Here is a 286,621-nt window from a genome sequence, read left to right on the forward strand (position 1 = left end):
AGAAAGATGGACCCGAGTAGGCTGCGACACTAGACTGGAATAGCTCGAAGATTTGCAAATAAGGTTAGAGATCACACTACCACAAATCATCACACATGGCACTGGGATGCGTTGATACTCCGAATGGTGCCACCGATGAGAAGCATTCGGATCACATACCATACGAAAACCACTACACTCAACACCAAGCTCAAACTATGAGAACAAAAGCCGATAATCTTAACCATGTCCAAAGCGTTGAACCCATTGACAATGGACCAACGAGCACGCATAAAAAACGAGCAACACCAAATAAAACATATCGACAATCTTCACCGATGTAGACCAGAACTAGCGCCAGGAAGAAGACACCAATTGAATCGGAGACTGAACGCATTCAGCACCGCAGCCATAGATGACACCGACGCAACACAACACCGCAAATCTCCACTCGCCGCCACTGCTGGGTCCAGCACACACTTGACCTATTGGCTAAAAACAAGCACTCGAGCTAAACGGAGCCTTCGAGTGATTCATGGAGCCGATAAAACTGGAAAGGCTCACCTCGACGTCTTGGCTGAACCGGAAGAACAGAAATCGACAACCACTCAGCAACACAAGAAGCAACAGATCAAGAGATATGCAACCCCTAAACACCCCGAGTTTGAATTTTGTCTCAGTAGCAGCCTTCTTGCCAAGAGAATAAAATAAAACCGTCCCCTTAAGACCCTACAAACCGACTTCACCGAGAGCAAACTAATCTTCCTATGCGCCTTGAATTCATCACCAGCAGAGTCCAGATCGATTCCAGCCAACTCTTGAGCGAAAACCTTAACCGGAAAACAATCCAACGACAGAGCCGCGCGCGAGCAAGACGATGGGGTGCAGAAGCACCTGAGAAGCAAACGAAACAAGAGAACGATGGGAGAGACGATGCTTTACGAGCTGGCACGTGCGCTCACACGACGGCCGGATACCGGAGCAACCACTTTACTCAATCGAACTTGAGAGAGTTGGGAGGAGAGAAACTCTATTTTTTCTTTGTGATTGATAATTTTGGTTACTCCATCACAACTTGGTTTTTACGGGGAAATTGGGTGAGATAACCAACAAACAAACTATATTTCACTATCTAACTAAAATCACATTCTTTCTCCTCTTTTCTCTTCGTATTTCTCTCTTCATTTCTCTCTACAAAACTAATTTCTCTTTTTTTTCACAAATAAACCCATATATATATATATTTAATTATTGGAATGTTTCACTTAACCTTTAACAAAATTTATGTTAAATTACGACAAGTGTTTTTGAGGACAATCACAATCACATTTTTAGATTTTTAGGTTTTGTTTATGTAATTCTCAGTGACATTTGTTTATATGCATTATGTAGTTAGTATCGGTTGTGAATTTTACCAATATGAAAATAAATTATCAGCATACAACATCATTAAAAACTTTATAAATAAATAATATTACAAATAAAATATTTATTCGTTTATAAAATTCTAATTTATGATTTTTTTAAATATAAAGTATTATAAAAAAAATTTAGAGTGCTGATCAACAGTGAGGTAAATATGACTAATTCAACAAACAATAAAATAAATTATAAACTAAAATATTTAATTAAAATTAGGAACATAATATAAATTTGAATTAAGTCATCACTTTAAATAAACGAATAGAATATATAAAATGATTTTGAATAAGACTCTACAAATAAGACTGGTAACTCAGCGTCCATGTGAACGACAAATGACAATTACTTCCTTGCATTTCGTGTGAGATTGTCCGCCTTGGTATTCTGCATCTTGGGTACATGGATGAGCTCTGAGTGGTTGAAACTGCTTTTGAGGATTTTGATATCTTCTAGATAGCTTGCAAATGCTGGCTTTTCACATGGTTCTAAAACCATCTTTACCAATTGAGAATAATACGTTGCAAAAGTTACATAAAACAGACAAAAATTCCTCATACATTACATTTCCCAAATGAGCGCCTCTAGTTCCAAGTGAAGCGGAGAAAAACTGGGCCTGGTGTTTCTTGCTCCCATCAGTCCATCAAATCCTTCAAGCGTACTATGCTAACCTTGTCTGAGTAAGTTTTCTTCTCTTTCCATGATCCATCCGTAAAACACCATCTTTTCGGAATAGTAGGTAATGTTGATATTAGTACCTACCTGGATTGAGTAATACTGTGAGTAAATGTTAATTGTGCCACGATCCACATCACGCATTCTGTCTTTGTCAATGTAAGACTATCTTTGGGGTCTATGTTCAAATTGCTGAAGACTTTGTTGTTTCGAGCTTTCCAAATATACCATAAAAGCCATATTAATTGATGATCTTCCAGATGCGGAATCACTCTCCAAAACAAAGTGACCCATATTTGCAAAAAGCGATTCAGTAGGGAAAAAAATATGTGTTCAATGGGATCTTAGAAAGTTCTCGAACTTGCATTGTCAGAGGATATTCAAAAACACATGGTTTATTGATTTCACAGTTATTCTACATCTTGTATACTGTATATCCCCTTGAATCTCTCTCGTTCAAAAATGCTTCTCAACCGCTATACATCCTGATTCTAATTCCTAAAGAAAATGTTTATCTTCGGTGAAATATATCAATGATTATTATTTGATACTAATATGTCTTGTATGAACTTGCAAATATATGGGTAATGCAAAAATGGTGAAGTTATATGTTTATAATCGACTTTAATCAGTAAAGGTTTAGTGAAGACAATTTCTTAACTATTTTAATTATCCAGATTTCTAATGACTACGTCTAGCCAATATATGATAATTTGGTAAAGAAAATCAGTTTTTGTCATTGTCTCATTTTTTAATCAGTATAAATTAGCAAGTTGGTTCTAGTATACGACATTCGTAATTACATCATCTCTAAAAACAAATAATTTCAGGAAGATTATTTGTTAAAAAAAAGGTAGCTATATATAATGATATAAAGATCAAAAGTTATTAACAAAAATAAAGATCAAAAGTATAATATAAATTGATGACACCAAATAAATATTATTAAACTTAATGTTGCATGATTATCCTAAAAAGGAACTCTAGATCTCGTATAAATTTAGCGTCAGTAACAGAAAATGAAATAGACATGATAAGAAGTAGGAGCTGGCGTTAAGGTATTCATTCGGATTAAATATGAGTCAATTTAGATTTCAGATTCTCGAATTAATAAATTTAAGTGTTATTCTGGTATATATAAATTTTTGTTTTTAATTATTTGCGGATTTGGTTTGGATTTAAATATACTATTTTTTTAAATAGAATGTTAACTTTAATTTAAAAATCGTCTTCATCAAGAGTAACCAACCAGAATAATAAAAAAATCTATTTTTTATATTTTTATTTCCTAAACTCCATCTTCTGGATAGCTCTATCGTGTGTCAAACTTAAAAAAAACATTTCTTCTTCGAAATCAGTTTTACCGTTCCTCCGTTCTTCTGAATGATAGTGAACATGTTTCTCATATTTTTATCTATCATCTTGAATTATTTACAATGTTTAAAAAACATGAAGAACTTCTGGATTATTATCTATAATTAAAAATATTATATATTTTCAATTTTTTTTTGAAGTTATCTATATGTTCTGTATTTATATAACCAAATAAATGTAGTACATCTTTGCATATATTTAAATCACTGAATATATCTATATATATTTACTATTTCATTTTAGTCATTGTTAAGTATTTGAAAGGTATTATATTGTGAATATTAGGTTAAATTATATCTTTGAATTTGGTAGTTGTTAATGCAATTTAGAGAATCCTTTTAGAATTGGGGTTTTATTGATTTGATAATCCCTTTAATTGTTAGTAGGTTCCATCTAATAAGATGTAATATCATGGAATTTACAATTAATTTAGACTATTGATTTGGTTTGGTTTATTATCATGGGATTTACAATTACTTTGTATCAGAGAAAAGCATAGTGTTATGCCTTAACTCTTTTAAATCAAGTTAGTATTGGTTACTTACATTAAGGTATTTTGGTTATAAAGATGTCAAAATTTAATTAGTGATATGTCTAGATTGAGCATGTCGTTGCAATATGTATGTTTTAGTATATATAGTTTCACGTTCATATGTGATAAAAGTTACTCATTTAATTTGTTTTTGGTTATTTTATTTAAAATATTTAAAGTTTACAACAATTACGTTTTATTTTAAATTTTACTTTTATGAAACTATTCTTGTTTTAAATTTATTGTTTACAAAATGATTATTTTAAATTTTTTAGTTTTTTTATATAAAATGACTATGTTGTATTTTTTAAAGTTATTGTCATTGTACATGTGGCATACTTGTCAGTAAAATTGTTTACATGTCGTGTATTTAAATATCAAATACCAGTAAAATTAAATGATGTGGCTGATGATGAGTTTTAAGTGTAATTTTGTCAAAAAATAAATAAAATGTATGCTATTAGAACTTTTTCAAAGTATAGGTATATCTTTACACGGTAGTATACTGTATGTATAAATTGAACATTTCATGTTCCTTACAATTGAGCATCGAACTTAGTTTTGTATGAAATAAAAGACACAATTAAAATTTATACGGTTTATTCAATAATCTCTCTGTTTTTTTACATGACATTTTAGAGATGCTTTTAATATAAAATTAATATTCTTATGTTAAATGACAATTTATATTCTGTAATTTATTTGATTATTGGTCAAAATGTGTTTAAGTGAATATATATAATATTCATTTTAAAATATATGAAAATTATGATTTTAGTCTATGTGCCAAATTTTAAAGCATCATCTTGTAAAAGAACAAAGAAGAATTTATTTTTGAGTACACTGAAGATTTATTCAAATGAATAATGAAACATTTTTGACTCATAAATGGAGAAGGCAAACAAAATTTTGAGCTACAAGAACAAGATGAATGATAGAAGACATCCAATTCTACTTAGAAACCTTACTCAAGTAAGTTAAAGAAAAAACACTTTACTCAAGTCGCCAGATTTTTATTTGTTCTTATATCCAAATTCTTGTAAAAGACTCAGATCAATACTAAATTTCTTTTTAAAAATATGTTTTCACTTTTTTGCCGGAACAAAATATTGTAAATAATTTTTTTCCGACGTGAATCAAACCTGGGCGACGTAGGTTACAGCTCAAACCTTTTTACCACCAGAGTAGATTCGTTCTAATTTAACAAAAAAGACTAAATTTCTAATGGCCATCAGACTTACTTTGCATCTCCAATTCTCCATACAATCTTAGCCCTACAACTATTTCTATTTACTGATTCGAAAGAATCTTTTTTGAAAAGGATACAGGTACATATACAACGAAGAATATTTGTCCAAACAACAAACATCATTTGATTATAGTGAACGCATTCGTCGTTCATTAATTTAGGAAAGAGAGGTGACAAACAGATTTTAGTGAAAATCAGTTGCATTAATAAATCTATAGAAATTCACTATAATAAATTTCTAATTTAGTGAAAATCAGTTGTATTCAGATATTCAAACTTCACTATAAAAAGTTCTAATTTAGTCTTGGGCAAAAAAATTCTATAGAGATGTGCACATCATAGACTTCAACACTATTTGGTTCAAAACGTTAAAACAAAACCCTATAGCAATGTAAGCCTTTTCTCAAAAAAAAAAAAAAACAATAGCAATGCTGCTTTTATATGTATAATGTAGATTGAACACTTCAAGAATGCATATTTATCACAAAACATACGAAAATAATATTTTTGTCTATTTTTCTTACTTGATGTTTTATGTTTGTGCACATAAATTAAAAATATTCAATTTAATACAGTTTATAAACAAAATATCATTAGTTATATATTTAACCACAATTCAACCAATAAAAAAAATCTATAGTATATATAAAGTTCATTTAATATAAGAAGTTAACAAATCTTACATTAAAACTGAAAACATCAGTTTAAACACAAAATTTTCTCTAAAACATATTCTACTAAAAACAGATAATTTTTATCATCTCTTGGTTTTTTAGCCGAATACTCGTTTTTCTTTTTCAATTATTGCCTCAAATAGTAATTAAAATAAAAATGAAACTTCATTTTTATCATTACTTTTGTTTTGTTTTGTTTTTTTTTTTTTTTTTTTTAGACCCGTATAGAATCTCGGCAAGCTAGACACTAGTCAGACGTTTCAAAAGAGCATACGTAGTAGCATTAGTGCTTTGTTACAGTCAATTTGTCTGAGTTTGCCATGTGAGTTTACGGATTCTCTGAACCCAGACATGAGATTCGAAAATGAAAGTTCTTAAACTGATTAGTTGAACTATGTGCGTTTGATTCTTCTCTGTATTTTAAATAAATAAATTTTCGAAATATTCTTTTTACCATTGGTTAAGGCGACTACATGACAAAACTAAAATGCTTTTTAGCTTCGGGGAATGGCAAACACGTCACATTACCTATTTTGGGAATCATTCATATTAGTTTGTTTTCGTACATAATAAAGTTAAGAAAATAATAGCCAAAGCCGTAACATGTGAGTAGAGGAGAAACAAGAAGCAATGTAATGTGGAATATCGCATCATGCAGTGCTGCACATGAAAGTTATCTAATTAACTTTTAATTACTTTTCTAATTTAATTGTAATAATTATATATAACCTGATAACCATATTTATAAAGTTACATGTATACCTGTTGTGTTCCACTCCTTGTCCAGATACAACTTATTCATCATTTAATATTCAGTAAAATATATTATTAAATAAAAAATTTCTTACAAGATACATATTGGAGGTTTCTTAAATTAAAATTTTCAAAGTGTAAACAAAAGTTATTTTCATCCAAAATAATATACTTTTATTTATTATCATCTATTTCAAGCAAAATCAGGATTATGGTGAACGAATATCTTAAGCTTTTTACATTCTGATTTTGTATTTTCTTGTAATTTTCAGTTTACACCTAAAATATGTATCATCATATATCTATATATATTATTTTTGTGTAAGAATTTCTAGTCCAATCTCTTCAGAAAAAAATAAACTTCTAATCCAAGCTGGCTAAATGGTTTAAATATCCAATACAATTTTTAAGTTGACAGCAAAAAGGTCCAAAAAAACAAAAGCGCAATTAACTATTTATAGAATAAAATTTATGATGCAGCAAATTTTTTTTGTGAACCTTAGATTGCGTTCTTCCTATTTAGGTAAATGTCTAGATTTGAGACAGCAATTCTATAAAAGCAATTAGCAGAAACAAGGCATAAACAAGAAAGAGAATAAAACTGAACCATGTGCGTGCCTAACAGACTTAACAAGTAACTACCATAAGTTTTTTTTTCAGAAAGAAAAACAGAATTTTCTATTATCAAGTTACTTCAATCCGGGCGGGGGGAAAGCTCTGATAACTAGATTCTTGAGTTTTTTTGGACTATCATAATCGTATTGTTATTACAAAAAATATAAATGATCAATTAATTCAGAAGATCCTAACGATTTAAGATGGAAAATTGGAGTGTATAACACACAAAACTTTAATAATTAGGGGTGGGGGAAAGCTCTGATAACTAGGTTCTCCTTTTTTACCAGTTCTTCGTACTTTCTTTTGTAATCAATTCTTCGTATTTTCTTTGTAATCAAACCTTTAATCTCTTAATAAACGTTTTTCAAATAATCCACTATCGAATTCGTGCTACTTCTAGTACACGCCGAATTCAAATTAAACAACTAGAGCCGTCGGTAAGAAATTAAAAAGCAACACCGAAAAGATCAAAGATGATTGGAGACGATAACACTCAAACTGGCACGGGTGCTACCCCGCCGGTCGCAGATCTCACCACCATGACGACCATGATGCAAACCTTGGAACATCTTAATCAACAAGATACATAAAATAAAGCAACCAACGAGTGCCTAGATGTCCTAGTCACTGCTTACGCACCACCTGCCGCTGATGATCAAAGAACCTGAAACTGCAAGGAGATGACTCTTCCAGATGAACATCAATCCAACGGGTCAAAGAGCAACAACGAGTCAAGCCAACCACACAACGACTCAACAAATCGATGTTCTCCAAAAACCGATGCTGGATATCTCTTAAAAAAATCCATCGACTGTTTGATCGGAAAACGGTGATAAAAGGATGTGGGTTTAACAAAGACGTTTTATTATGGTCGGAAGAGACGTTCAGTCGGTTACAAGAGAAGTAAAGAGAATGCGACAGAAGAGAAGCCGGCAACTCGATGAGCTACCGGAAAAGTACAAATAACGGCAAGATGAAGCAAAGGTGAAAACCCTAATCTAGCCGCCAGATGTTAGTCAGATGATTTCGGATCCTTTTCTCGTTCCTCTTCCTTCTCTTTATATAGTCCTCTTATGTGTCGTTCTTGACCTATTCTTATGTCGTCTTCGCGGGCTTTCCTTATTGGGCCGAAAGGCCCGTATTCGTTCGAGCGGTTGCCGAGCCGGATGCCTCTTAGTCGACAACGATCGACTCAAAGTACTTTAGAGACGAGCCGAGAGACTGACCTATTAAGCCGACTATCCGAGCCGTCGCTTCCCTTGGTCCGGGCCAGGCCTTCTATTCCTTGGGCCTTGTGGGATGGTTAGATCCATCTCCTACAGTAAGTCCCCCCGGTCCATCAGTGAGCGAGGAGTCGCCTAGCTCATGATGGATTCTGGAACTTGAAGGTTCAAAGGAATAGAAGTCCTGTCGGGAGGTTAAAGCGATGGGTCGCGGAAAAAGCTGTGATGACGCCTTCTCTCGGAACTGTTGAATCGCAGGCTCCCAGATTTTAGTCGGTGTGTCTTGATTAATTGCCGGTTTAACCAGTTTTAGGATAACCGTCGATTAATTAAGACGAGAAGCCGGGAAGTCGCGGGAACCGTCGGGATCTTAGGGAGAGTTTCGAGGCCCATTTAGGCCCGTTTAGACTTAATGATGACGCTTCGATTTTCCCCCATCTCTTCTTTTCACGACACGTCGAGAAGCGGAATCGTCGCGAGGGTCCGCTGGGTTTTTCGGGGGGATTTCGAGGCCCATTTAGGCCCGAATAGGCCTAATGATGACACCTCGAATTTCCCCCTTCTCTTTTCCTTATAAATACGCGGTCCTTCTCTCATTTGTTTAAGTTTTTCTCCGCGATCAAAGGTACTTTCTCTCTCTTTCCTTTATCTCTCTAAGTGTTGTAGCCTTCGTTCGACGCGATCTTCACTATGTCATCGGTTCCGAGATTACCGAGGCAACAGAAAGGAAAATCGGTTGCGGCGACGTCGACGCCGGCAAGGAATCCCGACGGAGGTCGTCTCGGGGATCTTGAATCTACCCACCATGCGGCGATGATGGATATCGCCAATTTGTCTCGTTCCCAAAGGCTCCTGGTCGCAGATGCTACGAGGCTTGCGAGGGAAGGGAATGAGAACGTCGCTATTAGAGACGCGACGGAGTGCGCGAGAGACGGGCAGAGCGGGGCGATGCCTGTCGACTCGGTTACTTTGAGGGCTCGCCCTATGGAGGGCGATCCTCCTGAGAATGATGATCCCGAAGCTGAGTTAGTCCCGATGACCTTCTATCCCGACGGGATTTTCGAGGAGCTTCCGAGGCTGCTACCCGACCTGCTTCGCCCTGCCTTCGTGGCTGGTCAAGATTGGGAGGGTGTAGAAGAGACTAAATCGACCCCGAGGAGTGTGAAGAAGGTTCTTCGATCCAAGGGCGCTACAGGCGTAACCTTCCTTATCCCTATGAAGGAGCAGAGACCTTGGTCTCCTCCGATCGGATATCAGACGGTATATGAGTCTTACTTCCAGGAGGACACTCGCTGTTGGTTCCCGATCCCGCGAGTAATCACTGCGTACGCTAGGCGGCGAGATATCGCGATCAGCCAACTATTGAACGGCTCGCTGCGACTGGCCGTCACCTTATCGGTTTTAGCGGAGCAGATCGATATGCCGATGAGCGTCAGATCTTTCGAGGAGATGACCTCGATAACCGACATGAAGGACGGGACCTACTCGGTGAAGATGCGACCAAACTGTAACGTATGCGCCGGCCATCCGAACAAGACGCAGAATTGGCAGCGCTCTTACTTCTTTCTTAAATCCGACGACTCGGCTTTCGAGGAGCCTCCTCAGGAGGACTATCGGGTTCTTTGGAACCGTTCCTGTGGTAGAGTATCTTGTCGCGAGCTACGTCTGACTTTGTTGTTCTTAATGAGACTCTCCTTTTCTTTTGTTTGCAGTTGGCCATCCTACGTCTTCTGTCTATCCCGAGGATTTCCTGAAGAGCGTTCGAGCCGTTGCTTTGCTTAGAATCTACCGTTGGTCCGAGATCACCGTCGAGAAGACCTACGAGTTTAAAGATCGAATTGCTCGAAGTGCGTTCTCTCGCCGTTTCTGGTATTCTTTTTGGCCGTATGGCTTACTTATCGCGTGCTGACATCTTTGCCTTGTGTTTTCAGGAGGGTAGAGATCAGATCTTCCGACAGCTCTTCCTATTCGCAAGAGGAGGCTAGAAATTTTCCCGAGAGATATCCAGAAGCAAGTCACCGAGGCAAAGAGAATGGGAACTCTTCCAGACTTAAGCGCGATGCTAGCTGCTCAACTGGGACTGGCTAGCGGGGGCGGGCCCTCGACGGCCGTCCCTCGTGCTGGCGAGATTCCTCCTTCCGATGCTGCGAATACTGGAGGAGGTAGGAAGAGGAAGAGGGGTAACTCGGGAGTCGAGGAGAGTGCTGGGGAGGCGAGTGGCGTCCCTCTTTCCGGTGATCCTCAGAAGAAGAAGAAGAGGAGGAAGAAGACCAAGAGGTCTGTTGAGGTTCAGTCGGAGGATCCCGAGGAGCCAACTGGAGCTGAGGAAGAAGAAGAAGAAACCCAACCTGAAGAGGAGGTTCCTGAGGCTGAAGTCTCGAGAGAGCGAGACGAGGCGGAGGAAGCAGATGGATCTGAGGCTTCCCTTAACGCCGCCGTTCTGGACGGTTCTGATGAAGATAGCGGAGATTCGCCGCTTTTAATGAGGAGGCACAACGACGAGATCGACGATGAAGTACGATCTCCTACTTTGGCGTCTCCTCGCGAGGGAATCCCGGCTATTACTGGGGCTGGGGCCGTTCAGATCGGCACATCTCCTCGCGGCTCTGCTGTTTTAAGGAGGGCTCCCGGGATTAACTTTCCGGACAAAGTTTCCTTCCACTACGAGGGGCCGGCCCCTCTGGCGTATGTTCCCGAGAAGTGCGGGGAGCTTCTTCGCCAACTCAGGGGGAGGGCGAAACCTCTACCTGCCGTGAAGGACCTCATCTTTGGGAGTGAATACGAGGAGGCTGCGAGGGCAAAGCTGCTGGTAAACGTTTCGATCTCTCCCCCTTTTTTGTGTTTCGTTACTTAATTCTTTCTTACGATTTTCATCTCCTCGTTCGTTTAGGGAGACGGCGTGATGAATGTCGTAATCGACAAATACGACACTGCCCTGAAAGGAGTCTCGACTGAACTTGAGCTGGCCAAGAAGGAGCACGCGGAGAAAGAGGAAGCTTCTGCTCGTCAGCTAAGTACATCAAAGGCTAACGTTGAGAGGCTCAATGGGATGGTCACTCGCGCGATAGCTCGTAGAGACGAACTTAAGGCCGATTTGGTGGCGTCTCGCGGGGTTATCCATGAGCTCGAGCAGAAGAATGCCGAGCTCGAGAGCGAGAAGGCTTCGCTCGCTGCATCTCATGAAAGAGAGATGAAGCGCCTTAGGGATTCCAGGATCTTGGAAGTGACGAAGGAAAGAGGAAGGGTTGAAGCTGAGATGTCTGCAAAGGCTAACCGTCGCTTCGCCAAGATTCGCTCCCGAGAGGAACGCCGAAGTCTTTACGACAAGGCTCGGTTGCTTCATAGCCAAGCTTTTGGGACCAGGAAATGCCTTGAAGCCTTGAAGAGGGCTGGGAGCGACATCTTGCAAGCCACGATCGATCTTTTCGCGGAGCAAGAGAAGAAGTACGAGCAGGAGGCCGAGGAGCTCAAGGTTGGCGAGATACCCGAGGGGGATCTCACGCTTTCTCCTCTTGTACTGGATTCCCAGTTTGTAGATGCTCGTATTTTGGCGAGTCTTGATCCTTACGGGTCCAACGCCAGTCTGATTGACCCAGAGACCGCAGCAAATCTTGTTACTCCGCCTTCTGATCCAATCGATGGACGTCGTGACGAGCCGACGCCTTTGGTAGAGGGTTCTTCGGCTGCGTTTGAGGGGGAGACGCCTAATCGGGGGACCAACGCTGCTGAAGACGGTGCTCCTGTCCTCGTGCTTTCGGATACTTCGGCTGAAGGATCTCGTCGAGGTAACGAGGAGGTTGTTCGCGAGTCGAGTGTTAGGGCTTCGGAGCTTTCTGCCCTCAACGATCGTGAGAGCGACCGAGAGGATTAGCGTCTCTTGTATGTTGTTTTCTTTCGAGTCTTATATGACTCATTGTTGTAGCTTTTCGAACCTTTGCCCTCGAGGCTTTTATTTTGTTGTTTTCTCGCCATCTTGAACTCTTTTGGTGATTTGAACTGATTTACTTAACTTAGATTTGTCTATCAAAATCGTGATTTCTCAAGATTTGAAGTGACTCTGTTTGTTCGGTGTAAATGCTGTTCGAGATGTCGAATCATTATAATTTTAAACTTGTTATGACTTTGTCTCGATCGACCTCTTTGAGTCGCGACCGTTTGCCACTTTAAGTTTAAGTTGTTAATTTAGAGTTTTCGACTTTGACGGTTCCGAGTCGATCCTAATGTAATTTTCAAGCGTTTGGTTGGCCAGACCTTACTTAGTTAATTATAGGATGAATTGGAGTCATTGTCTCGGCCATGTTGGTTTAGGTCGCAACGCGGTCGATTCCCGTGAATATGTGTCTGATCAGGACGTATTCAACGTGGGATGCGAGTGCCGATACGTTTGTTCGAGGAGCCGGGGCGTGCTCGTGTAGGCATCGCTTAAGTGATCGTCTGCTTCGGAGATCGATTCCTCGGGGAGGGTTTATATATATATATATATATTTTTTTTTTTTTTTTTTTTTTTTTTGCGAGTAAAAGTGGCCTTTGTGGCGCATTTACTCGATCAGTAGATTGCGAGTAAAAGTGGCCTTTGTGGCGCATTTACTCGGGTTGGTATTTTCCTTGACTAAGGATGGAAGAGGCGGAGATGTTTGGAGTTCCAGGCTCTCGGTACTGCTTCGCCTGTCGAAGTCTCGAGGCGGTATACTCCTGGCTTGATGACTTCGACTATCTTGTATGGTCCTTCCCAGTTGGCTCCGAGTTTGCCGGCTTTCCACTCCTTAGTGTTTTCGAAGACCTTTCTTAAGACAAGGTTGCCCATTTCGAGAGGACGCGACTTGACCTTTTTGTTGTAATAGCTCTCGATTTGATGCTGGTAATTCTGGATACGGAGTAACGCTTGGTCGCGCTTTTCCTCGATATCGTCGAGTGCGTCGAGGAGCATGTCGCGGTTGAGTTCAGTGTTCTGTGGCATTCGTGACCGGCGTAGGCTCGTCACGTTTACTTCTGCAGGAGCCATTGCCTCGATGCCGTAGGCCATTGAGAAGGGTGTAGTCTTCGTCGCTCCGCGAGGAGTGGTTCTATGAGACCACAGGACGCCATCTAGTTCGTCTGCCCAGCAACCTTTCTTTAAGTCGAGTCGTTTCTTTAGACCGTCTATGATGGTCTTGTTTGTCGATTCGGCTTGACCATTACTTTGCGGGTTTCTTTGCGGGTTTCTCGGTGTCGACATGTTGAGTCGAATGCGCCATCTGTCGCAGAAACCCTTGAAATGATGCGAGATGAATTGCGAACCGTTGTCCGTGATTATCTCGTATGGGAGCCCGTGTCGGCAGATTATGTTTTTCCAGACGAAGTTTTGTACCTCCTTGTCGGTTATGCTAGCGTAGGCTTCCGCTTCAACCCATTTGGTGAAGTAATCGGTAAGGACCAGGATGAACTTCTTTTGTCGGGATGCCGGCATCGGACCAATGATGTCCATTCCCCATCGCATAAATGGGTATGGAGCAGTCAAGGTGTGGAGAAACTCCGTTGGGCTGTGTATGGTTTTGGCGTGGCGCTGGCACTTATCGCATTTGCGCGCGTATGTCTCGCAGTCGGCGTTCATGGTTGGCCAGTAGAATCCGAGGTTTTTAACTTTTAGTGCGAGAGCTCGCCCGCCGAGTGGTTGCCTGCTGCTCCTTCGTGTGTTTCGGCCATGACGAGTCTCGTTTCTTCGCCGGCGATACACTTGAGTAGTACCTTTGTTGCAGTCCATCGGTGTAGTTCCCCGTCCATGACGACGTAGTGTGTGCTGCGTCGTTTCAGTCGCCGGGCGTCCCATTTTTCGACGGGCAGTAAACCTTCCGCGAGGTAATCGATGAGTTCCTTACGCCAATCTGTTGGGTGATCATCTTGCGAGGGGATTCCGCTTCGTCAATGTCCATCGCGTCGTTGATCGCTGCTATAATCGCGGCCTGTTCTGCCTTCGTGTCGATGCTTGGTTTCTCGATTTTGTGGATCGGGATTGTCCTTTTGACTTGGTCGTGTAGCTTGCTTCCCAGAGCGGCGAGGGCGTCGGCACAAACATTTTCTCCGCGAGGAACCTTCGTGAGTTCGAAGAACTCGAAGTCTCGCGTGAGGTCCTGGACGAGTTTGAGGTAGGCGTCCATCCTTTCGTTGCGGACGTCGTAATCACCGAGGTATTGGCTTACGACGAGTTGAGAGTCGCAGTAAGCGCTGATTCGTTTGGCTTTCACCGCCTTGGCGAGACGGAGCCCCGCGATGAGGGATTCGTACTCAGCTTCGTTGTTTGATGCCGCGAAACCGAAACTGAATGACTGCCGATGAGTTCTCCTGTTGGTGATTGCAATTGCACTCCTGCTCCTGATCCTTTACTCGTGGATGAACCGTCGACGTGGAGGATCCAGTTTACGCTTGGTAGGATGAGGTCTTGCTCCAGCTCTGGCGTCAACTCGATCAAGAAGTCGGCAAGGACTTGTGACTTTGCTGCTGTGCGATTCTTGTATACGATGTCATGTTCGCTCAGCTCCATCGCCCATTTGGTCAACCGCCCCGATTGGTTAGTATTTTGCATAACCGTTCTGAGTGGTTGGTTGGACAGTACTTCGATCGTGTGCGACTGGAAGTAGGGTCGCAGTTTTCTTGCCGAGGTGACGACAGCTAGGGCCATCTTTTCGAGTGTTGGATATCTCGTCTCAGGCTCCGTCATTCTTTTACTTGTGTAAAAGATTGGTTTCTGTTCTCCCCTATCTTCTCGAATCAATACGCTGCTGACGGCGGAGGATGTGACGGCGATGTAGAGAGACAGTGTGTCGCCGGCTTCTGGCTTCGATAGCACGGGTGGGGTCGTGAGATAATGCTTGAGTTGATTGAATGCCTCTTCGCATTTTTCATCCCAGACGAACCTCTTGTTTCCCCTTAGTAGCTCGTAGAAGGGAAGACACTTGTCGGTCGATCGCGAGATGAACCTGTTGAGAGCTGCTATGCGTCCCGTTAGTCGCTGCACTTCGCGGCTGTTTTTGGGGCTTGGAAGATCGAGAATCGCCGAGATCTGCTTGGGGTTAGCTTCGATTCCTCGCTGAGTGACGATGTAGCCGAGGAACTCCCCAGAGGTGACACCGAAGGTACATTTGGCCGGGTTAAGTTTCATCCCATAGTCGTTCAAGATCTTGAAGCAGTCGCGTAAGTTATTTAGGTGGTCGTCGGCCTTGAGCGATTTGACCAACATATCGTCGATGTACACTTCCATGGTGTTGCCAAGCTGATCAGCGAACATTCGGTTAACGAGTCGCTGATAAGTCGCACCAGCGTTTTTTAGCCCGAAGGGCATCACCTTGTAGCAATAAGTCCCTCTGTCGGTGATGAATGCTGTCTTCTCGCGATCATCGGGATGCATCAAGATCTGGTTGTAGCCCGAGAAAGCGTCCATGAAGGTTAGGAGTTCGTTACCAGCGGTTGATTCGACGAGACGATCGATGTGAGGGAGTGGGTAACTATCCTTTGGGCATGCCTTGTTGAGGTCCGTGAAATCGACGCATATGCGCCATTTGCCGTTCTTCTTCTTGACGACGACCGGGTTGGCTAACCATTCAGGGTATCGAACTTCGGTAATAAAACCCGCGTCGAGGAGCCTGTCGACTTCGTCGTTCACTGCTTTAGATCTTTCTGGACCGATTTTCCGTCGCTTCTGTCGGATGGGTTTGAACGTCGGGTCGACGTGCAGCTCATGGGAGATAACTGCAGGGTCGATCCCCTTCATGTCGGAGGTCTTCCAGGCGAACGTTGAAGCGTTGTCTTTGATGAAAGAGATGATCTTTGAACATATGTCGTCGGACAGGTAGACGCCAACTCGGATGATTTTCGTTGGGTCGGATTCATCGATTGCGACTTCGCGAACTTCCTCCTTCTGGGGGTATATCTTGCTGAGTGGTTTACTGACGGAGTTGACGAGGGAAGCCTGTTGCTGCATCTTTACGGTTGCAATCAGCAGTTCTCTCGCGGCTTGTTGATCTCCCCGAATCGTCTGTGTTTTTCCGTCTTTGCCGGGAAACTTGACGCATTGATGGTACGTCGAGGGAACGGCTTTCATGGAATGCAACCATGGTGTTCCGAGGATGGCATTGTATGGTGCTTTGGCTCGGACGACGGAGAACTTGACGGTACGGGTTATACCACCTGCGTATACTGGGAGACGAATTGTTCCGATCATTTGCTCTGAGGCTCCGTTGAAACCAGTGAGCGTGCGAGAGGATGGCTTCATATCTCGTAAATCGACTCCCATCTTGTCGAGTGTGTCGCGAAAGATGAGATCGACTGAACTGCCGGTATCGATAAGGACTTTCGCGACTAGGCATTCTCCGATGTCGAGGTCGACGAGGAGAGGATCGTTATGCGGCATGTGGACACCCTTGGTATCTAGTGCCGAAAAAGTGATCTGGTGATCATTTTCGACTGGGGGTGGCCACTTCTTGGAGGTGGTTGCTTGTCGTTTGTAGTCTTTGACAGCTCGAACTGAGTCGCCGCAAGGAGGTGATCCTCCCATTATGACGCTAATGTGCGGGGTGCGGGTAGCTCGCATTGATTCGAGCTGCTTCCTTAAATCGTCGGTTGTGTTCTCGAACTGAGGAGTGTCTGCGGGCTTTTTCTTCTTTGATTCGAGACGTCGTCGCAGATCGGACCCTTTTGAACGGTTGAGTTGGATTCGCAGGTCATCGGCCTTTGAATTGAGCCGGTCGCGAAGGTCGCCGTTTTGGCCTATTTTTCTGGCGCTGGACTTTGAGATGGTCGCGCGGAGGTCGGCGCTTCCTACGTGTTCGTTCGTAGCGCTCTTTCGCTTCAATAGGGTGCGCAGATCTTCGTCTGTTGTCGGGGAAGTGAGAGATTGCTCGACTTTGCTGTTCAGTTTGTCGCGTAAATCTGATTGCATTGTCGAGGAGTCGTCGTCAGAGGAGTCACAAGGGCGAGAGAGTATGACTTCCACTCGTCGCCGGCGACGCGGATGTTCGTCTTCTGATGAGTCGTTGGCGGGGCCGACGTTGTTGACAGGAGTGCGCTCAGGGCTCGCTCTTTCCTCGCTAGGGGCCGTGTTCTGCTGAGACTTCTGTGCCTTCTTCTCCTTGTTCTTACTCCAACTTTTGGTGTTTTTCGGTGTCGTTGGAGAGGTGGGCATTTGAATTGTCCCGTTAGTGATCCCGTCGAAAAATTGCCCGATGAGGACTTTGCACTCTTTCGTATCATGGGAATCCCTTTTGTGGTAGAGGCACCATTTCTTTGGCTCCTCGGAGTTTGAACTCGCTGGTTCGGACGATTTTGATTGCTTCGAGGCGGAGTCTCGATCCCAGTGGTTCCAGGCTTTCTCTCGCGTGACGGCTGCTGTCTTTGGCGATTCCTCGTCGTCGACTGAGCTAACGTAGCCTCGCTTCTGAGTGGTGTTCCCACCGGAGGAGTGCTGGCGGGGCTCAGGGCGGGTGTCGTTTGTTCGGGCGGGTCGCTGTTTCGCTGCTGCTTCTTTTGCAAACTTTGCTCTTGTGTCTTCTTCCATGCGGATGAAGTTGTTTGAGCGAGCGATGGCGTCAGACACAGATTTCGTCGGGTATCGGTAGAGATCCTGACGGAACGTGGAGTCAACGTGCAAAGTGTTCATCAGAGACTCGACAGCGATAGGATCAGGAATATCAACTTTCGAGACGATAGCCTTGAACTTCTCCATGAAGTCGCGGAGGCTTTGACCGCTGGTATGAGTGAGGTTCCACAGGTCGGACACGGTCGTTTCTTGGTTGGTGAACATGATATAATTCTTCAGGAAGGCCGTGGAGAGGTCGTGGAAACAATCGACGGAGTTTTCTCTGAGGCCTGTGAACCAAGTAAGGGCCGGTCCCTCTAGGGTTTCGACAAAGAGTTGGCAAAAGCCGGCGTCTTTGTCTTCGTCGGTCAGATTTGCGCGTCGCATCGCTATGTTGAAGGACGTGACATGAGTAGAAGGGTCGGAGAGACCCTTGAAGGTTGGAAGACGAAGTTTCTCCATCTTCTGGAGCCGTACGCCGGTGACCCTTTGCGTGAAGGGTGTGCGAAGAGATTCCGCGAGTACGTGCTCGATTTGGGGCGCCGATGTCGTCACCTGGTGGATCTTTGAGTTGATGTCGAGGACCGACTGTTTCAACGCGGCTAGCTCGCTTGCGGTGTCGGCGTTGATGTCGTTACCGGCGCTCTGGTTGCTGTTACCGGCGCTCTGGTAGTTGTTATCCCGCGCAGGTGCTACGTTGGTGGTTCGTTCAGTGGCGAACAGGTGTCGACGGTACTGCGCCGTTGAAGCTTCGGCGTTTGCAGCGATAGGGGCGAGTATTTTTGCTATCGCTGTGATTTGGTCGACCGCCGCCTTCTGCGCCGTTTCTTGCAGGGCGAGGCGTGCCAAGATGGTTTCCATGGACGCAGGAGGGGGTGGCGGAGTTACTGGTGTAGGCGTAGGTGTTACCTCGGGAGCCGGCATCACCTCGAGGGCTTCGCGCTCCTCGCCAGACGAAGAACTGTCGTTGCTGACAACCATAGTACTAACGTTACTTTGCTAAATGCCCCACGGTGGGCGCCAACTGTTTGATCGGAAAACGGTGATAAAAGGATGTGGGTTTAACAAAGACGTTTTATTATGGTCGGAAGAGACGTTCAGTCGGTTACAAGAGAAGTAAAGAGAATGCGACAGAAGAGAAGCCGGCAACTCGATGAGCTACCGGAAAAGTACAAATAACGGCAAGATAAAGCAAAGGTGAAAACCCTAATCTAGCCGCCAGATGTTAGTCAGATGATTTCGGATCCTTTTCTCGTTCCTCTTCCTTCTCTTTATATAGTCCTCTTATGTGTCGTTCTTGACCTAGCTTATGTCGTCTTCGCGGGCTTTCCTTATTGGGCCGAAAGGCCCGTATTCGTTCGAGCGGTCGCCGAGCCGGATGCCTCTTAGTCGACAACGATCGACTCAAAGTACTTTAGAGACGAGCCGAGAGACTGACCTATTAAGCCGACTATCCGAGCCGTCGCTACCCTTGGTCCGGGCCAGGCCTTCTATTCCTTGGGCCTTGTGGGATGGTTAGATCCATCTCCTACATCGACCAACAAGTTCGACTCCCGAAATAGAGCATGTTCTTGCTGCAACGCAAAATTCCCCCTTCACGAAAAAATCACCGGAATCCAAGTTAGACATTCAGATAAGCTAAAAGTCTTGTCTTTCCCAAGGGAATTTGATCCTAGAGATAATTAACATGACTGCGTTGAACATAGCTATGGGATAAGCACACTTTACTGCTGAAGAGAAAGATGCAGGAGACTATCAATTATTTGTTGAAAGTCTTAACAGAGCGGTTTCGACGTGGTTCTTAAGGCTCAAGGGGCTCCAAATGTTTTCACAAACTGTCTCCCGGTTCTTTAAACATTATCTATGTTTATCCAGTAGCCCAAACGACCAAGCATTGCGTTAGCCTCCCAAATTACCTCAGTCGTTGCTCCAGTCGGTATCATTGGTGAGCCAACTAGCATGGACATTGATAGTACTGATGTGGACACTGATCTCACATTGTCGATTAGAGGCTTCCCATCTTACAATATTTGGATGACGGTAAGCTACCTGATGACAAATGAGAAGCACATCAACTTAAAATATGAAGTGTCCATTACATCACAATAGATGGTAAACTTTACAAATGGATTGCCAATATAGTCATATTTTCATATATCCACGGGAAAGCAATTAGGCTGGTTATGGAAGAAACACACGAAGGAGCAAAATGAAATCATTCCGATGGACGAGCTTTCACCCTAATGTCAAATTGCCTCGACTGGTTTAGTCCCTCGCCGAGTTGAATGACACATCATAGTGTCACAGAAAACTTGTTCTTGTATAATCAGGCTGGAATATTTTGACGAGTAGAACAATACACGAAGTGTATCACAAAAAATGTTGTTGATATATAGATAGATTTTTGAGAAATTATAAACATACTCTAAGATGTGCAATCAAGTGAATGTCACAAACTTTATTAAACCAGCACAAACCATGAACCGTTACAAACGCTAAAATCGAAAACCATCCTTGCAAGTTGCATAATTACACAAACTCGAACCGCACAAGAAGCTTCACGGATCTACACTTGACCCCATCCTCGTTATGCAGAGGAACGGCACGTATTCCTTGCCTCAGTTCCGAAACTGGCAAGCAAGTTTGACCTCCAAAATCATCTTTCTCCGACATGTCATAGTCAAGTACTTCTATACGCAGAAGTGCAAGCTGTGGAACTGTTAACGGAAACTCAAAAACCTCCTCCCAAGATGGTATCCAATCATCTTCTAAGGTTTTCGTCTTCTTCATTACAGTATCCACGGGAACTCCAGCAATTCCGACCTGAGAAAATCAATCCGAAACATTGTATCAGTTTCAGCCTGGAAGCTAAAACTTATGTTGAGAGTTTCATACCCTGGCATAGAAATCAGGTGGGGAATAACTATCGAAGTGTGTGCGTGGAAAATCATCGTACCATCCTTCTCCCATGTATATAGTTACCTAAAAGATGTGTAAAGAAATTTAAAAAAACATTATAACTTCATGGGTTTTTTTTTTAACAAAACAGATGATATAGTCACTGACCCTTAGTGTTGTTTTTACAGGTAATGAAGCTTGAGGGTCAAATATAGCGTTGTTGTTAAGCAGAATATCGGGTTTCTTGACGTAGCCACATCCTCCGTTGGCTCTAAACATTCCTCGCATTATCCACAATGATTTTCCTTGTCCCTGTACAAGGAAAAGTCATATCAAGAACTCTAAATTTTCGTGCAATTATGATTTGATCTATTGTAAGAGAATGGGAAAATGAAGAGAATGTAACACAATGAAGAGGAAACCTGCATATTGAAAGCCACCATTTGAGCACCATGGCTCCAACCAACCAGAGGGTCGTAGTTTGATGACATAATTCTAGTTCCTTTTGGGTAAATCCGAAGCACATTCTGCTGAGTAAACCTACATTACTTCATAATTAGCTCAGTTTCTTAAAACATAGGGCAACTGAATATGTTGTTTATTATTATTATTATTATTAAAACCGTGACCGAAGGCAGCAGAATTAATATGTTCACATAGTAACCTTTTTTTTTTGAAGAAGAATTAATATTAGCTAGCAAGAATTCATGAGGATACCTCACAATCTGTGTGCCATATTTTTCTGATGCATCTTCAAGTTGTTCTTCACTCAAGCTAAGCCGTCGTACTTTATCAGGATCCACTTTCAAACATTCAGTCATTCCGCCTTTCGGTTTCCCAGCTTGGATTGCAATCAGATGCTTGTATTCCGGTGCTGCACTCTTCGTAACCTGGTCTACTTCATCATCCTCGTCCTCATCTTCATCCTCACCTCCTTCTGAAACATTCTGTAACGAGAAAGAACTATATATAAAAATAACTTGACGTATGAAAAACCCACAAAACTAAACGAACATGATGTGTTGCTTCACAAACCTTGTCACCACCATCTGAAGTGTTGTTACCTTTGTTCACAACATGCTCATGTTTTGATTCCTTATACTCTTTGGGAGGTTTGGTCGAAATGAGAATACGTTTTTTCAAAAACTCGGGCGATGGGAGTTCCTTTAAGCATTCTCCCGGAGGAGGAGCAAACAACATGTCTCCGAATGTTTCAGTAAGCATCTAAGGTTAACACAACAAAGATAAAAGAAAATAAGACCATCTACTGTTATCATCACAGAACCGCAAAACAAGCTCACACACACACCTCAGCAACTTTAGCCTGGAGTTGTGGAGTAAGATGGTCTTCTAGAGTTACAACAACGGGATAATCAGATACATCAAAGGCGTGCGCTTTAATAGCTCTAAGACATTTGATCAGCTCCACAGGTGACGTGAGAGTCCTACATGAGATAGGTACAATAGACTTTAATCAAAATACCAGAAGAGAATATCAAGCACTTAGTTCATTTAAATGACGACTATACCTTCCATGAACAACATCGATACCGTCTTCATCAGAGTTTGGCCAAAGATCCAATTCAATGACCTTGACACCTTTTTGCAATGCTTCTATTATTGGTACTTCACTGCAGTCACTACTCAGCTGATTACCCGTTAAATACGAATTATGCCCCGTGAATATAAAATAATGTGACAATGGATCATCCATGTCTTGATGCACCTGCAAAAACAAAAAAAAAAAAAAAATACATTTCAAGGATCATTAATCTCTGTAAGAAAAGTTAAGAGAGTATTATTACCTCATGAGAAGCGATAGGAGAGTTGTCAACACCGAAAAGATATTTAAAGAAATTATCAAGGTGGAGACAATTGCGATGAAGAAGAGAGGATGAGGCATTGACGATCGCTTGAGCTTCCTCTCTCGTCGCTTTATCTTGTTTCTGAACATCTGTTAGAAACCTAAGGAGATGATCGACAGACATGACCCCTTTCTCGGAGTAATTCTCGAAAAGGATCTTGACCTCAGGTGGTGCCACCGATGCTGCGTGATGATACTTCCGACGGAAGAAGCCGAATCTGTACGTCTGGTTCGACATTGTAATAACACACAAAGGATCCCTCACTGCAAGGATTTCAGAAGAAAAAGAAGCAGATGGAAGAAATGATCTCTCTCTTTCCTTCCTTTGTGTTTTTGTTGGATGATCTCTGCTTTATTTCTCGTTTATGGTTTCATCGTAAATTTGACTTTCCACAAAAAATGGTTGGAAAAATAATTCTCAAAAGTAATAATTGGAAGAGTTCTTTTCTTGCTGTAACCAGCGTGGAAGATGGAATCGTATTCGGAGCCCTATTATTTAAAGAGAAATACTTGGGTTCACCCCCTATGGTGAACCTCTAGGTTCACCAACCAATAGTGATTGAATATTTGAAATTTGATATCTTTTAAAAAAGGAAATAAAATTGAATATCCAAATTAGATTATATCTTTAAAATAAAATAATAAAAATACATAAAAATAGTTACAAAAAATAAATAAATAAATATTGTTAAATCTTCAGCAAAATATTAAACCCTATACCCTAAATCCTAAACCCTAAACATTAAACCATAAATTTTGGATAAACTCTAAACGTTGGAAAATCTTAAACCCTAAATCATACACTAAAAACTAAATTTTAATAACACTAAACCCTAAATCCTAATCACTAAACCCTAAACCCTTGGGTAAACTATGAACCCTTGGGTAAACTCTGAACCCTTTAATAAATCATAAACTCTAGGGTTTAATTTTAAATATTTTTGATTTAGAGTTTATGATTTATCCAAGGGTTCAGGCTTTATCCAAGGGTTTAGGGTTTAGTGATTAGGGTTTAGGGTTTAGTGTTATTAAAATTTAGTGTTGATGTATGATTTAGGGTTTAAAATTTTCCAATGGTTTACGGTTTATCCAAGATTTAAGGTTTATAATTTAAGGTTTGGAGTTTAGAATTTAGGGTATATGATTTAGTATTTTGCTAACATTTTAACAATATTTATTTATTTATTTTTTGTAACTATATTTATGTATTTTTATTATTTTATTTTAAAAATTTATATCATATTTGGAAATTCAATTTTATTTCTTTTTTTAAAAGATATCAAATATCAAATACTCAACCACTATTGGTTGGTGAACCTCTAGGTTCACCTAGGGGGTGAACCCAAGAATTTCTCTTATTTAAAAACTAAGAAATAATCTGCGCTTTGCGCAGAATGTGATTATTAATTTTGTTATTTTTTTAATAAGTATATCAGTTTGCTTTTAGTTTGTTTTGGTTTTAAACTCATAAAATATATCTATTATTTTAAATCAATATTCATGTGGTTTGTTCGGTTAAAATGTTTGATGTTTTTGGTTTTTTCTCTATGATAATCAAAAATAACTATTATTTGTTTGTTTTCATGTTATGAATCTTAGATAGTCGTGATGTTGAACCAATGGTTTCATATTATAATTTCTAAACATATAATAGTTAAAAAAAAAAGAAAATTATTAAGACAAATCATTTTACTATAATTTGGTCGATAGTGAAGAAGCATTAAGAAAAAGAATATTTTAACTTAAAATAAAATATATATTCAGTTGTGGTAAATACTTATTTATAAGGTGTTCACGTCAATGTGCACATGTATGTGTATGTAAGAGTATAGAAAGATGGTTGATAAATATATAAAGATACTGTTAATTAATAGTAAATGACATTTTTTCAAAATAATACAAGAAAATTAAAATTCTTAAAATTAAATTATTTTAAAACAAAAATATTGTAAAATTTATATAAACTATAACATATAACTTATATATAATTCTTTAAATATATGTGATAATCAAAAATTACTATTATTTATTTGTTTTCATGTTATGAATCTTAGATAGTCAAGATGTCGAACCAATGGTTTAATATTATAGTTTCTAAACAGATAATAGTTACAAAAAAAAAATTTATTAAGACAAATCATTTTACTACAATTTGGTCGATAGTGAAAAAAGCATTAAGAAAAAGAATATTTTATGTTTGCATTATTTAATTATATATGTAATAGTTACTGATTTTAATTATTTAATATATATTTATTATTTCATAATATATAAAAACATATAATTTATAAAATAATTAATATATATAACGTTTCAAGGCGTGGGTCTTAATCTAGTTACTATAGGTAAATTTCTACATTTTTCTATATATCTAGACTTACTTAGTATCTTGTAAATATCTATTAATATAAAAATCAATGTTGATCTTTAGTTTACATATCACAAACGACTAATTTATAAATGGGTTAAACATGTTAACAATACAATCATCAGTTCATCAATCTTTTATATGGTATCATAGCATTTCTGATTCAAAAACATATATCGTTTCTTTTTCTAGTTTTCAATTGAATCATCCTTTTCTTCATGTCTTTCTCGTCATCACCTCCATCTCTTATTCTCCTCAGTTTTCATCTGGTCAAAACTTCAATGACAACTGAAGCTTCTTCTACACATGCCGAGTCGGCTCCAATCTTCTATATCACAATCCAAAACATATGTTGATCTCCTTCAACATGTCAAATAAGATAAACCTTACTCCAACCAACTTCATCATATGGCGTTTACGATTCTCTGTCTTCTTGAAGCACATGAAATTCACTGTTTCATTGTTAGTGATGATCAAGCACCTCTGTCAACCAATATCATCTCACAATCAGAATTGGACTTCGTAAATGTCGTCCATCTTAAAAAGACATATTAGTTTCTAAAAAAAATATATATATATATATATATATATTGACGTCAAAATGGTATTTTATTACTCAAACAAGAGGTAATCTATGAAGTTAGACCGGAAGAAAACAATCATCGAAAACTAAATCACAATGAAACGATCTAGCAATTCTATACAATGAATCAGCAGCTGTGCTTTGATCCCGAGGAATGAAAAAGATCTTGAAGGATTGAAATCTTCTTCTGAGCAATGCAAACTTCTTCATTTATGCTTAGAAGCTTGGCCATGTGTGAGGTTCTTCCATCATCGTAGCACTTCCTTAGAGTCTGATCCAACATACTGGCAGGCTGTGTTGTAGCATACATTTCATCGCCCAATAAATGTTTTCAACTTTGAATGCAAAGATGACAATTGTCTCCTTTGTTTTTTTTTTGTATTCATTTGTATATATTTAGAGTTAGTTAGTATCTTGTGAAGATATAAATATATTATCATATAAAAATCTATGCTTATCTTATATAATCTCGAATGATTCATGTATACAAATGTTAGTCATGTTAATAATATAATCATCAGTTCATAAACCTTCTACATTCTGTCTATTCAAATGGTATCTAAATAGACATTTAGAAGTCCTGCTTTCAGGTAGCAATATCACCACCGGTTCTGGGAGAAAGTTTTTAAGTCTTGAAAAATTATAAACCGAAGGAATGCAGGATTTGAGATGTGGTTTTACATCGCTATAGGAGGTTCTTTGATGGGTTGGCCGTTTACTACATACCTAAGAAATAAGCTTTATATTCAAGTGTGAGTGTAGTTTCAGGCATAAGTCGATTTAGTTGGTTTTGGGTTTTGGATCCCTTGGTCATATGTTTATTTTCCTTCACACCTTTAAACAAGTTCTTAATATGAGCGTCAAGAACACTAAATGAGCTAACACTGTATTTTTTGCTTAAATCTCAGAAGTGATATCAAAACTGGGGCGACAAGGAATCAATGATTGCTCCCAGAGGAAGAGAGCTCAGGTTAAGTGATTGCAAAAAATCCTAAGAAACCATAAAAGAAATGATTCATAATGCACAACACATACTTAAGAGAATATATCTAGTGAAGATTCATCCAGCAAACACCAATGTTCCTTAGTCAGATAACACTTTCCGGTAAACATAAACAAGAGTTAATAGAAAATACTTCTGAGAGGAAGGGGAAAATTTAACAATAGTGTCGTCAAATTTGCAATTTTCAGCACAAGAGGCAGTTAAACGGGATTCAGACAACAAGACTAAAGGTCAACCGCTGAAGTCTTAACTAAATAAGCCGAATTCAAACATTCTGATAGAGTGAGTGAAACATAAAACTAAAGCTACAATGACCCCAAAGAGACGGTTTAATTGCAAAGTAAATACTTTTCAACAGATCAGAGAAAGACCAAATAAGATCTCACGACAAGCTATGAAACTCCAGTTTCAGTACAGTGACAGCACAATGCGATTCAGACACGAGATAAGCTCAGTTCTTAACTAGTTAAATTTGCACGAATATTCATAACAGATCATATAAAGACCAAAATAAGTTACCGCAAGCATCAGACATAAATTTTTCAACAGAGAAACAGCATAACGGGATTCAGACAAGAGTACAACTCAAGTCGAGGTTAACCCAATTTGAAACATTTTGCGAGATGTTTATAATAAAAAAAAAAAACAGTAAAAGTCTACATTATTGCGCCGCCCAAGAGACAGACCAAATGATTTCACTTCTTAGCAGTTCCTTTGCCTCCTGCTCCTCCACCAGAACCTGCAGCAGCTGCAGCTTGAGCAGCCTTCTTTGCTGCTTTCTCTTGCAATGCTTTTCCATCTCTGAAGTCATACACACAACAAACCAACCCAACAAATCTAATCATCAGCAATCAAGAATCCAAGATCAGTTCAAATCAAAACAAAATCTTTTAGTAGGATTCGTTTTCACCTTTCACGGCGTTGCTCCGGCGTCAATCCGTCGTCAGCATTCTTTCCTTTTCCTCCAGCACGAGCCGCGGCTCTTTCACGGTCACGCTCTCTCTGACTTCCACGTGCGGTTTCGCCATCAAATAATCAAAAATCTTGAATCAAAGAAAAGCAACAAGCTTTGTTTGTTGTAGCTATTTATTTTTATCAAATCAGAATCTCATTATATCTTCTAAGCAACAACCTTCGACAAGCAGTCTACTAGATCTAATCAATTGGATGGTTCCAGAGGCTAAATCAAAAACAATTACACCTCCTCCCAATAAAAAACCTAAAATTTTGCACATAGAAAAGAACCCTTTAAAGATCGAAACACAGAATCTAAAAACGAAAACTAGCGGAGATAACAAGCGATTTGAAGGAAGATAATCAAAGGATATGAGTCATGGTGAATTGAGGATGAATCCGCGTAAGAACGAAGCGATCTGGTCAATGCAGAAGAAACGCAGCGAAGGGATTTGGATTTTATGATGATGGGATTCTCTTTTAAGTCAAGTCGACTTCGTCGTGAGCCTCTCCTTTTTATATATTCCCTAATTCCACCTTTTCTCTCTTTTTTTTTTTTTTTTTTTTTTTTTTTTTTTGTTATTGAAGATTAGGTTGGAGAACATATTTGTTCAATTTCGGTTTGCATCCGGCGGTTCAGTTTTTTGGGTATTTTTTTGGTAGGATTTTGATTTATAAAATTAGTTTAAATACTTCTGATTTTTGGTTTATTCAAGTTTTTAACAAAAAAACCATAATTATATCAATTTTTAATAAAAAAGTGATGAATTTTATTTTATGTGGTTTAAATTAAAGTTATTAATACATAAATACAATTTTCTTGTTCTTATTTAAATATATTTTATTATTATTTGATAGGTATTAACAGCAAAATTAAAAATATATAAAATTTGTTTTGAAAATAAGAATAAACATTTTAACATTTTATTATTAAATAAACAAGATTAACTGAAATAAGTAAATTGTCAACACACAGAAAACCTAATAATTTATTTACAAAATTGATAAAATAAAATAATTCTAAGTTTAAATAAATAATACTCCTATTAGTAGATAAAAGTTATAAGCCAAGATAATATTAATAAATTAACTTAGATATAAATCCGATTTCTTATGTTATATAGTTTTTCAGATAGGTATACTACTATTTGCAGTTATATTGTAATAACAGTTTCAATCAGTTTAATCGGTTAATAACGTAATCATATCCATATATTCCGGTTTATAGATAATAAAATTCAAATGATTTATTTTATATTAACCATATTCAAACCATATACTTTATTTTGGTTCAGTTTTAGTTGGTTCAGTTTGCTTTTATCGAATTGAATCTACCTAAAATAGAAAAAATCTACAGTATCGAGATCCGACTTACATACTCGAGGGGATCCTAACTTCATATATTCAAAGAATCAATACAATGTATCTAGAATTTTAAAAATATAAAGATGTATAAAATATTAGTCATAATAATATTTATAAAATCTCAATATTAGATTAACATTATAAATCTAATATATTTATTTTAAATTTTTTGGATAAATTTGAATAATTTATGTATATACTTGAACCAAATTATATTTATTGAACCAAGTTTGAATAATTTATGTATATATTTATTGTTACTTTTGTTATATCGGATCTTAAATAACATAATCAACCTAACCCGAATGGAACCAAACCAATTCAACCCAAAAAATAAAAAATTCCTGAATGAATCATATATCAAACAAGTAATAAAAAGGGAATAAGGGCCCCAGATAGAATGTCCACGTCAGATGGAAAAATCACCCAATGAGAGGGTATGATATTGCCACATCACCATGACTGAAATAGAGTGCATTTTCGTATGGGTTCTTTGAAAATTATCAAATAGGCCCATCCAAGCCCATGTAGAGAAAGGTCAAAAAAGTCTATATTGTTTCACACCTCAGTTTCTCCCCCGACTCTTCCACTTCATATTCTTTGATGTCTGAATTTTTTTTGTGTAACTTTCTTAATGAATAATGATCTTAAAACCTTTCCTTTGAATGTTTTTTTCCACTTTCCATTGATCCGTCTCCTATATAAACATCTATGTCTAAACCATGAATGAGGGAGTAAGAGCTGACTGAACTACAATCGCATAGTTTGTTTGCCGAAACCAAAAAGGTAAATGGAACCTAGATTACTCATCTCATATTGGAATCTAATAATATGAAATTGTCTCTTTCATTTAGTTTTTCCCTTTTCAGTTTCATTGTGGAAAGAAGTAGAGATTGAAACAACATTTCAAGAGGTATGTCGTTCTCCTCGCATTTTTTATATGTTTTTGTTTACCTCAGTGTTTGGTAATTGAAGTGTTTGAAGTGTTTGAAGTGTGACTGCTTATTAAATTTTAGTCGTGTCCATGTTGGCGCCTTGGTCATACAGAAGAGCATATGTAATTGAGCTCCAGTGTCACAGTAGCAAAGTTTGTTTGTATTGTGTTTTGAGAACATGTGTTGATGTTGGAGCAATATTAGTGGAACCAGGTCAGAAACTGAAGATTCGTTCAGTAAGTTTTACCTCCATCTTTTTATTACAGATGTCTTGGTTATTTGATGTGTTTAAGAGTTTATCGGTGAGCTTTGGCTATAGCTTATAGATTCTGAATCTTCTTTTACATTCTGGCTGGATATGCGGTGCATGTTCCAGGAGAGTTTAGACTTCATGTGTGTTTTGAACTGGTGTTTAGACCTTATGCAAGCTGAGAATGTTGAAAAACATATTTCGGCCAAGTCTTCTTCTCCTGCAGATGCTGCTTTGGAAGGGATTCATGCATCCCTTTGCCCACCTTTTAAAGGATAACTTAAACTTACTCAAGATCCATCTGTATCAATAAATTCTTGCATGCCAGCCTGAGCCAGTGATGCCCACTTTGAAACTTCCTCAAGAAGAATCAGCCGAGAATTTTAACACTCTATGGCTACATAAAAGTTCAATTGGAAGGTATCCATGCTTTTTGAAGATTGTATCTACATTTTATTCTATTTTACAAAAAATAATTGTCAATCTTTTTCTTTTGTAAATATTCCGATATATGACATTCAGAACAGTCCTCCTTGATTATATTTTCTGATGTTATGTTCGAAAAGGCCACTGTCCAGGTATATTTTAAAAGGTGACTATACAAAACGATTACTTCTATGCTACCAGATTTCTTCTATGTCAATCTAGGAAGAACTTGAGAAAACTGACATGCACTGAAGAGAAGTAGCAGCAGATTCGCGTTGCAACACTGACTGGCATTAATATGTGGACACTGACTTATCGAAAGAGCCCGAATGGTAATCAATCCATCTGTAATCCCTTTTTAGTTTATGTGCACCTAAATGTTTTTAAAAAAAATCGCATAATGAGCTCCAAATAGGGGGTTATGGCTGACAATGATTCAAACCATTTAATTTCTACTTTATGTGTTTTTTATGACAAATAATTTTATTTTAATATAGATGAGTTAAATACATATTTACAACATATTTAATTGCCAGAAACAGTTTACATTATTCTTATTTAATTTAAATGAATCTTAGAGTTTTCCTGAAACCCTAAAAAAATAAAATAAAGAATATTTGAATTGTAAATAAGGCTCACTTATTATTTATTGTTTTCTCAATATAAAAAGTTAAATTTGATTAATGATTTATATTTTATAATCAGTCAAAACATATATAACATATATATTCAAATACCAAATTATAATGATTTAATCTAAATTATGACGTAAAGAAAAAAAACCCGAGCGTAGCCCGGGACAAGTCCTAGTATCTTTAATGTCAGAATATCTGAAACTTTAAAGGACTTGATCCGAGTTTATACAAATATCAAAGCTTATGCCTAATTGAAAATATTTGTAAAATAATATAAAAATATACGGGTAGATTTATTTAGGAGAAAATTTAAATTTTATAGTTTATGGGTACTATTTTCAGAATTATGGTTTGATACTTTTTAAAATGTACCAATTTACTAACAAAAAGACAAACAAAAAATAATTAAACACAATGGAAAATGGTTTAAAAATTATCTAAAGCAAGAAGCTTGATATGTACGAAACAAATTATCAATAATTTACTCAAAATATGAAGTTTTCTACATATTTTTTTTGCAAAAAAATTATAATAAATTATTTTTCAAAATATAATTTGTAATGGCAATAACCTTACTATACTTCATGAATTCCTAATCTCGAAATTTTCTCCTGTTCAAACTGTCGTCTTTCCTGTCATTTAGTTTAGGATTCTTCCAAACATTACTTCAAATTTGCAGTCAAAAATTAATTATTATTTTTTGAATTGTTGGTCTATTCACACTAAAGTTCAAGTTATTTACAAAAGTATCGTTATTTTTTCTTTTTTTTTGAAATAGAGTGTTTTTATTCAACCATCTCATCTTCATCATTTATTCACCAGATTGTCATTGCACAAATACACTAATCAAAACTAAAACCGTTACTCACCTACTATCAAGGCCCAAGTACGTAGAAGTATTGTTGCTCCACCTAACAAAACCTAAGCATGCAGAGAGTGCCATCCTGGTGCAAGAAGATAAAAGCAAGTTGTACCATGTGTATTACATCAACACAAAGACTTGATACAGTCATCCGGAAAAATTACCTTTGCATCGACAGTGGTCCACCTCCAGGGGACACTGCGTGATGTCATAAAAATAAATACAGCCTCCGGAACTGAGACCAAAACAAATACAACCTTCACATATACGACAAAAGCCTATACAACCTCTAAGTTTAATATATGCATCCATAATTCACCTCCGGGTCATAAAAAAAAAGAATTCTTAGAGCTTCTAGGTTCTTAAGGATAACATTTACAGATACTCTGGGATCAAAACACTAATTCTTTAGATATTATAGTCTCTGGATTCCCAACGATAAAATCTACACATCCTATGGGATAAAAGCAAAAATTCCTTAGAGCCTTCGGATTCACAAGGATAAAATCTACACATCCTCCGGAATCAAAGTAAAATTTCCTTAAAGCATCTTGGTTCTCAAGGAAAAAATCAACAGATCCTCATGGATCACAACACGAACCCTTCAAAACCTCTATGTTCGGAAGAGGAATCAATAGGAACTCTCAGTTCCTACGCGACATACTTTAATACCTTCGGGTAATATGACAAAGACACAGCCTTTGGGCTTCATCGAATGGATAATTAAGCTATACAGAAGATCATTCACCTGCCCGTACCCGGGATGCATAACACCCGACAAGGCTAAAATAGTCCTAAGGGAATTCGACGAAGGAAAACATGGAGCTTATTCCAGAAATCGAAGCCTAATGTTTAAGTATCTAAATTAGGATGAAGCACAGTCGATTACCAGGAACTTTGTAGACATGTTTACTCCTTCTGCGTAAACGAGAAGTACAACTTCTCCTAATGATTGCTTAACATTGCCACTGAACCCTATAAGTGGCATGACTTTCCAGGTCATGGCGTCCTTTTCCAGTCCTATGTCATTGTAGGCATCAAGAAACATGATATTATTGGAGGTTCTATTTTCCACTAGTATCCTCTTCACTAAATAATGTGGCCACTGTGAGAGATACGACCATGACATCATGGTGGGGAGCCATGATTTTCTCCGGCTCTTTTGTTGTGAAGCATATTGAGTTCCTAGGATCGTGTGTTTCACGTTCCTGGTTTCTTGGCCATTGTTGTCACTTATGATGCTTGTCTTGGTGGCTGCATGCGTAGTGCCGCTTAATTTAGAGCTGCCATAAAGTTCTGGCAGTTGGATTTTCTCCTAGGTTCTTGGCTTTATCGGAAAGGAATTCCAAGAGATATTCTTTCTTCAGAATCTCAATGACTTTCATCTTCAGTGAAATGCAATCTTCCATTTTGTGGTCATGGTCATTATGGAATTTGCACCACTATTTTTGTTTCGGAATACTTCTTGTGCTCATCTTCTAAGGCCACTTGACCTGTGGGTCCACATGCCTCTAAACATTGACCAATTTCTGGTTTTCTTTAGGTCGGTTATGGTATCTACCACGATTTATGCTACATGCCTCTTTTCCTGGTTTCTGAGAGGGTTTGTCATCTTTGCCACTCCTCTCATTCTCCTAGATTTCTTTCTTTAGCAATGCTTTGAACGATGTGCTGAATCTTCTTCCCATTTTACTTGTGCCCATGCCCAGGACAGTACGTCCTCCATGGTTATGCATTATTAATTTTTCAGCTCCTTGTATCATCCTCATCGGGCAGCACGCCTCTCTTGAAGATGGAGATGACTGTCGAGCATTACATCCGAGGATGGATACCTTTTCAGTGGTTCAGCTCGGTGTTGTAGGATCTTGTAAAGATCGCCGGCTGTCTATTCTATGCTCATGCTGCTCGCAAATTTTCTACGAACTGTTTGGTTAGGGCTGCAATGGAGCGTATCGATCTGTTAGGTAATTTGATGTACCATTGTGGAGTCTATTTTAGAGTCTTTACAGGCTTAAGTGTGTTTTGGAGCTTTGGGAGTTTATGGAGCTAAATGGAGCTTAAATGGAGATAAACCTGTAGTTGAGCAAATGAAGAGAAGATAGAGTTGATATCCAGAGGAAGTGTCGGTCGACACACATCCTTGGTGTTGATCGACACCCGATGCGAGAAAGCCTTGTGGACTAAGATCAAGAATTGAGCCCAAAACCCTCCACAAATTAGAAGATTGCCCCTGACGTGTTTTGACCTAAAATATTTATGTTATGCCATTGTTTAGGAAATAAGAAGAGACATATTAGGTTTTATTATTCTTAGAAGCTTTTGTAATGTTTGGAGAGAAGATCAAGAACTCTTTGAGAGTATTATTGTATTGGAACTCTTGTTTTTCTATCTCTAATCTAATTATGCAATTCATCTTGTTTATCTTTATGTTTTGCTTGATTATGTCTGAGTAGAATACTTGTTAGACTTTGGGTTTAACATGGTTATGATGAATTATTGATTATAGAACTGCCAAGGTGATTATCTAGAATCCTTCACAGAGTTAGAGCTTATTGCTTGCATTCTAGAGTAACTAAGTAGAATCATGATTTAGGAGTTTGACAACTGTGAGAGTAGGCTCATACCTGATAGTAAGTCTGTTAATCTAGGTTATTAGGCACAGTGACACACTTGTTTAATCAACTTAGTGAACTTATCGATCTGAACACTAACACCTGTTTGGAAGCGTATTGATCGACACCCTACATATCGATAATCGTTCCGTATCGCATATGAAAGTATTGTACATATTCAAACTTGTAGTCTCACAATGAGAGCTGGAGATCTTATAATTGCATTAGATTTCTAGGATTGATTATCACATGTTCTTAGCATCTATATCATAACTTGGATTACCTAAACCTGAAAGTTTAGTTTATGTCTTATCTATTTTCACAAACTACATATATCTTATTTATTTTTTATATATTTACTTCGTTAATATCTTCTTACCTAGTTTGATCTTACATTTAATCTAATCTATTGTGTGCCCCTGCTCCCTGTGGATTTGATCCATAAGTACTACATCCGATTTCTTATTTGAGAGATTTAGCTCTAGGATTAATTTGAGCTTGCATCAAGCTCATAATTTTATTTTGACTGAGGTGACCAAAGATTGTTCATGTTCACCTCCGGTCATCATCATCTAGTCCTTGTTATAGCCCTCTTTCTAATGGCAAGCTGTCATGGTAATTTAAGCATGGCTCTCCGTGATACTATGTAAACTAGAAGTAGCGACTGAACAAGGAACAATGATCAATGATCAAAATAGTGTTTTGTTGATTAACGGAGCAGGAAATACAACTTATAAGCCCGAAAACCCATGCTCTAGTTTTTGTTACTAAAATTGAAGTGTCGATCCAACTCTTCTAAAGTTTATGAGCCCCTTTTATATGTTCAAGTAGTTGGAAATTAGATTAGATTTTTACATATCCTAAAATATGGAAATATCTAAACTTAGTAAAAGTATTTCATTTTACCTAGAGGTAGAAAGAAAACTTAGTCCAAAGCCAGAAAGGAAATACCATTTACTTCTCTAGTTAGTTCTGAAAGTATTATCACTCATTTTTAAGAATACTAGGTGGTTGCCGCGATTTTGCGGGTATAAATATTTTATGAAAATTATATATCATATTTATAATTTTATAACTTTGAATAATAATCATAACTATTAAAAATAACCTTTATATTTTAAATAGTTTTAAAATAAAAAGTTTTGGTATTGTATAATCTTAGAAGATTATTGAGATATATTGTTAATTCTATAAATTTTATTATAAGTTTCCAAAAAGTCTTTCTATGACATATTTTTGATTAATAAAAAAACAGAGATTAATGACCAAAAATTTATTTTATAACACTTTCTATTATCGCATTATTTTGTCTACCACTTTATTTTTTAGAAGTAAAATAATCCCTTATATATTAAAGCACAATTCACTCAACCAATAATATTTTGCCACATAATTTAAGAAAAAAATATATTTAGCAAAATCAAATAAAATCAAAAAGGAAAAGACCAAACCTCATGCATTACGTTTGATTTTAAATATTTACCAAAAGTATATATTTTCTTAGTTCACCTCTCCATCGGTTATTTTTTCAACAACCCACAATCACCATTAAGAGCACTTTAAAAATAAATAACCTCTATTCAACTATTTATATTTGTCTGAGATAATTTTATGAACGTTTAATGCTATTTTCTTTATAAAAAAATACAGTCTCTCTTCCCTAATCCACAAACCTGATAAGAGCATGCAGTGCTTCTTTTCCGATATAATGGTTAACTATACTACGGCCAACCTGACTACGGCTATTATTTATCAAACCTCTTCAAGGCATCGACAGTCTAAAGGTTATAATGGATATATCTAAATTTTCATGTCTCTTAATATATTGTTCAAATATCTCTATTTATCTTTTTGTAGTCTTTGCATAATTGAAGAAATAGTATCCATGAGCTAAAAAAATAATGATTTGACTGATGCAATTCTTAAAAATGTGAAAAGAGCAACAAATCTCACACGCTGAAAAAGTATCGTCAAAAAGAGAAATTATATGTATAAGTATTCTATTTTACTTAACTTTTTTAGTGAAGTTTTAAGTACCGTATTTTTGTATGGTTTATTTCTAATTGATATTTATTTATTTATCGGCACTAATAAAATAAAAGTTATGAAGATACCACCTATATAATATCATTATTTTTTTGTGAATTCTGTTAAAAAGCTACTTGAATAACAAATGCATATTTCTTTGTTTATTTGCCAAATCAACATGTTCTTAAAGTATGTATAAATAGAGAACTAGAGTCAAATTCCTTTTTATAAATAGAAAATAAAATATCTTAACAAGCAATTCATAATTGATATTTTACACCAGTGTTCTATAATGAAATTGGAACATTTATCATTTTTTATCCGTACACAGTACGGGAAGTATACTAGTTACAAATAATTAATTAACAATTATAGTAATTCGTAAAACACATGTATTTCGGCAAACATATAAAAAATAATTACGTAAAAATATAAAACAACAAAGAATACAACCAAGAATATAACAAACAAGTTTTATTATTCTTCACTGATGTTTTATATATGTATCCTTTCTTTTTTCCTATTACAAAATAAGCATGTCAACTTTATTATAATCAAAACTATATCAATAGAGTCTTAACTGTAGTCATGTATTAATATATTGTTCTTGTTTTATTAATTAATATTATAGTAAAATTTTTCATTGATTAATATTATTTTAAAGTATTTACCATATAATTTTATTATAATCAAGTCTATAAGAATTATATCAATAGATTATATTAACTTTAGTGTCGTATTAGTATAATATTCCAATTTTTAATTTTATATTATAATAATAACTACTTTCATTTATTAATATTATTTTAAAAGACTTACTATACATTTTTCTGTTTTTAAATATACAAATACTTTAATCATTTCTGAAAGTGATAACTCAACTATACAATCTACATTTGTCACTGAAAAATGAATGGATATTTTTAAAATTGTTTGCATTCATTGGACACATTTTTGAAAGAAAAAAAATATAGTGAGTATAACAAAATATTATTAGATTTAGGTTAATTAGCTTTTTTTGTAATCTATAATTTATTGTATCCACTATTAATATAAATATGTTAAAATCATTTATATAATATTTTTATCATACCACATGTATTTATTTAAATTTCTATAATGTAACCTATGATATTTAATTGTTGGGAAAATTACATATTTACCACTTTTATGGTACCACTTTTCATTTTTACCACCACTAAGGAGACATTTTCAAAAATATCTTCTTCATTAAGTGGCAAAAGACTCTTATGCCCTTGTTATTTATATATATAATAAATTATTATTTAAATAAAAAATAAAAAAAATAAAAATAAAAAAATAAAAAAAATAAAAAATAAAAAATAAGAAAAATAAAAAAAAGTAAAATTTTTTTTATGTTTTCGAATTATACTTTTTCAAATTCGAACTTTTCTATAATTTAAAAAAAAATCAGAATTTTTTTTTATTTTTTTTTTCAAATTTCTTTTTGAAAAACAAAAATTATGTTTGAAACTATTTTTAAAATTTTTTTATATATTTTAAGTATTTATTTATATATTTATTAGAATCCTAATTTCACATTCCAAAAATCCTACTCCACCCTTCAACTCTAAACCCTACGTCTAGATTAGTTAACCCTAAGGATATAATTATCTTTTACCCGTCATTAAAAGTGAGGGTAAAAGTTGTTAGTGTAAACATAAAAAGTGGTACTATGAATGTGAGGGTAAAAGTTGTTAGTGTAAACATAAAAAGTGGTACTATGAATGTGCTATTTGTAGCAATTTCCCATAATTGTTTCTATAAAAAATTATGTTAATTCTTTTATCTTAAAATCTTTAATTTTTTGTATGGTAATGTAGATTAGATTAGATTAGATTAGATTAGGAAGTTCTAGGATTAGTTTCCTTTTTAAAATTTTAATTAAATAAATAAAAATTCAAATACCAACAACCAATCAAATTAAGATAATTAATTCTAAAGTTCATCTATGACTGACACATAAACACAAGTAACTTAAGCGACTTCTCAGTAAATATATAATATGAGCAGTATGATATAAAAATCGGTATTATAAATTTATAATATACTCATACCATTTGGGTGACCCACTTTCCTTTAACAAAATCCAACAAATCAACAAACAAAAGAAGTTTACACATGATGAGTATAGCATTTTCTTTATCTCGTATTATCTCAGACGATAGGAAGCAATCCATCTAGTTATGGAACTGAATTATCATCAAAGACAACAAAATGCAATAATCCATCTTCTTATAAATTTGCAGTTCCACTTTCTTGCACACTTTAATTTTAAGTTCTTATTGATTGGTTTCATAATTTCGGGTAGCAACTTGTCCATATATCTTTTATCTAAGCTTTATATAAATAAATAAAAACTCGGAAAGCTCAATTTCAACCTCAGGAAACAGAAACACAAAAAAGAATATAAAAGTAAAGAAATAACAAAGCAAAAGCAAAAGAGAGTGGTAAGGCTCCACACTCAAACTCTTCACTCTCACTCCTCTCTCTTACCGCTTGCATTGCAATGGCTCTCTATCTCCAATCTCTCTCCATCATCCTCTTTCTCCTCCTCCCCTCCTCCACCGCGATGTGGTGCGTTGCTCGGTTTGATGTTACGAGCCAGGCGCTTCAGGCGGCTCTAGACTACGCATGTGCCGCTGGAGCGGACTGTGCTCCAATCCAGCCCACTGGTCTATGTTTCCTCCCAAACACCATTCAGGCTCACGCATCTTACGCTTTCAACAGCTATTTTCAGCGTAGAGCCATGGCTCCTGGTTCTTGCAACTTTGCCGGCACCTCCACCATCGCCAAAACTGATCCAAGTATGTTCTCATGTACTTAATTCATCTCAGTTTGTTATTTTTGTTTCATAATTTGTATCACTTATGCTTTATACCTTTTTGGCTTGGTTTAGTTAGTTTGCAAATTATTGTTTTGGGTTTTAACTTGGTTTATTCTTGTGCAGGTTATGGATCATGCGTGTACCCAAATTCTTTGAGGTAATTTTATGCGATGTCTTCATTTTGCTGCATATTACATCTGTACCCCAGTTAAATTAAGGTTTATACGCATTTTTAAACCGATAAGTTTTGATGTCTCAATGTTTACAGTTTTCTGTTTGAAATATATGTGTTTAGACTGATTTGAATATAATTTCATTAAATATTCGCTGCTATGCGACCATGAGATTAACTAACATAAAATTCTTACCATCAGTATAAGCAAAAAAAAAACATTTTCTCGTCCCCTAGTTTTTAAAAAAAATACTCTACTGCACGATTTTTTCATTGATTTGACCGATAATATGTGAATCTATTTCATGTGTCGTACTTTTTTTTTTTTTGAACCAAATTCATGTGTCGTACTATTTGCATGTCTTTTAGCTGTATATATGTTCTGGACCGTTAAATGACCTTCGCTGCGAATTGGGAAAATCATTCAACGGTATAGATCCTTGTCAGTATAAGGGTCCCATTCATCTTTAGTGTCTGTATCTCTGTTAATATTCTGTTAGTTCTTCTTTCACTTTTTTCTGGTCAGAATAGTACACAAGTATGGAAATAAAACACCGAACAGTTAGAATTCTTGAAAAAGAAAAGAAAAAGCATAAGTCCTCTTAAAATAGACCTTTAGTTGCGCTTTAGAGGTTTCTTGAAGAACAAGTTTATTCGGTTTCTTTACATTTTCGATAGTTCTTAATTCATAACTTTAAATTTCTTATCTTTTTTTATTTTTTTAAAAAGATTTTGGTTTAGTTCTGGGGAAAAAGATATAAAATGTAGTATTCTTAAAATATATAAAATTACATTCGTTTCATAACTAAGCTATTCATTCAGCGAAATGATTTTCCTTAATTGCATTGCTATGACAGTAACGCTGGAGGGTCAGCTTCGACCACAACGGTAGGTGGAACGCCGACAGCAACCGCCGGAAATATTCCAGTGACGTCACTGAGGCCACCGTCTGGCACCACGGCATCGCCGTTTGGGATAGGTGGCAATGGTCTAATTCCGCCGGGAATCACAAACACTGATGAATCTGGAGCTTATATAATAAACACGAGTAGTGTCTCAATAGTACTATTGGTGGTCTCCGTTTTGTGGTTTATATAGGTTTCTGATTTCTGTATTCATTGTATGGGCTCAACATTTTTGTTAAATGGGTAATCAGACGGAAAGTGGTTTTAGTGTTCATCGGATGATCTATTTCTGTAATCTCTTTATCTATAAAAGAAATAGGAAAACTGTTTAGCCCAAAATGTTAAAAGTTATCATGTTTAAAATTAAAAACTACTTAGAAATGCCGGTTTAAAATTTTCAATCATAAGTTAAATATAGTTATTGCGAGGAAAAATGATGTGCATGTATACTAACAATAATATACCACAAGCTTTAGCTTATTAAACTTTAAACCCTGATCCATCTCCTTGTTTTCAAATCTGTGTCGCAGTCTCCATGGGGAGTTGCGAGCGGATCTCTCGCTGGACACAAATTAGTGGCAAACAACATAGCTTGCAATCACGGCGGCGTGTTCCTTGCCAACTATTTCTCTGAGACACTGGTATGAGAAAACGTTTATACAAGATCCAGTCACACAAACGTTTATACTATTTCTCTTAGTTTTTGCTGCAGCCACTTTCTTGGGAATGTTTTGAGTAAACCTGTGAGTTGTGACCCTATAGGAGAAGTAGCGGCTAAGCGACCAATGTTTGGTTGGGCACATCAGAGGCCTTACAGTATTCTTATGCTTAGTTCTTTCTCTGACCAAAGCATGTCTGCAATAAATACAGACCATCTGATTGTACTTTTGGTTTCTAGCTCCTATAAATAGTTCATATTAGGATGTATGCTGTATCAAATCATATAAAATTCAAGTCTTGTTTTGAGTTGTGTCCATCACAAGAAAACATTCTCATTTCGCAAATTGAATCACACATTTAATAAACATTCAGTTGCAAGTTTTGAACATAAGTTTCAGTATTTAAGATGGACAATGATCCTCAGCAGCATCTCTGCTCCATCAACAAAGTGTTGCCCCGAAGGAATCAAGGGCCTAACCTCTGCAAACCCGCAAGCGTTCTTAAACCTTCCGGTTCCTCCAGTCACAGACAGATGGGACATGGCGCTTCCGATCCTATAGATTCCATAGAAGTTGAGATTATCATTGTACTCTCCACCTTCAAGCATAGCAGTGAAAGCCATCATCTGTGTGCTTCCGTCTGCTGAGCTTGCAACATAAACCCCCTGAGCTTTACCAAGTGGCTGAGAACCCAAGTCAGGACCGGATGTGATTATGTCGTCAATCACAGTGATCGTTCCAAAGCCAAGACTCAGACCATCAGGTCCCAGTTGTGTCTGAATCCCATTTAGATTCTGACCTGAAAACGCTGTACCGGATAAACCGGTGCCTAGAGGAATTCCGTTGATACCATTAACCGTCGGCATTGCACCGTTTGCATTTGGTATAGCTACACCGTTTTCCGGTGGAACGAAACCGATCTGCTTAGCAAATGGAACTTGGCCGTTGTAAATGTTTCCAAGCAAACCAGTAATGGGTCTTGCCGTTGGACTGCTTCCACCAAGTATGTCATGCATGTACAATTCGAATATCGGGTCTTCAGGGGCAGGATCGAGTGCAATTGTTGCAGAAAAAAGAGCAACTATGAGAACGATTGATGTTAAAAGTGAGAATGGTGAACGTTTGGTCATTTTGGAGAATGCTTTTTTTTTTTGGATAACTCTTTTCTTTTGTTTTGCAGTACAGATTTGTGTTATTTGAGATTTGAATGCAGGTTTATAAATAAGGAGAAAAGAGATTGTGAAGTTGTTACATTTCGAGGCTTGTGAAGTAGTTGAAATGGAGAAGTTAATTTATAGCTAGAGACTCTCTTATGGTTTATTGTTTTAGTCCATCAAATGGTTATTTTATAATGAGTATTTTATAATTAATGTTAGACAAGTGAATCAGATTTGGGTGGTTTAGGTTTTAGATATATAATTGTTGATTAGCTTAATGGCATGAAAAGCAATGAGCCTATATGATCCAAAGGCAAACTACAGTTATTATTTATTTATTTTTGACAACAAGAGGAAACTATAATCTGGACTATAGTTCAGATAGGTATAAACCGGACTATAATCAATAACTCAAAAGGCATGAAATTCTCTGAAGACAACTTCACCAATCCGATTTTATATGAATTATTACAAGTTAACAACTAACTAATTTGGTGCTTTAATGACCTCCAATTAAGCAAGGAAGTCTCTCAAGGACACCAAAATGAAAAGAAAGAAACAAATCAAGAGCCAGTGAGAAACCATGGGAAGCGTTGGAGGGTCATCATTGCTGCAAGGTAGATTAGAGAAGGAAAAAACATAACACAACCTGGAAATTCCAGAGAAGCAAATTAACAAGGGAGAAATAAAGGGATAATGATAATAATGTACAATTCCCATATCTTAGGGATTTAGGCTAATCTATAGTTTCCTATTCCTAGCTAGATTATGCCATTCCTATTTGTATATATACCCATCGTGGTTGATCAATACAAGACACGCTTTACATTATATTTTATGGTATCAGAGCCAAAGATCTCTAAGACCTAATTTTTCTACTATCCTTCAACGTCAACCATCAAAACGATGGCTACGGATCATTCTACTTCTACTTCTACTAATATCCCTAACCCTACTCCTACTTCTACGCTCACGGACCTATCACCCTACTACCTTCATCCATCTGATACATTCCTATTTGTATATATACCCATCGTGGTTGATCAATACAAGACACGCTTTACATTATATTTTAAGAAACCATAGTGCATCCTTGGGATTGAAGTAGGAGAGGATGGGGAAGCGTGTGATTTCTTTGTTGTCAGATTGAAAACACAGATGTCCGGGCATGAAGGTTCCTGGACATAGTTACGGACACGGTCATGACGGGTGAAGTAGATGGAGTTTGGTTCGATCTGTCTCGTAGAAGTGGAACATCATCATTTCAGAGGTGGTTGCCTTAAAAACCATGCTCTTAACCAACAAAACATCTCCGGATCGTGTAACAGCAATGTTATAGCTAACCTTTAACCTACTTGCATATGTGATTTCCTCAGAACTCGGAGTAAAAGCTGGGTGAAATGGTAATATAAAGCTCCTCTTGGTCACTTGCATGAAACCTTCATGCCCAGACAAATCCAGAAGTCGAACGTATGGACGAGTGGTGTAGACGTAAAGAAAGTCACCCCGGAGTACCATATCAGATATGCCTTGAGAGGTAAAGTGAACACCAATCCGTGTTGGAATGGTACGGTAACAATCTTCCCCGTTCTTGCAAAATGCTATGTATTCAGCACCCTTGTCAAAAAATCAAGCAACAGTGTATTCTTCATTCCTTTCGTCCATCCACAAAAGCCCTCTCAGATCTTTCACCCTTTGGCTAAACCCTTTCTCTGGGAAACCACCAACTACTCTCTCGTTGAAGTCCTTCTCTCCTACTCGCTTAAGACTAAAAATGTCAGACTTAATTGACTCTAGAAGTGGAAGATTTATCCTCTTCTTCTCTTCGGTGAGTGTTGTTTGCTCGTCTTTGCTTCTTAGAAGATACAAGAAACCTTAATTGACTCTAGAGGTGGAAGATTGATCCTCTTCTTCTCTTCTACTCGCTTAAGACTAAAGAAATCTCAAGATATCCATAGGGAGCTCCTACCAGCTGCCATAAGAATTAGGAGTCTCCATGGAGAAATTGTACGACCCTACCCAATCTTTATCGGATCTAACCCGGAACTCTTATAATCTCTCTCTCAGATCAATCCCTTGGTTTAACTTTAACCTCCTTAAATAGCACATGTTAATAACATGCAAGCTATGTATGTATATGTTTTGTTTTGCTGTTTCTTGAATGTTTTTTCAGTGTGTTTGTTTCTTCTTTGCATACGAGATCATGAATAGAGAAATACTGAGAGAGCTCGTAGTCCTCCAGACTATGAAGAATACAGGATAACGGCAACATACTCATGGATGAAGTCTTTGAGAGACTCTTAATGGAGACACAGAGACGATGATATCACCTGGCTAAAGTTTTTTTTTAAGAGAATCAAAGGCCTGTAAAATCTGTTTAAGACAGACCTCGAGATCTTAATGTTGGCTTACGTGTACATAAGCAAGCAACAATCCAAAAAAAGAGTTCACAAGATCAACTAGCAAACCAGAAACTTAAGTAGGAAGACAACGGAAGTCCTAAATTACACAACAAAAGAGACATAGCAACCCTGCTCCGTTTCTGTTCTAACCGATAAACCATTATATACCTAATAGCTTCTTCTTCTTAAGATGCTTCAGCAATCACAGAGCCTATCTCACGCATAAAGTCAGTCTTGTGCAGCACCAGTTCCATTTCTTTGGCCTGCAACAACTTCCACTTCTTTTCCATCCTCTTCTTCGTCTCCACTGTCACCATGCTCCATTTCTGTTTCACAAACTGTTCACTCACACCTAAACCTGCAATAGATCCTACAAGAAACGAGTCCTCAAACCAGTCATCTGCTCTCACACCATGACACTTGGAAGCTCCTCCTCCATTAATCAACACTTCCTTATCCTTTTCACCACCAGCCAACACTCGCCTATCTTCTCCTCCATTGTCACCACTAACCAACACCTCCCTATCTTCTTCTACTTTGTCACCATTAGCAGATTCAGGAGCCACAACTTCTTCTTCTTCTTTACCAAGCTTCTTCGCACTAGAATTAGAATCGAGAGCCAATCCCCAAATACAGGTGGCCAATTTCAAACAGTCAATATCATGAGCTTTAGTCAAGGACTCAGCACCGTGCTTGGCTTTCCCCATATACTTCCTCTTCAAAGACCTAATCTTATCCACGAACTGGATCTTACTAGCCTCGAAGCTAATCGACTTGCTGGCGAGTTCGTAAAACCTATCCATGTCTTCGTACGGACTCTTCCCCGAATCAGCTTTGAAATCGATCATACCTTGAAGCAAAGAGACCTCATCTTCCTCGCTCCACAGCCTCTGAAACGACGACGGTTTCTTCGCCTCCTCTGCAGTTCTGGCCCGTTTCGCACTAACGGAGGTCGTTTCGATCGGCCGCTTCTTCACCGCCTTGGGTTCGGTGACGGCGATCGGCTTCTCAGATTTGGATCTCTTCGCGGACGGGATGGCGACTGGATTCGTGAGATCGTCAGGCGAAGAATCGTCGGAGATCTGTTCTTTTTCATCGTCTCCGGACAAGGCCTCGACTTGATCGTCGTCGGTTGAAGATGCCGTCGGTGGATCTTCCAAAGGGGTGAGCTTCTTCTTCGTCATTTGGAGATTCCGAGGAAAGCTTCAGGGTTTAGGAGAGAGAGAGAGTCCAGTGAAGAAATCTTTATATAATGGAAAAAAGGTTATTCGCCTCCTCTGCAATTTTGGCCCGTTTTAATAATAAAAATCGCATTTATTTCACATTTTTTTTTCTCTACTGGAACTTGGAAAAATTAGAATTGATTATACATTTCCTGAATTCAAACTGAAGCCATGTCAAATTTGTTGATTTTTATTTACTATTTTTTTAACTTATTTTATACATAGTTCAAATTTCTTTTGCTTTTTAATTCATAATCGCAGTTTTATTATATTTACAAGGGCAATTGTCAATAATAGCACATTTTGAAATTTATGTCTCAAAAATGGCACTAGAAGGAGAAAGTCACAAAAATGACATTCATTAAAGGGTAAAATATCCTTAATACTCTTGGTTTAAAATTAAATAAACAAACAAAAATAAATAAAAATAAATAAAATAAAAATGAAAAAAAGAAATTTTTTTATAGTTTCAGATTATATGTTTTCAGATTCGAAATTTTTATAATTTTTTTTGGAAATTTTTTTTTTGAAATTTTTTTTTATTTTTTTTTTCAAATTTTCTTTTTATAATTTAAAAATACTTTTTGAAACTGTTTTTAAAATTTTTATTTTTTATTTTAGTATTCATTTTTTTATAAAATTTTAAATCCTAATTCCAAAACTCTACCCTTTAACTCTAAACTCTAAGATTTGGATTAATTAAACCAAAAGGTATAAGTGTATATACCTCTTTAATGAAACCTATTTTTGTGACTTTGAGCCTTTAGTGCTACTTTGGGAACAAAAACTTGGTTTAGTGCTATCTTAGTCTTTTTCTCTATTTACAAAGTAATAATAAATTTTTTAATATTAGTGTCATGAATATTAGTAGAGAAAATGATTAGGATAGCACTAAAAAATTTTTTATCACAAATATAACCTCTACTAATATTAGTGTCATGAATATTAGTAGAGAAATGATCAAAATAGCACTTAATGTTTTATCAAAATTGATAAATATACACTCATACCCCAATGGTAAATTAATTTAGACATTAGAGTTTAGAGTTAAGGGGTGGGGTTTAGAATTTAGGGTTTAGGGTTTAGAGTTTAGGGTTTAGGGTTTAGAGTTTAGAGTTGGGAAGTGGGGTTTTGGGGATAAGATTTCAAATTTTGAAAAAAAAAAAAAAATTTCAAAAAGATAAAATGCTATTTCGGTCATTTTAGTTTTTGAGGACTATTTTTGTGACATAAACTTAGAAAAATGCTATTTTGGAGATTTACCCATATTAGTATTTTTTTTAAATGATAAAATAACAACAATATTCTAAACTCTAAACCTTCTTCAAACGCAACCCCCTAAATATAAAACCCTATTGGAAGAAAATGGTGTTTGAAGTTATTATAGGATTTTTTTTTGAAAAAGGGTTTATTTATTTTAGGATATTCGTTATTATTTATTACATATAACTAAAAATGTAAATGCCACATGTAAATAGTGAAATTATTTTTATATGTGTTATTTTACGCTTATTTATATAACCAATATCAAAATTCAATAACATAAATATATGTAATAATTAGTAAATAATGGTTCAAATCAGTAAATAAAATAATTGCATATAAGCTATATAATTATTATGTTCAAAATGTCACATTAAACAAATATTAATATTTTGTAAATGCTAAAAATATATAATAATAATCATATAAAACAAATTTGATCAATATAAAAGGTAAAACAAACATCCGCGCGAACAAACGGGACAACTCTAGTGACAATTAATTATGAACTAGATTATGATTTGTGATTTATTTATTTTTTTAATTTTTTTTTATTAAATCAAATTATAAGAAGATATAGAGACTTGTTAATTATAAAATTATAATTATAGAATTAATGCACTATACATATACCATAAATATTTTATTAGTAAAATTGTAATTGACATTGTTCTGCATAGTAGTTTTTTGTTCGTTGTTTTACCACTATTTGACAAAAAACAACACTTTTTCATCACACATACATTTACATATATATATATATATATATATATTAGCCATGTTCAGAATTGCGATAGGTGTAAACCGGACAGAAGAGATGTGTCTAGTGAGTTAACAAACAATCAAAGATTAATCAGGGGTTTATTTTTTAACATTTTATATACATTTTATATATTTTTTGTAAGTAAATGAAAAATTACTTCCAACAAAATCTTATGTACTATATATTATTCTAATATATTCTAACGACTATACAAATTCTTATATATTTTCTAGTATAATTCTTAAATAATCTAAAAACAGAGAATATACTTATGAGCTAAAGGTGAGTTTTATATTAGTAAGCTAACGATATTAGTTCAACCAAAATCTTAAAAAGGATAAGAATATATTAATAATATTTGTGCTTAAATTATACACTTTAAATAATTCTCAAGTAAAAGAATATTTACATGGGCAAAGCTCACCTTCTAAAGCTTTGATCGGTAAAGCTGATGATAAAACAATCGAAATATGTTATAAAAAGTGGTATGAAAAAAGTGTATGTTCTTATTTAAATATTTAATAAGGTTGTTGGTAGACTAATAAATTATTTATATATTAAATTATCATAAACAATAATATATAGTATACGATTTATTTTCCTAAATAATATAGATATACTTATATAATATATATATATATATATGTATATATATAATTATTATATATTTTTCTTCTTAAAATAATGAATCATATATAATCATATAAATTATATTATATTTTCAGTGTGAAATTTTATTACCTTTAAAAATATATATTTTCATTATAAATTTTATTTTTAAAAGTATAAAGTTAATTTTTGGATATAAACATAATTTTCATATTATTAAATAAATAAATTATAAATAATTATTTCTTTTAATTTATATATATATATATATATAGTATATGCAAATTAACATCTTGTAAATGTTTTTCTAAAAGTTTTTTAAAAAATGGTATTGGTTAATTAGAAGCATAATGCTTGCTAATTGTCTACCAATACAAATATATAATCAAACTTATGTTAAGACAGATCAGATTATGGTATGTGGTGTATTATTTCTGGTAACCAACACCTCTATTACAATGGGTTTTGTTTATGCAAGAAATTTGTTGACTGAGAGAAGGGAGTTGTGGGATCTCACATCTTCTTTATTTCAATCTTCCCCATGGATATTCTTAGGGGATTTTAATCAGATTTTATCTATGTCTGAAGCCTACTCCTTGTCTCCTTCTCCCATCTCGATTGAAGGCCTTTTGGATCTACAAGATTGCCTCGATACCTCCAGAATTTTTGATTTAGCAAGCAGAGGCTGTCAGTTTACTTGGACAAACAGGAGCCTTACATCTCCCAAAGCCCGAAAGCTTGGTATATAAATTCCTGATAAATTAATTATGTCTAAATAGATTACCAAAAAAAATGCATACTTCGATGCACCTGGAAGCTCTGATCACTATCCATGTCTAATCTCCTTGGCATCAGTTGTTCAAAGAAGGAAGTCTTGGTTATTTTATTAATCTTTCTTTGCCTTTCATCCGCAGTACATTGAGATGATGGCAGAGGCTTGGCTTCATGAAATTATCCCATCTGATCCCTTATTCTCATTATATCAAATTCTTCGAGCTGCAAAGGAATGATGGAAGGTGTTAAATAGAAATCATTTTAGTGACATTCAGAGGAGAACAAGGGAGCCTTTTTGCAAGCGGTACTAGTTAGGGTTATGTCTACTCCATCGCCTGAGCTATTTGAGGAGGAAATAAAAATAAAAGTATGCCGGCTCTTCCTCTCTTCAGCTGAGGAGTATTTTCTTCGCCAGAAATCACATATCAGATGGTTAAGTGAAGGAAACTCGAATACAATCTTCTTCTGTAGGTTCATCTTGGCAAATCTGTCAAGAAACATCATTTATTTCTTGCTGGACTCTCGGAATCAGCGAATAACAAATTCCTTTCTCATGAAGTAGATGGCACTAAACTATTATCAAAACCTACTGGGAACCGAAAGCTTGGTCCCCTCACCCCTCACGTTGGATCAAATCAAATAAATTCATTCATTCAAATGAGATCCCGCTCAGGTTTCATCTCTTTCTACTTTTCCTTCAGATGAAGAAATTAAGGCGGTTGTATTCTCTCTCCCTCACAACAAGGCACTGTGTCCAAATGGTTTTACCTCTGATTTTTTTGTCGACTCCGAATCTGGTGGGAAAAGATCTCATTGATGCAGTTCAGTACTTTTTCAACACTGGAATTCTTTCGCGTCAGGTCAATGCAACAGTCATATCTCTGATACCCAAGGTCCAAGGTGCTGTCTCACTGAATTTCGCCCAATATCCTTATGTAACATTGTCTACAAGGTTATTTCTAGACTGCTGGCGTCCGACTTAAAGATTTAGCTTCTCTCACAATCTAAGAGACTTGCCTCATAAGCTTCGACCTATTGACTATCAGCCTCTCCTTGATAAGGTTCGCGGGCGGATGCCAGGTTTAACTGTGTCACCTATCCTTTGCGGGAAGGCTACAGTTGTTAAACTCAGTTATCCATAGCATTATAAACTTACGGGCATCCGTTTTCCCTTTAACAAATGCTTGCATTAATGAGTTAGAACAAATTTGCAATGTCTTTCTCGGGAGAGGAGATTCGGGCTCAGCTAGAGGGGCCAAAGTGGCCTTGGATTCAGTTTGCACTTGTACTTCATCAGGTGGTCTAGGTATCCGAAGACTTAAAAAGATATCAAAATTGTGTCTGGGTTGAAATTAAAATTGAATGCTATTTGCACATGAGCGCTTTTTGTGGGTGGCCTGGATTAAGAAGAATATTATTGGAGAAAATGTTTATTTGGACATCAGATTTTACCTGCTCATGGAGTTAGATTTGGAAACAGTTGGTTAAGCTTCAAGACTTGGATTGTGACTGGATGTCACAGTTAGGGAGATAATATGAGTGAAAACAAATTTCTCTTGTTTCACCTTTTATTACGCCAGTCAGGTGAAAAAGTTTTTAACTTCTTTTACGCTCGTTACTATACAAATAGAGTAAAAAAACTCATTCTTTTCCCTTATGGTTTATGATGAAAGAAAAAATTGTGCTGGTTTTACTCTCGATTTGACATTTCTCTTACCTCCAATTTCACCTTTTTATTTTTTCCATTTTACTCCAATAAATACCAGTCACACCCTTGGCAAGAACACGAATTCAATGCCAAGTTGAATCAGGTAATCAAATCGTTTTATAGCATGATAATTGGATGGCTACATGCCCTCTTGTTCAGCTTACCGGACCAATTGGGCCGATGGTCACTAGTATCCCCATTTAGGCTACTGTCTCACAAAATACTTCAAATAAGCATTGGTCTCTTCCTCGTGGAAGATGCAAAATGAACCGTCTCCTAAGAGAAGCTCTGACCAACCTCCAACTTCAAATGAGGCCTCCAATGTATTCTTTTGGAAAAACGACATCAACGACGTCCCTTCAAATTTATCTTTTAAGAAGACGTGGAAGTCATTTAATCCTCCCCCGACTGTGTTTCCGTTGCATAGTTCAGTTTAGTTCAAGAAAATAGTGCCTAAACATGCTTTTATGACATGGATAATCATGAGGGACCAGTTACAACCCAAGATGGTCTCCGTTATTGGAGATAAATGCCCCTGATTGTCTCTTATGTGGTTCTTCATCTGAAAAAAATAAGCACTTTTTCTTTGAGTGTACCTACTCCAGGGATGTATGGTCCAGTTTCTTCACCCACATATCACTATCTCCGCCTACTCATCTCGCGGACAGTGAAATTTGGTTGCGACGTTTTTCAACAAACTCAAAATTCAAGATTATTTTGATAAGCTACTTATCAGGAAGAAGCAGACTCCTTCTTCAACATAGTTGACCGTAGAAAAAAGAAAAAAATAATAAAAAAGCTGAGCTGGTGGATTAAAGCTTTCTTATTGGTTTAAAGTGTTTGTTACAGACTTTAGTATTAAAGCAGATTGTTACTTCATTTTTAATCATCTTTTGGATTTAGCTTAGTCTTTAGACTTGAGGAGTGTATCGTCTGGATTAAATCTGATTGTTAAATCCAAGAATGTAATATGTACTTTATACTTCAGATTTGTGATATACAAGAGCTAGATTGAGTTTATCTGGTGTTTGCGAGAGCTAAACTCTATCTTATTTGTCTCATTATCTTTCAAGCGATAATCTACGTACTTTCTTTGAGGAGAGAAAAACACCATATTGCATTCAGGAATCTCTAAACCTATTCATGTCCTCATAAAAGGGATATCTAGCTTGGATCGAAACTCACTCCTCAGCAGGTGTCGTCTTCCTTCCCCAGCCACGAACACACCATCTTCCGTGGAAAGCTTCATCTACACTTGGTTTAAATTCATCCAACACTTCTTCCTATACATAAGTTATGCATTGTTTCATGATTCATGTAAATAATCTAATTTACTCAAGAATAACAACAAAATTTTACATCAAAATTTTCAAAATATCATTACATCATTAAATTTTAATTGAAAACAGAAATTATAAATAAAAATAATCCACGTAACTGCGCGGATCAGAACCCACTTTTAATTATTATTTCGAAATAAATCAATCGCTTATCTTAACTTAATATTTATTTAAAAGAAGTATTGTGAAGAATTGGTTATTTTGATTTGAACCGATATGTACTAGCAACTACAATTATTAACTTTTTTTTTGAAACTTTGATAACTACAATTATTAACTTGCAGTAAAAAAAATTCATAAAACTCTTCCAACTTCGGGAAAAAAAAAGAAGACTACTTTCTTTTAGTGTTCACCATCAACTTTTATGGTAAAACCGTAACCCGTTCATCCCAAAATAAATTTGTTTACTTTATAATGTCTTTTTAATTTTCCACGTTTATTCTCTATTTTGGGAAAACGGGAAATTCTGATTTTTCTTTTCATGTATGTGAAAAAAAGAAAGAAAGAGTCAAAAGATGTTACAAAACACATATGGCTACCCCCAAAGTTCTCTAAACTGACATCAATCAAGTTACAGAAAAATGTTTATCCACCACACATCCTTAATTTTCAAAAAAAAAAATCAAAATTAAAAAAATACTATAAATATAGTCCGTATCAACTCAATCTTTCAATCAAAACTGATAGAACTCACTCTCTAATATACTTCATATCCTTTTTTCTTCTTTGAATCACCAATCATGTCTCAACAATCATTCAATGCTGGACAAACCAGAGGCCATGCTCAAGTCCGTTTTATGATCTTAATCATTTTCATTAATTTCAAACCATATCGAATAATTATTTTGAGAAATTCTAAATATACTTGATGTACATAACATTTGTTGGATAATGCAGGAGAAGGCTGAGCAGTGGACTGAGTCTGCCAAGCAGACTGCACAGTCAGCATGTGACAAGACCGCAGATGTAGCGCTATCAGCACGTGACAAGACTGCCAATTTGACACAATCAACACAAAGCAAGTCTGCAGATGCATCTCATTCTACCCGAGAATCAGCTCAACATGGCCAGGAACAAACCGCTGGTTTTCTCGGTCAGGTATACTGCATAATTACATTACTATATGTATTTATATAATTATTGAAGCAAAAATATAACTTTACAACTAAAATGATATTTCAATTAATTGGAGAGCAGACCGGTGAATCTGTAAAGAACATGGCTCAGGGTGCTTTCGATGGTGTTAAGAATAGCCTTGGCATGAACGAGAAGAAATGAGGAAATGAGTATTCGTACTTCTCAAATAACTATTTATTTATTCATGGCTATTTCTGGTGTCTAGCAATTTTTTATTTCTCTAAATTATGTTTGTAATAAATATATTTTTGAAAGGTTTCGTGATCATAAGATATGAGATCTATATATATAATAATTTGGGGTGATATTACACCCCAATTTCTATTTGAAAGAAATGTGACAAACTAATGCACCAGTAGTTCATCATTATATAACAATCCCTAACAATGAATGGAGTTATCCATAGTTCGCTAAAAGAGTGGGACGTAGAAATACTGGAAAACTTGGTTGCTCAAGATAATTTATCCTTCATTCGGAGTTTGGCAGTAAGCCATTCCAATAGAGATGAGAAGTATAGTTAGAGCTATACAAAAAGTGGAATACATACGGTTAAATAAGGATATTGGGTTGCAAAGAATATTTTCAGTCGTGAACCTGAAGTAATGGTATCAAATCAAAGTATCACAAAGTTTCAAGCCTTTACTTGGAAAATTAATGCTCCACAAAAAAATGTGTCATGTGATATGGCAGATGGTATATGGATACTTAGATATAAACCCTTATCCATGGATTATATATTCTGGGTTTGAATCTCATTCCCACCGGCGCGGGAGTGGAGGAAGAACGAAATAGAAGACACATAATTAGACAAAAAGCTTTATCCATGGATAAATTGGTATCTCTGGAAAGTACGTAATGATAAATTGTTCAGAGGATGCACAAGCGATCTGTTGGAGCTAGTAATACATACTGAAAGTGAATGTCATGCATGGATTGATGCAAACTCACAGAACTCTGAAGATGCCCATCCACAAATCCAAACAAAGAACATGCATGGCCTTATGCTTGCAGCATATTTGTAGATGGATAGTAAACTTCAGACTCACATTACAGTGGATATGGTTGGGTATGGTAGATGTGTCTGAAGATGAACAACTCCTAGGTTTGAGAAACCAAGAGAGACAATTGTAACCTTTACATTCAGAATTGGATGCACTTATTTGGTTTATGGAGGATATGCTTGAACACTGACATGTCAGCACTCTGAAACGAACTGCAAAGATGTCATTTCAATGATATATCATACCTACAAGAAAGATTCCAAGATTTCAACATCACACACATACCAAGAGTGCATAACCAAATAACATACTTTTTAGCCAAGACTGCATGAGCTTTTTGTATTACTTTAGTTTTTGTCGGTTGTTCTTTTCTGGTCTGGATTTTCATACCACTTCTTGTTTGAGTAATAAATACCTTTCTGATGTCAAAAATGCATAAAACTAACAACAGGATTACCAAAGCAGTTGAAGTGTTAATTAGAGCTTATTACTTCCAAATTAACTAGCGGTAAGTGAATTAGCCCAAGTCATTTATACTACTCATGTCTCATTGAAACTATTAATGTGAGAGCTTATATTCTTACTCGCCCCCTCGAGATGATATTTCTTTGACCATTACTCTCAACAATATGCCAGAATATGATTCTGGTCAAACCGGCTAGACCAATATTCGGATCAGACTAGTTCAAGATCGACTAGGCATTTTCTGGGCCTCATCAAACAACCAAATTTTGATGGCTCGTGGCATGAAATAATAAGGAGTCGTTTTTATGACAAATTTATATGCCATATGTAAATATTTTGAGTTTGAATATTTATTAGCATATTTTCTAAGTAGAGGTAAGTGCTTTCTCAGTCCATGTTAGTTTAGATATGAAAAAAGGATCATATGCGGAGATACTCTTCCTCATAATTAAAAATGCTCAAATACTCCTCCTCTGAAATATATTTAATTTTGATTTATATTTAATGCAAAAGTGATGAAAACCTTGTTATCACTTAACTAATTAAATTATTTACAACCATTTCATTTTTTTCATTTCCTTCTTCTTTCATTTTTTCATCTGGGATTTTCCTCATTTTTCTTCTATTGTCTTACCTCATCTTCCTTTTTGTTGCGATTTTTTCTACTTATTCATCACTTTTCTTCTCTTGTTCTCTGATTTTACTTCGATTTTCCCTTTTGTTCCTTAGAATTCCAGATCAATCTTCTCTTACTCCTTCTAGCATTATTAAGGTTTTTCATCTTCTTCGATTTCTTCTTCTTTGATTTTTTTTTTCTTCGTCGATTTTCTCTTCTTCTAATTCTATTTCCTTCACATCTACAAATTATGAAGTTACAAGCACATATGAAAACCCCAAAAGTAAAAATATAAGAAAGAAAAAAAAACAGTTTTATCAAGTTATACTATCTTTCGAGGAAAACTGTATAACTTAGTATAATTAGGATTTACTTATACCAAGTTGTATCATTGTCTAGGTAACAACTTTGTAAAGCTAGAACCTAATTATACCAAGTTGTACCATTGTCAAGTTAGAATTTGGTATAACTAGGATTTAAGGTTTACCAAGTTGTACCTCGAGAATTAAAACTATTATCAAAATTTAAAATAAAAAATCAGTTATGAGATTCAAATTTTGAAATTTTGAAACTGGGGGAAAAGCATAACTGGAAAACTGTAATTATCTTAATTTATTATAGTGCAGAAAATATATGAAATTAAGTGAGAGTATGTGATAAAAAAATTAGTTATAAGAGTATTTGAGAATTTGACCCATGAATAAACTATTAATCTCAATTATAAATTCTTAGCTTTAGGTCATAAGTCTAAATTTAATTTTGGAAAATAATAAGGAACCTCAAAAATATAACAAAAATCTGAAATTATAATTGATATTAAAAAAAAACTGAAGAGACCCAAAATTTTAAAATATAATTAAAACCTAAAAATATATTCAAACCCAAGAAAAAACTAAAAATACTCTAAATACTAACAGTTTGGAGTAAATAACTAATATGATACATATAAAGTTTGAATTATTTGGGTATATATGATCAGTTCTTGGCTAGGAACCGAAACCAAACTGATAGTCTAGGAGTGCAATACCCAATAGGGTAAATAATCATAACCAAACCTAAAGTGAATCCATTTTATTGGGTCGTTTGAGTTTTTGGTATTACATTTTACTAAGATAAAAAAAACTCAAACCAGAATCTATCCGAAATACTATTGGTTCGGTTTTGGCTATCCCCTATATATTAATAGAAAAATATTACAACTTCTTTTGTATCCACGTGTCATCACTAGGATTATTCCTAGAATCTTTAGAAAATAGGTTGGTCCATCTAATTATATAATAAGTTTTTAATTAAAGTAACCATAAATTCATTATTAATGTTTTCTATTATTTCCTTAAATAAAAGTTACAGAATTTCCTAATATTACTAAAATATATATATGACAATTAATGATTTTGAATAACAAAGATTTGATAAAAATTAGTTTATCTTCTATCATATTTGTTTAATTTTAAACTATTAAAATAAATTAAACAACCATATTAACTATATGATAAAAATTTAGATTTTTTTTGTATATGTTATATATTGAATTTTTAAAAACGAATAGAAATTAAAAAAATTGTTAAAATCACGTTCAAATTTTGTGATCCTAGTTTAAAAATTTTGGTATGACAAGATACAAATGATTACAAAATCATATAAGTAAAAAGTATAATTTAATTAATTATTAAGATTAAAAGATATATATATATATATATATATATATAATTTTAAATTAAACTATATACCATATAAAATACATAAATATTTTAATTTTTAAATTTAAGTTGAACAAGTTTTTTTCGATAAATGCTTTGAACAAACATTAACAACTAAATTTTTAAAAAATATAAATGGTTATGACTATTAATCCCACAATAAATTTTTTGTTATCAGTAATTTATTTATTTTTGCTATAAAATATATAAATGATAAAGAAAAACATATGAGTAGAGAGCATCATTTCATAGACATAATATTAAAAATATACTATATACGTTAATATCATTTAAATTTAACTATATATCCTATCAAATAGAAAAAACAATTGTTTGGATTAATAAAATTTATATGTCTACACTAATTTAATTATATATGTAATAATTATTTAATTTTTAATTATTCAATATATATTTATTTGTCATAATATGTAAAAAACATATAATACCTAAAATAATGTATATATATAATGTTTTTCCCACGCAAGGCGCATGTCTTAACCTAGTTTTATCATATTTGATGATGCACTCCGAGACCCTTGAGTATCAGTTCTATTCTGGTTCCTATCTGAAGATGATATATTATCAGAATATCCCAATTTTTTTTACTTTAGAGACATTTTTCCACATTTAAATTACACTACAGGACATTTATCACTTGAGACACACTTTCTCGTGTCAAAAAGATTCTTATGACCCTAAACTGAAGAAAATCTCTCCTCTTCTTATTTCATTTTATTATTTTTCTTATTCTACTTTATGTTTTTTTTTTACTTTTATCTTAAGTTCTGAAATATATTAAACAAAAATAATTGTCATAATAAACTATATATAAAATTCTCTATCTTTTAAGATCCATATTCATATATATATATATATATATATATTAATGTGTAAACAAAACTAAATATGGACGTGTACACCAAAGCGTGAATAACAAAATTATAAATTAGTTGTAGATATGGACATCTTAACAGAATTATAAACTAGTTGTAGACATGGACAATATGCATTCGATTCTATTCATCATCTCGGGATCTAAATTCAACTCTAATAAAATTTACATCCATCCACATCATGAAAAAGTGCAAATTCCTTAGATCAGAAATCTCTGACATGCAAGATCTATTACTCTCCGACAGAAGGTAAACGCTTCTTTGATTTTTCTCTCTGCTCATACTCAGAATATCATCTCTTTCTCATCTTGATTGAAGTTAAATTGTAGATAATTTATCAATTGGGCTGAAGAAGCCAAGTGCTTGTGTTGGAGATAAGAGAACCCGTGTCCACGTTTTATGGTATAATTTTAGTACATGAGTCTATTATGTCCACGTATTATTGTATAGTTTTATGGAATCAAAACAGAGAGTTTGTCCATGTTATCTACTATAAACATATTAACATCACATGTCCACACATTACTCATCACTCATCCACATATCACCCGTCCACAAATCATCCAACCACGTATCACTCGTCCATAAATCACCCATCCACAATCGTGGTTTCCATTAAGGGCAAAATTGTTCACAATCTATCGCTGGCACACAATAAAGTGTGTCACATGCAAGAAGTGTTTAGGTGTAATAGAAAGTCAAAAAGTGTCCCTTAGTGTAATCAACTCAAATATTATAGCATTGTATTAGTTATTTTGAATTATTACGATGTATTTTTGATATACCATGGATTTTACCAGTTTTTAGTCATGTTATATAAGTGTTTGCAATCAATTTATTATGTTTAGGAATCTTTTTAGGGTCTGACTGGTGACCATTCGGGAAACAAGAGGAACGAATAAAAAAAGAATGTACGGGAATAAAATAACAGGAATGAAAAGAAATGGTTGCTCCTTATCAAATTTGACAAGGAATAATTTTGTTCTTTAATTCTCTACAAAAAAAGGAATGAAAGGAAATGAGAGGGAATTATTATGCCTTCTGAATGGTATTTTTTTAGGAACGTTAGGAAATGCATTATTCCTCGCCTTTCCCTGGTCACCATTCATACCCTTAGAGTATCTACAGGTTTAAGAGTGTTTTGGAGCAATGTGGTGATTATGGAGAAATTTGGAGATAAAGCTAGAAGAAACTCGTAGCTGTCCGTCGAACCAATCCAGAGTCGACAATCAGAGTCACACATCGATCGATAAACATCCCGTGTCGTCTATCGAAAGCAAAACGAGCAAGGCCCGACTTGGTTCTCAACCAACTTATATCCCAATTCCCACAACAATTACAGAAATACCTCTTACCGACTTTAACCTAATATTTATATGCTCTGCCATTGTCTTGGCAACATATACTTTTCAAACTTTCATATTCACAGCAAACATATTTAGGGTTTTTAATATCTTGGAGAGAAGATCCAAGAAATCTGCTTATCTTTGAATCATAGCAAACACATTTGGACTACAAGAAATCTGCTTATCTTTCAATCGCGCCCAGCCTCTGTGCAAGCCACTGCCAGAATAGCCCTATTTGGAGACAGAGTGGTTACAGGCGCAAGACCCCAACTTGAAATCGCCGAAGAATACCCAGATTGCAGGAAGACCCCCGTCTCCTTCTCTCGGTACAGTGACATGCAACACTGATGCAGCCTGGAAGAAGGAGACCCTAGATGCGGGTCTTGCTTGGATCTTCGACACTTCTTCTTCTCCTTCGGATGGATGCAAGTTCCAAACTCGGGTCTCGTCGGCTCTCATGGCGGAAGTGTTAGCATTTCGGAAAGCACTCTCCCACACACATCACATCGGCATCACCAATATCTGGCTTCACTCAGACTCTCTTTCGCTTGTCAAAACGATCAACTCGATTTCAAAGCCGATGAACCTCTACAGAGCTCTATCGGACATCGAAGTTCTATCATCATTTTTCTCCTTTTGATGTATTTCCTTTGTACCAAGAGAAAAAAATGGATCTTCTGATATGTTAGCTAAGGCTTGTCTCTTTCACTCTGTCACAACCTAGGCCTGAGGCCATTTGATCTTTATATTATTAAGTTGTTCAAAAAAAAAGAGAAGATCAAGACTCATTCAGAGCTCTGTATTGGAACTCCAGTTTTTCTACTCTATTCTATTTATTCATCTTATTCAAATTATTGCTATATTTCGCTTTGCTATGTCTGAGTGATTTACTTTTTAGATTTAGGGTTTAAATAAGGTTATGACGGATTAGCCCAAACTATATAACTGCTAAGGTGATAGACATCCTTCAAGGAATTTCTTGTAATTCTTATGTTTTGGAGTAGCTAACTAGAACCTTGATTTTAGGATTGTGGACAACTACGATGGTAGGTTCTGCACCATAACAGATTCCCTTGAGCTAGGATTGCTAGAAACAAGCGATAGATGATTTAGTTAAGAGTAGTGAACCTATCGATCGACTCGCTAAAGCTTGCCTGAGGAAACATCAATCGACGCTAATCTCATAGCAACGATCCACATTCGATCCGTATCAACAAGCGGAAGCTGAGGTATTGCACTTAGTCAATAGGAATTATTCACATGCGGAAGCGAGAATACTTTTTCATTAGAATTCGAGTTCTAGGATTGACAACCTAAGCATTATATATCACTATAATCTTGATTACCTGAAACCCTAGATCTAGCTGCTTTCTCATCATTGTTTACAAGCTCAATCAATCAATCAACTGAACAATTACCTTGTTCGCCTCTGCTGTTTATTGATTTACTCTGTTTGCCTAGCTTAATCATAAACTGATTTGGATCTATTGTGTGCCCTAGCTCCTTATGGATTCAATCCCGAAGTATTTTGACTGAAACTCTTATTTAAGAGAGTAAAAATCACTCCTTGGGGTAATTTAAGTGATATCAAATTTGGCTCCGTTGCCGGGGAGCTTTGATCGCCATTAGATCTTATTAGTTAAATTTAGTCTAGGTTTTCTTGTTGCTGATTTTTTTCATAAATTGTTTTCTTGATTTCTTTCAGGTGCATGCTCAGCAGTACCAGAAGCAACAAGGAATATTTGTTGCTATTCTCAGATCCCACACGCTTAGAACGCATAATACACAAGGAGAAATGCGCCGCATCGATCGACAACAAATCAGACCCGTCGACTGACACTCGTGAGCTACCGCCGATTGACACTTCTATCCGAACATTGATCGACATTCATCCGCGAGATATGGTTGCGACTCTTGTTCTGATGAGAGACGAGAATGGAGACCTACATGACCATGAGGGTTATCTGCGTAATGCAGAAGGTTATAGATTAGACGACCTGGGGGCTGTAATCCATGATCATGATGCTGAAACCACTGCAGCCAATGCTAAGTCTATAGGTGATGATAACATACATGCTGCTCGACCCAGAACGTTGGCTGACTACAACCGTCCAGATCAATATTACACCAACAGGTCTGCTATTCGTCCCCCAGCTATCCAGATGAACAATTAAAAGCTGAGGCCTTAGTACATTACACTTGTGGGACAAACATCTTATTGTGGTCTCCCACACGAGCATCCTATGGACCAATTGGAGCGGTTCAATGATTTGGTTTCTGCCATTAAAGCCAATGGAGTCCCTGAGGACTATTTGTTTTTCAAGCTCTTCAAGTACACACTCACTGGAGACGCTTCGCACTGGCTTAAGCAGTTACCACCAAGATCTCTTACATCCTGGACTAACATCAAGACCACATTTTTTGTTAAATTATTATATATTTCAATTACCTTTTATTAAAGTTTATGTATTGATATACTATGGATTTTACCACTTTCAGACAATGGTATATGACATATTTATAGTATATTATATGTATTTGGAGTATATTTTATAGTGTTTTTAGGTTCGTGTATATTTTGGAGAACTTTGATGATTTTAGAGCTTTTTGAGGTGCAGAACTGCACAAACGCTTCAGATGTCTAGCTATGGATGGAGACCTTCCCACAGTGCGAGTGAGCCCATATTTGACAAAGGATATAGCTTTTGGTTAGCTTCCCAATGCCACCGGTTTGAGGTCAGTCAGCATCCTATAGCAGAAGTTACGTCCAATTTACTGAAGAGTTGTACGTCTATCTCGCGAGAGGAAGTTGTCGAGGAGATGAGTGATTGTCGATCGACGACAGCCTTCGTGTCGATCGATGGTGATCCCAGAAGACGGGCTGAGCCTATTTCATGACCGACTTAAGCCCATACGTTACCACAAGTTATCATAATATCGCTGGATGATTCAGAACCCTACTGAATGTATTTTCTAAGCCATTGTTGACTACTTCGCTTTTATTAATTACTCCAGTTTCAGGGTTGGAGAGAAGATCAATTCTCCTTCATATATTGTTTGGAACTCCATTGGTTTTACCTTTAATTTATATTCTATTATTTATATAGACTATGCTTTTTGTTTCTTCTATCATGTATGTTAAATTTAGGGATTTTATGAGCTTAATATCATACTAATAATCTGTTACGATTGGTAGGGTTGTTTACTGATTTATACACTAGGGTAGCTTGTAATAATAGGATCTGGAATAGTTAGAATAGCACGGCAGTGTGACTGATTGTTTGAACCTAGAATCATAGGACAATTGAGAGGCACAAAAGTGCAATTGATTAACGGAACCCGAACCCTGAGTGAATTAGATACCTTAGGCGCATACGACAGTTGGTCTAGAGTTTAGTTGAACATAATCGATTAGATCGTTAATGCTTGTCTAAAGAAGCATTGATCGACACTCTGGCCATAACATCGATCGACGCTCGCTCCTTGTTCACACGCAACAGCTGAAACATATGATTTAGACATCTGATTAGTAATTGCATTCAGAAGCTGGATTACTTACTTATTTAAACAGAGATCTAGAATTGAACCTATAAACCCCTTTGTATCCTTGATTTTAGTATTGAATCTCTTGATTGATAGATCCCTAGATCTAGCGTTTCTTCGTTATTGTTTACAAACGTCAATCAATCAATCGAACAATTGCCTTATTCATCATGCTAACTGTTTTAATATTGATTGTCTAGCTTAACCTTAATTGCTAAAGTCTATTGTGTGTCCACGCTCCCTATGAATTTGTTTCTTAAATACTACAACTTAATCTCTTATTTGAGAGAGTAAAGTTGCTCAAAGTGTAATTTGAGTGATATCATGTACTTTTATAGTATCTTGTACTATATACGTGGTATTATTCAAAAACTAACATTATTGGTAATTTTTTATAATATAGTAATAACTCATACATTACATTTAATGTTGATATTTATTTTTGGTAAAATTTTTAGAATATGGTAACAATTCATACATCATCATTAAAATAAATATATTCAAATATAACATTAAAAATTTGAAAAATTATTTAATTTTATCTTTATAATTATACAACTTTTATTACTAAAGCTTTCAAAAAGAAATTACAGTTTTTCTAAAAATAAAATTTTATCGTAAAGTAATTAGTTTCTTATATATCTACAAATTTTATAAATATTGTTTAGTTTTGATTTGTGATAATTATACAATTTTATATCAATTTTTCATTAATTTTATACAAATTGATTTAAAATATATTTAACCAAAATATATAGATAGAAAAATCTATATAAGATTATAATTTTAAATATATACATATATATTCTTAAATATAATTTTAAATAAATAAATTATTTTTATCTTAAATTTATGTTTAATTAAATAAGATATATATTAAAATATTGGTAAAAATAATAAAATCGAAAAACATTAATAAAAAAATATTTTTAAATATGATTTAAATTTAAAAACCATTTACTACACATGGTGCATGAAAACACATAGTATCCTTGACTTCAATGTCCTATTTTATATATGTTCCAGTTGATTAGAGCATTACTGTATACTACAAAGGGCAAGCAATAAAGTAGATCATTTAATTTATGATAATATAGTATACCATATATGCTATTGCTAGGTTGTCCATACTATTTATGTTGCTACATTTTCAAGATATACATTTTTAGATATAATTGGACCTTGACCAGTGCTATCGGGCGAATATTTGTTTTCACATTTATATACATAGATAATTGTTTTAGGTCACTAGTGATATATATTTCTGGCATTAATCATTTATTTAAATATTTGTATGAATTTTTCAAACACAAATTTCAAACCATCACATGTATTTGTTGCTTTTTATTATATATTATTTTATCATATTTGTGTTTAACTATTAGATGAATTGATATATGTGTGAAATAACATATTTGAAGATTATATTGTTTTTATCCTATATATTATTTAAACTAAAGTATTACCGGCATATTTTATATTTCAACTTATAAGTAATAATATAAATAATTAATTATTTACTAATTTTATTTACATATATGATAATTTTAAAATATTTTTATTGTGATTTTCCTTAATAGGACCATTTTAGGTTTTCAAAAATGGTTTATTTACCAAATATTGAAATATTCTTAGTAGATATTTTCACTTTAGCATACATTAATAGTACATGATTTTAAAAAAATTTCGTAAACATAGTAAACTCATGATTTAATTAAGATATTAATAAGATATTATGTGATTATATTCATATTTCATTATAAAACATATTCATATATTGTTATATATACAAGAAGTATAACTATTTTAACAAAGTAAATGCTGAAAATGTATTTTAATATTTATATATATATTGGTAATTTGTTATCTGGATTAAATCAGGACAATTCTCTCAAATCGTCATTTTTATATTTTTGTCACCAAAATAGCCATAAAAAACCAAAATAGTCTGTTTTTATTTTTTATTATTAATATTTAATTATTTTTTAAAAAAATTGAAACTCCACTATCAATATCCCACCCATTATTTACCATTTAATAAAACTTATTTTGGTCAAATTTTTCTTTGAAGATTATTTTTGTGAAAATAAACTAGAAAAAACATCCTAAAAATTTTCTCTTAAAATTATAATTGATAAATGATTTTCAACAACTTATATAAACTGCTCATCGTATATTCAAATGGTAGGTCAATATTGCATCTATCTACATCTTTTGCATCTATAAACTGAAACTAAGTTAGAAATATGTGATCTTTATCTATAAAAGGTGGGGAATTGCCAAAAATAGCACTTTTGAGATACCACTTTTCATTTATACCTTAATCAATTTTACCATTAAAATTTTAATTGGCAAAGTACCTTTATACCCCTAACTAATTAAACCTAAGACTAACTCTTCTCTCCTACATCTCATGATAATTAAATCTCATCATCTCAGATTCAAATCGGCGACGGATTTCGGCGGTGACGAGCTCCGGCGAGATTGGACGACTCTGCAGAGTTGTCCGGCGAGATCCGACGAAGCTACGGCGAGATTCGATGAATCTACGAAGAGATCCGACGAAGCTACGGCGAGACGTACGAAGCTGCGGCGAGATCCGACGAAGCTACGGCGATCTCTCTCACGACGCTAAGAAACGCTAACAAAGGTCTAAGGATAATAGATGTTGATTTTCGTCTCTTTCTGTAATTGTAACTTTTGTTTCTCAAAATCGATATGTTTCTGTGAAGGAAGACGGAGTTTTTCTCGTGAAGTTTTCAAATTTCAAGTTTATAAAATCTTATAAATATTTATCAGCGAAGAAAGTAGTGCTTATGTATTATCGTTTTTGATATGTCTTTGTTGATCTTTCTTGTTTTGAGTTTTTTTTTGTGTTGAATGTTTTCTATTCCTTCCTTGATCCCTATATTTCTTATAATCAGGTTATGATGATTGAACCAACGACGCTCCAGTGACCATATCCAATTGATCCGACCAAATCTCGCTCTGGTGAACACCAACAAGCTCCGGTGAACACGATCGACAAACTTAAAGATAGTTTGTGTCAGTGGATTTGATTTCCGAGTTCAAGTGAGTAAATTAGTTCAATTGAATCTATGTAAAACTCCAAATCTAATTGACGTGTTTGAACTTTGAAGTGCACATTTCTGAGTTAAATTACAGAGAATCTTGTTTTTGGAAGTGAGTGCTTATGCGTAGGAATAATATGTGACTGGGTTGTGTCCAGATTTTGAAGATCGACGAGGTTGGTGAGCTGTTTGAAGAAGTAAGAGGGACTCAGAACAAGGACGTGGTTTGTGAGATCAAAGAATTGCAGATTTATAAAGCTTTATAAAAGTTGCAGAGTTGGCTTCTTAACACCATCTTCTCTCTCATCTTCTTCAGACATCTCTTATACTAAAACAATCGTATATCTCTCCTAAGACTTGCAAATTTGAAGAGGTTAGTTGGACGTCTAAGTGAGTTTGGCTGCAATCGTTTTTTTTTTTCAAAATAGAAGAGTGTGATGTAGAGAAACCTTGATGTTCTCAGATTATGTTTGAAATGACAACTTTTGGTTGAGAACAAGGAATTATCTCTAATGTTCAGATGAGAGCCTTATATAGTCCTTTCAGCTCATAGTCTTGCTCTTTCCATGAAATGGCCTGTTATTCTGTGGCTAAGTAATTGAGACTACTCATTTTTACTACATTTTGTTTCTTGTAATAGAAATCAAGCTTGGTTAGGTTGACGTTGAATGGTCTAGATTTTGTGCCAATATTTTATGTGACCAAATGGGTTACATGAAGGGAAACTTATACGGAAGAGAGAACAAGAAGAGAAATAACACATTGTACCAGAATTCAAGTAAAGAAACATGTCGTTCAGATGTTTTTAGTGTCTAAATTATGAAGGTAAGTAAGGATTCCATATCAAATGATTAAAATACAGACAAAAGATATACTTTATAAAGCCATGAACAAACAAATTGTTTATATACCCTCTATAAAAAGTTTATAGATTCTTTATAAATAATTTATATACCCTTATAAATGGTTTATAAAATTTATGTATTGTCTTTATAAACATTTATAAATGATTTATAAACAGTTATTAATTATTTACATATAAATCCTTATAAACTATTTTACATACTCTTATAAATTGTTTTATAAGCCTTTATAAATGGTTTATAGACTCTTACAAAAAATTTGTAAACCTTTTTAAAAGGTTTATAAAATTCAGAAATTGTTTTTAGTAAATTTTATAAATGATTTATAAACTCTTATTAATTATTTATATATCCTTATAAACCCTTATAAACAATTTTACAAACTCTTCTAATTGTTTTTATAAGTCCTTATAAATTACTGTAGACTCTTATAAATGATTTAAGAGACTTTCTAATTGGTTCCTAAACCTATAAACCTTATAAATTGAATCCATAAACTATATTAATTGCTTATAAACTTTCATAACGTTTTTATAAACAATTATAAATGGTTTATAGACTTTATTAATTGTTTTATAATCCTTTATAAATTGTTTTGAGACTCTTACAAATAATATATAAACCTTTATAAATAGCTTATAAACTTTACATACTGTTTTATATATTTTTATAAATTATTTATAAACTTTTATTTGCTCTTAAGCTTTCTTTTCTCTTCATTTTTATCTTCTTTCATGTGTTATTACCCTACATCATATGCTGCAAAAACTAAGCCACAAATCTTCGTTCCCATTAGCTTTTCTTCTTTTTATATCCTTGTTGACTAATTGCACAACAATGTAAAAATCCATGTCATCAAGATCAGGATGTGTTGGGGTCACCAAATATTTGTATTCCTCAGAGAATCCAAATAATATATTAACAACAAGATGTAACAAAGAATAAACAACATATTATAAGTCTCTCTAATTTATAAATTTATAAACACCTATAAAACTACATTTATAATCTTTTATAAAACACTTAACATTATTGACCAAGACACCGATTGGATAATCACTTTTGGATTGTCTAGTGGTTCTGTTCCAACTTCATAAATCCTTGGAGGCAATCATGAAGATGTGCAAGATTCATTGCTATCTAACTGCAAGACGAAATAAAAAGATGATGTTAACTTTTAATCGTGGTCTAAAGATACCTTATCCAAGCATAATGTTCATGTGTTTCGGTAACAGTCTTACAAATAACACAGCACAAGACTTCTCGAGTTCACACGTTTATATGTTGTTCTATAGACATATATGATGAATTCTTGTTTATGAACTTCTTTTATAAAACCTTGTAAATCGTTGAGCTGTATTATCAACAATATCCTAAAATACAGATTTATAAAGGGTTATAATTCCTTATTATGCAGTGTACTATCGGAAAATCTCTCTCTTAGCCGGAACTATTCAGATGACAAGTCCAAATCAACCGTATTCTATTTTTGGATAAACAGAAGGAAGAAAATCCTAAAATTACTTGAAACCCAGATTTATAAAGGATTTTAAGTTGTCAAAAAACTCAATGTTCACTATCTAAACTGTTTCTCTTAAATCGACATGTTCAAATAAGAAGTCTAAAGCAAAAATGATATGAACTTAATAAAAGGAAGATATGAACTTCTAATCATGGCTTAAAGATACCTTATCCAAGCATAGTGTTCATGTATTTCGACAACAGTCTTACAAATAATATAGGATAACACAACACAAGACTTCTTTAGTTCACACATTTATATGTTGTCCTATAGACATATGCGATGAACTCTTGTTAAAAACTTCTTTTATAAAATCTTGTAAATCGTTGAATTGTATTATCAACAATATCCTAAAACCCAAATTTATAAAGGGTTATAATTCCTTAATATACAGTGTTCACTATCGAAAAATCTCTCTCTTAGCAGGGACCATTCAAATGACAAGTCCAAATTAACCGTATTCTATTTTTGGATAACAGAAAGGAGAAACCCCTAAAATTACTTGAAACCCAGATTTATAAAGGGTTTTAAGTTGTCAAAACTCAATATTGTTCACTATGGAAATTGTTTCTCTTAGATCAACATGTTCAAATGAGAAGTCTAATGCAAACCTGTTTGATTTTTTGATAAGAGAAAGAACAAAATCAAATATTTACTCGAAACAAACAAAAGAATACAAGAATTAGAGACATACGAGTTGTGAATCTTGAACAGGAATCAACATTTGAAGGCTTTGAGTCGCGATTCTCTGTAATCCGCTTTCGTCGCCGGTTGCGTGAGAGAGAGAGATGTGGGATCTCGACGGAGACAGCGGATCTCGACGGAGACGGTGGATTTCGACGGAGACGGCGGATCTCGACGGTAAGTCCGAGAGAAGATGAATCTCGAAAAGAGAGAGGAAAAGTCGATGATTGAGGAGAAGATAAGGTAAGGGGTACTATTGTCTTTTGTTCATTAAAATGAAAATGTCCCTAAATTGGTGGTAAAGTGAATAGTGGTATCAAATAAAGTGTAAAAGTAAAATTTCCCCATAAAATGTCAGTGTTTTTTAAAAACCAAACATTAGTTTGTTATATTTCAAATAATTCAGTTGGTTACTGACTAACATATACTTAGAAAGGTAAAGGGTTCGAATTTCTTAACCATTTAACCCATTTTCTTTATTTTTGTAGTTTTTGGGTTTTCGGCCCAAAATATTTAAAAATTGGATCTGTATATTTGTATTTTATTTAATCAATACATGCTTACAGACTTAAACCAAAGAGACAAACTCAACAAATGAAGCAAATAAAAAATAGACATTTTCAGTAAACAAAACCGGATGGTCTCAAATGTCATGCTTGTTGTATTTTTAACTAATTCAGCGCGAAAAAAAAAATCAACAAACTAATCCTCTTTTAATTACCTTACTAGGTTAGGTTAAGACATGCGCCTTGCGCGGGATGAACATTATATATAAAAATTATTTTATGTATTAAATATTTTTACATATTATAAAATAATAAATATATATTGAATAATTAAAAGTCGGTAACTATTAGATATATAATTAAATTGGTGTGAACATATAAATCAATTTTATTAATCCAAAAAATATTTTTTTATATTTGATAAGATATGTAATTAAATTTAAATGATACTAACATGCATAGTATATTTTTAATATTAATGTCTATTAAAGGATGATTTCTACTCATATATTTTTTTGATCATTTGTATCTTTAAAAAAAATTAAATTACTGATAACAAAATTTTCATTGTGGGATTAATAGTTTTAGTAATTTATATTTTTAAAAAATATGTTGTCAATGTTCGTTCAAAAATTTTATCAAAAGTTCAAAGTAAATTTTGAAACTAAAATATTTATGTATTTATATGGTTTATATTTTAATTTTAAACGATATATATATTAAATTAATTAATTGAATTAGAATTTTTACTTATATAATTTTGTAATCATTTGTAATTTTTCATAAAAAATTTAAAACTATGGATCACAAAATTTGAATGTGAGGTTTTTAATAGTTTTATTAATTTATAGTCGTTTTTAAAAATTCAAAATATAACATATACATAAAATCTAAATTTTTATTATTTGATTATTGTGGTTGTTTAATTTATTTAATAGTTATAAATTAAACAAATATGATAGAAGATACACTAATTTTTTTATCAAATCTTTATTATTCAAAATCATTAATTGCCATATACTTCAGCCACCGTAAATTTTATTTAAGGAAATAATAAAATACATTAATAATGAATTTATTGTTAGTTTATTAAAAAAAGTATTATATAATTAAATAGACCAACATATTTCTCTAATGATTCTAAGAATCAATGTAGTGATGGGGATTATTATTTTTTTGCAAGCTTGTGTAAAATATATAATTTCACAGTCAAGAGAAAAGGAGTCCGTTATCACTTTAGACAAGAGGACACTGGGCTCCCACAGAAATCTCCAGAAGAAACAAGAATACATTTTCCTTTTTCTTCTTCTTCTCGCAAGTATGATCATATTGTGTTTAGGCAGTTGGTAGCAAAGACAATTGTCCAGCACAGATTTAAATATATATAAAATAATTAATATATTTATATATCATTATAACAATTATTAGTTATTTTAATTTATTTAGAAATTTTATCTTATGTGAAAACATATATATATATATATATATATATATATATATCATATGTAAATAGTGTTTAAATAATATATTTTATTTTAGTTATATATGTAATCTAGGTTAAATGTTATTAAAATTTCATTTTTTTATTTTATATTTGCAAATATATCTTTGTAATTTTTGTCATTTATTATGTATCCTTTTGATAAAATATTAAAAATAAATTAAAATTGTATTATTTTAGCATATACATTTTTTGAATCTATTGACAAACATAAATTATTAATTCTTATTAGTTATTTAGTTTAAAGTTAGTTGTAACATTAAGAAGATATTAAATGATCAATATATAAAGCAGATGGGTTGATGGTTGATTTATATTATTAAAAATATTTTGTTTCCACTTTTAATCTTTGATCTAAACATATATATAGAAAATATTTTTGGTTGTTTTATTTTATTATTTATTATATTATTTAAGGTAAAATATTTTAAAAATTATCTTCTTTAAAAAATATATTCATTATTAGTTATTAAATAAAATATCGAAATTATATATATATATATATATATATATATATATATATAATTTCCATATTTTAGTAGTTTAAGAAAACACTATGATAAAATAAAGGAAATTAAAAGCAAAAAATTATGAAACAAAAAGGAAAGTAAAATAAAAATTTATAATAATGGCATTATGCATAATATACTTAACAGCTTTCTCGCTCTCTCCCTTTCAGATCTTACTATCTTGTTGTATATACAGTAACACTAACACCTCTCTCGCTCTCTCTTTTTCAGATGAATCATAGGACAATGATGGAGATTGAGGAACTTGAGCTGACGCCACACAGCCTTCTCTGGAAATGAAGGAAAGTTGGGTTCTCAAACCAACTATGGCTTGGAGGAGTCTTGTCTGTGTCCTGCATCATAGCGATAACCCTGTCGAAGACTCTGCCTCACGACCACAACGTTCCACCATTAACGAAAGACAATAGCACCATTGCTATTCCAGTGGCATTGAAGTTTTTCAATGCCCAAATATGTAAGCTAATCAGTTTTGATCAATTTTAAATTCATTACTAGCTACTAAATGAATGTAAATGTTACTAAGCTTCTTCTCTTTAAATGTTTTGATGTTCCAGCCGGAAAACTCCCAGAGGGGAATAACGGGTCTTGGCGGGGAGATTCTTGCTTGAACGATGGCAAGTTTCCAGGGAGCTCTTACCCACATTTCGCAGGAGGGTACTATGATGCTGGAGGGTCGATCAAGTCCAACTTTCCCATGTCATTCTTGTTTGAACGGGAAACGGTACTCAAACGGTGAAACGTTTGATTTCAGATGTGGGTTAAGCAAAGACGTCTTATTGATGCCTCTCCTTCCCGCGACGAACTCCGAGGATCTACGCGCCTTGCTAAAGCGAAAGGCCGCAACAGTGTCAGCAAGCAAGACGGATCTCAGGACAACCATCAATAAGTCCAAAGCAAGAAAGGTTGGCCAGACCGTAGTTGCTCCGAGCCTCTGACCTCAAATATATATTTGATAACCATTTTTTTATCCTTTCTTTTTTGTTTAATTTTATATTATTAAAAAAATTACACAATCATATTAAACATTAATAAAAAATTAGATTTTTTCTTATATTTTATATTTTAAAATTTTTATAACGACTATAAATTACTAAAAATAGTAATTGTCTCACATCTAAAACTTTGTGATCAATGTCTTAAATTTTATTTGTTCAAGCAAGAAAAAAATGATCATAAATCATATTAATTATTTATATCTGTCCTATTTTATATCTGTTCAGGTTGACTAGAGCATTACTGAATAGTACATACAAAGGGCAAGCAATAAAGTAGATCATTTAATTTATGATAATATAGTATACCATATATGCTATTGCTAGGTTGTCCATACTATTTGTGTTGCTACATTTTCAAGATATACATTTTTAGATATAATTGGACCTTGACCAGTGCTATCGGGCCAATATTTGTTTTCACATTTATATACATAGATAATTGTTTTAGGTCACTAGTGATATATATTTCTGACATTAATCATTTATTTAAATATTTGTATGAATTTTTCAAACACAATAAATTTCAAACCATCACATGTATTTGTTGCTTTTTATTAAATATTATTTTATCATATTTGTGTTTAACTATTAAATGAATTGATATATGCGCGAAATAACATATTTGAAGATTATATTGTTTTTATCCTATATATTATTTAAACTTAAGTATGACCTGCATATTTTATATTTCAAATTATAAGTAAGAATATAAATAATTAATTTTTTACTAATTTTATTTACATATATGATAATTTTAAAATATTTTTATTGTGATTTTTCTTAATAGGACCATTTTAGGTTTTCAAAAATGGTTTATTTACCAAATATTGAAATATTCTTAGTAGATATTTTCAATTTAGCATACATTAATAGTACATGATTTTAAAAAATTTCGTAAACATAGTATACTCATGATTTGATCAAGATATTAATAAGATATTATGTGATTATATTCATATTTCATTATAAAACATATTCATATATTGTTATATATACAAGAAGTATAACTATTTTAACATAGTAAATGCTGAAAATGTATTTTAATATTTATATATATTGGTAATTTGTTATATGGATTAAATCAGGGCAATTCTCTCAAATCGCCATTTTTATGTTTTTGTCACCAAAATAGCCATAAAAAAACCAAAATAGTCTGTTTTTATTTTTTTATTTTTAATATTTAATTATTTTTTAAAAAAATTGAAACTCCACTATCAATATCCCACACATTATCCTTAGGGTATAAGTGTATGTTTACCATTTAATAAAACTTCTTTTGGTCAAATTCTTCTTTGAAGACTATTTTTGTGAAAATAAACTAGAAAAAACATTGCGTTACAAAAAAAAAAAACTAGAAAAAACATCCTAACAAGTTTCTCTTAAAATTATAATTGATAAATGATTTTCGACAACTTATATAAACTGCTCATCGTATATTCAAATGGTAGGTCAATATTGCATCTATCAACATCTTTTCCATCTACAAACTGAAACTAAGTTAGAAATATGTGATATTTATCTATAAAAGGTCAGTGTTTTTTTTAAACCAAACATTAGTTTTGTATATTTCAAATAATTCAGTTGGTTACTGACTAACATATACTTAGAAAGGTAAAGGGTTCGAATTTCTTAACCATTTAACCCATTTTTCTTAATTTTTGTAGTTTTTGGGTTTTCGGTCCAAAATATTTAAAAACTGAATTTGTATATTTGTATTTTATTTAATCAATACAAGCTTACAAACTTAAACCAAAGAGACAAACTCAACAAATGAAGCAAATAAAAAAAATAGACACTTTCAGACTTTCAGTAACCAAAACCGGATGGTCGCAAATGTCATGCTTGTTGTATTTTTAACTAATTCAGCGCGAAAAAAATCAACAAATTAAATCCTTTTTTAATTACCTTATTTTTTCTTTGCAAGAGTGTGTAAAATATATAATCTCTACATTCTGAACTGGAAGCGTTGTGATAGACAATAGAAATTATGATTCAGCACCCGACATGTTAGAGATTTGAGATGTATTGTAAGGACCTGATTGTAATAGTAGAAGACTCACAAGCTTGGCCAAGCTTGTCAATTGAGTTGGAGGTCATTCAAATTCTCAAGATGTTTTCCAGACTTCAAAATTATCTACTTCCTAAGGATGCAGAAAAAATAAAAAATAGAAACACCTTTCGGTAATCAAAACCGGATGGTCGTATATAATGGCAAAACTGACATGCTTGAAACGCAAATGTCATTCTTGTTGGGTTTTTAACAAAGAAACAATTACACTGTAAGACAGTTTTAAGTTTTTTATTACACAATGAGACAGTTTATACTACCAAGGTAGTTTCTTTTAACTTCTTTTCTTTTTCGTTACGCTTAATAGTTGAAACCAAAATAAACTATAACTAAGTAGGTCCCACTTCTTCTCTCTCTTAATCTTTTCCTATTTCAAATCTAATTTTCTTTTTATTACGGTTCTTCCTAGCAAACAAAAGAATTGGGTTCCATGTATCATCTTCTTTGTTTCCTCCTCTTGAGTTTCTTATTTCTTTTGTAAAATAAATGTTATTTTTTCTGAATCTTTTATAAAGAAAATATCTTTATAATCAGTGTCTTTGTTTTTCAATCTATCTTTTGAAATATATCAAGCTATATTTTTTATGGAACAAATCGTTCAACAAATCACAAACAAAAAAAAATCACTTTTGTTTGAACTTTCAAGATTAAAACCATGAATTAGGATTAAAAGATATCACATCTGGGTAAAAATACATGAAAAACAAGTTGAGAATGTAAAGAATCCTGGAAATTAGGTGAGATAGGCGAAAATTGGTCGACAATGGCTAAGGAAGAAGATAGGGTTATTTTCGTAATTTTGCAACATTAATCAAAAAAAATCGTGTGTACATTACATTCAAACTGTACATGTGTACACTAACTTATTTACCGTACACATGATCTGTCCATATGTTTTCATGCTAGCTTCATGATAAGTGTTAGCTTGATTAAATTCTGGTTGTTTTACTATGTACACTATCATATTTACCGTACACATGTACACATCCATATTTATTGTACACAAGTACGCTATTATACTTTATCATACACACGTACAGTAAAAATGAAGATGACAATGATAATGGTGATGATGTTGATGATGGTGCTGGTAAGTTGAGTAATCTGATATGATAGATATATTATCAAGGCTGTCAATCTCATATTTTTGTCGTGTGGATCTTCTGGACTCATATAATGCAAACTAAATTGAATTTTGTGTTTTGTTCATCAACTTGTTGTTTTTTATTTTGCTGACATATAATACTATATACTATCAAATTATCAATCATCATATGTGTATAATGTATTACACCGCGGAGCCCCATTTCCTTATATTTTGCCTAGTTTACTTTATAACATATCAGAATCAACTTCTATGCTTTTTGATTCTTTTTCAAATATATTAGTATTTTTGTTATAAGAAACAATTAATATTGGTTGGTGGAGACAGAGGATATTGGAAATAATAGTACATTAACTTCAAAGTGTACATGTGTACATTAACTTCAAACTGAACATGTGTCCATTTGCAAATGTTCTTTAAACTACATGTGTACAGTTACATATGTTCTTTAAACTCTTAAATTCAACCAAATTGCACCATGATTTCATACAAGAGTTCTTCATACAATATCATATTTAAAACTTCAAATATATTTGGTCATATTCTAACAACTTTTTGTGTACACTCTTACAATTTTTTTTTGTGTACAACTACCAAACAACATCAAAATCCGCTAGTGTTGTACACAAGTACAAGCTTTCTTTTTGTACGCTTTTTTTTTTCATTATTGATATCTCACTATTTTTATGAGTTTTAAAATATTTTCTAATTCATTTTAGTCATACAGTTTGTATATAGTTTAATATATATATGTCTATTTAAATTTGATTGAGTTTGGAGTGAATAATTGAAAGAGAGAGAAGAAAAATAAAATTAAAAACTGTGGGATCCATTTAGTTAGAAAAATAAATGTAGTTAGCTTATAGTTGTAAAAAACTGCTCTAGGAGCACTAACTGCCCTATACTGTAATAAGAAACTTAAAACTGCTCTGGGATGAAAATAACTCTTTAACAAATTCAGCGCGAAAATAAAAAAAAAATCAACAAATTAATCCTCTTTTAGTTACCTTATTATTAATATTTTGCAAGCGTGTGTAAAATATATAATTTCACAGTCAAGAGAAAAGGAGTCCGTTATCGCTTTAGACAAGAGGACACTGGGCTCCCACAGAAATCTCCAGAAGAAACAAGAATACATTTTTCTTCTTCTTCTTCTCTCGTTTTGATTGATCAGATCACCCATGAGTTCTCTGCAACTACACTGCTGCCTCCCTCCACAACACCGGCGTCTTCATCTCCGCTTCACTCCCCGCACGTGCCCCTTTCTCGGGAAAATCAGCTTCCGAGAAAGCTTCATAACCAAAGCCAACGCTAGTTCCTTCACTTGCTTCGCCCAATCCGAGACGACGAAGCAATCAAGTCTCGAAGAAACTTCTTTATCAGAGAACCACGAACCTGAACGGCCTCCGTTCGACATCAACCTCGCCGTCATCCTCGCCGGTTTCGCTTTCGAGTCCTACGCTACACCTCCGGTAACTTCATTATCACTCACTCTTCTTCTGGCTGGGAGAATCTTCCTGTTTTGATTGTTTGATTTTTTCTCAGGAAAACGTCGGGAAACGTGAGGTTAATGCAGCTGGCTGTAATACTCTCTACCTCTCAGAGTATGTCGTCACTCTTTTCATTTGTTGCCAACTAGATGATGAAAGAGCTTAGATTGTTATTATTATTATACTTTGGCTTTGCTTCAGGTCATTTGTAAGACAAGTATACGATGGGCAGTTATTTATTAAACTCAAAAGAGGATTTGATTTTCCTGCTTTGGATCCATGGGTTTGTGTTTTTTTCTTCAACACTTCATCTTCTTTTTAAAATTTTGGCTTAATTATTCTTCTTATTGGTTTCGGTTTCAGGGAACGAGTGATCCGTACGTGGTGATGGACTTGGATGGTCAGGTTGCTAAAAGCAAAACCAAATGGGGGCAAGTTTCTTGCAATTTTCATTTCTGCTTCTCGACTTGGATGGTTATGTTCTTTTTGTTTCTAGCTAGCTTTATCATAATACAAGTGTTCTGTTCAGTTTTGATTTTGGTTATGTTGCTTCTTAATCAAAATTTAGCTTTTGATGTTTGAGTTTCATATGTTTATTGCTTATTGGATGTTAAATAGGCAGACCTTAGTTACTTGTATACGTGTTGAACTTTATTGACAGGACAAAAGAGCCCAAATGGAACGAAGACTTTGTTTTAAATATCAAGCTGCCTCCTCCTGCAAAAAAGATACAGGTACAATATTTGTTTGTGTGGCCTGGCCCTGGTCAATTCTGAAAGTAGCTAGTCAAAGTATTATTGAAGTTTTGAGTTTTAAACATAGTCAACTATTATGTTATTCGATGAGCGTCAGATCGCTGCTTGGGATGCAAATCTTGTCACCCCACATAAACGGATGGGGAACTCCGAAGTCGACCTGGACTGCATTTGTGATGGTGAGTTGTGGTTCACACGTTTATTACATAATTTCTGAGTTACTTTTAAGCATTTAGGGGAGATAGGTCTGTTTTTGTTGGGTATACTTCTTTTTAATACGAATCCAAAGTTCTCCTCGAGAACACTATACACTAGCAAATTAGTAAGCTTACGAGACACTTGGCGAGGTTTTGGCGGTTATTAAGATTAGAGGAATCATCTGTGGATCAGTGATATATCTGATGAACGTTCTGCGCGTCTTACTTGCAACTTCAGTCTCAAAATTTATACTTGTTCTTTTCTCTTTTGCTAAGGAAACTTGCACGAGGTGCTTGTAGAATTAGACGGCATTGGAGGTGGTGGGAAAGTTCAACTGGAGGTTAGTTTCTTATGAATCTTACATTATTACTTTGTTGGCTGAAAGTATACAATGACTGAGGTTCCCTGAGACGAATGATTCACTTATGTAAATTGCACCTCTTTCTTATGTTCCGTAGATTCACATGTTTGTGTATGCTAAACCCAAAATGTTAGTATCTCTACTACTTTGGCATTTTTACTGACCGTATTTTAAAATAAATTCAGATTAGATACAAGGGATTTGAGGAGATTGAAGATGAAAAGAAGTGGTGGAAGTTACCGTTTATTTCAGAATTCCTTAAAAGAAACGAAATTGAGTCAGTTTTGAGCAATCTTGTTGACTCTGATGCCATTCCAGCGCGTCAATTTGTAGAGTACGCCTTTGGACAGTTAAAGTCAGTCAATGATACTCCTCTTAACAACACTGAACTTCGAAACAACAATACGGATGGTTCCGAAGATGACAAAAACTCTAGCTCAGAGGATTCATTGGATACAAAACGCAGTGGTGAAGATAAAGAAGGTGATGATGATGGGAGCAGCGATGAAAGTGGTAGCATTCGGTCAGAAAGTAATTTATGGGATAGCTTCCCTGACATAGTTAGTCAAAACATCGTGCAGAAACTTGGTCTTCGATCACCTAAGAAACTGAAGTTAGATGGGATGGAAATACTGGAAAAATTTGGTCTACAATCAAGAAAAACTGCAGAAGCTGGTTACATTGAATCAGGGCTTGCCACTGCTGATACTCGAGAAGTTGATGATGAGAAGGAAGGTGGTCAGCTTGCTACTAATGCACCCAAGTCTTCCATTGCAGACATGAAGAATGCAACACAAGAATTGCTTAAGCAGGCTGATAATGTCTTTGGTGCTTTGATGGTTTTAAAAGCGGTAGTGCCTCAATTAAGCAAGAACGGTCTTGGTACAGAGAAGGTCTCAGAAAAAAACGGTGGTTCCGGTGGAAGAGACAATTTCTCTAAGAATGAGAAACTCTCTGGTCTAGTGAATGTTGACGGAGAGGATGAAAAGAACGCCGAGGAAATGAAAACACTCTTTTCTAGCGCAGAAAGTGCGATGGAGGCATGGGCAATGCTTGCCACTGCCTTGGGGCATCCAAGCTTTATCAAATCTGAATTTGAAAAGCTATGTTTCCTAGACAACGACATCACTGACTCTCAAGTAAAAACTCTTCTTCTCGTTGACTAACTGATGATAAATCCTTTCCTGGAAAACAAGTTCATATTAGAAACTGATAGACTAATTCACAATCTGCAGGTGGCGATTTGGCGTGACGCAAGGAGGAAAAGAGTAGTTATAGCTTTCCGAGGAACTGAACAGGTATGTATTTATCTATATCTTCTCAGTATTAAGTGGTTTATTTTTCTTGTTGGAGTTATGCGCCTCAGTGTTTCATATTTTGTTAGACGAAGTGGAAAGATTTGCAGACTGACTTGATGCTAGTTCCTGTTGGGTTAGTGCCATCTTTTCTTCAGCTTCTATGCATATTTGAAGTTTCTACAAGCTATTATTCATCTCTCGCTCAACATTTTCAATTTATGTTGCAGTCTAAATCCTGAACGAATTGGTGGGGATTTCAAAGAAGAAGTACAGGTATGTTGTAAACTCTGGCGTTGTGCACCCTTTACTGAGCTATTCCTTAATGCTGCTATGGATTTGGCAGGTCCATAGTGGATTTCTGAGTGCATACGATTCAGTACGGATAAGGATAATATCGCTGCTCAAACTGGCAATTGGCTACATGTATGTGCTTGTTATTCACCTATTTGCTGAGGACGGTACAATATAGTGGTTGGTCATTACGTCTTTAGATTATATTTTCTGACGCATATGCTCTCTCTTCCCATTGGCAGAGATGATGTTGCTGAGCGTGAAGATAAATGGCATGTTTATGTGACTGGCCATAGCTTGGGTGGGGCATTAGCTACACTCTTGGCTATTGAACTTGCATCAAGCCAATTAGCTAAGTAAGTATGATGAGAACTCCCTTCCCCTACATCCCCTGACAACAAGCAGCTTGTTGGGAATTTTAGTAACATGATTTTTGTATGTTTGTTAGACGTGGAGCAATCACTGTAACTATGTACAATTTTGGATCTCCAAGAGTTGGCAACAAAAAATTCGCTGATGTTTACAACCAGGTCATGTCTCTTCTAACGTGACAAATTGTTATTGACAAGTGTGGAGTGAGATGGGCACATCGTCATAAAAATTCTCATTGGTTTATATGTTTTGCAATCTGTAATTTCTGCAGAAAGTAAAAGACAGCTGGAGAGTCGTAAACCACAGAGACATAATTCCCACAGTTCCTCGCTTAATGGGTTATTGTCATGTTGCTCATCCTGTTTATCTCGCCGCTGGAGAAGTGGTAAGCGAACCCTTTGATCATTATTTCTTAGTTTTTTTTTTTTCATTTGATTGTCTCTGTCTTGGGTAAGTATAGTGTGTAACCTGCGAAATATGCATAACGTTTCTTTGAATGTGACAAACCATTTATTCTTTATGAGCGGTTTAAGTTATATAATATGATTCTTCTCCACAGTATAATGTGATTAATAATCAAAAGTTTGCTGATGAGTAACATAATGTTGCAGCAGAACACGGATTTTCAGAAAGATGGTTATCATGGTGAGGTGATAGGGGAAGCGACACCTGATATTCTTGTTAGTAGATTTGTAAGTCCTCCAAACCCTATTTTTATTTTGGTTTACTCACTAATTTTAATTAGTTTTCATCGTTTTACGTTTTGTTTTTCCTGTTTCTATGTCTCATATATGCTGTCTGCATATGTTTGTTATTGGGGTTACTTGTTTTCCATAGCTAATAATTGAATACAAAGCAGGGATAAGAGTTCTTTAAACTGACTTTTACTTCCTAGGAGCTGCTCTTACTATCGTCCTATAATCCTATGTTTACGCTGCTAGCAGCTATTTTGTTGTGTTGGCTTCATATGCACGTGTGGCATACACGTTTATCCATATACGAAATCAAAACTTATTTACCTATTACTCTTTTGCGGTTTAGAAGTTTCTACATATGAGATACTTCGGAAGATGTGGAGAGGATTACTAGTAATCTTGGATTTAAAATTGGTGCATGCTATCTTTCAGATGAAAGGTGAGAAGGAACTCGTTGAGCAGATACTTCAAACTGAAATCAAACTATTCAACGCAATTCGTGATGGGAGTGCCCTTATGCAGCATATGGAAGATTTCTATTACGTCACTCTGTTAGAGGTATGTTATTGGTGCACTTTTACTTACGATAAGTATAGCTCCAAAGTTGTTAATGATTCAATCTCTCACAGGAAAGTAGCATTTAAACATTGCAAAGCCGATTTTAGGTGGATCATTTCGTAACTTATTGGAATAATTTTTTTTTTGTTGGCAATCTTTCTAGAGTGTGAAATTATATTACAAAAATGTTGAAGATCTGGAAGGAGTTGAAAAGACTAGTATATGATCAATGGGAGAGAGCTATGGCCAATATGAGAGCATCTAATTGCTCGCTCCAGCTTCATCGGATTCACACTGTATACCATTTTACAAGAGATGAGCATCCACTGGGTTGCATTGTTTTCTCATTTGATTACAAAGTAAATAATACTGTGTACCAAAATGTAATTATTTTGGAGCGACCCTCGGTTCAGTCTTGAAAAACATAAACATATACAAGATATCAAAAGGGAACAAGAATGGTTGGAAGTTATCAAAATATTTGAAGTGTATAGATGTCAATGCTCAGGGAAACCATGCAGGAACTTCGCGAGTTTTATGCAGTTCTTAGTTCCTCTTGCTCTAAGTCAGAAAAATACCCTAGTTTAGTCTAGAACTGAAACTGGAGTAAATCAATTCAAGGAAGTAATTGAACTAGTTTTGCATCCATAATGAGACGGCGAATCTTAGTATCTGATCATTAACGTGTTCTTTTTTTTTTTGATCATTAACCGTGGTTTTTACACGATATCAAAAGGGAACAAGAATGGTTTTCTCGATGCTTCATATATATTACTTGTGAAGTATATATAGAAATAAATGGCTTACAGTGTCTTGAACCTTACTGAGTCTACTACCTATTCAGCAATCCCTGTGGGGAAGTGATTTAATATATGACTAAAGTAAATGTTATTTACATGCGATGAATTTTGTTTTGAATGTCGGCAGATTTTTGGGAGCAGATGAAGGTGCCTTGTTCTTCCCGCTGCTACTGCCGAGGATTCGTAGACTCTGTCTCAGCAAATCGATCTCTCTTTCCTTCCCATGTCTTTGTTTCTCCATCAAAGCTATTCTTCCTTTGAGTGTCTCAATGGTTTCTTCTCTAACTTTAACTTCCTTCCTGAGTTCTTGCACTGTGTTCTTTGCTCCTCCTTCATGCGGTTTCTGTCGCAGTGTCTCTCCTACAACTATCAACTCATTACTTTTTTATTTCTCAAAGACCGAAACCAAAAGCTAAAATTTGAGACTAGTTTGCAAATTTTTACCATATGTTGTGTGGATCAGATCATCAAGCTCAGTCTTAATAGCGAAATAGAGTTGTTTCCACCTCTCCACAGCTTCTTCCCTCACAGCTCTCTCTAAGCACATCTGTTCCACGACCCATTCCCACTCGTTTTGTTTCGCCTTTGCTTCTTCTTTCTCTTGCATCTTTTGCCTCAGCTTCTTCACCTCTTCTCTCAGATTCTTCCTCTCTTTCCTCCACTCTGTCTCAGCCATCTTCAGAGCCGAAATGACTCTCTCTCTCATCCAGCTCTCTTCTTGTTGGTCTCCTCCTCTCTTCATTTGATCTCCCCTTGATGCTTCTCCTAGCAGTGTCTCTCTTTTGCTTGCTTGTGGAGCCACCCATGGATTAGATCTTCTTTTTCTCTTTTATCTCTCTGTTCTTCTAAATGTGTTGTGTTTTTATTTATTTGAAGAGAGGGTACATCTACATTCAGTGAAGAGAAATGATTATTTGTGAGTGAAGAAGTTCCACATTGCGGCTGCAGCGTGTATCTCACAGGTTATCATTATTTATATAATGAGGTCCCAAAAGCATCTTATATTATACTATCATTAAGCTACACTTATCCTGACACAGTACATTGATGTTATTGGAATGTCTAATAACAAAACTAATAAAAACACTTCATGGTAATGATTCTCACGTGGGCTGTAACTAGACCATTGTGGAAACAGAAATAAGAAAGACAGAAGTTATGGGCAAAATCCGGACAGAATACAGAATAGGAAACAAGAGAGAAAGAATTGAAGTTGAAAAAGCATAAAAATTTCTCTTCAACTTCTCATTAATGGCGTGGGCTTTGTTTGTTTGTCACATGCACAATAAACATGGACCCATCCCTCTTTACTCCTTTTTTTTTTAATTTCAGAATTTATCACTCCACATTTCGTTTTTGTATAGGTTTCTCTATATTTTTTGTTTAAATGGTCGTTATAGCCTATAGGTTTATTCTTACGGAAGACTAGACTTGCTTCATCATGAATTCGTTAAAACTCAACTGGTTTTGATCTTACTATGGACAATTTGTGATTAATATGATGAGTATAACTTGCATTTGTGGTAAGATAGTCGATAAATGAATAGAGGGAAAAGACAAAACAAATGAGACAAAAAGTCTAATTACATTCAATAGCGTAGAGTTTGAATAGATAGCTAGCTATAAAGTGAAATACTAGGCTCTAACATCAATCAGATCAATGTGTTCTTCTCTTCACGTGAACTTATCTTTTAATTTGCCGTTTAGTCTCAGTGCTTCTATTTTATAGGTTCCGAATAGGATAGCAGTAGAAATGCAGTTATTCTGCACATGAAGTTTTTCCGCATTAAAATTACCATTCATTATTTTTCTGTTTAAAATGCATTTAGCTAAAAATCTGCATGCAATTCATTTTTTTTTATTTTTTTTTAGAAAAAATGGAAAATCTGCAAGAAGATATCATACGCTAATATTTGGTGGTATTGATCTGTTCTTCTTACCAATAAATGATTTTGTTACAAATATTTAATATTAAAATATATTTATTTATTTTTATAAATGCAATATTTTCATTATATTTTACTTAAAACTTTAACAATATAAAACTATCATTGATTATATATTTATCTTTCTATTTTCGTCATATAACTTTATGTTTATTTAAATTATTAAATTTCTATAATGTGAATTTATTTATAATATGCATTATGCAAAATATAGTAATATAATTTAAATATATATATACTAGTGGAAGATATATATATATATATATATATATATATATATATTTCATTAAATTTTAATGTTTTCATATTTTTATTTCAAAATTGCAGTAACATGGTTTTAGTGCAAGTTTTATTGTTGTTTATGTATTATATTTCTATATTATGTGTTTTGATATATTTTATAGTAATTTTCATTTAAACATATAATTTATTTCATTTGAGTTGTTTTTATCATTCAAAACTGTAATAATTATTTGATCTACTTGATTTGTCTGTATTATCTGCTTGATTTGCAGCTCTCCTGCATGATCCGCTTGATATGCTTTTACCATTCAGAACCTTAATCTTACATTCTTGATACTTGACCAATAAATATATCATAGTATTTCTCAATAAATAAATAGAATTCAACTATTAACATATAAGGCTCGGTTTGCAGGTCAACCTGCTGCGCTTGACCCACCAACCTGCCGATTGGAATTTGTTTTTAAAATATTCGACCTGAAAATATTATATCAGCATTTGTCCCGTCAAAATTTGTCAGTAACCCATGGAACCCGCAGATGTTATTAAATATAATAAAATATATATTTTAATTATATATTAATTATTTTTAAAAATAATATAATTATATATTTATAATTAGAATAATAGAATATTTATAATTTTTTATAATTTTACAAAATTATATTATTTAAAAAAAAAGTTCTTTAAATAAAATTTGCGAGTTCGTTGTACCTGATAATCAATTTTGATCGATCCGCATCCGCCCCGCTTAAAATAAGTTGAACCTACACCCATAACTCAAATTTTCCAAATCGCTAGATCTGCTCCCGCCCCGCAGTGGGTCAAACCGGGTGGGACCCGCGGATTTTGAGTAAAATTACTAGCTCTATTGGCATATTGTCTTTGAACAATATTTGAATATGTCAATCTCTGAAAAAACATTTTCTCTCTCTAAAATAATTTTGGCAAGCCCATTGTGCTCGGGCGCCGGCATAGCCTCGCCGGTGTTGGAAGCACCTCAATTCCTTCTCCTTTGATCCTTTCTTCTTTCCACTCTCCTCTAGCCCATCGATATGCTTGTTTTTTTGGCCTTTTGTTTTCACCACCTTTCTGTTGCGCTGCTCGAGAGGTTGTAGCTTCGGTGTTGAGTGTTCTGGTGTGGAGTTCCGGCGAGATAACGGGGTGTGGTGGAGAGGAGTTGGCTTTTTGGAGTTTGGTAGCTCAGATATATTTTCGTTTTCAGATCTATTCCTCTTTTAGCAGCAAATGGTGGGTAGGGTATCTCTTTTTTGTTCTGCAGTGTTTGCGGGTTGATGTTGTCCTCGTCCTTTAGTTTGACAGGCTTGGAGATTTGGTCTCGTGTTCTGAGCAGAGTTTTGGAGGAGTTTTGTCGCGGTTTGTTCCTAGGGGTTTGGAGACAGCGGCCTTTCTTGCTCCAGTTAAGTGTGCACCGAAGGTCCCTTTACTTAGTGGTGTGTGCAGTTTTTAATCTTTGTTGTTTGGTGTTGATTGATTTCTGGGTCGTGTATGGCCATGGTGTCTTTGAAGTTCTTTGTCCTTCTTCTCTTCCACCCCTCTATACCAGAGGCTGCATTGGTTTTATGCCATTGTGGAAATGAGAATTTTGTATATGGTGTTTGGCTCCCGTTCTTCTTTGCTTGCTTCTTTTCCGTTGTCACTAGTGAATTGGTTTAAAGTCGTATTTTAAGATCTGTTCCTCGGTTCTCAAGAATAGCATTAAGCCTTGGCAATGGAGGTTCGGGGTTTGTCTCCGGCTCTGGGTGTTCATTGGTGACTCCTATTGTTTGGAAAGACTCATCCCAGCACCAAGATGGTTTGTTGATCTTATTAGTGGAGTTGCTTCCTATTTTTTTGTGCAAGTTGGAGTCTCAAGTCAACGTAGCAGCTTCTAGCTCAAATCCATATTTGGTAAGCTCGAGCTCAAGTGATGGTTTAGGATGTGATGACGAGGAGAAAGTGAAGACTTTATTCTCCCCTCCCAGTTAAACAAACCAGCCAGGGACACAGAAGTCGGGTCCGTGATTATGATAAGCGGCTTGGATGCTTGGATGTGTATCCTTCTTTGTGTTGGGTCCGGAGCTGTTAAGTAATGTATGTGTATGATATCTGGTTGCAGTGTAGTCGGGCAGTTAAGATTATACGGATTTTATTCAAATCCCGTTGTATTCCAAAAGTTTAAGCTCAGTTTGCGATGAATTTTTTTAAAAAAGTAAATATTAAAAAAATCTCTTTTTAAAATAAAACACTATTCCCTCCTTCTTTTTTACTCCTTCTTTTGGAGGAAAATAAAGGAGCAGCAATCATTGCTCAAAGTGATACCAAGGAAGGAAGAATGCAATCCTATGTGGCTACTGGACACCCCTCGTGGCTTTTTAAATTCTTTGTCAATGAAATCGTCTCCTCTAATGTGTCCTCTGTTCTGTGGTGTGAGCTGGTCTTTGTACTGTCTCTGTTTTAGGCAAGGGTTGTTTTTCAGAATTTTAGAGTGCCTTTGTGGTTTGGGCTCTATGAGTTCTCTGTTCCTCTTTTCGATTTCTAATGAATTCCAGAAGTTAAAAAAAAAAAAAAAAAACACTATTCCCTAACAAAAATTACTTGGACCAACCTATGAGCTCATCAATGTCGGACTCAAGGGTAGAATATAAATGATAACGTTTTTCAAAGCTGATCATTTAGAGCTGCGGGCTCTATTGAACCGTTTTGGTTAGTTCGGTTAGAGCATGAGCATTAGTGAACCCCCTTTTGGGGTTCACAAAGATTTTTTAATATTTTTTAATGGGTCCATGAATAGTTATGAACCTGTATTTGTTGTTTTCTGCATTGGTGAACCTCAAGAAGGAGTTCATAGGAATAAAATAATAATAAATAATTTATTTTTTAAAAATTTCTAAAAATTCAGAATACATGATTTAAATATTAAAAAATATTATAAATATTTTTAAATTTTATATTCAATACATAAAGAGTAGATTACATAAATCAAGAAATTCAATAACATACAAAGCTTATTCATTTTCATCACCGAACTTTTGCCATATATTTTCCATTAAATCAGCTTTCAAACGAGCATGCTTCTCTGGATCTCGAACTTCTCTGCGCATGCCTAACATATCACCGACATGAATACTTTCTCTCCTTGTCACTCTCGAAGTTCTGCTTGATTCTCCGGACTCGAACTCAGAAGTATCAATTTGAGCGTATCCGTGTCGTTCGTTCTCTACTATCATATTATGCAATATGACACAAGTTCTCATGATCTTTCCTATCTTCTCCTTGTCCCATTGTAGAGCTGGGTTTTTAACAATTGCAAACCTCGATTGCAATACTCCAAAAGCCCGTTCGACATCTTTTCTGGCGGATTCTTGCTTTTCTGCAAATTTCTCGGCTTTAGGACCTTGAGGAAGTGGGATGGATTGGATAAATGTTGACCAGTTTGGATAAATTCCGTCAGTAAGATAGTAGGCCATACGATAAGTGTGGTTGTTGACCTTGAACTTAACTTTTGGTGCTCGACCATGTAAGATGTCATCAAAAACAGGGGACCGATCAAGAACATTGATATCGTTGAGGGTACCTGGTAAGCCGAAAAATGCGTGCCATATCCAAAGATCTTGTGATGCCACGGCTTCTAAGACAATTGTCGGCTTTCCTGAACCACGTGTGAACTGACCTTTCCAAGCCGTTGGGCAGTTTTTCCACTCCCAATGCATGCAGTCGATGCTGCCTATCATCCCCGGAAACCCCCGTACCTCTCCAACATTGAGTAAGCGTTGAAGATCCTCGGCTGTAGGTTTTCGTAGATACTCATTTCCAAACAATTGTATTATTGCATCAGTGAAATTTGCCAAACACAAACGTGATGTACTGTCACCAAGTCGGAGATATTCGTCATATGTATCTCCCGATTGACCATATGCCAGCATACGTATAGCTGCCGTACACTTTTGAAGTGCAGAAAGCCCGTTCCTCCCGTGAGCATTTCGTCTTTGCTGAAAGTATGGAACTTCATTACTTATACGTTCGACAATGCGAAGGAACAATGGCTTGTTCATTCGAAAACGCCTCCTAAACATTTCCGGTGGGTATGTAGGATTTTCCTTGAAATAATCGTTCCATAGTTGATTGTGTCCTTGTTCCCGATCTCTGTCGATATAAGCACGTCTTTTCGGCTTGTTGCGTTGGACCTCAACTATTGAGTCGATGTAATTATCAACTACTTCGTCGACCATTTCTTCTATAGCTTCATCAACTTCATCACTTGATGAGGATGACATTGTTGATGTTTTCTTCCTAACATGACAAAAGGGGATTTGTAATTTAATATTTTATTTTAACTAAAATTCTTTCTAATTTTCATAAACCATATTATTTAAAGAATCCTATTTTTAACTTCTTTCATATTTTATTTTAACTAAAATTCTTTATAATTTTCATAAACCATATTTTTAAAAGAATCCTATTTTTTTACTTCATCCATATTTTATTTTAACTAAAATTCTTTCTAATTTTCTACAACCATATTTTCTTACCAATCTTGAAGGTAGTTGCTCTTGTTTGTTGTTGAAGGTAATTGCTCTTGTATGTGTGTTTGTTGGTCACGGACTTCACTCCTTGGTTAGCCATGCGAACTGGTGATTGCTTCCATTGCCACAAGCCAGGTCATTGGCCTTTACGTTGTAGTTTGTTGTATGTTTTTGTAGTTGAATTTAGTTGTTGTAGTTTGTTGTATGTTGTTGAATGTTCGTGAAGAGAAACAAAAGCAAGAGAAGAAATAGAAGATAACTTTGATTAAAAAGCAGAGAGTAGAGACATCATTTAAATAGAGAGACATAGAGTTACAACATAGTACATCCGTGAATCAAGTTCAGTACATCCGTGAATCAAGTTCAGAGTTACAACAATAGCAAAATACATAGACATAGTACATGATTGACCTGCAGTGTAGAAAGAAACATAACCCGTGACCTGCAACAACCTAAACTTCCAACCCGTGACCTGCAACACTGTCACCTCCAACCCGTGACCTGCAAAAGAAAAGATAACATAATCAGTAAAGCAAAGCAAGGAAATACACATCAACTACTCAAGCAAAGCAAGAAAATACACACAATAGACATCAAAGCATTTCAGAGATGAGTTTATTCTTGAGAGCCACTTCATTATCAGAAAGTGTGTCTATGTTTTTGGCTAGCAAACGATCAAGGATCTTTTGTCTGGAAATGGTATTTTTCTCAGCTAGGATGGTATGTATATGATCATAAGCTGCTTCATTTGGCTTCTTGCGTTTAGCAGCTTTGCGTTTAGCAGCTCTGCAACCCTAAACCCATCACTCCATTTAACCCATAAAACGAAACCCATCACTCAATTTATAAACCCATCACTCACCCATAAAACGAAACCCTAATTGGATTTCAAATCTCTGAAAAAAGAACCCTAAAACAAAAAACAATCACGATTTACAACCCTTGATCGAAACCCATATGTCGATTTAGATCCCTAACTCGAAACCCCAAAATTTTTTTCAAAATCGAATAATTGCTTCCCACCCCAAAATCGACCCAATAAAGCTATAAACCTACAAGGTACTCACCTACGCTGGTGGAGAGAAGAGGTCGTCGTCGATTACGTCGAGAAAAACGCCGGGAATCGTCGTCGCACGATAAGTCGCCTCTCACGGTGAAACCCTAGTTTTTTCAGAGAAAGGGGAAAATGAGAAGAAACAAGGAGTGGCCCGACTTTCCTCCTCGTCAACGCGGAACGCTTGACCAACCAGCGTACGCCGCGTGGCAACATCCGCCCCTTACGGGTTCATGCGCAAGGCCCGTTTCATCAAACTTATCGAATTTTTCTTTTTTTTTTAAACCAGCGGGCCTAAGATTTCGAGCCCACGAACCTCTTATAAACCGCTAATGCGGATGGTCTTAGTCCGTTTCTTTTTCAAATTTTTATAAGAAAATAATATTTTTATTAATTCCAAAATCTCATTCATATGACATATATACCAATTTATAACACGGGTTTGAAACATAATCAATGACCAACAACTTATTGACCTCGAATTTGCAAGGCAACATAGATAATCTATCTGAAACAGTTCCGGATCAGATATTTTCTTGGATTCCTTTTTGCGGTTAATATGGGTATGGAGCATGAAGCTGTAGAAGCCGAAAAACCGAATTAAAACAGGCGATTAAATAAAAAAGATAGTAAGGAAATAGACAAATGAAAGATGAAAAAAAAAATATTTTCATAAACGTGACCGTGGAGTCGAGATATGATATATCTTTCCTTAAATTTTTATATTCAATCCACAAGTGTAACGGATCATAGCGAATATGAATCTCATGATAAAACCATTGGTAGAATGTCATGCGGTACTTGTGAACCAGCCCCTCCTAACTAATAATACTACGAAACACACTCGCGACATACTCTGGAGATTTTTTTTCTTTTAAAACATAAGGAATGAGGAAGAAGACTACTTTGTTTATAAAGGCACACGAGAGAGCTCTTATCTCCACAGAGGAAGGCATGCGGCGTGAGACTCAGAAACGTTGCTCGACGTGGAGAGAAGGAGAGATCGTTGGCCGAGAGATCTGATAGTATTTTTTGTAGGATTTTTAGAATATTGGTTTTTCCAAATTTAATACGAAAAAAACAAAACACAAACCATAAGGTTTAAATCTCGGTTTGGCAGAAAAAATGTTAACCAAAACTTTGCCCAAATAGAATCTTATTGGACTTATGGTCTTTCAACAACACCCAGCTCCTCTTCAGACCGAGGCGCGTGCGCGTGGAGGATCCTGTATCCTCCCATGCATCCTTTGAACAACAACATGGTCTCATACATATATAAAGAACTCCATCTTGCTTATTTTCCCCGACTAAGGATTGTTAACACTCATTCATTAAAGCCAAAAGGCTTTCCCCTTTAGCACATATGCCCATTTCAATTCACGCACTCCCAATTAATTATAAAGCCCATTAAACTTGATTAACTGATCCAACAATCCTCCACAAAAATATAAATGAATCGAAGCATACGAAGACTCGGTTGACTCGATATACTCTATAGACTGTACTGACTAGACTTATTCTACTGACTAGATAGTTTTCGAGTGTATTTGCGAAACATTTACTGTGTTTGAGTTGGTGGTAGTTTTAAGCCTTGTACCACTCGTACTTAATATATGTCGGGTTTACTTTACGAGGAGGTGTACATGATGTCTTTAACCACTCGTTGTTTTATTTATGCCGAGACAACATGCGTAATGCAACTTTGTTTTCTCGTAAAACTTAGTTCTCTATTGTGTTCATTGTGGCCCTGAAATATTTTTTGTTTTCATGAGTGAACTTAGAGAATATAGCCTAACATTCATTTTTCTAGAAACAGACTCATTTCACTCTCATTAGGTGATTGACCTAAGCAAATCACTTCTCGAATAATGTTTAGGGGATTACATATGAAAGATGTATATTTGATTAATACGATTGGAATACAGCTATAAAATACATATGATATCTAAAAGGTACTCATACTATAAGTATGCTATCAAATAATCGGATCCCCTTCTTCTTCTTTGTTGTTCTCTTTTTATAGGTGTGCACCAAGTGGATCATAACTGCGACGTGATCCCCGGCGAGTGTATGGTGTTTTTATGATCGTCTTTAATTCCTTGACCTCCGTTATGATTTGGTTTGAATATGCTAGCTTGGCGTGGCCCGTCTCTCGAACTTGGGATGGGCCTCGAACCTTCGTGGGCCCATTAGCTTCTTCTGGGACTTAATGATACTGGAGCGGGTTCTCGGACCGGGTGTGGAGTAGGATGAAACATGCCTCCAACAGCGAGTGTCATCTTTACATTTGTTTGGGCAATGGAAATATGGTACTATATTCAATCTGGTCAGAATTTTGGACTAGACTGCAAGGATTTGATTTCGATGATTGAAGAATGCAAGACATGGTCAAGTTTCTCAACAGACTAGAGGAATTGGTAACTCTAAGAAAAAGATCCCAAGACTTTAAGATTTTATACATATCTAAAGAACAATGCGCAATTGTAGACTCATTAGTTGCTATAAGTTTCATGGAAATCTTTTATATGTTGGTTATTTTATTTCAATATAGATTTTCAGACTATTTATAATTTGAGTAATATATAGGTCTTTTAATCTAAAAATATTAGAGCTTGTTTGCTACCAAATCATTGATAATTCCAAGAATACATATTAAAAAAGTAATGATCTTTTTAAGTTTGAAGAGACTCATTTTTTGTTCTAACCTTGAGCTTTCACCAAATTGATCCGATCGTATAAGTGTCCACAATATCTGCATAACCAATATGTCCACCTCTTTTGTTTCTATGGAAAGTTACAAATACACATCAATTGGCCTCAAAAAGCTTCACAGTAAGAAATTACGAATCACCATAAACCAATATAGAAAATAGAATAAGCCAGTGTTTTTAAAACTGGACCGCAAACTGAACTGGAATTTTTTTTTGTCACAGTTCAATATGGTTTGACCGGGTCAAACCTGATTTAATATATTTTTAGTGTATAAATTTAAAAATAATGTTAGTAAATAGGATACATAATTAAAATATAAAAAAATTTAAAACATAAAACATTATAAATATAAACTAGTTTTATGTTTATATGAATGATTTAGAAATTTTTGATACCTTTAATAGTTTTTATCAGTTTAATACCTCTGAGAGCTAATATGGCTACGTAACCGGTTCATGGTCGAACCAATTATTAGACCTATTCCAATTATGTAACTGGTTCATGGTCGAACCCGGTTCGACTAGCAGGTTGGTCAGGTTTTAAGAACACTGGAATAAAACGGGGAAAAAATTGAAAATATTGCAGATCGTAATAGCATGCCCGCAATATTACGAATGTTTTTTTTTGAACATTGATATTACGAAGGTTCAATAATTCTTCAGGGAAAAATCGGAGCCTTTACTTGTTTAAGAGTGTTAGCTAATAATTGACTTGTATACATTACTATTGCATAAGCCCAAAAGGCACTTGTAGAGTTCCAAGTCTTCCAAAAAATACAAAGCAGCCAGTTTCATATTAATGTGCGTGGGCATTCAAGTGGATATTTCAAACTGATGATTAAATTGAGGAGAACCACAAAATACCGAAATGCAACACACATTATCTGAAAAATATATCAAAAGAGATTTGTGAATCAATCCCGTGTTTTTTCTTCGTATTTATCATATACTTCACTGCCACGTGTGTTTCTGCACAAACTTGTGACAAAACCACTGAAATTTTCAAACCCAATAGTCTTTATGACAAGAACCGACGTCTTATCCTCTCCGCTCTTCACCCAAAAGGCCAAGACTTGTAGTTGTAGAGTTCCAAGTCTTCCACAAAATACAAAGCAGTCATTTTCTTATTAATGTGCGTGGCCATTCAAGTAGATATTTCAAACTGGTGGTTAAATTTATAAGAACCACAAAATACCAAACCCAACAACACATTATCTGGAAAAAATGGCAAAAATTATTTGTGAATCAATCATGTGTATCTTCTTCGTGTTTATCATATACTTCAGTGCCATTTGTGTTTCAGCACAAACTTGTGACAACACTACTGGAATTTTCAAACCCGATAGTCTTTATGACAAGAACCGACGTCTCATCCTCTCCGGTCTCGCTTCTAACGTCACGGCTCACAACGGCTACTTCAACGGTTCGATTGGGCTTGATCCGGACCGAGTCTATGCCACCGGAATGTGCGCTCCAGGTGCTGAACCTGATGTTTGCTCTCGCTGTATCAAGACCACATCTGAGAGTTTATTACAGACCTGTCTGAACCAGACACGCGCTTTCTCCTGGTCAACAGAAGAAACTCTTTGCCTTGTTCGTTACTCTAGCCGTTCCCTCTCCGGTTTGCTCGTCATGGACCCACGTGGAGCCCTTTACAATACCCAAACTTTCACAATAAGGAATCAAACCGACTTTGATTACGTGTGTAAGAAATTAATGTTTGGTCTGATCGCTAGAACAACTTCTTCTTCTAGCGGTAACAATTCATCTAAATATTATGCACACAATGAATCCCTCGTGCCTTTTTATGGAAACATATCGTCTTGGATGCAATGTACACCGGATGTTTCTCCAAACGATTGTCGCACTTGCCTAGAGAGAAATGTTATTGACTATGAGAATTGTTGCCGTGAGCACCTAGGTGGCCTCATATCACGACCGAGCTGCTTTTTCCGATGGGAATTGTATCCTTCACCTCCCTCGGTATCCAATTTGACAACCATAAACAAGAAAGGCATGTCTATATTGTAAACATTTCCAGAGTAATTATTGTGAAAACTGAGAAGTTATTTTCTTTATGTTTTTGTTCGTTATTTCAGCAGATTCAAGAAACTCAGGAGGAATTATCGCGGCAATAGTTGTTGTTGTTACCATAATATTGATTGTTGTAGGCTTGGTTATTTTCAAGCGAAGAAATCAGAAGCAAGAAATTGAACTTCCAAGTGAGTTTTTTTTTGGTTCAACGTTTGATTTGTTTTCGTCTTCTGACCTTAATATTGGTTTTAAATGAAGCGGAATCTATTCAATTTGATTTGAAGACAATTGAAGCTGCGACCAGCAACTTTTCTGAACGTAATAAGCTTGGTCAAGGTGGATTTGGTGAGGTTTACAAGGTATATACGCTCATTGTCTATCACACTTGCTTCTTTTAAAATGATGATGTCTAATTTTGATTTCTTGTGAAGGGTATGCTCATGAATGGCACTGAAGTTGCGGTAAAGAGACTGTCGAAAAAATCAGAACAAGGTGACAAAGAGTTCAAGAACGAGGTTATTGTTGTTGCAAAACTTCAGCACAGAAATCTTGTTAGACTTCTTGGGTTCTCGCTACATGGAGAAGAGAAGTTACTAGTCTATGAGTTTGTTCCTAACAAAAGCCTCGATTATTTCCTTTTCGGTCTGTCCCTGCAACTCTGTTATACTCTTGTCTATTTTTCTTTTTCTTGTACATAATTCTGTTTATGTATGAATATGCAGACCCTAAGAAGAGAATTCAGTTGGACTGGGGAGTGCGACACAACATCATTCATGGGATTACACGAGGGATATTATATCTTCATCATGATTCACGTCTGAAAATCATACATCGTGACCTCAAAGCGAGTAACATTCTCTTAGATGCTGACATGAACCCAAAAATTGCTGATTTTGGAATGGCAAGGATATTTGGAATGGAACAAACTGTAGCCAATACAGCAAGAGTAGTTGGGACCTTGTAAGTATACTTAAATGGATCAATTAGTTAACCCTTCTGTTGAAAATTAAATATGCATTTTGCAGCGGTTACATGGCTCCTGAGTATGTGACACATGGTCAATTCTCGACGAAATCAGATGTCTACAGCTTTGGAGTATTGATGCTTGAGATCATTAGTGGCAAAAAGAATAGTAGCTTCTGCCAGATGGATGTTTTAGTTAACAATTTAGTCACATATGTGAGAAGTTATAAACTAATAAAATCCAAAACTTCGTTTGATGGTCTTTCGAACATTGGTGATAGTTCTGAATCCACAATTTCTGCAGGTCTGGAGACTATGGGAGCGCAAATCATTGCTTGAGGTCATAGATCCTTGTATTAGAGAAGATTGTAAAAGTGATGAAGTCACTAGATATATCCATATTGGGCTATTATGTGTTCAAGAAAATCCAGCAAAACGTCCAACGATGTCAACGATTCATCAAATGCTCACAACCAGCTCTATTGCATTACCTGCCCCTCTGCCACCTGGTTTTTTCTTCAGGAATGAACCAAGATCAAACCCGTCAGCCCAGGGATTAAAGCCTGATCAAGCGAGCAGCAAGTCTATTTCTTGTTCAGTAGATGAAGTAACAATCACTGATGTTAATCCTCGTTGAATACTCAACCTTTCCTGTTTGATTCCACAAATTGTTGTCTTTAGTTTTGTGTACATATATGAAAAAGGTATCAATAGTTATTTTCAGATCGAAGGAATAACTAGTATAGAAACCTCATGCACTCTGAAAAGACTTGCAGTTAATACATAAATTCGGTACAATCTTAGAGCGCAAAAGTAAGAGTAAGGGTCAACTGGTCTGCCACCCGCAAACGAGACATCTCCTCTATCAAATATCATAACCCAATTTTCGAAAGACCCGTTATTAAAAAGAAAGTAAATCGAATTATTTTTAATTGGAATAACAAGGAAATAGAGATGTTAATATGTTATAATGGGTTTGGTTCACGGGTTTTTAATGGGTTTTAAAAATAAAAAAATGGTCATTTAAACCCATTTAGTTAAATGGAAATGACAAACTATGGAAGCACCGTAGCATATTGAGTAAGGTTTAAAGGCTTTTACATCTAGGTCTGGGGTTCGTATCCTAGACTATGCAATTTCTTGCAGATTGCATATTATAGGAGGTCCATGTTTCAATTTCCGGAGAAAGCAATTTATTAAACAATATTATGTAAATCCGGTCAGGCATGGATATTCATAGGATGGCTCAAGTGATGTAGTTAGGCATAGATCCTCATAAGATAGGTAGTATTGTCGGTTGTCGAATCGTGTATATAATCTTCTCATAATTGTAATATCTTAATAAATCAGCGTTAAAAAAAAAGGAAAATTACATAAACCCCTTGAGAAGTTAGAAAAAATTACAACTTGTACATGATATAATCCACCTGCTCAAACCCGACCGGATATTTTTGCAAATCAATTAAACCGAAATCGTCTAATCACTTAAACCACTCCCTCCAAACCAAACTTGTCGGTTTTAGCAAACCCCTCAAACCCTAGATCCCAAAATCAAAAATCAAAACTCACTCCACCTCCTCTCATCTCATCGAATCATCGGAGAGATTTCTGAGTCGACGATACAAGCGCTCTGACGGTACTCACTGGAAAAATTGAGAAATAGGAATATCGACAGGATCAATAAGAGGAAGAGGAGAAGAAGGCAAGGTCTGTGAAGAAGGCGAAGTATGTGAGAGTGAAGTCTGTTGAAGCGACGGTTCTGGCGAAAAAAAATTACGGAGAAGACGAGCGATGTATGGAGCCGATAAATGTTCTTATGGATGCTGCGGTGGTGGTTGAAGCAACATACGACTCTGAACTGAGAAAATCTGATCTTCCTCAGGCTTTTCCGGCTCTTCCGGTGAGTAGGAGTGGAGAATCGCAGGACAATGAAGCAGAGGACGACGATGACGAGAAGTCGACAGCCTCTGATGAAGACAACAAAGGGGAGGATACAACCTCTGATTAAGACAATGTAGATGAACCGGCTGCCTCTAATGAAGACAATGTAAATGAGCCGGCTCCCTCTGATGAAGAGAATGAAGATGCTGAAGAAGAATAAGGAGAAGAAGAAGAATCAGAGGAAGAAGTAGGAGAGATGGAAGTAGCAAACAATGTAGAGGAATCCGCAGATGTTGATGGTGATGACTCTGGTGATGGGGATGGTGATGGTGATGTGGGAGAAAAGAGAGAAGAGATTGCGACGAAGAGGCCCATAATTCAGCTGAGTCAGAGCATGGAGAGGTAACAAATTAGCAAATATCATTTGGTGCATTGTTTTTATTGGGTAGAACTATGGTGACACAATAAGATTATACTGTAAAATTAGGAAAACACTAGCCAACTAGATAATACTGAAAAAACTTGGTAAATAACTACAGTAAAACCTCTATAAATTAATAATGTTGGGACTTTGAATTTTATTAATTTATAGAGATATTAATTTACAAAAGTTTCCTTATTTATTTATTTTTCTGTTTTGAATATTTTATTTATAAATAAGAAAATATTTGATTTTACCATATGTACGTTATTATGTGGTTTTCGATATAATTTAACTAAATATTATCAAAATATATTGAATTGTTAAAAAAATAAAAGTATTTTCATTGTGAATATAAAACCAACAATATAATATTTATTTTGTACTTATATAAAATTATATATAGATAGACTATTAATTGTTGGTTTTAATGGGACTACATATTTACATGGTATTTTAAAAAATATTATTATCTTATTATTTGATCGATTTAAGTCATATTTTATATTGGTCCAAGTTGGAACCGGTGAAATTTATTAATTTATAAAGATTATTAATTTATAGAGTTTTGATGTATTACATGTATAAGCTGGTTATAGCTGAATGTTACTTGCATGATTTTGAGGCAAATGAGGCAATCAAACCATCTAGAATGTTATTTTATACATCTGAGTACAAGAAAAAGTAAAGCTATGGACAAGGTGTTTGATAGAAGACGCAATTAAGACGCTAGACAAACTGAAACTGAAGCTTACTAACGTGGAGAGGAACTGGTTTGAGGAGCATCCTCAATTCATACACTTTTCCACATGAAAAGAGAGAAGAACCACAAGATTCAAGGAAGGTGGATGTTGTTGCTGCCGACTGCTGATAGCAGTAAGCGGAGAGAAGTGTGATTCATTGTCAATGGTGTTCACATCCATTATGGGATGAGGAAACACACATCGATATCAAGACTAAATTGTCGAAACTACCTCTCGACTACAAGGAGTGTGGTGGGACAAAGTTCGTGCGGCATTTCAAGGAAGGAGAATTTCTAAGGTTGGAGGATGTGAAAGCAAAGCTTGTTAACATGGGACCCCATAGAGACAGACTGAAGATGGCGGTTATATTTTTCTTAGGTAGTGTTGTTTGGGCGCAAACGAAGGTTGGAAAAGACGTAAATATATTGGATTTGGTCCAAGAGCCTTGGATGATCTTGACTTCTGCAGGACCTTTCCATGGGGGAGATACACCTATGATTACATGTTGAAGGAGATGTCTCACACCATTGATCATTTTGGAGGGTTGGTGAAAGAAAACATATTATGGCCTCTTCCAGGTTTTTGTGTTCCACTGGAGGTAAGTAAAAGAAGAAAATGACATTATCACTATCGTTGACCACTGATGGTATTACAAAAATGTTGTGTTTTGTAGATTCTTGTATTCGAGGCAATTCCTAAGCAGAGAAAGCGGTTTAGATCGAGAACCTGTTGAAGGAGCTGATGTCAATTGTCTGAGGATGTTCAAGCCCACATTCAAACCGAATGGAATGAGAGTGATGTCACTTATAGTCATAAATAAGGAACTGGGTAACGTAACTGTAAGTTTTCCTTTGCATTTGAGTTATTTGGTGTTAAGATATCTGTAACGTAGAACTAAGGTATAACAAAGGTAGTTATGTATTGTTTTGCTAAGTTTCAGCATTAATTCTGATTTTGACAGGATATTGACAACATCATCCTCACCAAATATCTACATAAAGAATCTATCTGTGATGAAATTATGGAAGACGAAGACGATGTTCATGAGCCTGATCTAGTTGTGGACAGTTGGGATAAGCGTCTCGATGAAGGATTCTCGGTCTTTCTAAAAGACATGTACAAAGAAAATGTTTCCGCGCGAGAAGAACATAGAGAATAGGCAGAACAGATACAAGATGCAGAACATGCCGAAGATGGAGAACATGTAGTGGAGCAGTCGATTCAACTGGGAGATGTTATGAAGATTCTGAAAAAATGGTGAAACTGCTAAAGAGAGTTGACAAGAAGGTTGAACAATTTTAAGGGAGATTGTCCCTGATAGAGGTGTTTGTCAAAGAAGTACATAAACGAAGAAAGAAGTGAAGAACTTGTTTCGTTTGTGCATCTACGTGTTGCTTTCTGTAGTAGTCAAATTCTCGACCTTTGGTGGCTTTTGTTGTTTTCTTTGTGGATTTAGAACTTGGTTATTACTAATATATAACCGAGATTGTGGACTAATAAATAAATAAATAAATATATATCTGGAAAACTAGGTAGAGATAGGTATAATTACTAAACAATAAGTACCACAATATCAGATTTGTCTTAACATAAACACAAGTCAAACAGAGAGACAACACAACATAAGGCTTGTCTTTTACCTATCATTTTAATTTGTTAAGGTAGTTCTTCTCAATTAACTGCATTAACATGTAAGCATACTTGTATAGTGCAATAATATGTTTGAAATCATGAATTCTTAGAATATTTCTTTATAAGTTGGTCTTACTAAGAGCGTGTTCTTAGAAAGACAATGAAATTGTATTGGAGAAAATGTGAAACAATCCTTTAAAACATGTTATTTTGACTACAAATTTTTTTAAAATATTTTATTTTCACTAATTTAATTTCACTAGTAGTATGTATTATATCCAAAGTTGAATACTAATATACTTTCAAAAACAGCTAAAAGTTGAACTAGTATGACATAATAATCCATAGTTTTACAGAAGACAAAACCCATACATAATTTTACAACACAAAGGATGGAACCAACATAAATAAAAACCAAACAAAGAATGTAGTTTCATTCATTGGGATAACTGTAACACCCCCAAAAATTTTGAGACGAAGTTACACAAAAAAATCATACGAAAATCCTTTAAGACTGAGGAACAATAGAACAAAGCGAAAAAACGTCGAAGTTTTTCAACTAGATAAATATGAGATATCCAAAATGATAAAAATAAGCTTTTAAAGTTTGTACTATGTTTTCTTTTCTTTCGTCCAATTATTTGTCATAAAACAGTCTGATCTTTATGTTCTATACAAGAATCAATGGCTTCCAAAATGTTATTAGAGCAAAATATAATACGGTATCAGGGCAACATAAACTCATGTGAAGCTCTCTACAGTTATGGATATCAACCGAATGGATTTTTCTGTCACGTTTGTATTCCATCTTTTGCTTTTACTTTTTTTTTTGGCTTGCATTAGAATGTACGGTGGTTCTTCCCATGAATTACAAGTTTTCACTGAAGTCCAATTTTGTTCGAACTTCAAAATGCCTTTTTTAGCTTTGATTGTCACAAGAACATTTTGTTTTGATATCCCAATCGAAATTGAATTTGGAGACAGCATCATGAGATTTTTTAGCAGAACAATCAATAAAGGAATTGAATTGATTGTGGAATTTGGATGTGTTATTGTGTTGGAATGTGACAAAGCCTAAAATTAACAAAAAGGTGATGTATTCCTCAAATATAGCAATAATAACCACCACAACCACAATTATGTTTCTCTCTCTGTATTTCTCTCCAACCTTTTTCTAAACATAGTTTCCCTAAGAAATAAACACAGAAAAAAATAGTTGTTTGTCTTTACATTCATAAATTTTTTCCAGAGATAACAGAAACCGTGACAACAAATCATGATTTGATGATACCCTAAATTTCACTGATCTAAAGAAAACAAAACATACATTTGAAGTAAGATTTAAAAAAAAACATGGTAATGACATCAAAAATGGTGATGCAATAGGCAGAGGCGGGGGGAAAAAGAAGGTAGAAGACACAAAGGGCATGGGAGACAGTCGTAGAGGACCATCCTCAACACCACAATCACGCAAGATCATGGTGATCGCTGACCCGACCCGTGAATCTGCAGCTGCTCTTCAATACGCTCTTTCACACGCCGTGCTCGAGCAAGACGAGCTAATCCTCGTCCATGTTGAAAACAATGGTGGCTCGTGGAAAAACGCATTTTCAAGTTTCTTGAGATTACCAAGCTCCTCCTCCTCTAGCACAAGCGGGTCATCACCGGGTGCTAATGTCAATGCTAATATTGCAAACACCGTTTCATCTTTGGCCTCTGAGATTGGTCAAGGGGAAGGGAATTTCCTTGAACAGATGAAACGGATATGTGAAATTGCTCAGCCGAAGGTGCGTGTGCAGACTGAATGTATAACCATGGACGGCATCAAAGCTGCAGCTATTCTTCTTCATGGAGACAAACTTGGGGTTGAAGTTATCATCATTGGCCAACGCAGGACGATCTCTTCTTCCCTTCTAGGGTACTCTCTCTCTCTCTCTCTCTCTCTCTCTCTCTCTCTCTCTCTCTCTCTCTCTCTCTCTCTCTCTCTCTTGATGATCAATTTAAGAAGAATCATGAATGTGACATATTTGAAAACCATAAAACAAGAGCCGGCCACAAGCTTGAGAAAAAAATGTGCAGCTGTACATATATATTTTGTTTAAAAAAACCGAGCACATTTTAAAGTTTAGAATTCAAGAATTCCTTGAACAAAGAATGACACCAAAAGATGATTTGCATTGACAGATCTATGCGGCCTGGAGGGTCTCTAATAGGATCAAAAGGAGTAGATACAGCAGAATATCTAATCGAGAACAGCAAATGCACCTGTGTTGGCGTACAGAAGAAAGGTCAAAATGGAGGCTATGTTCTAAACACCAAGACCCATAAGAACTTTTGGCTATTGGCATGATCATGAACATTTTTCCTAGACAGTTTTATTGCTTCCATATACCTAAAGTACAAAAAAGATAAGTTTACCAGCCATCTTCACTTGTTTATTCTTTATCTTTAAATTCTGGCAATGACGTTTTGTCCGATATTTCTAATCCACATATGTTTATGAAGGTTGATGTGGTAGTAGTTCTGTAAGTGTACCCACTAGTTGATCTTTTTTAGACACATGTGAAACTTTAAGTAAACTGTTCTGAATGTAATCACATGTGGAGTGGAGTGATCATCAGGTGCAATATGTTTTGTCCGTGAATGAAAAATAGGATTAGCACATTGATGTTACAGCAACACTGATAAAATAGACAACTGGTGCTTGAGGTATTAAAATTAAAAGTTCCGTTAACAAAGAAAGTATCCAGCTTGTATTTGCTACTAAGAGATATTTTGCTTCCACTGACGACATGTATTTCAATTTTCTTCTTTGAGGACCATGATATAGGTTAACTTCCTAGGTGATTGCTATAAACATTCACTGAAACATAATTATCAAAGTATGCTTTCCAAGTTACATCTAATTGATATTTTTGAATATGATTACGAGACAGGAAGATCGGAACATGTGTCACTGTTCCTGTTCCTGGAAGATATATGATTAATTGATTGTTTGCTTAAAAGTTAAAACTGATATGTTGTGGATCCATTCACGTACTTTGAAAGCTTATTTACTTCATACACAATATCTGGTCTTGAAAAGGACAAATATTGGAGACTTCCAACATGTATACTGTTTTTAAGAATCAAACAAGTCTTACCAGATGTGCGGTCAGCTTGGGAGACAAGGCATCAGTGTGTTTATTTGTTTGGCATTTATCTTACTAGGTGGCTTTCACCCCACGCAAGCGTGGGGTTAGTGGATTTTCTATGTCATTTAGTTATAAGTGCATGCTATATACAGTTTGCGTCTATGCGCCTTATATTGTTTTATAATTTGCTTGTACTTGCAAGGTCATATTATTTGCATGTGTTATATTTGTGTTTTGTACGTTTTCTGATATTTGTAATTCCTTTTCATATATTGATGGCACATATATGATTTATCTGTCAAGTTTTGTACAATATAACTTTGTGTTCTTCTAGTCTTTATCTTAATCTTTTTCTATGAATAAATTGGAGGTACCTGCGTACAGCTCTGAGCCGAAGGTCAAAAAGGTGTGAATGTTAATTAGAATATTCGAATCATGTAATGTCACATTAAAATAATTATGTCTCTTCCTATGTCTACATTTCCTTTGGCTACAATTCATCCTTCACGATACCACCTTTTAATTTTTAACTTTTCGTTGATGAATACATCTATGTCCTGGGAGCTCAATTTAATTAATAGTTTTAACTGCAAATCAGACTTGTTAAGATACACCAAAAAGTAGTGAAAGCGAAAAGGGCTTGAGCTAGTGAAACTCTAAAAAAAGGGTTATTCTGCTTCTCATTTCTCCAAATTTGTAGAGAAATATCGTCAGATAATCATTAACAAAGATCGGGTCATGATTTGGGAATCACCTATCTTAGTTTTAGGTAAGATTTAATTCACATGTAGTTTAGGCTGCTCATTTTCCGATGCATAAATTCTTAGAAATAAAATTCTCAAAGCCTTTGAAATGCTTAGCCAACTTCACGTCATGTGCTTCTTAGTGCCTCACAATTCAACACCATGGTTTATGTACCTGTTTTTAGTTTCCCCCACACAATCCATGAGTTTTTATCTCGGTTTCGATTAATAAAATCTTTGGTTTAGCAGAGTGGTCTTTTGGTTTTATTTACCTCAAGATGAACATTATCAGGACAGTTTGATACCAACTGATCAAAAGTCTTTCCTACCACAGTCACCACACTTTTTTCCTACAGATTTCGTCAGTTAGTTAATCTTAGTTAATATAGGGTACCAAATATAAACATAAGCTACACGTAAAAATATACACATGAAGACGAAATCAAAGAACTAAATCTTTCTGACAAGATTCAGCATTTACTAAATACCTTCGGTTTAAGTCTTCTTGCAAAATCTTCAAGAGGTTGAGCCTGATTCTGAAGGTCATCAGCCTTGGCAAAGATATTTACCTAACCAAGGAAAGAAAAACAAAAGTAGGATTCAATCATAATCGGGAAAACATATAATCAAAACTTCTAACCTATACAAACTTATATGACAAATATTCTAACCTGAAGTTAATATATAGGTCTGGAGTAAACTCAAAGAATATTGCTTTCGGTCAGTCTTGTGATCAACTAAAACTTGTTCTAACCTATATATTCCAATATGTTCTCCATCTGATATGATACATCAGCATAACCACGTAATACTTGAAATTATTATTCCAATAAAATATCACAGTATCTCATCGAGCTCATGGAAAAGAAGTTTCGCGACATCGCTGAGAAAATCAACATTAGGCATAACTGGGAAGTGAAAATAGTGAGTGAAAATAGCGTTATTTGCCACATATTTATAGTAGTGGGCCGATGGATACCTGAAACAGCAGAAGTGGGAAAAGTATGCTTAGTTCAACATAGTGAATACCTTTATTAGAAGTGATGATAGATGTGACGGAGGCTGGGTGAACTCTTCTTTTTTTTTGAGCAAAGGCTGGGTGAACTCCTGAAGCTCTAAATTAAGGTTCATACGGAACGTCGGCATGATTGACAGAGGGGCAAGAGTGATGACGACCCGTAATTTGCTAATTATCAATATTGGTGGGCTTGAATGATAACTTGGTCGATTGAGTGTTTTTACATAGGCCCATTAAAAAATAAAACATATGACCATCATAAATATATATTAGTTTTGGTCATCAATATACAAAATATCCTTTAGTTTAGTGGTATAAATGTTGTTGTTTATATCACAGTAACCCGGGTTTGAACCACATGTTTGACATTTTCACACTTTTTAATAGTGGGGCTCACTTACCTGCTGTCTTGTCGCATCATGAGTGATGCAACTGCCCTATTATAATGTAGATTTGAATAATTAAGTTCACAATGTATTTTCTCTGCATCAATTGAAGTCATTGTGATGTCATGGTCGCCATTACTCCTAGGAATCAATGGGAAAACAAGTTGCATAAAGTTCGACGGGTTCTGAAGCAGAGATGAGGTATTTGCACTTAATCAACATAGACACAAGCTAGAGTACATGTACCATGACAGAGAACAAAAAAATGAAGGTATTTGGAACAAACCCAATCTGCACAAGAATATAAGGCTTTGAATAGGCTGGGTGTTAGAGATAGATTACATCCCTCGATAATGTCCATCAGAAAAACCAAATTTGGTCCAATTAATGAGGGCGAGTCAAAGAAAGTCAAGTCCGTTAGAGAGAAAAGAAAAGAAGCCCTATTATAATGTAGATTTGAATAATTAAGTTCACAATGTATTTTCTCTGCATCAATTGAAGTCATTGTGATGTCATGGTCGCCATTACTCCTAGGAATTAATGGGAAAACAAGTTGCATAAAGTTCGACGGGTTCTGAAGCAGAGATGAGGTATTTGCACTTAATCAACATAGACACAAGCTAGAGTACATGTACCATGACAGAGAACAAAAAAATGAAGGTATTTGGAACAAACCCAATCTGCACAAGAATATAAGGCTTTGAATAGGCTGGGTGTTAGATAGATTACATCCCTCGATAATGTCCATCAGAAAAACCAAATTTGGTCCAATTAATGAGGGCGAGTCAAAGAAAATCAAGTCCGTTAGAGAGAAAAGAAAAGAAGCCCACTATAATAAAATAAAGAGAAAATTGGAAAAAATGGACACTTTGAACTTAGATTTGTCCCAATAAGATTTTTAGAAGATTATTTAGGGAAATAGGATTTAGATTAATGTTAATACCATTATACCCTTAAATTATTCAATTTATTTTAGATAAAAACCAATAAATAAAATATTTCGTAATTAATTTAATATTAAAATTTAAAAAAAAAACAGAAGGAAAAAAAATAAACCCACGAGAGAAAACAAAAGCACTTAAATGGTTTTACCCTATTTTTTCTTCGCTTTACTCCTTTCTCTAGCGTAACTTCAACCTGTATCAATGGCGATTAGGGTTATGGAGAATCCTTGTTCATCGGAAATCATCTATATCCCTCTAGCGCCTTCGAAAATCTTTGATTTGTTCAAATTTTTTTGAAAATCAGTGATTTCTTCTTCTGGGTTTGTATAGAAAATCATTCTAGGTTTGTTTCTTCTTTGATTCATCTGTTTTTGATCGATCTGTATGGGATTTAGGGTTTCTTCTTCTGTATTTATCGAATCTGTTTTACAATGATTTTTTGTCTTTTTGATATGTTTCATTGAAAAGAAAATTGTTTTCTTCTTAGATGATGAGTCTGTTGAGAAGAAAGAAGAGGAGAAAGAAGAAGAGGAGGATAAGGGAGAAGGGACTTTGACTTGAGGTATTATCTTTTAGTATCTAATGTTTTGTAAGTTTATGTTGATACTTGACTTGAGCCTTGAGGTATAACTCTGAGCACTGCTTACTTGCTTAGTGACTTAGTGTTGTCGAGAGAATGTTGTTATCATATCTCTGTTCTTGGATTGCATCCTTGCTGTCTTTGTAATTTTTGTATCACATCTCTATTCTTTGGTTCTAAATATGTCGCTGCTAAATACTTTGACTTTGGATCTTCCATGTTTCAATTTGAATTGTTATCTCAGAACATGACTGCTTTGGATCTTCCTTGTTTCTAAACACAAACGTATATTAGCAATGAATGCTTTGTATCTCACTTTGGTTTAATAGAATCATACGGATGTCTTGAGTCTGCGCACGTTGACTAGGTGGTCATTTACAAGGAGTCACAATGTGCTGAAGATGGGATGGACGTGAAGTATAGGCCCGAGCCAAGTTCAAATTGCAAAGCCTGCACATGTAGTTGCAGTTACACATTAGAGATGTCAGATGAGTAACACGATGTGTACTACTAGTATATGTATTTTTAGATTTTGTTATCATACTAGAATATGTTTTTTTGTATCAATTCGTCACTTTGAAAACACTCAACACTATTCCATTGATCGTCTAATATTAGGTTTGAGTGCTTGTATCTGAATATCAAATCCAAACCTGAAGTAAAGTAAAAACATAATAGAGAAGCAAAAATAAAGAAGGGCCAACCTGGTCTCGAACAGATTACTTATTGATCTTCAGTCATTTGCTCTCCATTGAGCTAAGGACCCTTGATGTTTAACCATATAAATCACATTAAATATCAGCTTCAAATATACAATCACATGATTAAGATGATGCATAAAAGAAAGAGATTGGAAGAGAAGTTATGGTGCAAGATTTCCACTCTTCACTGTAACTAGACATCCATTCACCAGATTTACCATAGATTAGAACCATGTTGTATTGATAGAGAGAAGAGATGATTATGTGGATGAAGAAGAGAAAAGCACAAAGAATGAAGAGGAAAAGATCGTGGGAGTGGGAGGAGGAGAAAATATTATTTGAGAGATTTATGGTAGATTTAGTTTAGATTTAGGAAACATCTTTAACCGAATATGGAAGTTTCCATATTTTACGGATGTGCCTAGAATATGTATACTACCTACGCAAAACACAGTAGAGTAGATGGGAAACATATTCTTCCTATAGGTGTCATATAACGTAAAAGGCAGAACATGTTATGTCACGTAATCTAGCCAAGGTATATCGTTGAGTTGTGGCTATATGTCGTTATCAAGCTGTAGGTGGACTGAAGACATCTTTCTTGATTATAACGTAACAAATTCTAAACTTGTTAGAATATACAAGAAAGATTAGTTTACATTATATATCCTTGATATATCTATGTATAAAACTTAGTATCCGATTTCTAGGCTAAGTAGATAACCAAAATGAGTATTCTAACTGTAGCTAGAATATTAAATTAATTATGATTCCACTTAAAAAAAAACTTTTCAACATATATATTGTCATACTTATGTTTCCAATAGTTTTCATATTTTTTAACATTTTTAAAATTCAGTTTACTATTTTTTCCATAAAAGAATGGTAAAGTACGTCCAAAATTGACCAAAGTATCAGAAGTACTATTGTGACAAATAAAAGTTCAAAGTGTCTCATTTTTCCGATTTTCCCTAAAATAAAGCTAACTCAAGGAGACATTCACATTCACTTAAAAGTCAGCACAAGAATTAGGCTTGTCATAGTTTAACTTGTTCTTGCCAAGTTCATATAGCTTTTAAGGATTTTATCATCTTTTTTTCTAAAAAAAAATTAATCTCTTAATAAATGTCTTTTAAATAAATTTGTAATTTCATCTTGAAAATGCCGAATTCATCTTAAACAGTTGGTAAGGTCTGTGGGGAAAGAGGAAGCAATACCAAGAAATATCAAAGATGACCGGCAAATATAGCACTCAAACCGGCGACACCATCATTTCACTAGATGCGGATCTCGCCACCATGATGGGTATGATGCAGAACCTTATGGAACGCTTTGAAAGACAAGACACATCAAACAAAGCAATTAATGAGCGAGTCGATGATCAAGCTGCTGCCTATACACAACCATGTGCCGATGAACAAGATCCTGACACTGCAAGGAGACAATTGTTCAAAACAAACGTCAATCCAACAGTTCATAGAGTCGAAACAAATCAAGTTGATCAAGCAACAACTCAAAAGATCAACGTTCTACTGAAATAGATACATGATATCAACGTTCTACGGAAAGATGTGGTTTACTGTCAGCTGTTCGGAGAGAGCCTTGGTTGACTAGTATATCAGGGTTTATAGGTTTTTGACCATGATATAAGTTTGGTTTTAGAGTCTTTTGGTTTTTAGAGTAATTTTGGTCTTTTTAGAGTCTTTACGAGCTATTGTAGGTTCATGTACGTTTTGAACAAGATTTGAGTTTTGGGATCATTATGGACTTTAAAGAGAATATGTGATGACGTTATTGCGTTGATCTTCAAGCTTTATGTGAGTATATCATCTAGAGACATAAACATGCCTCGAATTTGCCTTAAATAAGTCTTGAAATTCACATAAATATTTTAAAGCGAAATACCCTCTGACGTCCACTCGCAGCAAATGGAATGAAATTGCTTAATTTGTTGAATAATATGTTTACAGTCCACCATTTGGAAATGTAAGAATTTAGGAGTGGCAAAATGTTGACGCCTTATTACGTTTGCTTTGTGATTCTTCTCCAATGAGATCCACAAAACTTATGAAGATTTTCCCTAATATAATGCATCAAAATGGTCGATTAGTAGCCTAATATAACTCTTTTACAAATATAATCACCATGGATCCACACATATACTTGCTAAAATGAAGACATCAGTATTTCCAACATTTTTAACTGGTTTGTCCTAAACAAGGTACTTATCTATCTTCAAATGCGCTAAATATAGTTTCATCTCTCTAATTGCCAAATCCAAAAAAGTTTCCCGTCAAACTTCTCGAGAAGTATTGCGTTTGAAATATTACTCAGTTCATGGTCCCTTATCAATTGTTTGGCCTTCGAAGTTGTTAACATTCATTTGCATGAGGAATAAGAAAAATAACATGTCACATTTACAATGAAATCACATAGTACAATGAGAAGTATAGCATCTGAAATATTACTCAGTTCATGGTCCCTTATCAATTGTTTGACCTTCGAAGTTGTTAAAATTCATTTGCATGAGGAATAAGAAAAATAACATGTCACATTTACAATGAAATCACATATTTCTGACACCAATAAGGTTTTGTGTATCCAAACGATATATGTAACTTAAACATACCATATGATTTTGTGTATACAATAAAATTTACAATAATATTATTCAAAACATACCATATGATTTGACATAAGAGTTGAGAACCAAACCGATATTAGAGGATAACAGCCTAATGAGTTTTGATTACGATAACCATGGGATAAATTAACACAAACCGAGATTAAAAAAGCGGTAATTAATAATGGTTTACGGAAACTAATTTTGCAATTAGCCATGTTAGCATGTTTAGAGAGGCTAATCCTAGACAGCATTGAGTCACGTTAGAGTCATCAATACATGTCATCTTTTCGAGATCACATTTACTAGCCAATCAAATTATAACTTTTTCATTTAATTGTGTTCTCAATTTATTGTATGACTAGGTTAAGACATGAGTTTTGCATTGAATAAGCATTGTGTATACAAATTATTTTTATGTATTATTATTATTTTATATTTCTTACACTATATGAAATAATAAATAATAAATATATATTAGATAGTTAAAAATTCAGTAATTATGATGTATATAAATAATTTGGCATGAACATATAAATGAAAATAATCACTCTTGTTTATTTACAATCATTTTATGATAAATAAATATAGAAAACACTTTATCTATTTTATATGGTATATAATTAAATTTCAATAATATTAACATATATAGTATATTTTATATAGCTATCTATTAAATAATGTGTCATACTTACATAATTTTATGATTATAACATTGATAACAAAATTTTCAATGTGAGACTTTTAATATTTTTAGTAATCTATAACAATTTTCAAAAATTCTGTGCAAATTTTGAAATTAAAACATTAAGTTCTCAATACTTATTCAAAGAAAATTTCAAAATTAAAATATTATGTACTTTTTTCTATGAAAATAATACATAAGTTCTCAATACTTATTCAATGAAAAAATACGTAAATATTATGTATTATTTATTCAATGAAAATATTATGTATTATTTATTCAATGATTTTCATAGGTATATAGTTTAATTTAAACAATATTAAATTGAATATATTTTTAATCTAAAAATCAATTAAGTGAGACTTTCTACTCATATAGTTTTATGATCATTTGTATTTTATTATAACAAAAGATTTAAACCAATGATCACAAACTTTACAATGTGTGGCTTTTAATAGTTTTTATAATTTACAGTCGTTTAAAATATTTAAAATATAGTTTTTACCCATATAGATCAGACCCGACCAGACAAAGATGCTTTTCGAAAAATCTGTTCGTCTGACCACCATTTGATCTAGTTTAGCGGGGCAGCTGACAAAAAGAAAAATTAAAAATATAGCATATAATGAATAATGTAAATTTTATAATGTAATTAATGTGATTGTTTGATTTATTTAATAATATAAAATTAAACAAAAATTATAGAAAATACACAAATTATTATCAAATATTATTATTCAAAACACACTCTTATATTATATAGTTTAACAGAGCCTAATTAATTAATACTCTTTATTTTTTGATTAAAAAGAAATATTCACTAAAAAATATAAAACATTAGGTCCTACCTTTTTAATAACATTTTATTTATCTTCTTTTAGATTATTTTTTATTTAAAACCACTCACATAATTTATAAAAAATGAAAATAAATACAACTAGTTTTGCATGTTTAGATACTACAAAATATTAATAGATTATTTTGTTTGATTTTCATAAATAATCTTATTATTAATTTTTTTTTATTATTAAGAATATATAATTATACATGAGAGAATATGATTGGTTCAAGTTGACATCAAGTAGTTTTATACAAATAAAATGTTAGAATCAATAAATTAACATCAAATAAATTTTATAATATAAAAATATATCAAATAATTAAATATAAAAAATTTAATGAAAAAAATTATAGATATTTTATAAAAACTTCACAATGAAATGGTTGAAATAAGTAAAAACAAAATTAAGTAATATTTTAAATAATTTTCCTTATTAATATAAATACAAAATAATGTAATCATATAGTTTTCAAATACACTAAATTTCAAAATCTTAAAATATTACTTATAAAAAAATTGTGAAAATATATTCGTAAATTATAATCTAGTTGGATTTTAAAATAATATAAGCTAAAGTTAAAATATCCGTAATGTTAATTAACAGTCTTTCTATCACGTGATTAGAAAATCATAGGGTCACCAACCTACAGACTCTCGCGGTGTCCACTGTCCAGTCAGTCAACGGCTCAACGCAGTTTTTATATATAAACTTGTTGGGAGTGTTGTTAGGTTATATAAATTGAGAAAGAGCACATATTAGGGTTTTTAGAAGAAGAAGAAGAAACCATGGCTTCCTCTGTAATCTCTTCCTCTCCCTTCGTCTGCAAATCCCCCGCTAAGGTTAGTTAGTATCATCATCATCAGCTTCCATTTCTCGATTTCAAATCTTCAATTTTCTTACATGGTTGTTAATTAGGGGCAGAAGGATTTGGGGTTTTCGTCGTTCCGTAAACCATCGCAGATTTCGATTCATGGATGCCAGAGGAAATCGATTTCTCGGAAGATCGTCTCCGTCATGGCTCCGCAGCGCTCATCGTCCACCTCAGGATCGGTCTGAGCTTAACTTATCTCTCGTGATTTCTCCTCCTCCTACAGTTTTGTTACATTATTTTTTTTGTTTTTTTTATTTTTGAAGGTGAAAACTGGGATGACGATGACGGAGAAGATTCTGGCGAAGGCAGCAGAGAAGTCACAAGTGGTCCCTGGTGATAACATTTGGGTTAACGTTGATGTTCTTATGACTCATGATGTCTGTGGCCCTGGCGCTTTTGGTATCTTCAAAAGAGAGTTCGGTGATAACGCTAAGGTAGTTTTGAATCTTGCTATCAAGATATTATCTTTGCTTGCTTTTTCACTCATTGTGATTGTTACGTCCACGTTGAAGGTTTGGGACTCGGAGAAGATCGTTGTTATACCAGACCATTACATATTCACTACTGATAAGCGTGCTAACCGCAACGTCGACATTATGAGGGAGCATTGCAGGGAACAGAACATCAAGTATTTCTATGATATCACCGACCTCGGAGATTTTAGGGTATGCTTGTTTCGGAATTTCCATGGAGTGTAAACTGTGAATCTTGATCTTGCTTGCATGTCTCATCTGTAGGCTAATCCTGACTACAAAGGTGTTTGCCATGTTGCGCTTGCACAAGAAGGTCATTGCAGGCCAGGAGAGGTAACAATATCTCTCGCCGAATATGAGTTGTTTCTGTTATGATTAATATTTTTCCTTATGATAGGTTTTGTTAGGAACAGACTCACACACATGTACTGCTGGAGCATTTGGTCAGTTTGCTACAGGGATTGGAAACACTGATGCAGGCTTTGTGTTAGGCACTGGAAAAATCCTCCTTAAGGTTTGTTAGAATAGTTTCAGACCTGTCTTATAACCAACTGTTTCTTTAGCTCATATCCTGACTGTGCAGGTTCCACCAACTATGAGGTTTATCTTGGATGGTGAAATGCCCAGTTATTTGCAAGCAAAGGATCTGATTCTGCAGGTGAGTGTGATATGTCTTACTGATTTTTTTCCCTCACTAAAATCCTGTACAGAGCAATTATCACAGTAGTATGACTGTATGAGGGTAAATATGCAACTTTGATGTGTTCTAGTCATGTCTTCACTAAATTGCATATTATGTGAAGTCATCTAAGTTTTTTTTCTTTATGTTTCTCCTTAGTATTATATCTGGCAGTTTTCTTCTGTATCTTGAACTTGCTTCCATCTTTTTAGATCATTGGTGAAATATCTGTTGCTGGCGCAACTTACAAGACGATGGAGTTCAGTGGTACAACTATTGAAAGTCTGACTGTAAGAAATCATTGTATTTTTACATTCCTATAAGATGAATATAAAAAAAATTTGACTTCTCTGATTTATTAATTGTTGCTTCTATCTGTTTTGGCTGTTAGATGGAAGAACGAATGACATTGTGCAACATGGTGGTGGAAGCTGGGGGAAAGAATGGTGTCATCCCTCCTGATGCGACGACATTTAATTACGTTGAGGTATGTATGATGGCCTTGTTTTCGGTTTTTAACAAGGAACATTATGTTGAGCAATTTCTACTCTTTTTCTTGTCTCTTACAGAATAGGACATCTGTACCCTTTCAGCCTGTATATAGTGATGCAAATGCAAGGTATAATCACATGTTACCCTGAATTTATATAACAGTAGACATAGTAAATATGGATTTCTGATACCTCTATGTAAATTATTAGTGGATCTGGAAATACCTCACACAACATGTTTCAAAAATACTGTGCATGTGCGTAACGCAACTGAATAGAATATCGTCACTTAATTTGTGTGTGTTTTATTGGAAGTTGCCCTCTACTGTCATTCTCTGTAGTTTAACATTTCCTTTTGTGATCATATTCATATTCTTTTCGTTGTTTGTTCCACAGTTTTGTGGCAGATTATAGATTTGATGTGTCGAAGCTAGAGCCTGTAGTGGCTAAGGTTGGTTTATCATAGTTACCAGTTTAAACGTTGAGTTTTTTTACCACTTCATGTAACTATAACTGATTTGTTACTGTCAATGTTTCTTTCAGCCTCATTCTCCTGATAATCGTGCTCTAGCGAGAGAATGCAAAGATGTGAAAATTGACAGAGTATACATCGGTTCTTGTACTGGTGGGAAGACTGAGGATTTTATGGCTGCAGCTAAACTTTTCCATGCAGCAGTAAGTTCCACTTGTTATTCTGTATCTTAGTTGACATAACCCTTTTACTCGAGTTTCTGTTGCTACAGTCTTCAAACTTACAAAACAACTTGTTACATGTGTAGTTGATCTAAAGTAAAGACGTCATAAAGTTGTTATGTTTTAAACAGCCAGCAATAGTTCTCTTAGTTATATAGTTAAGAGTTGTTATTTGTCTCTGGATGAGATAAGTTTCGGTGTTGATTCTTTTGTCTTCTCGATAACCTCTTACTGGTTGCCGTTTAACCTCATGGAATTATCTGTTTGTGTAATTTGTAGGGAAAGCAAGTCAAAGTTCCAACTTTTCTTGTCCCGGCCACTCAGAAGGTTAGCAATACATTTCAACATTGTTACTATCTAAACTGTTTTTGCTTTGTGTCTATGACAGAAAATAAATATCAAATGCATTGTATCTATCTTCAGGTGTGGATGGACGTGTATGCACTCCCAGTACCTGGAGCAGGTGGAAAGACGTGTGCGCAGATATTCGAAGAAGCTGGATGTGACACACCAACCAGTCCTAGCTGTGGTGCCTGCCTTGGTGGCCCAGCAGACACCTACGCTCGTTTGAATGAACCTCAAGTACGCTTTTGTTTCTGAACCCACTTACCCAATTACTTTGTGCCTCACCTATTTTTGACGACGAGTCAGAACTTTTGAAATGCTATTTCTGCATTTCCAGGTGTGTGTCTCGACAACGAACAGGAACTTCCCCGGTCGGATGGGACACAAAGAAGGGCAGATATACTTGGCTTCTCCTTACACTGCTGCAGCCTCGGCTCTAACCGGCCATGTCACCGACCCAAGAGAGTTCTTGCAGTAGGTTAATGATAGCTGTACGGGGGAAAAAGTCTAATGCTGCTTCAAGAGAGAATCTTAATCGTCAAGTGATGTGCATTGTGAACTATTGTGTGTATTTTCCTTGCTTCGCTGTTGAACTTTGATAGGTTCAACAAGCAATATTTTATGTTTCGAGTTTGAAAGAACAAAGGATTAATCATATAAGTAAACGCTCATGGATTTGACGAAGGTTAAATATTAAAAGATAAAAATGCGATATTTCGAAAAGACAAAAATGTTGGGGGTCCAAATTGGTCTTATGGTTAATCTTTTGAGAATTATCACTTGTAAGAATAAATCGGAAATATCGTGACAACACATATTATGTGCACACTTGAATAAAAATACATATAACAAACTCCTTATGTTTCTTCTCGAAAAAAAAACAAATAAAAATTCTATCCAAACAAGAAATAACCGGAAAAACACTTCTCAAAAGGTTTTTTTATGGAAAAACATAGCTTACAAAAACAATATTCCAAAAACAAACTTCATAGAGTTTCTTGCGGAAAAACTTTCATGAAACAAATAATATAAGTTTTACGAAACAATTTTTCGTAAAAACTTATTTTCGTAAAAAATAACAAAAAACAAATTTTTAAAGCATATGAAATCATCAACGGAAAAATGAAGAAACGAGACAAAGCAGGAGAACGGCTTCATCGCTATCATCTTCCCTCTCTAGTCCTCATCGCCTCTGTCTCCTCCCATACTCCCTCACCGATTTTCTCTCCTCCTCCTTCACTCCTCATCGACCACATCATCTCTCTCCACTCCCTCATAGACCATGCCTCATCGCTACACTCTCTCTTTCCTATCGCCAGTTCAACATTGCCCCATCCCTTATCGCCCACTCCTCATTTCCGTGACCTCTCCCTTCCCTCATCGCCTACCCTCATCGCTGGGACCTCTTTCCCTTCCCTCAACGCCCACCCTCATCGCCGTTATGTGTCCACTCTTTCCATCGCCCTTACCTTATCGCCATGCTTCGTCGCAGTCAGAGTTGCCATTGAGATTTGAAAACAAGAAAAACTTTGTTTTCTCCTAAAGTATAGCCAAAACGTTGAGTCTAAAACAATTAATTTGAAAAACAGAATAGGTTTGACTAGAGGAAGCGATTTTTATCATTTTGTATATTAACTTCGAGCAAATTGACGATTTTTCCAAGAAAAAATTGTAAAAACCGCATAAGTCGTAAAACGATCCAAAAACAGCCTAAAACACAACCCACCCACTTATGACTTAGGACATGAAGAGGCTCAGTGTCAAGGCGGTTTATCTTGCTTGGAGAGGATAATGGAAGATTTTCTTAAAGGATAAACATGAATTGTAACGGTAAATTTAGACTCACAGTGAGAGCTGGTTGTTTTTGCATTAAATATCGAGTTCTAAAATTGTCATTTACACTAGCTGCTATAACACTATTACATGTCTTTTAACCAAAAGAGAATAATCCGGTTAGAGAATAATTGTAAGTTGGGTACGTTTGGTTAAAGAAGAATCTAACCAAATAAATGATTTGTAGTTATTTAATTAAGTTTGGGAAGTTTGAATAGAGAATAATCGAACATTTATTTTTGTGGTTAATTAATTAATAATTATTAATTCAGTAATGCAAAAGTTGTATTTATTAAGATGAAAAAATAGTTATTTATAAAAGGTACTTTAATTTTAATAGTATAAATAATATACTATACATGATATTATACACATCTACATATTTATTGTTAATAGAGAACAAAAAATAAAATATATGTCAAAATTATGTTTCGCTAATCTAGAGTTTGCTTAGAAAATATTTAAATCGATTAATTCATATCAAGAGCATACAACTGTTTATATTATTATGAAGTATGTTTTTTTTATTCTATTTAACATAACCTAGAAATATAGAATAGAACATAATACGTGTTACTGTTCATCTTCTCCAATTCAATCTTCTTTTTGTTTCTTTATCTTCAAAAAAATTAGTGTTCAAGTTCTTGTTTTATCAATGTTGGGTTTCTTATATTCTCACGTTGTATTATTCCGATTCTCTTTTTTTTTTTTTTTTTTTTTTTTTTTTTTTTTTTTTGCTAAGAATGTGAATATCATTAATGAAAATGAAAGTTTGATACAAGCTTAACTTGGATCCCATTCTGCTATTAAAGCTTGATGGTTCCTAAATGTTGCAAAAAAAGTAAAAAAACACTTAGAAACATATTTGGTCTAGCAAAGTTGCAAGAACCGAAGCTAGAACCAAGGAACAAGGTCACCATAAACAACTTGAATAGAGGCCGGTAGGTCAACATCGAAATGGACCAGCAGACAAGGAGAAGATCAAGGGTCGCTCAGAGCACAATAGGCGGAGGCGGTTGACAATTCCGGCCCCGGCCATTGGCATCGATGAACTAGCTCCAATCAAAAACCCAGTCCAGAGATTTAGGCACAGAAGGTCATTATCCAAACCCAAAAGACTACACCTGGCCAATGACGAGCACTTTCTGATGGAGTAGGCGGTAGGTTGACGGCTAAAACCGGCCACTCCACACAATAAATTACCCGGAGCAGAGGAGTAGGAGAGGCAGACACTAACAAAGCGAAAGTCTCCTTCCGGCGTTTGAAGCACAGGCAGACTCGTGAAAGTCCACAAAGCATGGAACAAAAGAGCAGATGAGAGCCTCTGAAACGGAGGCGGCAGAACGGGAAAGTCCCCAAACCCGAGCACACCCACAAATCGGAGTAGACAACTGCAGCTGGAAGCGCCATGGGAAGTTGAAGGTAAGCTTGACTGAGGAAGAGGCCCTCAACGGAGTGTCTCAGCTCCGCCGCGCTCTGAAGAAACCAGGTCTTCGAGGAGAGGCTCTACAGACTTGACTCGCTTCAATGGAGGAGGAGCACTGACACGGCAAGACGGAAAGAACAGAGAAGAGGCAGCGACGCTCAAGATCCGCTCTTCCACGGCAAGGGGTGACGGATCTGACCCAGATCTGTCGGTAGTGGCTCGAACCCAAAAAGCAAATACAAGCGGCCTGATTCGGATCTACTTTACAGCGCCTCGCCCTCGCTCCAGAGAATGCTAGAACACTTTAGCTTTCTGTTTAGGTCCGACGAATCAGAGATCCAGAGCAGAAGCAGCAAAGAGGCGATGATGGAAGCAGAGGAAGGCAGGGGAGAGACTGAAGCTGAACAGCAAACGAAAAAGACGGGTGGTCGACGGTTAGAAACCGACCGCCGACCACCGAAAACGAGAAAGAAGAACGGCCGAACCCTAACGCGATGGAGGAGGAAATAGAGATGAAAAGAGAGAAAAAATCTCTCTCCTCTCTCTAGATGTCCAAGATTTTTGGCTTTGTTTAAATTCTCCTCTTTTTTTTTTTTTTTTTTTTTATCTTATCAATTAATTATTCTTTTTTTTATCTTATCAATTAATTATTCTTTTTCATTTCAACATCTATTTCACTCCTCTTTTTTTTTTTTTTTTCCGTAAACTTACTTAGACTAGCAGCTTTGGAGATGTTAAATTATAAATTCAACAGTTGAAAGTTCACAGTGAGAATGTTGAACTTTTTGTGAATCAAACGTGCACTAAAACGAGTTGAAACCATTCAACAGGTTGAATGCACGAAAATGGGACCCGCGAAAACAGTTGTCAACACATGAGAGGAAGAGATAAGTGAGAGAGTGGAGTTACGACCAACATAATCTTTTTAAAATAATGATATCATTTTATTGGCTAATTTAAATCTTAGAGATTTTCTATCTCCTCAAATTATTAGAACTCAATTATTTTGTAAAAATAATTTTTAAAAAAAATAAAATTTATCTCAAAATTCATATTTTTTATGGTCTATAAAAAGAGACTAGTTTCACTTCATTTGGATACCAAAAATAATCCGTCAATTTCACATAAATTCCTATTAATCTCCAATCAAATTCTTTTTTTGTGTGTTTAAACTTCTTTTTTTGGTTAAATGGATCAAAATAATGATCCTTTTAACACTCAAAATTCGAGTAATTTTCCTTTTAAACTATCCAAATCTCAATAACTATCATTTTCAAAATTAATGTTCAAACACACCCCAAAATATGTCAAACTATGGTTTTGCACCAAATTTCTTTATGCCGTCATCTGTTCTAAGCTATCCTCCATATTATGGATCGATGATGCCATATTTATCTCAAATGCCTCCTATTTCTCCAACTTTAATGGGTCTACTGAACACGTCGGAAGGAAGCACGCAGATTTCAGATCAGCTAGGACGAGATCGAAATCTCCATCCACGGCTGCCAAATCTCCCTTGCAATCAGCTAACCGAGTCTCTTCGGCCTCTAAGGACGAAGGAGTCTCGCTCTGGAACGCCCGAACTACGGTCATCCCGCCCTCAATCGTCGCCAAGGCCAAATCCCTGCTCCGGATGCACTCGAGAGAGCCGAGAAAGGCAGAGATCTTCGCCAAACGAGCCTGGAACTCAGAGCGGAGAGCATTCGTGGCCTCTCGGATCCCGCGACTCGCCGATCCTGCGTCACCCTCGATCTGACGCTGAAGTCGACGCACCTCCGAAGATTTGGCCTTCCTGGCCTTCTTCTCCTTAAGCAAAGAGCCCGTCGTCTTCCCGAGGTTCCTCTCAAGCTCTCCTATCTCAACCTCGAGTTTTGACACTTTTGCGGAGTGAGAATCCTTGACAGCCGTCAGCATGACTTCAGTCTCAGACCATCTACCTTGCAGCTCCGACAAATCCCCGGCAAGACGACTGGCCTCAGAACCGCACTCGCTGATCATCCCATCGATCAACGACATGAACTGCGAAACGAGAAAACAGTTAGAGATATAAAAAAAAGAGTTGAACAGGCGACAAACCTTTCCGCGGAGCCCCGACGCTAGACTCGAGCCTCCTTGTTGCGAAGAATCCCCGTCGCTGCCCTTGGTAAACTTCCTCTTCCGGCCCTTAGGCTGAGCAACCGGAACAGCACTAGGAGCACGCAGCGCTAAAACGATCTCTTTTCTGACCGGAGGAGGAGGCATTGACTCAGCGGCCCTCTCCTTATCCTCGACGAGAATCGGAGTCGTGGACGATCCGGCGGGGAGAACCGAAGTATCCGGAACGCTCGAGCCAGCAAGAGTTCCTGCGTCTTGCAGAACCTTGACCTCGGTTCCATGATCCGGAGCAACGGCCAGGACAGAAGAGGATGGGAACTCGGTACCAGCTCGAACCGGCTCCTTCTCGGCTTTGCGACAAGCTAGTTTCTCTCGGAAGGAAAGATGGTCGGTCACGCAAGTCGGCGCTTCGACGGAAGAAGTCGGAATCGGAGCCGGGGAGGTGGCCTCGCCCATCTCAACGTCAGAACTTCTCTTGCCACCTTGGGAGGAAGACATGTTGAAAGCTAAAATTTAGGAGAGTAGCTAGAGAAGATTTGAAGAAGGGAAGGTATGAAGGAAATGAATGACAAGAGCTCACTACTTATAGAAGTATGGGCTTAGAATTTTTTTATTTTAAAACATATACTTTCTCGATGACTTTCCTCCGCGGAGTTTAGAGTATAAACTTTGTCCGATACGCCTATCTTTGCCTAAATTGCCAAACCGCACGCTAGAATCTCGTCTCTCGATCCACGATTCTAACGAGCTGGGGGGCTAATTGTTTGGGTCAAAAACGGTTGCGACGAAGTTAACACTCAAAACGTCCAAAGAAGAAAGTAAAAATTTTCTTACTCCAAATACTTTTTCGGAAAAGATTTGTTCTTACGAGGAGTTTTGCGGAAGAAACACAAGACATCAGAGAAAAGCCCGAATATGGTCGCACGGTCGCTACGTAGCGACCGAGCGTGCGTCCCGATACGCCTATCTTTGCCTAAATTGCCAAACCACACGCTAGAATCTCGTCTCTCGATCCACGATTCTAACGAGCTGGGGGGCTAATTGTTTGGGTCAAAAACGGTTGCGACGAAGTTAACACTCAAAACGTCCAAAGAAGAAAGTAAAAATTTTCTTACTCCAAATACTTTTTCGGAAAAGATTTGTTCTTACGAGGAGTTTTGCGGAAGAAACACAAGACATCAGAGAAAAGCCCGAATATGGTCGCACGGTCGCTACGTAGCGACCGAGCGTGCGTCCCGTAACGACCGAGCGCATCCCGCTCGGTCGCTACGTAGCGACCGAGCTCGAGCCAAGATCGATCGCTACATAGTGACCGAGCGTGCATCTCGCTCGGTCGCTACGTAACGACCGAGCATGCGTTTCGTTCGGTCGCTACGTAGTGACCGAGCTCTTCCGAAACGTCGATACGACACGAATCCATGCATTCTCGTCTACCCTTTGATGCTATCTCCCGAAGACCGTAGCGAACCCATTTCATGTTTTCCGACATTTGAAATATTCAACCGAACTTTACGATAAAAACCGCGGAAAACTTGTTTTTTATCGAAAGAAGCCATAATAAACGCTTCAAGTCAAAAGACGACCCAAAGGAACCTAAGACATGACTCGAAGCCAACTTTACGATCTTAACCAGCAGCCCGTAAACCGTAGGACGGTTTTTGCTTGGTTCGCAAGGAAAGATAAATGTCAAGTTTCCGCGGATAAATACGAAATTTTGAAGATAATTACGAAGATCGGGAAAAATAGAATATCTCCATTTTTTTTACTAGGATGGCTTAAGGGCAGAAGGGGAAAAGCGTAAACCGACCTAGGAGCGAGTATATAAGGAGTCCAAGGCGAGAGGCATGGGAGAGGACTTTTCACAGCAAACTTAGCACTTAGAGCAATTAGGAAACTTTCTGTTTTTGTTATTTCGAGCTGTGACTCAATTAGGTTTAGCCGTCTTAGGGTTGCTAGAACTAGGAATCTCGCCGACAGCTCTCGAGCCCAAGCTTATACCTTGTTGTAAAGTCATACGCAAATTCGGAATAAGACTTCTCTTTGCTCTCTTTTTACGATTTTTATACTTTGTCGTTGTTATCTCGTGTTCTGATTGCTTAGCGTGTGGTATTAGCAGATATTCGGGACCTCTGGGAAACTATGGTTCTCCTACTTTCCTTATTTAAACGGAATTCGACAGTGCGAATTTCGGTTCCCACAAGGAACTCAGTTGAGAAATGAGAACTTAAGGAGAACTTAGGAGGAACGAAATAAAGATAATTTTTGTGGATTATATGAGGAGTGTTATGTACACAAGGTTAGTTAGAAAAGACGTGGAAGAAGGAACTCAAGTTCTACCAGAAGATTAAACTAGATGAGTTGAAAGAGATGTTAAATGAACACCGAAGAAGATAGCTGAGTTAAGGAATATATATATGACTGTAAGGCATATGGAATGCTAAGGTTGTATCAATACATAAAGTATGAATTCGTCGTACAAGAGTATTCAGTTGGTGAATCAAGCTTGGTATAGACGAACTTGTTGAATCCTCTGTTGCTGGACAGAATAAAGAAATCAAAAATCAATAGAACCAGAATTGGTCATGGGAAACACCATAGAGATTAAGTTGTTCAGAAGATTATGAAGAGGATCTCAGATAGATCAGAAGTGTATAGAATACAGTAAGTAAAATCATTCTTGGAATGGGTGAGTGTGTGTATTTGAGAGTAGCACCCTTGGTCTGAATCATGTTGGTGTGATTGATCGTACCTGTTCTTGTATGATTGTTACACGGTTAATCAAGTTAACATTCACCAGACTCGAGATGTTACTTTCACGTATGGCACATCACCTAACGTTCCAAATTTCATATTGCTGTTATGGGAGAAACCATATAGAAAATGTTGAGATGTGATAGTCTACAGAGACAAGATTGTTAGAAAAAGTATACATACCACAGTTGACAAGAGTTGTGCAGAGTAAAGAATTTGGTTATCTTTAAAGTGGCTGCTTAGAAAAGAAAGGATCGGTTGGGGGAATCAAGGAATCGACCATGAGTTGTTTTGATATGGGCAAATTAAGATAAGTTCAGAGCTAATATCCAGAACTCCTTTCAGAGACAGTGTTCAGTAAAGTGTGTACAGCTATGTTTTCAGAATTCGGGGGACAAATTCTTTTAAGGGGGGAAGAATGTAATAACCCTCACGAGCAGATAGAATTTTTGTCGAGAAAAATTCTGCTCGACCAGTTTGAAGCTGGTTCGACCAGAATTAAAAATAAAAATCGACCCGGTGAATTAATATCTCGACGGGACTGTCTTGTGGTCAAAAGACCTTTCCTTGATAGTTTGGTCGAGTCTTATATATTATGGTCAAATTTTTATTAAGCTTAATTCTGAGAGCCGAAGGACAAGAAATAATTGGTCGAAATATTATGCAGATATATCGACCAGCCTCCTTAATAATCTTGACCCGTCCAATGCTATCATATCCTAAGCCAGCTTGCTTGTTCACATATTAAGTCACATGCCATGCACCTTCTTGCTTGGATGCTTATGTAGTAATTAGCACATGCAACTCACAAGCTGCTTTCTGTGCTTGCTCATTAATTCAGTCACATGATTGTCACCAGCTGCTTGCAGCTTTCTTCTTGGGAGGGAAAGGACATCAGCTTGTTGTTGGAAGTGCTGAAGCTGCTCTCCACATGTCCTTTCTCAGCCTTGCTTTGTGTTGAGTGAAACCCTCACCTGGAGCAACTTTTTATGTTATTGTGGGAACCGAAATTCGCACTGTCGATTTCCGTTTAAATAAGGAAACTAGGAAAACCCTAATTTCCCAGAGGTCCCGGATCTCTGCGGGAGCCAACGACAAGTGACCAAATATATGCGGAAATTATGAAAAGATAACAAACGAGTTTAGGGAAAACAGTTGATCTTATTTCGAGTCCGCGTAAGAGCGTTGCGATCATTACAAGAGATCATGAAAGCTTTGGCCGCAAAGGCTGTCAGCGAGTTACTTAGTTCTAGCGGCCTAATAGCTCAAACCTAGTTGAGTCGCAGCTCGATAACGAAAGACAAAATAGATAAAGAAAAGGTTTTTGATTGATTTCGGACTGAACCTTGTTAAAGGCTGCCTACGTACCCCTTTCGAGGATCAAGCCGAACGTAGTTCAATTGATAGAGCTGGACAAGAGATCGAACTGCCTCGGCGAGTTCGTCTAGTAATCGAGTGCCAGTCATAGAAACCGAACTTGTCGAGAATAAGCCTAAAGTTTCTAAGTGCAGAGAATTCCGAATCTAAAAGTTCTCTCCATGCTCCTCGCCTAGGACTCCTTATATACTAGCTCCAAGGTTGGTTTACGCTTTTACTCTTCTGCCCTTAAGCCGTCATAACGTAAAAATGGAGATATTCCATTTTTCCCGATATTCACAATTATCTTCAAAACTTCCGTATTTATCCGCGAAAACTTGACATTTATCCTTCCTTGTGGACCAAGCGTAAACCGGGCTGTGGTTTACGGGCTTTTGGTTAAGAAATCGCAGGATGGGCCTCGAGTCGTGTTTTAGGTCCCTTTGGGCCGTCTTCCGAATCGAAGAGTTTACTACGATTTCTTTCGACAAAGAAAGAACTTTCCGCGGTTTCTAATCCGTGAAGTTTGATCGATGATTTAGAATAGCAGAAAACATAGACTGAGCTCGCTACGGTCTTCGGGAGATAGCATTTGAAGGTTTGACGAGAATGCATGGACTGGTGTCATACTGATGTTCGGAAGAGCTCGGTCGCTACGCAGCGACCAAACTTTGGCTCGAGCCCGGTCGCTACGTAGCGACCGAGTGAGACGGACGCTCGAAGGACGCTCGGTCGCTACGTAGCGACCGAGCTTGGCTCGGGCTCGGTCGCTACATAGCGACCGAGCGAGACGGATGCTCTGTCGCTACGTAGCGACCGAGCTTGGCTCGGGCTCGGTCGCTACGTAGCGACCGAGCTTGGCTCGAGCACGGTCGCTATGTAGCGCCCGAGCTGTGTGCATGCTTGGTCGCCGCGTATCGATCGAGCTTGGCTTGTCCGCGGTCTGATTTCCATACTCGAGCTTTTCCGCGGCCGATTTGGATACATGTCCGTTGCCTTTGTACAATCGGTATTTTGTGGTTCGATTGAGATTTGGATGAGGTTTTTACTGCAAGGCTCTTCGTAAAGGTATCTTTACGAAGATTACTTTTCGTAAAAACGTTTATGCAGATTTTTACGGACTTTCAGACATTGATTCCGTCGTGACCGATTTTGACCCCAACAGTTATAAAACACCATCTTCTTTCTTCTGGTCGTCCATAACCACAAGAAAATCAGAGCGAAACTTTCAGAAAAATCAGAGAGAGAGAAGAGAGAAAATCTGACAGAAAACCATAAGAAAAATTCAGAGAAAATTCTCAAGAGAGATCTGAGAATTGACGCCTTCCTAACCCTCTTGTGCCTTGAATCAGTGACTGGGGTGTATGGAAAAATTAATAGATTGTCTAGAAGATTCATGAGATCACTTCACAGCTTAGTAATCAAGTATTAAACCGGTAAGATTTTAAGTCAGTTTGATCAGATCAGTTTTAAGGAAGCTTCATGTCTGATTAAAACCTAAGCCAAGTTCTGTTTCTTATCTTAAGCCTACCGTGGAACCTTTATGCTGCTCAGGTCAGCGTGAGTAGAGATTGAAGGAGAGGATCAGCTGTGTTCACCAATCAGTTTAGTATAGCTGGTAAGCCTTAGCTTCTTGCTCTTAGATAAGTTCTGAAAAGAGCCGGTTATTGGTTGATGAATAACCTATCTGGATCAGTTTGATTAAAGCCTATGTGGATTGATATTAGTCCAGTTCATGGTCAGCTAGCACCTAAATCATTTAGCTGAAGCGATTTGTCTCTGAATCAGACTTGACTGATAGATGGATCAGATTATTGTTCTGAAACTTCTTAGCTATTGTTATAGTATGAACCAAACTTAGTCTGAACTGAACCTGTTCTGAACTTCCCTTAGTAGCTGTCCTGAATCATGAACTGCATGGTTGAATCAGTTTTATACAACCGGTCAATTGGAGTGTTTTGTCTTGCTCGGATCAGATGTCATGGAGAGTGGTTGGATCAGCCAGACATGTCCTGTTGATCCTTACGAATCTGAAGTGTACCAGTAGTGGAATGTGATTAGCTTGAGCTCGTGTCTAGTCTACCTTAGCCAATCTCAATGACTAAAAGGTGAGTCTAGATAGATGGTTGATCAATACTGAATGTAGATGATTGACAGGCTTTGTCTCTTGATCAATATTAAATTGGCGAGGTGTTTACTTAGTGTAAACACTTAATAAATATTTATGAATAATCATAGAGGTTTATTCCAAACCTTAGTACTTGTTCTCAAGTACTAATACATATGTATAGTATTAGATAAATGAGTATAAATCATGTGAAGTCTTATTGTATACTCACTCTCCCGAAAGTTCCCGCATTACCGTGAATTGTTCCTGCGATACGGAACAAAGATACGAAGACACGATGATGGGGTCGCACCCTGGAGGCCGTGTAACTGCATGCAGCGTTAGATGTTCGATCTTGGAATATCTAATGGAGATGATGGTTATATTTATTTCCCCGCTAGGCTCGGTTAACCTTGGTGGTTTTCCGGGTTTAGTCTATATATATATATTATAAGTATGAGTGTATGGCGGGTGTCATGGAGATGATGTTTAAGATAAGATTCACATCGATGGAATGATAGGCCTTATATATGCATTCTTATTAATTATGGAATATATTTCCACTGCATACAAATGGAGTTGATTGCTCGAGATATTACTAATATACGTTGGGGTGCGGGACTAGGCTCACTGAGTAAACTAGTTACTCATGACTCATTTGTGATCCAGGTAACCAGTTGACGGGAAACCTTACTCTAGGACGGGAAGAAACAACATTAGCCAGCGGTAGTTTTATTATCCTTAAAAAAGTAATTTTGATATTTCTTAGGTATAAGATTTGTTGACCGAAAACCTCAAGGTTAAATTATAACAAATTTTGTAAGATGCTTTTAAATGATATATATAAAGATTGTTTTTAAAGTACGGGTTCCATATGATATTAGTCCTTGTCCGGACGAACTAACTATCCGATATTTCTTTTTCGGGTTGAAAAGCCTAGAGTGATATTCGATAGGAGCGTTGATGTTCTTTGGTTGTTGGTTTAAGGTGATCGGAGGTATTCTGAGAACTTCGGATCGACCATCGAGGAACATCGACCGTGTCATTTCCGGTCATCTACGATCGAGGGTGTCACACCATTGGTTGGAGTTTTCCAGACATGTCTTTCCAAACTCATTCACAACCCCTAAATTGCAATGTAAAAGTCAAAGAGCCATCCACCAAATATATGTTCTGTAAGCATCTGGCTTGTAAAGCAATAATATATGGTGGTTATATCGCTATAGATGATGCTGCAGAATAGGTAATCCATATTGGTGTAGACACGCGAGACAGGAAAAATATTCGGATTGGACAGTGTGGCCGTAAGGTCCATGCTTGCAAACTTGGTTTCCCACATCTAGGACAAAGATTGTCACATCGCATATGACAACGTATCAAATTTCTTGTTACAGCTACATGTCATGTTAACAGCCGCCATATAAGATGGTGGATATTCTGAGGAGAATTATTTTTCAAATTGAATGCTTGGAACCTAATGATTCTAGGCTCCGAATATACAATGCCATTTTCTTAATTTAGGATGTTTCTAGCAATCTAGTATCACGACTTAATAGTATACTGATAATTCTTCGTAAATGTATGGCAATAACTATCACAATAATTTTTTCCGCTTATGGTCAAGCTCATAATTAAAGATATGTCCTCTGGATCAACAAAATTTACAAGCATCTTCACATTCCTTTCCTTTGTTTCCTCTATGATGAAGTCACTAACTATTATTATGGGTTGTACAACTGGAACTTTGGGCATGTCGGGCCTCACATGTAGTCGGAATCCAAGGTTCCTCTCAAGCCTTAACATCATATCTAAAATGAATTTTCTGTCTAATTTTCAACGCCAGTAATGGCCTTGCAGCTGAAATACTTGTCCATACATATTTTTAGGGTAAAATAAAATAGAGCTCTTCGTGATACTACGGAAACATGAAGTTAAGCAGTTGAATAAGGAATAAGGAACAAGGATCAAATGTAGTGTTTTATTGATTAATAGAGCAGGACTTACAAGAGGTCCAGAAGTCCTAGTTATAGTTGCCTATCTATGTAGTCGAATTGTAGAATAGTCGATCCCCCTCTTCTAAGGTTTAGAAGTTCCTTTTATAAGTGTTTGTAGTATAAATCTAGGTTAGATCCTTCCATATCCTGAAATATGAAATGATCCCTCTTTAGAAGAAGTTTTCCATTTTACCCATAGAAACGAGGAAAACAATACCCTGAGGCCGGAAGTCATCTAGGCAGGAGAAGAAGGCCGGCACCCAGCTCTGGGCATGAGGAATGACTTCCTGGATTAATTATCACCAATAATTTTCCTCTTATTTTTTTTTATTTTATGGGTGAATTCGGGAGATAACCTGTGAACTATGGTCAAATGGAGTCCTACCTTCTCAGTAGGTTAATAGATAGTAAGAGCAAGAAATCGCTTCTTGGAGATTTTTCCCGGGTTATCCTGGCCTAGTCCATTTATAAGTCTGGTAGTAGGTGTCTTATCGCGACGGTTCAGGAGAGACTATCTTCTTTAAAGGCACTTTGGCATGGGCCATGCATGACAAGTTTATGTTGAAAGACTTAGAAATTCTACTAAAACTAACGGAGAAGACTTCGCAGCAAATTTCTCAAGAAGTCTTATATCATTAGATAGAAACATTAATGAACATGAATATTGCTAACCAAATAATTATAAGCAATTAACTTATGAATTTCATTTAGGAACTCTAATATTAACAAATACATATGAATTAACAAGAAATTTTAAAAAATCAATTTAAATTTGGAGAAATGACAAGCTTTACAAAAAGAGAAAAAGACTATGATAGCACCAAACCAAGTTTTTGTTCCCAAACTAGCACTCAAGGTTCAAAGTCACAAAAATATGTTTTATTAAAGAGATAAATATACACTTATATCCCTTGGGTTAATTAATCCAAACCTTAGGGTTTAGAGTTAAGGGGGTGGGGTTTTGAAATTAGAGTTTAAAATTTTATAAAATAAAAAATAAAAACTAAAAAATTAAAAATAATATTTAAAAAAACAGTTTCAAAAAGTATTTTTGAATTATAAAAAGAAAAGTTGAAAAAAAAATTCGAAAAAAAATTTATAAAAAAATTATAAAAAATTTCGAATCTGAAAACATATAATCTTAAACTATAAAAAAACATTTTTTTTTTATTTTTTTTCTTTTTATTTTATTTATTTTTATTTATTTTTGTTTGTTTATTTAATTTTAAACCAAGGGTATTAGGGATATTTTACCCTTTAATGAATGTCATTTTTGTGACTTTCTCCTTCTAGTGCTATTTTTGAAACAAAAACTCAAAAGGTGCTATTATTGACAACTGCCCTTACAAAAATTACAGAAGTCTTCCATTTATGTCATTTTGCAATTGCAAATTTACGAACAAAGACTTTTTAAGAAGTGTACTCTACTAGCAGACTTATGAGAAGTCTTCGTTTATAAATATTTCCTTACTTTTATATTTGAATTTTTTTCGATAATCCCAAAGGAGACTTTTAGAGAAGTTTTGGTGGAAGACTTAGAAGTCTGCTTTTATAACCAAAGGTTTGACCATAATCATTGAATAAGACTCAAGTAGACTTCTTGAGAATTTTTCCGCCATAACTTCTCAAGAAGTCTTCTTTTGTATTACCGAAAAAATTCAAATACAAAAGCAAACCTATATTTACAAAGGAATACTTTTCAGAAGTCTGCTAGTAGATCAGACTTTTTAAGAAGTCTTTTGGCGGAAAACTTTTCAAGAAGTCTTCTAATTACTATTGAATTTTTAATTCTTTATCGTCAATTGAAAAACTAACCTACTGAAACTTCTTGACAGATTTCGAAGACTTCATCTAAGTGTAAGACACTTGTCCAAAAGTATTTTGGTAGTAGACTTGTCTGGAAGTATTCTATGAAAAGTTAAATATATGCAAAACTTCGGTCAAGTGCAAAACTGACCTACTTATCAGAGAAATCGTTTTCTTTTTTTTCGTTACCAAGAAAAGTTAGAAGACTACTCTAGAAGTCTTATATAAGAAACACACAAAATAGTCAGTTAAAAAACTAACATATGCATTGACCAGAAGAGAGAAGTCTTCTTCGCGAAACAAATCTGAAAAAAATCAAATATCATTCTTAGATCCAGTACGATTCATGTTTAGCTTCTTCAAGCACACATAACTTCTTAATGAAAGTTATCCATTCGTTAGTGACGAAGAAATATGAACTTGAGTAACTCCAATAAGCTTATAAATTTTGAAATCAAAGATTTGAGATTTTGGAATGAAATGAGACAGAAAGTGAAAGAGAAATGGTTTGTTTCGGGACAGAGGCGACGAGGGTGAATGGGTGTATAAGAAATGAGGATATGAAGATGTAGATGTCAGTATTAGGTACGTTTAGAGCTTGAAATTGGTGGTTCATGGAGGTTGGTGTATTGATGATAATGATAATGTTATAAATAAAAGAAGAATATGAAGATGATGGAGTAAAATAACTATTTTCGAAAAATGGTATTTTCGTGAACAATTTGAACTTCTAGGGTGAATAGGACAAATAAAAATTCCAAAACAAATATGTTGCTTTCGGGGTTAACTTCAAGTTTTAGAATATATTTGCAAACCCCCAACATTTAATTAAAAACAACTTTAATAAATTAATACAAAATTTACAAATTTTCAATGGCATATTTTGTAGTATCCCACATAAAACTAAGGTTAATTTTAAAGTGTACATCTTTTTTTTTGTCGATTGTATTATTAAGCCTTTTAGGCAATGAGAACTACCAAAATAAATATAGGAAAGGGATACACTAGTAGGGCTCCAAAGTAAACTAACACAAATCTATCTTGCGTGTGGAGACCAAAGATTTTTCATATAAAAGCCCCATTTTTGCTTCCGGAATAGTTGAATCTCAAGGGAGATAATCTTCATATTAATCCTAAAACACCACGTTTCAAATTGAATTGGGAACGATTGCCACTTTCTTTTCAATACTCCACCATCCGCAGTAGATCTGTTAATTATTTTTTCTTAACGGTTCAATTGAACCGAAATTTTTGTCTTACAAAATCTATTGGAAGAAACATACAAAAAACAATAAAAACGGTTGCAAAAATTTAAAATAAATTGACAATCAAATAAATCAAGTGATAGAAAGACAAATCAAAGAAAAAGAAGCAAAGCGAATCAATCAAGCCGATGTCGGAGCTATAGAAACCTCCGGCCATCGGCTTGAAACATAAATTCAAAAATAATTGTCGTAGTTTTGTTTTTTTCCTCTTCTGTATCTGTGTTAGGTACTTAAAATACCAACATTATATTCGCACTTGAATATTCATAATTCATATAGATAAAAGGAGGAAGTTATAAAACAGAGAAAATTCAATTCATTACCAAAGAAGACAATACAATTAGATAGTCAAGTCACTGAATAAAAAAAAAAGAGATGGTTCTGCTTCCGAAGCCTCTCATTTTCCTACACGATTTATCTCTCGCCCTCTTCACGGTAATGGTTCACCAGCATCTCTCTATCTTTGTCTCTCTCGCTCTCTGTTTCCTTGTAACAAGCATATATCTCCCAATATATCTTTTTATTTTCTACGAATCAATTGTCTTTTTCATTTTCGTTTATATATATATTATGTAGCACGCTCCTGCCGGTTTGGTTTTTCAGCCATGGTGTTTAGTTTATAAATTGAAGTTCACATTAAGTAAATGTATTGTTCTTAAATCAAACTCAACACCTTAAACATCGTTTTTCTTTAAACTTAAACGTACAAGTCAAATGCGAAATGAACTAAAAAGTTCTCATTTGCATTTGACAATTATACTTTAAACAGATAATTTTAAAGCTTTTTCCCATATAAACGCAGTTTAAGAATATCTTTTAAAACAGTCAAAATTGATGATATATAATGTGAATCTCGTTATCATTGGAACATAGCAAAAAAAAATTCTCATAAATTTCATACAAATTTGACGCTCAGATTGTTCCTTTCTTGTTAATATTATTTGTCTATCTATAGTTCCACGAAGAAGGTCTTAAAGCATCCGTGGATGGTGTGGGGCTAAGCATGTACACTATGTGGAATTCTATGAGGAGTACACTCATAGTTCCAGTGTTCAGGTGTTTAGTGGCTTTGTGTTTGATCATCTCAGTCTTAGTTTCCATAGAAAGTGTTTACATGAATCTCGTAATCCTCTACGTCAAGTTGTTTGGCCGCAAACCAGAGAAAGTCTACAAATGGGAGGAAATGCAGAAAGATATGGAGCTAGGTCACCAAAACTACCCAGTGATTCTTATCCAAATCCCAATGTACAACGAACGAGAGGTTCGTAATTTACCAATACCCATCTATTACTTTATGACTGATATATATATATATAATAAACTACCCAGTGGCTCTTATCAAAATCCCAATGTACAACGAACGAGAGGTTCATAATTTACCAATACCCAACTATTACTTTATGATGATATATATTATATATATATGTTGAACCAATATATATATATATATATTATATATTATATATTATATAACATGCATTAACTTAGGAGTCCGGACCAGAGTTTCGGTAAAAAATAAGATTAAAAAGTAGCAATGGTGAAAACGTTGGCTCCACCATTTGAGTGGATCCAAACTGTCGGGTACTTTTTCCAAAGATTCTTGATGACAGCTAATATTTTTTATAAAAGTACTTTAAATTAATTTTGAATATACTAATTTCACACGGTTCAGTATTTTGTCGGTTAGATAAAATTTTCCATACATTCCAGTAATAAATTTCAGTTAGGTTATTGCACCATATTTTTAAATTCGTAAAAATGTTTTAGAGATTGTGTCTAAGTATATTATTTACAGATATTATTGTTTAGAAATGAATATATAGAAATGTTCTCTTTTTACTCTAAAGAGAAAAAAATTATTCTAAAATAGAATTAGAAAAATATAGAAGAGAAAATAGAATTTTATTAGAGATGATCTAAGTTACGGCCTAGACTCTATTAGTCCGTCGACCTTTATCAAATGCTTAGTTCATCTAGAAGTGGTTAAACATCGTTTGTTACGATTTAGATCCAGAATACACCTCATAAATAAATTTCACACGTGATCAGTCAGTATCATGTGTCCTTTTCTATAATCTTATTCTTTGTGCAAATCTCATTGAGTCCACTCGTTACTCTCTAGCTATGTCTTATCAACATATAGATCCAACACTAGATGTTCTCTCATGTCTTTTACAATATAAGTAATAAGTGGATCGTCGTTTTCAAATGTGACATATTAACTATGTTTTGTAACAAAAAAAATTTAATTATTTTGTTATGAAGAAACTTATTTTTGAATCTGCAGGTATTTGAATTATCTATAGGTGCTGCATGCAGACTAATGTGGCCATCGGATCGACTAATCGTTCAAGTTTTAGACGATTCCACTGATCCGGACATCATGGTTCGTTCTTAATCACCTTCCAACAAAAGTATATGATATATCTCATCTATTGGTTGCGAACCGGTGTACTTGATATAGGGTGCTTCGGGGGGTATAATTTGGCATGAGTCTTTCATATGATGTGTGATATACGCCTGTACCCAATAACCTTGTACACCTTGGAATTTGTCAGGTTTTAACTCGTCTTATCTGAGTTAAAAAAAAATGATTCTCAAAATTTGGGAAGAACTAACCTCATTTCCAATTTATTTTTCTTGTATTTTTAGCTAGGATATCAGGTTTATGGTTTTGTTATGAGGGTTTCTGGTTAGCTTTAGATTGCTTAAAATTAAATTCCTAAATTTGTCATAAAATAAAGGAAATGTCTGAAGAATCCCTTGTATAATGAGAAAAACACATTTCTTTGGATATATGATATTAACATAAAAATATAACCTACATTTTAATTATAGATCATGAATTATACCACAGTTAAATATTATTGAGTCAACTCTTTCCATTGTATATGTGGAAAAATATCAGGAACTGATAAGCACGGAGTGTGCAAAATGGGCAAAAGACATAAACATAAAATATGAAAGGCGAGACAACAGAAATGGCTATAAAGCTGGAGCTCTGAAACATGGCATGAGGCACAGTTACGTCAAGCAATGCAACTATGTAGTCATCTTTGATGCTGATTTCCAGCCGGAGACGGATTACCTTCAGCGCACTATCCCATTTCTTATCCACAACCCTGAGCTCGCTCTCGTCCAAGCCCGGTGGAAATTTGGTATGCACACATATAGACAATAGCAACTACAACAGACTTCTAGTATTATTAATTTGATAAGGAAAGAAAATTTATGGCGCATAACTGTTTATATCAATTACATCAATTACATGCACATGATCATAGTGGCCCAGTGGTTAAAAGATCATCCATAGATTCCAGGCATTGGTTATATTTATAAACAAACGGCTAGTTTTCTCTCTCCAAAGTGATGGATAAGGCGATTTCAGCAACAGTGCCGCTCCTCTCCGCTTCTCACCGGCGTCTTATCAGGCGCCGGCTTCTCAGTCAGTGCTCCGCTCCGTCGCCGGGCACGATGAAGAAGAAAAAGCCCAAGGTTACTCCCAAAAAATCTCCGGCGAAGTCTCCGTCGATTTCGCCCTCGAAGTCCCCACCGAAAGCAAATTTGTTTCCTTTCAAGAAGGATCCAGACCTAGAAGTCCCCTCAGATGTTTTAGATGCCCAAATCGGCGATTTCGCTGATACGGTTGCTCAACAGCTTAGGATTGATGCAGATCTGGCCTCCGATCGAAATGTGGAATCTTCAAGTAAGAAAGAGATCGACGCGTCGTCGTCCAATCCATCTTCCCCCAGTAAGACAGTGATCGACTCTCTAATGTCAGATCCATCTAATCTCAGCAAGACAGAGATCGACCCTCCAAAGTCAGATCCATCTTATCCTCCAACGGTTGCCCCGCTGGAGCCAAACTCTGCTGGTCATACTACTCTCAGGCCTGGATCAGTCAAGGATGGAGAAGCCAATACTTGCGTCGAGCTTGGAATTGAGGATTCTCTCCTTACAGCGAATGCTGAAGCCAAAGCTAACCCCTCCACCCCGCAACCTGATACGGAATCCTCTGTGCTTAGCGTAGATGGGTCGGATATCATGAATGGTTTAGACGCTAGTAATGTTCATTCTGACCAGAAGGAACAACTGTAGAAGAAGGAAGCAACTATTGAAATGACTCCAGCTCTTCCTAGGTCAGGGCCAGAGGAAAAAAATGTAGCAGCAAGCAAATTGAAGGACCCAACGGATGACTGGTGTGCTCGCGCAAAAGGTCTTGGCAAGTGATATATGGTGTTTTATACATCTTGTATATATGCTTTTAAATTGGTTTTCAAGTCTTTATCGAGTCTTCCTAGTCCTTTTGGAGTCATTACAGGTCTGGAGTTGCATTAGATGGGAGATGGACCAGCTGGAACAAAAGAGGCAGAAAATAATGCAATTTGGTGGTTTTCACGCAGAACAGTCTTGATGACTGTTCCGGATAGCGGAGCAACCCGAGTGACTGTTCCGAGTGAGTGTTCCAGCGGCAGAGATTTTTAAGGAAACTACAATCATTACGGGATTTGCCCTAATTATCCCTATTTTCTCTCCCAGCCGCCTGTGGCTTTGATATATCATATTTTCTGTTTCTTTTTATTATTCTACGCTATTCTAGACAGAAGAAAACAATACGAGCCAATCTAGAACTTGAACAACAAGAATAGATAAACCCACTGTCGTGGTGTCTACCAATTTATCAAGCAATCCTAATGCCTAAACTGTCGTTTGGATCTGAGAATGATGACAAGCATTAAGTTCAGATTCAATTGGTTCACGATTCGCCTTAACATCAGCTTTCGTTGGCTAAGGACAAATCGCATATCTATGCTATTTCCAGTAACCTAAAACACTTTTGATGAATAGATTAAACTTGTGATCAGATGCTAAATGGCCAGTTTAACATAAGCAATAAGCATAACAATAGACAGAGATATCAAAGAATAACAATCCTATTTGTGTCTAGCTCATTGATCCATGATCCTTAACACCCTAAACCTAACAAGCGACTACTCAGACATGGACAAAGAAATCACAGAGACAAAGACTGAATAAAACATCATGCAATTCAATAGAATAAGAATAGGGTTCAGGATAATCTTCTCTATGACGAGAGAGATGGAGCCTTCTCCCTTTACAATAAGCAAATCTTCAAATTCTAAAGTCTCCAATGGTTTTCTTCAGTCTAGAATAGCGTAGAATGATAAAAAGAAACAGAAAATATGATATATCAAAGCCACAGGCGGCTGGGAGAGAAAATAGGGATAATTAGGGCAAATCCCGTAATGATTGTAGTTTCTTTAAAAATCTCTGCCGCTGGAACACTCACTCGGAACAGTCACTCGGGTTGTTCCGCTATCCGGAACAGTCATCAAGACTGTTCTGCGTGAAAACCACCAAATTGCATTATTTTCTGCCTCTTTTGTTCCAGCTAGTCCATCTCCCATCCAATGCAACTCCAGACTTGTAATGACTCCAAAAGGACTAGGAAGACTCGATAAAGACTTGAAAACCAATTTAAAAGCATATATACAAGATGTATAAAACACCATATATCAATTCCCCCAGACTTAGATCCTTGTTTGTCCTCAAACAATGTCAAGTATCAAGAACAGGGAGAAAGGTTTGAAAGTGTGGGAACTCTCCTATTCTCAGCAACCATACTTTAACCACGAATCTCTGAACCATACAAGCAGTAAAACTAGGACAACACACCCTTACCGGAACCCCACTGACTGCTGTTCAAAAATTGGCTCCATACTCTTCATCTCAAACCTGAAAAAGCAACACTATCGAGACAGAACTCCCTACATTCATTTAAGAGTAGCGTGAGCTTCTCATCACAGGCATCATTCAGGGTAGACGGTCTAGGTGTGGAACAGGCTATTTAATGGTGGAGTTAAGAGTGTTTAGGAGCTACCATTTCATTGAAGAGGATGCAGGATATCACACAAAATGGCAAGAGAGGATAGATCCATTGATGTCCACAGCCTCTACTCGTTTTTGCTCTATTTGGTGCGACTGTTCTGATGACGGAACATGCAACTGATTGTTCTGCTTTCTACTTTCCTCTACACACTCTTCAATACTTGGTACCAACTTCTTGCTCGACCTTTCCAGTGGCTCCATGTTTCTTTTCTTTCTTCCCCTTCTCCATCACATTAATCTCGTTTTTTTTTTTTTTTTTTTTTGAAGAATGATATGGTGATGTGACGAAGAAGGAGGTAATACATGATCGTTCTGAGTGCCACTGGTGGTTCTGATTTTGCAACCATTCTGGTTCTCCACCCCTGCTCTTACGCAGTTCATTGGTTATGGAGCGGTTGCTCCCTTAATCTGCTTGTTCTCCTTTCTGACATAATTTCTGCAGCAGTAACGAGTAGGAGGCTGCATTGATCCTTTCCTCTCCGACCTTTTTGCACATATCTGCACATATGTTTTTCAGTGCTCATATGTGCAGATATGTGCAAAAAGGTCGGAGAGAAAAGGATCAACGCAGCCTCCTACTCGTTACTGCTGCAGAAATTATGTCAGAAAGGAGAACAAGCAGATTAAGGGAGCAACCGCTCCATAACCAATGAACTGCGTAAGAGCAGGGGTGGAGAACCAGAATGGTTGCAAAATCAGAACCACCAGTGGCACTCAGAACGATCATGTATTACCTCCTTCTTCGTCACATCACCATATCAGTCTTCAAAAAAAAAAAAAAAAACGAGATTAATGTGATGGAGAAGGGGAAGAAAGAAAAGAAACATGGAGCCACTGGAAAGGTCGAGCAAGAAGTTGGTACCAAGTATTGAAGAGTGTGTAGAGGAAAGTAGAAAGCATAACAATCAGTTGCCTGTTCCGTCATCAGAACAGTCGCACCAAATAGAGCAAAAACGAGTAGAGGCTGTGGACATCAATGGATCTATCCTCTCTTGCCATTTTGTGTGATATCCTGCATCCTCTTCAATGAAATGGTAGCTCCTAAACACTCTTAACTCCACCATTAAATAGCCTGTTCCACACCTAGACCGTCTACCCTGAATGATACATGTGATGAGAAGCTCACGCTACTCTTAAATGAATGTAGGGAGTTCTGTCTCGATAGTGTTGCTTTTTCAGGTTTGAGATGAAGAGTATGGAGCCGATTTTTGAACAGCAGTCAGTGGGGTTCCGGTAAGGGTGTGTTGTCCTAGTTTTACTGCTTGTATGGTTCAGAGATTCGTGGTTAAAGTATGGTTGCTGAGAATAGGAGAGTTCCCACACTTTCAAACCTTTCTCCCTGTTCTTGATACTTGACATTGTTTGAGGACAAACAAGGATCTAAGTCTGGGGGAATTGATATATGGTGTTTTATACATCTTGTATATATGCTTTTAAATTGGTTTTCAAGTCTTTATCGAGTCTTCCTAGTCCTTTTGGAGTCATTACAGGTCTGGAGTTGCATTGGATGGGAGATGGACCAGCTGGAACAAAAGAGGCAGAAAATAATGCAATTTGGTGGTTTTCACGCAGAACAGTCTTGATGACTGTTCCGGATAGCGGAGCAACCCGAGTGACTGTTCCGAGTGAGTGTTCCAGCGGCAGAGATTTTTAAGGAAACTACAATCATTACGGGATTTGCCCTAATTATCCTTATTTTCTCTCCCAGCCGCCTGTGGCTTTGATATATCATATTTTATGTTTCTTTTTATCATTCTACGCTATTCTAGACAGAAGAAAACCATTGGAGACTTTAGAATTTGAAGATTTGCTTATTGTAAAGGGAGAAGGCTCCATCTCTCTCGTCATAGAGAAGATTATCCTGAACCCTATTCTTATTCTATTGAATTGCATGATGTTTTATTCAGTCTTTGTCTCTGTGATTTCTTTGTCCATGTCTGAGTAGTCGCTTGTTAGGTTTAGGGTGTTAAGGATCATGGATCAATGAGCTAGACACAAATAGGATTGTTATTCTTTGATATCTCTGTCTATTGTTATGCTTATTGCTTATGTTAAACTGGCCATTTAGCATCTGATCACAAGTTTAATCTATTCATCAAAAGTGTTTTAGGTTACTGGAAATAGCATAGATAGGCGATTTGTCCTTAGCCAACGAAAGCTGATGTTAAGGCGAATCGTGAACCAATTGAATCTGAACTTAATGCTTGTCATCATTCTCTGATCCAAACGACAGTTTAGGCATTAGGATTGCTTGATAAATTGGTAGACACCACGACAGTGGGTTTATCTATTCTTGTTGTTCAAGTTCTAGATTGGCTCGTATTGTTTTCCTGAATAGTTGTGTAGCTCATGATCCTAAGTATCCCAATGAATCACCCTGAACCTAGCTCTTTTAATCATCTGAAAACCTTTTAACTAGTCTTTTATTTTCTGTTATAATACCTCAATCTTAAAACCCCCATATTGTTTTAGCTTAATATTGATCCTATAGAAATAAAGTGTAACAGTTGGTCTCTGTGGATTTGATCCTAAAGTGCTACATCGACATACCATTCGATTGTGGTAGTGTGCACATTAGGTTAATTGGTGTGCGTATGCACGTAATATCAGCAAGCGGTTGTCAAGGAAAGGAGAAGCTTTCACACTGCCCTCGGGAGAAGCTTGCATCAAGATTCCGAACTCTGTTCTAGAGAAGAACCGGAAATCTTGGGAACCTTTTGTCTTGGGTCAGTTCTATTCCGACCCCCCTCCCAAGGCACTTTGCATAACATTGTTAACGGTATTTGGAGCAAGCAATACCGTGACATTGCGGTGTCGAAGATGGAGGGTTTCTCCTTTCTCTTCAGGATCCCAAATGTCGCAACTCGGACCAGGGTAATCAACCAACGTCTGTGGCAGATCGAAGGTCAGACAATGTTTGTTGACAAATGGGAACCCGGAATCGAGCAGGCAAAACCAGAACTCACCTCAGCGCCTATCTGGTTAGAGCTACGGAAAGTGCCTTTCCAGTTCTTTAACGAAGATGGACTGGAGCGGATAGCTGGTCTAGTGGGGCACCCTAAGTATCTCCACCCAATGACAGCCAACAAAACAAACCTTGAGGTTGCTAAAGTGCTCACGATCATTGATCCCAGAAAGCCTCTCCCTGAAGCCGTGAATGTTCAATTTGACTCAGGTGTGATTAGTAGGGTCTTGGTTTCGAGCCCTTGGATGCCTCCGGTCTGCGAGCTATGTAAGGAGATTGGACATGCTTCAAGACGCTGCCCTTCCCTGTCAAAAACATGCTCTCATTGCAAATCCAAGAATCATGCTCTCGCTAACTGCCCCCAAAAGCAGCAGAAGGAGCCTGCAGGGAGGAAGACAAGGCGAGGTAGATCAAAGAACAAGCAGCAGTGGAAAGTAGTAGAGCCTAACACTGAAGTTAATAAAACCAATCCCGCTCAGCCCACTAAAGCTGTCAAGGCGCATAAAGAGGCTGTTCACACGGAGATTGTTCTTCACTCTAGTCTTGGGAATCAAAAGGATCAAGCAACTGGCGAAACCAGTAGTACTCCCTACTACCTTCGTTCAGTACGACACATAAGTCTTTCTGGTGCCTCCCGATCCACTAACTCTGAGGTTCAACCGGATTCTTCGGATGTGGAGTCGTCTGATTCAGAGCTTGAAGAAGGTGAATTTAGTAAGCATGAGGATGACTTCCAGGTTGTTCGGAACAAGAAAATTTTCTCGGGTTTGAAAGGTAGCAGGGGCAAGGGCCCCAAACACTAATTTTTAATGTCGACGGATGTTTTTTGTTGGAATGTACGCGGGCTCAATAAGTATAGTCACCGCAGCGGATTAAATAAATGGTGTAAGAAGAACTCTCCCCTTTTTGGTGGTATTTTGGAGACTCATGTCAAGCAACCAAAGATGAATAAATTTGTCTCCCAGCTCTTCCCGGGATGGTCTGCTGAAGACAACTATGGTTTTTCGGATCTCGGTAAAATATGGATGATCTGGCATCCCTCTCTTTTGGTCACTATTATCTCCAAATCTCTACAGATGATCACCGCGGAAGTCATCTGGCCTTCCGTCTCTCACCCCACGAGCTACATATCTATTGTATATGCTTCAAATGATCCTGAGGAGCGGTCTACTCTATGGTCTGAAATCACAGCCCTTGCTACGTCTAATGATATGGATAGTAAGCCATGGATGATCTTTGGTGACTTCAATCAAATAAGGGACCCTGTGGAGCACTCTTTACCTCCGACCCTCACTATGGACAAGAGGATTAGAGATTTTAATCAGTGTCTTTCAGATACTAATCTAGATGATCTCAACTTCAGGGGAACAACCTTCACATGGTGGAATAAAAGGAAGCTTACGCCGTTGGCAAAGAAGCTAGATAGATGTCTTGTTAATGATGAGTGGTACTCGGCTTTTCCTTCATCAGTGGCCTTCTTTGGCAGTCCAAGCTTTTCTGACCATGCAGTAATTTCTGTCTTGTTGGAGCCAGGCAGGACAAGATCTAAGAAACCGTTCAGATTTTACAACTACCTCCTGCAGAACCCTGACTTCCTGGTCATTATTTGTACTAGCTGGTTTGCTTTCAATGTTACAGGATCCGCAATGTACAGAGTGACTCAGAAGCTAAAGCTCTTAAAGAATGTAATCAGGAAGTTTAGCAAACAGAACTACTCTGGTATTGAGAAGAAAACAGCACTGGCTCATGAGAAATTGCTTCTGGCACAAGAGGTGATGCTGTCTAATCCGTCAACCTTAAATGCCTCCGCTGAGATCAGTGCATTACAGGACTGGGAAGAGCTATCAGCCGCTGAAACTGCCTTCTTCTTCCAGAGATCCCACATCAACTGGCTCTCTCTTGGAGATGGTAGCACCAGGTTATTCCATAGATACGCGGCCTCGAGACAAGCTATGAATCATATTCATTTCTTGTTCTCAGAGACAGGGGAACGAATAGATTCCCAGGCGGGAATACAGAACCTGTGTGTTGATTACTTCTCAGACCTCCTTGGTAGTCCGGTTCCGCAACCTATGTTCATCCATAGTGACTTAGATATGCTATTTGATTTTAAATGCTCAACGGATCAAGCTTCAGGATTTGAGAAGGACTTCACAGCGGAGGACATTAGGGAAGCCTTCTTCTCCTTACCCAAGAACAAATCAGGAGGACCGGATGGATACTCAGCGGAATTCTTTACATCTTCATGGTCTATCATCGGCCCTGAAGTAACTGAAGCCATCATGGAATTCTTTTGAACTGGTTGTCTGTTGAAGCAGTGGAACTGCGCAAACCTGGTCCTGATTCCCAAGAAGACTAACGCATCACTAACAACGGATTTCAGACCCATATCTTGCCTTAACACGGTTTATAAGGTCATATCAAAGCTTTTGGCTTCACAGTTGCAAGAGATTCTACCGCTCATGATCTCGAAAGCCCAATCTGCTTTCCTTCCGGGTCGTCTCTTAGCGGAGAATGTGCTCTTGGCTACTGATCTCGTTAATGGTTATAACTCGCAGAACATCTCTCCCCGGGGAATGCTGAAAGTGGACCTAAGGAGAGCATTTGACTGTGTGCGCTGGGACTTCATTCTGGCATCTCTCAGGGCGCTGGCCATACCGGAAAGATATATTCGATTGATTGAGGAATGTCTATCTACGGCTTCTTTCTCGGTTTCGGTCAATGGGGTCTCAGTTGGCTTCTTCAAAAGCACCAAAGGTATTCGCCAAGGAGATTCCTTATCGCCTTACCTATTCGTGCTGGCCATGGAATGTCTCTCTCGATTATTACTCTCACGCTATGACGCAGGCTACATAGGTTACCACCCTAGAACCGAAGAGCTTAAGATCTTGCACCTCATGTTCGCTGATGACGTTATGGTATTCTTCGATGGTACGGCCAACAGTCTCCATGGAATTTCAGAGTGTCTGGACGATTTTGCTTCTTGGTCAGGCCTACACATAAACACGACTAAAACAGAGTTATTCACAGTAGGATCTGACCAGAGTGAATCAGTTGCCATCACTAGATATGGGTTGACCCCAGGAAAGTTCCCTATCAGGTACCTCGGTCTTCCGCTTACCAGCCGCAAGCTGAAAATCTCTGAATACGCGCCATTGATGAGTAAGATCACCACCAGGCTGCAGTCCTTGTCTGCTAAACTCCTATCCTTCTCGGGAAGACTGCAGCTGCTGAAGACGGTTATCTTCGGGATAGTAACTTTCTGGATCTCAGCGTTCATTCTCCCAAAGGGATGTATCAAGAGTATCGAGTCTCTTTGTTCTCGGTTCTTATGGTCAGGCAATATTGAGAAGAGGAGCATAGCTAAGGTAGCATGGACAACAGTATGCCTTCCCAAAGATGAAGGAGGCCTTGGGCTTAGAAGCTTCACTGTATGGAATCAGGTCCTCTGCCTTAAGTTTATTTGGATACTGCTTTCAAATACTCCCTCGCTTTGGGCTGACTGGCACAGAAGCACGCACTTGAACGATAAATCTTGCTGGACCATATCGGCGTGTGCTACTGACTCGTGGGCCTGGAGGAAACTGCTAGACTTAAGACCCCTTGCTATCCGTTTCTGTAAGTCTCGGATAGGTAATGGTCTCAATAATAGTTTTTGGTTCGATGCTTGGACGCCTATGGGTCAGCTCATTACCCACATTGGACCAAGGGCTCTCAGAATCAGGAAGAACGCGGTTGTTGCAGACGCAATCAGAGATTCATCATGGACTCTTCCTCACCCAAGATCCCAGGAGGAAGTGCAATTACATGCTTATCTTACTACTCTTCCATTGCCTCTTATTGTCGATGCTCCTGATAAATATGAATGGGTTGTGGGTGATTATCCTTTTCGTGATTTCAGGTTTGCTGCTACGTGGGAAGCGCTACGACCGAGACAAGATAGCAAAGACTGGGTGGATATAGTCTGGTTCAAGGGATCAATACCGAAGCACAGCTTCAACATGTGGATTGCGAATTATGACAAGCTTCCAACGAGAGCAAGACTTGCGGAATGGGGCCTACCTGTCTCTCCCTTATGCGCATTCTGCTCCCGGGGGGATGAAACTAGAGACCACGTACTACTCTCTTACGAGTTTAGTCAAGACATTTGGAGGGAGGTCCTACTCAGATGCAGGACGTCACTTACAAGGTTCACCAACTGGTCGGAGCTCCTGTCGTGGATCAGAGCTTCAGCATCAAAGGAGCTATCTATTCTCAGGAAGATAGCAGTTCAGACTGTCGTTTATCACCTATGGAAACAGAGAAATAACCTCATCCATAACCAGACTTTACTCACGATTGCTGCGCTCTTCCATGGGATCGACAGGGAGATTCGCAACATCATCTCCGCAAGGAGAACCAGGAAGCACTTTGGATCCCTCATGGTTATGTGGCTGAGATAATTGGGTTCAGGGTTGGTTGTAGGCTGAGATATTGCCTTTCAGTTTGTAGTTTAATGATCCATCTTGTTTTTTATTTCTTTTTGCCAAGATGGTTCGGACATAAGATCTTCTTGTAAAATCTTCTATTCATTTATGATATTTACAGTTTAGCAAAAAATAGATTCCAGGCATTGGACTTGAGTCTTGACTTCCGTTTGAAATTTTCCGCTGATAAAGAAAATTTTACCCTTGAAATTTGAGATAAACCTTAACGTGAATGAAGATCGTGATACATGATTCGGTCATGCAGTGAACGCGAACACATGTTTGTTGACAAGGATGCAAGAGATGTCGCTCAACTACCATTTCATGGCAGAGCAGCAATCTGGATCCACGAGACATGCTTTCTTTGGCTTTAATGGTAAATAAAAATTGTACCCAAAAACAATTTTGCTTAAAATATATTATACAAGCGTATTTGTATATGCAGGAACGGCGGGAGTATGGAGAATCGCAGCGATGGAAGAAGCCGGAGGATGGAAAGACCGGACGACAGTAGAGGACATGGACTTGGCAGTTCGTGTTGGTCTTCTTGGCTGGAAGTTTGTTTTCATAAATGATGTCGAGGTACTTTATTTTTTCTCTTTTAATTTTTATTGCTGCAATATTTTTACTGGAATCTCTTTAAAAATAAATAAATATATTTTTACTTCAATGCATTTGTTTAAAACGCCAAAGTTTGGTGTTTGCAGTTTTGCGTTTACATGTCACAGATTTTATATAACATTTAACATTTAAAAAACAAAAGAATTTAAGTCTTGGTTAAAATATTCATTAAAACTATATGATAATACGTTTCAAAAAATATTAACCTAATAATTATTAGGAATAAGTAACCTACGTTAAAAATTCAAATGAACCTTAAGTAATATATAAAAAGTTAGAGTCAATTCACTTACTACCAATTATATTATCTATATAATATTCAATTTATCATTCTGTAGATACAAGTTAATTAATGCCAAAATCTTTTTTTTTGATTCTAGACCCCAAAAGTTATTTTTTTTATTTCTATTCTTCTACCCATAATTAGTATTGGGATTTATCCCGATTTTGTGATATCATTAGCAAGTGACAAGGTTGAATCCATTTTATCTAATTATTTTTATGGATAGTTTTTATGAAATGAAAAAAAAAACATGAAATTAAAAAGTCTTTGATTTTTGTATTGCGAGAACCTTTTGAATTATTGTAAATCAAACAAGATAAGATAATAGCTGAATAATAATCAGTTTAGGAAACATAACATATTCCAATAATAATAGCTGAATAATGAAACGGTAGAATCAACGAAACAAGGAAAACTCAGATGCTGAACAGATTTTTAAATTGATATTTGTTATAGAACGCCAATAAGTTACTCGTTAGTAGATAATTAAGTTTTGTTTATATTGTGTCCATTTGCATATCGCTATTAAATAAAATGCTTATAATCATTGTAAAACAAAAATAACTGCGGTCGGTTGTAGGTGAAAAGCGAGCTACCAAGCCAATTCAAGGCCTTTAGATTCCAGCAACACCGGTGGTCTTGTGGTCCAGCAAATCTCTTCCGGAAAATGACGATGGAAATTATTCACAACCAGGTATTTTTCTTTTTATCTGAAAAACTACGTCAAAAACCACAACCAGGTTTTTGCAACTTACTTTATTTTATCTTTGGGTGTACGTTTTGGCACAATTCCCAACTACCCTTTGTGTTTTTTTGCTGGCTTGCCACTAGAACAATTTTTTTTATTAATCTAGAAACATATCAAATTTAGGAAAAAGTCTAGACTGATCCCAAAATAGAGGTGAAATTTACGCATTGGCATTTTTTCGAATATATAAATGAGGTTTAAAATATAGATTTATATCGGCATGTTCATGTATGTTTAGTGAAAAAGTTTTAGAGAAATTCTCTAAGATAGTATTTAATGAAGAAAATGACCAAAATAAATTTTATTAAAACGTAAAAATATTTTTTTTTTAGGATTAACTAATATATATTTAGGGTTTAGAGTTAAGGGATATAGTTTTTGGGATAAAGTTTCAAATTTTGAAAAATAAAAAATAAATATTAAAAATTTCAAAATAAAAATAGACTATTTTGGTCTTTTTTTTAGATCTATTTTGTGACAAAAACCAAACAAAAAATACTATTGAGAAAATTACCCAAAAGTTTTTAGAAGGAACGGGTATGGTATTTCAGTTTTTATCCACGAAAATTAAATAAAGATAAAAGTTAAAAATGATTAGTCACATTAATGTCATTGGGGATACATAGGGTTCTCTGCGTCATTATATTTTATTTAGGATTATGAGATATAACCAAACCAATGACAAGGTTACGCTTATTCGGTTTTGTATGGTCTGGTTTTAAGAGCTATTAATAGTTGAATTAGTTTGATACCGTCTAATAGTGTTGAATCAATTGCTGATATACTCTTGATCCAAAAATTCTATTCTCATATACTCATCTCTTTTAATTCTTTTCTTTTTCATTTATTTTTAATTCAAAAAATAAGTAGAAATCCAATTGACCCCTTTGATGAATTCACTTATTTTTGGAACATACCATTTAATCTAATTCAACTTCGTTCTCCTAAATTATAAATCCACGTTTATTTTTCTCATTCTCTTTTATCGTCTTCAATTTTATTCTCTCTCTAGTGTTTTTCTTTTTCTTCTCATTTTTCTCTTCTTCTTCTTTCTCCTCCTTCTCTTTATTCTTCTCCCCCTCCGCCTATTTCTCTTCCTCTTTCTTCTCCTCTGTTTCTGCTTCTTTTTTGTGTTCCTCTTCTGTTTTCTCTTCATCTTCCTACTCTGCCACCTTTTCCTCCTCCTTCATCTCCGCTTGTTCCTCTACCTCATCTTTATTCGTCTCTGCATATTCCTCCATCTGTTCTTTCTGTCATCTTCGATCTACTTTTTTGTATTTTCGATTTTTAAAATCTAGAAAAACAGATATCAAAATAGAACACGAAAGTAAAACTACAAATCCAGAAAAAACAGTTTTACTAAGTTATACTAGCGTGTAACTTGGTAAAACTGTATAGCTAGGTTATAGTTTTACCAAGTTGTACCTTCACAAATGTATAACTTAGTAAAACTAGGACATAGTTATACTAAGTTTGTACTTCGGCAATGGTGTAACTTGATTAAACTTGGTTTTTAGTTTTACTGAAATTCAAAATTCAAATTTTGAATTTGATATCCAAAATTCAAAATTTAACTTTTCAATTGAGGAGGGAAAACGTAAGGGCAAAATGGGAAATCTCTTATTTCATTAAGAGTAGAGAGTATGTTAGAATTTGTAAGAGTATGCCAGAATAAATTTTGTCTCATTAAGAGTATTTGAGATTATGACTCAGTAGTGTTGGGTTCATGTGTAGCCTGTTCTGGGCATATGTATGACATATTTCTGCAAATGGTTTGGGACACAAAAAACGGATTTTATATTTTTGGACAACAATTTTAAAATATTAGTAGATTGTGATCTGTAGTTTCAAAGGGCATGATAATTTTTTGGTGAAAACTTAATATAATGTCATTTTCTCTTTATTTGAAGTGAGCATAGCATACAATTTTTAACCGAAATCCGAACCAAAATACCTATCAGTATCTGGTCCGAAATGTAAGAAATACTAGAATGGATCTTGTAGAGTTGTACAAAACATATTCGAACCCGAAGTATTATTAGCCGAATCTGAAAAGATAACCCAAAAAACCCTATAACTGATTTAAATCTCCCAATTAATCACAAATGTAAATATTTAAAACATAAATATTTATTTAAAATAATCAATTATATATTTATTTTGAAATGATAACTAAAATAAGCATTTAAATTTTAAATAAGTACCTTAAATACCCAATTCTATATAAATATGTATTTATTTCTTATGTTTTGCTTTTAAAATTTAGATTTAATTTTGGATATATCCAAATCAAACCAATATAACCCAACTCCCTACGGTGTATGGTTACTTTATGGTTTTTAGGATATGATACAAATTAGATCCAAAACCGATGTGTTATATCTGAACCCAATCCGTACTTACAAATTTACTTGAATGAACCCTAGGATGTGATATAAATTATAACCAAAATTCAAAATACCCAACCCGTATCCGAACGGTTACCTGAACGCCCAAGCCTAACTTAAAGTGTGTTTTATGTTTTGTTCAGATAGCTTTATATTTGATAAATATTTTACATGTTTGTTGTAATAACCCATAAACTATATTTATAAAAATATAAATCATAAAATGTTCCATCTTATCATTAAATATTAATAATAGCTAATTATTAATATTTATTTTATCAAATATATGTATATATAAATCTAATAACAAAACATAAAACATTATTTGTTAATATAAATTTAATAGATTATATAGATTAGTTATTTAGTGCTAATATAAATTTAATTCATTATTTTTAAAATAATGGATTAGTTATTTAGTTCCTTAATTTTAGTCTAGGGTATATATTTAATAATAATTAAATTAGTTATAAATATAAATAATAGGAAATGTAGTTAATTGTAATGGTCCAACCTAGAATATTTAGTAGATAAAAATTGCTTATATTTTAATAGTATTGATTTAGCTTTTATTAAGGACAAAATTCAAAATATTGACCACTTTAAGAAATAGTTCTTACTATTGTTGAGTCAATTATGAATTCATGGTTGTTATTTAAGATAAATTGAACTATTCATTGATTTTCTTATATATTTTTATAATATTATTTGAAAAGTTAGTTTTTTACGTGTTGGGTTCATATTTATTCTTACGATAATCAATGTATCTTTAATGAATTAAAAGTATTATGACTAATTTCCACTATTAATATTTCTATTTTATTGTTTAATTAGTAACATTCAATATCATTTTTCAATAAAAGTGTTTATTTAATATTAAGAGTAATTTATTATTAAGTAACAAAATTTAGAATATTGGATGTGATATTGACTGTATACATTTCCAAACTGATGTAACAAAATTATAAGTTATTAATTGCTATTACATTTTAAAATTCTAACTGACTGATGGATTTTCAATAGTCTACAAGTTAGATTCGTTTATGTAATGTGAACCAAATTTTAACCCCAAAACAACATATATTGAATTATATGTATTTTTTAAAAAAAATATTCAAAAATTTAGTTCAATTTTAACTCCAAAAAACATATATTAAATTATACGTATTTTTAAAAATAAAATATTTAAAAAAATCAGTTCAATTTTTTATCAAAAATGTATAAAAGTGAAACCCATAAACAACTGTAGTTCAATTTTTAAGACAATATTTGGAATTCAATATGCGTAAAATAAATATCCATAATGTGCATACATTTTCAGAATATTACTGGTTATGTATGCTAATGCAACTCTAAAGTCATTAACACTATACATTTTTTTCATAAATTAACATATATCTATTTGTACTAAATTTTCTAAAACATATTTGTAAATCTAAGTTGATGAACCAAAATTAAAAATAATCAGATATTATCTAATTATAACCAATAAATTATGGTTCATTTGTTACGAGTAGATGTAACTTAAAATATACCCAAAACTTTAACTGACCATATGGATCAGGGAAATCGGCTAATTCCTACATCAACAAGGATCAACGGTCCCGATCAGTACATAAACATGTTACCTGTGCGAAAACATACATCAACTAGTATAAAATTTAATTTTCATACATGAACTTTCAAAATTTGGTTTTATCATACATTGACCTAATTTCCGTTAGTCAAACGTTGAGTTGTCGTTAACCGGTAATAGAAAACCGGCTAATTCCTACAACAACAGGGACCAATGATACATATCAATACATAAACACTTTACTTGTGCAAAAACATACATCAACTAATACAAAATTCAAATTCAATACATGAACTTTTGAAATCTGGTTTTAACATAAGCTAAAGCTTGATATTTACCTAACTTCAACTAGTCAAATAATATCGAAGATAAATTGTCTGTCACGTATTGATTAAGTAAGGTTTTTAATGTATTATGTGGTAATTAAACTGTATTACGCGGTAATTGAATGAGAAAAATAAATCATGTATGTCAAACGATTTTTTTTGTGTGTAATTTATTAGTTAGTTTTTCTTTTTAATTTTTTCTTCAACTTTTACGACAACAGAAAACACTAACACCAAAAAAATGAAAGAAGACAAAATTGAACAAAGAGAAAAGAGAATTTCTTCGATAAGCTAAACATTTTCATTTCTCTCTGTCAATTACTACGTACTATGGTTTAATTATCACATAATACAATAAAAAACTTTACTTAATCAATACATGACATACCATTTATTTTCGGTATTATTTGACTAGTGGAAATTAGGTAAATCTATTTTATTAAATTTAATTACAAAATAAAACTAACATTATTTTCAACAGATTTATTACATCTTTTCTTTCCTTATTTTCACTCAACTTAACTACTTTATTAATTGCATTTTTTTCAAATAATTTGACAGCATGTCTTATAAAAATATAAAACAGAACTTACCTATTTTTAAGTGTTTTATTATATCTTTTACATTTTTTTATACTTCTTAAATACTTCATTAAGATATGGATATCAAGTATACGGTTGGGTATGGATTGGTTCTTTCGGATATCGAATTTTTTTTAGGTTTTGAAATTATGCTTTGTTCGGGTATTATAAAATTTTGGGTGAGATTCGAATAGGGTCTTTCAGATCCGGATGGCTTTGGTTTTTATGTATAGGAACATAATAATTAACAAAAATTTATATATTTAGGAATGTCACTAAACAATTTATAAAAAAAATAACAACAAATATTCGCACGGACGCGCATGTCAAGCTTTAGTGTATGTTAAAAACAGATTTCGAAAGTTCATGTATTGAATTTAAATTTTGTATTAGTTGATGTATGTTTTTGTACAGGTGAAGTGTTTATGTATTGATCTGGACCATTGATCACTGTTGATGTAGGAATTAGCCGATTTTCTGTTACTGGTTAACGACAGCTCAACGTTTGACAAACGGAAATTAAGTCAATGTATGATAAAACTAAATTTTGAAAGTTTGCGTATGAAAATTAAACTTTCTAGTAGTTGATGTATGTTTTCGCACAGGTAACATGTTTATGTACTGATCGGGACCGTTGGTCCTTGTTGATGTAGGAATTGGCCTAAAATCAAATATTCAATTAAGATAAAAATGATATTTAACCATTTTATTCATTTTTAATATATTAAGCACACACAAATCTTTGCAAAATATTAATCAGTTAATAAAATTTTATTATTTTGTAAATATTTAAATCCATGCATGAACATGGAAAAATATTAGTAATCAAGTAAGAAAAGTGTACGATTCATAAAAATAAACTTTTCAATTAACGCGTCTGGCCCTCTATGTAATTGGTCTCTCGTAAAATATGAAAAACAAATTGCTCAAAATAAATGAATACACTACAAGATTTTGATGCTCTTAATACTTTTTGACACTTAAAACTGATGTTATATCAGCTTTACCTTCGAGTGAGTCTTGCTAACTAACATTGATGATACACAGAGAGTAAAGATCTGGAAGAAGTTTTATGTGATCTACAGCTTTTTTTTCCTAAGGAAGATCATGATTCATTCCTTCACTTTCTTCTTCTACTGTGTCATTCTTCCTATAAGTGTATTTGTTCCCGAAGTCAAAATTCCAAATTGGGCAACTATATACGTTCCTTCTGTCATCACCCTTCTCAGTGCCATTGCCACCCCGAGGTTAGTACTATTTCTTACAAACACCACAATTTGTTTTTGTCAGCTCAACCACCCAATTTATTCACTCTATATATGACCTTAATTACCTTTTCTAAAATAAAGTATCGGTATATGCCCACAGATCATTCTACCTCTTGATTTTTTGGGTCTTATTCGAAAATGTAATGGCTATGCACCGGGCCAAGGGAACACTCATTGGCTTATTCGAAGGTGGGAGAGTTAATGAATGGGTTGTCACCGAGAAATTAGGAGATTCTGTTACCACTGAGCTACTCCCTCAGTCGCGAAAGCCTCGCTACGGATTTCTCGAAAGGTAATTCAATCGAAAGAAAAAAAAGATTCTATTAACGTACTTAAATTCTTACATAACCATTCTCCATGGTTTCCATCTTTTTATTTGTCGCAATGGATTAGCAACCTATTAAATTTATTCGGGCAGTGCCATCCACATACTTGCTGCCGGTAAACAAAATATATTGAACAATTAAGATAAAAAGGCCTAATTTAAAGTTAAAAATTTATCCCAATTGTGGGCTTTAGAGTTTTCTTTTGAGGTTAAGAATTTCCGATTTGGATTTTAGTGTTTAATGATTAAAGTTCGGTATTAGATTATTGTTTACATTTTTATTTTTAAGAATTGTATACATTTTTCTTAATAAATATGGTGTGTTTTGTGTTGTTGCAGAGTAAATTCAAAAGAGATGGTGATGGGTATATATATATTGTGTTGTGCATGCTACGACTTTTTCTTCGGAAACGCATTTTTATATTTATATCTCTTGATGCAAGCTGCAGCCTTTCTCATCTCCGGAGTTGGTTTTGTTGGATCTTAACGGTCTCATTTGAAAATAGTCTACTGCTAGACACTCATAGTAAAGAAAGAACGTGATAGTCATTCTCATGTACTGATATATGTGTAATAATTTGTCTAAAATGTGATAATGTATAATATTATTATTTGGTTTCCAACAACATTTTCAAGTTCCAACTGATGACTATCCACTACAAAAAAAGAAGTAGATTGTATCACTTAAATTGAATCACAAAAATAAGTGATTTTAATTTAAATTACTTATTTACAAATGATACAAAAATATACAACTTAAAATCAATTATTATAATTGATGTTATTATTAGCTAATTTAACATCATTTCATTAAAATGATATACTTTTTATTATTTTGTATCATTTTGACAGAAATGATATTATTATATACATTTATATCAATTATATAATTGATACAACTATATTTGTGGTTAACACCATTTATTAAATTGATACAAAACTTACATCAATAATAAACTGATACTAACAAAAAAATATGTAACTAAACTTTTTTTTGCATTAATTTTATAAAAGCGATATTATTTTATTTTAATTTGCTTCATTTAAACAGTTTTTTAATATCAAATTTATCTTAAAAATCACCCTATATTTACGAGATGTAGTTTCTATTTTTGTGGCTTTAACTTCTTCTTTTTGTGGTTTTAATTAAGTTTGCCCATGATCTTCTGTAACTGTTTCATATTAACATGTTAAGAGCATATTATTCTCTACCAAATTTTTCATTCTTCCGTCCATCTTCCTCTCATTTTTTTTTTGTATCTGATCTTCCTCTCAGTTTTTTCAAGTTTTTTATCAGTTTAAAATTTATAGTTCTAGGCTATTTGATTTATGAACAAAAAACAACAAGAATCAAGCTTTTTTTTTTATGAATGATGATTGTACTGTTTTTTCTTATGTAGGATTTGGAAGGAAAGTAGGGTATCCTAGTCAAACGAATCTGATAAAAACTTTTTCTAAAGGTAATATTTTTCTTTTGTTCTTCTTCTTCTTCTAATTGTCTTTTTGAAAATTGTAATTATTTTTTACTGTATAGTCCTCGTCTTCCTCGTCAGGCTGCTGAAAGAAGAATACGCATAACAGTTTTCTGAGTTTCTTATGGCGGAAGTTAGTGGAAAAACAGTGTACTGTTTGGTGTTTCAAGAGGATAACTGCTGCAAAATCTCTTGGAGAGGATATTTTCTGTTAGAATTCATACTACCAGAATCTCTTGCAAGTGTAGAAGAGTAGAAGTCTATGAGAAAAGCAGCATTCTTCGATGAATTTCATCAGTATTGAATTCATTCAACTGAAGATTGAATATAAAAGCAAAGGAACTTTTTTTATTTGTTTTTAATATTTTCTCTATGAATCCATCTTTCTTTTGTTTCCTGTTTTTTTTTTTGTTCTTCAGATTCTATCACCAGTGTAAAGAAAAAGAAAAAGAGTTAATGAAAAATGTTCTAATTAATTATGTACGTAAATTTAATCAAATATACAAATGAAAAAAAATTAAATAATTATTTTAAATTTTAAATTTCTTAAAATTAATTTATAAATTAATATTAATCTTACTTCAGTTATTGATAATGATATAAAATTTTGAAATCAATTATTTTAATTGATACTAAACTAACATCATTTACAAAACAGATGTGAATGTTAATATCATTTTCTTATAATTGATACATATTGACATCACTTATAGTAACTAATGTCAATATTTGATATATTTGTATCATTTAGTAATAAAATGATGTAAATTATTTGCATCACCACTTTCAGAGTCATTTACTTAAGTGATGCAAATTTATTTTACATCATTTATAATTAATGCAAATATTAAAAACAAATGATGCTAAACAGTGTTTTTTTTGTAGTGATCGAAATAAACAATAAATGAATAAAAATAAATGAAGTGAATTAAACAAAAGAATAAAGAAAATTGAGGAATAAATCTGAATTTTTGTGAATAGATATTCATAGTAACTTTTGAAGAGTTTATATGAACCTGTGACAAAAAAAAATATTCGTAGTGACTAATGATGATTGTAAGATGAATTAGTTTTAAGAATAACAATATTAAAAAAATGAAAAACAAATCTTTTCTAAAAGATATATAAATAATGACTGACTTTTTTTTATCTTTCTTCATTGTTTCTCTTCAAATTTGATAAGAAAAATGAAGTTATATATATATATATATATATATATATATATATATATATCCCTAGAGGATTAATTTGGGGGAACTAAGATGAATAATTATGTTTGAATTAGGCATTACGTTCGGGTGTCCTACCGGGTTCGAGTCAGGGTAAAATCGGATTTAGGTTTTTGGGTGTACAATTTTAAGCTTCATTAGGGTATTATAAAGTTCAGTTCGGTTTTTGTTTGCGTTTACTCGGGTTCAGTTTGGATTTATTATAGGGAAGTTTACTTGAATGACTCAAATATATTTGAGTATTACTAGAACGACTCATATTTTATAAAAAAATATTAGAATTTTTTTTTTGGCCTAGAATTCCCTTATGCATAGTTATATCAAAAAATGAATTATGAATATGCCATTTAAAGTTTGTTCAAAATCGTCCTTGGCATATTAATTTATCAAAAAAAAATCTGTCATATTTTAAGTTTGTTTTGGAAATCGGTTGCATAAACTAAAATCTGCTAAAAAACGAGGCGACATAATTTATGGTGAACGACATATCTTTTTGCTCTGGCAGAGTTTACAATCCGTTGTTATTAGAAAACATTTTTATAGTGTATATCTATCGATTGAGGTAGCAAATATATTAAAAGTTACAGATTTTTCTGACAGATTTAATTTTAAGGGAGATTTGTGTACCCGATTTAAATTTACGATATATTTTCCATTAATCTGACAGCAGACATTTAGCCGAAAATCTGGGTTTTGAAAACTGATCATAATTATTCCAATTAAATCCGGTTTAATCAATTTCGTGAACAAGTTTATTTCAAGTGGAATTAAGACCCAGATTAGGTTTTTAATAGTGTAACTGTCGTCATCCCCTTCGCCATCTTTCTTACAAATCATGTAGTCCACTTTCATGGTGGATTCATCCTTGTTCAAAGCCTTATTGATTTGAGAATAATGGAACAGATTATTGTCGTCTGTGGAAAGTGGAAACTTGACAAAAGGAAGTGGTTATTTGAAGTTGACAATGATCAAGGTAACAAATCAGTTGCAGCTTATGAGGAAAATAGATTTGAGGATTTTGTGAAAATCATATATGAGGATTATGGAATTGATTCGGATAGCATGATTTTAGAACTGAGATGCCTTTTACCGAAGCGGAGTCTTCGCAAACAAAACCTCAATACACCACCTGTGAAAGTAGGAAACGACAGGCAATATCACAGCCTCTTGTGTCTTTGCAAAGTCGAAAACGTTAAACTATGTGTGGAGGTCAAAGTGAAGGAAAATCATCGGGAGGGAGCAAGCGAAAATCCAAAAGAACCCGTACAAGTAGATGCTACAGACGACGATGATATCCAAGAAATATTATCAGTATATTAATTTGTAAATGTTTTCCTTTTAAATTATCATAAACTTTTAAATTTTAATTTAATTTTTACTTACATTTTTCTTGTTTTATTTTTCAGTTTTCGATAATATTGGTTGTTTCATATATGTTTGTTGTTTTAAGAGGTAAATGTGTTAAAAAGATCTAAAATTTAACTTTTTTATTTTACTTTATTTTATAAAATATTTGACATGTTGTTACATTTTCGTAGTTTTATAGCTTTAGTGTATATTTAAGAAGCTGAAAACGAGATGGAAAAAAAGAAGAAGAAAAATTGAAAAAAATGAAAAATGATTAAAAGTATTAAAATAAATTATTATACTGATGGTTTTTGAATTATAATAATATATTAGTAAGTACCAAAAAAGAAACAAATATGTCCAAATGCAAGGACCGAACACCTTACATATATATTATTTACTTTGTAAAATATATTAAAATTATTATAAATTTTATTTTCTTATTTATAAATATAAATATTTCAATGTATATATCTAATATTTATTTACACCTGATATACACCATCTTTTAAAAGTTGCGACCAGCCAAAATTTTGTAGAAGTAAAATCTAATAAAATAGTTTGCAGCTATAACTCTATAAACTATTTTTTTAGATTTCATTTCTATAAAATTTTGGCTGGTTTGCAGCTATAACTATTTACTGTAAAGTTTGCAGGTATAACTTTACAGTAAAACATTTATGGCTTCTGAGTGGCAAGAGTAACCACACACTCCTCTCTCTCTTTTCTCTTTTGTTTTCACTTTTTTGGCGTCGAGGAGAGGCTCACACACCACCGGCATCATTCCCCGCGCCAAGATCGAGCGCTCCTCTCGCTTTTAGCTTCCGGATATGTGCTTATCTGACGGAAGAGACAAGATCTGGTGGTCGCAGAGGCTCGTCTTCATCGGACATGTCCATGTGCAGTGGACCTCCTTGGCAGATCCGGGGTCCTGGTAGTTCGTTGGAGTCGACGGCTGGCTTCTCTGTTAGAGGGCGATGGAGGCGACGACGTTAAGAAGCCGCAATTTAATCATAGGGTGAAAGGATGAAAGGATAAGTTTCCCTGTAAATCTTCTGTAGACTTAAAGGAGAAAAAGAATCAAGGACTAAAAGGTGAGCTAAACTGAGAAATGTCATCTTCAAGTACGAGATCTGAGCAATATGGTAACAATGACGTAATGAGAGAGAAATGAGGAAGAAGATAGATAGTATTGATATGATTGCTTTCAAGCAAAATGCCAAAGTTGTACAAATAGGGAAAAGATGCTTAACAGTCAAACATGTGACCTGTAAATGGGATGCAATCTGTGACTCATTATTAACTTGCAGTAAAGTAGTAAAAGGTAAAGATAAGTGGTGAAGCAGGTAAATGATGTCACAGTACCCCCATGCTCAAGATCATTCTTGTCCTCAAGGATGAAAGTGGATATTTGGCAATGAAGTCCTTGTAGAACTCCCAAGTAGCTTCTTCTAGGCTTTCCCCTTTTCACTGAACCAAGACTTTAGTGACAGCCAAATTCCGACGCTCTGCCATCTTCGTCTCAAGGATCACTTCAGGTTCTTTAGAGGCTCCCAAATCAGACCAGAACTGAGATAAAGATGGAGCGCTAGTGGGTGGATTAGGACAGAGTTTGAGCTGGCTTACGTGGAATACATTGTGTATAGCTGCTTCAGGTGAAAGTTCCAGACGGTAGGCTGATGACCCAACAATATCGGTAACCTTGAATGGACGTGTGAGAAATCTTCATGTTCTTGAGTGTTTTCTGTCGGTATGGTTGGAGCTTGAGATAGACATAGTTTCCAATGAAAAATGCCCTCTGTAATCAGTGAAAATCAGCATCATGTTTGTTACTGTTCTGAGCTCGCAACAAATGGAACTTCAGCATAGATATGACCTATTCACGCTTGCGTAAGCTTCAATCTACTAGTGTAGAAGAACTTTCACCCGAAAGGTATGGTAGGTGTAGTGGAGGAGGTTGTCTATACATGATCTCAAAGGGTGTGTTCTTAATAGCTGACTAGTAAGTAGTGTTATACCACCATTCTGCAAGCGTGAGCCATTTCCTCCAGGTATGGGGAGCCTCAGCAGTCATACAACGAAGATATGTTTCGAGAGTCTTGTTAGTGACCTCAGGGTGTCCGTCGGTTTGAGGGTGATAGGAAGTAAAATAGCACAAGTCTACTCCATGTACTCGAAACAGCTCTTTCCACACTTCACTGAGAAAAGTAGGGTCTCTGTCGCTCACTATGTGTTTAGGGAGGCCATGTAGCTTGAAGATATTATCCAGATAGGCTTGTGCAACTTCAATAGCCGTATATGGATGAGATAGAGCAAGGAAGTGCACGTTCTTACTCAGTCTGTCAATGACAATCATTATGCAATGGTTTCCAGACGAAGGAAGGAGCCCCTCTATAAAATCCATGCTGACTGATTCCCAAACTCATTGTGGAACAGGTAAAGGATTAAGCAGACCCAATTTTGCCACGTTCTCATTTTTTTTCTGACAAACGCTGCAGTTTCTGACATAATTATGTACCTCCACGGACATCTTTGGCCAGAAAAATAAGGACTTGATCCTGTGAAGAGTTGCGTCTCGGCCAGAGTGACCACCCACTGCAGAATCGTGTAACCTGCAAAGTATGTGAGTCTTGACCTATGTGCTGTTTACAACAACCAGTTTGTCTTTCCTTCTGAAATCCTCATTAGTGTAGGTATACTAAGGGTGAGATGATTTGTTGATTTTCAGCTCAATAATCAACTTTGAAAGACTAGGGTCTGTCTACCAGAGGAGTTTCAAGGAGTCGAAGAAACCTTGGTGAGCTTGAGAGAGTGATATATGAAGCAGTTGAGAACCGGAGACGCATGATAAGGCATCCACAACAACGTTTTCTTTACCCAGCTCGTAGTGGATCTCAAAGTCATAGCCCATGAGTTTCGAGAGCCACATGTGTTGGAAATGAGTGATTTCTTTCTGCTCTACCATGTATTTAAGGCTCTTTTGATCGGTTTTGATGATGAAGGGACGATGGGCAAGGTAAGCATTCCAGACTTGGGCAATGTGGACAACAACCATAAGTTCCTTCTCATACACAGACAAATACTGTTGTCTAGGGCCTAATGCACAACTGATATAGCAGATAGGGTGTCCCTCTTGTATAAGTACAGCTCCTATGCATGTGTTGCAGGCATCCGTTTCAACGATGAAGGTTTTGTTGAAGTCCAGAAGTGAAAGAACAAGTGCAGAACATAGAGCTTCTTTCAGGTTATTGAATGCAACCTCAACTTCTAAACCATCTTTCTGTAGTAGAACAGTGAGAGGTCAAGAGGGTATGTTGTAGCCTTTCACAAACCGTCTGTAGTAATTCGTCAAACCGAGAAAGCTCCTCAACTGCTTGGTGGAGACTGGAATAGGCCACCGTTTGATTGCTTCTACTTTAGCAGGATCAGTGCTATGCCTTTGGCTTCAATGAAGTATCCCATGAATTCAATTTTCGTGGCACCAGAACACTTCGAGGCTTTATGGTATAGTTGTTGTTGGCGCAGAAAAGAGAACACTTCTTGAAGATGAATCAAGTGAGTGTCCCAGTTTTGACTGTAGACCAATATATCATCGGAAAAGAGAAGGAGAAACTTTCGTGCGATGTCTTGGACCACATGATTCATCAAGTATTGAAAGGTACAAGGAGCATTAGATAGTCCGAAGGGCATAACCAAATATTCGTAGTGGCCTGCATGGGACTTGAATGCTGTCTTGTACAGATCATTTGGAGACATTATGAGTTGATGGAGACTGGCCCGAAGATATAGCTTGGAGAAATAAACTGCTCCGCCAAGTTCATTAAGTAAGTCTTCCAAGAGAAGGATAGGGTATTTATCCTTTACAGTTTGGTTGTTAAGCCCTATGTAATCCACACAAAGGCGCCAACCACCATCCTTTTTCTTGACTAGAACAATGGGAGATGCATAGCGGCTTGAACTGGACTGAGTAATCCCTTGTTGCAACATGTCTTTCAGCATTTCGTCAATTGCATCCTTCTGTAATGAAGAGTACTGGTATGGTCGGAAGTTAACCGGGTTGACTCTCGCTTTCAGAGGAATGGTGTGCTCAAAACCTTCCCGGAATGGAGGTAGCTACTTGGGTTCTTCAAACAGGCCAGCATATGAAACCAGTAGTGACTTCAACATTTGTCATTGGATAGCATACTTTGAGGAGCAGAGATGTGGGAGAAAAGGGATTCTGGAGTGAGTTGAGAGGAGGTATCTGAAACTTCAATTTATATTATCTGAAACATCGCAATCAGTGGTTGTTTCAACATCAACTTATTAAGACTCGCTCATTTGATCAATTTGCAACCGGACTTAGTAACACCTCACATGACATGCTTCAAGTTGTTGAAGTTGAATTCCATTATAAATTCAAGAAATCCCATAAGATAGGTCCTAAACTGGACAACCATTGTACACCAAGCACTAACTCACAGCAATCAAGTGGATGAGTCATGATTTCCGACGTGAAAGAATAACCTTCAACTGTCCATGGAAAGTTGTTGCATTTGTATTTGGTGATCAAGTTATTTCCATTAACAGCTGCTACAGACATTGGGCTGAAAGCTTCGAGGCGATAACCCAGTTTATTAGCGACCTTGAGGTCTAAGAAGTTATGTGTGCTTCCCGGATCAATGAGGATGTAGAGCTTCCGTTTTCCATACTGACCAATGCCTCTCATGTAGTTGAATGTTGTGGACCCACTGTGAGCGTTAACTGAGATTGTGTGGGTTCAACTTGAGGTTTCTCACTGGTAACGTCAGCGACTTGACCATTCTCTTCGATGGATTCATCTTCAATTTTTTCTTTGTTGCATTCCATTACGAAAATCTGTGAACGTTTGTGTTTGAGTTGGTGTCCTAGAGAGAAAAATTCATCACAAAACATACACAGTCCCTTGGCTTGACGTTCGTGCATCTCCTGGTAAGAGAACTTCCTTGCATGTTTATCATTAACATTCCGAGGAATAGATGTGGGTTTAGCAGGCGAGGTTTTTGAACTGTCAGGAGATGGTAACATTGGTGGTGCATTGGGCTGTTTGTATGAAGATCCACTAAACTATTTATGTTGTTGGGAAGGATTGAAGGGAGTTCTGTGAGAGCGTTGTGCTGTTGCAGCCAAGGAAGACTCATGGAAAATGGCTATTCTCGCTGCAGGTGATAGGGTTGTCACACCAAACTGATGAACATAAAGTGAAAGATGTGGATTCATGTTTGTCAGGAAAATACTGAGAGCGTGAGCTTCGTGCAAGGAAAGTCGAGTTCTTGCGTTCTCAAACTTCTCAAAGAACTCTTCAATAGTGTCTGATCCGTGTTTTAATGAAACCAAATATGCAAGAGGGGCATCAAAGAGTCCATTGAATCTACCTGAAATGGCGATAATGTAATCAGTCCAAGATGGAAAGATCCCAAACTGCTCGGCCATGTAGTTGCGGTGCCACTTGAGAGCTTTGCCAAAGAGGTGCATCGCAGCGAGACGGACTTTCATCTCCGGTGATGTGTTGTCCATATCAAAGAACTGTTCACAACGACAGATCCAGTAGCGTATCTATGTTTCATCAAACGCCGGAAAACACGCTTTGGTTAGCCTTTCGAAGGGATAGGGGAAGGTTCTCTGTTCGTGTGATGTCGAAAACCTTGAAGATCCGGTGGATTTGGAGGTCTGTTTGACTCTGCTGAGGTCGGATCAATCATCTGAGAACCACCAGCGTCGTTGAACTGTTGTTCGCCTTGATTTTGTGTGTGAGAAAAGTTCTCAAAGACAAGTCTTTCATGTTTGTTGTAGCGTTTGTATAGAGAGTCGGCACGCTGACAAAACTCGGCGGGTTGGCGCTCTTGAACGGTACGGATCTCCTCAATCAGCTCAATCATCGTCTTCTCTTGGTATCGTGTTTCAACCATGGCGAAATCCCTAAGGTTCGAGATGGCTCTGATACGAAAATGAGACACTAAAAAGGATAAGTTCCCCTGTAAATTTTCCGTAGACTTAAAGGAGGAAAAGAATCAAGGACTAAAAGGTGAGCTAAGCTGAGAAATGTCACCTTCAAGTAATAGATCTGAGCAATGTGATAAAAATGGCGTAATGAGAGAGAAATGAAGAAGAAGATAGATAGTACTGATATGATTGCTTTCCAACAAAATGCCAAAGTTATACAAATAGGGAAAAAATGCTTAACGGTCAAACATGTAACCTGTAAACGGGATGCAACCCGTGACCATTATTAATTTGCAGTAAAGTAGTAAAAGGTAAAGATAGGTGGTGAAGTAGGTAATGATGTCACATCGAGAACTAGGGTTTCAATCTCCAACAGTTGTGAAGGAATCCGACGACTACGGGTTAACCTATGGGGATGGCGGTTCTCCTAGGCTCTCTGCTCTTAAAGCGGACACCTCTCTCGACCGGATCGACTATGGTGATGGGCACAACTTTTGGATTCTTGAGACTGCGAGGCTTCATGATAATGGCGGATGTATTGTTTTGGTTGACGACCCTTGCTAGAGTCTGGCGTTTAGTGGCCGTGGAACACATCCGAAGGTGGTCGGCTGGTTTTTTGTAAGCGGAACGGTGTGCTGGTCTCGGACACGCCACTCTCCGTGAAGTCCACTGAGTTCACTGTATGGCTGCCTATGTTTCCTCGGAGTAGGGAACTTCGTGCTCTCTCCATCTTCTCACCAATGCCGAATTCATTTTTCTCTTAGCTATTTTATTGTGTTACGTCTTTTGTTTGTTTCAGTGTTGTTAGAAGTCACTGTTTCTCCGGTAAACGGATCCACTATAACTGTTCCGGCTACCCAGTTTTGGGATTAGTTAATATATTAATTTAGTATATTAGTAAGTTTTTTATTTATATCTCCTTAGATGGTTTTTGAAAAGGAAGAACTTTAATTTTTTTGATTTGGAGATGAAACGTGACTGTCTCTGCCCATTGATAAAAGAGACTTTAAGCATTTTGTATTGTTTATGTGATTAAAGGAAACAATATTCAGAAAAAACAACTTTGTTTACGGAGGATTAAAGACACTAAAAGTTTAATAGTTAGGGGTGTAAAAACATAAATTTTTAGTTGAAGGTTTTTTACAAATAGTTGGAGGTTTAAATCACTAAAATATTAATTGATTATAAGTATCGTATGTCGTTTTTGTGATTATATGAAACACTGCGTTTCAATTTAACGGATCTCCGTTAAGAAAAGACGGTCTTGTTAACAGAGGATTAACGGTATTAACGGATTAATAGTTGATGGTTATAAAATATAAATTTTAGTTGGAAGTTTTCTATCCGATTTAAAAATAGTTTAAATCACTAAGAACCCTAATTATTATGAATTAAACGCTCAGGTGCTCCTGCCCGAAAAAAAATGATCTGAGATACTCCTGCCCGAAACTGACCGGATTTGGAATTTAATATATCTTTAATTAAATCAGAAAATTTATTAAAAGACCACAGAGCCAACAGAAACTTACATAATTACAACCCAACCAGGGCCATTTCGCGGACCATCCAGACCCGATCCATAAATTCAGATCTATTTCGCCTTAACTTCCGAAACCTTTATATGACTTAGTGTAATTGTAAACTTTGGTATAACTGTGTAGCGTAATAAAACCTGAACAAATAAATACTGTCCCAGTTACAAAGTTATGCTAAATTGAACTAAATCGCACATTGAGTACTCCACATTTAGATTGCAATTTATTATTACGTTATTGTTCGGCCACATGTGTTGTTATTGATATATTTAGTGAAGTTCAAATAAAAAGATTAGTTTATAGATATAACTAGAGTAATTACATAATGTTTATAGATAGAACTAGAGAAATAAAAGAGCATAACAGCTCATCAACTTAATAACTTAGTAAAACTAGATAAAACTTCTACTAATCTTCAATTGGCCATGTGCGAGCAGTCAAGTGTATTTGGTAGCAGAAGTCATACGCTGCACAATTCCAGAAACAATGAATCGCATTTCCACCGTGATCGTGATCCATCTAGGGAGACTTCAAACTCTGGAGGGTCTATGTGGGAACACCAGCAATCACGTGGCACATTAGGATCTATCCTTTCAGCCATAGATAGAAACATGCCAGGTTTATCGTAATCCCAATGGCCTGAGAGTTGCCAACTACAGATGATTTGAAACATCTTATCAACATATTGACGAGTAAAGGCAGGGTAGTTGTGAACAATTCCCCTCTGATCAACGCTAAAGGCTAAGTTCAGCATTCCATCAACATACTGGGCCAACTCGCATCCTCTCTCACTAGCAAGATGGATTTTTCCCATCCTTCATCAACTAAATGGAGGATGAAGAACTCATACATACCTCTCAAGTATATGGCCTCTGGATTACCCGAACGGTAGCATTTAAGCCTGAATGTTCGAACAGAACAGACCTCGTCTACCCAGTCATTCAGGTAAATGAGATTGGCCGATCTGTAGAAGTGATCTTCTCTTCCAACTTCGTTGAACCCGGGAAAAGCAATCCTTGCAGAACTAAAATCCCGGATATTCATCGTTGCTACCGTAGAGAGAATCTTATGAAGCATTGAAGGAGGGAGAGAATCCATGTCTAAATCTGATAAAAGAAAAAAATGTTATTGTGTGAGAGAGATGAGGGAAATTGTAGAGATTCGAAATTGTATGTAATTGTAGAGTGTAGTTGTAGAAGTGATAAACCATTTATAGGTGATTTGATGGACTCCTCGAGAAGACATGACTTCTGTGACACGCCTTTTGAATAACAGTCGCGTCTGTTGGAATTGAAACTTTGTAAAACTATAATTTATTAAGATATATCTAACTATATTTAATGAAGTTGAACAGTGGCGTGTCCATTTAAGGTTGATTTGATGAGTATTGTTACTTGATTGACTCAGGTTGATTTGATGAGTATTATTACTTGATTGACTCGAGACTCCCCCGAGATTAAACCATTTCTCTCCCCGAGAAAGCATAACTACTTCAACTTATCTAACACGCTTTCTGACTGCAACAGTGGCCTCTCCTGACTTTTAACATACATAAATATGTATAAGTAAGTGAAACTCGTGGAGATCACGTTATGAAACTAAGCAAAACGTAACAATTTAGATTGTATGAAAATTTGAAACTATACAAAACTTAACGAAATTTAGATATTATATCGTTTTATTTTTTAAAATATGTCAGTTTCAAGGTTGATTTGATGAGTATTATTACTTGATTGACTCGAGACTCCCCCGAGATTAAACCATTTCTCTCCTCGAGAAAGCATAACTACTTCAACTTATCTAACACGCTTTCTGACTGCAACAGTCGCCTCTCCTGAATTTTAACATACATAAATATGTATAAGTAAGTGAAACTCGTGGAGATCACGGGCTAAATTTATGAAACTAAGCAAAACGTAACAATTTAGATTGTATGAAAATTTGAAACTATACAAAACTTAACGAAATTTAGATATTATATCGTTTTATTTTTTAAAATATGGTCAGTTTCCAAAATGTATAATAGTTAGTGAATATATTTAGAGTTCATATATTTAATGATAGCAACTACTAGTGTAGGAGATAATCAATGAAAAGGATAATATTAATTTTGAGAAAAAACCTGTAATTTAATGAACTATTAGAATCTACTACTCATATTTTTGCCCGAGGTTGATAGACTCGTGGAACGAACACGACATTTGATAGACTCGTCGAAAGGAAAAGACGTCCCCACGACTTCTCTTGTGAAAAAAGTCTCTTTTAATAATCATTACACTTCCGAGTATCATTTATACGCTACATCTCTTGCATTTAAGAGAATTCTGCATTTAAACACTCACTGTTACTCCATCTCCTCTCTCATCTCTTCTCTCATCTCTGCGAATACTCCATCTCTTCTCTCATCTCTCAACAAACACAAGATGTCAGAGTACGATAAGCTTTCCGAGGTTACTTATAACCCGGCGGTCAGGGCTTGGCGTTTCAGAGTGAAACTACACAGGATCTACCCTTTCTATTCCTGTGTTACCAACAGTGGGCCTTACTATAACTATATCCTCGCAGATGAAGATGTAAGTGTATATCATCATCTCTCAATTGTGTAATAAACATGTAACCGTCAGAAATAAAAATCCTTGTAACATGTAATAAACATGATCTTTGTACTTTATTTTTGTAGGGATACAAGATGGAGATGAACACTTATGGGAATTATAAAAATTTTAGAGGCCTTGAGAAGGAAGAGGGAAGATGGGTGGAAATCTTTGTGGTAGATGTTGAACGGGCCTACCCATGTTTCAAGACAACTAGGTCTCCGTTCAGACTAATTGCTTCGCGCCTTACGCAAGTCCGCATCATCGAACCTCTGAACAATCGTCTTTTCTTTGATTTCAAAAGCATCCATGCAATCCCTCGCATGCACTGGCGTGACCTCAAATATCCCATATGTAAGTGAAACGAACAGATTTAGGAATGGTAATCACAACTGATTTAGGAATGGTTTAGGAATGGTTTAGGAATGGTAATCACAACTGATTTAGGAATGGTAATCTCAACAGTCGCATGGCTTGGTTTCAGAACTTTGTATAACTCTGTAGATGTAAGTGAAACTAAGTGAAACAAACTGATTTAGTTGAGTAACACTTATATAGTAGATACAATGGGAGTGGTCTTCAACACGGAAGCCCATCTCGATGCCCCTTCAGGACCAAGGATGGAGTTTTACATAAGGGACAACATGTGAGTATAAAGTAACATATGATCCAAGCAAAATATATATATATATATATTGTAACTGACGCACTTTTTCTTTATTCTGAATAGTGACCATCAGATAAGATGTGTGGTGACCGGCACTCAGGCAGTTGCCTTCCGGGATGGTCTTGATGACATGAGTGGTGGGGGTCGTAGACAGGTGATTGTGGTCCTTAAGATGTGGAGAGTCTGTGAATCTACGAGTAAGTGTTGTTTCTGTGTCTAGTTTTAAATGTGATAGTTGAGTAGAACTTTTGCTAAAATCAAGACCATGCAGATTATTTTGGTCCTGATGATATATGGCTTCAGACTGAAGGTGGATTTGCGGACTTCAGGTTCAATCCGCGTTTGCCAGAGGTTGAGGAATTCAGGCAGTCTGTACTAAACAGCGACCCTTATGTTCAGAAATATGGGGTTGAAGGTCTCGTGTAAATGTTTAATGTCGGTGAAACTTTGTTTAAATATCGGTACAACTATGTGTTAATGTTGGTGAAACTATCTCTATTGTCGGTACAACTTTGTTCACTCTATTGTTCAATTTTCTAACTTTATAGTTTCACTTAGTCAATTTTCCAACTTTTCGTTTCACTTAATCTCACCTGTTCAACTTTTGGTTTCACTTAATCTCACTTGTTTCAACTTTTGGTTTCACTTAATCCTTGTTCCAACTTCTGGCTTAACTTAATTCTCTGTTCGACTTTTTCGTATAAATAGGTCAGATATTGTGTTAGTTTCACTTTCTCAATTGTCTAACATACTAAAAATAATAGAAACTTTTTCGATAGATCAAACTACATGGTTGTTCAACTTCGCATAACTTAGAAAAACGTATCTTAGCAATAACAGTTAGTTATAGGAATTGGAATTCTCTTAGGAATTTCAATTACTTTTTGTACATCATAATTCCTACAACTAAAACGATGGTAAGAAGAACACAACCTCCTGATATCTTTATCATGGGCATCTTTTTGGGACCTTCGCGGATATCTCCTTCATTCCTTATTGTTGCTTTGAGACTCTGAACTTCTTCTTCGAGCATTCGAACTTGGTAGTTCAGCTGTTGTATCTCATCGGTGAAGGCTTCGTCAACCCATTTGAAGACATGATTGTCGTTCTCGAGCTACAACATGATTTTTTTTCAAAACGAGTAAGCGTGATTCATAAGCGTTCGATATATAAACAACAAACGGATGTACCCTTTGTGAAGCCGCAAAGAGACACCGATAATACCGGCGATATGGGTTTGGATTGCTTCTGGAGATGATCTCGGTGACGCCCACCCCGCACCAACACCTACTAGGTATCCCCGGAGTTCGTATCCGTCTCCGACCACCGGTCGTGGAAGATGAAGCGGCGGACATCTCGGTTTTTGGGAGGGGAGGCAGTGACGAGGAGAGAGAGGAGAAAGAGGAGAAAGATTAGGGAAGAGAGAGAAAATGAAGATATCAAATGGGGAAAACCTAAAAAAAGGGTCTTTAATACTTCGATTGAACGATTGGGAAAAGCTCGGAAATTAGAAATTCGAAAAGCTGGGCGGGAAAATTAAGAATCCCACGGTTTTTTCTGTTGTAAGTTTCACCAAGTACTCAGTTTTACAGAAAGCGTCAAAGTTGCACTTTTTAATTATTTCTATTTATCTTAGTTATACTCGACTTGAATTAATGATTTTGTGGTTATACCAATGCAATTATGTTTCCTGAGTTCATTTCTCATACGATCATGTACATATAAACTTGATTTCGTGCCATAAAGAGTTATCAAATCTAACGAGGTCAGTTTCAGCGATAAAGCTATGACAACACATTGTATTTCCTATATGATTGCTACCAAGCAATGAGATAGAATTTTAACAATTCTGATTAAATCATAATTAACATAGCACTAATAATAAACTACAATCGTATTACTTCCATGACTTATAAAATTAAATTACAAAGTTTAGAATTTACAATCATATTATTCAATTTACATAACGTAGTTATACCAGTTTCACTTAGTTATACAACACACAAATAAAATTTATTTCACCTCACAACGTTCTCATACGATAAAAACACCAAAACCGAAAGTGAAAGGCAAACACCAAAACCGAAAGTGAAAGGCTTACAACCTAATCCACATCAAAACTGAAACCGAAAGGTTTACAACCTACTCTTCTTCTGTTTCTTGTGGGGATGTTCATCGTGCTCCAAACCTGTGCCCACATTATCTTCTTCTCCATATCCACTCTCACGCTCACAATAGTTCCTACTACAAGAGCTCTCTCCAACTCTCGACAGTTGCTCGGTTATTTGAACTATTTGCAATTCTTCGATGTCTTCCACATGCAAAATACTTCTTCTTTGCTCTCTATCAACTGATGTTAGATAAACAAACACATCTTCATCATCCAAAATATACGATTGCCTCGTAGGTTCCACTACCAATGGAATGTAACCCAAATTGAGCCTCTTCGTAAACGGATCTATTCCCATCTTCCTGCATATCCTCTCTTTCAACAACGAATAAGTGATCTCTTCCAACGATGATGTCTTAAAGGATATAGCATACAAACGAGCATCGGTTGGAATCCATTCATAATCATCTCCATCCTTAGAATAATGTCCATCATAATCAAAGTGTATGTTCGTCGAAAATGGACACATTGTCTGCAATAAAAACATTTAACCACTTAAAGTTATACTTGTTTATTCAGTTATACCATTCACGTTATACTTGGTTACACAGTTAAACCATTAAAGTTATACTTCGTTATACTTCGTTATACCATGTCACAGAGTTGTGTCAGTAACCAACCAATTAGTGATAAGCCAGAACGTCTAATCTTCGATTGAATCGTCATAATTCCCGACATTCAATCATTCCTTTCCGATCCTCGATTAGTTCATGAAACCCAAATGAATAAGAATTTTTCAATTAAAACTATAAATTTGGAGTCGAGTCTTCAGTTCAAAACCAAATTGTTATCAGCTTTGATTCCCGACATTCAATTATACAGTTGTTGATTATCGAATTCCCTAACAAACAGACCATTCAAACTTTCCGATCGTCGATTAGTTCATACAAATACGAAATCTTCTATCTAATCGGAATCCCGTGAATAATGAGTTCGTCTATGGTGGATTCTATACATCGGTCTTAACGATTATTTGAGATACATGCCCTGTATAACGGAATTAATAGCTCGATGATCCAGTATCCAAGCGAAGAGATCGTATTCCAAACGAATTCACGAGAAGATGAGTACGAGGGAAGTATCGAGTGGGCTTCGAGTGAATCTTGTCGTGGGGGGGATGGAGGGAGGAAGGAGGAGAGGAGAGAGAGAGTGGATACTCGATTAATTTATTCATTAAATCGGTCAGGGGTATTTCAGATATTAACCACATTCTCTAAGAGTATCAAAACAGATAAGAGTATGGCAGATCACATGAGAGTATGGTAGATCACTTTTTCCCTCAATTATTATTAGGAAAAGAAAAAAACTTTACAGTAAAAGAGTCGAAAGATATAAATAAGCCCACAGTCAAGCCTAAATAACCAAAACTAGTCTAAAATTCTCTTGCGTGCAACCAGTTCTTGCTTCCCAACACCGTCCCTACTACCGCTCTTTTCCTCGTAATCTGATTACTCGTCGCCATATGTCTCTCTCGTCGGAATCATCCGTTCCTACTGTTAGAACCGTCACCGTATCCTACTCCGAGCTCAAGGTAAATCCAAAATTCTCTTTGACCATAAAGTCTTCTCTGCGTTGGGTTTTGTCTTCTAAAACTCTTATTTTTTTTTATTTTTTTTATTTTTCTAAAACTCTTATTTTATCTTCCAATTGATTGTGTTTTTAGGACAGCAGCATAGATTTGTCTGCAAAGATTGAACAAGGATTCGGACCCAATGGACTTGGAATTCTTACGGTTAAAGATGTATGAGATCACTTCTTACACTATAGTTTGCGTACACGCTTTAAAGATCCTTTTTTTTTTCAGTTGTAACCAGTTTAAAAATTCAACAATTATTTTTTTTTTCTTAGGTTCCAGGGTATTCTGTTTTACGTCAGAGTCTACTTCGTCTTGCACCTAAGTAAGTTCTTGAGTTTGTGTCACTGTTTGATTCAGTTAAAGGTTGAATCTTTCAATATTTGTTCTCACTGTAAAAGGTTAGCTGGTCTTTCTGAAGAGGTGAAGAGGGAGCTTGAAGATTCACATAGTAGGTAAATAATACTATGATCTTGCTTTAAGTGTTTTTTAGTCTTTTCTTTTTAATTTCTTTTCTTTTTGTTTGTTTCTCTTCCTAGGTACAATTTTGGTTGGAGTCATGGCAAGGAGAAGCTTGAATCTGGCAAGCTTGGTGAGTTTCATAGACTTTTTTACTGCTGCAAATACTTGCTTCCTCTGATGGAAGTACTTAAATATAACTCGTTTGTGCAGACATGTTGAAGGGTTCTTATTATGCTAATCCTTTACAAGATGTACCCACAAGTGATTCCTCTGAAATGCAACGGTACATAACACCAATGTTCATAGTTTGTGTTTACCAGTTATTTGGCTTATTCGGTGTTATGTATACATGAACGATCTGTTCTTGTCTTCTATTATTCGTTATTTTTCTTCTTGTTTTTTTACCTCGATTTATCACGTAGGTATCCATGGTATTGTGGATCAAACATATGGCCAAGAAATTCTTTGCCTGAACTCGAAGGAGGTAAAGTACTTTATTGTCTCACCTTTGAAAATGAAGTGCTTTTTCTTGTAATGACATATCAGTGCTTGTGTTTGCAACCTTAGCTTGTTTTCGCTCTTCTTTTCACTTTTCCCTTGTTATGTTCCTCCAAATAAATGAGTTTTGCTTTCATACTTGATAGCTTTCAAAGCTCTTGGTAAACTGATGTTCGAAGTTGGGCTGATGGTAGCTTACCACTGTGATCTATATGGTAAGTAATTTCGTACTGGTGGATCCATATTATCTATTTTACTGTTTGGCTGTGCATTGTTCATCACCGTTGAAGTGTATCAGCATCATCTGATTTGTAATGTTTACTTGTTTTTTTTCTTTTTCGAATGAATGTTAAATTTATTCATTTGAAAAGCCTTTATACAACGAGTGCATCCTTTGAGTAAATCTATTGCACCCAACTGTTATGTGAAAGCTATTTACATTCTAGTTTGGAACCAAAACTGCATTAGCTTCTCCATTCCTTTGATTCTCTTTCCCTCATTACTTGTTATTCTTTCATCGGTTTGTCATGGTGCTAAAAAATTTTCCTGTTTTGCGTCATTGTCTATTTGCAGTGTCAAAGGGTACAAAACAACATGAAATGCAAAATCTTGAAAATATACTACTTGGCTCTCGGTGTCACAAAGGACGTCTGCTTTACTATTTTCCGGCACAGGATACGTAGGATTATATCTGCATTTAAAATAATAAAGTAGACTTTTCATTTTGAATAATAAAGGCACATATATTGTCTTGGTGCAGCAGCACTACGCAGAACAGCGATTCCATCTCATCTTGGTGTGGATGGCATACAGACCATGGTTCACTCACAGGTTGCAAATTTTTCCTTTTCTCTTGCTTTCCTGACTTGTTAATGTTCACCTAAAGTGTGGTTGGCTCCTTTTTTAAGACGGTTTATTTAATATAAAACTCTCATCTTATCCCTCCACGGTTATCCACAGGTCTTACTCGTGCAATATTTTCAAGAAATTCAGTGGAAGTACCTTGCCCTGATCCTGCTTCTGGCTTATACATAAGAACACGGTCGGGTCAAGTCGTTAAGGTACAGTACTAGTCCTTTCTGATAACTGGCATATTTTGATTTCATGCTCTTATGAATATGAGCGAGCTATGCTCTGTCCACTATGCATCTTTTTTTATGTGTTATAATTAATACTATTAAGAATTGTTTACTTTTCATTTGATTAAGGTTGTGTATGGGGAAGATGAAATAGCATACCAAATAGGCGAGACAACAGCGATTCTGTCAAGGGGTTATCTTTGTGCTACACCTCATTGTGTACGGGTAAGGAATTTTGTTTATCATGGTTACTTTTGGATCTTTCTTTGAAAAAATAGACACGTGATTTCTTGTTTGTGTGTTTAAGGCACCACACGGAGAGGAGGCTCGTGGTCTAGAGCGATCGACATTTGCACTGTTCATGCAACCTGACTGGTATTATTCCTTATGATAACTAGATGCGTTTTAGTAAACACATTTGAAGATCAATAAAAAAGTGTTTTTTTTTTCTGGTGTATCAGGGATCAAAAGCTTACATTCCCAAAGGAAGTGACAATCCATGAACATGTACCTCTTTCTAATGGCGTCTTGACGTTTGGAGAGTATACAGAGAAGCTGCTCAACATATACTACGATACAAAACCATAGGGGATGGGAACCTTTTAAGTCGCTATGTATATGATCGTTTCCATTGGTGTGAGATACAAAACATAAACAAATCTCACCAAATTAGTATTTAGGTCGTTGGAAGTGAAACTTGATATTTGATATTTGGGTTCAGGTTGGCCATATAGAAATTTACAGAAACTACACAATAATTGGTTTGCGTTATGTTATGTCGGAAAGCTAGGTAGGTGCTTTTCTTTAAAAGACACTTCATGGCTCAGAACAGATTCTGAATGAGTGGATCAAGGCCGGAACAAGTGGAGATTTTCTAAAATATATGTTGAATGACAAAAAGAATGATGCAAGTGGTACAAAACAAATACCTAATGAAAGTTTCCAAAAATGATTCACAACAACACTTCTTGACAATATTTTGAAGAGTAATATGGTTATGTTGTAATTAACTACTATTAAAGTTAATCAGTAACTCATAGATGAGATATATAGAAGATCTTGAATTTTGTTGCATTTTAATTTGTTTATAGAAAAAAATAGTCTCGTAATTTTATTGGATTATGTTTCTATTTCATTGCTATTCCATTTGTTGATAAAAAAAAAAAGTAATCCCTATTTATAAAAAATATCATTAAAGTAATTCCATTCAATTATAATAATGTACACTAACCTATGATAAATTGTATAATGGATATTTATTGGATATTTTTAATATCAATTTGAATGTTTTCAACTGTCTTGTTAAAAATAGTCAAAAGTATGAAAAATCTCAACTCCAGATTTTTTTTTTACAAAATATCACTAAAATTACAAAATAACATTCATTAAAAAATTTAAATTGTATTCTTATCAATAATAAATCTAATATAAAATATTATTATAAAATTTTTAATAAATATTTAATATAAAAAATATTTCATTATCCTAAATCCTAAACTATAAACCATAAAACTAAACTATAAATCCTCTAATCTAGATTTTAAAAGTTAAAATTTTAAAACTTAAGGATATATTAGTCTTTTCTTTTCAATGAATGTTATTTTTTGGATTCAAAACTTTTGTGCTTTTTAAGAAAATAATTTATTTTGTTATCATTAAAGTATCATACTATTATTTGCGAACATGATTAAGTGATTGTTTACCGAATAATTAATTAGCCGAAAATGTGATTTGTATTGATGAGTCATATGTGACTTCAATGAGACTATCAACAATGGTGGTAAAGATTCAACACTTTAATATATACTATTAAAGTTGAAGTACAAATGAGAATTTTTTGAAAACATAGATCAAAAGATAAAAAAAAATTATTTGAAAACATGAATAGTAATCTAATTAATATTATTATTATTTATTAAAAAGATGCACGCCATTAATTTACAAACAAACTAATCTAATTAAATTCTTCCCTATACAAAACTTGACTACGATATCTCACTTTGTTTGATCGTCTAAATATAACCAAAAAACAGAGCTTCATAACATGATGAACCAAAAGACAGAGCCGAAAAAATCCTGTTTGTCATCAAAGTGTTGTTTGAAATACATTTGTTTGTGTTTTATATATGATTTGTCAGTCGATCTTTATCCAATTAAACTGCTGTTTCTATTTCTTTTTAGAGAACAACTCACAAACACATTGTGCTTGAACAATCCTGTTTGATCATAGAAATGCCATGTCAATCCGAACTAATTAAAGATGAACCAATTTGATAATCAGAGTGCATCAACAAACATCAATACTTCGCAACCACAATGTGTAATTATTAATCCAGATTAATACAAATCTATAACTGTTCAGATGATGTTTACACAAAATTATCAACTGATTATAGCGAAGCTTTATTAGTATATTATATTATTGATGATCAAGCTGTAAATAGAGGACCAAAATCTATTAAAATGGATTCATAACACGATCTATTTCAGTATACCACATGAATTGCTCACCAAGTTTGAATTAATGGCACCAAATATATTAGTCAACTACTTGACAAAATCTAATCATATATCATGATCTTAATAACTCACGTGTCTCCTACGAATCCTCATTACTTCCTTCACTCATATTTTCACCTTCCTTATCCAATAAAGTATATATATATTAAAAAAATAGAAAATTCTAAGTAGCATAACTAATTTACCTATCTTTGCATATAATGTATATATTATGTGTGATATTGAGTGAATATTCTCAAGTATCATAACTAATTTACCTAAATTCGTCTATAATGTAAATCTTATGAATATTTTTTGCATGATAGCTTCCACAAAATCTAGGTATTAAATTTCAAATTAATACTATTGCCAATATATACGGATTACCCTATATATATAAATCACCGTTCAGCTCTTATTCGTCATACTCACAACCTTAAGCAAAGAATAAAATGTCTAACAAGCAAAGTTTTGTTTTCCTTCACGAAGTGAAACCCTACAAAGACAATTAGAGAGTACATGTCAAGGTGCTTCACTCATGGAAATCAAGAATACTATATAACTTATTTATATAATTTATAGTTCGTATTGTTAAGAATTCTTAACAGTGATATACTAGCCTCCCAATTCTTCATAAAAATCACTCAGAAATATTACTAAATTGGTAAAGGTATATAACTTTGTAAAACTCTTACGACAGTGTTTACGGCGCACAACATTTCACCGACGCCCCTTCTACACAATACAGTGATAAAATACATAGTTTAAACAGTAATCTAAATTAATAAAACTGGAACCATTAAATTGTAATTTTTGAAATGTTTATATATATCGTAAAAACAAAGACTCGTCCGATCCAGTTTACACTTATTCACAACATCATCTTCCTTTTTCCATCTACTAATACAACATCTACATAAATTTAATCTTTACAATAACAATCTACCCCACTATTTTTTATACTTATATATTTATATACTAAAAAGAACAAAATCGACCTCTTACAGATCTGAAAATTGTGTTAAGCCTAAGAAAAAGACCTGAATAAATATAAAAACTAAATAAATAGAAAAAACGGTTGACTTACAGTCTGAGAAGTTATGGTCGCCAACGACACCAGCGATTACAGATTTTTAAAAGTCAACGGGAAAGAAAAAGTCATACCATAACTTTTAGGGTTTGACGGCGGCTAAACGCCCTAAGTCAAACATTGAACTCGACGGCAAAGATGAAAAACTTACCGGTGGCGGAGTTCAACGAAATGCGGTTCCAGATCTGAAGAAAAGGAAGCGGGTGGTTAGTTTAATCTACTAAAATACTCTACATTATGAAGGATAAACGTGAGATTCACGGCAGTGAAAATGGCGGAAAGAGATATACGCCAGAAATCGCCTTCAAAATTGATTCAGAGAGAAACAACTAGGGTTTCGTGCATTTTTAACAAAAAGTGAAAAAATACTATTTACATGTTTGGTAAATTATATGATCAGGTTTAGTGTACTTTGGTAAAATTAAAGGTTCGTACGGTTTGGAAGATTCGTGAAAAACTTCTAGGAAGTCATCTACCCTAAATTTAAATCATAAACTCAATTAACTAACTGAATAAGAAAAAAACTTTAATAAATTTAAATTTAACTTAAAAGTGTTTAATATACACAAAATAAACATATATAGGAGAAAATTTAATTATCCAAAAATATGGTAACTTCCAAAATCTAACCCTAAGAATACATACAATACGACAACAAATGTTTCCAAACTCTAAACCAAAGAATACCATGACTCACTACATTCAGTCATCTATGTTGAAAACAATTCAATTTTACTATATCTTGATTTATATCATGTACAAATGTTTATAATTACATGATTTTATTTTTCTCCTGACAAAATGTTTTTTTATAAAATCAATAAAGTATTTTTAAGATCTTCTAGAAGACTTACAGAATCTCAAAAGACTTTCCAAGGTTATATTCGTAAAATGAATTCTGGTTTTTTTTTTTTGGTCATAAGGGGCTGATTGTAATTTTACTAGCCTTTTGGGTTATTTTTTAAAATATGTTTTATAAAAATAATATTTGCAGTGTCCAAATAAAATAAAACAAATTTCTATTTATAAAGTTTATAAAATAACAAATTTTGATATAAAAATAATATATGAAAAAACTATTTTACAATCAATAATAGAATTTATATAAGTATGGTGAAAAAGTTAATACCAAATATTTATAGATAACCAATAAAAATATTATATATTTAATTTATATTTTTCTGAATATATGTTAAATTTATTCAAAATAAAATATTTTTTTACACAAGCGTGACATGTTCTGATTGCCTATGGAAACAATACAAATATTGAAACTTCTCCATCATCGTGTGGCAAGCCACAAAGATAGTCCTCCTGCATACTTCTGATCTCCCAACTGGCAGAAAACGAGGCAGCGGTTTTTGACCAGACGATCCAGAATCTTGTTGATGTCTTTTTCTTGTCTTGCGATGGTGTCATGCCTTCTTTCGTTTCTTTTTCTCCAGAGGGCATCCTGCAACAAATATGGTATACCAAAGTTTCAGAGAAGATCTCCACTATCATCCATAATAATAGCCATAAGCTTTGACCATTTAGTCGTATATGTAGACTGCAGAAGTCCACACATAAGAAGAGACCAGATTCCAAAGAGTAGCTGCACTCGAAAAAGAGGTGATCTCTTGTTTCTATATTTAATTTATATTTAAATAAAAAACAATGTTTGACTTGTGTCTTTGTGATCCTACTTTTTTCTGTTTTCAATTAGTTGAATGCTTTTAACATACATAATTGAATCCATGTAAATAATTTTGAGTTATCAACTGGGTCAATGCAAAGATTCAACTGTTGAAATAAAAATTCAATAAACCCATTGTTAGACCAGACACAATAGGGGTGTTGAATTTCTATTTTCAATAATTTATTAAATGCAGTTGGGGTGTTGAATAATTGGCTGAAAATGAGATGAAATTAAACATGTTAAATCAATTAAACTAGTTGAATTTCGGTGGAGAAGAGAGATGTTTTTCACATGGCACCAAACCATTGGTTGGGAAAAAAATTTCATGTGGAAGTGAAGGAGAGTGAGTGTGACTTGATGCAATGTGGGCAACCATGATGGTTAGTAATTTTTTTTAATACATAATTTAATGTACAATAACTGAATCAGATAATGTATATGGGAAAACACTCATCACCATTAATTAAAAAAATCACACAATTGAAACTTTTTTTTCTTAACCAATGGATTGGTGCCATGTGGACAACATCTCTCTTCTCCACCAAAATTCAAATAGTTCAATTTATTCAACATTTTTAATTCCAATTTATTTTCAACCAATTATTCAATACCCCCATTGCATTTAATAAACTATTGAAAAGAGAAATTCAACACCCCATTGTGTATATAGTCTAACAGTGTGTTTGTTGAATTTTAAGTTCAACAATTGAATCTTTGCAATGATCGAGTTGAAAACTCAAAATTGCTTACATGGATTCAATTATATCGAAAGTATTCAATTAGTTGAAGACAGGAAAAGTGAGATCACAAAGACACATGTCAAACATTGTATTTTTGATTTAAATATAAATTGAATATATGATATTTTTTCTATTGGTTATCTATAACTTTTTGGTATTTATTTGCTCACCCTACTTATATAAAGTCAATCATTTGATTGTAAAATAATTTTTTCATATATTATTTTAATATCAAAATGTATCATTTTATAAACTCTATAAATAGATATTTGTTATATGGACACTAAAAATATTATTTTAATAAAAATTATTTCAATAATAATTATTTTAATATTTTTTACAATTCAAAAAAATATATTTTATTTTAAAATTATTTATTTTAATCGAATTACATTTTATTCATTTTAGTATATAAATCTATAAGTATAAAAATAATCGGGTAAAATGTTATTGTATAAATAAAATTTATATAGATGTTGTATTAATAAGTGGATAAATGAAGATGATGTGGATTGTTAGTAGACATAATGATTTGTTGAATTTCTATTTGCATCAGTTGATTGAATGCAATGGGATGTTGAATAATTGGTTGAAAATGAGATGGAATTAAACATGTTGAATAAATTGAACTAGTTGAATTTTGGCGGAGGAGAGAGAGAGGTGTTCCACATGACACCAAACCATTGATTAAGAAAAAAGTTTCGGTGGTGAGATCTTTTTGATTAATGATGATTAGTTTTTTCATCTACATTATTTAATTCAATTATTGTATATTAAATTATGTATTAAAAAAATTATATAAAATTTATCATTTTCATACTCTATAAATAGAGATTTATTATATTAGATTTAAATGCAGAAAAAAATATTTTTTCAATAAGAATTTTCTAATTAGTGTTTCATAAACTCTCGTTTTAATCGTTTTTCTATCATCGGAGAAAATGAATCCCCAACAATAATTATTCAAATAATTCCCAAAATTCTTCTAACTACCCTTTCAACTATCTATATCCCAACACTTATCTAAATCCAACAACTATCCATTTCAAAATCAATCGTCCAACCAACCCCAAAACATACCAAATTATGGTTTTCCACCAAGTTTGTTCATGTCGTTAGCTATTCCAAACTATCATCCATATTACGCTTCAGCGATGTTTTATTCATCTCAACCACCTACTTATTCTTCTTCTCTGATGGGTAATGTAATTTTTTCGGATGTTGGAAAAATTGAATTTCCATTTTCTACACAAATGACTCTTGATGGTATAAGTGGTGTTAATATAGCCACTCATGGTGCAGAAAATTCAATCCATGCTAATCCAGAAAAGCGCAAAAAGGACCACTAAGCAAAGTTTGGTGCTACTGAGTGGCTGGATCAAATATGGAACATACGTTGCTATTGGAAGAAACCAGAAGAGCGGATTAATTTAGAGTAAAATTGTTGAGTATTGTAGTGAGCATTCCTCATTTGATCCTTCGTGTGGTGCAATTTTGTGCAGAAATCATTACAATTAGATGAATTAAAAATTGAGAAAATGGATTGTCCCTTATGATAATGCTAAGTGTCTGCAACAAAGTGGATGGTCGGAGCAAGATGTATTGGCGAAAGTACAAGAAATCTATTCAGGTGGAGGTAACGAAAATTTCAATTTAATGAAAGAATGAATCACTTCAACCACGTAATAGTAGTAAGTTAAAAGAGAATATTGTCTCTGGAAGCATTAGATCTAAGAGAGCCCTCGAGAGTGATGATAGTGACTTCAACTTTGTTGGATCCAGTGCTCGTCCAATGGGGAGGGATACAACAAAGAAAAAAGTTAAAAAGAAAGGTAAGGGCGCAACCTTGGAAGTGCTCAGCGAAGATTTTAATGAATTGAAACAAATCAAGGCGCAAGAGTTTGAACATTGGAAAAATTAGCCATGTTGTAAGAGGAGGCAAACCAAAGGCGAAAAAGGCAAACCAAGGTGAAAGGAGGCAAACTAAAGGTAAGAAGAGACAAACAAATTGAGGAAATAAAATTTTTTGGCTAAGAAGATGAAGATGTGGCTGAAGTTAAGTTAACAGGAACATATCAATGACCAGAGCATAGAGATGTTCCAATAGTTGAGCCATGAATTAATTGTAGTCACAATTGGTTGTCTGCATCATGCAACTCGATGTTTTTATGTATTATGTCATTTCATGTTTTCATTATGTTTGTTTGTCAATTTCTCCTTTAATAATGTTATTGTCACTTGATGCTTTAATAATGTTAGATTGTCACGTTATACTTTAATAATAGAAAACCTTATCCTCCAACCACTTAACATGATTGAATAATGATGTCAAGTGCATGTGACTTATTTTTCAGTATGATCCGTAACTTTTCCGTTAATGTTATCCGTGAATTTTGGCTTTTAATGGAAGAATCCCTTATTCAAAAACGCAGGCGCCTAGCCGCCTAGTCGGCCGCCTAGGCGCTCGACGCAAGAGCTCCGAAGCGATTTAGCCCAAATCGGTTTGCTTAGGCGGGTCACTATAAAATCGGCCGCCTAACGTAATTAATCGGTCTCAAGCCGATTTTTAGCCGATATTTAACCGATTAATATACAAATTTTTGAACTTGCATCACAAATGTTCTAGGCCGGTAGGAAACCCAATTTGCTGACTAATAACAAGGAGAGTGTGTTATTTATAGAGCATTTCTATACAACTTCTCTTCTTCCTATCCGATGTGGGACGTTAGTTTTTACTTTTTTTTAGCTTTAAAAACTTTTTGAGTTTTCTCTCACGTTACAAGAAATTCTAATATGTTTCTTATTGGTCTAGTTTTGCTAATAAGCCTACTATTACAAATAAAGTTTAATGAATGTAAAAGGCATGGTTATGGTTATATCACGTACTATATATTATGGTTGTGAAGTCAATTTAATTTGTGTTTCAATTGTGTAACATTCAGGTATGCTAACAATTAACTTTGTTAAACCAATAAATATAAATTTTAATAATAAGATACAAAACTATTACATTTCTAATATATTTACAATTTTAATTTAATAGTATAATAAAATAATAATTAAACTAGTCCCGCGTATACCCCGCTTAATCCCCGATTTTATGGTAACTCGCTAGGCGCCATGTTACCGCCAAACTAGCGCCTAGCGTAGTTCCGAACTGGGGAAGAATCTTATCTTTGAACCACTCAACATTATTTAATAATGATGTCAAGTATCCGTGACTTATTCTTAAATGTGATATGTTATTTCTCCGTCAATGTTGAATTTTGGCTTTTAATGGCATGATCTTATCTTCTAACTGCTCAACATGATTTAATTATGCTCTCAAGTGCCTGTGACTTATTCTTCAGTGTGATCCGTGAATTTTCCTTCAATGTTCTCCGTGAATTTCAGCTTTTAATAGAAAAATTTTATCCTCCAACCACTCAATCCATTGGTTCCATTTTCTTATAAATATGACTCATTCTTCGATTTATGTACCAATACCACAATGGATTCATCAAAATTTCTTTTTTTTTGGTATGGATCCATCAGAATTTCTTTTTGATATCAAAGCTTACAAAAGGCAGTATGAAATTAAAGAATGGTATATGCTTAACCAGTTTAGGGAGCGTCGAAAGAAAATAGAGGAAGATTATCTACCTCATAACAAGAGAAGATACTCCAGGAGAGATCATGCAACGGCAAATAAAAGATTAATGTGGGAACCAAAATTCGCACTGTCAAATTTTATTAACGGAAGAAAGCCTAACTTTCCTTGACATACTTAGTTTCTATGACAAGTGGTCAAATGCGGAAAATATGAAAAGACAACAAAAACATTTTATATAAAAAGTAAATTTTTATTTCGAATTCGCGTAAGAGCGTAATGATTGTTACAACAGATTGTAAAAGATTTGGCCGTAAAAGTTGTCAGCGAGTTTTTGTAGTTCAAATCAAATAAAGCCTTAAACCTAGTTGAGTCGCTTGATAACAAAAGACGAAAAGAGATCCAAAAATAGTTTTTGTTGATTTCGAACTTAACCTTATAAAAAGCTATCTACGTACCCCTTTCGAGGATCAAGCCGAATGTAGTTCAATTTAAAAAGAGTCAAACAAGAGATCAAACTGCCTTTGCGATTTTGTCTCGTAATCAAGTGCTAGTCATAGAAACTAAGTATGTCAAGAATAATGCCTAAATTTTCTAAGGGAAAGAGTTCTAAAATTAAAAAAAAAAATCGCCCCCATTCTTCTCTGCCTCAGATGTGCTTATATATGTCTCTAGAGTCTGCCACCTTTCCTTATCCCTTCGAGATTTGAGTTTATCCTTTTGTAGAGATATTTCTTTATCTTCTCAAAATCCATGTTTATCTTGGAAACTTCACATCTATCATCTTTTCCCATCTTTCTTTATCCAAGTCGGATAAAATGTCATTGCACTTGGGTTTGTTCTTGTTTTAAACCATAAGTGAGCTTTCGTCATGTTTAGGCCATTTTAGACTTAAGAAATTTTACGAGTATTTTCGGACATATCGTCGATTTGTCTGATTTTCATTTTTGAATCGTTGGTCCTATGGACTGATGACAATCAATCCATTTAGTCGAGGATACTATGGTGTAAAGTTAACCAGTAATGTCTTTACATTTGACTTGAAATTTTTTGAGAAAACAACGTCTTGCTTGTTTTTCTCAGTAAAATCTCAACGAAACTCCAATTTCGACGAGATTCAAAGGAGAACATGATGAGAGCCTCACTGGGCGACATTTACCAATAATGAATGGAGTTTGGCGACATTGACTTGATGAGAGAATTAGTTTGGCGACATGGTCCATCTAGAGAGGGAGTTTGGCGACGTGGTCCATCTAGAGAGGGAGTTTGGCGACATGGAAGTAAGGGAGAGTGAGTGTGGCGACATGGAAGTGAGGGAGAGTGTGTGTGGCAACATGGAGGTGAGTGTGGCAACATAGAAGTGAGATAGAGTGAGTGTGGAGACAGGGAGGTGAGTGTAGCAACATGGAGATGATGGAGAGTGAGTGTGGCGACATGGAGGTGAGGGAGAGAGTGTGACTTGATGGTGTAGAGAGAGGGAGTGTGGCGAGGTGAAAGAGATAGGGAGTGTGGCGAGGTGAGTGTTGTGTTGCCTTTCTTCTGTTCTCATTTCTTCCATTGATTGCTTCGTAAACCTTCTGAACTATTTTGTTTGCTTTTTCGCAAGTTTTTCCGCAAAGATTTCCCGAAAGTTTTTTTACGGAAGATTATCTTTTAAACTTTCCTATGACATTCTTCCGTGGAAACCTTTCTTTCATTTTATGGAAGTTTGTTTCGTAAAGACTTGTTGGAAGGTTGTCCCGTAAAGACTTGTTATTTATCGCATGAATCTTTTGCACGAATGTTTTTTCCGATTCTTTCATGTTTGAACAAGAAACTTGATTATTTCTTGCTTGAGGAAGGAGGAGACCGGAAAGCTCATTTCTTCTCTTTCTAATCATGCTAGCGAATTGTAGGATGCTAGAGTTCCCATATAAAAGAAATTCATTTTCGTGGCATTAAAACAATGAAACCAAGGGAATGGAGCTTCGTAAAAACTTTGATGCTACACTTGGTTTTGCAGAAAAATTGGCTGATCTATTGATGTTTTGTGTGACTTTGATATCCTATTAAATGGTCATTAATGGAGATCCATGGGAAGGATTACTCCCACGAGAGGCATGAGGCAAGGTGACCCACTCTCTCCGTTTCTGTTCATTTTATGCACTGAAGCTTTGATTATCCTTCTAAATGGATCAGAAGTAGAGAATCAGATTATGGGACTGAGGGTGGCTTGGGCTATCCCACAGATATTACATCTTCTCTTTTCAAATGATAGCCTGCTCTTCTATAAAGTAGAAGTGGGACAATGTATGGAGATACTAAATTGTTTGAAATCTTATGGAAAATCTTTGGGTCAAAGATTAAATGCGGCCAGGTCTTCCATATTTTTTTGGTAACGAAGTGGACCACATTGTATGACAAGATATAAAAGACACTCTTGGGATTATGACTGAATGAGGCATGGGGATGTACTTAGGACTACCAGAAAAAATATGTGGTTCTAAAATGAAAGCTTTCTCTTTTGTTCAAGATCGATTCAATGGATGTGTTAACTTGTGGTCGGAGAGAGTAATTTCAAAGAGTGGCAAGGGGGTGAAAATAAAAGCTGTGGATCAAGTAGTTCCAGCATATATGATATCAGTCAAATTACCCTAAGTAGTGATTTATACTCTCTCAAATAAAAAGTTCAGTTGTAATACTTAGGGATCAAATCCACAGAGACTCTAAGATTACACAATAGATTTGTAGTTTTCGAAATAAAGCTAGACGATTATTATTAAAGTGGTAAATCAGTTGAACAAATTAGTTGTTCGATTGAATTGTTTTAGGTTGTAAACTATTTGGCAAAGAGCTAGATTCGGGATAATTCTTATGTGTGACAAGTATGCAAACTTAATTAAGTTTATTAGGAATTATAAATTATATGTTCTCGAATTCAAACTTAAGTATAATCTATCAACTTCCATTTGTTTAGATTATCTAATGTCTAGATCTAAGATCTCAGATGTCGCTTGTTGATCTTGAGAAAGTGTCGATCGACGATCTTATAAGAATGTCAATCGATACACCTTTCAGCCCATCGATCGATACAACTATTGAGTTGTCGATCGACGTTCCTTCTAGCACGCTTTGCCAACAGGTTTGAATAGGTTCTTTAATCTTCTGGACCAAATTCCGTGTATATCCAGTCAATTAGATCATACTAGTTAGTTTCAGTCAATTAACCAAGCTTCCGCTTCCGCTAGTTAAACCTAAGATCTAAATTTAGGGTGATCAATCCTAGAGTTAGCATTAAGAGTAATTAGATGAAGAACTATTTACAACATCCTAACAACAATTCATATTAGCAATACATAGACCACCCTTTGAAAAACCCTTATCTAACAATAAGACTACTCAGACATATTCATAAGAAACATGGTCATGATGGTCTGAATAATACTTAAATGAAATGAGTATGAAAAGTAACAAGACAAAGCAAAGAAACAAGGGAGTTGAAGATCTTCTCTGTTATGAAATTCAAAGATCTCTCTCCTCTCCTAAACTCTCCAAGCTATCAAGTGTGCAGTATCTTCAAGTGTGTAACAATGGTAGAAGTAGTCTCAAGAAGGTCTGCCTCTAAAATGATACAAAATTCTAATAAATAGCCTAATATGTATGGTGCAATAACTTCGAGTTTTGGGTAAAACTTGTGAAAATGGTAAAAAATTATTTATATTTTTATTTATAATATATGAATATTAAAATCTTAGTTAAAAATTTAAGATAATTTTAAATTATAGTATTTTTTTATGATTGTTACAAAATGCAGTGTTACTTGCAAACACTACATTTATGAGTCGTACATACAAAACGAGTCCAACCCTTGTTGTCGCTTTGATATTTTTTTTAAATCATTAGAACTTCTCCCAAAGGGGAAATGAAGAAAAGTTTCTAATAATTATTTAATGTTTTAAAAAAGAGAAAGTGGAGTGGAACAATGAGGATCTGTTCCGTGCATACAACTTTTAAGAATCATTTAATATACTCTACTGCCATTTGAATCTCATTCATTGGTTCATTTTTTAATGTTTTAATTAATGAAATAATTATATTATTTTTGATAGTATTATACTTTTTCTGTTCCTAAATATAAGATGTTTAGGTAGAAACACACATATTAAGAAAACTATTTTTTTGTCTAGAAAGTATCATTAAAACTATAGTATTCAACCAATTACAAAATAGACTATTAACATATGATTGGGTATACAGTTTTTAATAAAGTAAAAGTTACCAAGAAAAATAAAAATATCTTATATGTTAGAACATCAAAATTCTGTAAAACATCCTACTTTTAGGAATAGAAAGAGTATTAGCTATATATTCAACATTAAATAGTATTATATTAGCTAGATATACCAGCACTAATGTATTAGATCCCGTCATAATTCTGCAGTTAAGCGTGCTTGGTCAAGAATAATACTAGGATGAGTATACTAGGATGAGTGTTGCCACAAAAAAAAAAAAAAGATAGTATTATATTAGCTAGATAGTGTTGCTCTTATAGTCTCTTTGATATGGGGAGGGGATAATTCCAAATAACAATTTTAAATAGAAAAAAAAAACTATTTGATTTCAAAATTTGAAATTGATAACGGCAGAAATCTTCAATAACTTCATTTCATCCTTCAACTCCCCATTTCTCAAATCACACATCAGCCAAAACATGGCGTCTCTCACAGGAGGAATCCTGCTGAAGCTCCTCCAATGCATGAACTCCAACACACGGCCAACGGGAGAGCACAGATCCGCAATCCTTCAAGTGACAGGAATAGTGCCAGCCCTGGGCGGGTCCGATCAAGGGTTCTACGTCCAGATCTCCGACTCTTTGAACTCCACCTACGTCTCTCTCTCCCAACGCGACTCCACACATCTTATCCTCACCAACCGTCTTCAGCTCGGCCAGTTTATCTACCTCGACCGCCTCGAATTCTCCACCCCCGTCCCTCGCGCCGCCGGTCTCCGCCCCCTCGCTGGCCGTCACGCCTTCCTCGGAACTCCCGAGCCGTTGATCGCGCGCGGATCCAAACGAGATTTCGTTATCCAGCCCGTTTCCTCTTCTGACTACTCGCTTGACCCTATCGCCGTTTACTTAAACAATAAACGGTTCGATGATGATGGTGATGACGTGGCGGTGGCGCCGAATGGGAGGCCAGCGCTTGCTCCAGTGAACCAAAACCAGAAACCTAAGCAGAAGACGCCGCAAAGATTCTCGTCACCAGCATCGGCTAAGCAACGTTCAGTGGAGAGAGATCCATCCCCGGCGGTTTCGGGAAAAGCGAGGAGATCTGCGTCTCCGGTTCCCTCCAAATGCGTAGTGCCGAGTCTTGCGGCGGCGCGTGAGGAGGAGAGCAGGAAGGTTGTTAGAGAGCCATCCATTGTTGTGCCTTCTAGATACAGACAGCCATCACCTAATGGAAGGAAGGTGAATCCATCTCCTAGCGGAAGGAGGATGTCGATTTCTCCGGGGAGAAGGAAGAAGATGGCGGTGATTCCCAAAGTCTCGGAGGCTCTTGTGGGATCTTCAGCTAAACATGTTAACCGGAAGAATTGGGATGAACCTGAGCAGAAGGACAAGGGTTGTGATGTTAAGAATAAGCCTCATCTTCTAGCAATTTTGCGTACTCAGGTAACAAGCAAATCTCACCTTAGTGGTTTGTTCTGTATGATGAGCTTAAATTTATAATCTACGTCTTGCTGCTGCAGGCTGCTATGTCAAGACGTCTTAGTGATGCAAACAGGCGGAAGAGCGTTTCCTCCGCGTGTGAAGAGAAAGTGAAGTCGTGTTCGTCAGAGACTAGTTTAGTAGAAGAAGTTTCAGACATCACTTATCATGATCGGAAATGGACAGATGGTAGTGTCCCATTGGATAGCATCTCAGGAGATCTTGCAAAACTTGCCAAGGTATAGCTACATTGAGACTAAAAACCACTTGAGTTAGTGTAGTATCCTCATTCATTGTTTGTTCTCTTTTACAGGAGGCAATGCAAAGAAGAAACTTCGCTGCCAAAGCTGCAGCTCGAGCATTGGAGGAAGCTAATGCCAATGAGTGCATCATAAGATGTTTAAGGTAAAAACAAAAAGATTGGAAACTTTGTCAATCAGTTTTATTTAGACTTTCATTTGGTCTTTGACGCGCCATCGCTTTGATGAACATTTCAGTAAATTCTCGGAGCTTTCTTCTGCCCCTAAAGTTGGGAATCCGCTGCTGACCATCAGCCAGTTCTTGGTAATCTACGAAGATGTTGTGAAATACAGTCAGATCGTTAACTCAATAGCTTCAGAAGACAATTTTCGTTTGTCATCTGAGCAACAGAACCCAATATCTCTTTGGGTCGAAGCTGCTTTAGCTACTAACCTCGACGTTGTCTCACTGGTGAAAAGCCAGAATAACCACGAATCACCTTTGAAGAGATCAACTCCTACTCGCCTCTATCCAGGATGCTCTACAAAGACAGGTTTGTGTTCTTCAGTTGAAAGAAATTTCCATCTTCAGTCAACTTAGAAAGATACAAGACTGTTAAGTTTCTGCTATTGTTTGAGTTTCAGACAATATTGTTGGGATGTGGACAGAAGTAGAAGGCATGAAGGAGACGGCTAAATTCGCAGTGAATGTAAAATCCGAAATGCAACTGTGGTTCATTGGGTTCGTGGAAGAGTCGTTAGACAAGAAAAACACAGCAGTGCAGCCTTTAGACGGTAGTTCCGTAGCTGCTGTTCTGTCTCATCTGAAACAAGTTAACGAGTGGTTGGACCGGGTCGTGTCGGACCAAGATAACCAGATCACAACAATTTCTCTAACCGACAAGATAGAGCGACTGAAACGCAAAATCTATGGATTCGTAATCCACCACGTGGGATCCACTTATGACAACTCGGCTTCCGCTTCTTGATTTTCTTTTTTCTATCTTTTGCTTTTGTCTTCAACGTTTCAATACATTGGCTTTTTAAAGATAAATCTACAACTATGTTCAAATTCTTTTAACTTATTTAAGCAAATACAGTAACAGTATCTTCAAACACGCATGGGCTAAAAGAAAGATTTGTTTATTGTGTGGACACACTTTGAACGGAAAGCAAAATGAGAATCAGACCTTTAACTCTTCCACTTCTGAACTTAATGGTTTAAAGAGAGCTTCCACCTCGTTCTCGTCTACCTCTTCAACGCTTGCCGGGTTCCATTTTGGATTCTGCAAATAGAGTTTTCTCAAATAGTATCAGTTTTGTTTGAACTTGATAGGCAAAAACATGTTCTGGTCACAATAGGATGACATCATTTTGAGGGCAAATGAACTAACCTGATCCTTGTCGATCAACACTGCTCTAACGCCTTCAGCAAAATCACCACGCAAGGCCGATCTTAGTGCAATGCGATATTCAGTCTTCATCACACCATTAAGCTTCACGAAGGAAACTAATATTATTCGATATTCGTCTTAGAGTCTCTTTATAGATGAGGGAAAATATAATAGAACTGATAGAGTTGAAACTCACTGTTGCTAATTCGTTCTCAGCTTTACCCTTGGCACATGCAACATTTGAGAAGTACTTCTGTGTTAGGTAAAGAGAAAACGGTGCTCCTTTCTCCAAACCTTTGAGTGCCTCTTTAGCCCATTCTACAACTGTATCCAAACAAAAGGTAAGGCAGCGATTTTGTTTTTTTTTTTATAACACGGAATAGTAAGGCTCTATGTGCACTGTTACAATGCCCATGTATACCTGCAGGCTCAGTGCTTTGCTGATAGTTTTTGAGCTCTTCAATTGTTTCCTTAACAGACTTGTTTGAGCTAAAGGCTGACTCTATTTGAGGCAAAAGCGATTTGAGATGGGCCTCAGATTCAGTATTGCCACTGTATTTCGACAAAGCTGCATCGATGTCTTGATTAGGATCCGCCGACCTGCACCGATCGACTTTGTATGAGTTCTAAAACACAGATATGCACATTGATGCGAAGAAAGAAGTTATACAGAGTCCATGAAGCCTATTACTACAAGAGAAATGAGACAAAAGGTTCCGTTTTGACAGAAAGGAAATGGAAAAAGGGAGGACATACAGGTTGGCTGACAAAATGGTCTCTTTTAAAGAAGCAAGGTTTTCAGAAGGCACATAATGCGTCCCAAGACCAACGAACAATGCATCCGACGGCGTGGAGATTCTTTTTCCAGTTAAACCAAGATAAGCACCTGCAGATATTATTGGGCAACAAAAGTTTCATTGAGCAATCAACACCTAAATAGCAGCCAGTTACAGAATTTCATATGAACATACCAACAGATCCTCCCCCAGGGCTATGAGCTGCTATATATGAAAACCCGACATCTGGGAACAACCCGATTCCATTTTCCGGCATGGCAAGAACCGTCCTCTGGAATAGAAAACAAAACATGAAAAAGAGTTCAGACTGTAATAACAATCACTCGCTACAAGTCTTGGTTTGTTTTTACCTCTGTTATCACACGGTATCGACCATGTCCAGAAAGGCCAAGGCCAAATCCCATCGTTATTCCATCCATTAGGGAGATATATGGCTTTTTGTAACCAGCAATTGCGCATATCAGGGTATATTCTGCTGTAAATACCTAAGGAAACATGCTAAGAAATTAATAAAAATACTAAGAATTTGGAGGGAAGTCGTGACTTATTTATTTAGAAAAGATTAAGAATCATCATTTGCAGTTGGTTAAATATGATTTATTGACAAACCTTTTGCACAAGAGGTGTGTTTTTGTCCTTTTGGATTTCTGCAGCAACTCCTTTAATATCCATCCCTGCAACATATTTCATAAATGGTGGTCTGATGCAACAACAAATTCTATTATATGATAATGATACAAACTAGAAACTAGCTTCCACATAAACACGAGCAAAAGATTTGCATTTACCAGCACAAAAGGCACGAGGTGTGCTGCCTTCAATGATGACACATTTGACTCTTGGATCAGATTCCCATTCGTCAAGGAAGCTTTTATACTTCAAATCCATTTCTGTAACATCATAAAGCTTAATTGTCAGGTTGAGTTCATATCTGAAACATCCCATCCCAAAAAAGATTCCTCTTTTCAAAGCCAGTTTCAACAATTTGAGTTCTCTAACATAAATCCCAAAAGGGTAATCAATCATCACTGAACAAGGCTATAAATCTCACAGATGTTAATGATTCTGCAACTTTTTAATAGGATCTTGAAATTAGTACACAGAGAAAACGTTACCTAGATTCATGGCGTTAAGAGCTTTGGTTCGATCGAGAGTGATGACAGCGACGCCATTCGGATAAACGTTTCCTTTAACGAACTCGTCGCCGCCAGCTCCGGCCATTGCTGAGAAGGTCCGACGATCGGAGAGTGAGAATCTGAGGATGTGATGGGAAGAAGAGAAGGTGGATGAGTATTTGGGGAAAAGTATGCGATGGGCAGAAGAAGCTAGCGCAAAAGTTTTGATCATCGATTCGTCGAGTGTTGGAACTTCCACATCACACAGCACCACAAAACGAAGATCGAGTCATCAGTGACAAAGATCGCAATAGTAAATACTCTCTCTCAGTCAGCGGCCTTATACTTTTTGCCGGACCCATTTAATTGGGGATTTTTTAGAGAAATTGACACAAAAGTTAATGCATTTACAATAAATAATTCGCTAACTTAAATAGCTAGAGTATATTATGTATTTTGTATAATAATGCATTTCAATCTTTGCAAACAAACCGGTTAAAAATGATTTACAATAAATAATTAGTTATTCAAAACTAAATCGTGTCTACTCAATATTCACATATAATACTAAAAACAATTTTTTTTTTTAATTTAGGGAAGGTGAATCAGTTTATAAGAAACTGTTGATAAGGTTGTGGTGAATAATAGAGCTTGGAAGACTCGGCAGCGAGCGACAAAACTCATGCAGCGATCGAAGAGACTCGTGCAGTGAGAGACCTGTGAATATTTTGGGCCTCCAAAATAGAATTTTGCGAGGAAAGTGATACAATTCCTATCGGTGAGTTGAATTCATGATTTTTGGTTCAAGTTTGGCAATGCGTATTATAGGAGGACATATCACCCCAGTAGGTTGATTTGCTCCTTTTCTAATCTCTAAGTTGCATTCATCTGTCGTTGTATATCATTATCTGGTTTTATAAAGTAAGGTAACCAGCGTTTTGGGGTTTTCTTGTTTGATGTAAAATGTTAATATGTCATTTGCAAGTCAGTATAGTTGACTGAATCTATGAATAGAAGACTGGATGAAGATAACTATGTGAACTTCTTTTGTTTTGTTTGTATAAATTTGTACAAATGTCTGTCTGCATAATATATAAACGCTATGGTGGTGGACGATGGTTTTGTATGTAAATGGAGTAGTAAATATAATATAGTAATTGTTATGTTAATAGTATCGTATGTGTTATGGAAGTTGTTTTCAAAGATAGTGTGAATTATGAATCTAGTCGGGTTATGACCGCCACGTAACTGACAATCATAATGTAATAGACATTGTTCTGCAGCTCTTGTGGTGAGATGCTAACCACAGTGAACAAGTGAGTTTGTACTGGCGTGTGAGAAAATGATAGAATGTGTAAACGATGACTCGCCGACAAGGTTATAATGTAGTATATGTTTTTCGTTGTGTTCATTAGTATATAATTTAGTTTTTAATTTTCTTATGTATTAATCATTGTTTCAAATTTGTAAACATTTGTAATTTAAAATGAAATAAAGTTACGAATTAATATATTTTTTCTTTCTGTGTTATATTCTATTATAGAATATATATATATATATATAGTATAGAAACGTAAAACATCATGTAGTATATTTGTTGGTATTCCACATGTTATATTGTTACCACCTAAAAATTGTAATGCTTTTCAAATAATATATAAGGGATTCCCTAACAATTTAATTTTGGACTAACAAAATTATCAATTGATTCTCAAGTCGTCACTTAATCAAAATTAACACACTAATAACATGACAACTCAGTATGACACTTTTTAATTAATACAAGCTAAATGTTATAACTTTTTTAATGTTTTATGGATAGTTATCAGCGCAATATTGTTACTCCACTCAAACCAAGAGGAACAAATATAAACACTACACTTTTTAAATAGTTGCCAGCGGAAAAGTAATTAAAGTATATTCAATTGGTTTGATATGAGCTTAAGTCAGAATAAATAACTTTTCCTCCAAAAATATATGGTTACATGTGACTTAGAGCATATGCAATGGTGGACTCCTTCTTAGAGTCCTTACCATTATTTTAGTATATTTTTTTTTTGTTTGAATAGTTAAGAACTCTAGTAAAAATGGTGTGTCTAATGATGATCCCCGATTAAGAGTCCTTCCCACAAAGATAGTCTTTTCAACGCAAGCTTTCACAGCGTGAGCATGAACCGATCTCCCCAACCCAAGACCTGCCATACCAGCACACGCACTCAGAGTGCTTGAGATCATAAAATCAGAAGTCTCAACAAACTCTTTCCTTGAACGTAGAAACAACAAAGACGTTTTCTCATCTTCATGATTCTGCACATACGCCACCACCAAGAAACAGCATTTTTTGTCCCCATTTCAGCAAACACAGTCTCACTGCAGTGAATCTTCTTACACTTTCCATAGAAATCGATCAACCCATTACACACTGACACATCTGTATCGAACCCACTACGAAACACAAGTCCATGCAACACCTAGACTAAGTAACAACTCATCTGAGCAAGCATCAAGGAAAGCACAAAAAGTTAAGGAATTGGCGTGTCCACCAATCTTCCTGAACTCAATAAAAGCTCTAACAGCTTCCCTAGACCTTCCATCAGTGACAGAGTTAGATAAAAAAGCATTCTAAGTTGCAAGATTCCTGTGAGGAATTTCATCGAACATCTTGCGAGCATCACCCCTAAGCTTGGTCTTACAATACATATCAAAAGCACTACAGCCAGCAAAGACATCAAGTATACGTCCACACTTCACAGAAAGCCCATGAATCTGTTTCCCCGTAACTGATGACCGCAAAGAAGCCGCGGCTTTGAAGGCGCAAGGGAAAGTGAAGTCGCTTGGAAAAACACCTTCTCGTCGCATTTTCAAGAACTCAAGCAACGCAGAGGAGAAGTGACCAAACTAGTCTGGACACGAGTGACGTCCAAGAGACGACGTTCCGGAAAGGAGTGAGGCGGAGAAGGAATGAATTGTTTTTCTCTCGAAAGAAAACACAATACTCTCTCCATCCAATGCCAAGCTGCCACGTCTATAAGGATTTGGTCCTTAAAATTCTTGTTTACGGACCAATCCTTAGTTAACTAAATGTTTATATTGTTATTATATTACTAATAACCTAAGATTAAGAACTAAAGATTCCTCTTCATCCCCCATTGCAGGTGTTCTTACAATCGTAACCTATAGCTACAGTATAAAACTTTACAGATTAAAATTCTATTAAAGAAAAAATAAAAGTCCCTAATTTAAACATTTTCCAGCCTGAGTCAACCCGCAAGGAGACTGCCGCCGTCAATGCTACTCCTCATCTAACGCGGTTAATTATTTCCATCCTTGTCCTTCTTCAGATCTCAACTGTACTCTCTCACGCGCTCTAAGTAACGCAGACCATTCTTAGCTGTACAAGAGACTCTCTCTCTCTCTCATCTATTGCGATTTGATTCAACAAGCTTCTAGATCGTTGTCGTTGAATCAGATCAAAAGTGAAAAGTATAATCCCTCAGGTTCCCCCATCGACTTCCTCCCTATTTTCTAGATCTAAACCGTAATCAGTTATCTATTTTGTTTAAGGCTTACTGGTGAAGTAGAAGTTAGTATCAAATCTTGTCTTTATTATGCTTTACTTTCTGCTAATAAGATAGCGTGGACTGATCCTGAGTTGTTCCTAAATTGAGTTTTATTAATTCAGATGGCTGGTGGTGGAGTGAAAGAAGACGAGAAGAACGAGCGGATTATCAGGAGTCTTCTCAAACTTCCCGATAACAAGAGGTGTATTAACTGCAACAGCCTTGTAAGTTTTTTTATTTTCTCTTTTTTTCTTTTTTTTCATCACCATTATAATTAACTTATATATGTTTTGTTAGGGACCTCAATATGTTTGCACTACTTTCTGGACTTTCGTTTGTACCAACTGCAGTGGAATTCAGTAACATCTTAGATTCTTTTTTTTCTATCTCCTTGTTGTGTTCTTGATTGATATATATATATGCTTGTAATTGTCTCAGCCGTGAGTTTACTCATCGTGTTAAATCGATTTCAATGGCGAAGTTCACCTCACAAGAAGTTTCTGCTCTAAAAGAAGGTGGCAATCAGGTAAAGAAGTTTCTGTTGTGATTCAGTATCTATAATTGGTTTACATTTTTCTAAATTCTAATGTTCTGTAACAGCATGCTAAGGATATTTATTTTAAAGGACTGGATCAACAGAGGCAGTCAGCACCTGACGGAAGGTATCATATAATCTCTCTTCTTGTTACAGAGATATGGATGTGATGTGACTGATTGTTATTTTGATTTTTTCCAGTAATGTAGAGCGGTTAAGGGACTTCATCAGACAGGTCTATGTGAATAAAAGATACACGAATGATGACAAGCCTCCAAGAGGACCGATGGTGAGAACAATGTCTTTTACTTTGGATAAAAGCCTGACTGGTCTAGAGTGAATTGTAATTTCATATTCTACAGGGCGATAATGAGACACGAAGTTCTAGTGGGTCACGAAGTCCGCCATATGAAGATGCATATGAGCGTCGTTACAGTGACAGATCAAGTCCTGGTGGGATGAGTCCAGGGTTCGAGCAAGGTAACAGGAAAAGCCCTTCTCGTCCGGAGGTCTTGAATGATTGGCGCAGAGAGGATAGATTTGGGGGAAGAAAAAAAACTGAAGAAGAGTCACATTCACCTGAGCAAGTAAAAGACTTGGGTTCATCTAGCCCTCCTATAGCTCGACCCGTCAGGGAAATCTTGGGTGACAGTGTTATTCCTCTTCGCGTCATAGAACCTCCAAAACCCCAAGTCAACCGAAATAGTGATTCTTCAGTGTTTGCAAAGGTTTGGCTTTATCATTGTCATTGTAAAGAATAGAAAAAATGGCATATTTTTCTTAAGAGTGGAAAGAGACAATTGTGATATTTTCTGTTCTCCTAATATCAGCCCGCTGCATCATCGAGTAGTTTAACCACCACAAATGAGAATCCACCGGAAGTGAAGATGGAGACTGCTATGAGCTTGATTGATTTTGATGCTGATCCCGAACCTCCTGCTCCATCTGTTGCAATACAAGCACCAATATCGGCCACACATCAACCTGCTCCTCCTGCCCAGCCAGCAAGTGCAAGTAATGATAATTGGGCATCTTTCGATGCGGCGCCCATTACTCCTAGTCTTAATGTATCCCAGCCACCACCCAGTGGAAACTCTGTGGATTCACTTCTCTCTCAGTTGGCAGCGCCTTCATCTGGGCCAGTTCAGACATCTACACTATCTAGTGGGCCAGCGCATCTTGGTCATTCCACGTCACAAATCTTTGCACCACCTCCAAATGGACAATCAAATGAACAGGTGGGCACTTCACTGCATGGTTTTTGAAAGAATTAAACGAAGGTTCTGCTTCGGGAATGATATGATCGGATTTTTATTTTGTTACAGCCATGGAACACAGGACTTTCATCTAATGTACAAAGGTCAATGAGTGCACCATCATTGCATCCTCTTCAAGGAGTTCCTTCTGAAGTTAAATCATCCGGAAGAACAGAATTACCTGCGGTATCTATTTCTCTAAGCCATTTTTTATCTGTACGATTTATATATTTTACAAAATTTGCGGCTGTTAATGTAAATGTCATGCAGGATTTATTCACTGCTACCTACCAATCATACCATGCAGCAGCGCCCGGGTGGCAAGCTGGTCCACCTCATGGCATGCACTATGGCATGCCCTATGGCATGCAGCAATATAATAACACCATGGTAAAAGTTTTTCTGAAAAATATCTAATTCCATAGCGTCAGTGACATTGCTTTCTCGTGATTAAGTAAAGTATCTTTCCTGTAACAGCCTTATCAGAATGTTCCCCAACCAGCCAGGTCAATGAACCCTTTTGACTTAAGCTCTGAGCCACCGTCAGTGACACAAACAGTATGTCCTCTAGCTCGTTTGCCTTATCTAGAATTTTTTTTTGTGTGAAAGCAAGCATGTTTTGGAATTTAGCTCGCAGCACGGAGATATTTCGCGTGTTTTGAGAACTTAATAAAAAGCTTACAAAAAAGTAGCTTATGAGTTAATTGGTTAAACCTTTTCCCTTTGCTCGGCTCACGCTTGTGTCCGAGAAAATTGTCTTTCCAACCGATTGGTTGTTACGTGTTAAGTGATGTGAAAATGGTTCAGGAAACCATGTTCCCTTCCATGGCGTCTCTTCAAGGTGCATTGCCTCCTTCCGGTATGATGCCTTCTCAAGGATTACACAATCATTTCAGTATGCCCCCTCAAGTCTCAGGTCATCCATCGGCAATGCCACCAAGTAAAGCATCACTATTTTCATTTTCGTAGCTTTACTTATCTCTGCTATTGAATAATGCGTTGACTCTTACGAAATGTTTGATGAAACTATCTTTGTTCCCAAATTCGCAGGGTACATATCTCCTCAAATACCAGGAAGCATGCCACCTAGGTATTACTTTTTGATTCAGTTAACTCATAGTCTTTGTTTCATCTGCTGCGTATAGTTCTCTGTGATTCCTGGTAGTGCAAAACATCTGTTTCTTACTCTGTTGTAATAACTGTCGGTTTTATAGCAGCTTACGCCCAATTGGAAACATGGGCGCTCCATATGACACTCAACAAACATATCAAATTTTTGGAAGCCCATTTGCTGCAAATTCTTCGAACCCACCTTCTTTCCCTTTAGGAGGAAACCCGTTTGGGTAAGAGCATCAACTCGAAATATGCTATGTTTGAGGATTGAGTTCAAAAGTGTAGTATTGAGGTATCAATTTGAATCAAAATATTTGTTAAAAAAAGGGTGAGCAAAGGAAGGTACGAGTCATGAACGTGGAGAAGAATTTGGGGTCGTGTGGGTGTAGGATTTTCTATAAGCATCATTTTGAAATAGGTTTGATTATTATTCGTTGGTTTCAACATATTTCATTTCCCCTTTAATGTTGTTTTATTAGGCTTGAGGCTTGAGGGTGGTATCTTTTTAGAAATCTAGAGGATCATTTGTGTTGTATAATTTTGTAAAAGAGTTTACACATTGACCATTAAAATCTTGTCAAAACTGAATACTGGAAGTTTAAGCACATTGAGTTAATTTTGCTTTTTGCTCCAAGTTTGCTTTGTATTAAGGTTTTCTTTAAAAAAATTCAATCTGCCCTACAATTAGGAGTATCAATGGATAAAAATGGTCCTAGAAATCAATACTATTAAAATAGAAACATGACCTATTGATAAAAATGGTCCTAGAAATCAATACTATCATTGTTGTTCTTGTTGGTATTCCTCCTAGTAGAGAAATCATTAGGTTTGGTTGGAATTAAACTTGAGTTTGGGCCATTTTATAATTTTTAAAAATCTTATTTATGTGATTAACACAAAAAAAAATAGACAAAAAAAAAGGCTAAAGAAGAAAAAGAGAAAAAAACATATCATAGTATTAATTAAAAACATGTTTAAGCGAAAATGTTATAATTTAATTGACTAACTAGAGTTTGACCCGCACGTCCGTGCGGATGTTTGTTTAACTTGTAAAATCATTGTAAACTATAAACCATTGGTAAGTATTAGGTCTGGAACTTATTATCCGAGATTCAGATTCGATCCGAGATCCTCTTCGAAAATAGGATATTCGGGGTGTCCGAATCACAATCCGGATAGTAAAATCTTGGATCCATGCAAACCGAACCCGGATCTGGATATCTTAGTTTTTAGGTCTGGATATCCAGATGCGGGTTCATTTTTTCTAAATACATTACATTTTTAAATTTCATTAATATTTATATTTGATATATTAATATTTATACATGAATTAATCTTACAATATTATATTTTAGTTTTTACAATATTATAGACATATATAAATATATTTATAAATCTTGTATAAATATTTAATTTATGTGTTATATTAAAAAAATTAATATTAAAAAAAATATTTTTAATTATTTTTATGGATCCGGATATCCGTGGATAATAGAATATCGAGACGGATATCCGAAATCCGGATATCCGGAAACCACGAATCCATATCCGGATATTAAATCCACGGATCCGATGGATCTGATCCGGGTACCCTAAATTTTGCGGATATTCGGATCCATCCCAGGCCTAGTAAGTATTGTGTTTTATAAATTGTGGTCAATGTTATTAGATTATTGTTGGGTTAGATTGTCGCGTTGAATATATGTTTAACACAAATAAGATGATTAGTAATACATTTAGCTATTAATTTTTTTTTTTTGTGTTTCATTGTTAATCTTATATTGTAGTCATACCCTATATCTAAAATTTTGAAATTTGAAATTTGAAATATTACATTATAAATGGACTACATATTTTTGGACAACAAAAATGTATGTTTAAACATCTATTAAAGTATTAAAAAGGAGTATTGATCTTATATCTTAATGTTTGTGTTAAATGTGTTTTTAGTTCGTATAAAACAATTGGTAATACAATAAGTAATTAATTATTTGAAATTTAATTGGTTTTATGTCAAATTTATGTTACTCATGTAAAAAATTATATATATAAATTTAGTTATTGTATATAATATAAATGAACTATTTATTTTGTACTTGAAAAATTGATCTATATTTTAATTAAATAGATTAAATGTTAAAAATGGTTTTATATTTAATTTGGTTTAATGAAATACAAATTGGATAATGGATATGTTCTTTATATAATATCTAAACTATTAATGCAAACAACTACAATGGGCCAATATAATACTTTTAATCAAAATATAGTGGATCGTTACTGATGACAAATTAAGTCTATCATACACTAATGTTAATTAAGTCTGGATCGTTACTGATGACAAATTTTAATCTACATATTGTTATTTCAAATTTGCTTTAAGACCGAATAAAGAGAATCAAGTTTGATTAGTTATTTCCATTTGATCAATTCGTATTTAAACTCATTAACCATTGATAATTATATTCTGGAAGGTTGGATTCATATTAATTATGCTTGATTATAGGGATGATATATAACTAAGAAAATTAGATTATGAGTGAATCACGTTTTAGGTAATAAAATCCACAGTTTGTTTAATATATATTGGGATATCGCATCTCTATGCAACCTTTTGAAAAAAAAAAGCAGTTATAATAAATGTTCAATAACTACAATGCATAAGATATTAAATGTAAAGTTTAAGTTTTTGGTAAGTAAACTATCCGGCCAAATCGAATGCGGTTATAAAAGTTGTAATTTAGACTAATTATTTGTTTTAAATGTAGTAGCATAAAATAGTAATTTTTAAAGAAAACTCAGGGTTAAGTACAAAATGTACTCCTGTTTTAATAGATTAGATTAGCTTATTATTGTGCTAAGAAAATTTTTTGAATGTCAAGTAATATATGGTTAGAATTAGACTTGCTAAACTTGATGATTAGACTGCTGATTAGACAAAATTTATAATTTAAATAAAAGAAAATTGTTGTTATTTAACCTACTTTGTTGACAAACAATCTTTTTGGTCAAATACTATAGAGTTGTGAGACTATTATTATATACAAATTTAATCAGTATTATTATAAAATTATTAACAATCAAAATTATACTAGAATATGATTATATGTAATTTAAAATATTCAAAAGTATATATATATATATATATGAACTACATAGATATATGTCAAATTATTTTATCAATAAATTTATATTATAAAATTTAGTTTTTCTTTAATACTAAAATATTTTAGATTATGCAATACAATAAGCTGCCAGGCCCGACTCTTTAGCCATGGATCTCCGCCGTTCCAGATTTGACGCCAATACCTCCTTTTTCTGAAGAATCTATCCTCCTCCTCCATGGTGTTGATGGTGAAGGCCCCTCATCCGTCGCGGTGCCGACATCCTCCTGATCCCCCACAATCTAAGCTTCTTTCGGTAGCGTTTAAAAGTCTCACTTCCATCATCCCACCTGAACCACCAGATCCTCCAGATTCGTTCTTCGTCCTTGTTCATCGAGCGACTTCCATAGCGTCTCTCTCGGAACACTTACCCAAGCTTGGGATTTCAAGTCTCCTCTTTCAGATCTAGCGATTAATTCCATTGGTAGTGCTGCTTCTCCTAGACCATCGTACCTCTCCAACAAGCCTTGTGAAGGTATTGTCTATGTACCTCTTTGGAACAAATCGTTTTTGAGGAAAGTTCATTGTGATGTCAGCCTGTTGAAACTCTATTTACCTCAGTGTGAGGATGTTACTCTCTCTTTAACTCTTAGGATGAGATCCAGTTTATCTCTGTATGAGGATGATGAACTCCATGTTAGCACTCTGCTACCTCGTTGTGAGGATGTTCTTCGTACTAGTATCATGCTAGCATTGTTTCATCACAGTTCAGCTTTATGGAGTTTAGGATTGATAGGTATGAGTTTGTCCCCCTTTCCATTGTGGCTTATGGGAAAGAAAAACCTTCTTGTTGTTTTGAGTGGCGTTGTTACAGGGGATATTGTGTTGAAGATGGTTATCTCAGATGCAGAAACTATGACCTCACTAGCTCTTTTTTTCAGCAATATTTGATACTGACCTCTTGGCCATGATGGCCCTAGACACTTTGATGTCTCTCCTTTGTGAAATTGTCTGGAACTGTCAAGATGCAAAGGATGTTTCTCTAGCGTTGGTGGGATCTTCACTCATGGTTGGAATTAAGCCTCCTTAGGTTTCATATATTCTCAGACTCTCAAGTCTTCATATCTACCATGAGCTAAGGGTCTGTTTTGAACGAGATTGCAGGTGTTCTCCATGACGGTAGAAGCCTTGCTACTCTCTTCAATCCTCTATCTTTTAGCTTCATTCCTTGTATTGAATATGTTCAGGTTGCTTCTTTGGCAAAGGCTAGCCTTGAATGTATGATTGTTGAAAACTTTGTGTTTTAAGTAATTTGAATGAAAGAAATAGTTGACAAAAAAAATTAGTATTATTATTTGTTACTATAATTAAATTCATTTTGAACTGTGTATACGATATGATATTCTATGCATAAGTTATAATTTTAGACTAGGTTAAGATCCGCGCCTTGCGCGGAATAAATATTATATATAAATTATTTTTAAGTATTATATATTTTTTACATATTATGAAATAATAAATATATATTGAATAATTAAAAATTTAGTAACTATTACGTATATAATTATATTGGTAAAAATACTTAAATAAATTTTATTAATCGAGACAAACACTTTTTCTATTTTATATGTTATAAAATTAAGTTTACATGATATTAACATAGATATATAGTACATTTTTAATATTGACATCTGTTAAAATAAATTTATACTCATATTATTTTTGATCGTTTGTATTTCTTTATAACAAAAATTTAAAATCAATGATGACAATAAAAAATTTGTGGGATGTTTAATAGTTTTAGTAATTTATAATTTTAAAAACAGTCAATGCAAAGTTTAAAATCTAAATATTAAGTTTTCAATAATGTTCAAAATGTTTATCAAAAAAGTTAAAAGCAAATTCAAAATTAAAATACTTATGTATTTTCTATGGTATATAATTTATTTAAAAAAAATATTAATATACATATATATAATATATATTAAATGAGACTTCCTACATCTATAATTTCATAATCATTTGTATCTTGTTATAACATAAATTTAAACCATGAATCACAAAAATTTTAATGTGAGATTTTTAACAACTTTAGTTATTTATATCCGTTTTCAAAAATTCAAAATATAACATATACGAAAAAATCTAAATTTTTATTATATAGTTAACGTGGTTGTTTAATTAATTTTAATAAGTTAATTTTTTTTTAAAAAATGATAGAGAATAGAGTAATTTTTATCAAATCTTTATTATTCAAAATTATTAATTGTCATATATATTTTAGTCACATTAGGTAATTCCGTGATTTTTATTTAAGGAAACAATGAAGAACATTTATGATTAATTTATGGTTAGTTTAATAAAAAGTTTATAATATATTTATTTGAACCAACATATTTTTCTAAGGATTCTAAGAATGATTGTGGAGATGACATGTGGCTACAAAAATATGTTGTAATGCTTCTCTTTTAATATATTGGGGATTATCATCAATGTATAAATTTAAAATATGATATTTGTAACATGATTTATATGATCATTTTGTTAATTGAAAATAATATATTCAATATTTTAAATATCTATAGTGGGTTTTGTCAATAAAAAAACTGTTGCAATTTATTCTCTATATTATTTTTATATCATAAATCAGTTACAATCATCTTAAGAGATATCTTCGTAATATTATGCATTTAATATTTAAATATCTATATTATTATTTGTCAATAAAATTTTGTTGTAAGCTACCTATTCCCTAGATTATTTAAAAATTAATATTTCAAATTAAAATATTTATAGTGAAGTTTGTGCCATATCATACATAATCATTTGAAATCAATTCACGAAATATATATATTTTTTATAGTATTATGTTTTTAATATTTAAATATTTATAATGTTATTTTTCAATAAAAGTTTTGGTGTAATCTATTCTCGAGAAACTTTCCTTATACAAATATACTTTTACTAACAAGATATCTCAAAAATAATCTTCTCTTATAACCACAAGAATATTTGAGAATTTATCATAGAATATTATATGTTAGTGGGGGTTATTGGTTCTGGTAGTTTAGTGGATTTATAAATTCTCCTTATATTTAGAAATCTTCCATAAATCCAGTGATTTTCAAATCTAGTGAGAATTATTGATATGAGTATTTTAAAATCAAATAAATGAATTGTTATAAATCAATGGATTTGTAACTAGACCTAAATAAAGCACTACAAGAGAACATTATGTTCTCCGACTGCAACGTGTTGTAGAAAGAAGAATATCAGTGTCATCAAGTAAATTAAGAAGCTAGAATGATTCAATATGTTGAGTTAACTTACTCTTTCATAGTCAGGATTCTTCATCCATAAAGGGATATCAGGTAGAAGATCAAGAAATAGAGTGATGCTAGTCTCAAATAGTGGCCTCGCAGGTAGATAGTGCAAAAGTCGCTGGTTAATAAACAAACACAACCACTCAATCAGTCCTAATGCAAACCGCATAACAACAACACAACATCAATTAAGTTCCATCACCAACAGGATTCATCTCCCTAAATATTTATTTTATTGTCTTAACTAGGCATCACCACAATTTAATACAGCTTATCCACTCAAAACACACACAAAAATTGTATCAGTTTTCTGTCCCAGCTTGTTTCTCTGTAACATATACCTGAGAATAAGATTTCACAAGTTTTTACCCAATTTCAAAGCCAATATTCTTCTTTCTACAGACACATTTATTAAGGGAATGATTGGTAAGTGCTGTAGCTTTATATTTTTTGCTGTAGAAATTAATATGTAGATTTATTTGCTGTAGCTTTTCTTGCTGTAGATTTCTAAAGCACTAATTTTTTGCTCTGGAAATAAAGCTCTCTACAGCCAGCCATATTTTGATTTTGCAGAGATTTTTTTGCTGTGAGTTTTTTAAGGAAAGCAAAGCTCGATTGGTTGAGATATATAGCTGTAGACTAAATTTTGGCTGTCCAGAGTATCTACAGCCCCAACCAATCATCCCCTAAGTTTCCCCAATAACTTATAAGTTTTCTCCAATTTTTTTTTTCAAACCTAGTTACAAAACGACCAAATAACTATCAAATAAAGAGAAACTAATACTTACCACAAAGAACTAAGGATGGAGCCTTGAATTCGACGGAGAATGAAGAAAAAAACGATGTGATTCTCGACTTAGGGGTTTTGGAGGGGTTTCAATCACAATGAGAGACAGAAAGACTTGAGACACGAGAAATAAGAGAGAGAGAGAGAGAGAGAGATTAATGAATTCTCCATTTAGATGGAGAAGGGACAAAGAACGATGCGACTCTGCTAAGGGTTTTGGTTTTCCGTCGCAAGAGGGAGAGAATTGAGAGGGAGAGAATTGAGAGGGAGAGTTTGGGGTGGAGAAGGAACGCCGTCGTTTCGCTTTAGGTTGGTCGGATTCTACGGTTAGAGTTGGGTGGGTCGGATCTTTAGGTTGGACCCTTGTAAATAAGCCATTTCATTAGGGGGTAATTCGTCTTTAGAGCATTATCTACCCATTTTCCATTTAAAAGAAAATAAGAAAGAAAAAATATTTTAATAAGGGGAGAAATGAGAATTTTTCAAGAGAGGGAGGGGCATTTGGAGTTAAAGTCCTACAAAGATCTATGTCTGACCAGATTTACTTGCACTATGTTGAAGATCCTTTGTAATCATTTCTTCTGTAGGTTACATAATTGTTTAATAAATCGTTTTTTCGGGAACTGAAACCTGGACCTTCTAAATGTGCAATCTGCAAAAAATTCCATAACCTGGAATTCGAACCCCAGATCTAGGTGTAAAAGCGTTTAAACTTTAATCAGTAGGCTACGATGTTTCTACAATTGCCTAAAGTAGCCTAGATTCATAAAATTTCTACGATGAGTTTGCTGAGTTAGAGTATTATAAAACAGAAAATGAAGCTCAGAAGATAGAACTAATATTATAAAACAATTGAACTCCTCCTCAGAAATATTTTCTTTTGTAATATATCTTTCAGCAAATATAAATATTTAGTTTTAAATCATTTTCGACAAAGTTTTCTGTATAAAACATCAATTCTAAACGTAACCGTTGAAAATTATATGTTAAAATTTAGAATCCACATCTAAGATTTTCCAGAATTAGTGCTAAGATGACGACATTCGATAAATGGCGCTCCAGAGACAGTTCAATGTAAATTTTTGGAATTAAGTGAATGGTCGTGTCCAACTTTTGTCCAGCTACTGATCCAATTTTCTTGTGTGGATGATATAGAAAATTTGACTTTTGCAATATGGTAGCAACGTTTTAATAATTAGGAAAACGACGTATAGCTAAGATATTATTTTTTTATACATCGAAAGATCATTCGATTGCTCAAACAAAAAAATACTTTATAAAACCAAATCGAAATATAATAACCAATAAAATAAAGTTTTTTATGAAAAGTTCCAGAGATCATGACAAAAGAATCAACAACTGTATTTTGTATAATATCTCTATTTCTTCAGCTTCGTTGAGATGTTTTGCCACATTTGAAGCTTTCTAATCATCGTGATCAAGTCATTACAGTCAATTCAAAACTCTAACAAATAAAATGATGTAGCATACTTTCATTGCCCAAACAAGTGAAATTATTAAAATTGTAAATTATAATATAAAGTTAAGAAATAATTTAATTTTAAAACTTACTAGAATAGTCAAAATTCAAAACTCCAAGTCAACAATTAATATTAACCCTAATAAGTAAACATAAACACTAAATTCAAATTTGTTGAAAACTATGCTGTATTATTTTGAATTTTAAAGTTCACAGCAGTTTTTCAAAATTATTGTGAAATTATCTTTGAAAACAATTGATAGTATTCGATCAAAAAAAAAAAAAATTGATAGTATGGTTTAGGTCTCATTGCCATAGTTACAAACTTCATTATGATTGTTCCCTCTTTTCAATAGTCTGTGATCATCACCTCCATGTCCATACAACTATCGAGATTGTATGGACTTCAGCCAGCTGGAAATATTTGATGGATACTATAATTTTCTCCTCAAAAGGATTTTGATTCTAAACCGAAACATGACTACCACAGCGGCGGTAAAAAACCTGTAAACTTAAGCTAGCGAACATGGGTTTCCCGGAGTCAAAGGCCCACAACAAGATGATACAACAAAATCAACCAAAACAACAGAGATTCAATGCTAACAGGCTAAGCATAAGGGATGAACCAACAACAAGTTTAGCAAGAACCACAAATGAACAATGAAGCAAGGTTGAAACTGAACTTCTCAGTTCACCCTCGCCAACATGTCAATGAGCTGTTGACATTATTAAGTCATTCATGAACAAAGATGAGATAGGATCCCTGCTAAACAAAAGATAGAGGAAGACCCGCAACAAGACGGGGAAGAGATCAAGAACAAATCCCTAGAGCTCCCAACGAAAGACAACTCCGGCACATTCGAAAGAGAAGATACAAAACAGGATCTAGAGATCATAGGGAGATGAACCAGAGAATTGGAATTGTGTGTTTTAAATGATATATGAGTTCCTGCGTGAGTTGGTATATCATGGCTTATATGGGTTTTGACCAAGATATAAGTCTGGTTCTAAAGTCAATATTACATATTTCGAGTCTACTTCAGAAACTTTGCAGGTCTATACACTGTGGAGCATTTTGGAGACTTTGGGGATGGTTGGATCATGAGGAGAACACGCTTTGATGATGTTTCAAGAAATTTCACAAGTGTCTAGAAGTTTTCCTTATTTGCAAACAAGCTCCTAGACGTGATTTGCCATATATTAGGTTTTCTTATGGCATCGTTTTGGCTACGCTTAATTTGTTTTTTAGAGAGATTTGGAGAGAAAGATCAATACTCATTCAGAGATTGATTTGGAAGTCCAGTATTTCTATCTTTACCTACAATTTATTCGGACTTTTATTATGTTTTCTTTAATCATGTCTGAATAATCACCCTATTGAATTTAGGAATTCCTAAGGTTTCGGATGAATTGTTAATGCTGATGGTTATCCATTGATTTCTTCATCAATTATTAATGCTGAATTCTAGAGTAATTAACTAGAACTCTAATCATAAGATAAGAAATTAGATTCGACATTGATTACCTGAAACTATCTTTGAACTAAATAAATATTCACAAAGAGATTTGGTTTAGGAATTTAGTGAACTTATCATATTGTTCTTAATGCTTGGTTATGATTTCACAAACAGATTTGGAATTCTAGGATCTAGACATAGATTAGTCTCTCAGCAAAAGCTGATTGATTGATAATTGTGATATGAGTTCGAGAACAATTTTTCATTAACCCTTAGCACTCTGTTACTTGCAATTCTGTCTTGCTTGTTTGAATTCCCTGGATCTAATCTTATGCTTTACAAACTGATTTACTACTTTCTTTACTATTTTTAGTATTATTCTAGCTTAATCTGAAGTGATAGTCTATTCTATGAAACCTTGAATCTCTGTCGACTGGATTTCTAATTACTACACAAAGTACAACACTGCACCTCTGATAATGCAGAGTAGCTCACGGGTAAATTTAAGCCTATTAATATATTATGTTTTTTACTCATTTTTAACCATGATATAAGTCCAGTTTAGAGTCTACTATATTATGTTTGGTAGGGGTGGGCACTTTACCCGATATCCGAAGTGGCACCCGAACCCGATCCGAAAAATCCGAACCGAAATCCGAACCGAAGTAGCAAAATACCCGAACGGGTATTGAATAAGGAGAGATTGGATACCCGAACCCGAACGGGTAATACCCAAACCCGAATGGATATCCGAAGATAACCGAACATATGTATAATTAACCTTATATTTCTAGTTTATATCTCTCATTTTATATAAAATATTTATATTGATACTACACATACTTTAAGTTCATATGATATACATACAATTACGAAAAAATGATTTGCTATTCACTTAAAATGCATGTCAAATTTTTTATTTCAAAAATTAACAAAAAGATACATCCAAAATTTTTAAAAAATAACTAAATTAGTGTCTTTTTAGATTTAAAATGTTATGTCCAAATCTATTAACCATTCAATCTATTAGAAATAAAAATTAGTTAACTGAAAGTTATATTTTTAAATACAAGAAACTTGAGAAATGAAAATTTTAATTTTTTTTTCAAAATCTAAATATCCGAACCCGATCCGAAATAACCGAATCCGAACTAAAAATACCCGAACCCGACCCGAAGTACAAAAATACCCGAACGGGTTCTACACCTCTATACCGAAATACCCGAAAATCCGAAATACCCGATCCGAATCCGAACGGGTACCCGAACGCCCACCCCTAATGTTTGGAGTCGTTTTAGAGTCTTTAAAGATACGATTTAGAAATATTTTGAGATTCTGGAGAGAATCGGAGCTTGAAGAGAATTTATGCTGAAGTGAGCAAGTCAGAGTCTAGCATAGAGGCTTGTGTCGATCGGCGACACTGGTGGCGATCGACACCCATGTGGATCAAGCAAACCAACATGATTTATCAAGTTTTAAGGAATTGAAAAGGCTCAGAACTTTCTAGTATTTACGAAGAAGCCCAAAACGTGTTTTATCTATAAATTAACTATTTTAAACCACTGTTTAGGCTATATTTTACTTAATCTTATTTTAGATTTGGAGAGAAGATCAGAACTTCTTGAGAGATCGATTGGAACTCTTGTTTTGATTTCTTTGATATTTATTCAGAGTATGATTTGCATTCCTACTATTATGTATGAGTAATCTACTTGTTAGATTTATGAGTTTCTAGTGTTTAGGATGAATTGCTAATTGATAGAATCACTAAGGTTTTCTATACATCTTGATTGTTTTTAATTATATATTTGGATTGACAACTTGAATTCTAGAGCACAGGATAATTGGTAGACACTATAGTTTTATTTGTTACATGAATTAATCTTGATGAGCTAAATACCTATTCGCAACGCGATTTAGTTTAGAGATTTATTGAACATAATCGAACTTACATTTAACACTTATCTTAATCAATTGAATTTGCAAAGAGATTTGAAATTTTAGGATCTAGACATAGATAGTCTCTGTAGTGACAACTGGTTGATTTATTCTTGTTTAAGTTTTAGAATCATTCATAATAAACCCATGGCATCTGTCGATTCCAGTTCTAAACTGTCTGTTTGATTTCCATGGATCTAACACTTTCTCCTATATAGTTTACAACTCGATTTACTTAGACCATGATTAACCCCGATCTCTTAACTATAGTTCTTAGCTTCGGTTAAGAGAAGGTTCTTAGCTTTTCTTAGATTTTAACTAAGAAAAGCTAAGAACAGTCTCTCAAATAAGAGATATAAGAACCGTCTCTTAGCCGAAAAGTGTATAAAAACAAAAAAAATGTCAAATCATGAGTTAAGAACCCCGACTAAGATACCGGGGTTAATCATGCCCTTACTATCTATTTTTTTTCTTTCTTATTTACTGTTTAGTTTAGTCTGAAACTAATAGTCTATTGTGTGAAACATAGAATCCTTGTAGATTTGATTCCTAAATAGTGCGATGCACCTCTTATAATTGTAGAAAAGTTCTACGAGTAAAATTGAGCTTATCAAATTTTGGTGACGTTGCCGAGGACTCTGATCAACTAGGTGTATGATTTTAGGTTTTCCTTTTCTATTTACTTACAGCAGTTTCTTGAATATTTTAGGTGTACGCGTTGCAGTACAAAAGCAACATGATTAACCACTGATTTTTCTAGATACGAATCTATAGCCGTGGACTTCTTTTTCAACCGGTAATTGTGTATATTTTTCACCTAGCCACTATTTTGGCTCTGTAGCCATGATTTTGATGTGGCTATGCCGTGATTATAGAGAATACTTCTAGTGGTGTAAATGAGAGCAGCGATGGCCGCCATCAGAAATGACTATAAATGTTAGAAAATGAAGAGGACTATTTTGGCTCTATAGCCATGATTTTGATGTGGCTATGCCGTGATTATAGAGAATACTACTAGTGGTGTAGATGAGACCGGCGATGGCCGCTGTCAGAAATGACTATAAATGTTAGAAAATGAAGAGGTCATTTGATCGCTCTTTTGGAAGATAGAGAAAATGACTTTTTATCACGTTGTCTGGCCTCTCTTTTTTTTTTTTTTTCTCTAATGGCAAATTATAATTCTTATAAATCAGTTCTAAAGACTAATTTCTTGACCTTTCCAGCTCGGTTCTTTTCACGGCTCATTTTAGCGCGTATTGGCAATTTTTAACAGTTGATATATGTAGAACAAATATTTACCCCATCAACTACTAATGTAAATTCATCCACCATTGTTACTCCCTTGTCCAATGGGAACATTCAAGTGTCTCCTCTCTAGAAAGGTTTTGTACTGGACTTAGGGATTGTATACATTTGGGTTCATGTAAGACAAATAATTAGTATATCGAAAATTATAGAGGTAGTATATATTTTATCTAAACTATCCTCGCGACATCTAAACTTGAAGAAGTCAAGAAGTTGCATGATTTCTGTAAAAAAGAAAAACAACTAAAAATAAAAATAAAAACCAAAAAATAAATCTAGACTAACCAAATTATAATTCGTACAAAAACACAACTAAAAACTAAACAATAAACAAGATTAACAGCTCTCGAAGTATGCAATAAGTGCTCATTTGAATTCAATACATAGCAGTTGATTCAAGCTTGAAGGTTAAGACCAAATCAACGAGGATATAAACTAGTGATTGATGCATCATCAGTGGACACTGTAAAAGACTTGCTCGCCGTAGATTGATCTGAATCAAGAGGGTCTTTGGGTCTAGTATGATCAAAAAACCCTGGTCGCCTGGGCACAGGTAAAGTCATAGTATTACTAGTGAACATCACCAATATGGTTGATAACGCTGGACGGTCTATAGGATCTTCTTGAACACATAAAAGACCGATATGGATGCATCGAACAACTTCACTCTTATTGCAATTATCTACTATAATTGGATCCACGAGGTCAACGGCTGTTCCGTTATTCCAAAGCCTCCAAGCCTATAACATTAGTCAATCAATAAATTTCAACCATATCTTATATAAAAACTTGTAATTTGTCTTTAAACTTACATATGTGACCAAGTCATGTGAATTATTTGTCTCATCGAAGCTGGTGTTTTTCCTACCGCTTATAATCTCAAGTACTAACACTCCAAAGCTATAGACATCAGACTTCATTGAGAACTGACCACGCATCGCATATTCCGGAGACATGTAACCACTGGAATCCACAACTAAACTTGAGTATGTTGGCAAATTAGTGTTTAAAAAAATCAACATAAAAGTAGCTGAGAAGAAGACTTACTAGGTACCCACTATTCTACTTGTATTTTCTTGGGTTTGGTCCAACCCGAAGATCCTAGCCATTCCAAAATCTGCAATTTTCGGATTCATATTCTCATCCAAGAGAACATTACTTGCTTTTAGGTCACGATGTATGATTGTAAGCCTTGAATCTTGATGGAGATACAGAACCCCCCGAGCAATTCCTCCAATGATATTGTATCGCCGAGTCCAGTCCAACTGCCCTCGCTTTACAGGGTCTGTGAACGTCCATGAGTTACAGTTAGATCCTAAGACTTGCCACTGCTCTGAGTTTCAAGAATGTTTAAATTATCAAAGAAACAAAGAAATGAAATAACTGACCGAAGAGGAAATAATTAAGGCTTTTGTTTGGTACATACTCGTAGACCAATATCCTTTCTTCTCGTTCTAAAGAAAATCCGAGAAGCCTGACCAGATTTCTGTGTTGAAGCTTTGCAACAAGAACAACCTCGTTCTTGAACTCTGTGTCACCTTGTTCTGATGATTTTGACAGTCTCTTCACAGCAACTTCAGTCCCATTCGAAAATATACCCTATCCAGTTTCCCCAGCATCATCTCGTTATCCAAAGGTACTCACAACAAATTTCAATAAGAAGTAACAAACCCCACGCACGTTTAAGAATTAATACCTTGTAGACCTCGCCGAATCCACCTCGACCAATCTTATTATCTTCTGAATAGTCATTTGTTGCAGCTTGAATTGTTCTATAATCAAGTTGCAGCGAATCAATGGTTGTTATATCATCCGCTGTTGCACAATGAAATTCTTAGTAATGAGGAAAAAAGAGGCTGATCAATGAGATTAAGTCAACCCAGAAAGATTAGTAATCACTTGAATCTTTACCATTATTAAATGTGAGTTCTGTCTCATTAGTCCTCTTTGCCCTCTTTGCAAGGAAACAATAACCAGCTATTAAAAGCAGAACAATCACTATAGTAGGCACAACAATGGCTACCACTAACACAGATGACCTCTCATCTTTTCCTGCGTCTGAAAAGTCATTTAAAAGATCAAATTCTGTCAAAATGGAAGAAATTCTGCATTGCAAAATAAGGGGAACAAGATAAATGATAGACAAAGAACTCTGAAATTCTATTAGAAGGACAACATTCTTCTAGACAATATGGATAGTCAGGGAAAAAAGAGGTTGAACACTGATCAAATAATAGTAGTAGCAAAGAACAAATCTTAAATTTTTGTCAAGAAGAAACTTTTTTACATTGGTATTGTTAATTTGGATAAATTATGAAAACTTACGCCTTGAAACATGAAAAACATAGGAGTAGATAGAGCTCTGACCTGGCCGGGGAGGAGTAGAAACAGGCGGCGATAGTGGTGCTTGAAATGTGCTAGCGATGGATTCGTTGAAAAATGGGTACAACTCGTATCTTGAATTACAGCTCGGTAAAAGAAGTCTCGACCCAGTCTTGTCAGTGTGTAGTTGATTGATGGACGTTTCCAAACACCGCGAACAGTCTTGTGTTGACAGATCGGGGGTGCACTGAACAAGTCCATATACACTCTGAACCTCAGTAAAGTTGGTTCGTCTCGCACCCAGTTTTTTGAAACTAGTAGCGGCATCTGTTGCGGCTTGTTTCATCAGGGCTAAAACCAAATCTCGGAAGCTCCGTTGTTGGTCAGGTGGAATAGTAATAACGCTGGACAAGGGATATCCTCCATCGGTTCTTAGGTTCGAGAGAATATTGTGGTCAGAGTATCTGAGCATACAGTTATCGTAATAGAGTACGACATCTCTCTGAGTTGGACACTGCCTTAAGGATTCGTTGACGGCAAAGGTAACGCAGTTACGGCAAACTTCTCCGGAGACGTCTCCGAGGCAAAGGAAAAGTCCGGTGACTCTGGCTGGGTCTTGACCCGCTGTGGAGTTTTGGAATCCGGTGGAGTGTGAAGCGTTGCTGGAAGAGAGGAAAGACAAAAGAGTTACGAGATTGTTATAGTAAGTGCTGTTCCTTGAGTACGTTGTTGTATTCGGACAAAAAAAGTATAAGAGGGAAGGACTCTGAGCAGAAGCTCTAAAGCTAGAGAGGAAGGAAAAAAGGAAAACAAAAAAGAAAGAAGTGGGAAAAGACATCGTTCGACTTCTACTATTTGGGTTTCTCACATCATGGAGCTCCATTTATATGGATTTATTTTGATTCTAGATAACAAACTTGTTTTTATCCCAACTTTTTGTTTCTTTTTTTTTTTGCTTTTATTCTTGGGACAATTTCGAGGCAACTCCTCTCGTGCTCCCAAGTCTAATAACTCAATCTTCCAAGGACCCAGTTTATTTTTTTAAATAAATTTATTTATTTTTAGTGTCAAAATTAAAATATTTACTGTTTTGCCTCTTTTATTTTATAACATAATCTAATAAAAAGAAGCGGCCTATAGTTTTTCTTTTCATTTGCTTCTCTCCTCTTTTTTTTCGTTTTTTCAGTTTTTTTCTCTGCGATTTTCTTGTTCTTCTCTGTGAAAATCACTTCTCTTCCTTCTTCTTTCTTCATAACCTGTCGTCCACCATGGATACCGAACAAAACCTTCACTTTTCCATAGATACCGAGCATAAGATATCAAGAACGGTGGCGGCTCAACCTGATTTGATGAGAGATTCTGAGTTTTTTTTCTTTTCGATTTATGGTTGTAAATTAAGATTCTGGATTTTGTATGATAAGGGTTCTTCTTGTTCTCTATAGATCTGGGTTTTATATGATTTTGGGATTTTATTGCTCTTGTTCCCCTTTGCAAAGTATGTTTTGTGTTTTTTATTTATTTTCTTCAGATCTGGATCCAGTATAACTCGGTATTACTAACTCAGTCAAATTTGGTATAACTAACTCAGTAGTACTTAGTATTATGCAGTAGAACTTAGTCGAACTCGGTATAACTAACTTAGAGTAGTACTAGTAATACTTAGTAGTACTCAGTACAATTGGTATAACTCGGTATAACTACACTCGGTAGTACTTAGTATAACTAATTATAAGCTGGTATAATTCGGTATATACATTCAGTAGTACTCAGTATAACTCAGTATAACTTAACATCAATACTACCCAGTAGAACGAAGTATAACCCAGTACAACTAAGTAAAACTATACAGTATAATGTAGTATCCAAAATTTGGAAAATTTTGAAAATTTGAAAATTTCAAAATTTTAAAATTTCAAAATTTCAAAATTTCAAAATTTGAATTTCAAAATTTTTATGATTTAAATTAATAATTTCGAAAATGAAAAGGGCAAAATTGGATATTCATGTTTCATTAAAGCAATGAGGGTATAGGAGATTTGATAGCCCCATAGGAGAAGTTGGCTCGACAATTTCTCAAATGACGCTCAAAAGGATGATTTTTTCTGATATGGATCCAAGCCTTCCTTTTTATTTTCAATTTAAATAGAAAATAAAGCAAAATAACAAAAAACTCCTAAGAATTTAAACATATTTACTAACTCATGACATTACTATCCTACCCAAAATTCAACCCAGATTTTGACTCTAAACGTTACTCATTTATAACCATAACTCACCAAATCAAAACATAATCTCCATTTCCATCCAATTTTCGTGTTCTTGTTTTTATCCCAACTTTTTAGTTTGATTTTTTTTTTTTAATCTTTAATCGATCAATCCATCATCATCCCCAATCTATTTTGTAACATCTGAAATGGAATTTCATATTCACTGTACGAAATTCACAACAACGAAGAACACATAGTATTACTAATACAACTTGTACAATTAAAACGAATACAACTAGTACGACCAAAATATGTATAACTAGTACAACTAGAACATATATATATATAGTATAACTGGTACAAATAAAACAAATATAATAAAATTAGTATAACTAACATGTGTATAACTAGTACAACTGGTATAACTATAACATGTATAACTAATACAACTTTACAACCTTTGTCCTGATAACTTATAAACAGAGCTTTTATCATGCTAAATCACTGTTTAGTTAATGGGCATTTGAGATTATGTGATGTGATAATGATTTTTTCTACTAGTTCTACTACTTTTTTTTTTAATATCTTCATTTTTTTTTTGCTCCCAAAGCAGAAAAAGGCAATTGCGACCTTGAGCGGTGAAAATGTTGCAATAAGAGAGGATTCATGGTTAGTCAATGTTTTGAAGTGCTTACGCTTTGCTCAACTGGATTGTTGTTTTGTATTTCATAGCTAAAAAAGCATAGGTGGAGACAAAAACCATAATTAGAAACACCCAATTAATAACAAATTAACAACCGCCGCAAGAATAAAATCATATTCTTGAAAACTTTAAACAAAATTGATGATTTTTTATCCACATAGACCAATTTGAATATTTGTTTGCTTATTTTAAACATGTAAAAAAAAATTGTGTCAGTTGTATTACTTCTATATATTTACCTACTAGATATCATATATTATGGAGTCAATAATTTTGTTAAAATCCTCCGGTTTTACGTTTTTCAAAATAGTGTGGATAACCAAATACACAACCAATAAAATATAAAGTAGATCATGTAAAGTTATGTGATTGTGTGATAATCTTTTAAAAATAGTCAAAAAGTCAAAACAATTAGGAGAGAACTTTGTGACAACTTATCAGTTTTAGTTATTTGATTGTTATTTCATATGAAATACCCATTTAGTTTTGTAAATTTTGAAAAAGATAAAGTTGTACTAGTTGTACTAGTACTAAAATTTGCAATATAATGGAAAGGCTATGTAACCACATTATTTCACAATTAAATTAGATAGTAGATACGGTTTTACCAATATTGTCGTAGCTATACATATCCACTATTTAATCATGTTGGCCATTGGTGTTAGTGGCCAAAATAAATTCTTCTATGTTTTCCTAGACATTCACTCTGCGTCCACATCCACAAATTCAATCCTTGTTGAAGTCCTCACAGTGTATTCCACGCAATATGTCCTTCACAACAACAATCAGATTTACCAATCATACGGCAAAAAGAAAATCTATTCCTGCACATTATGCACGAGCCTAAGGTCGGACCCCATTGCTTTCTATGTTTTTTTTTTAATTTCCAAACCTCTTCTTCAAACAATTTTGCCCAATTTGATTTGGGATTTACAAATTAGGGTTTACCCAACCTCTTAGCTAAGGTTAACGCCGTCCCTCATCAATATTCCAATGGGTTCCTCTAGCTCGTCATCCACGCCATATAACCGGAGAAAAACAGTTAGTATACCATCTCATTGTTGGTGTGGGGCTAATCTCACCACATCCGCGTCTCTAACCAAAGAAAATCAGAGCCATCGCTTCTACTTGTGTGAATTAGGCATCCAGGTTTGATAAGACTCTAAATCTCTTCTATGATCAAAAGGTATTTTGTTTGTTTGCCAATAATCTGGACCCAGACTCACTGCCTCTAAAGCACAGCTTAAAACCATGCATCCCACATCCATATTTCCGCACAACTACATTTTTTTTGCTTAACAGATGCCAATATATATATGACCCGATGATTACATAATGGGAACACAAACATTAGTTTTCGAGACAAATTTAACATCCATACTTCAAATCCGAAATGTCATCAACACCAATACAAATTGGATAACAAAATACAGGACACACAACCCCATGAACATTCACCTAAACCATTACAATCTCAAAAAACCAAAAATAACCGACTTCTTTAACTCAAAGAACCCTTTATACTGGGTTGGAGCAATGCGTGTAATTAGGTCCTTCTCCCCTACATCTGCCACATTTATTAGGAACCAGTTTCTTCTTTGGTGCCTGCAACAAACAAATAAATTCAAACCAACTTTAATAACTCCTCCAAAGAAACTAAGTCAAAACCAAAAAGCAAACTAAGTTTGGTTCCCACTAAATGGACATAATTAAATTAATATACTTCCATGTCTCATTTCGCAAGACATATGGCATTTTGGTCCGGAAATCACCTTGGGAAACCATAATGTGTCTTTCCAGCAGGATGTGTCTTATGATGTTAAAAACGTCTTTCTCATTGTTTTAAAAAATTACTATTCCGAAGGAATAATTTTTCTTTTTTTATTTTTTCTCATTCTTTTTTCCGTAGAGAAATATAAAACAAAATTATTCTTTGTTAAATTTAAAAAAGAACATGCATTTTTTCATTCATACTATTTTATTCATATATGTTCATTTTCTATTCGTTATTTTTATTTCCAAAACGGTTACCAGTTGGAGCTTTGTGGAGTGAGAATTTAATCTGAAGTGTTTTGATAGCTTTATTAACAAAAATAAATTGCAACCATATTGCCCAGTTCCTATTTTCTATATCTTCTAGAAGTAAGCAGGGAAATACTAAAAAAGTAATAGATATGATTTTTTTTATCAATATAATGGATATGATTCTGAACACATGTTACTTTGACCTTGATTAGTCGTAGTTTCTCGTTATAAATAGCATTCTTGATTGAATCTACAACAGTAGCGCATAAAGAAAGAAAAACAATTTTCTTTCATATTCGGAGCTTCCTGACATTGGAAAAATCCCAACTATGTCTTCGTGGGCCACTTTTTTCTTCCTTTCCTTTTTCTCCGTTTTCACTTGCATCAAAGTTTCTTCTCAAGACCTTACTCTCTTATATAACTTTTGTCCAAATACGACAACGTATTCAAGGAACAGCACTTACTACACCAATCTCAAAACCCTTTTGGCTTCCTTTTCTTCACCCAACTCTTCCTACTCCACCGGGTTCCAAAGTGGTAAGGCGGGTCAAGCTCCCGATACCGTCACCGGACTTTTCCTATGCCGCGGAGATGTCTCGCAGGAAAGTTGCCGTAACTGCGTTGCCTTTGCCGTCAATGAATCCTTAACGCGGTGTCCGAATCAGAGCGAGGCCGTGCTCTATTACGATGAGTGTACGCTCAGATACTCTCACCGGAATATTCTCTCGACCCTGAGAACCGATGGTGGATATACCTTGCCTAACGTCAATAATATTCCACGTAATCAGCAAGACCGGTTCCGAGATTTGGTTTTGGCCACCCTGAACCAAGCGGCAACCAAAGCAGTGGCTAGTTCCCGAAAATTCGATGCGAGAAAAGTCAATTTTACTGCCTTGCAGAGTTTGTACGGACTTGTTCAGTGCACTCCTGATTTGACGGGGAAAGACTGTTTGCGTTGTCTGCAAACGTCCATCAATCAGTTACCCACTGAGAGAACTGGGGCAAGACTTCTTTTGCCTAGCTGTGGTTCAAGATACGAGCTTTACCCGTTTTACAACGAATCTGCTGTTACGACACAAACCAACTAAATACCATCCATACATATCATATGCATTTCACTTCCACCTGTCATTTTATTTCAATTTATCAAATAAAGTTGTGGTTCTTATGTTTTTGGACAAACCACACGTTTCCATTTCCTTTTGTGATTTCAGTTTGTAGGAGTTGGCCTCCAATATAATTTGATCAAGAAATAAATTCAGTTGAATTATCCATATGCAGTCACTATCCGTAGACATGCCATCTAAATGTTATTCTTCGGCATCTAAACGTTATTCTTTTTTTTGTTCTTTCACAACTCAAAAAGAATCTTAAAGAAAGTTGGGAAAATTGTTTTTTTAGAGCAAAAAAATGATAACTATGTCCCTTTAGACTAATCTCATATACTTTATGTTCCATTAGGCTAATTATTTTCAAAATGACAATAATGCCCTTAAAATTGTAATTTTTAAATATAATAAATAATGAATTTGTTTTTTTGTTTTTTTTTAAATCGATTTTTTCAAAATATGAATGTGAATATTCCCAAATATTTTTGTTTCCATATTTTTAGGAACTGATTTTTTATCCGTAGAATATAACTAATCTGTAGAAATCGATTTCTACAGATTTTTAGAATTATAGTAATGTGTAGATTTTGATTTCTACATTTTTTAGATTTACAGTAAATCTGTAGAAGTCGGTTTCTACGTGTTTTAGATTTATACTAATGTGTAGATTTTGATTTCTAAAGATTTTAGATCAGTAGGTTAAGCGCGGAATGTGTATTCTAAATATTTTTAGAATACTCTTATTTATGTAGATCACATATTCTAAACATCGTAGATTCAATGAAAAAAGTAGATTTCGTTTTCTACTTCGTAGAATGTCATTTCTACTTTATTTAGAACATAATCTGAAATTTATTATTTAAACTGAAAAAATACCACTAAGTTCATATAGGTATTTTATCAATAGTTACCATTTTTCCAAAAAAAAATTGTTTGTAAAAATATTTATTAAATTTATTTTAAAAAATATTAAAGGGTATTATAGACAAAACTGGCACAAAATAAGTATTAGTCTAAAAGGACATAGTTGTTATAAATCATGAGTGGATTGCTACTAACCAAGACAAGGAAGAATGGCCCATCAGGCCACGACCAGCCCAAGCCGCGGCCGCATCCGGAGGAGAGAGAGTCGGCCACACTTTGGCCGACTATAGATCTAGGATGTTTTCCTTTTCTCTTCATGTTTATCTTTAAGTAATTTTTTATTTCCTTTGTATTTAGGATTTATACTCTTTCCTTTTATCTCTTCCTTGTAACCCCTATATAAGGGAACACATTATTCAGAAATTAGACACACGAATTCCCCATTCTTTTACAACACATTATCAGCACGATAGCCTCTAAAACCCTGAGACCAAAACAGAAACCTAAAAGCTTAAAACCGGCGACTCCATCTTAAATCCTAGACGTTCTTCGTCCGTTCTAAAACCTAGACGTCCTCAAATTCCCGAACGTCCTCAGCTCCCGATCGCGTCCTCAGCTCGCACCCGAGAAGAACGCGTCCGTCCTCAGATCGCGTCCGAGACACCTCACGCCCGAGACAAGCTCGCGTCCGTCCTCAGCTCGCGTCCGACCCCGTCCGCGACCCGATAGGAGACAGCAAGCGTCCGTCCGTCTCATCTCAAAGTTTCATCCGTTCTTTGGTGGTCTGGTTCTAAACCTCTACAAACAAAGGTATACCGTGATCTGAAAACCTAGATAGAAATAAAACCCTTATCCATTATTATAGAAACTTTGTTCTTGATGAAAACCTAGAAACTACATAATTAAAATCTACAAATCTCATAACTAGTAACATGAATGATTCCACTAGAACATGATTGATTGTTTAAATTGTTTCTGATCTGAAATTGAGAAACCCTAATGATGGAATCGAAAACCCTAAACCTAAGAAGCTAGAATCTGATTTAAAGTTGTTTTTGTTTGATTGATTTTTGATTGATCTGAGGTTTAGGATTGTTAGATTGATTGAAATAATCTGACCTAGAATTCAAATCCTTAAGGCCTTGAAACCTTAATCTAAGATTGCTAGAGTTTAGATTGAAAACCCTAGTTTTATAAAAGAAGTAAAACGGATTGATTAAAGTTATTACATGAATCTGAATATGGAATTGTATTCATACTGTTTTAATAATATCGACCAGCATGTAGATCACACAAACTTAAGATTGTTTGCATTAGTAGATCTTCATGGCCGTGTGGCCTTATGTTTGATAGCACCATGGTCGATTAGTATTGTTTGATTTCCATAAATGCATAAGACTTGTTGTGGCCGAGCTTGCTGATTATCATGCGGCCACATGATCACATTGTGAACCTGAAATTTGAATGATAATGTGATTCAGATGTCGAAAATAGCAAACAGAGACTATGCAGCCCTTAATCTCTCCGGAGACAACTACTTGCAGTGGGCGCTAGATACAAATATCAGCTTAAGGTCAAAGGGACTTGGTGATACTATCACCAAGGACAACAATGAGAATGAAAAGAATAGATACAGGGCTATAAGCTTTATACGCCATCATCTCATTGAAGGTCTGAAAGATCAGTACATGACAATTGAAAATCCACTAGACCTTTGGAATGCTTTACAGCATAGATATGATCACCAGAAAACGGTGTTACTCCCAAAGGCTAGGAATGACTGGATGAATCTCAGATTCTTAGATTTCAAGTCAGTGGATGAGTATAATTCAGCCTTGTTCAAAACAGTTTCGATACTAAGGCTTTGTGGTGAAGAAGTAACCGAAGAGGAGTTGCTTGAAAAGACCTACACTACGTTCCATCAGTCGAACATGATACTGCAACAGCAGTACAGAGTGAAAGGTTTCGCCACATATACTGATTTGATCTCGTGCCTGCTCTTGGCCGAGGCAAACAATGAGCTTCTGATGAAGAACAGTGAAGCCAGACCTGTTGGAACAGCAGCATTGCCCGAAGCCCATGAGGTTGAAAAGAAAGATCCCAAAGAATGCAACTACGCCCAAGATAATAGAAGATCACACGGCAATGTCCGTAGTGGATACAAGAGGTGTGGCCGTGACAACTACTCAAACGGCCGAGACAACTACTCGACCGGCCGAAAAGGAAACCACAATAACTGTGGTCGTGGTTCCAATTACGGCCGTGGCCGAGGTAGTTATGGCCGAGGTCGAGGCGGCATATCCAAACCGTCTTACTCGACCAAGTCCGTTTGTCACAGGTGTGGGATGGACAACCGTTGGGCCAAGAATTGTAGAACCCCTAAGCACCTATGTGAACTATATCAAGAGAGTCTCAAGAACAAGAACCCGGAGGCTCACATGGCTCACAATTCCGGATATGATGCTGATAATGAATCCGACTTTGCTAATGATGACCTAATGGATTTTGAGACTTCTGATTGTCTCAAAGACTAGATTTCGAATCACTTGTCTTATTGCTTTATGATTGCTTTGGTGTTTTTATTTTATTGTTTGGTGTTATGACTTTTATAATAAGAAAGTTTTCAAAGTTTTATAAAGTCTCTAAGATTAGAAATTTTATTACTTATAGAAATGAATGATGAAAAGAGTATACTTGTGGTGGATAGTGGCACAAGTCACACAATACTTAGAGACAAAAGATACTTCATGAATCTCATAATGCAGAGTGCAAAAGTACACACCATTTCGGGTGAGGCCAGCCTGATTGAAGGTCACGGCCAGGCCTATGTATTGATGCCCAAGGGCACTCATCTAGAGATCAAAACTGCCTTGTATTCCCCAAGCTCTAGAAGAAGCTTATTGAGTTTCAAAGACATAAGATTGAGTGGTTTCCATCTTGAAACATGGGAAAAAGGAAACAAAGAATTCCTTAACATAATCTCGATCACCAAAGGCAATAAGAAGATCCTAGAGACCATACCTGCAATGTCTACTGGTCTATACTATGCAAATATCAGTATGATCGAGGCTAATGCCTCCGAGATATTCACTTTATGGCATAACCGCCTTGGCCATCCCGAAACAAGTATGCTGCGAAAACTGATAATGAATTCACAAGGGCACACGTTCAAAAGAGTTGTCCCATATAATCTCACATGTGCAGCATGTGCACAAGGGAAACTCATAACTAGGCCATCACCAGCCAAAGTTAATAAAGAGACCTTACACTTTCTGGAAAGGATTCAAGGAGACATATGTGGACCAATACACCCACCTAGTGGGACATTTAGATACTTCATGGTCCTCATTGATGCATCGACCAGATGGTCGCATGTGTGTCTACTATCCACATATGTGGACCAATACACCCACCTTGGCCTTTGCACGCCTGCTTGCTCAGATAATAAGACTGAGAGCACACTTTCCAGATTTCCCTCTTAAGACTATACGTCTAGACAATACTGGTGAGTTCACGTCCCAGGTGTTTAATGAATACTGTATGGGGGTCAGTGTAGAACACTCCGTGGCACATGTACATACACAGAACGGCTTGGCCGAATCCTTCATTAAACGTATCCAGCTGATAGCCCGGCCATTACTAATGAAATCTAGACTCCCGGTATCAGCATGGGGACATGCGGTTTTACATGCAGCATAACTGATTCGCATCAGGCCATCTAGTGAGCATAGATATTCACCATCCCAATTACTTACGGGTCATGAACCAGACGTGTCCCACATCAAAACATTCGGATGTGCCGTCTACGTTCCAATTGCTCCACCACAGAGAACTAAGATGGGACAATAGAGGAGGATGGAAATATATGTAGGATATGACTCCCCAACTATTATAAAGTATCTTGAGCCGAAAACCGGTGATTTGTTTAAGGCCAGATACGCAGACTCACGGTTTGATGAGTTCACATATCCGACCTTAGGGGGAGATAATAGCCGGTTGATTAAAGAAATAGAATGGTCTCGACCATCAACATCTTGGCAAGATCCTCGGACTAGAGAATGTGATATGAAAGTCCAAAAGATTATACATATTCAAAAGCTAGCTAATCAACTGCCAGATACATTTGCTGACCCAAATAGAGTGACAAAGTCATATATCCCGGCTTGTAATGCACCCATAAGAATAGATGTCCAGAAGGGACAATGTCAAGTGGCTACAGAGTCTAAACAACGTTTGAAACATGGTAGACCAATTGGTTCCAAAGATAAACAGCCTCGGAAGTCCAAGAGAGATGCTGGATCCGAGAGCATCAAGGAAACCGTCCAGGACATTGATGGACCGGCCGAGCCGACCAGCGCGGTCGAGCCGAGTAGGCCGGCCACACCAGATGATCCGGCCGTTCTGCATAGTGAGGTTCGGGATGCTGGACTTCATGGGACACCAGGGCCGGACAATCAAGAGATCTCTATAAATTACATGATGTCTGGAACACAATGGAACAGAAAAGATATCAACGTTGATGATATATTTGCATACAAGGTAGCACTTGAGATCATGGATATAGATGAGGATCTAGAACCCACGTCCATATAAGAATGCATGCAGAGATCAGATTGGATCAAATGGAAAGAAGCTATAAACGTGGAGTTAGAATCTGTTGGGGTCAAAAACGGTTACGACGGAATTACCACCCGAAAATCCTCGGAGATCGTATTTCCAAAAGAGATAGTAAAAGGAGAAAAGTAATTTTCGTAAAAATAACCAATACGAAGTTTTTACGAAGAAGTATCCTTTGGGATTCAAACCAAACAAACCAAGCTCGGTCACCACGCATACACGCCGTCCGATCGCTATGCAGCAACCAAACCTGAACCAAGCTCGGTCGCTACATAGCGACCGAGCGCTCGTCCCGCTCGGTCGCTACGTAGCGACCGAGTTCGAGCCAAAGCTCGGTCGCTACGTAGCGACCGAGCGATCGTCCCGCTCGGTCGCTACGTAGCGACTGAGCTTGAGCCAAAGCTCGGTCACTACGTAGCGACCGAGCGATCGTCCCGCTCGGTCGCTACGTAGCGACCGAGCGCTCGTCCCGCTCGGTCGCTACGTAGCGACCGAGCTCGAGCCAAAGCTCGGTCGCTACGTAGCGACCGAGCGATCGTCCCGCTCGGTCGGTACGTAGCGACCGAGCTCGAGCCAAAGCTCGGTCGCTACGTAGCGACCGAGCTCGGCCAAAGCTCGGTCGCTACGTAGCGACCGGGCTCGAGCCAAAGTTCGGTCGCTGTGTAGCGATTGAACCTTTCCGAACATCGATACGACACCAGTCCTTGCATTCTCGTCAAACCTTCGAATGCTATCTTCCGAAGACCGTAGCAAGCTCAGTCCATGTTTCCCGCTATTCTAATTCATCGATCAAACTTCGCGGATTAGAAACCGCGGAAAATTTGTAGTAAATGTGTCGAGTCGGAAGACGGCCCAAAGGGACCTAAAACACGACTCGAGGCCCATCCTACGATTTTTCCTAACCAAAAGCCCGTGAACCACAGCATGGTTCACGCTTGGCCCACTAGGAAGGATAAATGTCAAGTTTCCGCGGATAAATACGGAAGTTTTGAAGATAATTGTGAAGATCGGGAAAAATGGAATATCTCCATTTTTATGCTATGACGGCTTAAGGGCAGAAGAGTAAAAGCGTAAACCGACCTTGGAGCTAGTATATAAGGAGTCCTAGGCGAGGAGCAAGGGGGAAGAACTTTTTCAGTGCAAACTTATCACTTAGAGCAATTTAGGCAATTTTCCGTTTTTGTTATTTCGAGCTGCGACTCAATTAGGTTTAGCCGTCTTAGGGTTGCTAGAACTAGGAATCTCGCCGACAGCTCTCGAGCCCAGGCTTATACCTTGTTGTAACGCTCATACGCAGATTCGGAATAAGATCTACTTTGCTCTTTTTTCGATTTCTTATTTTTATCGTTGTTATTCTCGTGTTCTGATTGCTTGACGTGTGGTAATTAACAGATATCCGGGTCCTCTGGGAAATTAGGGTTTTCCTAGTTTCCTTATTTAAATGGAAATCGACAGTGTGAATTTCGGTTCCCACAGTTTGGCGCTAGAAGGAGGGGGCCTTACGGATCAATCTAACCCGCAAAAGCCACACACAGTCTGACATGTCAACCAACGACGCGGATAACGTGCAAACTCCTCTTAACGGAGGCAGCGGCACCGATCTCCACACTCCAGTAGCGGACGTATCCGCAGCCAACGCGCAAGCCAACGCCGCGACGCTCGAGGAGTTCAAAAAGATGTTCGCCACCTATGAGAAAAGGTCGGAAGAACAGGATAAGCTCGTGAATACCTTGACCAAATGGGTTGAAACCTTAACGGCAAGGACCCAAGCAATCCGTCCCCGCGGAACCACCAAAATCCGCGGGAAGAGGCTCGACTTCGCCACCCCACTCGATAGAGCAGGAGTCGCACGGGAACGACCTTCCAGTCAAAACCCTAGCGAGAAATCTCCCATCGAAAAGGGGAACTCTGAAAGTCTTCCGCCCCCTGCAAAGGACTCGGAGGATAACGAAGCCGAGCACATTAACCTGGATCCTAGCGATGTCTCCAACGACACCGACGAGGATGTCGACAGACATCCAAGAAGGACCAGAAGCCGATCCGCTCGGGAAGGCTCCCCGTTCGAAAAACCAATGACGGAAGAAGAAGAAGTCGCCTATTGGAACGAACAAGAGGAGCTGGCCGAAAGGCAAACCGAGCTCACTCGCAGTAAACGCCGACAGGCTCGGAAATCCACTGACGAGACATCGGATATCCGCGATCTTCGCGACTACATCACTAAGACTGCAGCAGAAGTGAGAGCCGCAAAGTCTCAAATCCATCATGCTACTAGTGCTGCCCCCGAGATCGATCGACTGCTGGAAGGAGCTCGAAAGACCCCCTTTACCAGTCGCATTTCGGACATGAGGGTGTCCGATCCGGGAAAGATCAAAGTACCGAAGTACGATGGTACGGCCGACCCAAAAGCGCACCTTCAGGCTTTCCACATCGCGATGGGAAGAGCAAGACTAAAAGACGGGGAAAAGGATGCCGGTTATTGCTGCCTGTTTGTCGAAAATCTTGAAGGAGCAGCGCTCGAATGGTTCGCACGCCTTCGTTGCAACACCATCGGGAGTTTTCGACAGCTCGCGTCGGAATTCCTCAAACAGTACTCTGTATTCATAGACAGAGAAACCTCCGATGTTGACCTATGGAGTCTCTCCCAGAGGGAAGACGAACCCCTCCGCGAGTTTATTAGTCGGTTCAAGCTGATAATGTCTAGGGTCAGCGGGATAAGCGACAAAGTGGCCATCGACGCGCTGAGAAAGACGCTCTGGTACAAGTCGAAATTCAGAAAATGGATAACTCTCGACAAACCGCGAACGATCCAGGACGCCCTCCACAAAGCAACGGACTACATCATAGTCGAAGAAGAAACTAAAGTCTTATCGCACAAACATAAGCCGGCAAGACCATCCTCGAAAGATGCAGATCCGAAGGGGAAAAAGAAGAACTCTCGTAACGACAAGTACGTCCATCACGAGGGGGAAGATCTCCAAGGAGCGCATAACTATGCGATCAATTCGGATCAAGGCCGGACCACGGGCAACACATGGACTCGCAATTAAGGGTATGACGAAAACACCTTCTGCGAGTTCCACCAATCCCGAGGACACTCCACGACCAATTGCAAAGTCTTGGGAGCAAGACTGGCCGCGAAGCTACTCGCTGGAGAGCTTTCGGAAGTAACTAGCGTCAAGGATCTCATCCTCGATTCTGATCGGCCTCCAAAGATGGATAGAAATCCGCCCGCTGAAAAATCCCCTCAACGAAACCAACCTGGGGATAAACGCGGTAGGAGGCCGGATAACAAAGGGAACGATAACAATCGTCGCAGAGTCAATATGATCATCGGAGGATCACAATACTGCGGCGATACCGTGTCGGCCATCAAGGCTTACCAACGGAAGGCAGAGTCAAGTGCAAATTGGCCTACATGGTCTCCTCCTCGAGACAGCCAAAGTTGCTCGATCACCTTCACAGAGGAAGAAGCCGGTGGTATCGACCAACCTCACTGCGACCCGCTCGTCATAGATCTCGTCATACGAGATTTAGAAGTTGGAAGGGTACTCGTCGACATGGGAAGCACGGTCAACGTAATCTTCCGCGACACTCTCAAGCGGATGAGTATCGAACTCGGAGAAGTAATTCCAACGCCAAAACACTCACAGGTTTTTCAGGCGAAGTGTCGATGACTCTCGGATCAATCCAATTGCCAGTCATGGCCAAGGAGATCACGAAAATCGTCGAATTTGCGGTAGTCGATCATCCCGCTATCTACAACGTGATCATGGGAACCCCATGGCTCAACGCCATGCAGGCAGTTCCGTCAACTTACCACCTGGGTCTCAAGTTCCCAACGCCGAGCGGAGTCGCGGCCATCTGGGGATGCCAAAAACAGTCGCGGCTATGTTTCCTCGCAGAACACAAGTTAAGACAAATCACGACTTCTGCACCTGTAAACGGCAAGCGCACGAAGATAGACCGATCTCCGGCCAAAAGCACCCCGGGAAAAGATGAATTAAAATCGTCTATCGACGCAAACGCATCGGACGTCGAAGCTCGACACAAGTCCGAAGCCCACGCGACAACTCAACCGGGACATCCGGAAAATAGCGTTGACCCAGCCACGATCGACACGGTCAAGGCGGACATCGCAATATCTACCGCCGAGTAAGAACACTCGCGGCATGAAACAGAACTACGAGATGGCTTGATCCTCGAAAGGGGTACGTAGGCAGCTCGTCAAAAGACGAGTTCAGCTATCCCCCTCTCTAAAAAGGGGGGGGGGGAGTGGGTGCGTATACTCGTATACTCCCACTTTCAAAAATCTTCATTATTGTAATCGAGTTTTTTGAAACTTCAAAAACTTTTACTACAATATACGTTGTCCTTTTTTATCGAAAACGTTTACGCTTCAGTAAAACACAAAAGAAACTTTCAGGACACGCCTGAAAACGTTAAGACTCTTGTCTGCGGCCCCTTCCGGCCCAAAAATCGTAAAGATTATCGCCTTTCAAACACGCAAAAATACACGTATAATCCTCGAAATAACTGCGAGACGTCGCAAAAGTTAAAATTCGAGGACAATGCTAACAAATTGTCCGAACGCGACCACCAAAAACCTTACACCCCGTTCGTCGATTGGCCCCGACGAACACGCCAGCCGTCTTAAACAAACGCAATCCGATCACTCTTTTGATCTTTAAAAACGTCCAGCACAAGGACAAAAGCGCGCTACAACAAAAATCCGAAATTTTGGTTTAGCACTTCCAGTTGATTCTGAGAAGATGCTCGATTCGTACCATACAAGTCATATAAGCCGAGAACATATCGCGGACTTTAAATCGGTGCGAGTCAGGAAGAAATCGCAACAGGAAAAACGATAGCCGGCTAGTCACCGCACAAACCTTAACCGAAAGTAAAACTAGGTCTTGCCCTAAACCCAACGCTCTGGTCTCAAACATCTCAAGACATGATATCTAAAAGATACGAGATCCTAAACCATGTCTCTCCGTTCATATCTCAATGTTCTCGAAAATCGTAAAGATAAGTAAATTTTTACGAAAATCACGAACGAACCAACAGATTGAACGTCTAATCAGAACTAAATACGAGACGACAACTCGTATTTACTTCAACCCTACTCAGGAAAACTCGAAACAAAACATTTATCATATAAATAAACCGCGTAAAGCGGCAAGGGATTCAAAGCCACCGACGGCCAGTCCCGGTAAATACAAATACGGCCATCTAGGCCTAAACAAAATCCAAATTCAAAGGGCCACACTTGGCCAAAAACAGATAAAAGGATAACTAATCCGCCCCTCATAATCCAAAGTCAAAGTCCCCGGACAACGAAGCGCCGAACGCATCCGCGGGACGATCCACTTCCTCGCCACCATCGGGAAACCCGGTCGGAACCTCCTTGGTATCAGGGGAAACCGGGATGGAATCCCAGAACCCTTGAATCTTCTCGTCAATCGGAGGGATAAGCGCCTCAGCATGGGCACGTTCACTCATCCCACTCTTCATCAAGCTCATTTCCTCTTCAAACACATAGTCATCGGCTCGCGTCCTCCAAAGACTTCCGACCGAACCGCGGCACTCGCGAAAGTCACCCACCGAGGTAAAGGCATTCTTGAGGTTCCCATACTCAACCTGGAACTGAGATGCACGAGTCTTCATCACCTCGACGATTTCTCTTTTGCCTTTCCTCTCCGCTTTACGAACAGCCCGCGCATGATCACGAGTAAGCTGCGCCTCTCGCTCCAGCATCTCGCCTTGCACGCGAGCGAGATCCCGCTCCGCTTTCTCCGCTTTGAAGCGGTAGACTATGGCGTCTCTATGGCCCGCCTCAATGGCCGAGCCCAGCAAGCTCAAGCCCTGCAAAATCGATTGGCATGTTATAAATATATACATAGGACAATCACCAAAAAATTCTCAAAAAACTAACCCCATTGATGATGCGAGATCCTTCCGCAACGACTCTCGGCCTCGCCGATTCTTTCGTAGGAGGAGGAGCATCAAAACCCGATGGCAGCCCAGCAAAGAAATCATCGAAATCCGGAATAGGGGCCTCGCTCGAACCGCTCCCGTCGCCGTAAGCAAGGTTCGGATCCCATCCTGGAAGCATAGAGTCATCCATCGAAAACTCTATGTCGCCAAGATCGACATATTTTCCCTTCCAAGAGCTCTGAAGGACCCTAAGATCGGATTGCCCTCGACTGGATTCGTTTGGATATGAACTCCGGAAAGGAGAACTGATGGAACGTTGGGTCGCACAAGGGTTGCGGATGTTCCCTTGATATTCCCGACTTCAATGGCGCTTGATATGACTCACAAGTCCGCCAAGGAAGATCTCGAACTGGTTGCTTGATATGACTCACAAGACCAACTAGTTGAGAAGTGAATTGCTCGGATATGACTCACCAAGACAATCGAAAACAAGTTCTAAAGAGAACAGAGAGTTTAAACTCAGAAACTTAATCCAAAATGATCTGATTTTATTAATGAAATGAAACACTTATTTATAGTACAAGTAGGAGACAAAGGGGCTACTTGACTAGAAGTTTGAAAGACAAATAAAATTAAAGACATTTGACTAGGATTTTGAAAGACAAAGAAAAAGACTCTTCAATCTGCGGACTGGTCAAAGTGACCCTTCGGCTTGTTGAACCGCGGCCAGGAGCAGGACGGTCGCGGGCCGGTCCGTCTGTTCCGTCTTGTCCGTCTCCTGAACCATCTTCGACCATAATCGTCCTAAGTCTTCTGAAAGATGAAGAATCTGTGCCTTAGAGAGATTTGGATGATCAAAGTGCATGAACTGATCAAATGGATCGATCAGTTCGTCAATACGGTCGGTACGTTCCAAACGTGCGAGAAGAGAGAAGTCGCGTCCAGTTCCTAGTTCGGCTCGGCCTAAGTTGCTTCTGGCTTGACCGTCAGTCTGAGATTGGCGAGTTGTCCGAGAGAGAGATGATCCAGTACGGTCAGTTCGGCTGATAGGTCGAGGATCCAGTCTAAGCTTCTTCCCGTCCATCCGTGGATCGATCCGGTACACTGCTCGGCCTTGGTTGGGGCGATGAACCTCGGTTGGAATGTCCTGACCTTCCTGATGGTCGAGTTCCTCGGACTGAGGCACATCATTCCCTCCCTCTTCAAAAGGATTTGTCCACAAATCTGGATTATCTGCAAGAAAAGGAGATAGATCAGAAACATTAAAACTTGAAGAGATTTCATACTTACCTTCCAAATAAGCTGGTAAGCATTATCATTGATCCTTCTAAGAATCCGGAATGGACCGTCGACTCGAGGCATAAGTTTGGACTTCCTTTCTTCCGGGAATCGTTCCTTCCTCAAATGAACCCAAACCAAGTCACCTTCTTGGAAAACCAACTCCTTTCGCTTCTTGTTGGCATATCTTTTGTAACCCTCGGTTTTGGTTTCAATGTTGACTCGAACTTGTTCATGAAGCTTTTTGATGGTGTCCGCCCTTCTTTTACCATCTGTACTAACTCTTTCACTCAAAGGTAAAGGTAAAAGATCAAGTGGAGATAAGGGATTAAAACCATAAACAACTTCAAAAGGAGAGAACTTTGTAGCTGAATGCATAGCATGATTATAAGCAAACTCAACATGTGGCAAACAATCTTCCCAAGACTTAAGATTTTTCTTGACCAAAGATCTAAGCAAAGCAGACAAAGTTCGATTAACAACTTCGGTTTGACCATCAGTTTGCGGATGACAAGTTGTGGAAAACATCAATCTCGTTCCTAACTTAGACCACAAAGTTTTCCAAAAATAACTAAGAAACTTAGCATCACGATCAGAAACAATGGTCTTAGGCATTCCATGCAATCTCACAATTTCCCTAAAGAACAGATCAGCAACTTGTACAGCATCATCAGTTTTATGGCAAGGAATAAAGTGAGCCATTTTCGAAAATCTATCGACAACCACAAAGATAGAGTCTCGGCCATTCTTAGTTCTAGGCAATCCAAGAACAAAATCCATAGAAATATCAATCCAAGGATGAGAAGGAATGGGTAAGGCCGAGTACAAACCGTGATTGGATGCTTTGGCTTTGGACTTCTTGCACACCACACATCGGCCACAAATTCTCTCTACGTCCTTCATCAAGCTAGGCCAATAGAAATGATCATACACGGCCTTGTATGTCTTCTTGATTCCAAAGCGTCCCATAAGACCTCCTCCATGAGATTCCCTGAGAAACAACTCCCTCAAAGAACATTGGGGCACACACAAACGGTTATCATAGAAAATAAAACCCGAGTTTCGATAGTACTTGCCATAAGCCACTCTGGAACACTTGTTGAAAATTTCTTTAAAATCCGGATCAGAAGCATACAAGTCTTTGATAAATTCAAAACCGAGAAGTTTTGTTTCGAGGGCTGAAAGAAGAGTATACCTTCGGGACAAGGCATCAGCCACAACGTTTTCCTTACCTTGCTTGTATTTGATGACATAAGGAAATGTCTCAATGAATTCAACCCAGCGGGCATGCCTCTTGTTCAGCTTCTGTTGACCTTTAAGGTGTTTCAGGGACTGATGATCCGTGTGGATAACAAACTCCTTAGGCCAAAGATAGTGTTGCCATGTTTGAAGAGCTCTTACCAAAGCATACAACTCTTGATCATAAGTTGGGTAGTTGAGTGTGGCGCCTCCAAGCTTCTCACTGAAGTAAGCAATAGGCTTTCTATCCTGCATCAAAACTGCACCAATACCAACACCCGAAGCATCACATTCGATCTCAAACGTTTTAGAAAAGTCAGGAAGAACAAGTAAAGGAGCATTAGTCAACTTCCCTTTAAGGATTTGGAAGGCTTCTTCTTGAGCTTGTTCCCATTTGAACCCAACATTCTTTTTAATGACTTCGGTCAATGGGGCCGCTATGGTACTGAAATCTTGGACGAACCGTCGATAGAACCCAGCAAGGCCGTGGAAGCTCCTTACTTCACTCACGTTCGTTGGACTTGGCCAGTCTCGGATGGCTTTGATTTTCTCCTCGTCCACTCTAAGTCCTTCAGCACCTACAACAAAACCTAAGAAGACCACATGATCTGTGCCAAAAGAACACTTTCCAAGGTTAGCAAACAAATGTTCCTTTCTAAGAACTTCAAGGACAGATTTCAAATGTTTCTTATGTTCATCCATGTTCTTGCTGTAGACAAGAATATCATCAAAGTAAACTACCACAAAATGACCAATGAATGCTCTCAAGATATGGTTCATCAATCGCATGAAAGTGCTAGGTGCATTAGTAAGACCAAATGGCATGACCAACCATTCATACAATCCTAGCTTGGTTTTAAATGCAGTTTTCCATTCATCACCTTCTTTCATTCGGATTTGGTGATAGCCACTTTTCAAATCTATCTTAGAAAAGACACATGAACCGTAAAGTTCATCAAGCATGTCGTCTAGTCTAGGAATGGGATGCCTATATTTTACCGTAATGTTGTTGATGGCACGGCAGTCCACACACATGCGCCATGATCCATCCTTTTTGGGGACAAGTAGAACTGGGACGGCACAAGGACTGAGGCTTTCCCTGATGTAACCTTTCTCCATAAGGTCTCCAATTTGTTTCTCAAGTTCCTTGGTCTCCACCGGATTGGTTCTGTAAGCTGGCCGGTTAGGTAGAGACGCACCCGGAACAAAGTCAATCTGATGTTCAATCCCTCGTACTGGCGGCAAACCCTTTGGGTTTTCATCTGGAAAGACATCTGAATATTCCTGCAAGACGTCTAGCAAATCACTCGGAACTTCCGGTGCAAGGTTAGAAGAAGTAGAAGCCATCAGAGATTCTTTGTACACAAGTAAAAGAAAGGGCTTTTGGGAGTAAAGAGACTTCTTAACCTGACTTTGTTTGATAAAGAAGTTGGAGTTCCGGACTGAGGACTCAGGTTTGTCCGGTTTGGACTCTTGTTCACGGTTCTTTTTGAGTTGGAGCTGGTCTTGATGGACCTCCAAGGGCGAGAGTGGTACAAGCGTGATCTTCTTTCCTTTATGGTCAAAGGAGTGCCGGTTTGTGTAACCATCATGGACGGTTCTTTTATCAAACTGCCATGGACGTCCCAACAGAACATGACAAGCATCCATGGGAAGAACGTTGCACACAATCTCGTCTTCATAACGACCAATGGTGAGAGGGATCGTGACTTGCTCCTTAACATACTGTTCACCAGTTTCATTGAGCCATTCCAACCTGAAAGGACGTGAGAGAGGTCGAGTAGCTAGACCTAATTTCCTGACAAGAGTATCACTAGCAACATTAGTACAACTCCCACCATCAATGATCAAAGAACAAACTTTTTCAGAGATTAAACAACGAGAATGAAAGAGATTCTCCCTTTGTTCCTTTTCATTGGTTTTGGGCTGAATACTCAAGGAACGTCTAGTGACCAGTAGTGGTCCGTGAGCTGGATAGTCAAAGCTATCTTCATCATCAAAGATCGGCTTAGAATTTGGATCAAAGGTCGGGTCATGGTCGTTGTCCGTGTGGCCGTTCGCGTGGCCGTCCGTTTTATCGAAGATGGGTTCGTCCCAAGCCTTCCTAGCCACAAGTAATGGTCCGTGATGTGGGTAGTCAAAGGACTCCTCTTCCTCGTCAAAGATAGGACCAAGATCCTCCTTGTCTTCTTGTTCATCTTCGGACTCAACTTCACCATTTTCCAAGAGAATCATCACACGCTGGTTTGGACAGTTCTTGGCATAATGTCCTAGCCCTTGACATTTGAAACATCTAATGTCTCTTGCTCGGCTTGAGGCGTCTACTGCCTTTCCTTTGTCATCACGAGTGGACACATCAGTTTTAAAGGCAGTATGTGTTGTGATAGGCGACTTACCTTTGTCTTGATAGCTTAGCTTAGGAGCATAGGCCGGTTTAGGAGAGTAGGCCGGCTTAGAAGTAGTGGCCGGTTTTGAGAAACTCCTTCTCTTGAGTTGTTGCTCGATCAAGATGGCTTTGTGTAGCATCTGTTCCACACTTCCATACTCTTGAAGCTCCATACGATCTTGGATGTCACGGTTGAGGCCTGAAAGAAAGCGAGCCATAGTGGCGTCCAAAGGTTCATCCGTGTCCGTTTTGGTAATCAAAACTTCCATCTCTTGATAATAGTCTTCCACAGATTTGGTTCCTTGAAGCAAACGTCTTAGCTTCTGGTGAAGGTCGCGGTGATAATGGGTTGGCACAAATTGTTTCCTCATCAACAAGGTAAGCTCATCCTATGTCTCAATCGGCCGCTCACTTGTTCTCCTCCTGTGGGTCAACACTTGATCATACCAGTTAATAGCATAGCCAGAGAATTCAGTGGCCGCAAGCCTTACTTTTCTAAGTTCAGAATAGTTTTGACAATCAAAGACATGCTCAATTTTTCTTTCCCACTCTAGAAAAGCATCAGGGTCGTTTTTACCATCAAAAGGTGGAATTTTCAATTTCAATCCGTTCAAACTATCATCAGTACGATTGTTTCTAGCAAATGGATTGACATCACCTGGATTTCGAGTTCTATGACCTCTTCTTGGTCGGTAAGCGGATCTGACCTCGTCCTCTTGGGCGTCCTCATCAGGAAACTCATCATCTGACCGGGTATTCCTTCGCGGCTGATTGGTTCTTGTCCTTGATCTAGGATGGGACTGGCTTACTTGAAGTTCGTAAAGCCTTTGATGGATCTGCTCTAGACCTGTGTTTATAAGGTTAGAAAAAGAATCATTCAAAGCTCGCATCTGAAGATTAGACAGTCCAGCAACTGAATTTCCGGGACGGTTTTGTTCTTCATGGCTACTCATGGTTCCTGAAATTTCTTAAACACAAAACGTTAGGATTAAAACTCACACTCTCAAGTGTTTGTTCCTCACCCACACACGTGTTTCTCTCGATTTAAAAGTGATCACTCAAGTTTCCACTCAAAGTTCTATGAAGAACAGATCTCGGAATCTGGATGGCCAAACTTAAGCAAAACACACGGGAACTTTTAAAGATAGAAAGATAAGAGATTTGTTTTAAAAGAATCCGTTTTAACCTCCTCAAAGGCTGGATTTCTCCTCAGCCAGCAGGCTTCCTCTTCCACCACCAATCCACAAAGTAAACTCTTTCTTTTTTTTTTTTATAATATGGATCTTGCTTGTTTCTTTTTTTTTTTCTTATAAGTGGATGGTAATGAGGGGCCCGGATTCAAGATAGACAGATGAAGAAGTGTTTAGAAGAAAATGGAAGATGAGAAGATGGATCGAGATAGAGAATACCAGAAGAGTGGCTCTGATACCACTTAGAGGACCCTAAGATCGGATTGCCCTCGACTGGATTCGTTTGGATATGAACTCCGGAAAGGAGAACTGATGGAACGTTGGGTCGCACAAGGGTTGCGGATGTTCCCTTGATATTCCCGACTTCAATGGCGCTTGATATGACTCACAAGTCCGCCAAGGAAGATCTCGAACTAGTTGCTTGATATGACTCACAAGACCAACTAGTTGAGAAGTGAATTGCTCGGATATGACTCACCAAGACAATCGAAAACAAGTTATAAAGAGAACAGAGAGTTTAAACTCAGAAACTTAATCCAAAATGATCTGATTTTATTAATGAAATGAAACACTTATTTATAGTACAAGGAGGAGACAAAGGGGCTACTTGACTAGAAGTTTGAAAGACAAATAAAATTAAAGACATTTGACTAGGATTTTGAAAGACAAAGAAAAAGACTCTTCAATCTGCGGACTGGTCAAAGTGACCCTTCGGCTTGTTGAACCGCGGCCAGGAGCAGGACGGTCGCGGGCCGGTCCGTCTGTTCCGTCTTGTCCGTCTCCTGAACCATCTTCGACCATAATCGTCCTAAGTCTTCTGAAAGATGAAGAATCTGTGCCTTAGAGAGATTTGGATGATCAAAGTGCATGAACTGATCAAATGGATCGATCAGTTCGTCAATACGGTCGGTACGTTCCAAACGTGCGAGAAGAGAGAAGTCGCGTCCAGTTCCTAGTTCGGCTCGGCCTAAGTTGCTTCTGGCTTGACCGTCAGTCTGAGATTGGGGAGTTGTCCGAGAGAGAGATGATCCAGTACGGTCAGTTCGGCTGATAGGTCGAGGATCCAGTCTAAGCTTCTTCCCGTCCATCCGTGGATCGATCCGGTACACAGCTCGGCCTTGGTTGGGGCGATGAACCTCGGTTGGAATGTCCTGACCTTCCTGATGGTCGAGTTCCTCAGACTGAGGCACATCAAGCTCGACTCCGGCACAGCTGTTGGAGCTTCGACGGGGTTCTGGTCGTCGGGTTCGGAGTCGCTTCCCGTGTCCGCATCCAAAGCAGGACCGGGTTGCACGAATCTCAGTGCCTTCCGAACCCTCTTCGGCGTAAAAGAAGTCCAGAAGAAGGGATCATTCCTGAGAAGATCCCTCACCGAAATGATGTCCTCGGGGAACGGAGCAAAAGGGTTGATGAAGGGACGATCATTCGGCAACCTCCAGAAAAGTGGAATGCAACTCTCTTCGACGGATGCAGCGTCTATACGAACAAAGAAAAAGAACTTCTTCCACGAGTTGAAGTTCGAAATAAACTTCTTAACCACTGACATAAATTTCCGAGGGACCAACCTATGCTTATCCGTACCCCTGACAAGTTGAAGCCTCAAAAGCGCTTCATAATGATCGACGGAAAGGGAAAGGCCATGCTCGTAGCTTAGGATCAGGATCCCAATAAGATGCTGAATGGCAAGGGGTGTCAACTGACTTATCGCAACTTCGAAACGATCCAACACTCGGACGAGAATTTCGGGTATGGGGAACCATAGGCGACAACGCACTACGAACGCCTCATAGCAAGTAAAGTAACCCTCCGGGGGGCTGTTAGCACATTCCCCGCGGCAGGGAACCCGAAACTCCACAGCATCCGGGATGTGGTAGAACGATCGCATCGTCGCGAGAAACTCGTCAGTAGTCCTGCTTGCATCCTCTTCCTCGACTCCACGATGGACCAGGACCGGGAACGGCTTCTCCTTGGGAGGGGTCAACGAGCCATAATGAGCAACCCACCATGCCTAGTTCTCGGCAGGATGCACCGAGTGAGGCACGAACTCCATCTTCGGAACGATGAGCTCTTCATAAGGACTCGCGGACGAAGACCCTTTTTTCGCAATCTTTTTCTTGCTCGACATCTTTACACTTCTCTTGAGAGAATAGAGGAAAAGGGTGGAAAGAAAGATAGAAAGTTTTTCTTAAGAAAGATCTTAGAGAAAGACAAGAAAGTGAAAAAATTATGGAACAAGTTACCTCCCTTCTTATAGACATGAGGATTTACTATTCAAGCTCGGACTTTCGGATATTAATTCCATCCATCACGCCTAACTTGCCAAACATACCTAACCGCACGCTAGGATCCTACGATGCCCGATCCTAACGGGCTGGGGGGCTAACTGTTGGGGTCAAAAACGGTTACGACGGAATTACCACCCGAAAATCCTCGGAGATCGTATTTCCAAAAGAGATAGTAAAAGGAGAGAAGTAATTTTCGTAAAAATAACCAATACGAAGTTTTTACGAAGAAGTATCCTTTGGGATTCAAACCGAACAAATCAAGCTCGGTCACCACGCATACACGCCGTCCGATCGCTATGCAGCAACCAAACCTGAACCAAGCTCGGTCGCTACATAGCGACCGAGCGCTCGTCCCGCTCGGTCGCTACGTAGTGACCGAGCTCGAGCCAAAGCTCGGTCGCTACGTAGCGACCGAGCGATCGTCCCGCTCGGTCGCTACGTAGCGACCGAGCGATCGTCCCGCTCGGTCACTACGTAGCGACTGAGCTTGAGCCAAAGCTCGGTCGCTACGTAGCGACCGAGCGATCGTCCCGCTCGGTCGCTACGTAGCGACCGAGCTCGAGCCAAAGCTCGGTCGCCACGTAGCGACCGAGCGATCGTCCCGCTCGGTCACTACGTAGCGACCGAGCTCGAGCCAAAGCTCGGTCGCTACGTAGCGACCGAGCTCAGCCAAGCTCGGTCGCTACGTAGCGACCGAGCGATCGTCCCGCTCGGTCGCTACGTAGCGACCGAGCTCGAGCCAAAGCTCGGTCGCTACGTAGCGACCGAGCGAACGTCCCGCTCGGTCGCTACGTAGCGACCGAGCTCGGCCAAAGCTTGGTCGCTACGTAGCGACCGAGCACTCGTCTCGCTCGGTCGCTACGTAGCGACCGGGCTCGAGCCAAAGTTCGGTCGCTGTGTAGCGATTGAACCTTTCCGAACATCGATACGACACCAGACCTTGCATTCTCGTCAAACCTTCGAATGCTATCTCCCGAAGACCGTAGCAAGCTCAGTCCATGTTTCCCGCTATTCTAATTCATCGATCAAACTTCGCGGATTAGAAACCGCGGAAAACTCGTAGTAAATGTGTCGAGTCGGAAGACGGCCCAAAGGGACCTAAAACACGACTCGAGGCCCATCCTACGATTTTTCCTAACCAAAAGCCCGTGAACCACAGCATGGTTCACGCTTGGCCCACGAGGAAGGATAAATGTCAAGTTTCCGCGGATAAATACGGAAGTTTTGAAGATAATTGTGAAGCCGGGAAAAATGGAATATCTCCATTTTTATGCTATGACGGCTTAAGGGCAGAAGAGTAAAAGCGTAAACCGACCTTGGAGCTAGTATATAAGGAGTCCTAGGCGAGGAGCAAGGGGGAAGAACTTTTTCAGAGCAAACTTAGCACTTAGAGCAATTTAGGCAATTTTCCGTTTTTGTTATTTCGAGCTGCGACTCAATTAGGTTTAGCCGTCTTAGGGTTGCTAGAACTAGGAATCTCGCCGACAGCTCTCGAGCCCAGACTTATACCTTGTTGTAACGCTCATACGCATATTCGGAATAAGATCTACTTTGCTCTCTTTTCGATTTCTTATTTTTATCGTTGTTATTCTCGTGTTCTGATTGCTTGACGTGTGGTAATTAACAGATATCCGGGTCCTCTGGGAAATTAGGGTTTTCTTAGTTTCCTTATTTAAACGGAAATCGACAGTGTGAATTTCGGTTCCCACAGAATCATTGAGAAAGAGAGGCGTTTTTGGCCCTATAATCCGGACACCAAGTGATGTCAAACCAGTGGGATACAAATGGATCTTTGTGAGAAAGAGAAATGAGAGAGGAGAAGTAGTGAGATACAAAGCACGGCTTGTAGCACAAGGATTCTCACAGAGACCAGGAATAGATTATGAGGAGACTTACTCCCCTGTGGTGGATACAACTACATTGAGATACTTAATCAGTCTAGCCGTAAAAGAGAAAATAGATTTACGCCTAATGGATGTAGTGACTGCATATTTATATGGTCCACTGGATAATGAAATTCATATGAGAGTTCCAGAGGGTATTGAACTCAATGATAAGAAAGGTTCTCGAGAACAACATTGTATTAAGTTGAATAAAGCCTTATGTGGTTTAAAACAATCAGGTAGAATGTGGTACAACAGATTATCAGAGTACCTAGTGAAAGAGGGTTATAAGAACGATCCAATAAGTCCATATATTTTTATAAAGAAATTCGACAGCAAGGGCTTTGTGATAATGTCGGTTTATGTGGACGACCTGAATATAATAGGAACCCCTGGAGAGATTTCCCAAACAGTCGAATGTCTAAAGAAAGAATTCGAGATGAAAGACTTAGGAAAAACTAAGTTCTGTTTGGGACTACAGTTTGAGTATGTAGAGAAAGGAATCCTTGTGCATCAAAATACTTATACAGAAAAGATACTCAAGCAGTTTAATATGGACCAGGCTCACCCCTTGTCGAGTCCTATGGTCGTGAGGTCCTTGGACCTAAGAAGCCGAACAAGGAGACACTCGGGCCGGAGGTGCCTTACCTAAGTGCCATTGGGGCCTTAATGTACTTGTCTAGTCATACTAGACCGGACATCACCTTTGCCGTAAGCTTACTGTCTAGATTCAGTTCATGTCCGACTTTAAGGCACTGGAACGGAGTGAAACATCTGTTCAGATATCTGCAAGGAACAAAGGATCTTGGTTTGTTCTATACCGGCCGGCCAGGAGAGAGTTTGGCCGGGTATGCAGACGCTGGGTACTTGTCCGACCCACATCAGGCTAGATCTCAAACAGGCTATGTGTTTATGCACATTGGGCTGCAGTATGTTGGCGTTCCACGAAGCAGACCTTAGTGGCCACATCTTCCAATCATGCCGAGATCATAGCCATGTATGAAGCAAGCCGAGAGCTTGTTTGGTTGAGGAACATGACCGGCCATGTCCTGAAAGAGAGTGGTCTGGCCGTGGGAAAAGAAAAAGAAGAGCCAATGATCATCTATGAGGACAATGCAGCTTGCATTGCTCATATACATTAAGGGAGATAGAACGAAGCACATCCTGCTTAAGTTCTTCTTCACCCACGACCTGCAGAAGGCAAAGGAAGTTCAAGTGGTTCAAGTTCGGTCAAGTGACAATTCAGCCGACCTCTTCACCAAGTCTCTGCCAACCTCAACGTTCAAGAAGCTGGTTCATCAGATAGGAATGCGCCAGCTGAAGGATCTTCAGTGATGCCTTCATCAGGGGGAGTGTCGTGCGTAGTACTATTTTTCCTGTCTACGGTTTCCTTTTTTCCCACCTTGGGTTTTTGGTTTTCCTAGAGAGGTTTTAATGAGGCAACCTCGTGCATGATACATACCCATATGGTTATAGCATCCAAGGAGAGTGTTATAAATCATGAGTGGATTGCTACTAACCAAGATAAGAAAGAACGGTCCATCATGCCACGACCAGCCCAAGCCGCGTCCGCGTCCGGAGGAGAGAGAGTCGGGCCACACTTTGGCCGACTATAGATCTAGGATGTTTTCCTTTTCTCTTCATGTTTATCTTTAAGTAGTTTTCCTATTTCCTTTGTGTTTAGGATTTATACTCTTTCCTTTTATCTCTTCCTTGTAACTCCTATATAAGGGAACACATTATTCAGAAATAAGACACCTGAATTCCCCATTCTTTTACAACAATAGTTATCATTTTTTTGCTCTAAACAAACAATTTTTCCAAGAAAGTTTATAGAGAAAACAAGTTTCTATAAAAAGATGTTCTAAAAGGGGACTGGAAGAATATTTTCTGTAAAACAAAGAAAGTTCAAAGTCTTAGAATCATTGAAAATCACATAGGCGCTTCAGCAGAGAACGCAGAAGTATTATTTATCGCAATTTCCATAAATCATCCCAAAAGTTAAAATATAGAAAATATAAAACATTAAAAGAGTGGTAGACGGGTTGTCAATTGTGTGGACACAAAATAATAAGGCAGGAGTAGACAAAAGTGTAACGCCCCGCTAATGGTTTTCCATACCTGTCCATTTGGTCTATGGACCTCATGCCGTTCCGTTCGACGTGTGATGCGTTAACTTTTCCAAGGATCGTCGTTTATTGACTTTGCAATATGACGTATCTTCGTGTTTTGCTCTTATTCGCATAATATCACGAATCATTTCCTGATAGATAACCCATTTTTGCACTATTTTAGCTCAACCACACTTATCTCAGAAATTCTTTCTAGATGTATGATCAAAAGATAAGTACACTTTGGTGACATAGATAGCCTAATCAATTTTTTTAAGCCCTTCCACATATAGCATAACCTAAGATATTACAATTCCCTCAGTCTCACAGTACGCAATGTCCTCGTTGCATCCCAGGATCATCATCCATGTTAGTGTGAGCCTTCGTAGGATTCCACACTCTTCTGGATTCGGCCCTGATACCACTTGTAACGCACGATCGCCCACAGCTAATGAGCCTCCCATGACGGTCATTCGGTACATTCCATCTGACATAAGGTGCGCTAATTTTTCGGAGACTCGAAAGTCTTGTTTCCTCACCCTTCAATCACCACATGACCTTTCTCTGTGCTTTGGTCTCACTTGTACGATATCGTGAATCACTTCTTGATAAGTTACCTATGCTTCCACTACTTCAGCTTAAGCATGCTTAATTCAAGAGTTCTTTATGGATGTGTGACCAAAAAAATAAGTACAATTTTGCAATATAGGTAGTCAACTCAATTATCTTAAGCCCTTAAACAGACACCACAAACCATGATGTTACAAAAAATATATTTTGTCAAACATATAATTTTCATTCACCAAACACTTCAATACAATAGTTTGACCTCATTAACGATTTTTTTGGATGAATGTTAAATTTATTTAACTCAAAACTTTTTGTACAAATGATGTAACTTTGTTTAAAGTGAGACTTCTAAATTAAAACTGAAACCAAAGCTTGTTGGACCTTCTTACCTGTTTGCAAACCAAAATCTCAGGGATTTGTCAAATCTTCCATTTCCAGAGCCTTGGAGAGAGTCATTACGGTTTCAAACCAGCTTGTTGATGTAATTGCTTAAGCAGCCTTGGTCCTAAGGAGGTTCTCATTAAAGATTTAACCAAAGAAAAAATGAAGAGAATTAATATTACATATATATGATTACTAAATTGTTCATACGCTACCCAATGCATGCTTTATTGTACTTTATCAAACTGCAAGAACGAGTTCACCAAACGAATCAGGATGAAACCATTTCTTACACACCCTAAACCGACCACGAAATACAAAAACATGATTATTCGGTAGGATAAAGACTCTAATCCTGAATTAAGAACTATAAGCACAACTGAGAGTCGCCAAATAATTAAAGTGAAAACTGTGGACTGGCGTTTCTTCACCAAAAGCGCATATATCCTGATTAGTCTACCCACCAGTGAGCACCATGTCTTGATCCTTAGCCGAGGCCGGAACAGGAACATAGTCCGTAATGAAATAAAAACCGGGCTTTGAATTTAGCCATAGACCAGAACACGAGAAAAAGCTTCCAATAGTGTTGGTCTCGTACCACTGGTCTAAGAAAGGCGTAAGTACCAGTGCTGGAATATAGAGAACCACAATGTTTCTTCAGAGAAGTCCACCCTCCGGTAGACCACGCCATCATTCTGAACATTGCAAACATGCTGCCTCTGGGAACCAAAGAGCAAGACCATCTCCTTCCATTTGTCATTCTCTCTTTTAACTGTCTCATGGCCGATCGATGGAAGATCCCGGAGGAATCTTCATGACATCTTCATGGTCACTAGATAACAGTTAACTGAAACAAGGTGAACACTAAAATTAAAACGTTTGGAATTCGCACTACAAAAAGGGGTGGATATTTTGACTAATTTTTGTGTCAAAATAGTTTGTCACAATATTGTGACTAATTGTTAACTAACTTGTGACCGAGTTATTATGTTACAAAATGGTAACTATTTGGTCATAATATTGTGACTGAATGTTAACTAACAAAATAATGTCACAGATGATGATGAATTAGAGACGAAAAAATTGTCATAAATGTTGCTATAAATTATGCGATCAAAATGTTATTAATTTTATGATTTCAATGCCTAAAATTATGCCATCAACGTAACTGTTATGAAAAATCATATAATTTTTACATGTGATAAAATTAAGCAATAAAATAAAATATATATTAATCATGTAAAGAGTCCGTAGAACAATAATAGCTTAGCAATCTAAACTATTAAAACATGAGTACAAAATTAAAATAACCTTGAATTTTCCTAAAGAATTGCAATTTTATGCCACTAAGATAATAACCTTTATTCACGATTATAGTAAATTAATTTATTATCTAATTTAATATAGAGTTATACGCTTAGCCTTCTGCACGAAAGAGGCTTTCATGATGGAAGCGTTGAAGAACTTCAGAATCAACAACAAGGTAATGCTGCTCGTAGATAGAAGAACGGTGAGTTCAGGGGAAACTTGGTGTCGAATTAGATTTATGGATAAACCATGTGGAACTTGGATTAAGTTTGGTGATATGCGATTCTGATTTCAAGGTTATGTCCACTTTAGAATGTATGTTGTGGTTCACGAGAATCTTCAGATTCCAAGGGTTATCTCCAATTCAGAATCATACTATTTTAAACGTTTCAATTTAGAAGTATGATTATAGGATGATTGCATTTGCTGGTTTTATTTTCGATGTAAAGATGTTCAGTTGACCATGGACGTTGGGACAAAATCAATTTCATCTCTTTGTTAAGAGAAAGGTTTTGACGTTTTGTCTCATGTCTTGGTTCTCTCTCTCTCTTTGTTTCATCTCTTTGTTTCTAATGGTGATATATTTTTTTCTTTTTTGGTTCAGGTATGCTTAGCCAACGAAATTTACAAAATGTTAAGAGGGTCAGAAGTCCTCGCCAGTGGAAGAAATCAGGTTTGCTCTTTGGCTTCTTATTTATACATTGCTTGCCGGCAAGAGGACAAGACAAGATCCATTAAGAGTACCAAAATTTTTTGGTTTATTTGTATATATGTATGTTAGACTGTTAGTCACTGTTCTTCTTTTCTTTCTTAACTCATGCCACTTTTACAAAAGAATAAATAGTCAAACAGTTGGCAGTTGGAGCTTGAAACCGGACAATCTGTTGAAATGGGAACCATCCACGCCGGAGATTTTATGGTGAGTTCTTCTTAAATCAAGTGCTTTTGGCTTCTTATTTGTGGTTTTAACTTTCCTGGTTGGAAACGGTGAAAGCGGCTCAAGAGTCTGTGCAGAAGTTAAAGGAGTTCAATATAAGGTACATCATTAACCACTACTGTCTTATCGTTTTTTATGTTTTTGTCGTTTTTATGATTATTCATACATGGAGCTTTAACCCTTTGGTTGCAAGACGAGTCACATACCTATTGCAGCAGAAGTTATAAACAACACAGCTCTCTGATTAGAAGATCGCCTCTTCGAGGTCTGTTCTATACACATTTTCTATACTTGAATGTTATAGCATCAGAAATTCACTTAAAACAAACAATCTCTGATATTGAACTCCTTGCAGGTGTATTGGTGGCAACTGGACTAGCAGAAGAAACTATAAGAAACTCTTACATAGATCTCTACCCTCACTTTTCCAAGATCAAACCAGCAGATGGAAAATTTTGAACCCTGGCCAGAATGTCTTTTTTTTTTTTTTGGACAAACCCTGGCCAGAATGTCTAATATAGCTTTTGCCAGTGCCTTTTGAAAATCTCTACTGTGTTGCATTGGGGATGAACAATTGTCACCTTAACTATGAATCTATGAGATTGGGGGGTATTTCCAACAGCAGGTGAGGGATTTAGTATTCCTAAACTTCTCCCCACAAGGAGTGGCACTTTCAATTGTTTAGAGTCTTTCTATGTCAAGCGGATATATCAGGGGCAACTTGAGTTGCCGAAGAAATTATAGTAAACTCTTACAAAGATCTCTACCCTCACCCTCGAAGTAGTCCTATGTAATTATATCTGGTTTAAACTTTAAAGTCTTTTCCAAGAGTTTATTTCTTTAGAATTGTATTAAGTAATCGCACTTCTACATATGCTGTGAAAAATATTACAAATTGTTTAGGTTGAGATTATAAAATTTTATTAATTTTTTTGTATAACTAATTAAAATTTGAAATTAAAATTCCAAAACCAATTTAAACCCATATGTTGATTAAAGTATTATATTGGCCCATTGTAAATGTTTGTATTTATAGTTTAGATATTATATAAATATCATATCCAATTTGTATTTCGTTTAACAAAATTTAATATAAAACCATTTTTAACATTTAGTCTATCTTATTAAAATATAGATCAATTTTTCAAGTACTAATAAATAGTCCATTTATATTATATACAATAACTAAATTCAAATATATACATAATTTTGTACATGAGTAACATAAATTTGACATAAAAATAAATTAAATTTCAAATAATTAATTACTTATTGTATTACCAATTGTTTTATACGAACTAAAAAATAGTTAATACAAATAGTAAGATATAAAATCAATACTCCTTTTAACATTTAATAGATGTTTAAACATAGGTTTTTGCTGTCCAAAAATATATATAATTAATAATTTTAACTTTTTAAATATTAGAGTAGGAGTACAAGATAAGATTAACAATGAAATACAAAAAAACAAAAATAATTAATTGTTGAATGTATTACTAATCATTTCTTTGTGTTAAACATAAATCCAACACGATAATAATCCAACAAAAATCTAATAACATTGACCATAATTTATAAAACATAGTAATTACCAATAATTTATAAGTTAATAATGATTTTACAAGTTAAAATAAACATCCGCACAGGCATGCGGGTCGAGCTCCAGTTAAACTTAAACTAATAAATTTTTTAAGTCAAATATATGACAATGATTAATAGAATAAAAATATGTGCCACATTAAGCAAAAATCGAAAAACATGCAAACGTTCTATTATAAATTTGATGACCTAAATATGAGGAAATCTGGTATTAAGCTTTGAAAAAAAAAAGAGGATATCTATTTACCTCAGATAAGAACAAAACAAAATTTTGTTTTAAATCAACACTTATCGCAAATGCAAACACCTGACTTTAGAAATACAAATAATTTTATAGCTTTGTTATTAAATAATTTTGTAACAAAGAAAGGTAAAACCTTACTTGATTTTGTCTATAGCCTCAGAGGAATGGTAAGTGTTGCAAATAACGGAGTAAAACCTGACTGGATTTTGTCTGACTGTTGGACCATTATGCAAGCTTATTGGGCAACACCGAAAGCCAAAAAAACGAGTGCTAGTGCATGTGCTTCTCGATTGTCTGATCGCAATGGCTTAGGTCCGCATCGACATAGAGCGGGTTCATGTTCCTATCATATGTGTTTGGAGTCTATTTTAGCGTATTTTTAGTTCTATGTATGTTTTGGAGAAATGTGGAGACTATGGAGCATTTTAGAGCTACAGGTTGAAGAAACTCGTAGTTATTCAAGAAATCCGGAAGAGTCGATAATCAGACAGTGTCGATCGACACTGACCCCTTGGTGTCGCTCGACACTGACGCGAGAAGACGTGCCGACATGTTCGTGACCGACTTGAAGTCCAAAGATCTACTTATTTACAAGATTATCTCTGGCCGACTTTTGCCTAGTATTTACGTGGTTTGCCATTGTTTGGGCAAACAAAACCGGATTTTACAATATTACTTTACACATAAACTCTGTAGGGTTTTTAGATTGGAGAAAAGAAGATCCGAGACTCCTTCAAAGATTTGTATTGAAACTTCATTGTTTCCTACCTTATTTTATCTATGCATTTGATTCAGACTTTTGCCATGATTTTCTTGCTATGTCTGAGTAGTCTACTTTGTTAGATTTAGGGTTTAATTAGGATTTCGATGGATTAGCAAAAATTATAAAATTGGTAGGGTGAATTTATAGATTTTCCATCATCATAATTTTTCTAGAGTAGCTACCTAGAACCCAAAACTTAGGATTATACAGAACTGCAAAGTAGATTTTTTACCTGAATTACTTATGCTGAGCTAGGTTGCTAGATACATGCGATAGCTGATCTAGGAAGCTAGTGAACAATATTGAATAGTTCGGTAATGCTTGAGGTGTTTCCCTACTCGAGGCGGACCTGATAAGAAGGGACGACTCCGGTCGACCAAAGTGCATAGGTTATCTCCCGAATCCTGCAAGGAATTCCTCCAGCTCCCGAGCAGGACACCGGCCTTCATGTTCCTGCCTAGAGAAATCCAGGCTCCAATCCATGCTTACATCCCTTCTTACATCCCTGCCTCCGGGTAAAATAATTTTTTTATTAAGGGAGATTCTTCTATATTTACGAATATGGAAGAGTTTAACCTAAATAACCGACATCGCCTCCAAGGATCGGCATTCAGAGGCTAAGAGACTAGAGCTATGCGGCTAAAACTAGGGTTTCTGCACCAAATGTTGTAGTTCATGCTCATATTATCAATAAAATCTCTTTTAGTCTTGATTCTTAATTCTTGCTTCTCTCTCTTGTTTGTTTACTTCTCAGTGGTGCCTTCAAAGATCCTACCTAAAAATACCCTAATATGTACTATGTCTTTATGGACGGCAAGCTATTTTGATGGACATCCAAGAACGTCCTACTTACGTTCATTCATGGAGAAGAAACTAGATTAGTCATAGCCGAAACTCATGAGAGAGCAGCAGGCAACCATTCCGGTGGACGAGCAGTGGCCCTCAAAGTGAAAAGCCTTGGGCACTACTGGGCAACTATGGTTACCGACTGCGAGCCATACGCCCAGAAATATGATAAGTGCCAGCAGCATGCATCAAACATCCACCGTCCAACAGGGATCCCCCGAACAATGATCATTCCTTACCCATTAATTCGCTGAGAAATGGACATAATCAGGCCTTTACGAGTTTGGGACAACGGTGTTTCCTGCTTGTTATGACCAATTACTTCACAAAATGTGTGGAGGCTAAGGCTTTCATCTAGACCACGGACGAGGAGGCGTAAAGTTGGTTTGGAAGTACATTGTTGAGGCCAGAATCCGTCACGACGAAATCAACGGATTAAATCTTCTGAGAAGTTATGCCTTGTGATTTGGAACAAGAAAACTCGTAAAAATGCGTAAGTCATAAAACAGTCCAAAACGATCTAAAACACGATGAAAACCCACTTATGATTTGGATTTAGAACAAGCCAGATCGCCAGATTGCAGTGACGGTTGACTTGAATAAAGAAAAATGAAAAAAGCAGATAAATGCAAAGTTTCTAAGATGAGGATAAGAAAAACTCTCCGCAAAATTAAGAAAGACGGCCGACCTTGGAGGTGTATACAAAGACACCTTAGGCCAAGAGGACGAGGGACATAATTTTTTTTAGAAACTTAGCACTAGAGTAATTTTAGGCAATTTTGTTGTTGTTATCGAACTGCGACTCAAAGAGATTTAAGGCTTCAGATGGTTAGAACTATAGAACTCACTCACAGCTCTTGCGACCGTAGCTTTTACAACTTGTTGTAACAATCACAACGCTCTTAAGCGGATTTGAAATAGGAGCTGTTCTTCATTGATTTTTCTTTTCTGTTCGGACTGGATAAAAATAAATTTTCCTTCGTCTCTCCTCTTTTACTTTGATGTGTGTTTGATACTTTGATTCAAGAGACACCACCACGTCGTGGCTGTCTCGTTGATCTTCTTCTGTTTTGTTGGTCATGCTCACTCTCTATTTCCAGAGAAATCAATCTTTGCAATTAAGAAGATGTTCCGGCAAAGTATTTTGAAAGGATAGAGTGTTGAGATTTGCATAATAGTTTCTCTGATTTAAATCAGTTTAAACGAATTCAAAGCTTGTTTATGCAAGTGTTTTGACAATGAATGTTCTCAAATCGATTGAAACTTTTTGGAGTTTATCACATCCACAGAAGAGTTTGAACATTTATTAGAAGCGCCAAGGAGAGTTAAGACTGGTTTTTGGGCATTGATATCACGGTAGAGAAAATAAATTGGATTGGGATTTGATCATACAGGTCTAACTACCGAACTGCTTTCTACCTACCAAAGACTTTTTGTTTAATTTGTAAAGCCCAAAACCTTGCAATCGAAGCCCAAAACCTTGCAATCGAAGCCCAAGGGCTAGATAGATTAAATATCCGGTTGACAAAAGAAAAACGAACTAGCTTCCAAAGAAAAAATCGTAAACATGTTAATCGGCAAAAAAAAAAAAAAAAACAAGTGGCACGTGTCATTGTTGGGCAAACGAGATGAGGTTGCCGTAACGTGTGGTCATCACACTTCTCTTCCTTCCTTCTTTCTTTCCACCACCTCCTTTCTTCGTCCTCATCTCTTTCCTTCTCCGATCTATATTTAACTTCTTCGACGACTACGAAGATTAAAAATATCTAATCTTTTGTGTTACCCACAAGAAAAGATATATATCTTTCTTTTATCTTCTTCTCTTGTACGATATTTTGCATGAGATTTTAAAACTCCTCTTCTCACTCTCTGGTTTAGCTATGACTACTATAACGAAGCTTCAAGTGTACCCACGATGTCTGGAACACCGCCTCGGATTCATGGATCATCAACGGGTCGGGTCAAGATTGAACTGTAGATACAATAGGGTTTATGTGCATCGGTGTGAGGGTGATTCAGGGGAGAAAAAGGTCGAAAGACGGAGAAAGCGTGAGAAACTCAAGGGAAATGGGTTGTGGAGTTCTCTTAAATCTGGTGTATTAGGTGTTACTAAGTTAGGGTTCTTATCTAAGGATGAGTATAATCAGAAGATTGAAAAATTAGAGATGGTTTTCTCTTCGGTATGTCTTAAAGCTTTTTCCAAATTTTATTTCTTTTCTTCTTACATAATAGCAAATTTGTTCGTACAAAAAAAAAAAGAGTTGTTCGTACAACATATGTCTTAAAAATATATTTGTATTTAAATTTTGGGTTTCTATTGTTTGTTTATCTGCAGATTGCTGTTCAAATTGCGAGATACATTGTGACGATGACAAGCACTGGAGCTATTCTCTTGATTGGGTTTCAATTGTCAGGTAAGTGTTAAAAAAACATTTTAAAATATTTTTTCAAAAGATTTTAAATTTTAGTCTGAGACAGTTGTATGTATATATTGTAATGAAAAAAGGTGGAGATAGTTCGATGAACTCATTGGTTTGGTATAGCTGGCTTGGTGGAGTTATCATTGGAACCATGACTGGTGCTAACATGGTTTTGGAAGATCATTACCGAGCCGGTCCGCGCAATGTTGTTATAACCGGAAGGTAATTTCTTTGCTTTGTGTTACATTCCATTTGTTTTTTTGTTGTCTATGGTGCTAATGGGTGTGTTTGATGCTGTGTTTTAGCACGAGGGGACTAGGAAAAGCTCTAGCTAGAGAGTTTCTTCTCTCTGGAGATAGAGTGATCGTTACATCTCGCAGGTTAGTATAGCTTAATATAAAACATAAGGAATTTTTTTTGTCATGTTTTAATTTTGGTTTTTTTTTTTTTTTTGTGAAATTAGTTCTGAATCCGTTGATATGACTGTCAAAGAGCTTGAAGAAAACCTCAAAGAGATCATGAGTAACGCCAGTGAATCAGCTAGAAAGAAACTGGCTGATGCTAAGGTAGTTGGTATTGCATGTGATGTTTGTAAACCCGAGGACGTTGAGAAATTGTCGAATTTTGCAGTGAAAGAGCTTGGTTCCATCAACATATGGGTAAAAAACATCTTTCATTTGTACCGTTTTTTTTATATAAATATTTTCTCTCTTATATCATATATATTTCATAACTGTCTTTATTCTTTGGACAGATTAACAATGCTGGTACTAACAAAGGGTTTAGACCATTGCTCGATTTCACGGAAGAAGATATCAGACAGGCAAGAATCCTTCACGGACCTTGTAGTTTTAACTTATGGCTTGTAACTTTGGTGTGGAGTTTTGTTGGTCTAATATTTGAAATGTTGCAGATTGTTTCCACAAATTTGATTGGATCGATTCTATGCACACGCGGGGCGATGGAGGTGATGAGTAGACAAAACAATGGTGGGCACATCTTTAACATGGATGGCGCTGGTTCAGGGGGTTCTAGCACTCCTCTCACGGCCGTGTAAGTATTCAAAGCACTAATACCGATCTCTTTACTTCAATTGTAGATAAATGGATTCGAATTTCAGAGTGGTTTACCATCTCTTGTAGATATGGGTCAACAAAATGTGGACTAAGGCAATTTCATAGCTCTATTGTGAAAGAATCTCAAAAAACAAAAGTTGGCTTGCACACTGCTTCCCCTGGCATGGTTTTAACAGAACTTCTTCTTAGGTATGCACTCGCATACACGCAAAACATCTCTCTCTCTCTCTCTAAATAATGAATCAATTTCTTTTATTATCACATCTTATTTGTGGCAGTGGTTCGAGTATAAAAAACAAGCAGATGTTTAACATAATATGCGAGCTTCCGGAGACGGTGGCTAGAACGCTAGTACCACGAATGCGTGTTGTGAAAGGTTCAGGAAAATCAGTCAATTATCTAACTCCTCCAAGGATATTGCTTGCCATTGTCACGTCGTGGCTCAGGAGAAGCAGGTGGTTCGATGACCAAGTAAGTAAATGAGAAAGACTTAACTCTATCAATAACTTTAATTTAGCCTCCGCTTTACGCAAATAAATTGGTCTTTTGTTTGCAGGGACGGGCGTTATATGCAGCGGAAGCAGACAGACTAAGGAACTGGGCAGAGAACAGGACGAGGTTCTCCTTGACAGACGCGATGGAGATGTATACAGAGAATACTTGGGTCTCTGTTTTCTCTCTTTCTGTTGTTTGTGCCTTTATCATCTTATCAAGCACCACTCCTAGCTCTTTCCCAGGCACATGACCACACATTTGTTTTAACAAAACCAATCCTTTATGGGATGTGTTTTAAAAATGTAAACGTACATGTTATGTATAAAACCATATGTAACAGAACACAACCAATCTGTTAAGCTATATTATCTCTGGTTACATACCCTATACACGTGATTATAGTTGTGAAATCTTTTGTTTAATATACAGAAAGAAATATTAAAATCGTTTGTTTATGGCTGATAAATCACATTATGGCTGAACTGATTGGTAGAGCCTATCTCAACAATTGTGGAGAAACTTCTTGTTTGTGTCGAAGGTTGATTTCTCTGATTTGAAATATCGCACAAATAAATGAAAGCATATAAAAAGTAGTAATTTTCTGATCTTAAGCAATCTATTTATAGAAGAATATATTGTGAGAGAAGAAAGCATATTGTACTACTATACTACAACTTGGAGTCAAAAACATGGGAATGAAGAAAAACGAGTTCTTTTTCTTTGTTCTTTCCCATTTCATATCGTTTCTATGTGTTCAGTTTTGGTTCCAAAGTTATACAAATGATTAACAAGGCGTACCGATCCTGCATTTCAGGGCACCAGAGCTATAGGTAAGCATACCTACAAGGGAAGATGATTTAGCAGCCAAACTAGAGGCTCTAGCGTAGCTTGAAGAAGCTCCAGCTCCAGATGAAGTGAAGTAAGCACCATTGAGCAATAAGTCTCCTTGTGATCTCCAGTTCCACTGGTTCCATTCTCCTTTCCCTGCACCTACCCTCTTTGTCACCTGCTCCAAAAAAAAATATTAATCAATGTCTTATTTTCGAGATTAGAAAGCTGATCTAACCGAGGGGATTTATCAAAATACCTCCTTAGCAAAACGATTTCCTGGGGCTAGGAATCGATTTCCTTGACTGTTGATTGTAGGGTTTGCACTTCCACCGATTGCATACATTTCCCAGTGAGTGTAATCATTGTTTACCACATGGAAATATCCATGCCTGCACCTGGAATAGCACCAAAGATTCAAGAACTCTACAACATTCTGATACCAATTAACCAATAGGAGGAAATAAAGATGAACAACCTTGGCATTCTTTGTATAAGACCCTCCCCAAAATGATTATATGCAATGGTCACTTGCATCATTTTGTCTCTGGTGTAGGAATCGGTATGCCCCAACAAAATAGCCTGCATTGTCATCTTTTGTTAGCTAGCTTTTGAATGTACCGCGAAATAAAAGTACGTCAACTTTCTTGATCTACATTTATTGATCAAGAGAAAAGGCCAAAGACCCTAGATGAAGGAAGGTGCTACCATTTTTAGCACAGCCCATCTGCTAATCAGAAGCAGAAGAAAACAAATTGAGTAACTTCATTACCGTTTTTAAGTTCTGTATGAAAAGTTCCTAGGGCGGCCATATAACTACCAGCATGTCCTAAGATCTCAGTTAATCCGAAACGTAAGCCACAAGAAGCAAAGAAATAACCTAACCTCGTTGTGGTGAGTGAGATAGTTATTCGAAATGGTAATAGCAGTAGATCCCATAATCGCATCGATCAATCCATCAGCACAGTTGGACATGGAATTATGATCGATCCAAATATGGCTCGACCCAAAAATCGAGATCCCATCGCCATCAGCCATCGTTCTCCAACCATAATGCGTCTCCGAGCTTCTAACCATGGCGTTACCAGTACGCTTACAGTCGTGAATGTTAACCCCGTGAATGATGATGTTCGTCACGTACTGAATCGTAATGCATGCTCCACCAGCGATGTGCACGTTCACGCCCCGACCATCGATCGTTTTGAAGCTATTCATGATGAGCTCTTGGCTTAGAGTGATGACCATGTCGCGCTTGAAGACGATCCATAGCGGTCGGTCTTGTATCACTGCGTACCGGAGCGTACCGGGTTTAGGTTTAACCGGATCATGATCCGATGGGTCCGTGACGACGTAGAAACGTCCGTCTCGGCCTCCGACGGCGTTACGTCCGAATCCTATGGCGCAACTCGCTAGACGCTTTCTCTGGCGATGCCATTTTTTATCGCAACGCCAACAATCGTCGATTGGGTTTCCGGTTGAGCAGGAGAAGTAGCCTAACCTCCTACGTTCTGTACTGTTTCGTATCTTCCTGCAGGTTTTCTCATGAAATGTAATTTAATTAAATTACAAAAAGAGGATGAAAGTTACGGATTTATCAAATTGAGCCATGATTTTCTCTTTTGCGATCTTAAACAGATGTTTATTGTACAGTTTTGAGATGGATAACGTATTACCCCAAGACCACGGACCACCCATTTCTATCTCGTTATTTTATGTAACATATTTGTTTTTTAGTATGATGCAACTATCTATCTAATCTATTAAAAGAGGAGTACAAAATTAGATTATCCCTTAGTTTTCCACTATATTTACAATGGCATGCCACTGAAGTTATTAATTAACCTACCTTTTAGGTTTTTTGTCTTTTTTCTTCAATTAATGTATTTCCAAAATCAAATTCTAACTAAAAAATCATGGCAACAATAATTAATAAACCTAACTTTTAATATTCTTTGTCTTTTCCTTTTTTATTATACATATGTGTGTTTGAAAATAATTAATTTCATATATACATTTCGTAATTACATACATTATACGGTAATTATTTTACTAATTCCACATATACATAATAAATAGTATACAACAATTTTATTATATATAGTCATAAAATTGTGATCCATAAAAACAGTTTATACAACAATTTTATTATATATAATCATAAAATTTTGATCCATAAAAAATAAAAATACATTTGTGTGACTTTACACGTCATATTCTAAATAAATAGATGATATAATTTAGGATTTACATGATAAAATAAAACTACTCAATACAAACTATAAAACTATTGTGTTTAGAAATGTCATATTAAAAAAAAATTAAACGGGTAAATTTTAAAATATATATTATCACTTATACAAATAAATATTCATTTATAAAAAACTAACACCCGCGCGGGTGCGCGGGTCAAGCTCTAGTTTCGATTTATTACTCGTTCATGAGACCGACATGGTTTACTAATTTACTACTGTAGACTAGGGCTGGATATTTTATCCGTTAAATTCGTTTCGATTCGATTTGTTATTCGTTTTGATTCGAAATTTCCGGATATCCGTAAACTTTCGAAGCAAACCAAATACTAAAAATCAATTTCCGTTAAAATCAAAGAAAATCACAAATATTAAAATTTTGGGAAGCGGATATCCGAACCGATCCGTCAATATATAAATACATGTATATCTTAATTATATTTAAAGTTTTTAATATATAAAATTGTATAATTATTATTTTAACATATGATTTGATAAAGTCTATTCACATTATTACTTATATAAAAGTATTACATAAGAGGAAGAGAACACATTTATGACAATTATAAATTTTTTCTTAAGTTTTGTGCTATTATAATTGTTAACTAAATTCAAAAAATTATAAAATATATAAATTCACTACTTCTTTTAATTTTTATCATATATATCATGCAAAAAAATATTTTACAAAACAAATTTGTATCAAAATTTTAAGATTATTTGTATTAATCAAATCATATGAGATATTCGTAAATATCAGTAAATATCTATTTATTTTTTGGATATTCGTTTTTCTGAATATCCGTATTTTTTTAAAGCAAAGCAAATCAAAAAATTAGATATCTATGACATACGAAACAAATACAAATACCTTCAAAAACCGGATATCCGATCCGTGCCCATACTACTATAGACAGTGTACAAAGTCAAGCTAGCTAGGGGAGACACGAATAGAAGTAAGCAATATTGTACTGTATTTAACTTGATGTACTGCTGAGGTGGGTCCACGTGGGTGATTAAATATCGTCTAGCATAAGGAATACTCTTATATTTCATGGGATACGATCCCATACAGAACGTTTTGGTCACTTGTCTATATAATTCCGTGACTAATTGCAGACCCTTTTTTTTTTATTTGAGCAACACTAAATGCAAAAAACCTATGGTACCAGATTCAGAGTGTGACTCGTTAGTAACAGAATAATTGGTGAAAAATGAAGTGAAAAAGAGAGGAAATATTTTTTTAAAAAATTAGTGAAATTTCTCACTTCTTCAAAGTGGAAGAAAAATTTACTCTATTTGATATAGTATAAATGGGCAGCTGAAAAAAATAAAATAAAAAGTGAAGGAAAATTTACAGTAAAGTAGCTGAAAACTTTTAAACTTAATTGACAAAAAAAAACTCAAAAGAGAGTAAAAACTGAATTTAGAGTAAATATTTACTCTAACATATATATATATATATATATATATATATATATTTAGTCACACTTTCTATATGAAAAAATAAAATATATTGAAAAGGTAAATTTATCAACACCTAAGAATAATTTTTACTTCCCAATTAATAATTTAGGGGTACCTAACTTTTTTATAGGGGCACATAATTTTATCTTAGCATTTTTTTTTTCATGTGACATCTATTTAATAAAAACCTGCATAATTTTATTACATAATACATTTAATTTATCAACACCTAAGAAAAATAATTAAAAGATCTAATGGCATAAAAGTTGATGTTAGATGAAGTTTCTTTTGGCAGAATCATCATATAAAATACAAAGCTGGTTTTAATGAATTACTGATCTCTCATTTTGTATTATTTTAGCAATGTCTAAAGTATATAGTACAATTATTTCAAAAAAAAGTGAAAATTCGATAAATGTTCTTAATGGTATATAAAATGGAAGATAAATATCATAGTATTGTTTTAAAACACATTTTTACAAAATAGCACACAAAAGAAAATTTCACAACAGAACATTAATTAAAGTTAAAAGCATATTTTCATTTTATATTGAAGTTTGAGTTAACTGATTAAATTTTAAAGTTTAGTATTTAAAGATAGATTATGGTAAGTGTTCAGGGTTTGGAATAATATAGTCATTTTATCTTTTAATTAATTAGATTTGTAGAATTTTTATCTGTTATTTTATCATAAATTTTTTTTATGTGCTATTTAAGAGATTTGCAACGGAATAACATTTTTGACTTGTTAAAGTGATATATTGCGTTCATTAATAAAATAAAACCTATATTTTTGTCAAAATTATCGTGAATAATAATGTGCCTCTTCTACTCACACTAAAATAGTTTAAACCCCTTGATCCTCACTTTTACAAAAATAAAAGATAATATAAAACATCAATCCTCATTACTATTTTCTAATTTACGTTAAAATTAATATAATGTTGTGTACTAACTCTATTAAAATAAGACAATATATATATATAAATTACACATATGCATGTATGCAAACATTAATACAAGGGGCGTCGGTGGATCTTAGGAGGGAATAGTGAGTTATAAATGGGAATCACGGTGTGTGGCTTTATTCAATAAAATTGCTGTTCTTCTGTCAGAAGGGTTTCACATGTTTATTTATATTTTCCTTAATACGCAGAAACTTAAAAATAGTATCTCCTATTACGAAATTATGAATATTTTCTTTTGGCCTACACATATGTTCGAGTAGTCAAAGGAAATTATGCCTCACTATAATGAGGAAATTTTTCATGGTGAGAACAAATTTTCATATGTTATATACCTAACACACTACACTAGAAAATTTAACTAACTAGTAGTCAAAGGAAACTATGAATATTGTTCTTTTTCTTGTGGCCTACACATAAGTTTAAGTTAAAGCATCACCTCGTTTGACTATCTGAAACGTGTAATTCAAAAAAAAAAAAAAGACTATCTGAAACGTTACTAATACGAAATATATCTAAAAAGGGGTTTTCTTCTCGACTTTTGTATATATAGTGTATATATATATTATACTAACTACTGAGAGAGAGACTCACATATCGACCATGGCTGCTATTTCTTCTGGGTCTTTTACGGCGTGTTCATGCCATTCACTGAGAAAAAAAAACAGAGCATGCAAAGGGACTTCTTTAATATAATAGATCCAATCTGAACAGCGGAATTAAATCTACGCCCAAAAAATGAAGTGAGAACTCACTAATCAGTCATTGATGTATTTCTTGAGCTCTGATCAGGTTTTAACTCCTTTGTATCTTGAACTCTACATTGTAATGATACAAAAAGACAACATAAATATAAGAATTTCTATGGGAGTGATAGACACAAAATCCAAGATCATATCGAAATTTAGGAATCTCTAACTTACCCATTTACATGGACAAGGAGTGTTAGAATTATGATCAAAGTTGCTGAGACTGAAGACAATGTTCTTGCTATCACCATTGTAGGCTATTGCTGAAGCTTTTTCTCTTCTCTGTGAAACGGGAGAGAGAAATATATCTAGAATGAAAGAGATCAGAGGGGTGATGAGACTATATATATATATATAAATAGGTTGCGAAGGAACTATGTAAGTCTGTTAATTATATTATTTTTTGACGCGTCGTTAAGAATTGTTTTGATGGTGACGCGGTTCTTTTTAACGGAGTCTTCTACCTCGCGGTCACACGGGCAACCCGCATCCAAATAGTCCAATCCGTAGCGGGTTCAATTTTCTTATGGGCCGTGCGGATTGATCCGCCATGTATTACGGTTTGTATATATGTCCATGTCTACCCTGCATAGCTAAACAGTTTTTTTTTTGCTAAATTGTAAATATCATATAATGAAAGGTTTAAGGTTTTACAAGCCTAAAATGTGATACCTTGACAAAAAGAAAGAAAAAACAAGGTAGTCACAAAAAGTTAGAGTGGAAACATTTAGTTATCTAATCCAAAGTTGCATAAGAGACTTGAAGCTTCTCCTATGTCTTCGTGCACTTATCGTGTTGCGAACCTCCCTGTCGATGTAGCTGAAGGTCGTCTGGGTTGGGCAGAATTCTGAGAGATGCACCGCTGAATTACGTTGCCTCCAGACGTTGTAGAGGAGAGATTGAGTGGCCAGCTTCTTGAGCGTTGTTGGTGCTGAGGCAGAGGGGCTTTGTACCCAGGACAGGAGCTCTTCCCAAGTCAGAAAAGCCCGACGAAGAGGATCCAATCGCGCAAAGATGAAGCTCCAAATGGCATTGCTGTAGTTGCAGGAGAGGAAAATATGCTCTCTGGTTTCTTCATGGTTTACGGGTCAATCCCGCAGGTCATCATTCATAATATTGAAAATATGTTATCTAACTTTCATGTTATGATTGATTTACAGTTAAATTATCAGAGAAATTTTTATATTAGTTTCTCTTTACTTTGGACGAGTTCCGGTGTATTTCTTATTATCTTTTTAAACCTCTTTCCTACACATAGAATGAATCCCCATCCCTGCTTTTTGCTACTGTATTTAAAATTGTTTTAGAAAGTATATTTTCTTGACTTCTTCTCCTCCGCTACTTTCCTATCTTGCTTCATAAGATTTCCTCCTAATCAATTTTTTTTTACCCTTTCTTACCACTAATTGGCCTCCTTCCTTTCTTTGATGATATTTTTATGTATTATTGCAGAGAGAAAATTCTCTTTGATCTGCTCTGACCTTCTTCCCAAGACTCACGATCCCCGCTGGCTTTTACTAGTGCTTTGTTTCTCTCCGTGTGTTCCTATGGCTAATTCTTTGCATCAAAGCTTCAAATCAATGTCGCTAGGTGATGAAGAATAACTTTTAACCCTTCTGGATAAACCGAAATTCAAGGTGTTTGATGAAAACACCACAAGCCTGTTGGGGAGACTCCTTAACAGGATTTCCAGCCAATGTCAAAGATGATTGAGTACATGCCAACAGCATGGTATGTGTATGGGAGAGTATGTGGTATTTCTCTCTCTCAAGATAAGTTCCAGTTCATATTCCAGCGTGAAGAAGACTTCCAGACCGTCCCTAATGACATACCTTAGTTCTATAATCATTGGGCTATGGCTCTTGTTTGCTGGAATCTGGATCTTCCTAAAGACATTCTCCTTTATATGGATGTGTGGGTTCATATTAGACATATTCCAAATAACTTCTTTACTTTGGCACTATGTATGCTTTGGCCAAGGAGACGAGCACAATAGTGGAGATTGCCTATGATCCAAAGATCTTCCATACAAAAGACTACATTCAAGCTCTGGTATCTTTTGAAACAAAGAAATCGACAAAGCTTCTCATAAAATGGCTGTTAAAAAAAGGAGTTACGGTCAACATTGAGTTCGAGTATGAGCGTATCCATAAGCGTTGTTTTCACTGCCTCTGCCTCACCCACGAGAAACTGAAGTGTCCACTTCTCATGAAGGGCCCCAAGATTTTGAAGGAGTCTGATCCGAGGCTTGAGCTTATGCATATTTCCTTATCTGATAAGGTGGAAAGTAGTCAGAAGAACGCTCTTACTAATGGCCCTCCAGGCTTCCCTCAGCTCTTTCCTGAGCTACCTCCACAGGAACAGATGATGAATATGCTATATGTTTCACACTCTGATGATGCAGAACGCCATGCAAGCATCTTTCTAGTGAAACAATCACTTGCTGATCAAGGAAAATTGCATGTGGCAACTCTTACTAGACTCACTTCTGACTTGGATAAGGGCAAGGGACATGTCTTCTCATATACTAAAAATAATTCGGTTGAGAAGCTATCTAAAATCCCAAGAGCTGCTCAGTCATTACCAATACAAACTCAGTTTCATTCTGAGGATGAAAAATTGGATTCAGCTTTCTCTGCAATGGTGGGATGCTCTGACTCTGCTGTCTCTACGTCTTTTCAAGTTGGAACATCATTAGATCCTCCCGCCTGTGATAGAAGAGTGGGGAAAATGTCTCGTTGTAGGCCTCCATCTTGGAAGATAAAGGCTCAAGCCGTGAAAGCAGTGCCTAATCGTCGTAACACTGCAGCAAGTTCGCTTACACTAAAGGAGAATGGTGGGAAGAGTAAACCAGACTCTCTGATACATCCGCGTAAGCTAGGATGATGAGATGGTCGATGAAATGGCGATGGTCGGGAAATCGGTAGAGATGGAGGTGGTTAATGGATGAACTACTGTCCTTTCATATCCAAGATAACCTGAAATAAAGGAAGAACAATGAGTTTATTATGAATGATAAAATAATTAACAAAAACTAAAGAGATAAAGGATGGAATGGTTTGATGGATAGAAGATGATGATTGATGATGGATAGTTGATGATTGACTCTCTCAATTTGTGAGTTTTATTGACTCTCTCAACCTGTGATCTTCAAGGCTCCTGAATCACTCAATGAACCTATGAACCACGAGCTTTATAGCTTTCTAATATATCTCACACTTAGAATCTAAAGAACACTCAAAGAACACTCTTTTACTGAAAATACATATGTATGCTTTTTATTGATTGAAAGGTGAATCTAAAATGCACAAATAAGTCTGCTTAGTTTGCTGATGTGCAAAGCAACCGCAGAGGAGGCTGGTGAGATTTTAAATTATTTAAAACTGTCTGGTGATGCTTCTGGTCATGTGGTCAATTCGCAAAGGTCTTCGGTTATATTTGGCTCCAAAGTTCCTTTACCTACCAAGATAACAGTCCAGTTGGTTTTAAGCATAGATGAGGAAGGAGGTGAAAGTATATACATGTCCATGATGGAATGTTTTAGTGGTTTTAAGAGGCAAATGTTGTTCATCAAGAAACAAATTGACCAGTTGTACAGGTAAAAACGATAATGTCTCGATTTTTTTTGCAAAATATAATTATGTAATTAATAATAAAAAATAAATAAACATTAAATAAAATTCAGAAACTTAAATTAAAAATCAAAAACTTAAATTAAAAAATCTAAAATTGAATAAAATTCAGAAAATTAAATAAAAATCAGAAAATTTCCAAAAAGTAGAAGATTATTTGTCAAAACATGTGTTATTTGTCAAAATATCATTATTGACATATCTACCGTTTTAAACGATGATTGTCCAAAACATGGCTATTGACATATCTATTGTCATTTTCAAAAACTATCATTAGATATATGTCAAAACTATCTTGTTTGGGCCTTATAGGCCCAGTTTAACTCGAATCCAGATCTTGTTAGACATCCTTAGACGAGGACGACGAGAGAGAACCAATCGGAGCTTGGAAGGGTTGAGAGTTGAGCGAGCGAGAGATGAGCAACTACGCGATTCCACTTTCTTCTTCGTCCTCTCTCTCCAATGCCTATCATCAACCTTCTCGTGTTTGCTTCGTTTTCCCCAATCCTCGTTCCAATTTTGAGTTTCGCGGGACGCGACTAAGTGGTGAGGTTCAAAGAACCTCTTTAAAGTGCAATTGCTGCAGCAAAGGGAAGGGAGGTACAGGTTCTGGTGAGAACCTTTTTGATTTTTTTTTAGCTTTCTTTCTGCAATTATTATCTTTAGGGTTTGATTCTTGTACTGTTGGCGATAAAATAAAAATATGTTTTATTTTGGGTAAAGGTGAAAACGAAAACAGAAACGTGTTGGATGCTTTCTTTTTGGGAAAGGCACTAGCTGAGGTTATCAACGAGCGAATTGAGTCCACTGTTGGCGAAGTTTTGGGTAACATTGGGAGGTTTCAAGCTGAGCAACAGAAGCAAGTTCAAGAGATTCAGGTACCTCATTAAAGTCTAAACAACTGTACATTAACAAAAAAAGACCCTTGATTGATTGTTGATAGATACTTTGATATGCATTCACAGGGAGAGGTACTTGAAAGAGCCAAGAAAGCCAAGGAAAGAGCAGCTAGAGAATCCATGGAGGCACAAGGACTCGTACCGGAATCCACAAACACAAAGCCGGCTGCTGGTGTTGTTGCCTCTGTTGTAACCCCTACCTCGATCGTTGAAAGCAAGGCTATAAGAAATGATGAAAATCTGTCTGGTTTCGCCGGATCTTCAATGGGGGACGATATGGATAGCTCGAGTTCTAGCGACGAAGACGAAGACAGTGTCTAAGCGATTGTTCCTAGACCAATTTCAAGATCTGGTGATAGATGCCGACTTGTTTGAAACCGTTGAGAACATCTTCGTTGATATATGTACTTAAAATGATGTTTGAGAATAAATAACCTTGATATTAATTTATGTGGATTTGTAAAAGGGCAAGTAACAAAATGAATTGCAACGTTGAGAATTTTGTACATGAAAAAGCAATAGGTTGATGTTCGAGTTCGTGAAAGACGGGAGACTGGAACACTCGACCCATCACTCACCCGCTCTATAAGCCCTGCTAGTGCTGGGACTCAATCAAAGCTCAGCCCCACAAAAAAAAAAAAAAAAAAAAAGCTCAGCCCCACAAGGTTAAAGAAGCAGGCTGTCAAAGTGTGTTTCTGTAGACAAGAAAAGTGTATACAAGCTAATCCCTTGAGATAATGTTATAACATAGAATTTAAGAACTCTTGTGATGGAGACAAGCTCGACATCTAAGTTTGCAGTCATTTAGCACGTTGGATTTCGCTTCAAATACAAGGAAGGGGAATAACCACTTAGAATAACGAAAGATATTAGATTTGTCGAGAAGTGCAATCCAATACTCATTGTGTATCTTGATGAATTGGATCGTTTCTTTCCGGAGGTAAGAGTTTTATGCTGAATCTGAATTCGGGGTATATAAATATAGCAAGAATTTGATGATGGCTTATTTGAAAGACTTGTATTCCAAATATAATCAAACGATTACAAGAATGTATTGAAATTGGTATAACAAAACCAAGGTCGTTGGAAGACGATTCTTCGACTATATAATAGGCAATAAGCCTAGTTAAGGAAACCACGTATTGTTCTATTCTTGTCACTCATGTCTGATATATAATACTAGATGGTTTTCTCGTGTTCATGCACAAATATAGATATTTATAAAATAAATCTATTATGATAATTCATTATTATTTATTTTTAATTTTAAATTTGTATATAATTTATATTAATAATATTATATTACTTTAATTAGACAAATGATTTTAGATATGTTATATCTATTCGGTTTTGTTATTTTTAATAGTCGATTTAATTATTATTTGGATATATTAGATTCCAACTATTTCTCTGAATTCAACTATAATTTTTATTTTATTTTAAATATATTAAAATTATGATTAATTTTCTTATTTGCATTTACGTTGGTTGGTATCTTAGATATGTAAATATATTTGAGGAAAATTATGTATAACTTAAGATATACTGAACTTAGAATTAAATATAAAATAAACTAAAGTATCTGATTCCAAATTACGTAAATTAATATAACGATAATATTCTACAATCTCATGCATATATATAAATTTTACAAAAGAACTAAATTATAACATTTGGTTAATATTTTATTTTCATTTGTTGATATGTTTTGAGTCATCCTATAATTTACATTTATAAAATAATTTATTATTATAAAATTATATATTCTTATATTTACTTAAATCTATGATTTTCGATATAAGTTGGATTAGTCGAGTTACTCATGTTGTGAGTATATTGAGTTACATATATTCTTTCAAATTGAAACTGAAGTATAATTATTTTATTATTATTAAGTAAAATCAAATTAATTTTATTATCGCTTAAATGTGCATGTAGTTTCATAATATTTCTAAAACTATATGTTGATTTTTTAAAAACAAAATACCAAAATATAAAGCGATGATCAATATGAAGAAGTTACATACATAAGTAACTGATACATTTTTGGAAGCCATGAACACATATCAATATTTACAATAATTAAAATATTTTTTAAACTCTAAATAATTTTATGCCTTAGATTTATTAAATGGTAAACTGAAATTTATTTTAAATAATCTTAAAAATAAGTATTCAGATTTGCTTTGGTATTTTAATTATAGTCATATTAATTTCCACAAACATAAAACAAATAATTTTAATAATGATTAAATATAATATATCTACCTCGTAAAGTATATAGTGTTGTGTTATTTTAAAATATTTTAAAACTATTTGATCAAAAGATATTTACTGTTATTTCTTTTTAGTTTTAATCTCTTAAAAATAAGCAGTTTATAAAAATTGGATGATTGTATTTTAAAAATCATATTATATTAGTAAAATATAATTTATAGATTTTTTCTGTAATTGAAAGATATTATAGTCAACTAAATATATGAAAAATAAATAAAACATTTCAATGATACTAATTATAAACTATTTTTAGTCAATTAAAGATATACATGTTTATGTAATCATCTAAGAAAATAGATAGCTATATAAAATTATTTCTATTACTTTGAAAATATAAAATTTTGTATTGTTTAAAATTATAATTTAAAAGAAATAATATTTCTTTTCCTAATATGATTATGTGTGTGAATCTTGTTTTATGAAATCACATTATATGCAAATATATATTTTCATCTAAGAAAATATAAATGTAAGGAAATATTTTATTACTTCAAAAGTATATTTTATATTATTTAAAAATATTTTAAATGGAATATTTCTATTTTGTGAACTATCCTTTTTAATGAAATCATATTATACACATATTTTCCTTTTATTTTTTTTTTAAACTTTATAAATGTTTCCTTTTTATTAAATATCTTATTTGGAAAATTCTTAAAAGGAAACTAAATAAAAATTCAGTAATAGTAGTTTAAATGTAATCAACCATCGTGAGAGTTAACGTGAACGCGACACCTATGAAAGTGACTTCTCAAATCATATTATAGAGATTCATGTCTTCTTAGACAGATTTTCTATGGTATTTAGACTAGAGAAAATAGGTTATTTGTTTTTGTTTGCCGACTTTCTTTTCCTTACACCGTTTTTCTTTTATCCTTATTGGACATCAAACTCATCAAAGTGAATAGGTCGAGTCCATCGATAATGGAAGCCTGCCTTGGAAGGAAGCCAATGAAGCTTGTGCTTCCGGCCGCAAAATATTATGATTTTAAACGGCCACATTTGGACATGAAGTTCTTTGTATCTTAGTGGTTTGGCTTGGTGTTGTAAGTGTTCTATGTCGTGGGTTCGAATGGCTCCCGCCACCTAACTACTAGGACTGGCTCTGCCTCTCAACCTTGTTCTAAGATACACCCTCGCATGCGGACTGTTGGGAATAAATAATTCAGGAAAACATTACTCATGTTTCTGAACAAGACGCGGCTTTCTGAATCAGGCCTAGAGAAAATTCCGTTTCAAACTCGACTTCGTCTCTGTGTCTGGGTAAAATAAAAGATTTTCACTATAGGAGATTATTCCTTTATTTCCAAATATGGAAGTCTCTAACCTAATTGCTGACTATGAACTACCTATATATAAAGAGGACCCAAACCATTAAAAAAAAATCGACCATAATACACATAAAATATTAGAGATAGACGGCTAGAAACTAGGATTTATACACCAATCATTGAAGTTCATGCTCTAAAGATCAATAAAACACTATTTTGATCTCTTTTCCTGCTTTTCTTTACTTGCTTATATGTTCCGTAGTGCCTCAAATGCACCTTCACATATTTATCCTAACAGTTTGGCTCTAGAAGGAGGGGTAATCCAAACTACGTGACGATGACGCAAAATGAGCATAACGAGCAGTTTTCGGCCACCTCAGTTGAAATTGAATTGCAAGCTCGGATTGAAGCCTTGCAAAACCAAGTCACCAAGTTACACAGAACTTGGGAGAACAACACTTCTACAGATAATCATGAACTCCTCTCAAAGGTTCAAGTCTTGAAGGACACGATGAACGAGCACTCCAAGCTGTTGGAGCAAAGCTTGGAAAATCTTTCACAACTTGCAGCTGAAAACTTAATCCTTCGAGAAGAAAATTCACCTCTTCATACGAAAAGAACAAGCAGCGACGGTTCCGCACCTGGGTTCGACCCATGCAATCTCTAGGAACTCCGACTGAGGGAGGCAATGCCACCAGATATGCTCCACCATCGAGGGAAGAATTGACAATTAGGATCAATGCTATATGATGAATTCAATAGAACCATGCAGACGATAATTCTGACTCAGATACTGACGAGGAGATGCAAAAGGCAGTAGTAGCAAAAAAATCCGTGATGACAGCCTATCTCGAGCAGGTCTTCTCCAAGAATTTCGAAGCCATTCAATCGACGATTGAGAGTCTCCCGTGTGTCGCTCCCCAATCCGACAAAGTGCTCATTATTCTTATGCTGGCACCCTTCGTGGATGATATGATCACCTTAATATAGATGCCAAGGAAATTCTCCTTCCCTAACATTGAATGTATTACTGCACCAATGACCCATACAATCATGTGGCTCTGTACAAGCAGCGAATGCCATGAGGTGCAAGAGTTTTGGTTCGATTCTGACTGGGTCCGCCTTGCTATGGTATATCAAACATGTCAAACAGTTCGATACATTCCTTCGCAACCTTGACCGACCAGTTTGTGGAGCAGTTTGTGAAGAGCATGAATCTAGAAAAGACAGCTGGTGACCTTTATGAAGTTTTCAGCATCGGGCCGAGCCCCTGTGTAGTTATATAGCACGCTTCAACCAGGAGAAGGTATCTATCTCAGGATGTAACGCCTCAACCATTATGTATGCCTTCAAGAGGGGCCTTCTATCTGACAGACCTGTACAAATAGATAACTAAGTACCAATGCAAAACCATGGAGAACATATTGTCTTGGGCATGGTCACATGTAAAATGGAAAGAAGACTTAGCGTATCCTCCAGAATCATCGGGGCTAACGAGTAACAAGCGAGATGCCTTAGAGATCTCAGGATCGTCAATGTACAAGGCAAGCATTTGCCAACAAGAATTAGTATAAAAGAAGGAAGAGAGGAAATGGAAGGACATTCAAAGACTTAGATTACCACGATGAACATCAACTTCATAAACTTTATCCATTTTGTTTTCAACTTTGTCTCTTTTGTTTACAACCTTTGCTTAGTTCAGTTCATTTGTGATCCAGATACCTTGTACAATACCTTAAACATTAATATAAATCCATTTTCTTCAACTCGAGTGTTATTACATCGTTTGTTCTGAAAATATTGTTGTTCACGTAGTCTTTCTTCTTAATCTTTGATGTTAGGAGTTTTCAAGGCTCCTAAGACAAATGTTGTAGTATAAATGATTGTCGAACCAGTTCTGAGGGATATCAAAGCACCGAGAATGCAAGTACTCACTTAATCTAAGTGCAACCAATGATTTAGATGAGTTTTAAACTACTACTAATACTAGAAAGCAATAAGATAATGATACTTTCTTGACTAAGGGAAAAGATAACTCATGGGCATAGGAATTAGACCTTGGGTGATCAAGTATCGAACTAAGGATGGCAAATGATCAATCAAACTATCAACCTTAAGCCTAGACACAATTCTAAGCAAGCTCTATGTCTAGATGAATGCTCATTTGATAACATATCTCAAACATCAAATGTCTTTGGTTGAATAATATGAAAGCAATCATTACTAACAAGTCTATTAGCTATCTTAGCATCTTTAACAACAAATGTCTTTGGCAAAGTATACTAAAAGCCTAGGAGAGTTGTTTCAGGCATTTCATCAAACACCTTTTGGGTGGAAAATACATTTGATCAACTTTTGAGTGGCCAACTCAGAAGATGCATTATGAATACTCTACTAGTAAGGAACAAGAATGATTTACACTAAAACATCCTAGAACTAACCTAATCACCCTTGATCTCCCTAACCCATGAATTCAAAAGGTGATTACTCACTAATCTCCATGATTCCTCTTAAACCCATATTGGATTTCAGATTAATCATGTAGAGAAATAGATAAGAGATCAACAAGAACACAAGATGAAATCAATGAAATCTGAATCAAAAGAAGTTTTTTACTAGTTCTTGTCTAGAAAAGAGATTATTTGCCTCCCAGGGCTTACAAAAGTACTTAACTTAGGTTTAAAAAGTGTAAAAAATCAAAACAAATGACAAAAGACCCCTGAAATAACATAAAAATCGTCCAAGCAAAACACGCGGAGTGACCTAGCATAGTCGTTCCCGGCGCGTTTCTTCGTGTCTCGCCCCGTCAAAACGCGAGCTACTTGAGCTGCTCGCTCTGGCTGGGAGTGACTTGAGCTAGTCGCTCTGGCTGGTCGCTCTGGCTGGGAGCGACCTCGGTAGGTCGCTCTGAGAGGTCGCTCCAGGATGCTCGAACATGGTGGATATGTCTCTAGTAAATTGGTCATAACTCCTTCATTACATCTTCAAATGACTTGAAACCACTTCCATTAGAAATCTAACTCAAATTTCTGTGTCTCCACAAAATCTTAGCAACAGAAGATTTCTCTAAAGGCTCCATCCATGCTCATCTTTCACACCCTTTTGGATCACAATGCTCCCAAACATCTCAAATCACTCCATGGCACACTCCAGCACCTAATAAGGACAATGAATGCAAAATCCAACCTAGAAATGGCTAAATCCTAATCTATATGATAAAAATGCTCATGGATGAATGGATAAAACAATGCAAATATGCAAGATATCAACTCTCCCAAACTTGTTCTTTTACTTGTCCACAAGTGAACTTTCTAGAACTCATAGGGAGAGATATTTGAAGGTGGGAGTTCATAGCCAGAAGAAACACAACTAGCAAACAAAACTAGCACACTCTCTTATTACACTCTAGCTTCTCTAGGCCTATCTCAACTCTTTTTTCCCTTACACTCATCATCAAGCATCCACACATTCAGATCAACCAACTCTCACATTCATTAAGCACAAAACATTAGGTGAATTCTTGCAAATGGTCAGTTGGTCTAAGTCATTTGGTTGGGTAAGGGAAGACTTTTATTCAAGTGAGTCAAGAGGTTCAAAATATATGATCTTTAAGGTGGTTTACTCTCGAAACAAGTAGCCTTGACATTGCACATAATATATCTAAGAAATGGATCAACTCATGCTTACAATGTTCAATCTCCATTGTTCTACCATTTTCCCAAACATACAATTACACAATCATTCCCAAATGTCAAACCCAACTCACATCACTCACCAAAAGATCCTAAGAACTTTAACTCCTTCTCTTTGAAATCTACAAGGGATTTTCCACAACCTCAAAACATTACTTAGCTCCTAACAACTTTGCTAGCCCCCTTTTTCTTTTTTTTTTTCTTTTTTTTTTCTTTTTTTTTTTTTTTTTTTTTTTTGAGATGGGGGTCAAGACTTTTCATAACTTGAGCTAGAGGTTTTTCTACTTATCCCAATAAGACAATTCACTTAAACACAAAGAGTCATTTCTTTTTTTTTTTCAGCAATCAACAAGTTTCAGGAAGAGTTTTCAAGGCTCGAAACATACAAGTCTTTTTGAGAGGTGAAAAAGCTACCCAGGTGCAACGTAGTGTTCTTTACAAGGCATTTAAAATCATTGCTTCCAATGCAAGTGAATGCAACATATATGCTCTAGACTCTCCTACAAATGCAAATGATGCAAACTAAATGATTGATTTTTTTTTATATGCAAATAGGTATGCAACATTTTCAGATCAAGCATTGTCGTTCCCGATACTCTCAACATTATGCACATGTGCACATGTAAGACTTTCCGAAGAAGGCCTCACTCATCAAACAATGAAAGCTTAAAAGGAGGGAAAAGTTTTGGGAGTGGTCTACCACTAGAGTTTGTCAAAATAAGATTGGCATAAAGGATGTGACAACTCAAGTGTGTATAGCCATGACTCAGTACACAAGGGACCATGAGCAAGAAGCATTAAGTTCGTTCAGTTCAAATAAGGTTGTAGTTGGCTTCAAAGACTGAGTTTCAGCAATCAACAAGTTTCAGGAAGAGTTTTCAATGCTCGAAACATACAAGTCTTTTTGAGAGGTGCAAAAGCTACTCAGGTGCAACGTAGTGTTCTTTACAAGGCATTTAAAATCATTGCTTCCAATGCAAGTGAATGCAACCTATATGCTCTAGACTCTCCTACAAATGCAAATGATGGAAACTAAATGATTGATTTTTTTTAATATGCAAATAGGTATGCAATGCATGACTCAATGAAACAACATCAAAGCAAACATGATCAAATACTTGGTACCTCCCCCAAACTTGAGTTACACAGTCTCTGTGTTGTCAAGTAGAGAGAGAGATACCGAAAATAAGACTAATATGCAAAAATAAAATGGTATATAGAGGGGAGTGTGGTGGGTTACCTTCTATGGGGAATGAGTAGAGGGAGATGCTCCCTCCTCGTCGTCCTCAGGTGGTAACTCTTCAAGGTGCTCATCAGCAGGAGTGTCCATCTCTTCAATGTAGAAGGCTTGCCCGAACACAGTTGGTTTCCTCATTTTCCTCTTGATGTCAAAGTGGAGGATGTTCTCTTTACCCAAATGGAGATCAATCGTGCCTTCCTTCACATAAACAATAGCTCCTGCTGTAGCTAAGAATGGTCTTCCTAGAATCAATGGGTCTTGAGCCTCCTCACCCATCTCAAGCACCACAAAATCTGTAGGTATCTCATACCTTCCAATCTTCACAGGGAGGTCCTCTAAGATGCCCACAGGGTACCTCACTGGACGATCAGCTAACACCAGAGAGAGTCTACACTTCTTCTACTGAGTGAATCCAAGCTTCTTTGCAACAAACAAAGGCATCAAGCTGACACTAGCTCCCAAATCGCAAAGACATTTCTCAAATACCATAGGTCTAAGAGCACAAGGCAGTGTGAAGCATCCTGGATCCTCTAACTTCTCTGGAACATCAAGCCTCTGGATGATGGCACTGCACTCATGGGTAAGAATCATCATGCCTTCCATCTCCTTCTTCTTTGCAGCTACAACATCTTTCAGGAACTTGCTGTATTGAGGAATCAACATGAAAGCATCAATGATGGGCATTGCAACCTGAGCTTCACTCATTTGCTTCTCAAACAGAGCCTTGTACTTCTCTAGCAGCTGCCTCTTGAATCTATTTGGGAATGGAAGCTTGGGTTCATAGGGAGGAGGAACAAAAGAACTTTCACTTGCTGGAGTAACAACTTCACCATCTTGTATTGTTTTCTTCTCTTCTCCAACCTTTCTTTTACCTTTAGCTTCCATAATATTCTCCAAAATCTCATCATTGGTCTTCTCATCAACAATTACCACATCATCATCTAAGTTGATGGCCACCTCCTCACCTAGTTTCTCAGTATCCTTGGTGAGGGTTCTAGGAGGTAACTGCTTACCACTCCTAAGGGTGATAGCTTTGGCCTCCTTGGAATTTTGGTCAGATTTTCCAGGTAGAGATCCTTGCTGGCGATTCTGGTGAGTGTTCATGGAAGCAAACTGATTCTCTAAATTCTTGACTGTAGAAGCAAGGTGTGAGAATTTGTTGTTGAGCTCATTATAGCTCCCATCAATCTTGGAATGAAGGTTCTTCAACTCATAACCAACATGCTTCTCACTTCTAGTCTGAGACTCCAAGATTTATTTCAGTAATGTATCAGTGCTGCTCTCTTGAGGAGCAGAGGAACCAGACGAGGGGTTTTGCTGAGGCTGATAGCTGCCTTGCTGGTTGTTTCTTGGCGGATAAGCACTCTGTTGGTTGTTTGGATAGGATTTTTGTTGGTAGTTGTTGTACTGAAAGTTGGGCTCCTTTTTGTACCAGCTATCATTATTGTTAATGAAACACAACTCCTCTTGATCTTCCAAACCCTCAACCTCATTGACAGCAAGTAGATCTTTCTGCTTGGAGTTACCAACAAACTTCAGCTGTTCTTGGGTGGCTTTTTCAGCAATGAGTAGGTCAATCTTGTCTTCCAAAGCTTTGATCTCTTTCCTCGTCTGCTTATCATCTGTTCTACTGCCTATGTCGTGGTCTCCACTGTAGACTGCATCGCTCTTTACCATGTTGTCAACCAGCTCTTCTACATCCTCCTCAGTTCTCCCCAAGAAGAACCCATTGCTAGCTGTATCTAGTCTGGCTCTTTACTTAGGAAGAGCACCACGGTATAATGTGCTCAGCAAGCTCTCCTTAGAGAAGCCATGGTGTGGGCATTGAGCTTGGTAGCCCTTGAATCTCTCCCAGGCTTCACTGAAGCCTTCCAAGTTCTTCTGTTGAAAGCTGGAAATCTCGTTTCCAGCTTAGCAGTTCTTGAAGTAGAGAAGAACTTCTCCAAGAATGCTTTCTTGCAGTCATCTCAAGTGGTGATAGAGTCGTTGGGTAGAAACTTCTTCCATTGACGTGCCTTATCCCCCAAAGAGAAAGGGAATAGCTTGAGCTTTAAGGCATCTTCAGACACACCATTGATTTTTGACAACCCACAGTAGCTGTCGAACCTGTCCAAGTGATCAAATGGATCCTCTAGAGCCAAGCCATGATACTTGTTGTTCTCGATCACGTTGAGAAGTCCTGATTTGATCTCAAAGTTGTTGGCTGCCACAGCGGGTGCTCGGATTTCCAATCTATGACCATGAATGTTGGGGCGGTCGTAAGTGCCAATGGGTCGAGCTGCTCGCTGTTGGTTTTGAGGTATGTCTCCCATATCAGTATCCAATCTCTGCAAGTGAGCCTGTTGCTCTTCTTCTCTTCTCTTTCTAGCACACTCTCTCTCTAAAGCTCTGATGTCTGCAGCTCTTGGAACTAGGTTTGATGGATCCCTGCTCCTCAAGTTCATACACCTGTAGATTAAAGGGAGGTGAAGAAAGAGAATCAGTAACAAAAGAAAATAAAAATGACTTAGTCTCAAGCAAGTGACTAAATCTCAATGTTTAAATCTAATCAGAATTTGGCAACGGCGCCAATTTGATGTTAGGAGTTTTCAAGGCTCCTAAGACAAATGTTGTAGTATAAATGATTGTCGAACCAGTTCTGAGGGATATCAAAGCACCAAGAATGCAAGTACCCACTTAATTTAATTGTAACCAATGATTTAGATGAGTTTTAAACTACTACTAATACTAGAAAGCAATAAGAGAATGATACTTTCTTGACTAAGGGAAAAGAGAACTCATGGGCATAGGGATTAGACCTTGGGTGATCAAGTATCGAACTAAGGATGGCAAATGATCAATCAAACTATCAACCTTAAGCCTAGACACAATTCTAAGCAAGCTCTATGTCTAGATGAATGCTCATTTGATAACATATCTCAAACATCAAATGTCTTTGGTTGAATAATATGAAAGCAATCATTACTAACAAGTCTATTAGCTATCTTAGCATCTTTAACAACAAATGTCTTTGGCAAAGTATACTAAAAGCCTAGGAGAGTTGTCTCAGGCGTTTCATCAAACACCTTTCGGGTTGGAAATGCCTATTGATCAACTTTTAAGTGGCCAACTCATAAGATGCATTATGAATACTCTACTAGCAAGGAACAAGAATGATCTACACTAAAACATCCTAGAACTAACCTAATCACCCTTGATCTCCCTAACCCATGAATTCAAAAGGTGATTACTCACTAATCTCCATGATTCTTCTTAAACCCATATTGGATTTCAAATTAATCATGTAGAGAAATAGATAAGAGATCAACAAGAACACAAGATGAAATCAATGCAATCTAAATCAAAAGAAGTTTTTTACTAGTTCTTCTCTAGAAAAGAGATTATTTGCCTTCCATGGCTTACAAAAGTATTTAACTTAGGTTTAGAAAGTGTAAAACATCAAAACAAATGACCAAAAGGCCCCTGAAATAACATCAAAATCGTCCAAGCAAAACACGCGGAGTGACCTAGCATAGTCGCTCCAGGAGGTCGCTCCCGACGCGTTTCTTCGTGTCTCGCCCCGTCAAAACGCGAGCTACTTGAACTGGTCGCTCTGGCTGGGAGTGACTTGAGCTAGTCGCTCTGGCTGGTTGCTCTGGCTGGGAGCGACCTCGGTAGGTCGCTCCAGGATGCTCGAACAGGGTGGATATGTCTCTAGTAAATTGGTCATAACTCCTTCATTACATCTTCAAATGACTTGAAACCACTTCCATTAGAAAGCTAACTCAAATTGCTGTGTCTTCACAAAATCTTAGCAACAGAAGATTTCTCTAAAGGCTCCATCCATGCTCATCTTTCACCCCCCTTTTGGATCACAATGCTCCCAAACATCTCAAATCACTCCATGGCACACTTCAGCACCTAATAAGGACAATGAATGCAAAATGCGACCTAGACATGGCTAAATCCTAATCTATATGATAAAAATGCTCATAGATGAATGGATAAAACAATGCAAATATGCAAGATATCAATCTTTTACGTACAATCACTACCAAATATCTAGAATTAGTTTTAGGATCCACATAGTCTCAAAATAAATCATAGCTATAACATGTTTTTACCGGTGTCACTTGCTTAACCTTCGTTCCAAGGAATATACATTAAATTATACATATTTATTTTGGTTATTCAGCCCAGTTTTTGTATTTGTGTTCTTATTATACGCTCCAAGTGTATGAAATTAACAGATTAGGAGAAATGAAATATGTGTTTACTGTTTTCATGCACCAACGAGGTAGAATAGGCTTGTTTGATTCTCATGAAACATTCAAAATCTAAGTTAGCAGCAGTTCTGATCTCCACAGCTAATAAAGCCAACTTTTTTGTAGTTGGTCGAATTATTTATTGCATCTGTCAGATGTCTTTCAGAAAATACGTAAAAAAAAAGAACACGAAAAATCTAAAAGGAGATGTCAACAAATTCGGATCTGGTAAAAACAATCATAATTTATTTTTGGAAAATCCCACCAAAGATTTTCTGTTTTATTAACTTCTACAACCAAGGGAAGGTACAAGGCGGTTTTATAACGGAAAACAGCCTTCTCACATCGTGTCCTGAGGTTGTCTTTGTCGTTCTTGCTTCATCATAAAAACAATTTTCCTTCTTAAAATCATCTAATAACGAAACCCAATCTACCAAAATCTGCAGAACTAAATAAACGAGAGGATTAATAACCTGTTTCAAGTATTGAAGGTTCTTGTCTTACTTTATGCTTTTCTTGTAAAACCCATCAGCAGCAAGCGAGATATACCCCAAGGATAGTTACGCAATGGAACAATGGAAGTTTATAGGAATAAACTAGTGATCCTCTGACCTCTGGAAAACTACAAAACAAAGAATTAGCTTAGGTTTTAAACTTTGTAGAAATGAGTTGTTTCTTGGGGTCAACCACGAACAGCAAAAGTAGGGAGAATGAAGGCTCATCCATGGTTGCTGGTTATGAACAACAGAACCCTCAGTGTAAGCTCTCTTCATAAAAATGCCCCTTAATGAGTCCGCTCGTTTCGTGGTTTCTTTTTGTCTTCTTTATTTTTAAAGATTGGTTCCAAGTCTTTAAAATGAAAGAGTTCAAAAATGATTACAAAAGCTCATTCAGGTTCACTTTATAATTTTCTAAATCTGTTAACAGGGAATGATAGGGGACAAATAACTTCATGGGAATCAGTGGCAATTAGCAAAGAATCACCAATCAATATTGAGGCAAAGAGTTACACATTCCGTGAATTAGCGGCTGCTACAAATAGTTTCAAGCAAGAGTTCTTAATTGGAGAAGGAGGGTTCGGGAGAGTTTACAAAGGGAAGCTGGAGAAAACAGGACAGGTAAAAAAACAGAAACTAAGAAACAGAGAGCTGTTTTATTAACAAAGGAACTTTGTCTGAAGAAACAAAGACAAGAGTCTCTTATTCATTGTTGATTGTTGAATTTAGGTGGTGGCTGTGAAGCAACTTGATCGAAATAGATTACAAGGGAACAGAGAGTTTCTGCTAGAGATCTCTGCGTTAAGTACTCTTAATCATCCCAATCTTGTTGATCTTATTGGATATTGCGTTGATGGAGACCAAAGACTTCTTGTTTATGAGTTTATGCCTCTTGGTTCCCTTGAAGATCATCTTCTCGGTATGTTCTTGTCAATCCCTTAACCGTTTTATTTTGTTTGCTGTATATATTGAAATCGGACTGAACCTGCGATTAAGGTATTACATCTGAAACTTATATGTATAACCGACTGGCTTTATGATCTAGTTAAACCAGATGCTGCACCGGGACAACAACCATTGGATTGGAACACTCGGATAAGGATAGTCTTAGGAGCTGCAAAAGGGCTTGAGTATCTCCACGAAAAGGCAAACCCTCCGGTGATATATCGAGATTTTAAATCGTCGAATGTACTGCTCAACAGAGATTTCGAAGTAAAACTATCAGATTTTGGTTTGGCAAAACTTGGTTCGGTTGGTGACACACAAAATGCATCGTCCCGAGTTACGGGAACCTACGGTTATTGTGCTCCTGAGTATCAGAAAACCGGTCACCTTACGGTTAAATCTGATGTGTATAGTTTTGGAGTCGTGTTGTTGGAACTCATAACCGGTAAACGTGTTATTGACACAACGAGACCGAGTTATGAGCAAAACCTTATCACTTGGGTAACTCTCTTTTCACTTATACAGTTATACATACTTAACATTCATACAAACCTGACCGGTTGGCATTTCTTGAGGTTCATTTAACTTATGTATTTATAACCGTGGTTTAGGCACAACCGATTTTCAGAAAACCAAATAGATTCCCGGAGCTAGCTGATCCACTCCTTCGAGGCGAGTTCCCGGAAAAAAGTCTAAACCAAGCTATAGCAGTAGCGGCAATGTGTCTGCATGAAGAACCAATAGTTCGACCATTAATCAGCGATGTCGTTACCGCCTTAAGTTTTATGAGTACAGAAACCGATTCATCATCTGGTTTCACGGGTAGCGTCCTAAAATTTCAACCTTCGTCTGGTAAAATTCAAACAGTGGAGGACCTGCTTCAATATTAGTCACCTCCAAGACAAAGAGATGTGAACTTGCTACTATAAAGACTTTTACAAAACGTTTCGAAACTTATTTATTTTCTTTCTTTTCATTTATTTATTTATTTATATAAATAATACTGTATAGTTAAATATTCACGCCATGTTTTTTTTTGGCCGTTTAAGCCATGATATATATAGAGTTTTACCAAAATAAATTAAAATTGAATATTTTCCCTTAGAATATGATATTTTGATGAAACGGTAAATAAAATGACACTATTTAATCTGATATTTTTTGAGACTAAAGACTCTTATATTATTCAAACAGGTGGTATGAAAATTTAAATCAGAATAGAAAAACAAACATAAAAAAATCTATATGAGCAGATCTTGCAGTTAGGACTGGACATTTTATCCGGACCCGAGGACCCGATCCGAAATCGACCCAAAAAATCCTGACCCAATCCATAATCAACCTGATCTTTTTACCCTAGTGGGTCTTGTTGTGAAAGACATGCGGGTCTTGTTGTGAAAGACCCGCGGATCAAAGAAAAACATTATTTGGAATGACTTTCACCGGTAAGGACGGCTGCTCTTTTTGAGTTGTTGTATCGGAAAGTCCAATGAATTCCCGTAAACAAACAGGGGAACTCTGATTCTCGTACAATCAACATTTTCTTGGACCGACCCGACCCGAACCCGAGACCCGAGTGGGGTACCCAAAAGTCTGAAACTTCTAGTATATATTAGGTATATATGGGTGTTTCAGTTTATTTTTGGTATAATGTGTATTTTTTTTCTAAGTTTCAAATCTTAGTTTTTGGGTATGGTTTTGGATTTCGGATAAAAATCTAGATTTTCAAAAATATAATTCGGATAATCAGATAAAATTTCGGATATTTTTCATGTCCTTGGATCAGATTTTAGACAAAATTTATCATATTTTTCGAGTATTTAAATATTTTTAGGTATTTTCTATGTGTTTTTAGGTATATTTTGGGGTTGGACCCGACATGACCCATCCGTAACCGAACTGAATCCGAATTGATAACCTCTAATTACCATATTGGGTCTAACTATCTAAAACCCGATCTGACCCGGACCCAAGAAGACCCGAACCGTTAATTTCAAATTACCATATTAGGTCCTAAACTTTTAGACCCGAAGGACCCGGACCCACAACGACCTGACCTAAACCCGACACGAAGACCCGAATGCCCAAGCCTACTTGCAGTTATAATAGCTAAAGAACCAGTGGATACATTTTTTCCCATGGTATGTAGGAAATAATGAATGATTAAAAAAATTGTTGTAGTGATCCTAAACTCTTTTAGTTCTTTAAAAAGGTTGGCCGTGCATGAATGTCCCATTCCTCGCAATAAAGTCCTTTCACTCTACCCAAAATGCTGATATGTTGAATATTGTAACATGCTTTTCCCTTGCCCATGATTCCCGCTCCGAGTGCAAATATGTTGCAGGCTGAGATTCAGACTACTCAAATGGTCTGACTGAGGTTCAAACAGATCGGACTGGACAAGAAGAACAGACGGACAGAGGGGCGGCTAGGCGGATGCGATGGAGAGAGGATCGACCGATTTGTACCTGAAACAAGAGAGAATGATTTTTTTTTTGAGTTCTTATGGATTTAAAATGAAGAACAGGAAGTAAACTAACTGAGAAATGAAGAACAGAAACAAATATGACTTTTTATGAATTTTTATTAAGAATGGCCGATCTAAATTACAAGATGCAAAATGAAACAAAACAAGAGAAAAATAGAGATGGCGGATGGATTCAAGTTGCTGAACGTGTCTCTCTCAACAAGAACAGGGGATGGAGATGGCATGAAGATGGAATCTGGCTTGCTGGACTGATGTCTCTCTCAAGCTGGATCGGTGGATGGAATGGAGCGAGGAATCGCCACAAGTTTGGTGATGAAAACTTGTTAAGATTCAAGGGTTCTTTCTAGCCGGCTTTACACACAAGTCTAGAGAGAAAATCTTTGCTGGGGCAAACTGACTCATATATTTCATGAACTAAAAAAAATACAAGGCTGCATATAGTGGGGATTAAATACCCGGCAGCTATTCCCTTCTAGGGGACTTCAAGCAAAAACGACATTGACTCTTTGGGACTCTAAATCGTGAAGGCTTAAACAGAATGGACCGACTCTACTTGGACTCTAAACAAAGGTTAAACAAATGGCCTTGAATTATTGGACTCAAAATAAATAAAAAGGACTTAACAATTTGCCCATAAGTTCTTAAATTGAAATTAAAATTACCAACACAAACCAGAAACAATAAACCGGTTAGGAATCATAAATGAAATCTTACATGCTTACCTTAAATGGAATGGGGCGGATTACTCAGAACTGGCTTGGATTGGAACAGTCTGAACCGAGATCACATGTGGAAATGGTTAGGCCGGTTCGGTTCTGAGCGAGTGATCTGAATTGAATTGGACCGGCTTAATCTTGAACCTCTATTGGACCGGCTTGATCTTGAATCTTCGATTGGATTATCTCTTCAATCAACAACTGGTTCTGGTCGGTTTGGACATCTTGATCAAGGATTTGTTGGACGGCTTAGAGAAGCCGAGTCTTATGGCCTTGGCTCCACTCCGAGTAGTCGGACAACGCCTAATCACGGGAACCTCTACTTGGATGGCCGCATCAAAAGAGGACACTCGTCTCCTTTGGTTCTTGTACCCATAAGCTGTAGTTGGCCTGATGTGTCCTTCCAAACCCATTCGTATCCACTATAATGTGATGTATCAGTCAATAACCATCAACCTTAAAAATATTATGTAATCATACTACTTGTGAAACTATTGGATGCAGTTGTTGCACCTCTATAATGGCTGGTGATTTTGCTGCAAACCAGCTTAACACTTTCCTTCCACATTTCCGATCAGATCCAGAGGATCTTTGTCGTTTCCTCCAAATAATTTGATTCCAAACTTTTGAGAGATACCACATTATCTACAGATAGGGATTTTATCTAACTCTAAAGTTTTTAATATAGTTCTCCCGCCACAAGAGATGATTTAAATTAGTATAAACATTCAAAACTCGAAAAGTATTCAGATGGGATGGTGTAGACGATAAATCCCATGCTTGTAAATCAGGTGAGCATTCAAAAATAGCATTAGATACATATTCATCTGCTTCCCCACATCTAGGACAATGGTTATCACAATGCATATGAAAACGCGTTAGGTTTCTTGTGACAGCTAAATATCATGTTGCAATATGCCATATAAAGTAGCACATCTTCTAAGGTGTTTTAAGTTTCCAAGAAAAGGCTTGAAACTTAGTGATATGGGGCTCTGAATATACAATCTCAGGTCCTCAATTTAGGATACTCCTAGATATATAGTATCCTGAATTGCCAATGTACTGACCTTTCTTCGTATAGCTCCATAAAAGGTATCTCAATGGGTGGATTGGCTTAAGAAAAAGCTCTGAATTAGCGGTATATCCTCCGGAAAAATTAAGTTCTCAAGGATCTCCAGATTCCATTCCGTTGGTTCACCCTGAATAAAATCACTAACGGTCATCTTCGAAATGACCATAACATTTGCTTGGGCCGGCCTCACAGGAATTGTCGGAATCCAAGGATCTTCTCAAGCTGTAACCTCATATCCATAGTGCACCTTTTGTCTAATTCCCAATGTCAATAACGGCCGTGCATCTGAAAGACTTGTCCATACGTAAGCCAGGATATATGTAGATCTTAGACTTAAAAGAAAACTAAGTCTTTAATAATTTTCACGCAGTACCCAAGCAAGGAGAGTCTCATGGATCCAACTTTCTTTTTTCTCGACATCAGCGACACCAAAAGCTAGAGGATAGTGGTGATGGTTTGGATCCTGCGCGTTGGCAATGATAAGAACACCGCCTTCCACAACCTTTAGAAAAGTTTCATCCATAGTGATGACTTTCCTCATGTATCAAAATATTTTAATGGAAGCTCCCTAATCAACAAATAAGTACTTAAATCTTTTTTCTCCATCCAATATCATACTCGTTTTTGTTCCGGGGTTCGACTTCTCTAACATATACAAAATATAAAATACATTCTTGTAACCTTCTTTTGGAGTACCCCGCATATCATGAACTGCTTTGTGCTTTCCTCTCAAAGATGTAGAATAAGACACTTCCACACCAGCTTTTCTTTTTACCAGACTGATGATAGTTTTAAGATCCAGGGTCTCCATTTTTTCAGGATAATCCTTCTGAATAACAACTGCAACTATT

The 286,621-nt window shown here is 36.1% G+C and overlaps 24 protein-coding genes, 4 long non-coding RNA genes and 1 other non-coding gene across 53 annotated transcripts; 17 read left to right on the forward strand and 12 right to left on the reverse strand.

The window, feature by feature from the left end:
* Positions 1-20,411: 20,411 nt before the first annotated feature.
* Positions 20,412-23,471, reverse strand: LOC103863617 (phosphoinositide phospholipase C 7). The gene is made up of 9 exons (XM_009141363.3): positions 22,747-23,471; positions 22,471-22,667; positions 22,251-22,386; positions 21,977-22,165; positions 21,659-21,888; positions 21,364-21,481; positions 21,110-21,253; positions 20,939-21,025; positions 20,412-20,866 (listed from the first exon to the last, which is right to left on the reverse strand). The coding sequence occupies exons 1-9, from the start codon at positions 23,041-23,043 to the stop codon at positions 20,573-20,575; spliced, it is 1,692 nt and encodes a 563-aa protein (XP_009139611.1). The 5' UTR covers positions 23,044-23,471; the 3' UTR covers positions 20,412-20,572.
* Positions 23,472-27,222: 3,751 nt separating this feature from the next.
* LOC103863618 (small EDRK-rich factor 2) lies at positions 27,223-28,354 on the reverse strand. The gene is made up of 3 exons (XM_018658154.2): positions 28,088-28,354; positions 27,670-27,772; positions 27,223-27,560 (listed from the first exon to the last, which is right to left on the reverse strand). The coding sequence occupies exons 1-3, from the start codon at positions 28,092-28,094 to the stop codon at positions 27,455-27,457; spliced, it is 216 nt and encodes a 71-aa protein (XP_018513670.1). The 5' UTR covers positions 28,095-28,354; the 3' UTR covers positions 27,223-27,454.
* A 10,013-nt stretch (positions 28,355-38,367) lies between these two features.
* On the forward strand, positions 38,368-41,073 carry LOC103863619 (PLASMODESMATA CALLOSE-BINDING PROTEIN 1). Its single transcript, XM_009141364.3, has 3 exons — positions 38,368-39,654; positions 39,798-39,831; positions 40,704-41,073. The coding sequence occupies exons 1-3, from the start codon at positions 39,357-39,359 to the stop codon at positions 40,942-40,944; spliced, it is 573 nt and encodes a 190-aa protein (XP_009139612.2). The 5' UTR covers positions 38,368-39,356; the 3' UTR covers positions 40,945-41,073.
* Positions 41,074-41,718: 645 nt separating this feature from the next.
* Positions 41,719-44,676, reverse strand: LOC103863620 (dirigent protein 18). Its single transcript, XM_033290751.1, has one exon. It carries the CDS (start codon positions 42,538-42,540, stop codon positions 41,806-41,808), a length of 735 nt encoding a protein of 244 aa, XP_033146642.1. The 5' UTR covers positions 42,541-44,676; the 3' UTR covers positions 41,719-41,805.
* Positions 44,677-44,928: 252 nt separating this feature from the next.
* On the reverse strand, positions 44,929-46,418 carry LOC103863621 (probable transcription factor At1g61730). Of its 2 annotated transcripts, XM_009141367.3 has the most exons (2): positions 45,475-46,409; positions 44,929-45,438 (listed from the first exon to the last, which is right to left on the reverse strand). In XM_009141367.3, the coding sequence occupies exons 1-2, from the start codon at positions 46,151-46,153 to the stop codon at positions 45,155-45,157; spliced, it is 963 nt and encodes a 320-aa protein (XP_009139615.1). In that variant the 5' UTR covers positions 46,154-46,409; the 3' UTR covers positions 44,929-45,154. The 2 variants fall into 2 exon arrangements, with proteins under 2 accessions (XP_009139615.1, XP_009139614.1); XM_009141366.3 differs by having other exon boundaries at positions 44,929-46,418.
* Positions 46,419-53,389: 6,971 nt separating this feature from the next.
* On the forward strand, positions 53,390-53,927 carry LOC103863622 (late embryogenesis abundant protein 2). The gene is made up of 3 exons (NM_001301951.1): positions 53,390-53,437; positions 53,547-53,747; positions 53,847-53,927. Exons 1-3 carry the CDS (start codon positions 53,390-53,392, stop codon positions 53,925-53,927), a joined length of 330 nt encoding a protein of 109 aa, NP_001288880.1.
* Positions 53,928-60,270: 6,343 nt separating this feature from the next.
* LOC103863623 lies at positions 60,271-68,947 on the forward strand. 2 transcript variants are annotated; one of them, XR_004457778.1, is made up of 3 exons: positions 60,271-66,003; positions 66,278-66,453; positions 66,583-68,947. It is a non-coding gene; the product is annotated as an uncharacterized LOC103863623 (long non-coding RNA). The 2 variants fall into 2 exon arrangements; XR_632042.3 differs by having other exon boundaries at positions 60,284-66,003; positions 66,278-66,398.
* LOC117133773 lies at positions 68,193-70,450 on the reverse strand. Its single transcript, XR_004457788.1, has 2 exons — positions 69,504-70,450; positions 68,193-68,431 (listed from the first exon to the last, which is right to left on the reverse strand). It is a non-coding gene; the product is annotated as an uncharacterized LOC117133773 (long non-coding RNA).
* A 6,803-nt stretch (positions 70,451-77,253) lies between these two features.
* On the forward strand, positions 77,254-82,707 carry LOC103863624. Of its 4 annotated transcripts, none has more exons than XM_018658603.2 (18): positions 77,257-77,670; positions 77,744-77,802; positions 77,890-77,971; positions 78,052-78,119; positions 78,350-78,422; positions 78,541-78,622; positions 78,917-78,981; positions 79,188-80,141; positions 80,238-80,300; positions 80,387-80,433; positions 80,528-80,573; positions 80,644-80,723; positions 80,834-80,947; positions 81,040-81,121; positions 81,235-81,348; positions 81,578-81,655; positions 82,091-82,216; positions 82,380-82,707. In XM_018658603.2, the coding sequence occupies exons 1-18, from the start codon at positions 77,380-77,382 to the stop codon at positions 82,440-82,442; spliced, it is 2,487 nt and encodes an 828-aa protein (XP_018514119.1). In that variant the 5' UTR covers positions 77,257-77,379; the 3' UTR covers positions 82,443-82,707. The 4 variants fall into 4 exon arrangements, with proteins under 4 accessions (XP_033146602.1, XP_033146604.1, XP_018514119.1 ...); XM_009141370.3 differs by having other exon boundaries at positions 77,380-77,670; positions 81,575-81,655; XM_033290711.1 differs by lacking the exon at positions 82,380-82,707 and having other exon boundaries at positions 77,254-77,670; positions 81,575-81,655; positions 82,005-82,117.
* Positions 82,708-82,962: 255 nt separating this feature from the next.
* LOC103863625 lies at positions 82,963-84,071 on the reverse strand. The gene is given in 3 exon segments (XM_009141371.3): positions 82,963-83,376; positions 83,461-83,717; positions 83,719-84,071. Coding segments are annotated over 3 exon segments (633 nt in total). The 5' UTR covers positions 83,823-84,071; the 3' UTR covers positions 82,963-83,104.
* Positions 84,072-88,213: 4,142 nt separating this feature from the next.
* Positions 88,214-89,482, reverse strand: LOC103863683. The gene is made up of 2 exons (XM_033289302.1): positions 88,879-89,482; positions 88,214-88,602 (listed from the first exon to the last, which is right to left on the reverse strand). The coding sequence occupies exons 1-2, from the start codon at positions 89,480-89,482 to the stop codon at positions 88,214-88,216; spliced, it is 993 nt and encodes a 330-aa protein (XP_033145193.1).
* A 5,193-nt stretch (positions 89,483-94,675) lies between these two features.
* LOC103863626 (cysteine-rich receptor-like protein kinase 18) lies at positions 94,676-97,216 on the forward strand. Of its 2 annotated transcripts, none has more exons than XM_009141372.3 (7): positions 94,676-95,510; positions 95,596-95,718; positions 95,789-95,889; positions 95,962-96,172; positions 96,253-96,490; positions 96,556-96,709; positions 96,798-97,216. In XM_009141372.3, exons 1-7 carry the CDS (start codon positions 94,721-94,723, stop codon positions 97,128-97,130), a joined length of 1,950 nt encoding a protein of 649 aa, XP_009139620.1. In that variant the 5' UTR covers positions 94,676-94,720; the 3' UTR covers positions 97,131-97,216. The 2 variants fall into 2 exon arrangements, with proteins under 2 accessions (XP_009139620.1, XP_009139621.1); XM_009141373.3 differs by having other exon boundaries at positions 94,677-95,510; positions 95,599-95,718.
* Positions 97,217-97,462: 246 nt separating this feature from the next.
* On the forward strand, positions 97,463-105,025 carry LOC103863627. Of its 2 annotated transcripts, XM_033290753.1 has the most exons (4): positions 97,463-100,136; positions 100,212-100,377; positions 100,500-103,088; positions 103,355-105,025. In XM_033290753.1, exons 3-4 carry the CDS (start codon positions 102,598-102,600, stop codon positions 103,518-103,520), a joined length of 657 nt encoding a protein of 218 aa, XP_033146644.1. In that variant the 5' UTR covers positions 97,463-100,136; positions 100,212-100,377; positions 100,500-102,597; the 3' UTR covers positions 103,521-105,025. The 2 variants fall into 2 exon arrangements, with proteins under 2 accessions (XP_033146644.1, XP_033146643.1); XM_033290752.1 differs by lacking the exon at positions 103,355-105,025 and having other exon boundaries at positions 100,500-103,347.
* An 8,394-nt stretch (positions 105,026-113,419) lies between these two features.
* LOC103863631 (3-isopropylmalate dehydratase large subunit, chloroplastic) lies at positions 113,420-117,019 on the forward strand. Of its 3 annotated transcripts, none has more exons than XM_009141376.3 (15): positions 113,420-113,665; positions 113,748-113,876; positions 113,961-114,131; positions 114,210-114,362; positions 114,435-114,503; positions 114,568-114,684; positions 114,754-114,828; positions 115,062-115,139; positions 115,241-115,336; positions 115,419-115,468; positions 115,737-115,791; positions 115,884-116,015; positions 116,313-116,360; positions 116,457-116,615; positions 116,716-117,019. In XM_009141376.3, exons 1-15 carry the CDS (start codon positions 113,612-113,614, stop codon positions 116,854-116,856), a joined length of 1,527 nt encoding a protein of 508 aa, XP_009139624.1. In that variant the 5' UTR covers positions 113,420-113,611; the 3' UTR covers positions 116,857-117,019. The 3 variants fall into 3 exon arrangements, with proteins under 3 accessions (XP_009139624.1, XP_009139623.1, XP_009139625.1); XM_009141375.3 differs by having other exon boundaries at positions 113,431-113,665; positions 113,742-113,876; XM_009141377.3 differs by having other exon boundaries at positions 113,451-113,665; positions 113,751-113,876.
* Positions 117,020-131,290: 14,271 nt separating this feature from the next.
* LOC103863632 (probable glucomannan 4-beta-mannosyltransferase 15) lies at positions 131,291-155,108 on the forward strand. 4 transcript variants are annotated; one of them, XM_009141379.3, is made up of 10 exons: positions 131,295-133,451; positions 133,966-134,271; positions 135,298-135,396; positions 135,919-136,168; positions 146,617-146,727; positions 146,797-146,933; positions 147,836-147,949; positions 153,921-154,120; positions 154,242-154,433; positions 154,806-155,108. In XM_009141379.3, the coding sequence occupies exons 1-10, from the start codon at positions 133,386-133,388 to the stop codon at positions 154,951-154,953; spliced, it is 1,623 nt and encodes a 540-aa protein (XP_009139627.1). In that variant the 5' UTR covers positions 131,295-133,385; the 3' UTR covers positions 154,954-155,108. The 4 variants fall into 4 exon arrangements, with proteins under 4 accessions (XP_033146612.1, XP_009139627.1, XP_009139628.1 ...); XM_009141380.3 differs by having other exon boundaries at positions 133,109-133,445; XM_033290721.1 differs by lacking the exon at positions 133,966-134,271 and having other exon boundaries at positions 131,291-133,445.
* Positions 155,109-155,712: 604 nt separating this feature from the next.
* Positions 155,713-172,231, reverse strand: LOC117133774. Its single transcript, XR_004457789.1, has 2 exons — positions 164,582-172,231; positions 155,713-164,469 (listed from the first exon to the last, which is right to left on the reverse strand). It is a non-coding gene; the product is annotated as an uncharacterized LOC117133774 (long non-coding RNA).
* Positions 172,232-172,653: 422 nt separating this feature from the next.
* LOC103863633 lies at positions 172,654-176,105 on the forward strand. 2 transcript variants are annotated; one of them, XM_009141382.3, is made up of 14 exons: positions 172,654-172,972; positions 173,105-173,182; positions 173,290-173,339; positions 173,416-173,469; positions 173,554-173,606; positions 173,687-173,759; positions 173,899-173,960; positions 174,121-174,189; positions 174,548-174,653; positions 174,735-174,805; positions 174,935-175,035; positions 175,183-175,278; positions 175,361-175,428; positions 175,515-176,105. In XM_009141382.3, the coding sequence occupies exons 1-14, from the start codon at positions 172,904-172,906 to the stop codon at positions 175,639-175,641; spliced, it is 1,077 nt and encodes a 358-aa protein (XP_009139630.1). In that variant the 5' UTR covers positions 172,654-172,903; the 3' UTR covers positions 175,642-176,105. The 2 variants fall into 2 exon arrangements, with proteins under 2 accessions (XP_009139630.1, XP_009139631.1); XM_009141383.3 differs by having other exon boundaries at positions 174,738-174,805.
* Positions 176,106-180,701: 4,596 nt separating this feature from the next.
* LOC103863635 lies at positions 180,702-191,650 on the forward strand. 3 transcript variants are annotated; one of them, XM_033290715.1, is made up of 6 exons: positions 180,712-187,928; positions 187,989-190,302; positions 190,380-190,577; positions 190,652-190,743; positions 190,836-191,131; positions 191,223-191,650. In XM_033290715.1, the coding sequence occupies exons 2-6, from the start codon at positions 189,340-189,342 to the stop codon at positions 191,564-191,566; spliced, it is 1,893 nt and encodes a 630-aa protein (XP_033146606.1). In that variant the 5' UTR covers positions 180,712-187,928; positions 187,989-189,339; the 3' UTR covers positions 191,567-191,650. The 3 variants fall into 3 exon arrangements, with proteins under 3 accessions (XP_009139634.1, XP_033146606.1, XP_009139633.1); XM_009141386.3 differs by having other exon boundaries at positions 180,702-190,302; positions 191,247-191,650; XM_009141385.3 differs by having other exon boundaries at positions 180,712-190,302.
* On the reverse strand, positions 191,634-194,201 carry LOC103863634 (3-hydroxyisobutyryl-CoA hydrolase-like protein 3, mitochondrial). Its single transcript, XM_009141384.3, has 10 exons — positions 193,884-194,201; positions 193,557-193,658; positions 193,378-193,442; positions 193,119-193,253; positions 192,943-193,039; positions 192,728-192,857; positions 192,393-192,571; positions 192,168-192,295; positions 191,972-192,073; positions 191,634-191,863 (listed from the first exon to the last, which is right to left on the reverse strand). The coding sequence occupies exons 1-10, from the start codon at positions 194,113-194,115 to the stop codon at positions 191,762-191,764; spliced, it is 1,272 nt and encodes a 423-aa protein (XP_009139632.1). The 5' UTR covers positions 194,116-194,201; the 3' UTR covers positions 191,634-191,761.
* Positions 194,202-197,023: 2,822 nt separating this feature from the next.
* Positions 197,024-200,981, forward strand: LOC103863636 (probable ADP-ribosylation factor GTPase-activating protein AGD14). 6 transcript variants are annotated; one of them, XM_009141392.3, is made up of 14 exons: positions 197,024-197,380; positions 197,566-197,667; positions 197,741-197,802; positions 197,882-197,969; positions 198,044-198,105; positions 198,180-198,267; positions 198,341-198,706; positions 198,809-199,216; positions 199,304-199,420; positions 199,505-199,624; positions 199,721-199,792; positions 200,042-200,174; positions 200,285-200,324; positions 200,449-200,650. In XM_009141392.3, the coding sequence occupies exons 2-14, from the start codon at positions 197,566-197,568 to the stop codon at positions 200,579-200,581; spliced, it is 1,791 nt and encodes a 596-aa protein (XP_009139640.1). In that variant the 5' UTR covers positions 197,024-197,380; the 3' UTR covers positions 200,582-200,650. The 6 variants fall into 6 exon arrangements, with proteins under 6 accessions (XP_009139640.1, XP_009139637.1, XP_009139638.1 ...); XM_009141389.3 differs by having other exon boundaries at positions 197,032-197,466; positions 199,712-199,792; XM_009141390.3 differs by having other exon boundaries at positions 197,032-197,366; positions 199,712-199,792.
* Positions 200,982-204,983: 4,002 nt separating this feature from the next.
* On the forward strand, positions 204,984-227,626 carry LOC103848956. Its single transcript, XM_033290743.1, has 2 exons — positions 204,984-204,996; positions 222,379-227,626. The coding sequence occupies exon 2, from the start codon at positions 224,453-224,455 to the stop codon at positions 225,503-225,505; it is 1,053 nt and encodes a 350-aa protein (XP_033146634.1). The 5' UTR covers positions 204,984-204,996; positions 222,379-224,452; the 3' UTR covers positions 225,506-227,626.
* LOC117133770 lies at positions 205,934-211,278 on the reverse strand. Its single transcript, XR_004457785.1, has 2 exons — positions 207,563-211,278; positions 205,934-206,892 (listed from the first exon to the last, which is right to left on the reverse strand). It is a non-coding gene; the product is annotated as an uncharacterized LOC117133770 (long non-coding RNA).
* On the reverse strand, positions 213,938-218,044 carry LOC103848955 (cysteine-rich receptor-like protein kinase 10). Of its 3 annotated transcripts, XM_009125786.2 has the most exons (7): positions 216,109-217,067; positions 215,653-215,799; positions 215,438-215,556; positions 215,130-215,340; positions 214,789-215,026; positions 214,554-214,704; positions 213,938-214,481 (listed from the first exon to the last, which is right to left on the reverse strand). In XM_009125786.2, exons 1-7 carry the CDS (start codon positions 216,944-216,946, stop codon positions 214,161-214,163), a joined length of 2,025 nt encoding a protein of 674 aa, XP_009124034.1. In that variant the 5' UTR covers positions 216,947-217,067; the 3' UTR covers positions 213,938-214,160. The 3 variants fall into 3 exon arrangements, 2 of the variants coding, with proteins under 2 accessions (XP_009124034.1, XP_009124035.1); XR_004457758.1 differs by lacking the exon at positions 213,938-214,481 and having other exon boundaries at positions 214,609-214,704; positions 215,168-215,340; positions 216,109-218,026; XM_009125787.3 differs by lacking the exons at positions 213,938-214,481; positions 214,554-214,704 and having other exon boundaries at positions 214,869-215,074; positions 215,168-215,340; positions 216,109-218,044.
* LOC103848957 (cysteine-rich receptor-like protein kinase 10) lies at positions 221,136-222,272 on the forward strand. Its single transcript, XM_009125790.3, has one exon. It carries the CDS (start codon positions 221,328-221,330, stop codon positions 222,084-222,086), a length of 759 nt encoding a protein of 252 aa, XP_009124038.1. The 5' UTR covers positions 221,136-221,327; the 3' UTR covers positions 222,087-222,272.
* A 26,566-nt stretch (positions 227,627-254,192) lies between the features above and the next one.
* LOC103863639 (probable chlorophyll(ide) b reductase NYC1, chloroplastic) lies at positions 254,193-256,985 on the forward strand. The gene is made up of 10 exons (XM_009141393.3): positions 254,193-254,728; positions 254,884-254,962; positions 255,055-255,190; positions 255,274-255,348; positions 255,432-255,627; positions 255,723-255,791; positions 255,882-256,021; positions 256,111-256,233; positions 256,323-256,515; positions 256,601-256,985. Exons 1-10 carry the CDS (start codon positions 254,429-254,431, stop codon positions 256,787-256,789), a joined length of 1,500 nt encoding a protein of 499 aa, XP_009139641.1. The 5' UTR covers positions 254,193-254,428; the 3' UTR covers positions 256,790-256,985.
* Positions 256,986-257,158: 173 nt separating this feature from the next.
* Positions 257,159-263,203, reverse strand: LOC103863641 (putative pectate lyase 14). Its single transcript, XM_009141394.3, has 7 exons — positions 262,972-263,203; positions 262,804-262,866; positions 262,643-262,699; positions 258,253-258,895; positions 257,846-257,949; positions 257,627-257,765; positions 257,159-257,545 (listed from the first exon to the last, which is right to left on the reverse strand). Exons 1-7 carry the CDS (start codon positions 263,046-263,048, stop codon positions 257,324-257,326), a joined length of 1,305 nt encoding a protein of 434 aa, XP_009139642.1. The 5' UTR covers positions 263,049-263,203; the 3' UTR covers positions 257,159-257,323.
* A 1,514-nt stretch (positions 263,204-264,717) lies between these two features.
* On the forward strand, positions 264,718-267,819 carry LOC103863642 (uncharacterized protein At4g13200, chloroplastic). Of its 3 annotated transcripts, none has more exons than XM_009141396.3 (3): positions 266,767-267,029; positions 267,153-267,307; positions 267,395-267,819. In XM_009141396.3, the coding sequence occupies exons 1-3, from the start codon at positions 266,846-266,848 to the stop codon at positions 267,647-267,649; spliced, it is 594 nt and encodes a 197-aa protein (XP_009139644.1). In that variant the 5' UTR covers positions 266,767-266,845; the 3' UTR covers positions 267,650-267,819. The 3 variants fall into 3 exon arrangements, 2 of the variants coding, with proteins under 2 accessions (XP_009139644.1, XP_009139643.1); XM_009141395.3 differs by having other exon boundaries at positions 266,772-267,041; XR_004457759.1 differs by lacking the exon at positions 267,395-267,819 and having other exon boundaries at positions 264,718-267,029; positions 267,153-267,165.
* A 9,796-nt stretch (positions 267,820-277,615) lies between these two features.
* On the forward strand, positions 277,616-277,721 carry LOC117133859. Its single transcript, XR_004457900.1, has one exon. It is a non-coding gene; the product is annotated as a small nucleolar RNA R71 (small nucleolar RNA).
* Positions 277,722-278,918: 1,197 nt separating this feature from the next.
* LOC103863687 (probable serine/threonine-protein kinase PBL24) lies at positions 278,919-284,586 on the forward strand. The gene is made up of 5 exons (XM_009141438.3): positions 278,919-280,810; positions 280,980-281,170; positions 281,279-281,468; positions 281,595-281,995; positions 282,106-284,586. The coding sequence occupies exons 1-5, from the start codon at positions 280,717-280,719 to the stop codon at positions 282,382-282,384; spliced, it is 1,155 nt and encodes a 384-aa protein (XP_009139686.1). The 5' UTR covers positions 278,919-280,716; the 3' UTR covers positions 282,385-284,586.
* The last annotated feature ends 2,035 nt before the right edge of the window (positions 284,587-286,621 follow it).

The sequence above is a fragment of the Brassica rapa genome, chromosome A04, assembly GCF_000309985.2.
Source record: "Brassica rapa cultivar Chiifu-401-42 chromosome A04, CAAS_Brap_v3.01, whole genome shotgun sequence".
Lineage (NCBI taxonomy): Eukaryota > Viridiplantae > Streptophyta > Magnoliopsida > Brassicales > Brassicaceae > Brassica > Brassica rapa.

Coding starts and splice junctions, on each gene's coding strand:
- LOC103863617 (XM_009141363.3), bottom strand. CDS start 23,043: ATGTCGAACCAGACGTACAGATTCGGCTTCTTCCGTCGGAAGTATCAT. Junction 22,668..22,746: donor CTCCTATCGCTTCTCATGAG/GTAATAATACTC, acceptor TTGTTTTTGCAG/GTGCATCAAGACATGGATGA. Junction 20,867..20,938: donor CACCTGATTTCTATGCCAGG/GTATGAAACTCT, acceptor TGATTTTCTCAG/GTCGGAATTGCTGGAGTTCC.
- LOC103863618 (XM_018658154.2), bottom strand. Junction 27,561..27,669: donor CCGGAGCAACGCCGTGAAAG/GTGAAAACGAAT, acceptor GTATGACTTCAG/AGATGGAAAAGCATTGCAAG.
- LOC103863619 (XM_009141364.3), top strand. CDS start 39,357: ATGGCTCTCTATCTCCAATCTCTCTCCATCATCCTCTTTCTCCTCCTC. Junction 39,655..39,797: donor CATCGCCAAAACTGATCCAA/GTATGTTCTCAT, acceptor ATTCTTGTGCAG/GTTATGGATCATGCGTGTAC. Junction 39,832..40,703: donor GTGTACCCAAATTCTTTGAG/GTAATTTTATGC, acceptor TTGCTATGACAG/TAACGCTGGAGGGTCAGCTT.
- LOC103863620 (XM_033290751.1), bottom strand. CDS start 42,540: ATGACCAAACGTTCACCATTCTCACTTTTAACATCAATCGTTCTCATA.
- LOC103863621 (XM_009141366.3), bottom strand. CDS start 46,153: ATGACGAAGAAGAAGCTCACCCCTTTGGAAGATCCACCGACGGCATCT.
- LOC103863622 (NM_001301951.1), top strand. CDS start 53,390: ATGTCTCAACAATCATTCAATGCTGGACAAACCAGAGGCCATGCTCAA. Junction 53,438..53,546: donor AAACCAGAGGCCATGCTCAA/GTCCGTTTTATG, acceptor TGGATAATGCAG/GAGAAGGCTGAGCAGTGGAC. Junction 53,748..53,846: donor CCGCTGGTTTTCTCGGTCAG/GTATACTGCATA, acceptor ATTGGAGAGCAG/ACCGGTGAATCTGTAAAGAA.
- LOC103863624 (XM_009141370.3), top strand. CDS start 77,380: ATGAGTTCTCTGCAACTACACTGCTGCCTCCCTCCACAACACCGGCGT. Junction 80,724..80,833: donor AAACTGGCAATTGGCTACAT/GTATGTGCTTGT, acceptor TCCCATTGGCAG/AGATGATGTTGCTGAGCGTG. Junction 81,349..81,574: donor ATCTCGCCGCTGGAGAAGTG/GTAAGCGAACCC, acceptor ATAATGTTGCAG/CAGAACACGGATTTTCAGAA.
- LOC103863683 (XM_033289302.1), bottom strand. CDS start 89,482: ATGTCATCCTCATCAAGTGATGAAGTTGATGAAGCTATAGAAGAAATG. Junction 88,603..88,878: donor CTGCCCAACGGCTTGGAAAG/GTCAGTTCACAC, acceptor CACTTCCTCAAG/GTCCTAAAGCCGAGAAATTT.
- LOC103863626 (XM_009141372.3), top strand. CDS start 94,721: ATGGCAAAAATTATTTGTGAATCAATCATGTGTATCTTCTTCGTGTTT. Junction 95,511..95,595: donor GACAACCATAAACAAGAAAG/GCATGTCTATAT, acceptor TCGTTATTTCAG/CAGATTCAAGAAACTCAGGA. Junction 96,173..96,252: donor CCTCGATTATTTCCTTTTCG/GTCTGTCCCTGC, acceptor ATGAATATGCAG/ACCCTAAGAAGAGAATTCAG.
- LOC103863627 (XM_033290752.1), top strand. CDS start 102,598: ATGGGAGACAGTCGTAGAGGACCATCCTCAACACCACAATCACGCAAG.
- LOC103863631 (XM_009141375.3), top strand. CDS start 113,612: ATGGCTTCCTCTGTAATCTCTTCCTCTCCCTTCGTCTGCAAATCCCCC. Junction 114,363..114,434: donor CCGACCTCGGAGATTTTAGG/GTATGCTTGTTT, acceptor TCTCATCTGTAG/GCTAATCCTGACTACAAAGG. Junction 116,016..116,312: donor CTAAACTTTTCCATGCAGCA/GTAAGTTCCACT, acceptor TGTAATTTGTAG/GGAAAGCAAGTCAAAGTTCC.
- LOC103863632 (XM_009141379.3), top strand. CDS start 133,386: ATGGTTCTGCTTCCGAAGCCTCTCATTTTCCTACACGATTTATCTCTC. Junction 147,950..153,920: donor TGGAAATTATTCACAACCAG/GTATTTTTCTTT, acceptor GATGATACACAG/AGAGTAAAGATCTGGAAGAA. Junction 154,121..154,241: donor AGTGCCATTGCCACCCCGAG/GTTAGTACTATT, acceptor ATATGCCCACAG/ATCATTCTACCTCTTGATTT.
- LOC103863633 (XM_009141382.3), top strand. CDS start 172,904: ATGTCTCTCTCGTCGGAATCATCCGTTCCTACTGTTAGAACCGTCACC. Junction 173,607..173,686: donor GCTTGAATCTGGCAAGCTTG/GTGAGTTTCATA, acceptor TCGTTTGTGCAG/ACATGTTGAAGGGTTCTTAT. Junction 173,760..173,898: donor GATTCCTCTGAAATGCAACG/GTACATAACACC, acceptor TTTATCACGTAG/GTATCCATGGTATTGTGGAT.
- LOC103863635 (XM_009141385.3), top strand. CDS start 189,340: ATGGCGTCTCTCACAGGAGGAATCCTGCTGAAGCTCCTCCAATGCATG. Junction 190,303..190,379: donor TAGCAATTTTGCGTACTCAG/GTAACAAGCAAA, acceptor TTGCTGCTGCAG/GCTGCTATGTCAAGACGTCT. Junction 190,744..190,835: donor TGCATCATAAGATGTTTAAG/GTAAAAACAAAA, acceptor TGAACATTTCAG/TAAATTCTCGGAGCTTTCTT.
- LOC103863634 (XM_009141384.3), bottom strand. CDS start 194,115: ATGATCAAAACTTTTGCGCTAGCTTCTTCTGCCCATCGCATACTTTTC. Junction 193,659..193,883: donor TCTTAACGCCATGAATCTAG/GTAACGTTTTCT, acceptor ATGATGTTACAG/AAATGGATTTGAAGTATAAA. Junction 193,443..193,556: donor ACCTCGTGCCTTTTGTGCTG/GTAAATGCAAAT, acceptor AATATGTTGCAG/GGATGGATATTAAAGGAGTT.
- LOC103863636 (XM_009141389.3), top strand. CDS start 197,566: ATGGCTGGTGGTGGAGTGAAAGAAGACGAGAAGAACGAGCGGATTATC. Junction 198,106..198,179: donor CAGTCAGCACCTGACGGAAG/GTATCATATAAT, acceptor GATTTTTTCCAG/TAATGTAGAGCGGTTAAGGG. Junction 199,217..199,303: donor ATGGACAATCAAATGAACAG/GTGGGCACTTCA, acceptor ATTTTGTTACAG/CCATGGAACACAGGACTTTC.
- LOC103848955 (XM_009125786.2), bottom strand. CDS start 216,946: ATGGAGCTCCATGATGTGAGAAACCCAAATAGTAGAAGTCGAACGATG. Junction 215,557..215,652: donor AGAACTCACATTTAATAATG/GTAAAGATTCAA, acceptor ATTGTGCAACAG/CGGATGATATAACAACCATT. Junction 214,705..214,788: donor AGTAGAATAGTGGGTACCTA/GTAAGTCTTCTT, acceptor TGTGGATTCCAG/TGGTTACATGTCTCCGGAAT.
- LOC103848957 (XM_009125790.3), top strand. CDS start 221,328: ATGTCTTCGTGGGCCACTTTTTTCTTCCTTTCCTTTTTCTCCGTTTTC.
- LOC103848956 (XM_033290743.1), top strand. CDS start 224,453: ATGTCGAAAATAGCAAACAGAGACTATGCAGCCCTTAATCTCTCCGGA.
- LOC103863639 (XM_009141393.3), top strand. CDS start 254,429: ATGACTACTATAACGAAGCTTCAAGTGTACCCACGATGTCTGGAACAC. Junction 254,963..255,054: donor GATTGGGTTTCAATTGTCAG/GTAAGTGTTAAA, acceptor TAATGAAAAAAG/GTGGAGATAGTTCGATGAAC. Junction 255,349..255,431: donor GTGATCGTTACATCTCGCAG/GTTAGTATAGCT, acceptor TTGTGAAATTAG/TTCTGAATCCGTTGATATGA.
- LOC103863641 (XM_009141394.3), bottom strand. CDS start 263,048: ATGGTGATAGCAAGAACATTGTCTTCAGTCTCAGCAACTTTGATCATA. Junction 262,867..262,971: donor CTCCTTGTCCATGTAAATGG/GTAAGTTAGAGA, acceptor ATTACAATGTAG/AGTTCAAGATACAAAGGAGT. Junction 258,896..262,642: donor ATAGCAGCCATGGTCGATAT/GTGAGTCTCTCT, acceptor GAAAACCTGCAG/GAAGATACGAAACAGTACAG.
- LOC103863642 (XM_009141395.3), top strand. CDS start 266,846: ATGAGCAACTACGCGATTCCACTTTCTTCTTCGTCCTCTCTCTCCAAT. Junction 267,042..267,152: donor GAAGGGAGGTACAGGTTCTG/GTGAGAACCTTT, acceptor TTTTGGGTAAAG/GTGAAAACGAAAACAGAAAC. Junction 267,308..267,394: donor AGCAAGTTCAAGAGATTCAG/GTACCTCATTAA, acceptor ATGCATTCACAG/GGAGAGGTACTTGAAAGAGC.
- LOC103863687 (XM_009141438.3), top strand. CDS start 280,717: ATGAGTTGTTTCTTGGGGTCAACCACGAACAGCAAAAGTAGGGAGAAT. Junction 280,811..280,979: donor TGAACAACAGAACCCTCAGT/GTAAGCTCTCTT, acceptor ATCTGTTAACAG/GGAATGATAGGGGACAAATA. Junction 281,469..281,594: donor CCTTGAAGATCATCTTCTCG/GTATGTTCTTGT, acceptor TTTATGATCTAG/TTAAACCAGATGCTGCACCG.